This window comes from Chiloscyllium punctatum, chromosome 38 (assembly GCF_047496795.1).
Source record: "Chiloscyllium punctatum isolate Juve2018m chromosome 38, sChiPun1.3, whole genome shotgun sequence".
NCBI classification, from domain to species: domain Eukaryota; kingdom Metazoa; phylum Chordata; class Chondrichthyes; order Orectolobiformes; family Hemiscylliidae; genus Chiloscyllium; species Chiloscyllium punctatum.
The window spans coordinates 45,600,007-45,888,364 of NC_092776.1; the positions used below are offsets into that span (position 1 = coordinate 45,600,007).

Below are 288,358 nucleotides of genomic sequence, written 5' to 3' on the forward strand. Positions count from 1 at the left end.
AATTGAGAAACAAATTTGTAAGGAGATCTCAGTTTTCAATAAAAATAATAGGGTTGTAATGGTAAGGGATTTTAACTTTCCAAACATAGACTGGAACTGCCATTGTGTTAAGGGTTTAGATGGAGAGGTATTTCTTATGAGTGTACAAGAACATCAGTATGTGGATGTGCCTATGAGAGAAGATGCAAAACCTGATCTTCTCTTCAGAAATAAAGCAGGGCAAGTGACTGAGGTGTCAGTGGCGGAGTACTTTGGGGCCAACGACCATAATTCTACTAGTTTTAAAGTAGTAATGGAAAAGGATAGAAGGATTAAAAGTTGAAGTTCTAAATTGGAGGAAGGCCAATTTTGAAGGTATTAGGCATGAATTTTCAAAAGCTGATTGGGGGCAAATGTTTGCAGGCAAAGGGACGGCTGGAAAATGGGAAGGCTTCAAAAATGATATAACAAGAGTCAGAGACAGTATATTCCTGTTAGGGTGAAAGGAAAAGCTGGTAGGTGTAGGAAATGCTGGATGACTAGAGAAATTGAGGTTTTGGTCAAGAAAAAGAAGGAAGCATATGTCAGGTATAGACAGCAGAGATCATGTGAATCCTTAGAAGAGTATAAAGGCAGTAGGGGTATACTTCAGAGGAAAATCAGGAGGGCAAAAAGGGTTCATGAGATAACTTTGGCAAATAGGGTTAAGCAGAATCCAAAGGGTTTTTACAAATACATTCAAGACAAAAAGATAACTGAGGAGAGAAAGGACCCCTCAAAGATCAGCAAGACAGCTTATGTGTGGAACTGCAGGAGGTAGGGGAGATACTAAACGAGTTTTGCATCAGTTTTTACTGTGGAGAAAGACATGAAAGATATAGAATGTGGGGAAATAGATGGTAACATCTTGAAAAATGGCCATATTACAGAGGAGGTAGTGCTAGATATCTTAAAATGCATAAAGGTGGATAAATCCTCAGGACCTGATCAGGACCTAGAACTCTATGGGAAGCTGGGGAAGTGATTACTGAGCCCCTTGCTGAGATATTTGGATCGTCAGTGGTCACAGGTGAGGTGCCAGTAGACTGGAGGTTGGCTAACGTGGTGCCACTATTTAAGAAAGGTGGTAAGGAAAAACCAGGGAACTATGGACTGCTGAGCTTAACATTGATGGTGGGCAAGTTGTTGGTGGCAATCCTGTAGAACAGAATTTACATGTATTTGGAAAGGCAAGGACTGATGAGGGATAGTCAGCATGGCTTTGTGCATGGAAAATCATGTCTCACAAACGTGATTGAGGTTTTTGAAGAAATAGCAAAGAGGATTGATGAGGGCGGAGAAGTGAACATGATCTATATGGATCCTGTCGAACGCCTTCAGTAAGTGCTTGACAAGGTTCTTCATGGTAGACTGGTCAGCAATGTTACATCACATGGAATACAGGGAGAACTGGCTCAAAGATAGAAGAAAGAGGGTGGTGCTGGAGGTTTGCTTTTTGGACTGGAGGCCTGTGACCAGTGGTGTGCCGCAAGGATCCACTGATTTTTGTCATTTACATATAAATGATTTGGATGTGAACATAGAGGGTATAGTTAGTAAGTTTGCAGATAACATCAAAATTGGAGGTGTAGTGGACAGAGTACAACGAGATCTTGATCAGATGGGACGATGGACTGAGGAGTGGCAAATGGAGTTTAATTTAGATAAATGTGAGGTGCTGCACTTTGGAAAGGCAAATCAGGGTAGGACTTATACACTTAACGGTAAGGTCCTAGGGAGTGTTGCTGAACAAAGAGACCTTGGACCTACAGGACGAACAGCGGGCGGGCAAGGGAACGTGGAAACTGAACACTAAGCTGTTGACCCCGGGAAACATCAAAGAGCTCAAGAGGGATTACGCAGGTTGGAGAACCGTGAAGCCCCTCTTTGAGTCTCCAGCAGACTGGTGGGAAACGGTAAAAGGGAACATCAAGAGGTTCTTTATCCTCAAAGGTGTCCAGGAGGCGAGAGAGAGGTGGGGAAAACTGTCCCAGCTCCAGGAAAGTATGCAGAACCTGCTCCTGCTGCAGACGATGGGGGTCGATGTCACGGAGGACCTCAAGGAGGTGAAGGGCCAGCAAGCCTCGCTCTTTGCCTCGGAGGCCTCCAGGATAATCTTCCGGTCCAGGGTCCGCTCGGTGGAGCAGGACGAGACGTGCTCACGTCTCTTCTTCCAGAAGGTGCACAAAGAGAGCTCCGTGCTCAGCAGCCTGAAGGAAGAAGATGGCTCGGTAACGTCATCTCAGGCTGACGTCATGAGGATCAGCAAATCCTTCTACGCCAGCCTGTATGACTCGAAGCCAACCGACAGTGCGGCCTCCCAGTCGTTCCTGTCCTCTATCACGGAGGTCCTAGATGACGGAACACGAGAGAGGCTGGACCAGCTGCTATCTCTGGATGAGCTGACCAAGGCCCTCGAGTCCTTCAAAAAGAATAAAACTCCCAGAAGCGACAGCTTACCGGTCGAGATTTATTCCGCTCTTTGGGACTTGATCGGCCAGGACCTGCTGGAGGTGTATGTCAGTATGCTTCGGGCAGGTACCATGAGTGAATCCATGAGGAAAGGCATCATCACCCTCATCTACAAGCGGAAGGGGGAGAGGGAGGAAATTAGAAATTGGAGTCCGATCTCACTATTAAATACAGACTACAAAATCTTGTCAAAGGTCATCGCCAACCAGGTCAGGTCTGCTCTGGGGTCGGTGATCCACCCGGACCAAACCTGTGCTGTACCAGGCAGGAAGATCTCTGAGAGTCTTGCACTCCTCAGGGATACGATCGCCTACGTGCAGGACAGGGGGGTGGACACCTGCCTCATCAGCCTGGACCAGGAGAAAGCCTTTGACAGGATATCGCATACATATATGAGGGATGTCCTCTCCAAAATGAGCTTTGGGGAGAGAATCGGTAATTGGGTCAGACTGCTCTACACCAACATTGTCAGTGCAGCCTCAATCAATGGGTGGGAATCAGATAGCTTCCCTGTAAGATCTGGAGTCAGGCAGGGATACCCCCTCTCACCCGCCTTGTTTGTGTGTTGCATAGAGCCATTTGCCAAATCCATCAGGAAGGATGCAAGCCTGAGAGGGGTGACTATTCCTGGCAGCGGGGGCCTGCAGGTTAAGGCCTCCCTGTACATGGATGACGTCGCTGTTTTCTGCTCGGATCTGCTGTCCGTGCACAGACTCGTGTGCATCTGTGACCAGTTCGAACGGGCCTCGGGGGCCAAGGTAAACCGAGGCAAGAGCGAAGCCATGCTCTTCGGGAACTGGGCTGACCAATCCTCTATCCCCTTCACCGTCAGGACTGACCACCTGAAGGTGCTGGGTATTTGGTTCGGGGGGGCTGGGGCGTGCGCCAAGACCTGGGAGGAGCGGATCAGGAAGATGAGACAGAAACTAGGCAGATGGGTGCAACGGTCGCTCTCCATCGTGGGAAAAAACCTGGTCATCAGGTGTGAGGTACTCTCAGTATTGCTATATGTGGCACAGGTCTGGCCTATCCCCAGGACCTGTGCCGCTGCAGTCACCCGGGCCATCTTCCAATTCATTTGGAGATCAAAGATGGACCGGGTCCGAAGAGACTCAATGTACAAAGACCGGTGCAATGGGGGAAAAAACACGCCCAATGCCACCCTCACCCTGATGGCCACCTTTGTGTGTGGCTGCATCAAGCTGTGCGTGGATCCCCGGTACGCAAACACCAAGTATCACTACGTACTGAGGTTCTACCTGTCCCTGGTGTTGCGAAGGATGGGCCTGGCCTCGCTGCCGCGGAACGCTCCGAGTAGTTGGACCGTTCCGTATCACCTGTCCTTCGTGGAGAAATTTATGAGGAAAAACACCTTTGACCACAAGTCCATCAGGAAGTGGTCAGCACGTAGCGTCCTTGAGACCCTTCGGGGAAAGGAGAGGGTGGATCCTGTCGAGCGGTTCCCTGAGCAGACTGTCAAAGCCATTTGGCAGAATGCCTCATCGCCAGAACTTTCCAACAAGCACCAAGACGTGGCTTGGCTGGTGGTGAGAAGGGCTCTGCCTGTGAGATCCTTCATGCACGCCCGGACTCTCTGCCGCACCGCACGCTGCCCTCGAAGTGGCTGCGGTGGGGATGAGACTGTCACACACCTCCTTCTGGAATGTGCCTATGCAGAGCAAGTCTGGAGAGGAATGCAGTGGCGTTTGTCGAGGTTCGTCCCGAGCAGCGCTGTGACGCGGGACTCTACGGCCTGTTCCCCGGGACTCACACCGAGACGAACATTAACTGCGCCTGGAGGATCATCAACTCAGTGAAGGATGCTCTCAGGGCGGTCCGAAACCTATTGATCTTCCAGCTGAAGGAGTTGACCCCGACCAAGTGTTGCAGACTGGCACATTCCAAGGTCCAAGACTACGTGTTGAGGGATGCGCTGAAGCTTGGGGCAGCTGCCGCCAAGGCGCGGTGGGGAAAGACCACCGTGTAAGATCGGCCTGCCTAAAGAAGAACAGGGGGCCCATGCGGACGTTTTTTGGGCTCTGCTGATGCCTCAGCCAAATATATGTATAAGATTGAAAAATGCACAGACCTGTATATGACAATGATAAATTCGAATCTGTGTTTGTAAATGTGGACATATGTATGGCATGACCAAATGTACAGACCATCAAATCATTTTATGAATAAAGTATATTTTTGAAATAAAAAAACAAAGAGAACTTGGAGTGCAGGTTCATAGTTCCTTCAAAGTGGAGTCTTGGGCAGATAGGATAGTGAAGAAGGCATTTGGTACATTTTCCTTTATTAGTCAAAGCATTGAGCATAGGAGTTGAGGTCATGTTGTGGCTGTACAGGACATTGGTTAGGCCACTTTTGGAATATTGCGTGCTGTTCTGGTGTCCCTCCTATTGGAAGAATGTTGTGAAACTTGAAGGGGTTCAGAAAAGATTTACAAAGATGTTGCCAGGTTTGGAGGGTTTGAGTTACAGGGAGAGGATGCATAGGTTGGGCCTGTTTTCCCTTCAGCATCGGAGGTTGAGGGGTGACGTTATAGACGTTTATAAAATCATGAGGGCCATGGATAAGGTAAGCGGACAAGGTCTTTTCCCAGGTTGGGGGAGTCCAGAACTTGTGGGCATAGGTTAAGGGTGAGACGGAAAAGATTTAAAGGGACCTATGGGTAACGTTTTCATGCAAAGGCTGGTGCATGTACAGAATGAGCTGCCAGAGGACGTGGTGGATGGTTGGCACAATTACAACATTTAAAAGGCCTCTGGATGATTACATAAATAGGAAGGGTTTAGAGGGATATGGGCCAAATACTGGCAAATGGGACTCAATTAATTTAGGATATCTGGTCAGCATGGACACGTTGGACTGAAGAGTCTGTTTCTATGCTGTACATTGCTATAACTCTATACTGAGACAAACAGAGAATACATAAAGAATGGGAGCCAGTTCCTCCATCTTTGCGCTAGATTGTAATGGATTGGGAATCCTCTCCCAGTGATCGGTCATAACATCCCTCACTTGAATACTTCCATATTTCTGATTTTTATTCTATTGCAGTTTGTATCTTCCGGTTTTCTGGGCGCCTTTGTGATGCCATCCCACTGCCTGTAACTCTGTAAATTCTCCCCAGCAGATCCAGTTAATGTACTTTCGTGAGGCCATTATTTCCCAGTTCAGTTGATGTGCAGCCATCCATTTGAACAGAAGGTCTTGCTGTCCAATTGGTTCCAAAGGCTCAGGATTCTGAAGTTCTCCCTGCTGCACCATTTTTCCAGCTGTACATTAACTCATTTTAACTTCCTCTTCCAGTAATCCCCACTATGTAACACCGGGAGGAATCCAAAATTGGTATCTTTTGGATTGCAACAAGCTCCATAGCTCCTGGAATTTTGACTGTTTTACTCTGTCATTTCCCCCCATACAGATTGTGACTTCTAGCTGTTTTCCTTCCTCTCCCAAGGTGAGGTGATAACCTAATGATCGCTAGACTATTAATCTAGAGATCCAGGTAATGTTCCAGGGTGGAATTCCATGGTACAGGGTGAAGTTTGAACAAAGAATCTAATGATGACTATGAAACCATTGTTGATGGTCAGGAAAACCCGTCTGATTCATTAATGTCCTTTAGAAAAGGAAACTGTCTTCCTTACTTGGTCTAGTCTAAATGCAACTCCAAACTCACAGCAACGTTGTTGACTCTTAACTGCCTTCTGGGCAATGAGGGATGGGCAATAAATGCTGCCTAGCCAATGACACACACGTCCAATGAATTAATAATCTAAACAGAAACTCAACACCCTCTCACTGTGTCCTTTACCCTGGCACCTAAGTGGAAACAATGGTGTGAGACTAATGGCAACAGTGCAGGAATGGCTGCTTCACCCTCTGATTACTGAATCCCTTATGATTTGTAAGAACTTCCCAAAGAATTCATTTTGTCCTGCTCCAGACTGTACTTCTTCAAGGAGGCATCATCCTTTTTGGCATTAAATACTGGAAATCAAGTATTATGTGTCACGCTTGCTAGGCAATCACCTTTAATGGTTCAAAAGAAAAACCCAGTTCTCTAATGTCCTTTAGAGAAGGAAATCTGCCATCCTTACCTGGTCTAGCATACATGTGATTCCAAACCCACAGCAAAATGGTTGGCTTTGAAATGGCCTGAGCAAGCCAATCAACTCCAGTGGCAATGAGCAATGAACAACAAATCATAGCCAGTGATCCATTCGTCCAATGACTTTTTTTTAAAATGCCTTCCAATTGCAACTCATCTTATTGTAATCTTTAACTCTTATTTCTTTACTTATTTATTTAACTTTCCTATTCAATCAATATTTTTGTTTTATACAGATTAGAGATTTCTTATTCCCTACTTATATCATCTTAGCCTCTTCGATCAATTAATTGCTATAATTATTTATTTGTATATTTACTACTAATAAATAGACTTAATGCAATTTACAACTTGTAATTCATTAATTAACATGATTATTTAAGTCTTTTTTTAAAATAGAAACTTTTGGTTACTCTTGTGTCTGGGGTTTTTCAGAGTTTCTCCTCTGTTGTGACAAATTTTCTTGTTGATCACCGTGTTTAAATCTCCCATTACCTCCCCCGTCATGTTACATACTCTGTAAATACGTTTGGTAATTGGTTTTGGCTTTTCCGATATTTCACCGTTGATAAGGAAACATTTTAGGCATCTCGCATCACCTTTGGTAAGATATATTATAGTGACTGTAATTGTTAGCCTAATGACAAGTTATCTGACTCATGCACAGTAAATTTGTCAAAAATGGGCATTGTAACGATGCTGTGGTTTTAAGAGGTGCATTTTGCCTTCATTTCTTTTAGAGAGAGATTGGGAGGTAGGTGTCAAGCAGTCTATGAGAAGGTGAACAACTTGTGTTTTTTTCTTAAATTGGAACAATAGAAACATCCTGAATGGGTGTGGCCAAGCTCTCACAGATCCAGGATTTTTAATTCGATTTCAGCAGTTGTTGCTGGGGTCTCAGCAGGATTGGAAGGCAGTGAATCTCCTCCAGTTGCTACACTGTCTCTCTGATTTTTCTCACAGAATCGTCTTCTGATGTTCTTTCCTCCAGGACTGGCGAACTTCATGCAAGGTAATCTGTTTTCTGAATATACTTTTTGCCAAGGGTGTGTTTATGAGATATTACTATATTGGAACAGTTACTGTCGAGCAGTAAAATGATCTATTCTGTTAAATTTTCCAATAGAGTTAAGTTATTCCAAGTTCCTCTTCCTTTGTTGTATTTTAGCTATAGTGTTTGAATAAATTATGTTTTGCTTAATGCAGGTAGTTTGACCAATTGAATTGCATCCAGATTATAGCACCTCACATTTACCTTTAAAATAAGAAAAAGTTAGGGCCTATGCTAACTTCTTCATATATTTGAGGGAGTCTGCTGTGGTCCATAAAAGCACTTATAATAATTAAATGTGGTCTAGGATAATTGGTGGAATAATGGTAATTGTTGTGTTATTGTAAGAGTTTATGAAGGCAGTGTATCTTTAAGACAGTTAGGCAATATCTCCTGTTGTAACATTCCATATAAAAGTCTTTGCCTCACCTTCAGCAAACATATTGCAATGGGATCAGTGCAGTGTGCAATTAGTCAGCTATTTATGTGTAGTGTTAGAGTCATGTAATGTAACCATTTCTTCAGCAAGCATAAAACCCAGAGGATTAGTGAGTCTGAGATCTTATAATTGTATAAGTTGTTACTGTTATTCATTAACTTCAAGACATCTGCCTCAACACAAGCCAAATCTTCTTAGGGGAGCATTTATACTATGTCATACTGACAGTGGTGGTTGACCCCAAGAAACAACATCAGCAATGAAATTAGTAAGCCAAGAGGCCCAGACTAATACTCCACAGAGACATTTTAAGCTCAATTTTAAATAATCTAGACCATAAAGCTACTCTCATGAAGCTATCATTGATTATTGTAAATCCATCACGAATGTTCTTTCGTGAAGGAAATCTGCCATCCTCATTTAGTCTGGGCCTACACATGACTCCAGACCTATATTAATGTGTTGAATCTTCTGAAATGGCCTGCTAAAGCATTCAGGTTTAAGGACAATTAGGGATGAACAAAAAATTTTGGCCTTGCCAGTGATTCCCAAAAGCTATAAAAGAGTAAAAAAAAAGAAAATATAATCAGTATCTATTGAGTAGGAGTTAAGATTCATCACAGATGGTAAAGAAAATCTGATTGGAAATGCATTGTGGGGATTAATAACTTGCATTTGCAGTAATATAAGTTCCCCTTTCTGTATCCCTTGGTGGTTTAATGAGCGAATGCTGACTATTGGAAACAGCAAATCCTGAAAGATTTGTAATACAGTGATGACTAGGAGTTGAAATTATAGACTGACATCCTGTAGCTATCTTATAATGTTAATTTGATGTCTTGGAGATTTGTTGAGAACCATGGGGGCTCAGAGGAAATTTTCTTGAAGCTTTTCTTCTTAATCATTTTACCTGGACCTGACACATAAAACTTAGTGAATGATTTTCTTCTAACCCCAAGACAACTCAGAGAAATTGCAAGACATAAATCTAACATTTACTTGAATACCAGGATGGAACCATGCCAATTGTACAATGTGGAGTAGAAACCTGAGGGACTGATTATTCCCATCTCATTCCAAATTTTCTTAGAACTATATTTATGAGGAACAGTTGGTGATATTGCTTTCGCAAGAATCTAAATCATGGGAAAATAGGGCAGAATTATCAGTTCGTGTCTTCTCCTCCGATTTGTGGGAAATGGAAATGAACAATTATTAACGTTATATAGGTTATATTTGATGACGGGTTTTGATGGTCCAATACTCTGTGATAATTGAGTTTCATTGAATCAGATATGGATCTATGGAATTGTATTTAAATCGTGTTACAATACAAACTGCCATCCGGAAATAAATAATATATAATCAATACATACGAAAGACAAACAGATATGGAATCTTTTTGAAATGAGAAATTTAGTTTTCATTTGGGAAGAATCTGGATCAAATATAAATGTTTAAGGTAATGAATAAAGTTAATCTGCTTAAATTAACTGATTACATATTTGGAAAGATAACTTTCAAAAATCCTTCTTCATTGCTATTGACTTCAAACATTCTTCCTGTGACATTGGGAATAGATCATTTCATTGGATTCGGAAGCAAGACTTTTTTGTCTCAGAAATACTTCAATTGTTTTCTTTCTTGGAATAACACCTACTTTAGAATAATTGAATATCTTACAAACCATTGTGCCAATACATAGAGCCTAAGATTTTTACACCATGGAAAGAAGCCCTTCAGCCCATTGTATTCCTGCCAGTCATCAAGCATCCAGCTATTCTAATCTCATTTTCCCACACTGAGCCTATAGCTTGGCTATGTTATGACATTACAAGTGTTCATCTAAATAGTTCTTAAACACTGGAGAGTTTCTGTCTCTACAACCCTTTTAGGCATGGAGTTCAGATGCCCACCATCCTTTGAGTTAAAAATGTTTTCCTCAAATACGCTCTAAACCTATTGCTCCTTATCTTCAAACAGTCATAGCATCCCTACAGTGTGAAAACAGACCCTTCAGCCCAACAAGTCCACACCAACCCTCCGAAGAGTAACCCACACAGAGACCCCACCCCCAACCTATCCTATACTTACCTGTGACTAATGGACATAACCTACACATCCCTGAACACTATGGGTAATTTAGCATGGCCAATTCACCTAACCTGCGCATCTTTGAACTGTGGGAGGTAACCGGAGCACTCAGAGGAAACCCACACAGACACAGGGAGAATGTACAAATTCCACATAGACAGTTGGCCAAGGCTGGAATCAAACCCGGGTCCCTGGTGCTGTGAGGCAGCATTACTAACCACTGAGCCACCGTGCTGCCAGTCATTGGTCATTGACCCCTCTAAAAGCTTTTTCCCTACATACCTTGTCAATGCTCCTAGAAGTTCACACACCTCAATCAGATTCCACATCATGTCTTCTCTGTTTTAACAAAAACAACCTCAGCCTATCTAATCTCTTCTCATAGCTGAATTGTTCAAGTCCAGGCAACATTCTGGTGAATGTCTTCTGTACCTTCTCTAAAGCAATCACGTACTGCCTATAGTGTGGTGAAAGTACTTCAACTGTGGCCTAACTAACCTTGTTCCATCATAACCTCCTTGATCTTGTATGCCTTCACAAATAAAGGCAAGTACTCCATATGCCATCTTAACCACCCTACCTATCTGCTCTGTGCATCAAGGATCTCTGGACATACACATCAAGGTCCCGCTGGTCCTTTGAACCTCCATGGGTCTACCAAAGGGTGTACTCCTTTGTCTTGTTACCCTCCCAAAATGCATCACCTCACACTTTTCCACATTAAATTCCAGTTGTCTCTATTCTGCCCATCTATAACATTCTGTTGTCTAAGGCTTTCCTCCTCCCTACTTTCCCACAATATCAATTTTATGTCATCTGTAATCTTACTAATCATACCTCCTCACTCATGTCTCGATAATTACTTACACAGTAAACAGCTAAGAACCTAGCACCAGAGCCTGCAGTATGCCCCACTGGACACAGGTTTCAAGTCACACAAACACGCTTGGACCAATACTCTTTGCTGCCTGTTTTGTCAAATTGTCTGGATCCCATATGCTCTTACCTTCTTAACCAGTCAAAATGTGAGACCTTGTCAAAACCTGCCTCAGAATTCTGTGTTAGCTTTTAGATAACTTGCATGTGAATTATATTGCAATGGTGTTGTCACAAACAAAGTAAGGTTTAAGATTAAGCTTTAGAAAGCTATTAGAAGGACATAAATGAAAGTAATTAATTTAATGTTCTTTACAGAAGGAAATCTGCCATCCTTACTTGGTCTGGTCTACATGTAACTCCAGACATGCAGGTTAACCTTTAATTAGCCCATTTCCAAGGGCAAATAGGGATGGTTGCTAGTCTTGCCAATAACTTCCACATCCTGTGAAATAATAGAGAAAAAATGGAAAAAGCTAATTTTAAGGGCATCAAATTGAGACTAGGGAAAGTAATTGGAACAACTAATTGAAAAAGAAATGGAAAAGGATTGAAAACAGTTAAAGCACTGATCAGTAGAGCACAGGAGAACTGCATCCTAAAAAAACGCAAACTAGACAATAATGACAAACCATGAATGAATAAATAAGTGCTAAATTGAAACAAAATACGAAAAGGCAAAAAATTAGGAAAGAAGTCAGTAAAGAATTAGGTCAGCAATGAGAAACTACAACATACATTAGGAAATATAAAAGGACATAGTAAAGTATTCTACCGGAAGGTAAATAACAAAGTAAAAGTCAAGAAAGGAATGAGACCACTAAGGGATCACCACAATAAATCGACAGGTAATGATAATAAAATGGCAGTCATTAAATAATCCTTCACCACAGTATTTACCAGTGAAACGTAACATGGTGGACCGAATATTAGAATAGATTAGATTACTTACAGTGTGGAAACAGGCCCTTCGGCCCAACAAGTCCACACTGACCCGCAACCCACCCAGACCCATTCCCCTACATTTACCCCTTTACCTAACACTATGGGCAATTTAGCATGGCCAATTCACCTAACCTGCACATTGTTGGATTGTGGGAGGAAACCGGAGCACCTGGAGATAATTGATAAATGAATAAAACTTTGGGAGGATTGGGTTCATGAACATTGAAAGAAGTCAGGAAAGGAAGTGTCAGAAATGGGAATATTGCCGTATGATGAAAAAGGAGATAGAACAATAAGAACATAAGAAAATAAGAAAGAAGCAGGTAGACCATATAGATCATTACGCCTGCTACCCAATTCAATACATTTACATAATCTAGTGAGCTATGAATCAATTAACTTAATGTCAGTGATAGGACATATTGTGGAATCCTTTATCAAATATCTTTAGAAAAATGTAGAAAATCTACAAAATACTAATCCGTCTGGATTTCAAAAGGAAAGCTCATATTCTATCATTGCTATTGACTTATTTGAAGAAGTAACATAAAAGATAGATAAGATGAATGCATTAGGTGTATATATTTGGATTTTGAAAAGGCTTCTGAAATTGTGTCCACAACATAGTGGACTCATGACTAGAGTCACAAAGTGTGAATTCAAGAGTTAATATTTCTTAAGGCGAAAGGGGTCAAAGGTTATGGAGAGAAAGTATGAACAGGGCACAGAGTTGGATAATCAGTCATGATCATAATGAATGCTGGAGCAGGCTCAAAGGCTGAATGGTCTACTCCTGCTCTTATTTTCCATCTTTAAGTGCCAGTATGGATATCAAGCTGCAAACAAAAACAAAACCCAAGATATATCACATGGAGTGAATCAAATTGTTTGAGGATTGTCATCATTGATGCTGTGGACCTCAGGATGCAGGCAAGCTATATCATCCACTTGGCACATCAGACTGAAAATAGTTACAAGTGCTTTAAGTTTGTATTTTGCACTGACAGATTGAACTTGCTCATTGAATGCGTGAATGTAATTGGAGCCTCCTCCTCCTCCTGTTAGTTGTTTAATTTTCCATGGCTGTGTATCTCCTGTTAGAAGTGATCATCATGTGAAACCTCATGTGAAATCGATATTACCTACCACTTATCAGCCCAAGCCTGAATGTCCATTAAGGTTTGGACTTCTTTATTATTTTAGGAATTAAGAATGGAGCTGAACACTACAAATATAATTGATTAATTATAACTGTGAATATCCGCCTTTATGACAGTGTGAAGGTCATTGATAAAGAGCTGGAGGTAGTTGGGTCCATTACAAAATCATTGGTCAGCATTATGTTTTATTATGTAGCTGTTTTAGCTTCTACTGCAATGCAAACTACTTCTTGAAGAAAACATATACTTTTAAAAATACTGTATGATATTATCACACCTGTACAGAGATGTGTTGGGTTGCTTCTTCTATAGCAGCTGTGTTGAAACCGGTTGAATAGTTTGAGAACCGATGCAACATCTATTCAACTACTTGAAAAAGTGCAAATAATTGAGTTTGCTGTGGATTGTCTATCAAACTGGTCCATATTCTCAACAGTATTAAATCAACTTTGCAACCGCACACACCAGCCAAATGTAGACAAGAACAAGATTACATTACTCAGGCCCTAAAACCTGTTCTGCCATTCAGCTAAATCACACATGATCTACATCTCAAAACTATTGGGCTGCCTTTGATCCAAATCCCTTTTTACTTTTACCACATAAGAATAGCTCTAAGACTTTGCAGAATGAAACCTTGCTTAATCAGTAATAAGGACAGTTTGCATAAACACATCTGGTATTCCCTTGAGTTGCGAAGGTTGAAGAATGATTAAATACTGTAAAATGATAAAGATAAAAAGCTTGATTTTCCAATAACTTAAAAAAATTATTTCCTCCCATGGGGAAATCAAGAACAAAAAGCACAATTTTCAAACAAGAGCCAGATAATTTCTGTAATAACAAGAAAACCTGACCTGGTGGGTTTTTGTGAAGATGAAAGTGCTAACATATGAGAAGATGTTAAACTCAGAGTGCACAGCTAACTGTTGTGTCCTTTCTCTGAAATCAACTGCATTTAACTGAATTTTATCCACTTATAACTGAGAAGAAATTTTATGTTAATACTTAGAATGTTTTCAACAGTTTCAGAATGATGCTTTTGATATCATTGTATCTGTTTAGAATCATAGAAGCATAGAATCCCTACAGTGTGGAAGCAGGTCATTTGGCCCATCACGTCCACACTGACCCTCCAAAGAACAACCCACCCAGACCCATCTCCCTATCCCATCCCTGTAACCCTGCATTTCCCATGGCTAACCCACCTAGCCTGTACATCCCTGGACATTATGGGATTAGGAAAGGAAACTGCCAGGTCTGTTCCAGACAAACGGCAATATGCTTTAATTTTGAACTGTCCACTGGGCAGTTAGGGATGGGCAATAAATGCTGGCCTGGCCAGAGATGCACATGTGAATAAAAGAAACTGCCAGACATTAAATATTTTGGCATGAATACTGATAAAGACTCCTCATACCCAGGGTAGGTCCATTGATGGACCCATTTTTGTTCAATCATGAAATGTGCACATTGGTTTAAACATGAAGTTGCAAGATTTTTCAGAAGCATCTCAGCTATTGGTTTGTAGATCATATCATACTCCATGAAAGAAGATGTGATCAGGTGATCAAGAGGCTGTGCTGTTTAATTGACTGCAACTACATGGATACCATTTCCACGGGTATCGATATATCTCCCTGAGAATAACAGATGGCTGTGCATTCTCTGTACTCTATGAAACTGTATCCTTTGCAGTAAGATGGTACCATTCCAGAAGGAAACAGCGCAGTTAACCAGTTGGTTGATAAGGGATTGAACCAGTTACTAGGACTGGTTGGCGATGGCTGTTCAGATTGATACTGGTAAACCTCTCCACTGGTTGAGAGTAGTTGGGACATGTTGCATTCCAGTTTATTATTACTAGTTGGAAATGGTTATCGCTGGATGCCAGGCAGTTGACTATCGCTTACATTGAGCTCGATAGAAGTTAGTACTGGTCTCTGCAATGGTACCCTCATAGTTTCAATTTAATTGGTTCGCCCATTCAACTTTAAACGTTATTTACCTGGCATTTGTTGATTTATAACAATTATTGCTCTCACGACTGAACAATTGGAAGGGAAGGAGACCTCTAGCCAGTTTCAAAACTTTACTAGTAAAAGAACATCTCAAAACGTGACCACACATCATGATACAGATATAGCACAGAATAACATAACATTATTTAATATATCTTGTGGAAGCTGGCTTTTTATTTAGGTCTCTTGGAGTTTATCAGAGACATAATTGCTCACCTTTCACATAGCCTCCTCCCCACTTGGCCCCTGATTGTGGAGATGAGCTTTGAAACATAATTCATAAAATCATAGAATTCCTACAGGAAGCAGGCTTGTGGATGAAGAAAACAAAAGAATTAGCCACTATGAAATGGAAAAATAAACAATTCTCTTTGGAAGCCTTTTATGGCAGCAGGAAGTTTATTTTCTTCAGCTATCAGGCAAGTGCTTGGCCCTGATTCTCTCATTTGTCTGCAGACTCATGCCTACATTTGAGGTTTCCATTCTTTTGCATTTCAATTTGAGAAATTTCTTCTTAAATGCTGTCCATTTAGCTTCCAAAAAAGACTTGTTGAATTAAGTTTTTTTTGAGGCTGTTCAGGAGTTTTTCTTCCTTTCAGGTGAAATTAGCAAAAATCCCCAGCCCTTCACATTTGCTAACAATTGTTCAAATATATATCAGTAAAATGAGTATTCTTTGTTACCCTTTGAGGCGCATTTGGAATCAGTCTTTGTGTATTTGCAACAGCCTCTGCAACCCCACAGCAACAATATAATATGACTTTATAGTTGTACTTTAGTGAGTCCTGACCTCTGGAGGGCACACCTAAAGTGTAAGTGCATGTGGTCTATTTGATCCTTTAAAAGAAAGCTTGGAAATTCATGCATAGTAGTACCCAGATTTCTACATGTGCAGTCAGTGGGTGAGAATCCCTATTGAGAGGATGGAGTTGCATAGTAACTGTAAATATACAGAAGAATAGATTTGTAGAGTTTCATAGTGTTAGCCTGTATCTATAGGTGTTAACCAATTAGTTTATGAGCAAATCATAAACAATAGACCTAATATCTATGTCATAGAGTCATAGAGATGTACAGCATGGAAACAGACCCTTCGGTCCAACCAGTCCATGCCGACCAGATATCCCAACCCAATCTAGTCTCACCTACCAGCACCTTGTCCATATCCCTCCAAACCCTCCCTATTCATATACCCATCCAAATGCCTTTTAAATGTTACAATGTACCAGCCTCCACGTTCATGATGCTCTGTGACATATTTTGCATTTATTGTTGAATCTGCAAGACAGCGATAGTTATTTCTGACAAAATGTCCTCAGTCTGAAGTGTGAATTTGATGTCTTCATCCATGAATCTGACTGACCTGCTCAAAATTTCCAGTATTTCTTGTTTTTATTTGTAATTATACCGTCAGGCTGAGGATCAACTATATTAGATATTAAAATGAATTATAACTCAATGCTTTAGCTGGGTGTTAATATGCAATTTCTGAATGAAGAATAAATTTGTTACAAGCAGTGAGTCAAACACTTGACAATGGGGGAGTATGTGTTGTAGAAAAATGAAGCAATCACATGTGAGACTCAATGACATGGCAAATCAGAACAAAACAACCCAGACAAAATAAGTGTTGATTTCAAGGCTGTTATAAATTCCCAGCAGCTGGGAATTATTAATTATCAGCAAAACATTGAGAATTTCAAAATGATAATATCGACTGGATGTGATGGTGACAAGATTATTTAGTTCTTACTTTATACTAATGAACAGTTCTGAGGTTATCATGACATCTCAAATAGCCCTGTCAGCAGAGGGTGACTTATGGTATTAGAAATGAGTAAATTAAAGCCTGGAATAGTGGGCTAACTATTCTAAATTCAATTAAATTCAACGTGAAAAATGTGCACTAATAACCAATTAAGATATCTAAAAGAAAATGATTTTGTTTCAATTAGTTTTATAATAAGTAATTTAACTCAATATGAGCGTGTAAGTATATACAATGGGGAAGTTTAGCTGGTAGACTGAGTGGAATGCTAGTTAAAAATGCCAATTTGATGACACATCAGGAGGCCAGCACCAACCCACTGATCTCCAGCTTCAGTTTCAGCACAATTGGCTACCCAAGGGGAACACGCTCAGGAGAAACGTATGCCTGATTGCAATGTACAATTTGTTTTAACTTGACTTTTCACATTTACTTCTGAGTGTGTGGGTTTCCTGGGTTTCTGAGAACTTACAAGTGGAAGTAAGATGAGAGGCAGTGGGGATTGAGGTGACTGACCAAATAACACACACAAAATCATTCAAGTACTCAGTTCTTACTCCTGCTTGCTCACTGATGTGCCACAATTCAAAGGAATAAGACAAATAATGGGACAAACAAAGTATTTGGACCCAGATTTCCCGATTGCCAGACAGTTGTTATTCCAGTGTAAATGGGACCCTCTGAATCCTCATGGGAGCACACTGAAGGAATTGGCAGAGAAATTGAATTTTTCACTGGATAATTACTTGGCACCAGTGTGGAGACTTCAAAGAGTTCTAATTAAGTAAAGTAAAATAGTTACTCAGGAAACATCAGCCTATTAAGTACACAATCTAACTCCTGAGTAAATATTAAGCCAACCCCATACTGACCTCATACACCTCAGAACAGTGACACCCTGTAGATATTGACCTGGCACCTGCTGAGGAGCTGATACACTCCAGGACCTGAACCCATCTCTCCCCTCCAAACCCTTGAATGATGAAGTTAAATAATTTAAAATAAAAATGGGAGCCTTCTTTGAGCAAATGATGAGGAAAACACAAGACAGCAAAGTGTGAAGAAATGAGCAAAGGACCTGCTGTACATCAGATCACCATTAATACTAGCTAACTGTTAGAGCTGCCAGCAAGCAAATAATCAAGCTGGTGAGATGAGCTTTAAGTGCCTCCATCAGATCCCAGAACACCCTTCCATATATGTTGATGATGATGGTGATGTGCTGTGCCTTGCCTAACATAGCTCAGCAGTGACGACTGGAAATGCAGGAGAATGAATTTAGTGTAAAGAGGAAAAGGAGTAAGGGCACTGATAGTCATACACAAATCTGTCTGGGATACCTGGGATGACCTCGTTCTGGCATGGATGCATCAGACGGAAGTAATGAGTCTATTTAGTAGTCAAATTCAGGATGAATGCTGCTCGAACAAAACTCAAAAAGCTTGACGCCATCCAAAAAAAAGCATGATTTGGAGGTCCAGTGTTGGACTGTGTACAAAACTAAAAATCACACAACACCAGGTTATAGTCCAACAAGTTTATTTGGAAGCACTAGCTTTCGGACCACTGCTCCTTCACCAACCACCAATGAAGGAGCAGCGCTCCGAAAGCAAGTGCTTCCAAGTAAACCTGTTGGACTATAACCTGGTGTTGTGTGACTTTTAACAAAAAAAAGAGTAGCCAGTGTGATTAGCCTGCCATTTCCTGCCTTAATCATTCAGTTCTTCCACTACTGACACATTGAGGAAGCAATGTGCTCTGTATCAAGAAGGACTTCAGTAACTCCAAAAATGTCCATTTTACAGCACCTTCCAAACCTGCAACTTCTGTCACCAAAAAGGAAAAAGACAACACATGCATGGGAAAACTACCAACTGCAAGTCCCCCTCTGAGAAGAGTGAAGAACAATCATGCTGGACTCAAAATATAAACGTGGTTCTTTTTCCACAGATGTTGCCAGACTTTCTGAGTTCCTCTTTTTTAATCCAATATTTACACTGTTCAGTATTGATTTTTAATAAACTGGCTTTTTTTTAAGAGCAACTTTTCTTTGTGTTCTTTCAATGATATATACGGTGAGGTCTCCTGCTGAACAAGTGAATCAATTGCTCAAGTTTCCAAATTCGAGTTTGAGTTTCATCATACATTTTACTTTGGACAAATTGTGTATTTCCAGTATTGAGGGCAGCATACTGATACCAGTTACATAGCATGGGATCATTAGCAGTTGGCTGCAAACTAAAACGTAAGAAATAATAGAGCTCACCGATGACCTGAATGTGCAGATTCACAACACTTTTTTTAAAATAGCGATATAAACAATTCATGAATCTCACTGTGTATTTTTGCCAATGTAGTTCGATAAAATCACAAAGGCTGTTTTGCAATTTATTTCTGATTAAAAATACAATAGCAGCACTCACAAAACCTGCCTTGATGCCCGAATACCATGGGTAGAGAAAATAATGGGTTTAATATTCAGCAATTCAAATGTCGCAAATATGACAATTAATTGGATTTATTATTTTCTCCTGCTCAAATTGAAATAATTCACAGTATCCAGTATCCGGTATCACAGTGACCAGTATCCATACACCAAGTCTCCCTTTATTTACATGTGGAGGGTCCTAGACACTGATCCAGCTCCCTCAGAGCCAGCTCTCAGAGCAAACAGAACTCTGACACTCCTGTTTATTTTAAAAAATTCATTTATGGATGTGGGCATCACTGGCTAGGCCAGCATTTAATGACTATTTCCAACTGCCCAGATTGCTGTGGGTCTGGAGTCACATGTAGGTAAGAACAGCCAGTTTCTTCTCTAAAGGGCATTAGTGAACCAGACAGGTCTTTACTCACAAGATGCAATAGATTCATGGTCATCATTAAACTCTTAATTCAGGATTTTAATTGGGATGGCGGAGTTTGAACATGGATGCCAGGACATTTCCTGGGTCTCTAGATTAAGAGTCCAGCAATAATACCACTAGGCCATTGTCAACTGAAACTCTTACTTATATCTGTCAGCCAGAGCTCCCTGATTGGACCAGATTAACAGCCCCAACCAGGGAACTCATATTCTATGAGGTCCACCTGGCTGATCTTGTTACAATCACTACACAAATGTTCCAAAAATAATTGGCACGGTTTTCATACTGCATACTATCTTCAGAGTTTTTCATTTCAGACTTGCCTGATAAACATATGCCAGTGTTGGACTGGGATGGAAAAAGTTAAAAATCACACAACACCTGGTTATAGTCTGACAGGTTTATTTGGAAGTACTTTGATTTTTTACTATAAATTCCATGTCCTATGATCCTGCCCCTTTAGCTACCTGATGAAGGTGTAGTACTCCGAAAGCTTGTACTTCCAAATAAACCTAGTGGACTCTGACCTATGAACACTGACAGGCCTATGCTAATCCCACTTTTCATACACTAGCTGCTTTTAGACCTTAGCAGAATTTTAAATAAAATAAATTCTGGTATTTAAAAAAGTATATAATCCCAAATAATACAGGACTCCCAGGAATTTCATTTTAGCCTTTACAATCTGTCTTCAGGGGATTCATTCATCTGGTCCCATTTATTTAGCTTTAGAAAGAACATGCAATTAGTTCTACAACAAAAAAGTATATAATTAAATAAATGCCTTAAAATGCAGAGTCTCATTTTCATAATACAGGCAATTTAAATTGTTATGCAGGGCGTAGGACTGTCTGAATTCCCAATCTGCTAATCCATGAAGTTGTACACCAGCCACTAAAGATGAAAGTTTATCAAGTAAATTTATTTTGTTTATTTTGAAAATAATCCAATTTTATTAATGTCTCATAGTTCTATAGTTGTTTTCTCAGTTTTGCCAATGTTTCATAATACAAATGTAGTCTGAAAGGGCAAAGATTTAATAAGCATGGGTTTTCATTTAATGGATGTGGAGAAGGCATTTTCTTGACACATCTTTACAGGTTGAAACCTGTTCTCAAATTCATTTTTGAAATGGGTGAATCCAATGAGCTTTTTTCTTGCTGAACCAGCTGATAAATCTTTCAAGGACTCCTGCACCATTATCTATCACAATACAGTATACACGATGGAATTTCTACGATTCTACTTACTTTAAGATTTGTCTTACCAGCAACATTGGAAATAGGTTCCAAGTCATTTACTTCCATTGCAAGCCTGATGTTAAACAGGCCACATTAAAGCTACCCTGCATGAAAATGGCCAGCCTAATCAGAGCATTACTTATGCTATATCACAGCCATAAGACCTTAAGGCCTAAGAGCAGAAACAGGTGTCTCAGCCAGCCAAGTCTGTTATGTTACTCAATAAATAAATGAGCTGATAATTCTCAATTCCACTTTCCTGCATTTTCCCTATACCCCTTGCTTCCCTTACTGACTAAAATTCTCTCTCAGCTTTGAATATTCTTACTGACCCAGCCTCTACACTGATTTGTGGTAAAGCATTCCACAGATTCACTACCCTCTGAGAAAATAAATTCCTCCTCATCTCTATCTTAAATGGGCAACACCTTATTCTGAAAATCTGCCACATCTTTAAATAAAATAAAGCCTGTTCACCTCAGATGGAAGTGTTGCAATTTCAGCTATAATGTCTGTAGTAATGCCCCTTCCTGATTTACCCCTGAACAATACACCTCTAATGTTCGCACTATACTCTGGACATCTCCACCAGATAAACAGCTTTATGAGTGCACTGCCCTTTTGTACATGCAATGTCAGCATTCATTGCCTACAGGAACATCAGCAATACACCTTCATGTCCCAGAAGCCACTCCATCCTATGTCATCGTTTCATTGTGAGCCTAGAAACTTATCACAAATGTATTGCAAGTTACGAGGCCGTATGCAATCAATTTATGATCCAATAGGAAATGGATTGCAACTGTCCGACTTTCATCCCATCAGCCTGAGCAGGATTTATCAAGTCCCGAAGGTAAAAAGATAGTTAGTAATTCATTGCATGAGTGAACCCTTAGAGACTGTGAAAATTGAAAATGACATGTTCAGTTTTTCGATTATTGCTGATGTTCCTTAGTTTAAAGGCAAAAGGTTCAAACCACAAGATTGTGTTCTGTCAATATTTCTTTGAAATAAAATGCAAAAATAATTATTTTTAAATATCAGGTCAATTCCATTTCATTCCCATTCAGTTGTATTTCAACGAGACAGTCATGGTAATTATGAATTTGAAGGATTTTAAAAATGTATAAAAACATTTCATACATAGTCATTTAGTGGGACAGAACTTGAGTATTGCTGAAGTAGAAAATACATTTTGTTGAAGCTTTTCTTTTTGCATTCAACAGGACAATTCAAAACAATACCAATGTAACTGGGAACAGCATCTTTATACTGTATAAGTAGAGCATCTTGATTGTCCCCAATGTGAGTGTAGGAAGCACAGTGGGCAGGAAAGAGTTGAGATCTGGGAGGGTGAAGTGGCTAAGAGCTGGTGAGTGCTCATGATATGTATGAATGCTTGTGTTGCTGTCCATGATCCTGAGTGACAAGCATGTGCCATGTCAGTTGGCGTGAATACTGGTGGGGCGTGAATATAATGTAGCGGAGAGAAGGTGGTCGATCATTGACCTTCTTCTGGAACACTCCAATGGCCCAGGCCACTATTTAAATCCAGACTGGATAGCTCCAGTGGTCAGCAGGAAAAAGAAAATAGGGGTGATGGGGAAGAGAGGGACTGAAGAAAGAAAGAGAGAAACAGGAGAACTTGAAGAAAGAAATGCAGGGATATAGGGCAAGAGTTAGGAAGCAGAAATGGCTGAATTGCTCCTGCAGAGAGATTCACTCTTGAATTCGACAATTTTAGAAATCCAGTTGGGAGTGTTTATGGAACTCCACTTTGGAATGTGGAACCACAGAGAATAGCTGAGACAAATATCTTAAATAGAAAGATTAATAGAAAATAGGAGCATACATGTGTTGAGTACAAACAGCAGCACAGACTAGTTGGTCTATTTCTGTTACATATATCTGATGTACTCGATGATCCCCTGTTCATTCAGAAATACTTCATTAAAATAAATGTTCATCCATGTGTTAGAAAAAAGAGCAGCCAAAAGGTGTTAAACTACTTGGGTGATATCTATTGACTAATTCTGCTCTTGATAGCTCAATATTAAGGAGGTGAAAGTGGAGGGGCAGTTATGAATGCATCAACCATCTTCAAAGATATCTCTGTCGACACTTTGACATCACAGCCAGCGACAGACAGTTTCATTGGAGCAACAGCTACAAACAAGTGGCAATGGCCCTTTAGAGAGGAACCATGAATTCATGCACGTTGCAAATAACTGCTATGTACTCAGACCCAAAGATGTAAGCCAAGCATGACTGGACATTTAATGAAGGAAATCTCGCCATCGAACACATGGATTTGAGCACTGAAATTTGCCGCACTGTTGTTCGACATAGTGAACACTAAAGATCTTTCACCGTATTTTATAATGTCTCTGACAAACCATGTAAAAGCTACTATCTTTCCACATTATTTATGAAGCATGAAATCCCAAGTATTGCAATCTGATACAAGTTTTCTCTTGTTGGCTGTCTCAACTAAGCTGTAATTTCAATTTTCTATTCTTTTGTACTTTTGAAAGTTCACTGTGGATATTAAAAGTACTTTGGAAAACAAATGAACAATAAACTTAGAGTCATAGAGTCACAGAGATGTACAGCACAAGAACAGACCCTTCGGTCCAACTGCCGACCAAATGTCTTAACCTAATTTAGTCGCATTTGCCAGCATTTAGCCCTTATCCCTCTAAACCCTTCCTATCCATATACCCATCTAGATGCCTGTTAAATGTGGTAATTGTACCAGCCTCCACCATTTCCTCTGGCAGCTCATTCCATACACGTACCACCCTCTGCATGAAAAGGTTGCCCCTTAGATCCCTTTTATATCTTTCCCCCCTCACCCTAAACCAATGCCCTCTAGTTCTGGACTCCCCACCCCAGGGAAAAGACTTTGTCTGTTTATCCTAACCATGTCCCTCATGATTTTATAAACCTCTATAAGATCACCCCTCAGCCTCCCGACGCTCCAGGGAAAACGGCCCCAGCCTATTCATCCTCTCCTTATTGCTCAGATCCTCCAACCCTGGCAACATCCTTATAAATCTTTTCTGTACTCGTTCAAGTTTCACAACATCTAATAGGAAGGAGACCAGAAATGCACACAATATTCCAAAAGTGGCCTAACCAATGTCCTGTACAGCAGCAACATGACCTCCCAACTCCTGTACTCAATACTTTGACCAATGAAGGAAAGCATACCAAGTTCCTTCTTCACTATCCTATCTACTTGTGACTCTACTTTCAAGGAACTATGAACCTGCACTCCAAGGTCTCTTTGTTCAGCAACACTTCCCAGGACCTCACCATTAAGTGCATAAGTCCTGCCCTGATTTGGCCTTCCAAAATGCAGCAGCTCCCATTTATCTAAATTAGACTCCATCTGCTCACAGGTCAATCTGATCAAGATTCCATTGTAGTCTGAGGTAACCTTCTTTGCTGTCCACTACATCTCCAATTTTGGTGTCATCTGCAAACTTACTAACTATACCTCCTATACTCACATCCAAATCATTTATATAAGTGATGAAAAGTAGTGGACCCAGCACTGATCCTTGTGGCGCTCTACTGGTCACAGACCTCCAGTTTGAAAAGCAACCCTCAGCCATCAATCTCCGTCTTCTACCTACGAGCCAGTTCTGTGTCCAAATGGCTTCTCAACAAGTTCCTTCCAATACTGTTATTCTCATTGCCTTGTGTAATCACTGTTCAACCTTCTGCCTTGGAAGCGCAAGTCTAATCAATAATTGTTAATTAGAAGCAAATGTATGCCTTATATAAAACTAACTTCTGTTTTAAAGAATTGCTCTGTTTTATTATCCCCTGGGTTTCCTTTGAGACTTTTTAAAAAACTAATTTGTGCAATGTGAACATTGTTGGTATGGTCAGGATTTATTGCCAATCTCTAAATACCCTTGAGAAGGTGGTGATGAACTGACATTTTGAACCACTGCAATTTATATGATGTAGTTACATTCACCCTTCGATGAGAGAGGGAGTTCCTGGAGCATGGTCCATCAACAGTGAAGGATTGGCAAGTAGCATTCCACGTCAGCACAGTGTGTAGCTTGGAGGAGATTTGCAGCTGACGGTGTTCTAATGTATCTGCTCCCTTTGCTCTCCTAGATACTGTTGGTTTGGAAGGTTTAAAAACAGTTTTGGCAAATTGTTACATATGGTTGGAGTAAATATTTAAGATGGTAGATGGGGTGCCAGTCATGTCAGCCACTTTTTTCTGGATGTTCATCTGTGTTGGAGGGAAATAATCTATAAAGATGGTTGGGCCAAGGACGTATCCCTGACGGACCACTGCAGCAATATTCTGGAGCTGAAGCTACTAACCTCCAAAAACCGCAGACACCTTATTTTGCGTTAGATAATTCTCTAACCAATGGAGACTGACCATTGACTTCAATGAACTAGGGCTCCAGGATGCCACACTAAGACTAATACTGCCTTGACGTCAAGGATGGTCATTCCCACCTTAGCTTTGGGATTCAATGTTTGACCAAGGGCATACTGAAGGCTGGAGCTGGGTGACCTTGTGGAACGCACACTAGGCATCATGATCAAGGATTGCAGAGTCAGTACCGCTTGGTAAACGTCCATCACACTCCATCACCTTTGAATGCTACTGCCAGATTGTAACCAGCCAGCATGAAAGAACAATCCAATTCACTTTACCTTGGTTAACTATGTCCGTCTCTGTTGGGAAGAAAGGGCCTGACAGACAGAAGGACTTACTGCAGAAATGAATGATCTGATATGACCCTATCTCCCTCCATGTTAAATAATCTACCATCTCCTTAAGCTTTCTTTCCTTAAGTTCTCATATCAGCCACTTAAGAAATGTTCCTTAAATAAATGCATTAATCGAGTTAAAAATTGACATGGCAATATGAAGCAGGAGGTAGTGATAAATTGAAAGCTCTGGGGACAAGTAGACACCTCATCTAGATTTTGTGTAGTACGTACCAAGCCATTTAGACAATACAGCTTCTTGCCACAGAAATTTCTCTCATTATATAAAATTATGTGATGGCAAAAAGAAAGCAGGAATGTTCCAAAGAAACATATCAGTTAAGTTTGAAGCTTCACTGACAAGTAACGGCATCATTTTGAAGATGCCAGGTGAATGTGGTGGTCATCTCAATTTGAAAATGCAGAACAGAACAAAAAATGACCAGGCTATTCCTCACCATGTTAATCTTTAGAGTCTTCAACAGCCTGGGTTAGTTTCACCAAACTGCAGACCAACTCTAAACTGCATGGTTTCAGTTTTCTGAGAAGAAAACAAATATTAAAACTTGAAATTAAAAATAAAGCTGCCAAGAAATTGTAAAAAAGGAGACTATTAATGTTTAATTCCATCAACTGGTTTTATATCTGAGATTGTTATTTGAAATAAAATACCTATAAATATGCCAGGAAACTGTTAAAATGGCTGCAGAATTTTGAACTGCAAGCTGACTAAGCTCCACAGTCAGTAATAAAATAGATTCTTAAATAACTTTGTTAGGGAACTAATATTCATTATTTGCAATTTGAGTGCTGAAACTGCCAGTAAATAATAGAAAGCTCATCTGCAGCAACAGAGAGCTACAAATGAAACTTACCAAAACCCATTCTACCAAAGAGGATAATGAGGATCCCACTATCTGTTTTGCTGGCATCTTGATAGCTTTGGCAATGGGAGACCAAGAATCCGTTGCTAAAATAGATTGCCCCTGTCATGCACCAGCAGACATCTAGCAAATGAGCCCTTTGTGACAAGCTATTTTTATAAGCTTGTCTATTGATTGCAAAAGGGTGCAACATGAAGAAGAACGGCAGGATGGAATAACAACATCTCTGTCCCTTAACAGAATGTTTTAATCTCAGACCCTATCTCTGTTACCAGTTGGAATACATTAGACAAGTAGACAATTTAAAATTAAAAGGAATGTATGTGCCATAGCAGAAAGGACTGATTACAATTTAAAAGAGATTAGCTATAGAGGAACTACTGGCTTATATTGGCTGCTATCCCCTCCAAACTTTATAGGTACTAAAGAAACCTTGGAATGTATAATTCCTCTGGCTTATGGACTTTAATGTTTTTCCAATTCCATATGTGCCCATAGGATAACTGTGTGTGTTTGTGTGTGTATATAATACACACGTGTGTATCATGTGATTCAGGATAGGTTTTACTTTTTAAATCAGTTTTATACTGTACTTGAGCGAGTTTACAAACCCAAGAGATCAGTTTGTCTTATTTCTTCATACATCTTTATGTGTGGTCAAGTACATATAAATTGAGAAGCCTCACCCTTTTTTAAAAACTCAAACTCTGTTATAACCAATGTCAGGAGTTAAAAGAGAGGAATTGACTCACTTCTAAGACCAGAACTCGAGCTTTGGCAAGTTAGAATAACTTCCATTAGATAGAAGTAATTGAGTCAAATGAAATATTGACACTACAAGACAAAAAAGGGAAAAGTGAATGAAAGAAAAAAGCAACAGTACTAGCCTGGTGCAATTGTTACTTATGTAGACTCAGCAATTTTAGTTGTTCCATCACTAGGAGAAAATTGGAGCCATATGGAAGAAAACATATCAATTTAGTTGGTAAAATATGCGAATAAATATCCAAATCTGAAGCAGCAATATTGGATTAGCGTTAAGAGGAAAAATATCAAGGTCACACATTGGAACCATAATAAAAAATGTGCAAACAAATAAATTTTTCTTGACAGAAGTTACTTTATATGCTCTAACATTCAGTATTATAAACTGTTGTTTGTTTGTGACCTGCAAAGAAAATAGCTTTCTCTTTAAAAAGTTTCATGGATCCTTTACTCCCTTATGTAATAACTGCTTCAAAGACATTTAGTAGAGAGCAGCAGTTGTTTCAGGATAGATTTTTGGTTTGTAGTTGCAGAATGGAAGGGGAGAGTAAGGCCTCAGAAAAGCTCTCTGCTAATGGAATGCTGCAAATGCACTTTCGTATCTTTGTGATGGCGCCGCAGAGCGTCTGGTGCAGGAAGAACTAACATCATTTAAAAACCAAGCTACTTCACATTGATTGTCTAAAAAAACATCTAAAAAGGTGAGAACTGTAGCTATGGAAACCTTCCCTTGGCATCTATAGTCATTGTTGCAATGCAGGATTGCTTACATGCTTCACAGTCCCACTTCTGAGCTACTATTATATATGAGAGCATGATGGAGTCAACACTTACAGCTTAATCAGAGTGTCATCATTTCCAATGGGTGCTGATGAAACACCATTGACTTGAGAACATGCCTTTGATTGAAACCTATTTCCCTGAGCTCTCCTGGAAGGCCAATCAAATAGATGGAATGAACTATTGTATCAAATTGTTAATTGATCTGTTGATGATCCATAGAGTTGGTCATCATCTTGCTTCAAATCGTAAATTGTCAATTTTTCTAACATTAATGTAGTGCAAATAGAAAACTACAAAATAAAACCCAAAAGCTGAAAATAAAACTGGATCAAACAGCTCTGTACATTATGCAAGATGAAAGGCATCGCTTCCACTGACAATAAGTCTGCTGGCAGAAATCAGGACTGATTGATCATGGCATCCCCTATTCATTCTACAAAGTAAAATATCCTTTGGTTCAAAGAATGAAATCACAATGTGTAAATAATAGATTAAAATGATACTGAAACATCTGAACCATACAGATGTTTCGTACTGTTCCATTGATTCACAAATGCTGTTGCTATGCTCTCCAACTATCTGTCCAACAGAATCATAGGATGGCCCCACATTTCTTCCTGCTTGGTGTCAGCCAAATCAAACAACCTTTCTTTAGTTCCTGCTACATTTGGCTGGGTCATACCATGTTGCTCTGCTGGACCATTTGGCAAAACTATTGGTGTACCCCTCTAACGACAAAGATCGTTTTCTTCCATATGTCCAGCATTATCTAGAAACACCATTCGCTGTCCCAGCATGCAGCAACATGAACAGCCTCGTGCATGCCTTTATTAGCTAGAAGGTTGACTTCTCTAACATTCCCTTAGCCACCTGCCCTGCCACAATTCTTCTCATGTTGCACCTCATTCAGTAAATCGCACACTACTCCCTCATTCACACAAAGTCCCATCCAAATTGTATGAGTGAAGTGACTTCAAATTTCTTGTTATCATTTTCAGAATCATCCTATCACTTTGTCCCAAACACCATCAAAATCTATTCCATTTTTCCACTAAGATGGCACCGGGACAGTTTCTGTTCCCTTCATACCATGCCACCTTCTAACAGCAACTCTTCAACCACAATGTTCTGTCTTCTGGAATGTCTTGTCAACTTCTTTTCATCTAAGTATCTCTTTTGCTGCCTTCAAAGATCTCCTCAAATTTTCTTTGGCCATGTCATCAACTCAACCTCCAGCAAAATAGCCTGCTCTACCTTTTCTTTTGTTTATCTTTGGTATCAGTTTTGTCTTCCTTAATATAAAGTACTTGAATTGCCTTCTTTTGTGGGAGGAGCAGTGTAGAAATGTAAATTGTTGCGATGGGATTTTTCCCAGCCTGATTCAAACAAAGGTCTGGCAAGACCTATGCCAGAAAACATTGGCATTATGCTATTTTTATTAAATGACATTGGACAGTCGAATAGGTTAAGCAATGTGAAATTTTATATTTGAAATATCTGCACCATCTCGTCACCAAGTCGCACCTTATTTACATGTGTACAGTATACTGGCTGTGAACAGTCAGCTCAGAATCAGTCCATGATGTCAGGAGACTCTCTGAATCCCTTGTTTATTTTTGTCAGCTAGGGCTCCCTGGTTGGCCCAGGTGAACAACTCTAATCAAGGATGTCATAGTCAATAAGATCCACCAATCACTATTATATTGTATTGCACGGTTAATAATCTCATCTCAGGAAACAGAAATGAGACAAAATTCACTCAGCTGCAGCTATGATCCAAGGGTAAAACCATAGAAGTTGCACTCTGATCAAGAATCACAAGGACCATAAAGGACCATACAGTCCAGTGCTGAAACTACAATACTACAGCACCAATTATTTGATCTATGCTCACATGAGGTTGGATTTTCCCACTCTTGTCAAATTAGCAGGCTAAATACAGAACAGAGAGAAATGTTTTGGAATAGCAAGTTATATTGGCCACCTTGCATTTCACCCCCACTGAGTAGTGCAGGTGTAGTCACATCACAAAGGCTATCCAACTGATTTCAGTTGCCAATTTGCCTTTTAGTGAGTGAACTGGAACAAAGATAAAGATGCTGCAGGGATCTTTCCAATGACAGATTGACTAAATTCCAGGAGAGGAGACATTGGGATAGATAGGATGGAACAATACAAGAGCAGTACCAGAATCATATCAAAGCTACCTCTGCAACCAGAGTTTAAGCAAGTGACAGTCTGACTACCGGGAAGAAGACCTTTGCTCCTCATGTGTGCTTGCTGGACTTTGAAGAACACGTAAGAATTTCACAGGATCACAACCTTGTATTAGTTTGCTGCCAGGATGGCAATGCCCATAGCATGTGAGATAGTGAAGAGCATCACTGCTGAAGGTGTTGCTTGTAAGACTCAGTTGAAAGATTATGTAAGTTGCACAAAAATGTTTGACTTATTAATCATCATAGAACTGCTTAGATGTGATGCTAGTATCATATTCTACGTATTATATCATATTATACTGCACAACCAGCTAACTGGTGGAATTTAATGCCCTTCCCTGTGGCAAGTTTGGTGGTGGCACTGGAGAATGGTGGGCAGTGCCCACATTCTTGCCTCTAGTCTGATTGGTTCTGTGGTGGGAGGACCCATCAGCACTCTTCCCACATGTCATCAATTGAGGACCTAGGCTTGCCATTTTGTGCCCCATTTAAGGACCACATGTTTTTATAACTGATATGAAGCCAGATGTTAGTGAGGCTCCCTTTGGGATGGTGGGGGAGGTGTTCCTCATTCAAAGGCATTCAATGACTGACAGGGGCATTCTGTATCAGGACAGGGTCATCCTCTGAGAGCCAAACATCTTCCCTTCCTGCTGAGTCATCTCCTCTTACACCACTCCTTTCAACCCTTTCCCCTCTAAAGTCTAGTCAACTGTGGTCTGGAGTCCATTGACAATTGTGGGCTTTGGGTAGTTATCATGTCAGCAACATGTCTCTGTCTCTCTGTTGGCTGACAGTTCTCAGTGGGCAAGACCTTCACTGCATGGTTATTGATCCTGGGAGTGCCCCGCTGAGAATTATCAACAGTCCCACAATCACCTACTGAGAAGCCATTAAATACTCACTTGTTGTGTGTTTTCTGGTTCTATGTAAAGGTCTAATTGATAAATAGCAGTAACTTAATTTCGGCATTAATGCTTTGAGAATCTTAGGAATCCAGGATTGTACTAATAAATTAATTAAAATGAGCATAATTACAATAATGGTAGGATATTGGGTAGTGCTGTAGAACAGAAGGACCTAGGGTTTCAGATACAGATTCTTTAAAGTTTGCATCACATATAGACAGGGTGGTTGAAAAGGTATTTGGCACACTTGCCTTCATTGCTCAGTCCTTTGAGTATCATGTTGAGGTTGTACAGAATATTGGTGAGGCCCTTTCTAGAGTACTAAGTCCCGTTCTGGTTGCCCAGTTATAGTCAGAGAGTCGTAGGGATGTACAACACGGAAACCCTTTAGCCAACTCGTCCATGCCAAACAGATATCATAAATTAATCCAGTCCCATTTGGCAGCAATTGGCCCAGATCCCTTTAAACCCTTCTTATTCATATACCCTTGCAGTTGCCTTTTAAATGTTGTTATTGTACCAGCCTCCACCACTTCCTCTGGTGCCTCATTCCATACATGCACCACCCTCTGTGTGAAAATGTTGCCCCTCTCACCCTAAACCGATGCCCTCTAGTTCTGAACTCCCCCAATCCAGGGAAAAGATCTTGTCTATATAGCCTATCCACGCCCCTCATGATTCTATAACCTCCAAAAGGTCACCCCTAAGTCTCCAACACTCCATGGAAAACAGCCCCAGCTTATCCAGGCTCTCCCTATAGTTCAAACCATCCAACGCTGGCAGCATCCTTGTAAATCTTTTCCGAACCCCTTCAAGTTTAACAACACCCTTCTGATAGAAGGGAGACCAGAATTGCACACGATATTCCAAAAGTGGCCTTACCAATGTCCTGTACAGCCACAACATGACCTCTCAACTCCTATACTCAATGCTCTGACTAATAAGGGAAAGCATACCAAATGCCTTCTTCACTATCCTATCTATCTGAGAGCCACTTTCAAGGAGCTATGAACCTGCACTCTAAGGTCTCTTTGTTCAGCAACACTCCCTAGGACCTTACCATTAAGAGTATAAGTCCTGCCCTGATTTGCCTTTCAAAATGCAGCATTTCATGTTTATTTAAATTAAACTCCATCTGCCACTCTTCAGCCCACTGGCCCATCTGATCAAGATCCCATTGAACTCTGAGGTAGCCCTCTTCACTATCCATAAACCTCCAATTTTGATGTCATCTGCAAACTTACTAACTATACCTCATATGTTCACATTAAAAGTATTTACATAAATGGTGAAAAGCATTGGACCCAACATCAATCCTTGTGGCACTCCACTGGTCACAGGCCTCAAATCTGAAAAGCAACCCTCCACAACCACTCTCAGTCTTCTACCTTTGAGCCAATTCTGTATCCAAATGGCTAGTTCTCCCTGTATTCCGTGAGATCTCACCTTGCTAACCAGTCTACCATGAGGAACATTGTTGATCGCCTTATTGAAGTCCATATAGATCATGTCCACCACACTACCCTCATCAATCCTCTTCATTACTTCTTCAAAAATTCACTTAAGTTAGTAAGACATGATTTCCCATACACAAAGCCATGTTGACTATTCCTAATCAGTCTTTGCCTTTCCAAATAGATGTAAATCCTGTCCCTTAGGATTCCTTCCAACAACCTGCCCACCACCAATGTCAGGCTCAACAGTCGATAGTTCCCTTGCTTTTTTAGGAAGAATATTATTAAACTGGAGAGGATATAGAAGCGACTTACCAGGATGTTGCCAGGTATGGAAGTTTTAAGTTGTCAAGAAAGGCTGGATAGGCTGGGGTATTTTTCATTGGAATTGAGAGGTGACTTTATAGAACACAGAACAGTACAGCACAGTATAGGCCCTTTGGCCCACAATCTTGTGCTGTGCATTTATCTTAATCTAAGATCAACCTAACCTACACAACCCTTCAATTTCCTGCTATCCATGTGCTTGTCCAGCAGTCACTTAAATGTCCCTAATGCCTCTAACTCTACTACCACCTCTGAAAGTGGATTCCACACACCGACCACTCTTTGCGTACAGAACCAAACTCTGACATCTCTCCTATAACTTCCTCCAAACACCTTAAAATTATGACCAACATTGACAACCATTTCAGCCCTGGGGAACGGTCTCTAGCTATCTACCCTATCTATGCCTCCCATTACCTTATACACCTCTGTCAAGTTACCTCTATTCCTTCTTCTCTCCAATGTGAAAAGCCCAAGCTCACTCAATCTGTCTTCATAAGACAAGCCCTCCAATCCATGCAGCATCCTAGTAAATCTCCTCTGCACCCTCTCTAAAGCATCTCCATCCTTCCTGTAATGAGGCGAACTGGACACAATGTTGTCCAGTTATGGCATAACTAGGGTTTTATAGACTGCAGCAAAACTTTGCAGCTCTTAAATTCAATCTCCCTGTTAATGAAAGCCAAAACTCCATACCCTTTCTTAACAACCTGAACAACTTAGCTGGCAATTTTGAGGGATCTAGGTACATGGACCCCAAGATCCCACTGTCCCTCCACACTGCCAAGAATCCTGTCTTTAACCCTCTATTCAGCATTCAAATTCGACCTTCCAAAATGAATCACTTCACATAGAGGTTTATAAAATCATGAAGGGTAAAGATAGGTATAGATGGTAGATGTCTTTTCCTTAAGGTGGGGGATTTCAAGAGTAGGGGGCACATTTTTAAGGTGAGAAGAGTGACCTTTTAAAAAGACATAGGACACAATTTTTTTAAACAGAGGATAGTTCATGTGTGGAAATAACTTCCTAAGGAAGTGGTAGATGTGAGCACAATTTCAATGTTTAAAAGACAGTTGGATATGTACATGAATAGGAAGGATTTGGAGGGATGTGGGCCAGAAGCAGGCAATTGGGACTAGTTTAGTTTCAGATTATGTTTGGCATGGACTGGTTGGACTGAAAGGTCTGGTTTCCATGCTATTTGACTCTATGACTCTATGATGACTGTATGAAGGATATCATTGCTCTAATGGACCTTATACTAAACCATTTTACTCCTGCGCATGACACATCTGTGTAAAAGCAACTAAAGGGTGCTTTGATGGGAAATTGCAATTTTTGCCTTCACTGACCAAATATTTTTATACCGAAGATTTGGGAAAGGGCCAAATTGTGATAAGGTAAAGAAATCAAGTGTATGGTGAAAACAGGCGGTCTGCTTTGTGAGAACTATAAGATAAACAACTTAGGAGAATGCCACAGGTGCAGATAAAGGGCAGAGAAAACAACTGTTTCCTGATATTAGAGACTGAGGTGCCAAGGCCACTATGTTTCCCTGCCTTGGTTAGGCATTCCTGTTGGAATGTTTACAAGCTGTGGGCATCACAGTGAGAGGGGAGCCAAGGGGTTAGAGGCAAAGGCAGGGATTGGCTTTCAGAAGCCATTCCTTTGCCCATCAATTGTGCCTCTGGTTGTCCACAAACCAGCTACCATTATCACCTTCCAAGAAGGCAGGTAATTAAGAATGGAACAAATTTGAGGCCTTAATTGACCATTAATTAACCACTTACAATTGGCCATTAATTAACCACTTACAAGCCTTAATTAGTGGTGCTTTGACAAAGTCAAAAACCCAATTAGCCAAAATGTAATTGATTAGGTGGTGACAGTGATTCAAATATCTCACCAGGACCAATTTACCCAATTGTTTCCTCTTCATCTCACCCCAAGAGAGGGCAAAACTCACACAATGGAATAGTGTGCCTAACCTTTAGAAGGCAAACAACTTGCTTTCATTTCTGAGTGACAAACTGAGCAACTGTGTTTTGTTTTCAATTTGGCATCTGTTTTCTGCAAAGTATTAAGTGTCACAGAAACAACAGTGAACATGAAAATCACTCACCACTTGTGGACTCATATTTGGTATTGTGTAAATTACTGAGACCTCTCAAAAAGGGTTTGAATTTAGCATCTTATGCAGTATGCCATAGTATTAGTTTCAAACTGGATCTCAACAATTCTTAGAAGACTTTTGGTGTCATCTGTTTGGAAAAAAAAGGAAGCTGTGAATAAAATCTTATTTCATTGGTAAAACATTACTCAGTCAGGAGCTGGTTGATTCAGAATTACTCATAGTCAGTTTAGAAATAACTAAAAGAGCATAGTCATCAATTCCCTATGTACTTACTTAATGTGAATTTAATGTTATTTTGAACTTTGCATTCTTGCCAATAATTTGCAAGCACACTCAAACATAATTCCTTTGTATTGTTTCAATTTAGTAAACATAATATGTGCAACATTATAAACACAAAATATTCAACCAACTGAGAATACAGTATCTTTAACTACAGGCCCAAAATGTCTATTTAATGTTCAAAATGCATTGTTAAAATATTTTCCCACACACTTGAACTAACATCCAGTAAACAAGATTGTGATGAATTGTTATGTAGGCAGTCCGAGGGAGTGGTGATTCAAGGAAGGAGATCAACAGAGTGGGAGCGTTTGTTGAGGCGTCAAAGAGCTCTTGAGAGGAATTATCAAGGCCAGATTGACAAAAGGAAAGAGTTGTAATTTCTTCTGATGTCTAATAAGATTTAATGACCCACTTCGCATTTCCACCATGGAAGTCGGGGATGGAGGGTTGCTGAGAAATCTATGGAATCTGTCCTGAAGCTATTTGCTATTTTCATGTGTACTGTGGGGTGATCAGTGGGATTGGAGTCATACATGGCACAAAGAAAAATGGTTGTGGGTATTGAAGGTCAGTCATCTCAGCTCAAGGACACTACCATGAGTTTCTTAGCATTTTGTTTGAGGCTTAAAAAGCTGCTTCATCGATAATCTTCCCTCTAGCATCAGGTAAGAAGTGGGAGGTTTGCTGATGATTGCAGAATGTTTAGCACCATTTGCAATTCATCATATACTGAAACAGTCCATGTCCAAATGCAGCAGAACCTGGAAAATATCCAGGTTTGGGCTGACAAGTGGCAAGTAACATTTGGACCATACAAGTGCCAGGCAATAATCATCTCCAACAAGACAGAATCTAACCAGTGCCCTTCGATATTCAATAGCACTATTATCTCTGAGTCTCTTACTGTCAATTTCCTGGGGGGTTACCATTGGATTAGCCAGCTAATATAAACTGCAAGTACAAGAGCAGGTCAAAGGCTAGGAATCCTGCATAGGATTTACACACCACCCAGAACTTGTCCATTATTTGCATGGCAATAGTCAGGAATGTGATGGAATACTCCTAATTGCCCGAATGAGAGCAGATCCAACAACAGTCACTATCCAGAACAAAACTGTCAACTTGATTGGCATCACATCCAGAAACATACACTGCAGTGTGGACCATCTATAAGATGCACTACAGGAATTGTCCAAGGGTCATTAGGCAGCATCTTTCAAACTCATGATTGCTGCTATTCAGAAGGACAAAGGGTTGCAGATACATGAAAACACCACTACCTGCAATTTCTGCCACCCTACCAAACCTCATGTAACCTAACTTGGAAATATTGCGTATCACTATTCCTTCAGTGTCACTGGGTGATAATCCTGGAATTCCCTTCTGAACAACATTGTAGGTTTACCCTCAGTAAATGGACAGCAGAGGTTCAAGAAGGCAGCTCACCACCATCTTCTCAAGGGCAACTAGGGACAGGCAATAAATGCTGGCTCAGCCAGTGATGCCAACATAACATGAATGAATTTTTAAAAGCTTGCAGTTTATTACCCATGTATACCACATGTTGGTTTTACACGTTAGTATATAAACTGTACATGTATTATAGATTGCATTACTTTTCTAGCATCATATTGTATACTTTATCGTTCTTTATTGGAAAATATGCAATCTTATGGCTTCACTGCTTTAGCGTATCCCCTGGATTTCACATTGTGTCTGCTTTTATAAAGGATAACTTATAATAATATAACCAGGCAGATTGTGAAATAAATTTGGTGATCTGGGATCTTAACAAGTTGCACTATGAGAGTTGAAGTTTAAAATCTCTTCTTAAGGAACAATAATAATCAGTGTGTATTGTGAGAACTTCTTTATCTCATGATAACCCAAGCAAAACTCTCAAACTGAGACATAAATTGTCGGTTAAATATTGTGTATTTTATGCTCTGTGGGAATTAAATAAAAATTCTGAGCTAAGAGAATGTTTTTTGATAAGAATTTCTTTGTGTAATTGTGCTAAGACCAGAAGAGGATATTTAAGAAGTATTTTGATGATAGTTTTAGACACAATAACTATAGCCAGTTAAGCAGCCAAGCCTGAACCATGTCGAATAAATATCTGTTTAGTGCTGACTTGGAGACTCAACATTTGGTGAATCTTTGCAAGACATTATTATATTGTTGATAGCTGTAAAACCACCCTGTGAAGTGTAAAAGTGTTTTGGAGCCTCCATTATATTCATTAGTTGCTTTTTAGGGCAAGTGCTTAATTAGAGCACGTATCTATTAAATGCTGTACTGCTACCAATCAATGCCAAGGATTTTATGACACATATGTGCATTTTGCTTTGTTCTATATTAACCCAAAACACTGTCATGCTTTGCAGGTGCGGATAGCATTAGGAAAATGAAAATAGTAGGTGTTACAGGACAATTTAAAAAGTCAATGTGTAATATAGCTAATTAAATTGAAAGGACAGCAGGAATAAAAGAACAGATCTAGTCAGAAAACCTGTTTCTATGGGAATACAGATTAGGCAGTTTAATAGGAATGTGATAAGCTGTAAGAGAGGAGCCTGCCTTGATTTGGAACATGATTGGAGGGGCTGGACATTGTGACTCAGTGTATTAGATGCCCAAGGCCAATTAAAAAAAACCTCTATGTGTTGCTACAGTTGCACTAATTATAAATCCAAAACTAGGTGAACAGATGATATCAGCGTCCTGGACAAACCGAAGCAAAGTCAGGATCTTGTGAACATGATTTTACAAAACTGCAGAAAACTGAGTGCAAAGGTGAAAAAGATTTCAAAAGACAGGTGGAGGGCAAGCTAGGGATTTGAGTTAAGGGTTGGAGGTGCTTGTAAGAATGAATTTTTGCTCAGTCCATAACAGGGTAGTAGAACTTTCAAATATACCTTCTAAACTCCTGTAATATGTCAAATTTTATCTCTGGTAATAAAGTTTAATCTCTACCACCAAAAAGGTCACCACTGAATCATGTGAAAATAAGATCTAACAAATAAATAGGCTAGCAATTATCTAGGCTCAATTGGAGATTGTATTGACTTAATTAGAGTAATAATAGGAGTGGAATTTTGGGTAAGTTCAGTTTTGCATTGATTGGTAAATTATATTATTGCCAGTAATGTATGTAATTTGTTTTATTGATAGTCAAACCGATATTACACTTGAGCTGCAGGAAGCCCATGGTAAACATCAAAATTCCACTCCAAATCCTGGAATATCGAGAGCAATGCCACTAGAGAATTAATACTGAGAGGCTGGTCATTCATGTTTTCAAATCCATGCCTGTGCTTTGTCTATCTCTTACATTCAAGTTATTAATACACAAAATGATAAAGTTGTTTTATAAATATTCTAACTCTAGCAATCAGTACCACTGAATGTAAACAGATTTGAGCATTCTTTTTTGGTAGGAGAATCCTATATTAATTGACCAGTATTGACCAGGAAATAATCCCTGTATTGAAATTCAAACAATCATAATTATGCAGGTTGCTACTGCTGAGAGCCAGGAGGCTGATTGGTCTACTTCTGTGCTCTGACCTTTCTGTGATAATAAAAAAAGTTGCTTCATGGAAAGAGTGTTTTAATCATGCTTTGAAGAAAACAGATATCTACTTACAGATGTGAGGTGATAAGAGAACCTGTTTCTCTATTCAACTTGCATATTTAAAATAAATGTTCCTCTTCACAGCCTGAACGTATATGATGTCCATCACTAGGCTTGGAAACTGCAGCACTCCTGCCCAGCAATCTCTCTGCCAATCTCAGAACTGTTCCATGTGCCCTAGGTGAGACAGCCAGCCCATTCAGTACTGCTTACATGTTTGCTGTCTGCTTCATGGCAAACCCACCTCTGGCTGCTGTTCAAATACTTTGCAGACCCTGTAGAAGGTATCCGTGGACTCATAAGGATCCACAGACTGCTGTTTGAGAATTGCAGTCCATGTAACCAATCCTTGCAATCCTTCTGATTAAGCTGTGCCAATCCATCTTTCCTGAGTTGCAGTGAACAGAACTGTATACTCTGCTTTAGATGGATCTGACTATTCAAACAACTGACCCAGCATTAAACTGGTGAGAAATTTGACAGTGTAACTTACAACTCCAACCTTTACAAAAACATACAGCAGTCTTCCCATTTTGCTGAACTTAGGAAGTTAACTTTGTTTACCTATGGAACAGAATAAAGACGGTGAGGAAGATATCGAGAAGCAAGTATGCACCTTTTGAAAAAATACATTATGGACAGTGAATAATGTTGAGGTTTTCTTCAGAAAGATGTCCTCATTCACAGATGAGTACAGTAACATTGTTTGTCTCCTGTGATTTTTCTCCAATATTTGTTGAGGCCTGTTGGTCAATGGTCCTGACAATGAGATGGCACAAAGAGCCAATGCACCTTTCGCCAGCATACATCAAGTCCATCTCCAGCTATCACTCAAATGCAAGAGCATATTCCTGGTGAATGTTTTCCTACATTGCCTTTTGACTGTTCAGGATTGCTATTATAATAGTCAGGGTATGTTATATTTGTGAGTACAGAGCTTAAGTTCACAAAGCTGAATCCCTCAACTCATGGTTTACTGTTAAAGAATCAATTTCAGCATCATAGAATCCCTACAGACTGGAAGCAGGTCATTCAGCCCATTGAGTCCATATCAATCCTCTAAAGACCCACTCACACCCACCCACCTATTCTATAACCCTACATTTCCCATGGCTAATCCACTTAGCCTGCACATCCCTGGACATTATGGGAAATTTAGCATGGCCATTCCACCTAACCTGCACATCTTTGGATTGTGGAAAGAAACCGGAGCACCCGGAGGAAAACCGCAGCGACATGGGGAGAATGTGCAACCTCCGCATAGACAGTCACCCAAGGCTGGATTCAAACCCAGGTCCTGGGCCTGTGAGGCAAACATACTAACCACTGAGCCACCTGTGCTGCCCAACTTCCTGGATATGCCCAAACACCAGAAGATCCTGTCAGATTGTCACTGACATTTCCCAGATTTCTGTAGAAAAGTCTCCAGACAAGGTGACCATACATGGGCAATGGCTGTCATCACCAACTTTCATTACTTCACCTCTGGCTCCTTCCAGGGGAGTGTGAATGGTATTTGCAGAAAGACATGTTCCACTGCCCACTAATGCACCTCATGCGTGATTGATGTCTTGTTTGGTAGGGCTGGGACTTATTTATATTTTACAACTGAGCAGGCCAGTCAAAATGAGCTGCTGCTTGGTGTTGTGACTGTGGATAGCTTTCCATGGGTCCAGGGAGCCATCACTTGTATATATGGTGTCCCCAGATTTCCCAGGATTCTTCCATCAACAACAAGATCTTCCACCTAACTACTCACTTACCCATCTAACCACCTACCAACCCAGTCATCCATCATCCCTGCCACACTGCCACACACCCCACCACACCCCCCACCCCCACCCCCACACACAATCCCCCCAACACACAACCCCCCACATGTAATACCACCACCACCACCACCACCACCACCACCACCACCACGCACCTACCACCACCAGGCACCTACTACCACCACCATGCACCCACCATGCACGGACACACCCACCACACACAGACGCACACACACAAAACTTTCAAACTTTAAACACACATGGAATGTTTCTCATTAAAAGTGAGCATTCCTTCTGTGCAGCTCAATACTTATTAAATCTTGTTTTAATCATTATTCATAAGGGAAAAGGTTGGCAGTTGGCAAAAATGAGAAAGAAAAGCAAAAATAGAGCAAACAAATACATTTTAATAATGAGATGTGAGGAAGCCCCCAGTATAAATGTATACAATAAGTGATGTGCAGGAGTAGGCTTGAGAAAGCTGTGTGAGCAGGGGAGGGAGGGGGGAAGTCAAGTTAGATACACATCAAGCTATACTTGAATATGCCATTCACTCTTCTTAATTGGGTCATTAAAGCTCTTCCAACAGAGTCTCAAAGACTTGGCACCACATTCTGATGCTCATTTCCTTGGGAATTGCAAACTTTGACTTGTTCTCCAAGGCAGGATTCTTTCTCCTGTCAGCAGGCAATAGAATCTGCCTGTAGTCCTTTATAGCTGAGCATTATCACCAGGGAGACAGCAATGAAGCAAGGCACTGCCTTGCAACTGTGTAAGGCTGTGGCAGAAAGTATTTGCTGTTTAAACACCTGTATGATCCTTTGAATTTTATCCAATCAGAATAATAATTATACTGACGAGGATTGTTTTCATGTCTGCTTCAATTAATTATTTGAGAAGCTGGGAAATCTGAGGTAAATATAGTGGCTGAATTAAATGGGTCCCTGTGAGTAAAGTAGTTACCCTGCTGTGAGCATGTTGGACAGTTAAAATCCAGACCACATGCTTTAATAACTACATAGCTGGCAAAATGTTTTTCACTTCAGAAATAAAATTTGGCAAAATTTGGACAACTTACTAACAGTTTTGAATGTCATTGCGCAAGTCCCTCGGAATATGTATGGGCTAGTCCACATGATACAGGCCCCATTTCAGTCAAGCTTCTGGCAAATTTAAATTTTTTTCTAAATGGAGGGGAAATCGGAAACAAACATTGTTCTGTACCATTTTCATTCAGTGTTTAATTGTACGTTGCAGATTGGTTGTAATCTAGGCATCATTCACCTTCCCACATAATATTATATAATGAATAAATGTTTCAATTTGATTGTCCAACAGCATGATAACACCATTTTAAGACATTGTGGTGTACTTTTGCTGCAAATTATATTTTTTTTCAACTGAAGAACAAATCATGGATCTAAAGCCCGTGGTGCAGGGTATCAGCTAAATTGGAAACAATAAATGAGCAACAAACATTGGCAACATGTAATATAGCCACGTGATGGCGCTATTTTCCTCGCTGAGCAACAGTCTCATAGAGGAATTTACATAATGTTTTATATCAGAAAGAAGTATCCTAAATTTGTGTTGAATTTATGCTATTTTTACTCCCTCATTTGCATACATTAATCAGGCTTTGAAGTGTTTGCATATTAAAAGTAATTCCAATGTTAAGTGTGAAAATGGAAGTTAATTTGCCTGAATTTCATCGTAAAATGATCAAAAATGTAAATGTCATCTGCATTTAAGAATGACTGAAATTAAATTAAATGCTGATTTACAATTAAACATTGCATTGACTTAAAAATAATATTTGGAACATATTTATAGTATAATCTGAAGCCGCTTAGTTGGACAGTGTATCCAGTATTTATCTTGACAGGACTGACCACCCCTGAGACAGGTTGCTCAATTTGGGAAATTTGTTAACACAGCAAAATAACCTAATTTAAAAGACCCCATCATGCCCAATCTTTGCTCTCAGGAGGTATGGGTACAGGACAGAGTTGGGCTCTGGCTTTCAGGAGCAGAATGTAAGTAGCCAGATGATTGCTGATGTGACCTGGTCATAAGATTCGGTTCTCTGGGACTTTGTGACAATTGTTTTGGAAGCTTTCACCCTCTTTAGCCCTCATTCTCCCACCTACTGGCTCTTCTATGTCCTTCATACACCTTCTAAGTCAACCGATGCTTTCTGCCCCTATGCCACCTCATACCCGCACACTAGCGCCACAGGCACTCATAAGGGAAGGCTATGGCCCAGTACTGCTATCACTAGACAATTAATCCAGACACCCAGGTCATGTTCTGGGGACATGGGTTTGAAAAGCACCATGGCATTTTGAATTCAATAAAATTCTGGAATAAAGAATCTAATGATGACCACGAAATTGTGATTAATTGTTGGAAGATCCCATGTGATTCACTCATGTCCTTTCGGTAAGGAAACTGCCATCCTTCCTCGGTCTGGCCAACAATGACTCCAGACCCACAGCAATGTGGTTGACTTGTCACTGCCTTCTGGGCAATTAGGGTTGGGCAATAAATGCTGGCTCAGCTCCATCCTATGAATGAATATAAAACCTCACCCAGCACAGACCATGGAAAGTCTTCAAGAGCCATTCAGAAATGAAACCAATAATGAAACTTCTGAAAACGTAATACATGTTTTGTTTATGCCCTTAGCCTTTCCCCACTAAGATTTTGAAACTCAGTAAAACACTCCTAATCGTCTCAATTATAAACAGCCTTTGGAAAATGCTTACAAAGAACTCAGTTAAAACAGCAGGAACAATGTAACCTTTTTTTCTACTTTACCCAGATGATCTATTAATCGAAGAAATCCAGCAGAGGGTGCCTTTTAAACTGATAGTTTTAGCCAATTGCTCTTGTTAAAAGGCCAGGCAGCTTAATGACAAAAACGTCATTTCGTAACACCAATCGGACCTTAGCCAGCCTCCAAGAGTAGTTACATCTCTAGTCAAAACTCCCCCATTCCCAGTAATGAGTCTTCAAACAGACAAAGTGGACTTGTTTGAACTCAGTGTTAATTTCAAATAAAGGTAAAAACTCATTGTTTTTACCTTGTTGATTTTAACCCTACTGCGAATCCTCTTGCAAGGATGCCTGCCTTGAAGAAGTTTTCCTCCTCTCTCTACAAGAATCTCAGGGAGTCCCTCTCCCACTGCAACTCCCAGGTCACCCATTGTACTCTATGCTACTCTCTCCCCACCCCCACCCTCCTCTAGCTTATCTCTCCATGCTTCAGGCTCACTGCCTTTATTCCTGATGAAGGGCTTTTGCCCGAAACGTCGATTTCGCTGCTCGTTGGATGCTGCCTGAACTGCTGTGCTCTTCCAGCACCACTAATCCAGTAGTTAATTTCAAATAGCCTTGTTGAATTCAGCTTCCCCACGATTCATGTCCTTCTCCCTTTGCCTCCCCAGCAAAAATGAGACAAATCAGAAATTTAGGCAATCGTTATATATACAGGTTCTGTGTGCCATTTTTAAAGGTCCATTGGATCTTCTCAACTCTGTAAAAGTCCAGCCATTGACTCTAAGCACTCAATCTGATCATTCAGTCCGTCAAATCTATATCATATTGATAGACTCCATAGGTACCTCCTCTTACTCTATTCCATTACCTCTCTATTCCCTTCACCCTCATAAGTGTATCCAGCCTCCTGTAATACATTAATACTGCCCACTTCAATTCCTCCATGTGCCAGTGAGTTCCACATTCTCATCACATTCGTTGGAATTTCTCCAAAACATTATATTGGATTAATTGGTGGCTATCTCATATTCCTGGCAGTTGAATTCTGGGTCACTAACAAAGGGAAGCCCTTTTGAGGTATCCAGTCTATTGTGCACCTTCATTATTTTAAATATGATCAGTGACCATATGTTAGTCTTCCCTTTTCCAGAGGAAAGAATGGCAGCCTTTCAATTCTTCCTGATATCTGCATCCTTCCAATTTTGGTGACTTTTCTTTCTCTTTAAGCTTTCTCCATCACCCATGGAGTCTTGTCAATGCTGGTTAATCAACCATCTTCATCAGCTATTATGTCCTGGATGATGCTGAGTGCCCTTCCTGTCATTAACCATTCCCCTTTGTTTGGGGCTGGGAACAACATACACAATGGCCTGATTGTAGCAGTGCCTGGGTAAAAACAATGACTGCAGATGCTGGAAACCAGAGTCTAGATTAGAGTGGTGCTGGAAAAGCACAGCAGTTCAGGCAGCATCGGAGGAGCAGGAAAATCGACGTTTCAGGCAAAAGCCCTTCATCAGGAATGTTCTTTCATGGCCAACAAGTCGTGGAGTGAGACCTGAGCCTGTCTATTTTAAACACAGAAGTGCTAGTACCTGAGCTGCAAGGCCTTCCCCTCGCAGTTCTAACAGCAGTATTGAGAAGCTTTTCCGCTAGTAACCATTTGTACTGGTGTCACCTTGGAGACTTTTGATTCTCCTTATTCTTTGTACCAAACCCTAAATTACTGAGCTTGATCTACACTGGTGGACTCTTTATTATTCAAGCATGACCGCGTGATTATTGTCTTCTGTGGGTTTTATCAGAGTCCGATACAGGATCAGTGTGGATGCCCACAGATCAGGCAGTTCACATTGTTGTTGGGGGGGGGCTACATGGGGAACTTCTGCAGCTGCCACTTCTGGCTTTCCTCTCTGAGTTCAAAACTTACAAGGCAACTCTGATGTTGATTACCAGGTAGGCCCCAGCTAACGCCCCATCAGCAAAAAGGAGGCTGAACTCTGACAGTGAGTCTCCTGTTGATTTACAACTTCTCACTTCACCTCCTATCCACTCCTTTTCACAGTGAACCCTGGTAACCTCGATCTCTACCACTACGGATTCTGAAAAGATGAAACAAAAGCCATTAGGCCACGAAGAGTGTATTGTTACTTTCAGCGAAAAGGTCACAGTGGCAGTGTAATGTGAAGTGCTGCACATTTCTGCAAGCCTGAAGCAGTGTGTTAAGAATTGATACTTGTTTAAAGTAGATTTTCAAAATGTTACAGCTGGTCATCAGTTATAGAGCAGCAAACACTGAGCAGAATAAAATAGGACGAGGATAAAGAAAGCTGCCTCTTGAAGACTTTTCACTTTCAGAATTGTGGAATTTTCATGCTCACATTCTTGCCTGAGAAATTTGAGAGCTAAGGAAGGCGTTGGAATTTTCCGGAAAGATAGGGTGGAATGGAATGCCCCCATCCCTCACCTTACTAGGCAGATTCCAAGGAAGGAGGTGGGGGCAAGGTTTGATAATCAGGGTTTGAGAGGGAGCAAAGTGAAAAGCCTATGGCCTCCCTCCAACCAAGCCCAGAGAAGGAAAGCTTGCAGACAGCCCTACTGGAGATGGGCACTCTGAGCCGAATTGAGAGACCCTGCACTGCAAAGGGAATCCCCACAGGAAGACCCTGCCATGCCTTTAAACCCATGCTCCGCTCATGTTTGACACCTGTCCCACAGCATCCCACTTGCTTATGCTCACTTCTTTCTAGGAATCCATGGTGACTTTTCTGCAAGGGTGGAGTTACTGACAAAAACCTCCACTCACTCCGGGCAGCTCCCAGTCTTGGGATGTCTCCCTTACCCAGGCAAAGGTCTGAATAGGAGAGGAGACCTGACTCTGCTGGTCTGAATGTAACAGCTTTGAGCTTTGTGGAGAAAAGTAACACAGTGTTCCTACCAACTCTCCAACCAGTGATTGGGACACCCCCAAGCCCACCCCCGTCAACACATCTTACCTTAATTTGTCACTATATCATCTTACATCCTGCTGTCATCTTTAAATGGACAGCTGTACTTTAGAAAGGTTTTAAGGATTTAAAATAATCTGAGCCCAAAACCTCTGCTATAATTCAGCACCCGATGATCGGACACTTCATGTTGGAGCAGTATGGTGAGATCAGTGGAGCAGGAAAGTTCGAGGATTGTATCTTTTATTCAGAGTGCTCCCAGTTTTGTAGAAGTAAAACATATTCTTCCCAAATATTTCTACTATCCTTAAAAAAAAAGGTTTGATAGATGCGTTGAGTTGTGTCTATGGATTCTACAAACAGTCCCAGAAGTTTGGATAAACACTGCAGCTCTCTTGTCACGCCTGGTGTTCCCTGAATCATCCTGACTTCTGCTGTCCTCTGTCCGAGCAGCTTCAGCAGTGCACACAGCTACCAGGACATAACATCCACGAAAAAAGTCGAATTTCTGGTAAGACATATTTACATCTAGAAGCAGAGGGACATAGAACGTTCCCCACTTAACAGTCATTCAGCAATCAAGGCTTTTTGTTCAATAATTAACAACTAATACTCTGTGTCCCATCTGTTGTGTATGTATATAACTGTGTAGTTCCTGTGATGGGCAAGTGTCTATACAAAATTAGGGGTTTGTTTAAAACAAATAAAACAAAGCAGAGATTGCTGGGATAACTCAGCAGGTCTGGCAGCATCTGTGGAGAAGAAGCTGATTAACCTTCTGGGCCAGTCACCCTTCCTCATGGACCCCAAACATGAATTCTGATTTCTCTCTACAGATGCTGCCAGACCTGCTGAGTTTTCCCAGATGTTTCTGTTCCTGATTTCCACCACTTCGTTGTTCTTTGCGTGTTTTTGATATTGTTTAGGGGTTTGCACGGTAGCACGGTGCCTGAAGTGAATATTTCAAATCAGCCCTCACGTTTATTGTTCCCCTTTGAATATGTTTTCAGAGGAATGTACAATGGTCCCATTGTATCGCCTCGCTTATAAAATTACACACTCCCTGCAGAAATGAAAGGTGAGAGAAAAATGACAACATGGCAACATTTTAGGAGACAAAATGTTTTCCCAGACTTCGGGAAGGACCACCACAATGTGCACTCGAAAGGAGGGAGAGACGGATGGCACATACGTTCCTTTGTAGCTCTTTCCAAACCTTTGACTCTTCTGTGCTATACATTCGCGTTAGTATGTGGGTTAGTGCGTCTTTTATCACGAGCAGATATACGGGACAGGAGTGGCACCCCAGGATTTATATTCCGCAAATGAACACCAGTTCATGGGAGCTGGCTCTTTTATGCAGAAAATTTTCTCAGGCATCAGTTTGTTTCAGTCGGTCAGCAGAAAGATTGATTGGCCGGGATAATCTGATCAATGGGACCCAATTATGATCATCGGGGTATTCCATTATGAGCGGGTTTAAAGTGGCATTTTACCACAGACTGTCAACAAACAATTACCGACTTTCACACGCTGTACCAGAGACTGGGGTTTTGAAGATAAACGGGGAGATTTTGTTCTCTAGATAAAACAATAAATAGGATTTTGATGTTCAGCAATTTAGCGACAAGTGCTACTCGCTGGTGTATATTCTGCTGGGCTGCTTTCAAAGCGCGGCCAAATACAACACTGTTATAGTGATGTTTTGGAGAAAGACAGTAATTCTGCATGAAAATAGTGAGTGGAAAGAGACCATTTGGTTCTCGCGCTGCTGTTCACCGGGATCTGCTGATCTGTGTGAAAATGTGTTAACCTGCAAAGCTGCCTCATATCATTTGCGGCTTAACATTTCAGTCGCTAAGGGTAAATTTGTATTTAACTTCTATATTTGACAAACTAACATTTTTGGATATCTTCAGCAGCGAGGGCAGTTTGCAATTACGCCGTCTCTACCGAGTGAGTGAGAGAGAGAAAGCCACTTTGGACTGAATTCTTTAAAATGCTCACCCTGCGGTGGGGGGTAAATGACCAACCTCCCCGTGTTTAAACTAAACAAATCGTCTCACAAAACGTCCAGCATTTCTTTCCGTTGGACAAAGCGTTGACTCTTCCATGTGGAGGTGGTGTGGGGAAGTTGAGGTTGACGGGTTTGGCTGAGGGGGGGGGGGGGGGGGGGGAGGTGGGGCGAGCTGGTTTATTTTCACTGGAAAGTTGTCCTATCAGCAATGCATTGAAGGGCAGTTCTGATACCGCCTGCACTGAGTGAGAGTGTGACTCTAAGTCCCATTCACAGTCTCACCTCCTACCCAGCCGGGGGTAAGTAAATACACACCCGAAAGCCCTTGTTTGCAAGGGTCCCTTTTCAGATTGACGATTGTCTGCAGGATTTTGCTTCAACTCTTCTCGCTGGCTTGGTACTCTGCTGAGGAAATAAAGTGGTCACTCCATTTACTCCGTTTGTGTGCCTGAGCCTCACAGGAAAAAGTTAAGAGAGTTGGGTTTCTTTGGCAAATCCTCACGCGTTACTTTTGGGGATCACTGATGGAGTATATACACCTCCGACCCTGCCGGAATAGTTTCCCCGGAAGAATTGACTTGTTTTAATTGCAGGAGTTTTGATGGAATTCTTTCCGTTTGAACTTTCCTGAGAAGTAAGGCGCTGGGGTCAGAGACTCTAAGGTGATGGCTCCTAACACATTTACATGTGTCCGCTTTCAAACTGAAATGTGCTTCTGGGTTCCGTGCACATTGCCCTAGATTGAGAGGGCGACAGTTTGTGCAGAATGTGCCCTCTCCCTAAACTTAAAACAGTTCAAGAGGGGTTGGGGTGGGCAATGGAGTTATTTCAGATCTTCAGGTTTGTGCAGCTTAGCCAAGTGGAATATAACCAGTTATACCGGACCTAACTGGACAGGTGCAAAACCTTTACTCAATACCGTGTCAGCTCTGAAGAAGGATCACTGTCCTCGAATAGTGAACTCTGCTTTCTCTCTCTCTCTCTGAAGAGATACTGCCAGACCTGATGGGTTTCTCCAGCAATTTCTGTAACATACTGTTTAAAAATTGCCGTCCCCCCCTTTCTCATTCACCCCCCACCCCAGACAGTAAATCACTTCACTTCGAAATAATCCCCGACTCAATTTGGAGACAGGTTAGATGGAGTTGGATTGGAACTGACTGAAGTTCAACTGAATGAGTGTGCACTGGATTAACGATTTATCCTTTACCTTTCAGGTTGAAGTACCGTTTTATTTTGCTCGACTATTTTTCTGGGGGGGAAAAACCGTGAAATTCGCATTCGGGGCTAAGGAGATGAGATGCTTTTGGGAACTCGCTGTGTTGCTGTTGGTGCTGTACCTCATGTACCCTCCAGGGGAAGGAGCCAAAGGTGGAGAGGGGAAGGGGCAGGTCAGTCGCCCCAGGAGGAAGGGGAAAGGCAAGCCCGTGCCCAGCAAAGGAGCTCTGACCACCAGGCAGGGTCATGAGTGTTCCTGGGAGGTGCAGGGACAGGAGGAGTTGACCCTCCAGCTGAGCTGCACCCACCAAGGCAGGAGCTACTGGTGTCAGTACAGCGGGGTGCCCCACAGCTGCCTGACCTACAACAGCAGGGCGGCTCAGTACTGGAAGCAGGTCCTCAGCAAAGTCAAGAAGAAGAGACACGCCTGCCAGGGAGACTCCACCTTAAAGGCGAAGGTCTGCAAGCAGGGCCCGCCAGAATCGCAGCTGAAGCTGCAGGGCGAGGGCCCAGCGCCGAGCAGGAGGAAGGGAAGGCTCCACCTCAGCCAGAAGGAGCAGCCCAGTGCGGGCTCAGAGCGGGCTGTGCCCACACCGAGAGGCCGGGAAAAGACCGGCAACACACCCAAAGGCTCGGATCCTGCCAGGAGCCAGGAGCCGAGAGCACTGAGTGAGATGAACGACGACCATCCCGACTTACAAGGGGACCTGGCTCAGGTTTACTGCACCGAGAAGTGGCATTCTCTCTGCTCCTTCTTCGTCGGCCTGTGGAATGGCTAGTTGTGCACTTTCTCCACTTTCCACCGAAATAGTCTGAGGTACAGCCATGCGAACCCCTCCCCCCCCTTTCCCGCTTCTACGATCGAGAGCTCCATTCGTACTTAACTGAGCCTCTGCCGAATTAGAACTGACTTTTCACATACTAAACAGTCTCACATTTGTCAAGGGAAACGCTGTGAACGCTATCTCTGGTAATTTAACATTTCAATAACTTGTTTGTTGCTTTGTATTTTTTTAACCCGACCCTGTAAGACATAACATTAAAGTCAGTGAAACTTGTTTTGAGTTGTGCCGCTTGACTTATGATGCTCGGAGATTTGGAGCAGTTACTGTGTGAGAGAGAGTGTGTAATTCCCCCACTCCCGGGTTAATCAGTAACTGAGATGGGTTGGATTGGGGGAGGTAGGGGTTGGGGGGGGGGAGGGGGATAGTTTGGATGGGGGGTTCTCATTTGTTAAATCACATTCCGGCCCTGTCCATTAACACACTCAATGATTGTGCTCAGTGCCGTATTGGAAAGCGTCCACTGATAGTTGGTCCATGCCACAGCTGGGAGAAAGTGAGGACTGCAGATGCTGGAGATCAGAGCTGAAAAATGTGATGCTGGGAAAGTGCAGCAGGTCAGGCAGCATCCAAGGAGAAGGAGAATCGACGTTTCGGGCATAAGCCCTTCCTTCAGGAATGAGGAGGGTGTGCCAAGCAGGCTAAGATAAAAGGTAGGGAGGAGGGACTTGGGGGAGGGGTGTTGGGAGATAGGTGGAAGGAGGTTAAGGTGAGGGTGATAGGCTCGAGTGGGGTGGGGACAGAGAGATCGGGAAGAAGATTGCAGGTCAAGAAGGCAGTGTTGAGTCCCGAGGGTTGGGACTGAGATAAGGTGAGGGGAGGGGAAATGAGGAAGCTGGAGATATCTGCATTCATCCCTTGTGGCTGTAGGGTTCCTAGGCGGAAGATGAGGCGCTCTTCCTCCTGGCGTCGTGTTGCCATGGTCTGGTGATGGAGGAGGCCAAGGACCTGCATGCCCTTGGTGGAGTGGGAGGGGGAGTTAAAGTGTTCAGCCACGGGGTGGTTGGGGTGTTTAGTGCGGGTGTCCCAGAGGTGTTCTCTGAAACTTTCTGCAAGTAGGCGGCCTATCTCCCCATGTCACGGCTCACTGAGTCCACAGCTCAGATGACCAGTTGCTGTGGTGGAGAGCTGTCACTGTGGCACCATTAGCACTGGAGGATCAGCAACTGAGCAGAAACATGGCAAGGTGCCCCCTCACCCAGCCTGAGCACTCGCTGCCTAGATAGACAGAGGCTGCACCTTTAAGCAGGTCACCAGTGCAGTTGGGATCTGAGGTCAATTCATTCTGACAGGAAACCTGTCCTGGATCAAGTGTACCTCCCCACTTTGAAGTGATCAGAATGCAGTATTCCTTATTTCAGCTAAAGAAAAAACTTCTCAACATTCCTGTGGAACATTTGGAAATGCTACAAGGCGCTATTTGAGAGGGAGCGGGGAATCATTTCTTTGTTGCAAACATCAGCAAATCATCGACCTGAAACATGAACTCGGTTTGTCTGATTGCCCTAGGTCTAATATTTTCAATTTTTTTTTGTTTCAGATCTCTAGCATCGTTCTTATTCTTTTTAAAAAAATGTTTAGGTGTTCTGAGAGTGGCTAGGGAGGCCTACATTTATTGGCCATCCCTAATTTTGTATTCGAGATGTCCCTTGATAAAAGGAAGAGACAGGAAAAAGAAGATAAACCTCTTTACAGTCAGCAAGTGTTTTTGAGAGCTATCATTGATGTAAGGCAGGGGTAGGGAGACAGCCAATTTGTGCACAGAAGGCTCTCGCAAGCAGCAGTTAAATAAATAACCAAAAATCTGTTTAAATTGATGACTGCATGGTAAATATTAGCTCAGATACAGGAAGAGGGTCTTGCTCTTCTTCAGAGAGTGCAATGGGATCTTTTACATACACCCAAAAGGGTCTTGGTTAAACCAGGAGAATGTGTGAGAGACCAAAGCACGGTGTACAGGCACAGCCCTGTCTGTGGGCAGCAGCTTTATCAGCAAAGACGCAGTTGGTAATGTAATTCAGACCTCAGAGTTACTCATCCCTCTGTACACATCAACAAGCAAAGCAATGCATAAATAATCTGCAAATCATCTTCAAAAACACTTTGACAAACTCAATACTCAGCATCTACATCTTGAGGATATTTTGGCAGTGACACTAGGAATATGCATTATAAATAGCATGCCTGCCTTCATTGCTCAGTCCTTTGAGTATAGGAGTTGGGATGTTATGTTGAGGTTTTACAGAACATCGGTGAGGTCTCTTCTGGAATGCTGGTTCCAGTTCTGGTCTCCCTCTTAAAGGAAGGATATTATTAAGCTTGAGAGGGTTCAGAAGAAATTAACTTGGGTATTACCGGGTGTGGAAAGTTTGAGTTATAAAGAAAGGCTGGATAGGCTGGGACTTCTTTCACTGGAGCATAGGAGGACCTTATCAAGGTTTATAACATCATGAGGGATATAGATAGGATTATTGGTAGGTGTCTTTTCCCTGGGATGGGGTATTTCAAGATTACAGGGCATCATTTTAAGGTGCAAGGAAAGAGATTTAAAAGAGACATGAGAGGCAAATGTTTTACAGAGGATAGTTCACGTGTGGAGTGAATGGCCTGAAGAAGTGTTGAATGCGGGCACTGTTACAACATTGAAAAGACACTTAGATAAGTACATGAATATGAAAGGTTTGGAGGGATAAGGGCCAGGAGCAGGCAGGTGGCACTAGTTTAGTTTGGAATCATGGTCAGCATGGATTGGTTTTACTGAAGGTGTGTTTCCATGCTGAATGACTCTAGAAGGTAATAACAAGCAGCTTTATATCCCTTAGGTGGACTGCACTTCCTGACGGTCACCTTTTGTACCATGGGGCAATTCAGAGACTATGGTCAGACTTGGATGGAAATATAATAATGTCTGAACAATACATTGTTATCAAACACAAATCGGCCCACATCATTACCACACAAATTGCAAACCACAACTAGCTGTTGCTCCACCTTTAGCTTTGTCAAAGTGACACCTCACCCATAATCTTCGCATCCTTTCATGTCTAATAATTATCAGCACAAGTACCCTTTTTATTTGATAATTGTTCATGACTGCTAGTCTATAATGATCTTTAATATTAACAAAACATTCCAGAAGTGCTAACAGGCAGTTTGACACCTACCAAGGTTTCAGGTCAGGTGAGTACTGGTGTAGGTTTGAAGAAATATTTTTAAGGGCAAAAAGAAGAAGTAAAGCATAGAAGCTTACAGAAGTAATTCTGGAAGCTAGTGCCTGATAGCTAAAGCATGCTTGCCTTTGGTTGAATGATTATAATTAGGAATTCACAAAATATCAGAATTGTAATATAGCACATAAGTCTCATTTTGAAAACCTGGGTGAGAATTTGAAAATCAAAGAGATGCCAGAACATAGGTGGACAAGCTTAGTGCAAGTTAATATGCCATAGACTAATGCATAGAGTTTATGGAAGGTTGAAGGCTGGAGGATGGATAGGAGATTGGAACAGTCAAGTCTGAAGGGAACAAAGGCAGAGAGATGGATTTCTGCAGCAGATACACTGAGGCAGAGATGGAGATAGATAATGGCTGAATCTTCACTGGATCACAATTTCAATTAGACAATATCTAATATATTTATGTACCCAAAACAAAACAAGGATCTGTGGATGCTGGAGATCTGAGCCAAACAAAAATAGGAATTGCTGAAGAAACTTAGCAGGTCTGGCAGCATCTGTGAAGAGAGAAACAGAGTTAATGTCTCAAGTTCAGTATGTCTTTTCTTCTTATTTACTTGACCCCAATCTTCCATTGTCCACTGGAGGATCCTGCAAAACTCATCAAGCACAGGAATCATCACAAACATAAATGGAAGTACAAAATTTTAACTCAGGCCATGAAAACACTAATCAATTACTATAATCAACCTGCACAGACACATTGCAATACATATCCAAGATAGATGAGATTTGAACCCTTGACAATCTGGCCCAGAGATAGGAACACTACCTTTGTACCACAACACTCTGACTACATGCTAATACATATCTCACAAGAGAGAAGCATGAATTCATTATCAGCATTGCCACATAGTTGTTATGTGGTCTCAGAGGATCACAGAGGAGAATGGTGGACTAGATAGAGAGCAAATTAATGACAGCACCACAGCTGTACAACACAACAGTGAATCTGAGAAACATTATATGAAATTGGAACCAGACAAGGGAAAACATTTGGCTTTATAAAACTCCCACCTAAGAAAAACCAGTCTTATGCTGTACATACAAATGTGTCACAATTCTGCTTAATAGTGTAGTAGTTATTGTACACAGGACTGACACATAAGTTAAAGGGCCATTATGTGTGAGATTGCAGCTTTTCTGTTAAATGACATTCTACATGTGAATGACATTGAAGGACAAAAAACTGAAACCATTGCCCAATGATATTGAGACACAGATTAGAGCTGCACAAAAAGTTAAACAGACTCCTACTATAGAAAACAAAAACCTATAACAGTGCTGACCAAAACGTTCATAATAGACAGAAAATCTGAGAGGGTACAAAGTTAACTTTTAATATTGCTTTGTTTCCAGGCTTTATGACATTATGCGATTCATTCAGAAAAACTGAATTGCATTTATTGCCTTAGCCTGAAAGGTAGATTCAATATTTGTATTATGGTTATTTTTGGGAAGCAAAAATAAAGACAATGTAAATTTTCAATAACTCATTCACTGCTTTTGATAAAAATTTAAATAAAAATTAACTACCAAATTAAAGGAAGAATTTCCATTTACATGGTAACCATTATCAGGATGTTCTGAAACACTTTGCAACCTGTATTAATTAATTAGTTTTGAAATGCCAAGAGATTTTGCACATTAACTTGAACAAGCTGGCAAATTCTTGGTTTAAAATATCATCTAAAATACACGCCTAACAGCACATCTATCTCTCAATATTCCACTGAAGTGTCAGTTTAGATTATGCACTCAAGTCCTGCAATGGGACTTCTGACTTAACTGGGTAAAGCTGTAAATTGTTTTACATTTATTAATCTAAAGGCATTCATTGTACAGTGCATAAACACCTTTCATTTATGCCATGGTTTTAAGTAGAAAAAGGTCCCATAGTACTTCAGATTGGAGATTGTTGCCATGGACAGAACCTTGAAGGAATGTTTTCCATAAACACACAGATGTAAGGATCAGGGGTGGGTGTTGGCCCATCTGACCCTTCAATCCACCTCCACCATTCAATAAGATTGTGGCTGATCTGCTTACTCCACATTCCCACCCACCTCCGATAAGCTTTCAACCCCTTGTTTATCAAGAATCTATCTACCTCTGCCTTAAACCACCAACCAACAGAGCTCCAAAGACTCACATTCCTCTATGAGAAAAAAAAATCTGTATCTTAAATGGGTGACCTAATTCTTACACAGTGATTTTTTTAAATTTCAAAAATAAACTTTATTCATAAAATTATTTGGATCTCTATACATTTGGTCATGCCATTCTTGTGCACACATTACATTGCTTTACATACAGACATCAAAATTTATTTTTCCTATATACAAGTCTGTACATTTACTATCCAGCTCCTCTGCTGAAGCGTCAGAGGAGCCCAAATGACTGGGTGGGCCCCCTGTTCTTCTTAGGCAGGCAGACGTTACATGGTTTTTCCCCACCGTGCCTTGGCTGCAGCTGCCCCAAGCTTCAACGCGTCCCTCAACACGTAATCTTGGATCTTGGAATGTGCCAGTCTGCAACACTCAGTCGGGGTCAACTCCTTCAGCTGGAAGATCAACAGGTTTCGGACCGCCCAGAGAGCATCCTTCACCGAGTTGATGATCCTCCAGGCACAGTTGATGTTCATCTCGGTGTGCGTCCCGGGGAACAGACCGTAGAGCACGGAGTCCTGCGTCACAGCGCTGCTCGGGATGAACTTCGACAAACATCACTGCATTCCTCTCCGGACTTCTGTTGCATAGGCACATTCCAGAAGGAGGTGTGTGACAGTCTCATCCCCCCCGCAGCTGCTTCGAGGGCAGCGTGCGGTGTGGCTGAGAGTCCGGGCGTGCATAAAGGATCTCACAGGCAGAGCCCTTCTCACCACCAGCCAAGCCATGTCTTGGTGCTTGTTGGAAAGTTCTGGTGATGAGGTATTCTGCCAAATGGCTTTGACAGTCTGCTCAGGGAACCCGCCCTCTCCTTTTCCCGAAGGATCTCAAGGACACTACGTGCTGACCACTTCCTGATGGACTTGTGGTCAAACGTGTTTTTCTTCATAAACTTCTCCATGAAGGACAGGTGATACAGAACGGTCCAACTACTCGGAGCGTTCCGCGGCAGCGAGGCCAGGCCCATCCTTCGCAACACCGGGGACAGGTAGAACCTCAGTACGTAGTGACACTTGGTGTTTGCGTACCGGGGATTCACGCATAACTTGATGCAGTCACACACAAAGGTGGCCATCAAGTTGCCCAGATCTTTATACACCGAGTCCCTTCGGACCCGGTCCATCTTTGATCTCCATATAAAATGGAAGATGGCCCGGGTGACTGCAATGGCACAGGTTCTGGGAATAGGCCAGACCTGTGCCACATATAACAGCAATGACAGTGCCTCACGCCTGATGACCAGGTTTTTTTCCCACGCTGGAGAGTGACCGTAGCTTCCATCTGCCCAGTTTCTACCTCACTTTGCTGATATGCTCCCCCCAAGACTTGGCACATGCCCCAGCCACCGCCCCGCCCCCCCCACATACCAAATACCCAGCACCTTCAGGTGGTTGGTCCTGACGGTGAAGGGGATAGAGGATTGGTCGGCCCAGTTCCCAAAGAGCATGGCTTCACTCTTGCCTCGGTTTACCTTGGCCCCTGAGGCCCGTTCGAACTGGTCACAAATTCACATGAGTCTGTGCACGGACAGCGGATCTGAGCAGAAAACGGTGACATCATCCATGTACAAGGAGGCCTTAACTTGTAGGCCCCTGCTGCCAGTAATAGTCACCTCTCTTAGGCTCGCATCCTTCCTAATGGACTCAGCAAATGGCTCTATGCAGCACACAAACAAGGCAGGAGAGAGAGGGCAGCCCTGCCTAACTCCAGATCTGACTGGGAAGCTATCTGATTCCCACCCATTGATTGAGACTGCACTGACAATGTTGGTGTTGAGCAGTCTGATCCAATTGCAGATTCCCTCCCCAAAGCCCATTTTGGAGAGAACATCTCTCATATATGCGTGTGATATCCTGTCAAAGGCTTTCTCCTGGTCCAGGCTGATGAGACAGGTGTCCAACCCTCTGTCCTGCATGTAGGCGATCGTATCCCTGAGGAGTGCGAGACTCTTACTGATCTTCCTGCCCGGTATAGCACAGGTTTGGTCAAGGTGAATCACCGACCCCAGAGCCGACCTGACCTGGTTGGCAATAACCTTTGACAAAATTTTGTAATCCACATTCAATAGTGAGATTAGTCTCCAATTCCTGATTTCCTCCCTCTCCCCCTTCCACTTGTAGATGAGGGTGATGATGCCTTTCCTCATGGATTCACTCATGATAACTGCCAGAAGCATACTGACATACACCTCCAGCAGGTCCTGGCCAATCAAATCCCAAAGAGCAGAATAGAGCTCGACCGGTAAGCCATCACTTCCAAGAGTTTTATTCTTTTCGAAGGACTCAAGGGCCTTGGTCAGCTCATCCAGAGATAGTTACTGGTCCGGACTCTCCCATGTTCTGTTGTCTAAGACCTCCGTGATAGAGGACAGGAACGACTGGGAGGCCGCGCTGTCGGTTGGCTTCACATCATACAGACTGGCATAGAAGGATTTGCTGATCCTCATGACATCAGCCTGAGGTGACGTTATCGAGCCATCTTCTTCCTTCAGGCTGCTGAGCATGGAGCTCTCTTTGTGCACCTTCTGGAAGAAGAAACATGAGCACGTCTTGTCCTGCTCCACCGAGTGGACCCTGGACCAGAAGATTATCTTGGAGGCCTCCGAGGCAAAGAGTGAGGCTTGTTGGCCCTTCACCTCCTTGAGGTCCTCCGTGATATTGACCCCATCGTCTGCAGCAGGAGCAGGTTCTGCATACTTTCCTGGAGTTGGAACAGTTTTCCCCGCCTCTCTCTCGCCTCCTGAAAACCTTTGAGGATGAAGAACCTCTTGATGTTCCCTTTTACTGTTTCCCACCAGTCCACTGGGGACTCCAAGAGGGGCTTCACGGTTCTCCAACCTGCGTAGTCCCTTTTGAGCTCCTCAATGTTTCCCGGGGTCAACAGCTTTGTGTTCATCCTTACACAGTGATACCTTAATCTAGAATGTCCCATAAGACAGAACATCTTTTCCGCTTGCAGCCTTTCAAGGTACTGCTGGATCTTATAAATTCCAATCAACTCACTTATTACTCTTCTACACTCCAGCAGATACAAGTCCAGTCTGTTAACCCTGTCTCACAAGGCAACCTGCCTACTCCAGGTTTTATCATTCTCTGAACTGCTTCCAAGACATTTATGTCCTTTCCCAAATAAGAGACCAACACTGTATGCAGTACATGCAGATGTGGACTCACTAATGCCCAGTGAACCATAGACTCCAGAATTCTGTATTCAATTTCTCTCATTATAAATTACAACACTCTATTAACTTTCCCAATTGTTGTATCTGCATGCTAACCTTTTGCAACTAATGCACCAGGACACTCTGATCCCATTATATCTGAGCTCTGCAATCTCCTACTATTTAAATAATGTGCACTGATCAGTAAGGGACTGCAAAGAAGGAACAGTAAAGAGTAGAAATGCAGTTTTGAGAAATTCCATAATTAAGGTGTCAGAATGGTATTTCTGAAACCATCATCCTAAGATCAACATGGTGTGCTGCGTCCCTGGTACCAGGGTAAAGGATATCATGAAGAAGGTACAAAATATTTTGCTAGGGGAAAGAAGGGAGCAATAAGTTGTGACACATGTCAGTACCAATCAAATAGAGAGAGTAGAAATTGATCTCCTTCAGACTGAAGACATTGAGAACTTGAAATTCAAAAGTAGGAGCCTCTGAATCATTCCCAGTGCCATACATGAATGAATATAAATATAGGAAGATAGGGAGGATATATGCACAACTTGAAGCAGGATTCACGAGGGAGGGTTTGAAACTTTGGGAGTATTTGGATTGGGGAAGTTCTGGGGAAGAAAGCACCTACTAAAAGGGACAGGTTTTACCTCAACTGAATTAGGAGCAATGTCCTTGCAGTTATATTCATTTGTATGGTTGGAGAGGGTTTATACTAAATTGGTAGGAGAGATACTAATTTAGACAAAAGAAGTAGAAAAAAGAAAGTAAGTGCATTAGATGAGAATGTTGGATAGCACTAGAGAAGGAACTCATACCATTTTAGACAGGAACAGACTAAACAGCAGCATGGAGAATGGACACACAGGTTTAGAACGCATGCGTGTCAAAACAGAAAGTGTGATGAATAAAGTTAGTGAGCTCCAAAGACTGAAAACCATGTGGGAATATGAGGTAGTGATAACAATAGAAATCTGGCTTAAAAACAAAGGGAACTAGGTGCTTATTCTTTAAGGATGCAAAACATTTATAAGGATAGGAAGGGTTGAAGGAAGGCGGGTAAGGGAGGATGGTGGTACTGAAATGAGGATATATTGTAGCTTTGGAAGGAAGGAAAGGCAGAATCCACTGGATTAGAGTTGATATGGAAGGAAGGTATGACCATGCTACAGGGAAGGATTCTACAGACCTCCAAATAGTGAGTAAATGAGAGACGTGGAGCAGTCGATCAGAACAATAGGGAAATTATAGAGATGTGCATGAACTATTGGGTGGTGATATTGGGACACTTTAATTACACAAATATCAATTAGGATAATTAGAATAGAGAGTAAAAATTGGGTGGAACTTGTGAAAAGTGTTGAAGAGATCTTCCATGGAAAGTATGTTCTCTACCTAAATAGGAAGTAGGTGTTGCTGGAACTGATGCTGTGGAATGAAGTCAACCAAGTGTCTGTGAGGGAGCTCTAGAGTAAGTGAAATTATCATAATGTTAGGTTTATATTAGAGATGGAGAAGAACAAGAACTAATCTAAAATAGAACTTCTATATTAGAGGATGGATGACTTCAATGAGATGGAAGAGGATCCAGCCAGGGTGAAATGGAATCAACATTTCACATGAGATATGTATCAAAACAATGAATGAACTTTAAGGAGAGGATGTTATAGATACTGGCTAGGTACATTCCAACAAGACTGAAAGATAGGGGAACCAAAGCCAGAGTTTACATAGACTCAGAGTCACACAGCATGGAAACAGACCCTTTGGTCTAACCTCCTGTCCATTCTGATCATAATCCTGAACTAAACTAGTCCCATCTGCCTGCGCCTGGGCCATATCCCTCCAAACATTTCTTATAATGCAGTTATCCAAATATTTTTTAAATATTGTAAATGTACCTGCAACCACCATTTCCTCAGGAAGTCCATTCCACACACAAACCGCTCTTTGTGTAAAAAGATTGCCACTTATGTCTTTTTAAAATCTTCCTCCTCTCGCATTAAAAATATGCCCCCAGACTTGAAATCCCCCACCCTAGGGAAAGGATACCTGCCATTCACCTTATTTCTACCTCTCATGATTTTATAAACCTCTTTAAGGTCACCCCTCAACCTCCTATGCTCCAATGAAAAAAGCCCCAGCCTGTCCAGCCTCTCCCTATAATTCAAGCCCTCCATTCTTGCTAATATCCTAATAAATATTTTCTGAACACTTTCTAGCTAAGAAATATCCTTTTTATGACAGCGAGACCAGAACTGGACACAATACTCCAGAAGAGGCCTCACCAACGTCTTATATATCCTCAACATGACATCCCAACTCCAAACTCAAAGGTCTGAGCAATGAAGGCAAGTGTGTACTTGAAAATTATGTACATGAACCCCTAGGTCTCTTCGATCGACAGCACTTTCCAAGGCCATACTTTTAATTGAATAGGTCCTTGCCTTGTTTGCATTTATCTAAATTAAACTCCTTTTGCCACTCCTCAGCCCATTGACCCAAATGATCAAGATCTCTTTGCAATCTTAGATATCCTCCTTCACCATCCACTAAACTACCAATTTTGTTGTCAGTCACAAATTTATTAACCATGCCTTCTATTTTCTTTGTAAATGACAAAAGGAATAAAAAATATTATTAAAGCAGCCAAAACAGTGCTAGAAGGCTAAAACAGTCCATTCCTGACATTTAATATAGGAGTAATAGTCAAAACTAAGTCAGAGGCACAAGGCTTTATGTGGTACACTATAATGTTTTATTAAAGTAAAATAAAGTCGTAGATAACCAAAGCTTTATAATGGATATAGCATCCAGTGGCAACCTTTCTGAATTGCAACTGTTCAAACAACCTATGTAGTTCTACTTTACAGATCAAGTTATAGATAATCCAAAGAAAATAGCCTAAAAAATCCAGCTTGCCATTGGCAAGGAGGGTCTTCACAGGACTAACATATCTAGCCTTTCCATGGTTGATCAGAAAGACCAAGAAAAGAACTAGAAGATTCTCAAATATCAGCTCAAGCTAAAAATTGAATTGAGGATGAACAGAGTCCAGGTTATGTCATATGGACAACAACTCCAAGAGCCGAGCCAAATGATCAGTTTTTTTGGAAGATGCTGGTGCAAAAAGCAGGAGTGTGAATTTTCTGAACTGTCATAGAGGGTCATTGAGTTAGTGATAGCTTCTACATCAATTAAAAGCTTGCGGAAATAGTTTTGGGCAAGACATAAAGACCATACCATTGATGCATTACCTGAGGATGGATGCAAATACGATGCCACAAAGGCAGGTCAGCAACTACATACTTTAGGGGCAACCCACGCTATTGTTACAATCAGAAAAGTGCACCAAATTAACAAAATCTGTAACAGATGTGAATTGCCTTATCCATGTAAACGATGGCCAGTATTTATTGAGATCTGCATAGCATGTGGCACAAGCATGTGGACTTGTTGGGCTGAATGGCCTGTTTCACGCTGGAGGGATTCAATGGATTCTATGGAAGGGGAATTGGACAGCTCTGTACTAGATATCTGGCTCCAAAGGCCAGCCCAGATGCAAGAACAAGCCATGGGTGACCAACAACATCATACACTACACTATTGGCAATTAGGAAAGTGTTAAGAAGGCGCACAATTGCATGTTTCAGAGTCAACCAAACAGAAGGCAAATCTCAGCAGGTTAACAAGCTGTTATCAACATGGGCGTGCTGTTAATCTCACACACCTCCTAGAGGTATAAAGTGATCAGAACATTTACAACATGAATATTATATGTCCTGAAAGGACAAGACAACACAGACTAAAAGCTAAAATCGACATGGGATCTAGTGTCAAAATGTTACTGCAGTGCACTCTGAAAGAAATGTACATCAGTAGTTGTGCTTCCATGGAAGGGCTACCAATATGTGCAGAGCTCAGTATAATCACAATTCACAATATTGAAAAAATACCCACTGTGGTAGAACAGATCCTATGCAATGTAAATGAATTAGTTAATGATGTCAAATACTATACACAGATGGATTTGATGTGATTAAGAACTTTAGCATGTATTGTATCTTAAGGATACAATCTCATTTATTGATCTTCCATTCATAGAATCCCGAAAGTGTGGAAATGGGCTCTTTGGCCCAACAAGTCTACACAGACCCTCAGAAGAGTAACTCACCCAGATCTATTTTCCATTACTCTACATTAGCTCTTGACTAATGCACCTAACCTACACATCCCTGAACACTATGGGCAATTTAGCATGATCAATTCACCTAACCTGCATATCTTTGGATTGTGGGAGGAAACCAGAGAACCCAGAGGAAATCCACGTAGACACGGGGAGAATATGCAGACTCTACACAGTTTGGAATTAAACCCAGGTTCCTGGCACTGTGAGGCAATTGTGCTAACCACTGAGCCACCTTGCTGCCCACAGGAGGTGCTCTGTGTACACTCTGGAGTAGCTTTGAGCCGAGCAGAATGAGATGGAGCAAAATGGTATAATTCAGCAGACCAACCACCCAAGAATTGCTATTGTTTTTTGAAAATAAGTTGGGACCATAAGAGCATGCCTCAGTATTTCATTTAAAAGATGTCTACAGAAAACACCAACGCTAGAAGATTTCAACCCTAAATTTTCCAAAGCAATTTTTTTCCCAAGTTGTATAAGCAACATTGATACTAGTCTTTTCATTTACCAAAAGAGTCACAAGAACTTACGACATTTAGGAAGCCATTTTGATAGCACCTTTTCTGACAGTTACCATTTGAACTATCATTTAGCCTGAGATGAGGTTAGACTCAGATCAGCCCACAATCTTATTGAATGGCACAGCAAGCTTGGAGGGCTGAGTGGCCTCCTCTTGTTCCTTGTTCACATCCTCACAGTGTGGAAACAGGCCCTTTGGTCCCAACAAGTCCACAAGGGAATGAATGCATGGCAATTACATTTGCAGATGACACCAAGATAGGTACAAAAGTATATTCTGAAGACGACATAAGGATGTGCAAGGAAAAAAATGGGTATTGGGGTTTAATGTGAGTTGTTCACTCTTTGGGAAGAGTATAAAAGCGGAGTATTATTCAAATAGAGAATAACTGCAGAAGTCTGAGGAGCAAAAGGATTTAAATGTTGTCGTACTGACTCACAAAATAATCTCTATGCAGATACAGACTATAATCAAGAACATAAGATGCTATTCTTTATTGCAGGAAGAATCAAACATAAAAGTAAAGATGTATGATTCATTTATACAGAGCATTGGCGAGATCATACTTTGAATATTGTGTGCTATTTTGGTTTTGTTATTTAAGGGTAGATGTAGATGCAACAGAAGTGGTTTAGAACATAGAACATAGAACAATACAGCGCAGAACAGGCCCTTCGGCCCTCAATGTTGCGCCGACCTGTGAACTATTCTCAGCTCATCTCCTTACACTATCCCATTATCATCCATGTGCTTATCCAAGGATTGTTTAAATCTCCCTAATGTGGCTGAGTTAACTACATTGGTAGGTAGGGCATTCCACACCCTTACTACTCTCTGAATAAAGAACCTGCCTGTGACATCTGTAACTGGAATGAATGGCTTGCCTCTTGAGAATAGATTGAATGGACTGGGATTGGTTCTCCTGGAAGTTAGAACAGCGAAGAGTGGCTTGGTTAAACTGTATAAGAATGTTTCTTTCTGTGGGCAAGTCCAGAACTAGAGGAACTGTTTAAAATTAGAATCACCCTTTCAGGACAGAAATGGGAACTTTTTTTTCTCTCCGAGGACTGTACAACTTCGGAAGTCTCAACCTCAGAAGGCAATGAAGGCAGGATCATTGAATATTTTTAGGAAAGGATGGATAGATTCTTGTTAGGCAAAGGGTTATTAAGGGTTAGATGAGAATGTGGAATTAGAAACACTATCAGATCAGCCATGGACTTACTGAATAGCAGAGCAAGCTAAATGGTTTACTGCTGCTCTTATTTTGCATATTTGTACACTCATGAATGTGAACACCATACTTTACATAAGTTTAGTATTCCGAATCTTCAGAGAGTTCATACTTCTACTTAAGGTTTACTACAGAGCTTTTAAAGAACTGAAACACCCACACAAGTTTTTTTTGTGGGAACCCGAAACCTTGAACCACTGCATTTTCTTTGCTCTAGAACCCCTGAATATTGTTATCTCTGTTACTCCTCCCACTCCATCCCTATCCACACTCAAAGTGGCAAAAGCAGTGTATCATCCAGTCTATGTAGTTAAGGAAACCATATTGGCTGAGTGGACATAAATGAATACTTTATACAGTCTTCAAACCAACTTAATAAATATTCATTTCCAGGCAATTTGGCTAAAATGCAGTTGCAGCTCCAATGTCCCTTATATTTGGCAGCAGCTTTTAAAATTAATCTCCAAAGATTTTCACATTTATTTTGCAATCATGCCACTAAACTCATTTGGGGTTTCCTTCTGCCTATTTATAGTGAGTTGATTGACTAGGGTTTCAGCAGCTACTGAGGAACCTTACAATGCCTTCCATTTTTCTGCATTGTTTATTCAAATGGACATATCCCTTTATCTGAATTATCTGTCAGATCAACACAAACATTATCGCACTTCCATTCAGATCAGTTTCGAATTAATGTTTTGCAATTAATGCAGGAGCTTTAGGATTTCATTTAAGTTATTAATCAAATTTACAAACACTTTAAACAAAAGTGCAAACTTGAAAATGTGATGAAAATTTGTCTAAAGCGACACAGCAACTCATTTTGTTTAAGATCTTGCCAATTTTCTTCTTTCCCTCCTTTGTTTATGGAATGGTGCCATGGAGACTGACTGTTCTCTGGTCACACTTGGTCAATCGGCCATTATTTATGAAGACTAACAGCAATGTCAAATATTCACTCATATATTGCTGGCCCTGCTCCTTGCCAGTAGCTCTGATTCTTACCACCTATTGCCATTGATCTTTTCGTCTGAGTTACTTGGAAGGCAGCTGGAGAATTAATATAATACTGTCATCTTATTTTTCTCACAGGTTTTGAACTAAATGCTTAATTTTCACTTGAGACATGACAAACCAATTCCCAAGACCTTTAGTGTGAGAGTCCCATTCCTTTACAGTATAACAAAAGAACATGAAACAAATTATTTTATTTTCTGTGTAATCCCCTGAAATAACTCACTTCAGAGTTCTTTTTAGAGATCAATGATCAGTAGAGGAAATTTCTAGAAACTACCAATCAAACAGTTATTCTGATTCTTCCGGGAAACAAACTGCATTATTAATTTTAAAGATCCTTAAGATCAAACTTGAAACAATACCAAATGTCTAACTTCTATTTCTGAGAGAATGCTTAGCTGTTTTATTTCGTATCCTGCTAGTATGTTATTCTTTTTATTTTTCCAGAAATAAAATTCATTTAAATTTGAAAGGTTTTTCAGAAAAACCAGATTACTATCACAATCTTTTGGTAATTAAAACAAGTATTTTAATTAATCACAAATGTATTGAAGAAAGAATGAGAGAGACAGAGATAATGGGAGAAAGAGAGTAAGAGTGACAAAGGGAGAGAGAGAGAGAGAGAGAACCAGAAGACAGAGACATAGAGGGGGAGAAAGACAGAGAGGGACAGAAAGAGCCAAAATCTATAATCTCGTAGACAGCGAGGAAGTGATGTGGGCAGGAGCTGAAGGGGGTGTATCCTTGGCTCCTGCCCAATCCCATTTCACATGCTAATCAAACACTGGCTGCCAGGAAATCCAGCAGTTGAGGGACCCTGAGAGCACTTAGAGATGGTGACAGGGACGGATTCGAGATCAGGATAAGCTGCAGGCAGGAGGCTAGCAATGAGATTCTGCTCAAGGAGGATATCTCAAACAGAAGTAGTGCAGGGATAACTAATGATGGGCAGCTGTAGATAGACGGGCTCTGCCAGTCTTGTCAGCTGTGTTGCTCTTGATTCATTGTGAACCCACTGGAAATTGCAGCCAAAAGCTCACACACCTTCATAAGGGCTTACAGAGAGTCAAACACAACCTTCATCCCCCAGAAATGGTAAATGAGTGTTCACAGATGGCGCCCATCATTCAATGATAGCTTCCTAATGTGACAATTAGCCTGAATTAGAAGGTACATGGGCTTTGCTCTTTTTGAATGCTGCCACTGTGCATCAAAGGCCTGACTCAATCTCATCATAATATATTTTCCATTGGACTGGGAAGAACATCTACGCCAAAAATCTTAAAATGCTGCCCAAAGAAAGATAACCAACTAGTCAGATGAAACAGCCAGATACACATAATGTCAGACAGCAAGAGTTCGAGAGGTAGATGGAAGAATTTTATGTCTTCCCCAATGACGCATTTGGCAAAGGTTGGAAGGGGACCATTTAATAGCACAGAATGATGACAGGTGGACTCTGTCACTTACCCATCTGTAATCCGATTAAATCCGTGGTAGGCATGCTCAAAGGCCTTCTATTCCACTACCAATCAAGGCCTTTACACTGCAACTAAAGCTCAGATAAAGGCACCATAGTCCTAATTGATCATAGGGCTCGCCTTCATGAGAGAGAGATGACTCATAATGGTTTAACCTGAGGACCACTATGCCTCAGCCAGGGGGAAAGTTTGAGAAGGAGAGTCCTTAATGGTAACGTCAGGCAGCCTGGGATTTGAACCCACATTTTTGGCATCACTTTGCATCAAGAGTCAGCCATCCAGCTAACTGACTCCCTATGCAGCAATTATAGAGCCCAATTAAGGGCAGGTTCAGGACAGGGGGTATGTGCTACATCATTCAAACACACTCGGTGCCTGATAAAAGAGATGGAAGAGATGATGGGCAGCCTGCTGACAGACACCCTTTGCTCCACCATTACAAAACCCCTCCCAAATTTCTCACCCCTGGCCCAGGTCACCCTGTCATTCTTTATGGTGATTTGGTAGCAGCCATCTCCTCCCTAATGGTATTACTGAACAACAAGGCTGCTGGCCTCTGGTTATCTGACTGCTCTTGGTGGGTGTAATATCCTCCCCATGGAAGGCCAGCTGGTGATCTCTCAACTGCCTGATTGGCCTATAAGAGCACCAGGACTTTTCAGAGGAGTGCAGGCCTCTCACTAGCTCTTGAGCTGTTAGCAGGGCACCTTGCTGCCTCCATAAATTCCCCCCGAAGTCTGAGACAGAGAAAGACAGACAGAGACATGTAGACAAAAACCGTTGGATAGATTCAGACACAGACAAAGATACAGAGATTGAAAAGTTAATTTTAATCCCGATCACTCCATGAGAATGTGACATAAGAAAGTGATAATGAACAGACCACATCCACTTACTGTACTGAGTCTGAATTGTTGCCTCCTGGAAACATCTTTCCTGCATTGGTTTTGAAGTCTATTGAAGGCAACTATCAACTTGAAGGTCATGCTTAATGATGCTACTGGTGCCATGATGACAGTATTCACAGTGAAATGGAAAGGCCTGCCACACAGTGCCCTTGAAGCCAAGAAGTGTCCCCTTTGTCATATACCTTGCAAATATGCAGTCACATAGAAATCTTGTATATAATGTTAAACACAATTTGACTTGCTCATTGTTGATTGCATGTTGAAACTCAAATTTAACTTTGGAGGTTTTTTTGAGTGGACATGCTTTGTCTTATAATAGTTCAAACCTAGTTAATAATGTCCTCATTCTAAATAATTTAGCTTTTCAAAAAAGATCTCACAATAGTGTGGAGATAAAAATGTTCCTCAAACTATCCAGTTCACTCAGCCTAGTTTGTCATTTCTCCAATGCCCACATTACCTCCATTCTAATTGCCCAATGACTTTACTAACAGCTAACAGGTTATATTATCATTGCACACCCTGCCCACCGATCATTCATCTCCTTGATAGTCAACCATTAGACAACACTAGTATCCAATTTGTCATAAAGGTAGTGGAACTAATCAAATTACTCCAATTTGTGAAGTTTACTGAGTTATTTTGGAATTGTACATTACAAATGTATCAAAAGTGTAATTGTGAATAACACCTTTCATAACGTTGCCATTTACAGTTTGAATCCCTGGAAAATGTTTTTTACACAAACCTACATCTATGTCATTCCCTCGGCACAATTTGGAGGACCTATCTGAAGCTTAAGTTGCTCTTTGTAATACCCTTATTTCTTCATTATTAACTTCTCTTTATGTCAATGATTCCTTCACTTCATTTGCCTTAATAAATACTGAGGTTCTTTCTGATCCCAATGGCTACTCACACACTATTTCAAGATTGCTTTCTCTTTCTACTTCAGCAGTGGAGCAATAATAGAAACATGAGAGATATTTGACATTTCCTTGTATAATAATCTAAATTCAGATGTGAACAGCAGGATTGAATACTCAGTTAAAAATGAAGAACTGACATTAATATTGCATATTTCATGCCTCAAGACATTCCAATTTGCTTTACAACCAACATAAATGTAGTAAAGATTGTAATAGTAGACATGTGGTGTGGTACAATGAGATTCGGGTCAATAATGATGATATTGCAACTGATCACATGACTCTGATATCAGTAAGAGAGAAGACGCCATTCTAGAGTGAGTATGTGAAGAGGGAGTTCTTTGACTCTAAACCAGAGAGCTTTGTTTGAGAATCTACAATGTACAAATGTAAGCAAAAAATCAAATGTGGCACAGATGCAAATAAAGGAGTATTACAGGATATAAAGAGTTGAAAAATCTTACTTAGTGATAAGAAGCAAGCAGGGTCAGGGAGAGTCTGTAGGCAGACAGCCACAATAGAAATTAACCAGACCAGTATCATAATGAGCAATTGGCAATGTTGGCCCAATACAAATCATATGGTACAACAAACTCCCACAACAGTTAAAAACATAAGCAGATTGTCTATCTTTAATGCTGCCATCGGCCATATGCTGCAAGGACATTGGTAAAACTATTGTTCTTTTCTTCAAAGAGCACCAAAGATTTTTTCTTAATAGGGTAGATGAGATCTTGATTTAACATCACATATTTTTCTTTTGTCTATTTTCTGTTTGCTTAATTGAAAATTAACTAAGTAATGTTTACGTATCATGACAAGTTGTCAGTTCAATTGTTAAATTGCAAATAAGCTGTTTTGCACAATTTACCATTACTTCTCAAGAGTTTTAATATGTTTTACAAATCCAGGAGAAAGGATATTGAATTTAAAATGCAGCCTCTTCAGGGACACTAAAAGTAATGACAAATTTTAATGCAAAATGTGTTAACAGATGTTGCTGAGTGACCATATGTGTTTGAGTGGCTTGTAATTTGATCGTGACAAATTTTGAGATTGGTAGTCACGTGATATTGATTGGTCTGTAGAACACCCACCTTTGATCAATGTGCTGTTTTGTTCTTGATTACAATAATCACAAAGGGTATTATTCCTCTCTGAAGCTAGCAGTGACTACATTTCAGATTCAATTTATTCAGTCAAATACAAGTGAAGTGGAGGATGCAGTTAAGATTGTTTTGTCTGTTTTAACAGTGCAGAAAGCTTCTTGAGGGTGACAATCATTGTTAGGCTTCTGTCACATATGTGCTTCTGTATTCAAAAAGGAAACTGGAATTTTAAGTAATCAATTAGGCTGGTGTCACAAGCTGGAAATAGTTGGTCAGACGCTAAACAAACAAATTACATTGAGATTTTGTTATTTTCAACAAATGTATTTGGTCTCTATGTAGGAATTTTGGATCTGGATGAAACTTTTGATGTGGCAGTTTTGCATAATTGTGTTCTACAGTCGCACTTTTTAAAACTATTATTTTCTGTATGTCACAATATGATAGAAATAAGAATACTTCAAATATTGCCCAGAGTTTATTCACCATTATAATAAAAAAATTACGGTTACAATTTATTCATCTTGAAGCATAAAGATATTTTGTAACTTTTCTTGCACATCTGTTGAAATAATATTTTAAATCATACTAGATTATAACCAGTGGTTTACAATTGTTTAGTCTACCAATACAATGCAGTTTTAATTTCAGTGCCATAACCTCCTGATTTTGTTGATAATTGAAATTTTCTAACTGATTTTATTTTTAAAGGGTATAAAATTTTGAAGAGGAATATTTGTCAATTACAAGAAGTTAGCAAAATAAGTTGAATATACATTGTACAGAATAGAATCCTGCTCCTGTAGCATTACTCAAAAGAATAAAATATTTGATTTCTTGAATGCCAATGGCTGCTTGTTCATTTTAAATATTTTTGAGGTGTGAACAATGGACTAAAACTAAAATATTCTTAATGATTAAAATTACTGATTCAATTATTTCAGCAAATAAAACAGAGTGAATTTGATTGCTTTTAGAATCTGTGAATTTTAATGTTATTAAGAGGAGGTAATTTTGAGGGTACCATAGAACTGTGTACTCATGGAAGAGAGGATGAAATTTGGTACCACCCACAACAAAGTTACTGAATAGAGGATATCGCCTGATGGTTGTGGTGTGATTTTATTCATTGAGCTCCTCCCTTCTCTCTCCCTCCATGAATACTCCAGTCACATCAACACAAAGTTTGGCACACACTTACATTCTCTGTTAATTGGGAAAGTTCAATCCAAAGCATTATTCCTATTTCTGGTGCACAAAATTAATTAGATTGACTATTTTCAATGTCCCAAAGTTAGCAATCTGTAAGTTATTTCTAGATTAGATCTCCATTCTATAAATAAGCTAAATTCCTGTCAGATGTTAGGTTCACAATGTTACAAAGTAATGGCACTGTTTAGTTTACATGTATTAAGTTTAAAATGCCTTGGTGCACTATTTAAAATATAATGAACCACCTTTCTGTTCTTTGCAACATGCATATGAAACAAGTGGGGATTATAATCAAGAAATAGATGTGGATTAAACATGATCATGACCACAGGGGAAGATGTTCCGATATCAGTATTCAATAATTAAAAATGTTAATTAATTGGTTGTTTTAATGGTCTGAGTGAGATCAACTCTCCTTTTGCTAAAGTTATGAACTCCATTTTTCACCTGTGGTCCATTTTATTGCAATGCTTATTATACTTTACATTGTATCCAAGTCATTATTCAGTTTCATGCTGTGTTTGCATTTATGTTTTTAAAAAATCAAGTAATATTTTGATTGCTTTCTTGATTTACAGACTTGCTGTTTAAATACATTTGTGGGTTAGTTATTATTGCACTGATGGTTGGAGACTCAGCTCAACCAGTCATACTGGAATTTATGTTTCACTTAGCCCTGCTCCTGCCTTCATTATTTAACTGTATCAGTATGTCATTCATGGTTCAGCAGTAGTAATATTGCCTTTAAGTTAGTGGTTTGTGGGTTGAAGTCCTACTCCACAGACATGTTGTGTCTCAGCTGTGTCTCTAGTGCAGTAGTCAAAGGAATTCTATACTTTTGCAGGCCCTTTTTCTGGTATGGACTAAATAGCCTTCTCCATGATTCATAACCTTCTATTCCCTTCTTCCCCATATACTTATCCAGCTTTCTCTTGAATTCTAGATAATCTGGTTTGCCTTAATTTTACAACTGCATATGCTTACACAATGGACCAATGAATATAATAATTTATCATTAGAGATGTTTTTACATTAGGGCACAAAGATATATGGTTGAAATGTACATGAAAGGAATATAAAGACACCATTAGTAAAACAAAAGTATCTGTAGTCAAAACCTAAGCAGGTTATTTGGATAAAACTGAATTCATGTCAATCTTTCCAAAAGTTTCAAATTGCCTGTGGGTCAAAATCTATAGGAAACAGTGATCATGATGGGTTTTTGCTGTTCATTATTTATACATGAGAAAGCCAGAGATGATTTGACAGATGTAAAGGAATGTTGATCACAAATCTGAAAAAAAAGTGATTATAACTTTCAGGAGAGAAGAAAACTAACAAGTCCAAATAAATGAGTGGAATATTAATGATGAATGGGTTAATATTTTCTTGTGAATAATCACATGCAATTGAAATGGATGAGGTAATACTATAGCTTGAGGGTGAGTCATTGGGAACCAATAAAGCAGATGTATACTTGGTGAGGAAAAGTATGGTTTTTAAAGGTTTTATTATTTAAGGAAGCAGGACAGGAGATGTAACAATATTAGAGAAGTTACTTAAGATACAGTAATGAAGATAATTGCACTAATCAGTTATTTAGATCAAATAATGTAGTTAGGATAAATGCATTGGAATATTGAAACTTAGGAGGTTTTTGCACAATAAAAGGGAAGAGTCACATGTATTATGAGGGCAAGGCCTACAGGCTGCAGAATTTACTTGGAGTTAGAATAACATACAAGATATACAAAAGGAGCTAAGTCAAAAAGTGTGGTGTTGGAAAAGCACAGCTGGTCAGGCAGCATCCAAAGAGCAGAAGAATCGACCTTTCGAACATAAGCTGTTCATCAGGAATGTTGAAGTCAAGAGTTTATGCTCGAAACGTGAACTCTCCTCCTCCTCAGATGCTGCCTGACTGGCTGTGCTTTTTCAGCACCATGCGTTTTGATTCTGCTCCAGAATTTGCAGTCCTCACTTTCTCCACACAAAGGAGCTGGTCATGGCAATTGATGTGTAATTCAGAAATAGAAGAAATAGCGTTTGTATTTTCATAAATCAAATGAAAGATGCAAATAGGTGTGTGGAGCACACCTGTAAACACAAATCATAGAGTCAGGAAACAGATCTTTTGGTTTAGTTCATCTACCTGGGGATTAAGAAATTGTCGAACAAAACAAATCACAAATAAACTGGATTAAAAATAAAAGAAAAACAATAAACAATCAAAGATGAATATATAGTGGAAGCAGGTATCAACAACAAACAATGAGCAGAAAAGTTAAAATGAGAGATATGCATATACACCTGTAGTTGATTTATTGAATTGTTAGGCTGAAATCAATCTGAGGAGAAAGTGAGGACTGCAGATGCTGGAGATCAGAGCTGAAAATGTGTTGCTGGAAAAGCGCAGCAGGTCAGGCAGCATCCAAGGAACAGGAGAATCGACGTTTCGGGCATAAGTCCTTCTTCAGGATTCCTGAAACGTCAATTCTCCTGTTCCTTGGATGCTGCCTGACCTGCTGCGCATTTCCAGCAACACATTTTCAGCTGAAATCAATCTGATGCTATATAGTACAAAATGGATGATAGCGAATTTGACACATTCTACCCAATTTTATTCATTTGATTTGAGTCAATTAAGTGCTGAGGTCATGTTTTATAATGGTGTAGGAGATTCAGGGAGATACAATTCAAGCAAACCACAAGATGGTATCAGCTGAAGTACTATTCCACTGCCCTTGTTTAAGTTTCAGAGGCCACAAGAGGGCTTGGAGCACTTTAGAGATGGGGGTGGATGCATGATATCCTCCTCCCCAAATATGCCAGAAGTGCAAACCTGTTCCTGGAGTAACTGTAATGAAAATCTGTTTTCAAATTCAGAGAACTTCATCATGCATAAGTTGACAAACATTGCTAATATTTTTGTCTCTTCACATGGTGGCAGCACTATTCTGCATGGGGCATGGTCTGCGTGTCCATGCTGTGCCTGTGTGATCATCACTACAGATTATTATAGAGCAGCAGGAAACCTTCACTTTCAAGACGTATTAGAAATGTATGAAAATCGTATTTTTTCAAAATAATATTTTAATAATGTTGACCTACATGAGTAAATATAGAAACAAAACGTTTTTATAATTACTGAACAAACTTCTAGCTGTGACATTTTTTACTTTTGTTCAGCATTTTAAAGAAACATTTTAAAATTTTAATCACTTTATGGTATGCTAAATAGGCCACAAAGCACCATTGACATGAACATTGATGCAGACAAGATGTAAGGATTATGAGTTAATCTTTTGTTAATGTGTACTGACAATAAGTAATTGATTAGTATGCATATTTTTGTCTAGGCAGCAAGGATAGTCTTGAAGCTCTCTCTTGTTCAGGGCTAATAGCTGCTGGAGTTTCTAACACATATTCCCATATACAGCTTGCCTAACACCTTGGCATGAAATGGTCACTTATAATTCATCACCTCTCTGGCTTCCAGCCCAAAGATATAGCACCATTGTAGGGGGGGAAAAAAAACTTTTTACGCACTTCAACAGCTTGCCAGCTGTTCTGCCTGGGACCACATAGTGTGAACAAATTCTTTGCTGGGAATGCTTAACAATCTTTAACAGTCTTTCAGACAAATTGAACAGCACATTCACAGAGGGGCCATGATGTCATACCACCCATACATTGCTGAAAGGATGAACGTAAAATAGAGTAAAACTCTGTTACCCTTCACATTGTGTCATGAGGCCTGAACACGTGAGAATATTGTTAAATAGAAAACAGACTAGCAAATGCACATTTTGACTGATGATAATTCTCAGCAGTTCAAATGCAAGTAAAATTAGGGAAACAACAGTTTGAATGGATTATTTATGGTCTCTAAGTATGCTGGAGGTCTAAAAAATGACAAGTAAAGGTTACATTTTGACAGTCTATTAGTGGCACAGACCTTATTAGAAATTTCACAACTCTCATGAGCCTATTTACTGCATACACAATTATCCGACAGAGGGTAATGCATCAAGAATGAAATCCATATTGCACAAGCAGACAAGCCTCGTTTAAGTCGACAACTTCTACAGGTTGCATCATACACAGTTTCATGGCTTTGAGCAAAGCTTTTACTACATCTTGCACATTATCCATGTGACTGGCTTCAGCCTGGTCAACTTTGCAGTGCTTTTTCTTGAAAGGCTATTGTTCAGTTACAATAAAGCAATTTCTTTGCAAATATATGTGTATTTACACATGCATTGAACACTATGCACTTTTATTTCCATTGATATTTTTGTCTTTTTGCAGAAGCCTTCCACTAGTCTTGCCATCTTAGGGTGGTAGATTGGCTCTGTGGTTAGCACTGCTGCATCACAGTACCATGGACCAAGGTTGTGTGTGTGTGTGTGTGTGTGTGTGTGTGTGAAGTTTGCATATTCTTCCTGTGTCTGTGTGGGTTTCCTTCTTCAGTCCAATGATGTGCAGGTTAGATGAATTGGCCATGGGAAATGCAGTGTTACAGGGATAGGATGGGGTCAGGTCTGAGCAGGATGCTCTTCAGAGAGTCAGTGTGGATTTGATGGGCCAAATGGCCTGCTTCCACACTGAAGGGACTCTATGAATTTCTGCAACATTGCAAAAATTCTCTGCAAGAACAGTAAGCCTATGCACAAAAGTTGGTTAATCTACCTCGGAAATTATGATACCAACAAATAATTTTTGTTCTCAGATGCAACAAATGTCTATTATATCCATCCATGTAGTTGCATCTCTATTTTAGCAAACTTTTGGCCTTCAGTCTCAAAAAGGAACTGCCCACTGTTGGGTCTCTTACACTTCAACTTCCAAGGAATTCAGGAAGATATTAGTCCTGCTCATTCCATTTAATGTGCAAATGTTAGTTAGGAAATAATACTTGATCTCTTTCTACATACTTCATTACAATGCCAAGCTATGCATCCCCCACAATATAGATTTGAGAACATAAATCCAGCATAATTTTTAAAACCTCCAGTTAATCTCATTGGACTACATACTTAGGAATACAAGAACAACATATGATTAACTTACTTGTCATTCAGCTACATTTTGTGTCAACCACTTGAAACCACAACTGAGAATTCCATTATTCACCTACCAATCCATTAGAAGATGCTTGTAGGGGAGTGAGAGCTGGGAGGAGATACATTATCTGCTTATGTATGCAAAGACTTAAGTAACTTACACCCATGTTTCTCCATTAAGATCAAAGATTTAAAATGACTAAGCCTTTTCAATTAAATTGTATTCTGAAATTTGAGAGTGCATTAGGAACTGCAAACTGTGATTCTGCACATCATATATTCCTTTAGCACTAGTGGAGAGCCATTGAAGCATATTGTTACACTGGGATAGGTTATCTTGTGACATTTACAGTGGTGCCTCGGAATCAGACTTTAATTCATTCCAGGAGGCTGGTCAGATTGCAAAAAGTGCAGATTCCGAAACTATTTTCCCCATAAGAAATAATGGAAAGTGAATTAATCAGTTTCTGGACCCAAAAAAAAACATTTTCAAGACATTTTTAACTGCAAATACACATGGTTAAGGTAAAATGAGTAAATGACCTAAATATCAAGTAATAATAATAATAATAATAAAAACAAGGAATAAATGTACTAACATGAAAACAACTTCATTTACCTTAGTGAGAAGTGGTAATGGTGCATGTGGAAGCTGGAGAGGAGGAAGGAGGGAGAGGGTTTACTGCTTAATTAATTTAAAAACCAGCACGAATCAAGGTGAAAACACGAGGTAAACTAGCGATGGACACACGAGAGATGCTTTCACGACTACTTCCCGGGACGAACTGAACAATGTGCGACCTGAACGGTACGTGGTGTTCGGACTCTGAAAATGTGTTCAGATTTTAGGGCAAAACTTTCTTGAAATAATTGTTCGGATTCCAAATTGTTCAAACGATAGGGCATTCGGATGCCGGGGACAGCACTGTACTCTGTAACAGTGGCAGACCAGAGCTGAAATAGTAGTCCCGGAGTTCAGCAACACTGACACAGAATGACTGATGATTGACTTGATGGTTTTCTTGATTCCCATATCTCTATTACAAGAACGATGGATGTGGGTCATAGGTCACTGGAGGATTGATGCTCCTACTGAGAGGAGGGGAATGATATGGGCCTAATAATACTTTTGCATGGCATTATTGACTTAAAGAGGACATTAATATTTTTATAGGCCTGTTGGTCTATCTCTGTCCTTGGTCAAGCTGCTTTGTTAACCTTTGTTATTAGTTCCAGTAAATTGATGAATTTCTTCTTTGAATCTTAGATTTTAAGTTTCAATCCCTTTAATCATCATTCACACACATTAGGCCCTGCATTTGTAGGAATTTTACAGACTTTTCCACAAAGATGATTAATATTGAGTAGGTCTCAGTTCATTTTATAAATAACAATAAGATGCAAAGCGAAGATTAGAAAATAATTTCCTGCTGCATCTGAAAATCTACTCCTATAGTGGCACTAACACCCACACAATCAACAAGCACAATTTGAAGATACATGCACTTGACTCTGGATTGTGGTCAATCTGTGAGCGACCATCTGTTTGGGCAGGAAGCTTAATGGTTAGACTTAGACAATCAAGACGGCTTAGCCATATAATTCAATTGCAATCAAGAGCAAATTGAGATGTGCAATAAATGCTGGCCTATCCTATGAAGAAAGAAGTGTCTAGTGTGTTATGCCCAATATCGTTTGAATACCATGATTCATTTTTCAGTATATCGTTGCGCAAACAGAATAAAATCTTAGACAATTTACAAGTTATTTAATCTGTGCCAGTTCTCCAGTCCTCCTGTCTGTACAAATGTACCCCATTTCTTTTATCCTTTTAAAAATAACCTAGTTTGCCTTTTAGGCATGACCACGTGCTGCTTAAAATATGCTTTTACTTAAGTCACTTTTCTTGCCCATCAAGATAAATCAACTTCTGTTGGTTTTCAACCTATCTTTGAATGGGAAGGTTCCATCTATTCAAACTAGACCTTTCAATGACTTTGAATATTTCATCATATTGCCTCTTGACCCTTTTTTCTCAAAGGCCAAAGTCAGGAATTTTGTTCACAAGGGATACTGATTATCCTGCAATGAGGAAACTAAGTTTCCAGTTTAGAAGAAACCACTGTATCAATTCTGTGAAGCATCCAGGTTGTGAAAGTATTTGGTGTTCCACTTATCCACACTGGAGTAGTTTAGGACAGAGTTGAAAACACCTATGTCAACAGAATGCTAACCCTAATCGCAGAATCTCAGCTTCACAACCGTGCTGGAGGTGTGGTTAAAGATGAAAAAATCTGGAATCAAAGGTACACGTGCAGAATGCTGGAAGAACAGAGCAAGGCAGGCAGCATCAGGAGATGGAGACGTCGATGCTTCAGGTGTAACCCTTCTTCAGGGTTGGGGGTGTGTGTAAGGGGAACTGCAAATAAAGGAGGTGATGGAGGCAGCGTGGTGAAGTGGGGATATGTGAAGACAGGTAGAGGGTACGACTTGGTTGGACAAGGGGAGGAATGAATCTACTACGGGGCTGGGAGGAGTGAAGAGGAGGAAGGGCTGGGAAGGGAGGCTATTTGAAATTGGAGAACTCAATGTTGAGTCATCTGGGCTGTAGGCTGCCCAGACAGATGAGGTGTTGTTCCTCAAATTTGTGGTTTGGTTTGTTGTGGCAATGGAGGAGGTCAAGGACGGTCATGTCAGGAAGGGGAATTCAAATGGGCAGTGACTGGGATGTCCAGTTGGCCCTTGCAGGCGCAGCTGAGATGACTGGCAAACCGTTCCCTAAGTTTACACTTGGTCTCCCCGGCGTAGAAAAGAAGTGACCCTCAGATTAAACTCACTAGTTGTTTCCATTTCTCTGGGACCTTGGTAACTTTACATGACACAGGTAAACAGGACATTAAAAGGCAACATTTTGCATCACAAACAATGAGAATGACATTTGAACAGTCTCTAATAAGCATATGACTGTTCATTTTTAAATGTAAGGTTTTAAGGAAATAGAATAAGGAATAGATGACAAATTCATGAAGAAATGCTGTATTTGTGTATGCAAGGACCACGTCCTTTAATTTTTCATTATTTTGGATTATGGATCAAAATGGGAAGTGGATATCACTTCAAGAAAACCATGGAAGGAGATGTTGCCATTTTAAAACAAGTTACTAGAACTCAATGTGAGTTGCAATTACATTGTTGCTTGGCTCAAACAGTGGGGGAGGATTTGCTGGACTCATCACTGCAGGCACCTGCCTAGGGCAGCTGTCAAGGACATGCTGTTGAGTGATTTTTCCAAACAGAAGCAGTTGTGTGGTTCAGGAAAACTCAACATGACAACTCCTTGCTAGTCTGCTCACTTGCCTAGGAAACAGAGTGCAACAATACACCAGAATTCACTTATCGAGAAGAATTTTGAAATTAGCTACGCATTCTCATTCACCATTTGTCCATAAGCTATTGCCAATAACCAGCAATTGAACAATTAAGTGTGCCAAATGCTCCAGAACTGCAGTAAAGAATTAAAAGGATCAGAAAAGAAGATTGGAGATCATAAGGATGTGGAAAATGCAAAGCAACATCTCATTGAGGCCTCTGGAACTTTCTTGCCTCCACCCATAATTTTATTTTTGTTTCTCAATGTCTGTCTACATATGTGCAGGGTTTTAGGAAAGGGTAGAGTTTAAATTAGAGTGAAGATGATAAATTCGTTTTTTGTTTTTCTGTGGTTAGAAATGATTTAAGTGTAATAAATAGTAGCATCTCAAGTACAGAAACCTGATCAGTGTTTTCTGGTAGCTTGAGCTGATCAGAGGAAAATTGAGGATCCTGATTTTGTGATGAGCTCAAGTGTAGTGATGATAGAGCATCAGCACACTTTCTCAAGTGGGTCATGACATGGATCAAGCTGTAACACATTGACAGCTTTATGGAAATTATGCACCAAAGGATTGGGTAGAAATAGATCTTTAAAAAATTGTGGGAAATAATGCACAGAACTGTCCAAATGTTTCACACAGATCACATGACCAGCAGTAAGCATCTGGAAAGCAAAAATCTAGGTGTGGTAGCGTTTTTAGGTAAAAATAATTTTTAATGAATAAGTTTGATTGACTAAACTATGATTTTGTTAAACAATAGTACAAAGACTACTTCAACTGAGGTACAAATCCTAGGATATCAACAAACCTCAATCAAGACTTATTTTACTCAAGTGAAACAGTAAATCAATCCAACATAAAGATATACACACACATAGAATCAATCATGGCTCTTTATTTCACATATCCGTTGAATAAATAGTCAACTTCACAAATGTCCTGAATGGTGTGACAATTTGTTAAAATTGCTACTTCATAGCAGCCCTTGCCCAGTAGACGTTTGTTTTGGTTTCGTTTAAGAAAAACCTTGTTTGCCAGAACGCTGATACCTTCAAGCAAGTCGATGATGACTTAACTATAGGTGCCATTTCATTTTAAGAATAAAAGTGTAAATAAGTTACTGAGCTAGTACAAAATTCTTATTTACAACAGTTTTACAATAAAAACATGTCACAGTACACTTATGTGGAGCAGCAGTTATCCTTTTCTAGATTCCATAGAGACCGTACTTTACCATGATTTATATTGACAAAACAAAAATCAGTATTCTGGTGTATCAATACAATTATTTCAGCTACCTACATTAATTTACTAACAGAAAATACAGACTTTCTTTTGGAATGGATTCTGCTGCAACATGGGAAGGCAAATTTCAGAAGCTATTTAGTTTGGACACTATTTAAAGCAATGTGGAATACACAATTTAAAAATCAATGTAACATTTTCACTGATAAAACATGTGCATTGGATCCAATGTGCAGGATATCCTCCATAAGTACCAAATCTGATCATATGCACACTTCTGTATCAATCAGCTGAATTCTCTGGTTTCACAATTTGATACGTTATCAAATATTCTGGGTAAGCCTGGTAGAAGAAAAAATAAATCTGAAATTAATTTTAAAGCTTTAGCATAAACTATTAAAAGTGATCATGGTTAACATTTCGAATTTTAAATAGGTTTCACAGGATCAAACACATGCAGGAATAAAAAATACCTCAAGAAATCTAATAACCCTAATTACATGCAAACAAGAATAAAAAGCTGCCAGGAGCAGGAAAGCAAGTTTCTGGATTTATATTTAAAGCATAAGCCTACACCCTAAAGAAATGTAATATTTAAAATTTTAATATTATATTCATTTCATAAGATTATAGTTAGTATCATTCCAAGAAAACAATTCAATTTACGTTTGCTGAATTCTCGTAGACAAGCTGTTTCCCTTAGGTTAGAGACTTGGACTTATGGACAAATGCATATATTAGAGACATCATGTCAAAGTCTCAAATGAATCTGAAGCAAATTGGAGGCAAATTCGCTCGGAGGATTAGAGCTACATAGTTGCGATATCCTCCATTAATTTTTTTTCATTTTCTCTTAATTTATGCTTGCTTCATAATAAATGTTAAAAATCACACAATGCCAGGTTATAGTCTAACTGGGTTACTTGGAGGCATCGGCTTTTGAAGCACTGCTTCTTCATCAGATTTTTTAAAGATTAGAATCCCTACAGTGTGGAAACAGGCCCTTCGGCCCACCCTCCGAAGAGTAACTCACATTTCCTTCTGACTAATGTACCTAACACTATGGGCAGTTTAGCATGGCCAATTCACCTAACCTGCACATCTTTGGACTGTGGGAGGAAACCAAAGCACCTGAAGGAAACCCACGCAGACAAAGGGAGAATGTGCAAACTCCACACAGTTTCCTGAGGCCAGAATCAAGCCTGGGACCTGAGTGCTGTGAGGCAGCAGTGCTAAGCACTGAGCCACCGTGCCACCCCAACTGTTTCCTCATCTGTGAGGACCCTTTACCATAAATTCTCTGTCTTATGATTCTGCTTCACAACCATCTGATGAAGAAGCAGTGCTCAAAAGCTAGTGCCTCCAAATTACCCAGTTGGACTATAAGCTCGTGTTGTGATTTTTAAACTTTGTCCACCACAGTCCAACACCAGCTCCTCCAAATAATTCATAATACATTACTGCACATTCTTGAATCAAGCCTAGCTTCCCTTCTCTGCCCCATTCCCAAAAGTGGATATCTAATTAAACTAAATCTAACCGAAAATAATGTTATGATAGGGAAATACAGTTCACAAAAATACAAGTACGTCTTAAACGCACCTGTTCACCTCTATAAATGACATATTCAGCCAATGCTAATCCATTCACGCTAGGTCGGCCAGTAACAGAATGATGACCAGGAGGGGCATGAGCCATCTTCATTGCACTGAACTGCAAAAATGACTTGCCTAGTGTAACTCGGCAGAATACCATTTGTCTGGTAAATGTAAGGAGAACAAACCAAAATGAATTATAAACAGCCACTTCACATAAATAATGGAAATTATTTCCAAATATTGTATCACTTCATATTTATGAAATCAAGTTAAAACAGTAGATAATTGGAAAATGGTGGACCTTCATACTCATGACTTTTAAACAGGTATTCACCCAATAGGTGAATATTGCAGAAAATTGTACTTAGAGGGAAAAAAAAATACAAAGTATCACAGACTAAGCATTTTGCTAATTCCTAGCTGGGAAATGTGTGAAATGCTGTTTTGCCCTCTGAATTAAGAGAAGACTTGCCTTTACAAAGCATCTTTCACCAAGAAAATATCGAAAGCATTTTGCAACCAACTTTCAAAATATAGTCAAATTTGCAATGTAGGAAATGTGGCAGCAAACTTGTGCATATAAGGCTCACGCATTAGTTGTGATCATGATATACATATAATACATATATATATTAGGCAAGAACAATGGAAATAACTCCCCTGTTGTCAAAATGTTACTGTAGGATATTCTGCATGCTAAGAGAGCAGACAGACCTTTCACCCAAAAGTTTATAGATGAATGCAACCTCCAATCAAACAAGGTGGCACAGCATCGTTGGCGATACTGATTTGTCAACATTTAACTTTAGACTTAACAGGAGTCTTTAATTTTTAAAAAACTTTCATCATGTGATGAGGGCATTGCTGGCTAAATCAGCACTTACTGCTCTTCTTTAATTGCTCTCATAAGGATGGTAAGTCACCTCTGAATTACTGCAGTTCACTTTATTTGGTAGGGGTAGGAGAGGGAGAGAGGAGGAAGAGGAGGAGTGAAGTTAGCCACATCCATACAGTGGTAACAGTCAATACTAGTCACACATTAACTTTTGTTTCAATGTGATCTTTGGTTAATGGGGAGGAACATTTAAACCACTAATGAAATCAAGAGTAGCAAAATAAATATAGGATTAATAACCACATAATAAATTAGTTTTCCAAATCAAAATCCTGGTAGTACCTGATATTTGTATACTCAAGATTGCGTAACACAAACTAATTCATTAAGTGCCCAAGATCATTCTATCAAGTGGAAATGTGAAAACAGAGATAATGGACCTTACCTATGACAAATGTAACATGACCTATCTTTATGTATCGGACAGCCAGTACCACCACCTATTCCGTAGACATACTGGTTACTTTTAGACGAATTTTCAGCAAAGTATATGCCGGCTCCAAACATTCCACCAATGTAAGCATGCCTTTCATCAAAACCTTTGTGAATTATAGCATTTACAAAGGGGGAACCTATTGAGGACAAAAATTCCATTTACAATTCATATCAGAATCTGTTATAAACTCCATAGAGAAACAATTATACCAAGAATCTTCTGATCATTATCTTTCAAACGAATGTAATGAGAGACAATTCTAGAATCATACTTTTTTTTAAATAAGGAAGGAATTCATACAATATATTAGATGCCAACAGCTACAGAATTAGTGTTATATTGTAAGTAAATATGTATGGTTTCAGAAACATCAAAAATTAACTTCTGCCAAAAACATTTATTGCAAATTATACTATTGCACAGTCGAGTTTGGAGAAAACCATGAGTATACTAAACTATAGGAGTCAGGAATTCAACTATCAGTATACAAGATAAAAGCGTATTGGGTTGTACATGAAGTTTGCTGGTTTCATTTTGTAGGTTATTTTAAGTATATAGTATGTCAAGCAAAGAAAAATAAAGAAGCACTTTAAAATCAGCGAAGCAGCAACTGCTCATGTTTACTGAGCGAAAAAAAAGGAAAGAAAAGGCTTTTTAGCATGGTGCTGATGTCAAGATGATTAGGAAAAGCATTTTGAGAATGAACTTTCGCCAATCCCTATAACTGCCCAAAAGTACTTAGTATTAGGCAGGGTAGGAAATCCCAGAAGACATGCAGCACTGGGCATTCACAGTAGTCCTTCGATATGTTTGATGCAAGGCCCAAAGAGATCTTGGATCCTAGAGGGTTGTCAGTGAATCAAAAAAGTTGCCAGTCAAGGTAACTTTATCACCCCACAGCAAAACGCCCCACAAGCCAGACGTCAAAAAAACGAAAGAAAAAGTTATCATTCATTATTCTTCTCATTACCTTCCAGGCAGATGTCTCAAATGCTCAACAGAGAAGTTCTTGAGGGGTGTGGTCGCTATCGTATTGTGGAAATATAGCAGCTAATTTATATATATAGCAAAGCAACACACACTGCACTGAAACAAGGGAGCAAATTAATTTTTAAAAAAATATTACGCATTCAATAATGGAATGTGGCCAGGCTAATGAAAGGGAACACTTGCATTTCTTAGAACAAAGGGATATTTTAAATCCCCGAAATGCTAGATACTGATTCAGTTCAAAAGCAACAGCCAAAGATTGTAACTGACTAGGTTATCAATTCCTCACTAACTGAATGAAGTGTTAATCTATATTACATGGCCAAGTCATTGTGACTTGAACCCACAACCAGCTCTGACAATGACTGCAATCATGAAGGAAAACAGCAACACCATATTAATTTAAGCTATCAGCATCACAAATTAAACCTACTACTTATACATCAGTTCCAACCTAATTGCCATGGAGGGAGATTCAGCTGATGTGACTAATGACTCCACATCATTACTCCCAAAACTCCATATGAGAATCCCTTCAATTAGATTACCACTCTATTCACAGTACTGAGAAAGCTCTTACCTAAGTCACACATGGCATTCAATGTGACAGTGACAAAAGTAAACCACTCTTCATTAGCTTCTCAACCTGAGAGTTTTCCTGAAAAGTTTCAGCTTTTGCCTGTAACGTTGATCCTCCTGCTCCTGATGCTGCCTGACCTGATGTGCTCTTCCAGCACCACACTCTCAACTCTGATCTCCAGCATCTGCGGTCCTCACTTTCACCTACCTTCCCAAGCTGCCTGCAGCCTTTGACATAACTGACGACACCATCTCCTCCAACACTATGCTGCCATCCAAAAGATTGAGACCACACCAGCTTGGTGACATTCTTAACCAATTTCACCAGAAAGTTGATTGCTGCTTCCATTTCTGTGCTCCCCATTATTTCTGGAAAATACCAATGATGTATGTTTGAGCCCCTCCAAGTTCTGAATCCCACCATGGCAGATAGTGAGATTTGGGGATTCAATAAAATTTTGAATTAAAAGCTAACTAAATGACTACCGTGTAACTATTGTTGACTTTTAAAGAAAACCACCTGGTTCACTAAATCCCTTTAGGAAAGGAAATCTGTTGTCCTTACCTGGTTTGGTTTGCATATGACTCCAGAGCCACAACAATGTGGTTGACTCTTAAATGGCCTATCACAGCACTCAGTACGAGGGAAATTAGGGATAGACAACAAATAAAGTTATTAAAACCTACAGTGTGCGCGTTTTCAATAGCACCACGTCTCATTTCCTGATCATATTTGTGCTCACTGGCCAACTACAATGGCTCCCAGTCAAATAATGTTTTGATTTTAAGATTTTCACCCTTGCTTTCAACTCGCTGTACGGTATTCCTCCGTCCGTGAACCTCTCCAACCCCAGTACCCTCTGCAATATCTGTGGACCTCTAATTCTGATTTTTTTTCCCTCCCATAGGATTCAAGTGGAAACAGGCCATTTGGCCCAAGTCTACACTGGACTCTGAAGAACATCCCACCCAGAATCACCCCCCTACCCTATCCTTGTAACCCTGCATTTCCCATGGCTAATCCACCTAACTTGCACATCCCTGGACACTATAGGGAATTTGACATGGCCAATCAACATAACCTGCACAACTATGGACTGTGGGTGGAAACTGGAATACCAAAAGGAAACCCATGCAGACATGGGGAGAATATGCAAACTCCACACAGACACAGTCAGGCGAGACTGGAATCAAAGCCAGGTTCCTGGCAGCATGAGGCAGCGGTGCTAACTACTGAGCCACCATGCTGACTCTTGTGTTTTTGGAATTGCAAATGGTTCACTATAGGTGGCCTTGTATTCAGCTGTCTAGGTTCCTGGCTCTAGAATATGAATTTTGCTTGTTGTATTCTTTAGACCCAGTTTTGTTTTAAAATAAAGGTTAGCTTTAGAGGGATGGCAGTGAAGGCAGTGCAATGTTCCTCCTGCAACATGTATGAGGTGAGGGATGCCATGGACGTCCCTGCTGATTACACTTGCAGGAAGTGCACCCATCTCCAGCTCCTCCAAGACCGTGTTAGGGAACTGGAGCTGGAGTTGGATGAACTTCGGATCATTCGGGAAGCAGAGGGGGTCATAGATCGGAGCTATAGGGAAGTAGTAACTCCAAAGATGGCAGATAGATGGGTGACAGTGAGGGGGATTGGGAGGAAGCAGCCAGTGCAGGGACCCCCTACGGCCGTTCCCCTCAAGAACAAGTATACCGTTTTGGATACTTGTGGGGGGGACGACTTACCAGGGGTAAGTGACGGGGCTCAGGCCTCTGGCACGGAGCCTGTCCCCGCTACTCAGAAGGGAAGGGTGGAGAAGAGCAGAGCAATAATAATTGGGGACTCGATAGTTCGGGGCACAGATAGGCGGTTTTGTGGGAACGAGAGAGACTCACGTTTGGTATGTTGCCTCCCAGGTGCAAGGGTACGTGATGTCTCTGATCGTGTTTTCCGGGTCCTTAAGGGCGAGGGGGAGCAGCCTGAAGTCGTGGTCCATATTGGCACCAATGACATAGGTAGGAGGAGTGCTGAGGATGTTAGACAGGCTTTTAGGGAGCTAGGTTGGAAGCTCAGAGTTAGAATGAACAGAGTTGTTGTCTCTGGTTTGTTACCCGTGCCACGTCGAGGAATAGGGAGAGAGAACAGTTACAGGGATGGTGCAGGAGGGAGGGATTTCGGTACTTGGATAACTGGGGTTCTTTCTGGGGAAGGTGGGACCTCTATAAACAGGATGGTCTGCACCTGAACCTGAGGGGCACCAGTATCCTTGGGGGGAGGTTTGCTAGTGCTCTTGGGGGGGGTTTAAACTAACTCTGCAGGGTCATGGGAACCCAGACTGTAGCTTTAGGGTGCAGGACCTGGAGTGTAGGGAGGTTAGGAATATGGCATCAATCTTAAAGGAGGGTGCCTGTAAACAGAAGAGTGGCTTGAAGTGTGTATACTTTAATGCCAGAAGTATACGAAATAAGGTAGGTGAACTTGCAGCGTGGGTTGGTACCTGGGACTTCGATGTTGTGGCTATTACGGAGACATGGCTAGAACAGGGACAGGATTGGCTGTTGCAGGTTCCAGGGTTTAAATGTTTTAGTAGGGTCAGAGGTGGGGGTAAAAGAGGGGGGGGTGGGGTGGCTTTGCTTGTCAAAGATAGTATTACAGCGGTGGAAAGGAAGATGGACGAAGATTTGCCATCTGAGGTAGTTTGGGTTGAGGTTAGGTCACCCTGTTAGGAGTCTTTTACAGGCCTCCTAATAGTCCTAGAATCGTTGAAGAAAGGATTGCGAAGATGATTCAGGAGAAGAGTGACAGTAATAGGATGGTTGTTATGGGGGACTTTAACTTTCCTGATATTGATTGGGAAAGCTATAGCTCAAGTTCGTTAGATGGGTCAGTGTTTGTCCAATGTGTGCAGGAGAGTTTCCTGACACAATATGTAGATAAGCCAACAAGAGGTGAGGCCATACTGGATTTGGTTCTGGGTAACGAACCAGGCCAGGTATTAGAACTAGAGGTAGGTGAGCACTTTGGGGACAGTGACCACAATTCAGTGATTTTTACTCTAGTGATGGAGAGGGATAAGTGTGTACTACAGGGCAAGAGTTATAGCTGGGGGCAAGGAAATTATGATGCGGTGAGGCATGACTTAGGATGTGTGGATTGGAAAAGTAGATTCCAAGGCAAGAGCATAGTTGATATGTGGAACTTGTTCAAGGAGCAACTATTGAGTGTCCTTGATAAGTACGTACCTATCAGGCAGGGAGGAAAGGGTCTTGTGAGGGAGCCGTGGTTTAATAAGGAATTGGAATCCCTTGTTAAATGGAAGAGGGCGGCCTTTGTAAAGATGAGGCGTGAAGGTTCAATAGGGGCGATTGAGAGTTATAAGGTAGCCCGGAAGGACCTGAAGAGAGAGCTAAGAGCAGCAAGGAGGGGACATGAAAGGTCCTTAGTTGGTAGGATTAGGGAAAACCCTAAGGCTTTCTATAGGTATGTCAGGAATAAAAGAACGACTAGGGTAGGAATAGGTCCAATCAAGGATAGTAATGGGAAGTTGCGTGTGGAGGCTGAAGAGATTGGGGAGGCACTGAATGAATACTTTTCGTCAGTATTCACTCAGGAACAGGACATTGTTGTCGATATGAATACTGAGGCACGAATAAGTAGAATGGATGGCTTTGAGATATGTAGAGAAGAGGTGTTGGAAATTCTGGCAAGGGTGAAAATAGATAAGTCCCCTGGGCCTGATGGCATTTATCCTAGGATTCTCTGGGAAGCAAGGGAGGAGATTACAGAGCCATTGGCCTTGATTTTTGAGTCCTCTTTGTCTACAGGAGTAGTGCCAGAGGACTGGAGGCTAGCAAACGTGGTTCCCTTGTTCAAAAAGGGGAGTAAGGATAATCCTAGTAACTATAGGCCAGTGAGTCTCACTTCTGTTGTGGGCAAAGTCTTAGAGAGAATTGTAAGGGATAGGATTTATGCACATCTGGATAAGAATAATGTGATCAAGGATAGTCAGCATGGTTTTGTGAAGGGCAGGTCGTGCCTCACAAACCTTATTGAATTCTTTGAGAAGGTGACTAAGGAGGTAGATGAGGGGAAAGCGGTAGATGTGGTATATATGGATTTTAGTAAGGCGTTTGATAAGGTCCCCCATGGTAGGCTACTGCAGAAAATACAGAGATATGGCATTGAGGGTGAGTTGGAGGTTTAGATTAGGAATTGGCTGGCTGGAAGACGACAGAGGGTAGTAGTTGATGGCAAAGGTTCATCTTGGAGTGCCGTCACGAGCGGTGTTCCGCAAGGATCTGTTTTGGGACCATTGCTGTTTGTCATTTTTATAAATGACCTGGAGGAAGGGTTAGAAGGTTGGGTGAGCAAGTTTGCGGATGATACGAAAGTCGGAGGAGTTGTAGACAGTGAGGAGGGATGTGGCAGGTTACAGCGGGATATAGAGAAGCTGCAGAGCTGGTCAGAAAGGTGGCAAATGGAGTTCAATGTAGCTAAGTGTTAGGTGATTCACTTTGGTAAGAGTAACAAAAAGATGGGGTACTGGGCTAATGGTCGGATACTTGGTAGTGTGGAAGAGCAGAGGGATCTTGGTGTCCATGTACACAGATCTCTGAAAGTTGCCACCCAGGTAAATAGTGCAGCGAAGAAGGCATATAGCGTACTGGCTTTTATTGGTAGAGGAATTGAGTTCCGGAGTCCTGAGGTCATGCTGCAGTTGTATAAGACTCTGGTGCGGCCGCATCTGGAATATTGTGTGCAGTTTTGGTTGCCATACTATAGGAAGGATTTGGAGGCACTGGAACGGGTGCAGAGGAAGTTTACCAGGATGTTGCCTGGTATGGTAGGAAGATCCTATGAGGAAAGGCTGAGGCACTTGGAGTTGTTTTCATTGGAGAAAAGAAGGTTTAGGGGTGACTTGATAGAGGTGTACAAGATGATTAGGGGATTAGATAGGGTTGACAGTGAGAACCTTTTTCCACGTATGGAGTCAGCTATTACAAGGGGGCATAGCTTTAAATTAAGGGGGGGGTAGATATAGGACTGATGTTAGGGGTAGGTTCTTCACTCAGCGAGTCGTAAGTTCATGGAATGCCCTGCCAGTAGCAGTGGTGGACTCTCCCTCTTTATGGGTATTTAAGCGGGTATTGGATAGGTATATGGAGGATAGTGGGTTAGTGTAGGTTAGGTGGGCTTTGATCGGCGCAACATCGAGGGCCGAAGGGCCTGTACTGCGCTGTATTCTTCTATGTTCTATGTAATACCCTCCCCACAACTTCCTACTTTGTATTTCATCTACAGGTATTAAGAAACCTTGTATCTTTGACCTAGTCTTTTTGTCAAGTGCCCTGATGTAATGCTTGTGGCTCAAGGTCAAACCTTCACCCATAAAACATCGTGGGCATTTTATTGCGGTGATGATGTAATATAAACACATTTATTATTGCTGTCAGCTCTAAATCTACCAAATGACAGTTGATGCAGACTGCAATTCAGAGTCATTTCAATGAGGACAATGGATTAATTTGATATTAATCTCTTTGTAGAATCTGAAAGATTTGCACAAATGTAAAGATATTTTTCTAGGAAAATTCCATTCATCAACATATTTTGTGAGACCACATTTCAAATGGATTGTAAATGATTTATCATCAGTACTTACAAGTGTTGCAAGAAATCAGTGAACATAGAAAAAGTATTAAATCATGAAATGTTGTCAGGACCACGTGATCGAAATGCGCACAAAATCTGGAGTATTGTGTATAAAAAAAAATGCACTTTGCTCATCACAAATTGATTCAACATATGCATGTACTCAAAATGTGACTTTGGAATACTGAACTTGCTTAAGTACAAATAATTTTTGAAAATTGAAAAGAAAGCTACATTTTATTAAAAGAACTTGCGAAGAGGATATGCTGACTGATACAATTTAAAGCATTATGAACCAATAATACCAAAAATAGCAATTCAGGCAACTTATGGGCGAGAAAAGATTTACATCAATCTGAAAAGTTGTGTGTTTCCCTTTTCACAGATTCTGCCTGGCTAACTGAATATTTCCAGTACTTTGTTATGTTTCAGATTTCCAACACCTACCTTTTTTTGCTTTTTGGAATATCAAACATTTGTTTTAAGTTGTGCTGAATAACAATAGCATTACTTTAAAGTAAAACAATGATATGAGGATCAGAGGTTATATACAGCAATTAAAGCTAGAGAGATAGGGTCCCATACATTTCCATACGGATTTTGACTTTCTTGTGGAGAAATATAAAATACTTCGTTTGGAGAAACAGAAAATATTTTTAAAAGGGGACAAACTATAGAGAGAAAGGAGAACATAAAAATGTGACCTCAAGTTAAATGCACCGTATATACTTGTGCACAAGTCGATCTCATGTAAACGTTGACCCCTTATTCTTGGCCTAAAAATTTTGTATTTTCCGTATATCTCATGTAAAGGTCAACCCTATTATATCGCATTATAAACCTCACATTAACCCACTTAAATGAAATTGTATTCATTCATTCATACCAGTAACTCTACTCATCGCTCTGTTTACTATATTGCATCTCCATTCATTCATTCACAACTCTACTTAGTCCATTTGGTTTTACTACAGCACATTTTGATTGATTCATTCATTGATTGATTCAGACCGATACTAAGTCAAAGTCTATCGGTACTTACCGCACTTTGTTCACAATACAACCAAAAGTTAATATCGTTAAAAAATTAATTTTAAATGTGCCACTATATCTGAATAAAAGTGAGATATATTAACGACATATATCTTTAATTCTTTAAAAAAATTTGTTAACATTGCTGAGGTTCATAATATATAAGAGTAAATGGGAGGAAAATGGAAGAATTTGGCAGGAGTGTTCAAGATGCTTACACATTCAGAATTTAATAAATGTTTCATTTCAAGTGTGCCATTATACCAGTCCATGACGATGTTGAACAGTGTGATTTTGCAGGATTACAATGAATCTTTGACATGTTAAATTTTTGTACCATTATAAATGAAATTTCCTACAGGTAATCCATTTTGGTTTCTCTTGTTTTTATCCAGTAACTACCTTTACCATAATTCAGTGTGTTTTTTTAACCCGGGATTAGTCATGTGATCAAATAGACCTCTGCTAATAATACATATTTCGAACTGCAGCATGAATTTCAGCCCCTCAAAACTCGGATCCGTGTATTAGTCAACCCTATAAATTGAACCTTTGAAAAGTCTAAAAATTCAACTTTAGATGAGTATATAAAGTACTTCATGAGATTTTGGTATTCATTGCTTACCATGAAACAGCATTCTTTCATTTGAATGGTTGTGATTTTCTTCCGACACTTCTTTCCTTCTGTGTGTATATCTCTCCCAGAGTCTTTTGTTACATACCCTTTGAATCTGAAATCATATTCCGGTGTGTTACCAATTCCAATTTGACATTATGGCAAAAATTAAAATGAGAGGAAAAATACAATTACAAAACATAGTACCTTCAATAAGCTATATTTATTAAAGACTCCTCCAGCATGACCACCATCCCGGTGTTCTCTCACTGTACTCTGCATCTGTAAAACATTCATAACATTTAACCAAGAAAGGCACTGTGAATAAAGCACACTGCATATTTTTATTGGCATATAAAAATGCATGATCACCTCTTCCTCAACAGATTGGAATTCCTTATCTTCTGGTAGCAAATCAATCAGAATTGTACCACTGCTGGAAGTGTTTAAAGTTAGATATGGGTTGATGCCTGTTTTATAAAGAAAAGGAATTCATTACTTTTGATGTTTTTTGCATTTGAATTTTGACTTCAAACTTAATTCCTCCTAATATTGCAGCCTATTCCCTTTAATTCAATGCCACTTGGCACAATTTGTCTTAAATTAATTTTTCCAAAAAAAATTCTCACAATGATGCCTTTCATATATTTCAAGCGCAGACATTCTCATCTGACCTCTGGAATTCAGCCCTTTTGTCCAGGTTTGGACTATGGCTGTAATGAGGTCTGGAGTTGGATTGGCCCAAGTGGAACTTGAACTGAATATTGTTTGCAGGCTGTTGCCAACCAAGTATTGCTTGATAGAATGTCAAAGAAGGCTTCCATCACTTAAACACATTCAAAGTGGGCTCACGAAGCTTAATTCAAATTTAGTGGATAACTCGAATTAGTTTCTATAGAATTTGCTGATTAATGTTGGATCATAATAATATCTATTTTTTTCAACATTTTTAATAGAATACAAGTAGCATAAACAATAACATAACTAAAACAATCTAAAGAATATATATTAGAATATAGTGATCATGTTATGCAAGGAGAAGAGGTGGGAGCACAAGTTAAAAGTGTCTTGCATTCTCTACACACATTTTATTTTTGTAATACTTTTAAAATTAGATATGGATTAAATGCAAAATAGCAGCAAAATTCAAACAATGAACAGTAGGAAGGGTTAAAAGTAGTGCTCAGTTTGTTTGCACATAATCATTTGTTTTTGTAAATGCTTCAATCTACCATTGCCCAAGCAATTGCCAGTTTTGGGTATGTAAAAATTAATGACAAGTCTTTTGAAAGGTGACAGTCAATTTCATATTTTCCTGGAAAATTAAAAGCATGTACATTATTGAATTTACATATCAGGAACTTAAGTGAGTTATCTTAATAACTGAAGCAATACTATTTTTCTCATGAATATGGTAGAAATAAATACTTTACCTTGCTGCCCAGCTATTAAATGTTCAACTCTTTTAATGATTTTATGCCTGTGGCCATAAGCACTTATTCCAATTTCTTTGAGCTCTTTATGTCCCATTTCAACCAATACATCTAATGTGATCTACAACAAAATAAGAATCACAACCACACCTCGATGAGTGCTTTTACAAGCTGCAGCTATCAATTTAATAGCAATACCAGACTAAACTATTTAAAACAGCACAATCTGAAATCAACTGGTCCCAAAATACATCATCCAATTAGAAATCAAGAGGCAAATGGGACTAGATCAGTTTAGGATAACTGACAAGTTGGACCGAAGAGTCTGTTTCCATGCTTATAATTCTATGTCTCTTAGATGGAGGGCAGAAATTAAACATTCAATTGAGGTATTAGAACTGATGCAAGTTCCACTGCCAAGACTAACAACGTAAATGATATGAATTCTAATCTCCGATGGCTGGTAAAATTAAAGATAAAAATCTGCAGTTTTGTAGTGCAAGGTTTCAAGATTGTTGATTCTTGAACAGCCTGAGTGTACTGCACAATGAAAATTAAACCACCATACAGTTGGTGAAAGTTCAAAAATATTAGTCTGGTTTATGCAGGCAAGTTTTTTTTTTAAATGGGCCTGTGCCAAATCCGATTCAATTACCACGTTTTAAAATGGGAAAATACACTAACTCCAAATCTGGAGGGGAAAAAAAACCACACTTACAAGAGAAATGGATACAAAGTGATGAGAAAATAAATAATGGCACAGTTTACCTGTTCTCTTTCAAATATTTCACATAGATCTTCAAGGCTCAAATTCCTCAAAAACTGATTAATAGTCATATCTATTCCTGGAACTGAAACAGAGGAGAAAAAAACACCCAATCATAAATGTCAAAGTAAGCATTTTTTTTCAAATATTTACATCAGGTTCAAAGTTTGAGAGAAGATTTGTAGCTCGGGTGCTCGTTGTTGTGGTTCTGTTCGCCGAGCTGGGAATTTGTGTTGCAGATGTTTCGTCCCCTGTCTAGGTGGCATCCTCGGTGCTTGGGAGCCTCCTGTGAAGCGCTTCTGTGATGTTTCCTCTGGCATTTATAATGATTTGTATCTGCCGCTTCCGGTTGTCAGTTCCAGCTGTTTGCTGCAGTGGCCGGTATATTTGGCACTCATCCACAGATTCGATCAATAAGCACATCGACCTGGACCCAATATACAGGCCACTGCAGCGGACAAAGCACCGATGTCACCTAGACAGGGGACGAAACGTCTGCAACACAAATTCCCAGCTCGGCGAACAGAATCACAACATTTACATCAGGTCCTCAAATTTGTAAAACAACCAATGTTGCTAAAGATTTTTTTTTGGTTGCTGCATGGCCACAAAAGTTCCAGCCCTGCCTGTGCATAAATCACACCACACCTTTTGAATTGTGCAGCTGATCAAAATGATTTAAAGGGGCCAGGCATGGAAATAAAAGAAAAACACATTTTACAATGAGGAATAATGATCTGAAACTCATGTTCCCCACTTAACTGCATTAGAAAATATTCACCCATTTTCAGTGTTGGGAGAACTTTTCTAAACAATCTCCTAAAGTATTTTCTTGATAGGAAGTACCATTTATTATCACACACTATAGTTGACAGGAAAATAGGTCATGACAACAGGAAGCCTGGACATTAAGAGTTCCAAAGTACTAAAGACTTTTTTAAAATTAAATTCAAAAGGAAAAAAGGTTAGTATCAAGAAGTTCAACACAGATGTTAATATTTTTATACAAACAATATCTATTAGTAGTTCTTAAAATTCAAATGTGAAACAGCTCTACAAACATGATGCATTGTGCAAGATCATATTAATTACTTAAAATTAAATTTATTAGAATGAAATTTCTTTACCTTTTTTTTCTAAACTAGCAATTCCTTCTGCACCACACACATTGGTACTGGAAGTCTGTTCAGAGAAACTAGTTTTAAGGTTGTCAAGGCTATTTGCAGCAGACAGGTTTGCTGGAGTTGATGGAACAGAGGGCAGTGAAGAGGTTGCAGATCTATTTGGTTGGGATGCATTGATGACAACAGCTTGAGGCTTGTAGCAAGATGGCAGCGCAGAAGGAGGCATCGCAGCAATCAGCAAGGCTCGGACATCATCTGCCTGTGGGTGTTGGCAATTTACAAGAAACATCAGTTCAAACTATTCTTCAATTGAAATGACAAACTGCCCCAGCTTAAAGCTCAGACTTTGATAAAGAGGGCTATAATTGGTTACAGCAATAAATTCATATCTTCAAACAAGTGAAAGGGACAAAGTCATTTCAAGAAAACTCTTCTAGGAAATTAGTCTTACCCTGATGAATAATTGCAAATCAAGGTATAATTGTTAAAGAATATATTGAAAACACCTTTCTGCGGTATGATGTTAAAATAAAACTTAAAATGTTAGGTGGATATCATTAAATTACACAATGAAATAGTAATGGTCATTTCTTTTTAAGTCAAAAAAAATTCTTTTCCAGTGTGTTATTGCATCATTGTTCTAAGATTAGTAGGAAGATACAATTGTACTGATATCATGTGCACAAATTGTCTGAATTAAGACTTTCATGCAGATCCAGCTTGTCAAGAAAAAAAAAACTGTAATACTCTGCTTTATCCACAAAACAATGTAAATATCTAATTATTTCATTTTTATTCACTTTCATTTATAAATGACAATTTATAAAATGATCACATCACAAGAATTATGAAATATGTTAAAAAACCTTTACCTTAATTGAATACTTACAGTGACTAGGTCTAACGGAGTTTGCCCTTCCTGATTTTTCATTGTGGGGTCAGCTCCATGTGCTAGCAATAGCGCACACAGTTGCGTCCGTCCTTTCTGGGCTGCTTCATGAAGGGGAGTAAAAGCCCATTTGTCTGTTGCATTGACGCAAGCATTATATTTTATTAACATTGCTGCTACATCTACATGCTGGAAGAAAACAAAAAGCATGTTAGTTACAGCTTTGTTCAAAATTAAAGTAAAATAAAATAGTGCATGTACTTGATAGACATTCACATTACCTACAATAGACAACACCAAGTATGAAAGCTCTACATAAAGAAAGACTCCATCAAGAACAGCGCACAGAAAATTATTTCAGGGTATCAAATTCCAAACAACAGATATACATGATCACCACACTTGCCACTTTTAATGTCCATGATCTATAAAGTAGCTCCACTTAATACCTTACTTCAATTAATGGATATTTATAATACATTCAGAGTAACTAATTGAACAGTCCCAGAAGAACAACTCCTGAGTGCTGGAATAAAACAATGATTTTAGGTTGGCTCACCTAACTTTAATTATTTACTGGATTCCCATTTTTAAGCAATCATATTCATCTTTGTTGGATTAGATTTCTCTCCCAATAGAATTACACTCTTGTATTTTGGTATCTTACTGTCAACATTTTTGCCCAGGTCAACACCAAGCAAGGAAAAAAAAATTGATGAGAGAACCCCAAATTAGAGATTTAATAATGTTACTTTTTATTTCTTTCCAACCATTAATAATTAAAGAAGTTAATAATATGAGATGGATTTGTCATAGAGTGGCAAACACACTCAGATTGGCACTTTGGGTTTTAACATTAACAGTGAGCTTCACATTTTGGAAAGTGGATTCTGACGAGGGATCCTTCAGAAATGGGGAATGCAAACCTTACAGATCCCTTGTAATGCAGGATAGTTGTGGAAGGCAAACCATACCTCCTTTTCACAGCAGTTAGTCGTATTATTATTAGATTTAAATGTCCAACATCACAATAACAGCCAAAGTAGCTTTATATGAAGTACGTAAGTCAAGTGTGAAGGTAGGGTGCAATGGTGCAAGTTGAAAGGGAACCAGGGAATTGACGGAATGTTTCAGGACAGGGGGAACACTGGGGCCCAGGCCCGAAATCCTACGAAGGGAAGGGCAGGTATAACTGGCAATTTTTAGGGCTGTAGGAAGGGGATGGGGTGGGTTTAGGAATTAAGGCAAGGTCAAGGGGTGAGGCAGCGGGAAAGTCGGTTTAAAAAGTTACCAAGGAGTTATGCTAGGTTTTCAACTGTTGAACATTTCTGGATAACTAAGTGCAGCAGAACCAAACCATCTATCTGCAGAAATTACTAACTGGTCATTAGAAAATCTGGGCCAATACATCTGAGTATTAACTAAACACAATTATCTTTATAGCTCTAGATGCATAAATGCCAAGCATTAACACATCATCATTGATGGTCACAATTTTTCTGATGCACAATTGTCAAAATTTGCTGACAAAACCACACTGGGCTTGAACTTTTGTACAACACGTCCTCTTCTCAGACCATTGCACAAATCTCTTTTTCACTGGAAGAAATGTATGAGACTCCATGTTTGCACAATTGTAGAAACTCAGCTCTTCCAACTAAATAGTAAAGCAAGTTTGATCATGGCTCATTTGCTTCTCAAATCTACTTACCAACAATGGTAATTTAACTCTCAATATCCTTAGCGAAGAAAAGCAACCTTTTGAAACTTTTGACTGACCTACCTTCAAGAGCTTTTTGGAACTTGTTTCAGACTTCCATGACCTTTTTTGTGAAATAGTACTTCTCAAAATTACCCCTGTACCTCAAGATCATGTCCCCTTATCCTGGACTCTGTCAATCTGATCAAAATCCATTAATGATTTGAACCTTCAGTTATATTTATAATCGAGGAATTCAATTATGATACAGCTGAAACAACCTGTGTCATAATTTTGCCTTAAAGCCCTGGTACGATTCTGTTTAACTGGCAGTGCAACCTTTTCAAGGTCAATATATCTTCCCTGAAAATCATACCCAAATTAGGCATAAGCAGCTGTACAAATTAAACAATTCCCATTTATGTGTATTCCAGCCCCTCTGGGGTATTAATTATTTGCACCACCAACTAACTTAGTGATGTGTATATTTCATTTGTTCATTGACAGTTCCCAGCTTTGCCTGGCAAATTATTAGATCTATTTTTAAGTAAGAAGTGAGTGACTTTTTACATACTCAAATGTTCCAATCTAACATTTTTGCTTTCATCTACTAGGTTATACAACTTAATACCAAACTCAAGGTCCTCCATTCCTTCACGCTGGTCATTTATAAAATATGAATCCCTATATCGATCCCCTGAGGAAACCACTAGCTATATTTCACCAATCTGAGTAGGATTACACATTACTGCTTTTGTCTGCTGCCTCCTAATCAATTCCCTGTCCAAGCCAACAGGGTAACTCTAATTTCAAGTGTGCTTGATTTTGCTTTCTCTCTTATTTGGAACTTTGTTAAATGTTCTGCAAGCACAGATAAATAACATCTACAGACAATCCTTTATCTATCAACTTTGGGTCTCCTCCACAAAAAAATTCAACAGGTTTCACCGGACATAACTTAGCCATTACAACTATCAGTTCTCTCCGATCAGCTTGTATTTGCTTATATGTTCAGTTATGCCTCTAATAATAGTGTTTGTTAACTTCGCCACAAGTGATGATAGAATAATAGGCTGTACATTTTCTAGCTTCTCTTCTTTAACCTTCTTAGAAGAGAACAGTGACATTGACATTGACTAGGTGGTTCTCAGCTTGGCACACAATGAAATAGTAGTTAGTGGCAGGTCAGTATCTCCAAATTTTCACAGGGCTAGTAACGGGAATAGATACCAAATGGTGATAAACAGAGTGAGATCATACAAGGTGCACCACATTTGAAGTGACAAGAGGCAGAAGTTTTACTTTGCATGTTGGTGATACCAGGATTGGTGGGAAGCTAGCAGGTTGGGAACTATATGCAGTCTTGTCATGGCTCCTTCACTCAACTATGGCATTAGCTTCATACTTCTGGGTTTCTGCGATGACGACTTGTTTGTGCCAAAGGAAGGATTTCTAATTAAAGTATCCTTCACACCAATCAGAAAGACAGAACTGTGCCTTGTTTTATCAACTAAATTCAGCAATCAACAAAAGGATGCTCTCTAGGTCTCTGACTCATCCCCAGATCTCCTGCTGTGGCTTCTGAGGGGCTAAAATAATGTGAAACTCCTTTGGAAAGAAATGAGAGACTAGCTTCTCAAACTCAGCAAGTGTGGTTAGAAGTGGCTAGGGAAGTTGGCGGAAGTGTGGTCCCTTAAATCTGTGCCTCCAAAAGGTCTATGATCTCTCAAGGACATGAAAGGAAAGTGGCATAACACTTGTAGGCACTCAACTTCAACATCTATTTCCCCAGCATTAAGCTGTATAGAGTCACAGCTATGTAAAGCACAGAAACAACTCATTCATTCCAACTAAATATCCTAAATAAATCTAGTCCCATTTTCCAGCTTTTGGCCCATATCCCTCTAACCCTTCCTACTTGTGTACCCATCCGGATAAGTTTTAAATCTTGTACCAGCCTACACCATTTCCTCGGCAGCTCATTCCACGCACGCACCTCCCTCTACGTGAAGTTGTTGCCCTTCAGGTCCCTTTTATCTTTCCCCTCTCACCCTAAACCTTTGCCCTTTAGCTTTGGACTCCCCCACCCTAGGGAAAAGACCTTGTTTTTCACGCTATCCATACCCCTCATGATTTTCTAAACCACTAAAAGGTCACCCCTCAGCCTCCGACATTCAAGGAAAAATAGCCCCAGCTTCTTCAGCCTCTCCCTATAACTCAAACCTTCCAAACTTGGAAACATCCTTGTAAATCTTTCCTGAACTTTTCAAATTTCACAACATCCTTCCTTTGGAAGGGACACTTTAATTGTATGCAATATTCTAAAAGTGATCTAACCAATGTCCTGTACAGCCGCAACGTGACTCCCAATTGCTATACTCAATGCACTGATCTATAGAGGCAAACATACCAAATGCCTTCTTCACTATTCTATCTACCTGCGCCTCCAATTTCAAGGCATGAACACAGCTTTTCATCTCCAATCATTCCTATCTGAACAGCAAATACTTGTACACTACTTCACCTCATTAACATTTCCTATCCTATACTCATAATTACCATTCAAAATTGGAATCACATTCTCCTCTCATGTTTCCTTTCTAACACTCCATTGACTGCTATGTCTCCCTGTAGAAGGGACCATAATTCAGGGACAGGCAGACAATTGGGAGTGGCCCTTCATTGATAGCTAGTGACAATGTATGCCCTCTAGGTACTGCGATGGAGATCTTGCTGACAAGATGGCTGCTATGAAAATTTGAGTCTCATGTTGCTCAGTCATTCTGAGAAAGCTGATCCTTTGTATTGCCTCCTCAAGCTGGATCTGTGTTCCTATGCTGCAAAGACTGACAACAAGCAAGATCAGTTGAACATGAGTAAAGTCCAAAATAGGTGCAACGACTTCTTCGAAAGTGGCAAGTTACCGGAGATATAGTGAAATTTTGTTCCGAGCATAAATTTCTGTATGTCAATATTCACTAGTCTCTCACCTTTTAAAAGACGTTCTGCTTTTCTGTTCATTCTAACAAAGTGGATATTTTCATGTTTTCCTGTATTATACTATAATCTGCCACCTTCCTTCCAACTTGCTTAGCTTGTCTATGTCCCTTTGCAGATAGTGTTGTCCTCAAAGCTTACTTTCCCTAGTACTTTCACATCAGCAAATCTGGATACACTGCATCGCCTAAATTACAGAGTGTGTAAACAGTTCAACCCCATGCACTGACCATTACAACATTTAGTCACAACTTGTCAACATGAAAATGACGCAGTTACCCCAAATCATTTCTAATCTTAATCCTCACAAACATTAATATATTAGCCACAATCCCACAAGCTCCATATCTTCCTCAAGTGTTCTACCTTTAAAAATAGCTTAAGGAAAAAAAACATCAATTTCCTTTTAGCTACCCTGCTCATTACATTCTAAAAAATTGTTAATTAATTTTTCACCAGCAAGACTTCCTTTCACAAGACCTGCACTGACTCTATTGCTCATATACGTTTGTAAATGTCACATCGTGACATCCATATAACAAACCCTACTACTCATTTCACACTAACTGGTCGATATTTCCACATTTCATGCTCCCTTCTCCTTTAATATAAAGACTCCATGTGCTATTTTCCATTTTAGAATCCAGGATATTTTCAAAGATTGAAAGCAATGCACCCAATACTTCCTGGGTATTTTCAAAAAAATGTAAATAGGAAGGCTTCAATATAGCAGACAACCTTGCACTGCAAACCTTCACAAACCTTGCAATATGCATTTGAAGCTACAGCTAATACAGCACAACTGAACTGCTTGGCCACCCATGGAGTATTTAACCAAGTAGTATAACCAAAACCAAAGAAAAAAAATTCTACATAAAACATATGAATGTCACAAATGAATACTTATAAATTTTTGCACTGAAACACTGAAGCAGATTAGCAGGCTCAGTAACTTAATCAACTTAATTATTTTCAAAATTACCAGGAAAACTAGTGAATTTAGTACAGTACTGTGTTTCATCTTACCCCATATGAAGCAGCATTATGTAAAGGAATCAGTCCCCCTTTGTCTTGAGCATTCACATCAGCACCATGTTGTAGCAGATATTCTGCAACTTCAAGATTGTTGTACCCAGCTGTTAGACACACAAAAGTGGATGACAATTGAAAACTTAGATTCACTCTAAAGTAACAACACATGGAGAATAAAACACAGCAATTCAAATTCCATGAGTTAACTAGACAAGATGTAATCTACAGCTTTCCCATCATTTCTGCAGTTTTGGGCAAAACAATGCATTTTTCAGGTTTATCACAGTAGTTTAAAACTTGACAAATACAGAACTACTGTAACCAAGTTTAGATGGTTAATTTATATTTTTGATATTTATACCTCACCTACATCACTTTTACATCACTTATTTAGATATATAGGCAAGGAAACCAATAAGTTTAGTCACTTATTTGTTAATTGTGCTTTAAAAATTTGATTCTACTTAAAAGCCAAACTATGAAATGTCACTTCAATGTTATCTGCACTAAGAACAGTTAGCACAAGAAGCTAAAAAATCATACTTGCTCCTAATTAACTCCAGTCAGAAGGATAAAATCATGACATGACATTCATTCTGGATAGTTAGTATAATGGAAAATTGTTTTGAAAACAGTATTTATAATAGGCAAATATAAATGCAATAGATAATTTTCTTGCTCTTGTATTTAATGTCATCTCAATGAAATATTCAAACATCTTATTGAAATGAGATGCTACATTTGCTAAAATAGCATAGCTCATAATTCATCATTTCAATTAATGTAAAATTGCAGGCAAGACTCCACCTGCCCATATAAAGAAAACTGCTTCTCCAGCACAAATACTTCACCCCATTAAGCAGCACCCACTATTGCAGGAATAAATCTGCATGGTTCAGTTGGCAAGATGAGCAATATCTAGCTAGAACCTGAATTAATTGGAAAATAGTTACAGTGACTTCACTAAAAAAAAAATGAAAAATTTGATGAAAATGATGAGTAACCTATAGGTTTAACAAATACAACCAGAAACAGCTGGAAACCTAGCATCAAAGAATAGTTGCCCCACAAAAAGAGGCTATTTAGCTCACCACATTCAAGAGCAACTTGGCTAGTTCCATTACTTTGCACTTTCAACACAGGCGTCTATTCTCTCTTCAGACATTTACTCAAATTCCCTTATGAAATTTCTGACTGAATCTGCTAATATGCTAATATTATGTCGCTGTTGATTCTTTGATCAATAACATTAAATCATATTCTTGCTCTTAAATTTTTTTGCAAACGGGAACAATTTCTCAACGTATTTATTTATAGACCCTTCATAATTTTGAACACCTATGTATATTCTCAACTCAACCTTCTCTAACAACCTAAATTTCTCCAAACTATCAACATAATTGGAATTGCTTCACCTTAAAATCAACCTTACACTCTCTAAAGTTGCCACATCTATTTAGAAAGTTCTTCACCTAGAATTTCTTTTAAAAAAAAATCACTCTTGGGATGTGAGCATTGTTAGCTTGGCCAGCATTCATAGTCAACCCTCAGAAGGTGGTGGTGGACGTCTTAAACTGTTGCAGTACATATGCTGTAGAGAATCTGGTTAGAGTTAGAGAAAATGCAGAGGTCTGTATTAAAAATGCAAAGTAGTGATACTAGCTGAATTGCTCTTAAACATGAGCGAAATGGCCTTTGTGCTGCAACTATTCTTTGATTAGGGACAGAGGTCCAGGATTTTGATCCAGACACTGAAGAAATGGCAATATCTCTCCAAGACAGGGAACTTGCAGGTGGTGGTATTCTCATGTATCTGCAGCCCTTTTCCTTCTCGATGGTAATGATCATGGATTTGGAAGGTGTTGTTTAGGGACCTTAGTGAATTTCTGCAGTGCCTATTGTAGATAGTACACACTGCTGCTACTGAGCTTTAATAGTGGAGGTAGTCAGCTTGTGGTTTTGCTGTCAGCTGGACCAATCTTCTATTTAGGGCCAAATCAGTGTTACCATAGAAAGTTTCATCACAACGTCTTCCTGTATGCACATCAATATTTAAAAAGCACATGATCAAAGTATGCCTTTTAATTTCTCTTTTTATTTGCCCTGCAATCTTCAATGATTTTGCATATTTAATGCCAGGTCTCACTTTGTTCCTGGAATTATAATTCATGGCTTAAGTTGCCAATATTGTTTTTGCACCTTGATTTTTTTTAAAAAAGTTTCTTCCTCTACACATATATTAGACAAATTGGTGCATATCAAATATATTGATTAGTACAAAATGGTTCAACTCTAACCAGATTAGTTTCTTGGTCCCTCCTGGACATCCACTCTCTCCAGCAATACAAGATTGGCTTCACTAAATATTGTCTTTCTTTGATTACCTAGTTTTCCTGTACAACTGACATCTGGAACTATTTAGTAACCAGTCCTGCCTATTTTTGAACTAAGTCTCCATTATTGCTACATCATATTCAAGCGTTGCTCTTTATAGCATTAACTTACTAATCTTATTTGTATTTCTGCTTATATTCATGTATTGTAAACCTAATTTAGACCTTATTGTATTTCTTTTTGGTCTAACACCACCTAATAAGTTACTTTTTCTTACTCTAGGTATCTCTCTCTCTCTCTCTCTCCCTCCCCCAGGTCTTTGCTCACCTTGCCTCTCCTTTCTAAGGCTATACACCGTGGTTCCCATTCCTCTGTCAATTTAATTTAAACCATTCCCAAAGCATGAGAAAACTGTCTATCACGTTCATTGGCCCCACTCCTACGAGTGAAACCTGAAAAGTACCCCAACCCCAGAATTCATCCGATGTTGCAGAAACCTAATGCCCTCTCACCCATATATTCATCTGCTCAATTTTCTGATTTTTATAGCCACTAATGCATGGCACCAGCACTAATCTGGAAATTGCTCCTTTGCACTCTTGCTTGCAAATTTCTATCCTAAACCTCTAAAATTTGCTTGTAGTAGCTCATCTCTCTGCAGGTCAGTAGAAAGACTGCATAATATTAAATTAAATTTTGTATTTTACGTGAAGGACAATCATGGATTTTAGTTTTATTTATAAAGTTGTTCTTTTGAGCTTGTTAGCAAGATGTCTGGAAGTTTGTTTGCAAGTATGCATTTTTATTATGAACTTTTATGATCCTTAGAGCAAAGGACTGGGGATTAGTCCAATGCAGTGAAAAAAAAGGATAAACTGGTGTGACAGCATTTCAGGGACTCAAATATCTAGAAAGGAGTCAGTGGTGGTCTGCACCAAAGGATAGAGGCAAGATTGTTACACTCATTGATAAGAAATCCTGCAAAATGGCTGAAAATGAAGTTTAAGGAACTCAGATGTTTGTTTTGAAGTTAAAATAATAGCCAGTTTAGTTAGCAGTTTGTTGTAGGTGTTTCGTTACCATCTGAAGAAAAAGCATTTGATGAATGCTCCAAAGTTTGCCGGACAGAAACTGATTACAACTGTGCTCACCTGAGCAAGAAGCCATGGTGAGAAGATAGCGATAAATCTTCACCAGGATTTAATGTTTGTAAGGATATTAATAGGGTAAAATACATATAGCGAGTCGGAATCCTTTTCTGTTACTTGTCATGAATTTGTCTCAATCTTTCTGTCTAGTGTAATATTAGTTCATGCTCTTGTTTAATAAATGTTTTAGTCTTTGTGATGAAAGTACACAGGCAGACTCTTGACTGTGTGTACAAGAACTGATTTCCACAACTTAAAAAACAAAGTTGGAAAGCCAGGTTTCACATTGTAACCTGACTTGTCAAATATTCACATCAGACATGATGACACTTTACGATATTGATACTATCAAATTGAGTTAATGATTGTGAAGGTACTACTTTGATGTGAAAGTGCTAATTTTGCCCCAAGCATTCAATTGGCTGCACTTCTCCATATTACACATAAAGCAAAGTTCAGAATTGATGTAAAAAGACCTGCTAAATGCAAAGGTGTTGAATGTCTGCCCTGGGTGTCTCTACAATTAACATTGTCTGCTGTACACAATTTTTTCACCCTGGTCATGCAACCCTTCTTTGCAGCATCAAGTAAAGCAGCATCTCCACTCAGGAGGTCTTGAATGTCAGTGTCTCCATCCTTTATCAGATCAAGGGCAGTATTTCCATCTCGATTCTTCTTGGTTGGATCAGCACCATGCTAGCAATTTAAACAAAATTTGACACTGAATATCTGGGATAACACTGCTCAAAAGACAGATGAATTTATTAAAGTCATCCATAGAACTGGTTCTATATTTTCTCAATTTGGCCCCCATTTAAGTCTTATTTGCATAAGCACAAACTGCATCTGCAAAGACAGCAGTGACATCAAAACTACAATCAACAAACATACGCCAAAAGTCACTTCATAGTACAGAACCTGCATCATGGGAAAAAAAATGATGCGCAGTGAGAACTTCTTAGCTTGTGTTCATCAGCATAGATGCAAGAATGCTTATTGTTCAGAACCCTTTTCTCATTCAGAACAGATTGTTGCTTCCTTTGAAATTTGGCTGCTTGCATCTGTCTTGATAAGTACAGGATGAAAAACTTCAACAGCATGATCCATTTTTCAGCATAAAGTGAGAAGGCAAAGATTTAAAAGGGACCTAAGGTGCAATTATTTTCTTGCAGAGGTTGGTGTGTATGGAATGAGTTGCCAGAGGAAGTGGTGGAGGCTGGTACAATTACAACATTTAAAAGGCATCTAGATGGGTACATGAATAGGAAGAATTTAAGAGGGATATGGGCCAAGTGCTGACAAATGGGATTAGATTAGGTTAGGATATTTAGTTGGCATGGATGAGTTGGAGCAAAGGATCTGTTTCTGTGCTGTACACTTCTATGAATCTATAGCACAAATACAATGAAAAAACAGATGGTGCAATCAACCTAAAGGATGACAAACTCTTTGTCCCAAATAAAATCAAAAAGGAAACTGTGCCAACTAAATTAGAAAGTTACTAACATTTAATCAAACGTACAAGCAATAGGCACTGAAGTCCTCCAGCACAGCAGTGGAAATTGTGTGCACCCTCTCCAAAGACACTCAAATATCTACCCGAGAGAGAGATCTGGAGTAAACTCTAGAATCAGAGGAGGAATATGGCTGCCTGCATAATGCATTTGCTTTATTACAGGGAAAAATGGTTGCTTGCTTGCTGGTGTGTTTCCTTTGAAGAAAGTGGGGAAATAATAGGATGCATGGGAAGTTCTCCCTCTAGTGTTCTGGTGTCAATTCATGTAGCCATTTTCCCCCACTTGTCATTATGGCAATGATCACTTACTGAAGTATGCTCCCTCAGTAATATACTCTATTGTCAGCCTCAAATCGCTCATGCCCTGGAGCAGGATTCAAACCCACAACCTTCTCATTCACAGGGGAGATTTCTATCAGTTCAGTTGCGGATAACAGACAATCCTGCAAGCGATATTGAAGGAGAATGTTCTGTGTATTGATAAGTATAACTCTCTCCACCAACACTAGGTTATTTGGTCATTCATTGTGCAAGCTGCAAGGTCCAATTCACATTCATTCTGCATTTCCCTTTAAGTGACGGCAACTGAAAACAATTAATTGCTAGTGGAGCACTAGATGTCATCTGAAACAGTTATTTCTTTGATATTTATTCTTTGATTTTTGTTATTACAGCCTGTATGTCATTAGTCTTACACTTACCCATAAACTTACAGGCCTTGGACTGGGACACCAGTTTAGCAAAAGTTGTAAACAGCATGACTAACTCTTTTTACAGGGGACCAGGTACTGTATGAACAGGGCAAGCAATTGTACATCTCCTGAACTATAGATTCATTACTGAAATAGTGAGAGTGAGGAAATCCAAGTAAGAGTAGTTCATTTAATGCCAAATTATGAAGAACACAAAATAAAAGCAGAACAGATAGTCTAAACATTTTAAATTTGCCAGCATTAGTTAAAACCTTAAGGAATGATATTGCACATGTCAAGTTAATTTTCAACAAGAACTGGTGTATCTCAATAATTCAGACATACCACCATTGAAAATTCAAACAACAGTTAAATAGACAAGTTTTTCCAATAAATTTAGCAGGTGTGCAGTGGGTATCACAACTCCACACTTATGATTTGTAATAAATACTTCAATCCTTCATGGTAATAGGAGTAATATTCCAACTTATGAGTGAGCAGAGGAACTTGGGACAGCAACATCTTAGTTTTCAGGCTTATAATGCATCCAAAGTCAGTCGAAGTCACTTTCAGGTCTGCACCTTTAAAGTGAATAGTGAGCACTGATAATTTCACCAATTTCTACTGCAAGATCTAGGCTCACTTACCAGTAATAAAAGCTTACAAATATCATACTTTCCCTTTGCTGCAGCCTCATGCAAAGGAGTAAACCTCCACAAATCAGCGACGTTGACCACTGCACCATTTTTGACTAGGAGTTCTGCTACTTCATAATGTCCATAGGAACACGCATTGTGCAATGGAACCAATCCCCTAGGAGAAAGATTAAAAAGGGATGCCAAATGATGAGGTCTCATTAAGATTGAAAAAAATTATACTGCTCCTGGAACTATTACAACAATATCCTGATTGACTATAAACTTATGTAAATTGAAAAACTTCCTGTAAAAATTCTATAATCAGTACTCAGCTACAGTACTAGCTTTTAGTCATTCCTAGAACCAAAAAGTGGATATCCTAAAGAATCTCCCTTCAACGTATAACCTTATTTTCTATCAAAACTCTAACCAGAGTGGTGAATGCACATGAGAGTGTACAGGTGGCATGTGGGTGTCAGGCAGTCTGCAAACATCCCTGCGTATGGGGTGAAGATGGGAAGTAGTAGTGGAGAAAGATGTGAAGAAAAGAACTGCCACATAGCTGTTTCCTAATAAAATAATTGAAACTATTACATTCAGTATTTAATTTGTAATTAACAATGGCAAAACTCCTAAGCATTAAAATGGCACTCTCATCAAGATTTAATGCCACACTAGACATCAGTAACAGTTTCGAATTTTCAAAAAAGCGGAAAGAGTTAGGAAGTAAATAAACATTACCCTTTATCTTTGGCATGAACATCGGCACCATTTTGCAACAAATATTCCACAACGGATACTCTGTTGTAGCCAGCTGCAAAGTGGAGAGGAGTAGATTGGCGCCCTTCGACATCTCTGCAATTTACATTCTGAAGAGTGCAGAGTTTCTGAAAGAATACCATTAGACAACATTTTTAAATATACTCTCCAGCTATAGTTCTTTAAGGGCAGAACTAAAAGATTAAAAAAGATTAAAATCTCAACTTTTGAATATCAGTGCAGCTGATTTCAGAATGGGAATTTCAGAAATATGCAGGTGACACTACAACATAAATGAACAATTTACTTTCATAAGTGTGTCGCGGACATGACCTTCATACCTATTCAATATAGACTAATTTCAATCCACTCAACCGTTTTCAATCATTGAAATATATCATAAGGAGCTAAAAAACACTAAACGGTAAATTGCCTTATCTTTTTTGACCTAACTTTCTACCTTTAAAGTTCTAATGTTGTACACTAAGTCTAGAAAAAGCTCCATGTTCTCTCACCCACGTCAATACTAATTACATTATTTCACAAAATGACCAAAACTGCATGAACTACCGTCATACTTAAAGATTTAGTTTATTATTAGTTTTCCTCAGGTCATTATATCAGAACTAATATGGCTACATTTCTGTTGAAACCCCCAATGCAGCTAGTTTTTTTTTAAATTGCATTGAAGCCTGGGAGCTTCATCCAAGTGCAAATATCCAGGACAAACTTAAACTTTCTTCTTCAAGGCTCGCGTAAAGATCTATAGCTTGGGTGCCGATTGTCGTAATTGCGGGTATGTTCACTGGCAGACGTTTTGTCCTCTGTCCAGGTGACATCTTCATTGCTATGGAGCCTCCTGTGAACCACTGCTGTACTGTCTCTTCTGGGAATTTACTGGTTCCCTTCCTGCTGCTTCCGGTAGTTTGTTGTCGTGGCCGGTATATTGGGTCTAGATCCACGTGCTTGTTGATGGAGTCCTTGGATGAGTGCCATGCTTCTGGAAAAGCTCTGGCTGTCCAGCGTTTGGCTTATTCTGTGATCATTGTGTTGTCCCAGTCGAATCTGTGGTTCTTGTCATCTGTGTGTGGAGCTACCAGGGACTGCTGGTTACAGCACTTAGTGGCTAGTTGGTGTTCGTGGATGCGGATTGTTAGTTGTCTGCCTGTCTGTCCTATATAGCATTTCATGCAGTCTTTGCATGGAATCTTATAAATTACATTTGTCTTGCATGTGATGGGTATAGAGTTGTTTGTCCTGGTGAGTTGTTGTCAGAGCGCAGCTGCCGGCTGACAAACTGGCAGACAACTAGCCACTAAACGTTACGACCAGCTGTCCCTAGTAGCCATACACACAGATGACAAGGACCACAAATTCGACTGGACAACACAACAATCATAGGACAAGCCAAACAAAGGAGAGCCAAAGCATTTCCAGAAGCATGGCACTCACCCACAAACTCCATCAACAAGCACGTGGACCTAGACCCAATATACCGGCCACTACAACAAACTACTGGAAGCAGCAGGAAGGAAACCAGATAAATTCCAGAAGAGACAGTACAGTAGTGGTTCACAGGAGGCTCCAAAGCACTGAAAATGTCACCTAGACAGAGGACGAAATGTCTGCCAATCAACTTCCCAACTCAGTGAACATACGCGCAACTTAAATTTCTTCTTCCATCAATAGATTGCAGGATTAAAGTAAAGTAAAAAGAAAAAGTTTATCTTTATTTAGTTCTTTGCTCCTTTATTAATTTTATAGTTAACCAGATTGAAGTACACTGTTCACCTATTGAGCAAGTTGTAATAATACAAATTTTCAAATGTAAAAGTTAAAGATGCGTGAATCTCGACATTTTATTCTGAAAAACATTACCTTGACCATACTCAAGTCTCCAGCTTTGGCTGCTTCCAAAAACTGCCGATCAGTGTCAAAGTTTCCAAACATGACACCTTCTACAAAGTGGATTTGCAAGAAGAAAGGAAAACAGATTTTAAATAAGGCAACAGAAGCTTAAGTTCAATGCTAATGAAAAGATGCAATTAGAAAACTAATTTTCCTAAAAATAAAATTGCAAGTTCAGTAAAAAAAAACAAAACACTGCCTTCAAATTTTGCTTCACTCATGATAAAAATATATAACTAAATGCAGTCATTATTTAATTAAGATTTAATTAATGTTTATTTCATAATGTGCACTTGTAGAGGAATTATTGTATTTTGTACAAAGTAAAATATCTCTCAATACTTCTTAGTCATGATGGATAGAATAAAAACACAAAATAGCAGCGAAGGAAGAGTTAAGATGTGTGCAAAGACTTCATAATTGAAGGTTCTAGCACAGCAGAAGATCGGGAAAAGAAAGCAAGCATTGTTCAATAGCCCAATCTTGATGGCATACGTTAGTACAAAGGGGTTTGAGGGACCGTCGACTTCAAGACGGTTGAGAAATCTGTAAAAGGCAGAAGGATTTTGCAGGCAATGCAGTGGGCAAATGTGAGCACAGATCCAAGAGAACAAGGTACAGTTTGGGAGGATGGCAATATAAACTTATGCGATATTAAGTCCAGAGGAGACACAGGCACGGAGAAGAGTTTCAGCAAATTTGCAGTGCAAGAGAAACGGACTGATAATGAGAATAACACATAATAGTCACTGCTTGATGGTGGGACCTGAAACTCAGTTCTGGCTAAAGCCAACAAAATTTGACCTGGGTACTTTGGCATAGAAGTAAGGACTGAAATTTTGTATTTTTAGCCTAAGACGTGGGAGTGTGAGAGAAAGCAGAGGGGTGGGAAAGTGGGGAGGCAGAGCAAGCAAGAGAGTGAGAGCAATGGAGGAAACAAGAAAGAAAATGCTGGAACAAAATAGAACTGCCAATAATGAAAAACAAAGAACGATTAAGGAGACATAACTTGTCAAGGACTGAAACAGAGGGTATGGTATGTTATGTTTAATTAAGGAAACACCATTGTTGCAGGTATGACAGGAACAAAGTATTTGACAGAAAAGCCACAACGGCACTAAAATACTAGTATAAAGAACAGCATCCATTTTATTAACTAGCTCTCTTTACCTTGCAAAATCTGCTGCACACTTTCATTACCCATCTGTAATGCAGTTAAACCCTGCATAGAGAGTATTGATGAGTCAGATCCAGAATTCAGCAACAAACGACATGTGTGATGGTGACCATACTGTGCAGCCTTATGTAAAGGTGTCTGACCAAGTCTGTCCAAGGCATTCACCTATTAATCATAATACATTATATGTAATTCAAGAACTACGATACATCACTTCGGCAACACACAAGAGGAATAGTAACAGTACTATAAATATTTAACAGCACATTTCAGTGATGGACGAATGCACTACATGTACTCAATATATAGTTTTGTTCAGAATAAAATTGCGTACCTTTGTATCATTTTTTATAAGCACTTCAATAATATCATTGTGGGCTTTTTCTGATGCCACATGGAGCGGTGTCAAACAGCTAAGAGGAAGGTAATCAGAGAGGGAGAGAGAGACACGTTGAGGAAAATCTAAATAAATACAAACAACGCGAAAACATGTTTAAAAAGGGAAAATAAAACTTTGCAAATCATCTTACTCTTTTGTCTTTTCATCGACATTAGCCCCTTTTCTTAATAATAACTCAGCCACCTGTTTTCGTTTTGGGTATGGAGAAGCAGCAGCACAATGCTATAAAGATAAACAAGTTTAAATATTCTCTTCTATTCACAGGCTTTACATAAACGTACATAAGTCAATTAAAATATTCAAGAATAACAAAGTCGTAAATTGCAAATACATTCCAAGCACAAACAATATGAATACTGTAAACAGCTAAAAAATTCAATCTACACAATTTACACATATAAGAAATGAATTGCCGTTTGCAAACTGGATAGCAGAAATTTAGGAATACTCAACCAATCATTTGAGTTAAAATGATCAGCCATCTCGGAAATGTTTTATTTAACATTATCAAAAAAATTCTAATATCATGAAGGCTACATTTGGTGGGAAAGCTTTCATGTCATTAAAGCTGTATCAAAAATGCTATCTGCTTTATTCTACACAAAGCATATTTAAAAATAACTGGATGATAATGACTAAACTGAAATATACACAGTTGTATGAATAAAAATTTGGTGAAAGTTATAAAGCTGTCTGAAAATTGGTTGCCAATTTATTTAATAACTTGTGCATTAGCTTGGCAGTGTATTCAGGGGATTTAATGATCATCTTTGAGCACACACTCACATTTGGTAGCCTATAACATAAATGTTGCTGAAAAGGGAGACAGGTTGCAAAAGATTTCCATCGTCATCAGGATAGGCGCAAGAATGCCAAATTTCAAATGAACACAGTAATTTGTATTACAGAAGACAAGGGTATTGATTGGTGGACCAGTCTACCCTGAATGGCCAAGGCATTTCCATTGAGAAAGCCATGGGCAACAACAGGCTGCCCAAACTTTATTTCATAACCAACAGGCAAGGCTTGCACATAATTCTGGAGAGAATAGGTCCCAATGTATAAAAGCACATCATTTCAGCCACAAATTTTAAGCCTATATACTAATTCACATTAACAGTAAACCACTAAAGCAAAACTGTGACTCATTTTAAAAACAAAACAGCAGAAAAGATGCAAAGTAAGAACAGGTACAATTCTTACCAATGCAGTCTCACGAGTCCTAGGATGCTTGAAATTCACATTCTCTAAAGACAGATGTTTTTTCACACAGGTCACATCTGCTTCTTTTGCAGCTTGTAATAATGAATGTCCTTTGAACTCATCTAGAATGACAATTTAAACGAAGCACTAAAAACTCACTTTGTAGAAAATTTAAACATAAGATGAGCGCATTGCTTCAATTTTCCATGTTTCATATCAACTATCAAGGGGTATTTTTATTAAGCTTATAATGTTTCAATAAAATTCACCTATCAGAATCCATTACATGTGTAAACTTACAAACCTCTGCAAAACATCTGGTTTGCCCAGAAGTCAACACCTCTCAATTTTGAGCAATAACATGCAGTAGGCATTGCATGAATAGATTTTCAAAGATTTCTAAAGATATTACAAGCATGAAAAGCTTTAAGTTTCAAAATATTAATTTTTCCCTGGCATTGCTATCTTGTATTCCTATAACTTTTTTCATTGTATAAGTAACTGCCTTTTTGTTTACAAGGGAAGGGGGAACATGGTAGCTGAATTCCTTACAAATTAATGTAGAATGTTTAGTTCATGATTGGACAAGTTCAAGAGCTACTATGCTTGAACATTATGGAGTGGGGACAATTGTTCTGAACGCAGTTGCACTAGTATGATTAAAATGATCCAGCTTTATACATGTTAAGTAAGTGCATTAGCTATGATTTCACCAGTCTGCAGGTGTATTTAAGGTAATGACTGTGTAGAAATGCATCAGTTATTTTGAAAAAAAAACTTATTAACTTATACCTGTTTTCTTATACCAATTTAAATATTGTGAGACATAGGAAATTCATGTTTTCCTCATATGCTGTGGATCTACGTTTAATGGAGAGTTAATAATTTAGGGTATTGATGAATTAACTTGTCCAAGAGCCCAAATACCTCTGTCTTAACAGCAACCTCTGCTCACCCACACTGCAGGCCCTAGCTTTTGACCCCCTTGACCTCTGCTCCTCCAGCAAACACGGAGTTCCCCCAACAGCTCAATGCTTCTCCATACAGGCTGCTTTTATCCCATGCTTACAAGGTAGGAGATCCTACTTGCAACTGGAGGAACTGTTTCTCACCATTTACTTGCATTCTATTTACAGGAGTGCATTTTCTCAGGTGGTTTGAGGGCTTTGAGATTAATCTGCCTCCTGCCCCTGTGTATTTTTTTTTGAGTGATGGAGCAAAACCAACTCACTTGTTTCTAATCTAGACAAGAGGCAAGAGAGATTCAGTATAATATATTGGCATGGAGGGAGGATTGGTGAATAGACAGGAAGTGAGCAGAAACAAATGGTGCATTTTTAGGCTGGCAGACTATAGCTGAGGGTGTGCCAAAACGATCAGCGCTGGAGGCCCAGTTACCTAAGATCTATATTAATGACTAAGACAGAGAGACAGATTTGTCACAAATTGCTGAAGATACATAGCTAGGTGGAAATGTATGCTGATGGACAGAGGGGTTACAAGGAGATACAGGCAAGTTTGGTGGGGAAAAAATGATGGGTGATGGTAAGAAAAAAAGGAAGAATGAAGTTATTTACTTTGGCCTTAAGAATAGAAAAGTAATCTTTTAAAACAGAAGTGAAAATGTTGATTTTGAAAGAGTCGAGGATATGCATACAAGGAACACAATTACCATGCAGTCTCAGCAAGCAATGACAAAGGCAAATCATGTTGGCATTTATTGCAAGGGGATTAGATAACAGGAATAAAGGCACAATCCATTCCCTGTAATTTCTTCAGCCATTGCGCAGACGGCAAAGGTCAGATCTGGAGAAACCAGAAATCAATGCATCAACACACCCATCAGTATGCACGGACCGTCAAAGCAGCTGTGCAGCCATGCAGCTTAGAAGGCACACTGACATCATAATTGCATAGTGTGTTGTTGAGCGCACACCTGGAATACTTGGCACTGTTTTAATCTTCAGACCCAATGAGGGGCACACTTACACTAAAAGGAAGTACAACAAAAGGTTGACAAAGGTCACTAAATCGACTCCTGAGATGAAGGATTATCCAATAAATTGGACCCATGACTTCTGGAGTTTCGAAGAATGAGAGAGTATCTAACATATTGACAGGGTAGACACAGATCATTTTCCCTGTCTGGGGAATCTAGAACAGGGCAGCACAACTCCAGAGAAAGGATATTTAAGACTAAGACAAGAGTAAATTTCAACCATCAGTACTGTGAATCTTGGGGATCTGGTTTTAACCCAAAGGGCTATGAATGTTGAGTACGTTCAAAGCAAAAATGAGCAGACTTTCAGTATCACTGGAAATTGAGGATTATGAACAGCAGGTGGGAAAATAGAGTTTAGATCAGTGATCATATGAATGACAGTGCAGGATCAAGGGAAAATATGACCTACTCTTTTTCTCATTATTCTTTCCAAGTTGAATTGGGCAACAGTGAATAAAGAGTAGCTGCTATTCAATTGATCCACTGAAACATCTGTATAACACAAAAGCCGCAAATTATAAACACGGAGTTACACACAGTGAATCCCTGGTGTCCACAAGTTCACGATTCGTGAATTCACCTATCTGTACCAAAAGTAGCAACACAATTCAGCTGCAAAACTCACGTATGTGCAATTTTTAACAGGTTCCTCAGTCACAAATTTCATCGTTCATGAATTTCTCAGAAACAGAATTTTTGCGAATATGGAGGAATGAATGTATAGTTATTTCAGTAATGGTTGTATTGATCTAAATATTAGAATTTTTTGCATTGCACAAGACCGTGACGGCTAAATAAAAATCAGCAAGAAACACAAAATTTACAAAATATACAAACACAACTAGGAGGCACATACGAGTCAACTAAAATAAGAATGCTACTTTCTTGCTGACACCTTAGAGGACAATGTTCAACTAGCAAACCATAAAGGTGCATCACCAGCACCACAACTGATGGCATTTTTAACAATCAGCTCTTTGTTACATAATGCTACACATACAAAATTGCATTTTCATTGTGACATGGAAATGCTGGTGTCAGTATTACCCTAGCTAACAAGCACCAAAATTAAATTCACAAAGTTAACAAACAGTTTAAAAAACGACTTAACATGGTACTGTAGTTATACTATAGTCTGCTAACTAAAGGGGATACAAGACTTGCCACTTGTGGAGGAGTCAGGTTACTAATCATATTTGAAATCAACAGGATGTGAAAACACTTCACAATCATGCAAAAGTATCAGCATACACACATTCAAAAGCATTAAGCTACGTAAAAGGTTACTAAACAGGAAAAATAGGAGTAGGCCCTTCGAATATGCTCCAGCATTCGCAATGATTATGGCTTATCATTTAGCCCCAAGAGCTATATCTAATTCCTTTTTGAAAACATTCAATATTTTGGCCTCAAATGCTTTGTGACAGTGAGTCAGTGAGCTCAAATTCAGATCGCTAAGAAGTGCATTTGTTAATTCACGTTTGTGGGAAAATGCAAATAAAAGACCAAATCTAAATCTATTATTTGATAAGCTTTGGGGGGGGGGGGGGAATCGCAAGTTAAATAGATACCTAACCCAAACTCTTCACATCTTGGGACAAATCTGGACCAGTCACTTAGAAAAGGACTACACAATTAGACAACATTGAAGCACAATCAAAGAGAAAAGACTCTCTAGAGTACATGAGCCAAAATATACTCAACTATCATTAAACAATTAAGACAGAAAAATGAATGGATAGTTCTATCTTAATGTGCATAAACGGCTCAGGGGTTCCCCAAAACGCAACAGTAATAAGCAGTTAGAAGCATGCAATTGGCTGCAAATACCTTGGAACAACCCAGTACTTAAGGGGTACTAGATAAGGTGAAGTCCTTTTGCTCATTGATAAACAAAACACTTTTTTACAAATAAAAAACTCTGAGATGCCCATTACCATAGAATCTAAATAGAAAAAATAAGCTAGGTTCATTTATGCATTTCCTTTTCTATGTCAGCAGTGTTCAGCATCCTTTTCTCAAGAAGTTATAAATTTTTGAGAAAATGTACCCATTATAAACATCATTATGGACCAATACTCAACAGTCACAGAACATTTAATGCTTAATTTAAAGTAACAATGAAAAAGAGAAAGGTTTGTGAAAAACTTACATGCTAATTGTTCTTTTAGTTGTGGTGTAGGGGCCAAATCAATAGCATTTTTTGAATGGCAGTTCAGTAATGTCGGATCAGCACTATAACTCAGCAATAGGGAACATACTTGTACCCGGTTTTTGGAGGCTGCCTCATGCAAAGGAGTAAACTGCCAGAGGTCCATAGCATTCACATGCGCACCATGCTGTGAATAGAAATCAGTTTTCAAAAAATTAATTATAAAAATAAGTTTAAACTTCTTCAAAGTGCACTGTTCAAGTATTCAGGAACGCGCATTAACAATTCAGAAACACACGTTAAGAAATTTGCACCATTTAGAAGTGGAGACAAGTGAGAAAAACAATATTTTTTATTTCACTCAATTTCTAACGTTAAATAGGAAGTCAAATACATAGCATCAAGAAAAAAAGGGATGGTAAGATAGAGCAAAAAGCTTTATTTCAGATTCAGTATATGAATACAAATTCATTGGCTATCTTTACAGCACCATAGAGATCTAAGCTAGGTTTTACACTCTCAGGCACAAGATATTAACCCTGGGAAATGCTGTATTTTAACCACAATGCCAAGTACATATCTATCATACAGTTAGGTACAAGGTCGAGCCCCCTCCTCTCTGCCCCAACTCTATCGGTGGAACATTTTCAATTTTCCACAAGCCACCTTTTGTTGTTTTGATGTGAGATTGTCAATTTAGTGTCAAGTTAGTGAAATTTTGTACTATGGGCCTATAAACATTTAAATCCAGTTGATGGTCACGATCCTGTACAAGACAGAGATTTTGATCCCATTTGCCTATGTTGAATCTGATTGTTGGTTCAAGACAGAATGCTAGTGAGTTCCAGAGCATTATTTCTTCTTTAATATATTTAGCTCTATACAAATTATCCACACCGGTATAACTAACCTATAATGCACAAATTCAGAACAAGGTTTAAATACTAACCTTAACTAAGAGCTCTGTAACTTCATAATGACCATAGGAACAGGCATTGTGAAGAGGTACTAAGTCTCTGAAATACAAAACAGATTTATATAAAATATTCAGAATAGTTCCAATAAATTACTAACAAAGACTTTTGATACTTCTCTTGATCCCCTCTTTGCATTTTACACCAGGTAATCATAGTGCATGTAGTGCAAATTAATGCATTTAACTCTGTCAGCAATTTTTGGACTCCTTCAAAGGCTAAAGATAGCACTTTACTTTTGACATTTTTCCATCATCTATAATATGAGTAATCAGATATGGATTGTTGCAGTGTACTCTGGATTTTTTATTTCACAGCTGACAAATGAAAATTACACTTTCCACCATGTTCCCTATACAGATTTCCACCATTTCTAAATAGCTGTTGGAGTTTCCCAGCAGTCAAAGGCTGAGAAGAAAATGCAGGCTGTGCAAATAGACCAGAACAAATCCTTCAGAGAAGGGGAGGGGAAATCATTTCAAGGATTTCAAATTTGCATTCTACAGATAAACTGTTCAAAATTCTTTATTATTGTTGTGGTTCTGTGGTTATCCTTTTCTTCCTCTCTAGTGAATCGGATTCCTGCGAGTGTGGTGTTGATGATCCGGTGTGTGTTCTCTATTTCTGTTTTTAATGATTACAAAGGTATCATCCACATATCTGACCCAGAGTTTGGGTTGAATTTGCAGTAAGACTGTTTGTTCTAACCTTTCCATTACTGCTTCTGCTAGGAGTCCAGAGATCGGTGAGCCCATGGGTGTTCCGTTGATTTGTTCGTATATCTGGTTGTTGAATGTGAAGTGTGTTGTGAGGCACAGGTCCACTACTTTAAGTATGCCGTCTTTGTTGATAGGTTCAACGTTCTGTTGTCTGTTCTGTATGTCCAGCAGGTTGGCTATTGTTTCTCTGGCAAGGGTTTTGTCGATAGAGGTGAACAGTGCCGTTACATCGAATGAGACCATGGTTTCTTCCTTGTCTATGTGTATATTTCTGATGATGTCCAAGAATTCCTGTGTTGATTGTATAGATTGTCTGGATCCGCTGATCAGGTGTTTCAGTTTCTGCTGTAGTTCTTTGGCCAGTTTGTGTGGTGTCGTCCCTGGTAGTGATACTATGGGTCTGAGTGGGATGTCTGGTTTGTGCACTTTGGGTAGTCCATAGAATCTGGGGGTGTTGTTGCTTTCAGGTTTCATTCTTTGTAGGTTATCTGTCCGTTTTTTTTGTAGATTCCTCAGTGTGTTGTTTATCCTATTGGTGAGCTGTGGGGTGGGGTCAAACTCCCTCTTTTGGTAGGTGTTGGTATCTGCAAGTAGTTGTTGCGCTTTTTGGATGTACTCTGCTTTGTCCAGGATGACTGTCATTCTGCCTTTGTCTGCTGGTAGTATGATTATGTTCTTATCGTTTCTTAGTGATTTTAGTGCTTCCCTCTCCTTGGTGTTGAGGTTATGTGTTTGTCTTTTCCTTGTTATCAGAGGTACGATACTTTGTCTCACAGTTTGTTGTGTCTCTTCTGTCAGTCCATTGTTCCTGAGTGTGCATTCTAGTGCTGCTAGGAAGTCTGCTGTCTTGGCGTCCCTGTGGTTGTAGTTGAGTCCCTTGGCCAGTATTGTTCTTTCCGTGTCTGTGGGAGAGGTTTTTAACCCAGGTGTGTGTTGAGGTGTCCTCTTCGTTGTGTATTAGTTTGGCCATTTTTTTCTTTTAGTGCCATTTTTTTTGCAGTGTGTGGTCCTGTTCTGTCCTATGGTGACGGCCTGTTCTATGGTCTGGGTCCATTCCTGATTGGTGGTTTTTGAAATTAACGATTTTTGGCGCACAATTTCTTGTCTGTATTTGTGAAGTCTGTTGTGAGCGTCTGTATTCATTACCTGGATCATCCGGAGTCCGTTCTGTCTGGCTGTGTCCCTGGCTTGTGGATTGTTGACTGGTGGTCTGTATCTGCCACATGGTGGAAGGATTAGATTCTTTCGGCACTCATGCAGGAACCAGAGTTGTTCGTATGTGGCGCTTAGGCAATTTCAACCCAAACTCTGGGTCAGATATGTGGATGACACCTTTGTAATCATTAAAAACACAGAAATAGAGAACACACACCGGATCATCAATGCCACACTCACAGGAATCCGATCCACGAGAGAGGAAGAAAAGGATAACCAACTCCCATTCCTAGACGTAATGGTACAGAGAACAACGAACGGAAAATTCAGCACAAAAGGTATACAGGAAAGCCACACACACAGACCAAGTCCTGAACTATGAAAGCAACCACCCCAACACACATGAATGAAGTTGCATCAAGACACTATTCAAAAAGGGCCACAATACACTGAAGCACATGAGAACTGCAAAAAGAGGAAGAAGAACACCTATACAAGGTATTCGCCAAAAACGGATACCCCCGCAATTTCATCAACAGATGCCTAAGGGAAAGACAACGGAACGAGGACATGCCGCAATCCAAAAGGACTAGCCACACTACCATACATCAGGAGCATTTCAGAACTGACAGCCAGACTACTGCGACCACTAGGACTCATAACAGCACACAAACCAACAGCCACTCTCAGACAACAACTCACCTGAACGAAGGACCCGATACCCAGCATGAGCAAAACCAATGTAGTGTACAAACTCCCATGCAAGGACTGCACAAAACATTACATCGGACAAACAGGAAGACAGCTAACGATCCGCATCCATAAACACCAACTAGCCACGAAACGACATGACCAGCTATCCTTAGTAGCCACACACGCAGATGACAAGCAACATGAATTCGACTGGGACAACACTACTATTATAGGGCAAGCCAAACAGAGAACAGCCAGGGAATTCCTAGATGCATGGCACTCATCCACAGATTCTATCAACAAACACATCAACCTGGACCCAATATACCGGCAACTGCAGCGGACACCTGGAACTGACAACCGGAAGCGGCAGAGACAAGCCACTATAAATGCCGGAGGATACATCACAGAAGCGCTTCACAGGAGGCTCCCAAGCACTGAGGATGTCACCTAGACAGGGGACGAAATGTTTGCAACACAAATTCCCAGCTCAGCGAACAGAACCACAACAACGGGCACCCAAGCTATAAATCTTCTCCCAAACTTTGAACATTCTTTATTATTACTACTGTTATTATTGCTAATGTACTTATATTAGTTTATTAGCAAATATTGGGTAAGCAGGAAAAGCAATACAGTTTTGCAGCAATGGGTCAATTGCACATAATGGCTTGTGTTTTTCTGAATAAGAGTTTGAATCACTGATGTCATTCTAGTTCCAATAGTGATTTTTGACTTTCATTTTCTTTAACAAGCTATTTAAAAACACACACGCTCACCATTCAGCAATGTATTCCACTTGTGCAATTTCTGCACTTTGGATGTTTTCCACTTTACAGACTTTCAGATATAGGATCTGCAGAATCTCTTGTAATGTTACTCATGGTAAGACTCAGGATATGCTGTTTTAAGATTACCAAAGTTTACAACATAATCTATTATTGGATTAGTGGTGCTGGAAGAGCACAGCAGTTCAGGCAGCATCCAATGAGCAGCAAAATCAACGTTTCGGGCAAAAGCCCTTCATCAGGAATAAAGGCAGTGAGCCTGAAGCATGGAGAGATAAGCTAGAGGAGGGTGGGGGTGGGGAGAGAGTAGCATAGAGTACAATGGGTGAGTGGGGGAGGAGATGAAGGTGATAGGTCAAAGAGGAGAGGGTGGAGTGAATAGGTGGAAAAGAAGATAGGCAGGTCGGACAAGTCAAGGAGACAGTAACTGAGCTGGAAGTTTGAAACTAGGATGAGGTGGGGGAAGGGGAAATGAGGAAGCTGTTGAAGTCCACATTGATGCCCTGGGGTTGAAGTGTTCCGAGGCGGAAGATGAGGCGTTCTTCCTCCAGGCGTCGGGTGGTGAGGGAGCGGCGGTGAAGGAGGCCCAGGACCTCCATGTCCTCGGCAGAGTGGGAGGGGGAGTTGAAATGTTGGGCCACGGGGTGGTTTGGTTGATTGGTGCGGGTGTCTCGGAGATGTTCCCTAAAGCGCTCTGCTAGGTGGCGCCCAGTCTCCCCAATGTAGAGGAGACCACATCGGGAGCAACGGATACAATAAATGATACTGGTGGATGTGCAGGTGAAACTTTGATGGATGTGGAAGGCTCCTTTAGGGCCTTGGATAGAGGTGAGGGAGGAGGTGTGGGCACAGGTTTTACAGTTCCTGCGGTGGCAGGGGAAAGTGCCAGAATGGGAGGGTGGGTCGTAGGGGGGTGTGGACCTGACCAGGTAGTCACGGAGGGAACGGTCTTTGCGGAAGGTGGAAAGGGGTGGGGAGGGAAATATATCCCTGGTGGTGGGGTCTTTTTGGAGATGGCGGAAATGTCGGTGGATGATTTGGTTGATGTGAAGGTTTGTAGGGTGGAAGGTGAGCACCAGGGGTGTTCTGTCCTTGTTACGGTTGGAGGGGTGGGGTCTGAGGGCGGAGGTGCGGGATGTGGACGAGATGCGTTGGAGGGCATCTTTAACCATGTGGGAAGGGAAATTGCGGTCTCTAAAGAAGGAGGCCATCTGGTGTGTCCTATGGTGGAACTTGTCCTCCTGGGAGCAGATACGGCGGAGGCGGAGAAATTGGGAATACGGAATGGCATTTTTGTAAGAGATAGGGTGACCCACAGACCCCACTGTCACTATACCCACACCCTAGAACCCCGAGGGCAATATTACCCCTGCTCATGCCTCCACCCCCATTCCCCCCACCATCACACCCACTCCAGGTACTGGCTCCGACCCCACTCCCAGCTCCACACCCACACCAGATCCCAGCTCCCGGCCCTGCCGAGTTTTCACCATCCCTCCAGACCTCCCACTCACTGAGGACGAACGATCAGTCCTCAGCAAAGGACTCACCTTCATCCCCCTCCGTCCACGCATCAATGAATTTAATACACGACGTGACATTGAACAATTCTTCCGTCGCCTCCGCCTCCGAGCTTACTTTCACAATCAGGACTCCCGCCCACCTTCCGAGGACCCCTTCGCCCACCTCCAACACACTGCATCCACCTGGACACCCCGCGCTGGCCTATTACCTGCCCTCGACCTCTTCATTTCCAACTGCCGCCGGGACATTAACCACCTCAACCTGTCGTTCCCCCCTCCCCCACTCCAACCTCTCACCCTCACAACGTGCAGCTCTCCAATCCCAACCTCACCATCAAGCCAGCGGATAAAGGGGGCGCAGTGGTAGTCTGGCGCACTGACCTCTACACCGCTGAAGCCAAATGCCAACTTGAGGACACCTCTTCCTACTGCTCCCTCGACCATGACCCCACCCCCCATCACCAAACCATCATCTCCCAGACCATACAGAACCTCATCCCCTCAGGAGATCTCCCACCCACAGCTTCCAACCTCATAGTCCGGGAACCCCGCACTGCCCGGTTCTACCTCCTTCCCAAGATCCACAAGCCTGACCACCCTGGCCGACCCATTGTCTCAGCATGCTCCTGCCCCATTGAACTCATCTCTACCTACCTTGACACTGTCCTATCCCCCCTAGTCCAGGAACTCCCCACATATGTTCGAGACACCACCCACGCCCTCCACCTCCTCCAAGACTTCCGTTTCCCTGGCCCCCCAACGCCTTATCTTCACCATGGATATCCAATTCCTCTACACCTCCATCCGCCATGACCAGGGCCTCCAAGCCCTCTGTTTTTTTCCTCTCCAGACGTCCCCAACAGTACCCTTCCACTGACACACTCATTCGTTTGGCCGAACTGGTCCTCACCCTTAACAATTTCTCCTTTGAATCCTCCCACTTCCTCCAGACCAAAGGTGTAGCCATGGGCACACGTATGGGCCCCAGCTATGCCTATCTCTTTGTTGGCTATGTAGAACAGTTGATCTTCCGTAATTACACCGGCACCACTCCCCACCTCTTCCTCCGCTACATTGATGACTGCATTGGCGCCACCTCGTGCTCCCGTGAGGAGGTTGAGCAATTCATCAACTTCACCAACATATTCCACCCTGACCTTAAATTTACCTGGACTATCTCTGACACCTCGCTCCCCTTCCTGGACCTCTCCATCTCCATTAGTGACGACCGACTTGACACTGACATTTTTTACAAACCCACTGACTCCCATAGCTACCTGGATTACACCTCTTCCCACCCTATCTCTTGCAAAAATGCCATCCCGTATTCCCAATTTCTCCGCCTCCACTGTATCTGCTCCCAGGAGGACAAGTTCCACCATAGGACACACCAGATGGCCTCCTTCTTTAGAGACCGCAATTCCCCTTCCCACATGGTTAAAGATGCCCTCCAACGCATCTCGTCCACATCCCGCACCTCCGCCCTCAGACCCCACCCCTCCAACCGTAACAAGGACAGAACGCCCCTGGTGCTCACCTTCCACCCTACAAACCTTCACATCAACCAAATCATCCACCGACATTTCCGCCACCTCCAAAAAGACCCCACCACCAGGGATATATTTCCCTCCCCACCCCTTTCCGCCTTCCGCAAAGACCGTTCCCTCCGTGACTACCTGGTCAGGTCCACACCCCCCTACGACCCACCCTCCCATTCTGGCACTTTCCCCTGCCACCGCAGGAACTGTAAAACCTGTGCCCACACCTCCTCCCTCACCTCTATCCAAGGCCCTAAAGGAGCCTTCCACATCCATCAAAGTTTCACCTGCACATCCACCAATATCATTTAATGTATCCGTTGCTCCCGATGTGGTCTCCTCTACATTGGGGAGACTGGGCGCCTCCTAGCAGAGCACTTTAGGGAACATCTCCGAGACACCCGCACCAATCAACCAAACCTCCCCGTGGCCCAACATTTCAACTCCCCCTCCCACTCTGCCGAGGACATGGAGGTCCTGGGCCTCCTTCACCGCCGCTCCCTCACCACCCGACGCCTGGAGGAAGAACGCCTCATCTTCCGCCTCGGAACACTTCAACCCCAGGGCATCAATGTGGACTTCAACAGCTTCCTCATTTCCCCTTCCCCCACCTCATCCTAGTTTCAAACTTCCAGCTCAGTTACTGTCTCCTTGACTTGTCCGACCTGCCTATCTTCTTTTCCACCTATCCACTCCACCCTCTCCTCCTTGACCTATCACCTTCATCTCCTCCCCCACTCACCCATTGTACTCTATGCTACTCTCTCCCCACCCCCACCCTCCTCTAGCTTATCTCTCCATGCTTCAGGCTCACTGCCTTTATTCCTGATGAAGGGCTTTTGCCCGAAACGTTGATTTTGCTGCTCGTTGGATGCTGCCTGAACTGCTGTGCTCTTCCAGCATCACTAATCCAGTATTTGATTTTCAGCATCTGCAGTCATTGTTTTTACCAACATAATCTATTAGTCTGTTCCTAAACATGTGGTTGTATTCACCTTTACTAATCTGTTCTTGTAACATTTAATGATAAGTACACAATGAAAAGACTCAAAAAGGATGGAGACATGTGGCTAAGCATCTTCTATTTCTGTGCTCTGCAAAGTTTTGTTACATTAAAAAGCATAAAGATGTTTCCTCCCACATTCCAAACATTTGCAGGTCAGGTAAATTGGCTATGCTAAATTGTCCATAGTTGTTAGGTGCATTAGTTAGAGGGGAGGGGGGTGGTTTACTCTTCAGGGGGGTCAGTGTGGACTTGTTGGGCCGAAGGGCCTGTTTCCACACTGTAGGGAATCTAATCTAATCTAATATTCATTCATTTGCATTAAACAATATACAACATGTAAAGTATCTCAGATGGAAAGTGCACACAAAAAACAGGTTTTGACAACCAAACAATTGTTTCTTCTGTGGCATTGTTGTCAATGAATGTCATGATGTTCTACAGCAGGCACCAGCAATATTTTTTTTATAAGAAACCTTAACAGCCTTAAAGAAATTTACCTCACCTCCCCAAATGTGATGATTGATGAAAATAAAAAACAGACTAGCTGTCAAAGTTTTCACCTTGATTTATGGGTACTGACTCGTCTGTCCTAATGAGTGTAAGATGAAAAGCTTCAAGAACACATTTCTCCAGGAGTATTCAGATTCTATACTGTTAAGTGATTATAAAATACAAGAGTTTGAAGTTACAGAACAAAAAAAAATAAAAATGAGTTAAACGTTGATTTGCTATTCTGAATAAGCCAGTACAAATTCACTTATAGAAATGAAATTTTTTACAATAGATTTTATAACAATTAACTTCCATTTTCATTTAATTAAATTTTGTCTTTATTGACAATTTTAAAGGTCTGCTTAAAACAATTTCAATTTAAAACGTTCAGGACTATTTTCTCGCCCATGAACTCTCATGATCTAAAATAACAAAGTAACATTTAGTAATTGAACGTACAACGATAAAATCTGATCCTTGTCCTCAAGGACTTATATAAAATCAGTATGCAGACTATCAACTTAAATAAGTTTAATTCAAGCATTATTTAAGATTAATGTACTTTGAAACTGTAAATGTATCAAAACAATTAAACCATTGATTCCCAAGGGAAAACTGGCCCAGATATTCAAGTTTCTCAATCTTCACAGATCATCAGTGACATTAACTGACTACCTTCCACAGTCTTCACCTGGACAGTTAGTCAGAAATGTCCAACAGAAACAAAAAATTAGTCTTATGCCTGGGTAACAGAACTGACCCCATTAATCACACCAGCCATTCGTTTACCCTCCTAAACAATGCCACAAACTCCCCATGCTGACCTCCAAACTAACTTCTCTGACCATACCAATCATTCCCCACAATCTCTCAGAGCCTCCAAAGGTCTTGCTAGACCTTTAAATTTACCAAACAGAAGCCACTATTCTAAGTATGACATGTGCCCTACCTCCCCCCCCACCACTTCATTGCAACTGAACCCCCTAATGGGCATGGTGCTCTGCATCTCTCTGAGAAAGCTGGGTTCAGAAGATGCAGTGAGAAATGCATTTCTTTGGCCTCATCTTTACCATGGACATCCAGTCCCTTTACACATCCATCCGCCGTGATGAAGGCCTCCAAGTCCTCAGTTTCTTCCTCTCCTACCAACTCAAGCAGTACCCCTCCACTGATACACGTTTGATTGGCAGAACTGGTCCTCATCCTGAACAACTCCTTCGAATCATCTCAATTCCTTCAAACCAAAGGGGTAGCCATGGGCACACACACATGGGCCCCAGCTATGCCTGCCTCTTATGAACTGTTCCATGTATCCTCTTCCACAGTTGCACCAGCACCATCCCCCCAACTCTTCCTCTGCTACACTGATGATTAATGTGCCACCACATGCTCCCATGACGAGGTGGAACAGTTCATCAACTTCACTAACACCTTTCACCCTGACCTTAAGTTCACCTGAACCATCTCGGACACCTCCCTCCCCTTCCTGGACCTCTCAGTCTCTGACAACTGACTCAACACGGACATCTATTTCAAACGAACTGACTCCCACACCAACCTGAACTCTCCTCCTCCAATACCTCACTCCTGTTAAAAACATGATCCCTTACTCCGAATTCCTCTGCCTCCGCCATATCTGCTCCCAAGAGGAGCAATTGCACTCCAGGACATCCCAGATGGCCTCCTATGTCCAGGATTGCAATTTCCCCATCCAAATGATCAACAATGCCCTCCAGTGTATCGCCTTCACTTCCCGCAGCTCCGATCTTGAACCCCACCCCTCCAACCACAACATGGCTAGAAACCTCTTGGATCTGACCTTCCACCCCACCAATCTCCTGATACAACGCATTATCCTCTGCCATTTCCACTACCTACAAACAGACCCAATCACCAAAGACATTTTCCTCCCTACCTACATTTCGCAGAGACCATTCCCTCTGTGATTCCCTCATTAGGTTCACACCCCACCCACCAACCAGCCTCCACACCCAGCACCTTCCCTTGCCAACGCATGAGGTATAAAACCTGCCCCCACACCTCCCTCATTAGCTCAGTCCAAGGCCCCAAAGGATCTTTTCATATGTAGCAGAGATTCTCCTGCACGTCCATCCACCTCATCTGTGTCCGGTGCTCATGATATGGTCTCCTTTACATCAGGGAGATAGACCACCACCTCAGAACTTTTCAGGGAACATCTCTGCGACACATGCATCCAACAAACCCTCCACCGTGTGACTGACCACTTGAACTCCTCCTCCCACTCCCCCAAGGACATCCAAGTTGTGGGACTCCTCCATTGCCATTTCCAAGCCATCCAACAACTGGATGAATAATACTTCATCTTCCGCCTTGGGACCCTTCATCCACACTGCATCAACATCGACTTCACTGGTTTCTAAATCTCCCCCTCTCCCCACATCGTCCCAGATCCAAACCTCCAATGTGGCACCACCCTCTTTACCTGTCCCACCAATCCATCCCCCCCCTTCCCACCAACCTATCACCTTGCAGCTACCTCTTCCCCCAGCCTCACCCCCATCCGCCTAATCTCTCAATCCCCTTTTGCCCCCACATTCCTGAGTAAAGGCTAATGCCCAAAACATCGACTCTCCTGGTCCTCGGATGCTGCCTGACCTGCTGTGCTTTTCCAGTGCCACACTTTTCGACTCTGACTCTTCAGCATCTGCAGTCCTCACATTCTCTCACCCGCAAGTAAAACTACAAGAAGCTACATGCTGCAGGTTGCCAAACTCAACTCCACTTCGAAAAGAATGTGATGAAATTCACAATGTATCATTTGGTGACCTACTTACCCCAACACATTAAAGTCAAGGTTATTGTTGTTGCTTTAGATTTTAGGATTTCTTCTAATATTTCAGTAATGAAATTCTTTTTTTGTAGAAAAATTGGCACAAAGTTGTATTTTAATATTTATTTCCACCTTCAAGTTAATGATATAAAGGATGCTGACAGACAAAATATAGCAGATTTGAGACAGGTATGTGAAGTCTAATAGTCAAGGAGTAGATTTACTGCAAAGTTTAGACTAATGTTGACCGAACTATCACAGTTGATGTTCCTTCCCATCACATTCAAACCTCTGCACCAGAGGACAGGCATTAAAGCAAATACTCACCCTTTATCCTTTGCATGAACATCAGCACCATGCTGAAGCAGCAGCTGTACAATCTTAACACGATTATATCCTGCTGCTAGATGAAGTGGTGTAGACTGTACAGATATAAGGAAAATACTTCATTAGGAAAATTATAGTCTATTTAAAAAGAGAGATTTGAAAAGTTAAATGCTTCAGCTCTCTCTACACAATTGAAGTCTGATCCACTATTACATAGATTAAAATCCATATAAAACACTGAAGCCCACAATGCTGCTTGATTTTAGTCCATATAAAACACTGAAGCCCAACCCAATCAATACTTCATATCGCCCCTCCTCATCATATACTGTTCTCATTTTCTGTGGCTATCATGATGGGACTCAAAAGCATTACAAATTCATAAGGTATATGTACAAGTTTGTGTTAAGTTTCAATTTAAAAACTAAACTATTTTGGATATCAGTGTAATCCCACTAAGAGACTTAGGCAATTAAGTTTCTAAAAACATTGTTAATTTTTCGGGTGTCTGAAGAGTCACCCTGTATTTAGCAATTCATATTGTCACTTTTATATCATACTGCAGAAGTTCTTTAGAGTAATTATTCCAGACCTTAATACCAGATCTTTGAAGCAAGAACAAATTCTATTCTGCTTTCAATGGAGTAGTTACTCCATTCCTGGACAAAATACAAGTGAAAGCGTGTCTGATATTAGATCATTTTAAACTATTGCTATTCTCTATTGTACAAATATTATGATCATTGCCTATTTTGCCATTAATATCCCTCAGAATTTCTCTTACTGTTAAGATATTTTGTTTCACATACAATTTCCTGCTTTAACTAAGATGCAGTACATCTTGCTTTCCACCATTTCCATTTCTTGTACAATATAAAGGTTTCAAAACTTTTATTTATACATTTTACTTTTCAAAAATTGTTGCTATCCAATTCTATGGTGGTGTCCATTCTGGTCAATTTTCCACAAGGTAACAATTCCACAACCAAATTGCCCAAGTCCATTCAATAACTTGATATTTGTAACTATTTGGCTAACAGTATCAATGCAATTCTTACCTTTCTACCATCACTTGCATGGCAGTTTACATTCAATGGTGTAAGAAGGGACATCAACTTTTCTTCATTTCCATTCCTAGAAATAAAGCTTTTAAAATTATACATCCCTACATGCCACTTAAAGGAATGGATTTTTATAAAATCAAAATTATTTTGCATTAATGTTTTAAAACTTCAATTTTCAGAACTGCAGTTATTTTAATCAAATGACTGACAATATTTATAAGCCAGTAAATTAAATATTAACAAATAACTGTTGAATTACAGTGTTCTCTACAAGTGTTTAGTACAAAGTCCTTCATCATATTTACATAATAGAAACGCAATAAAAATGTTGCAGATCACCATTAATGTACTGTAGTAATCTGATGACACCATGTGGAGAAGTATAACACAGCAGCACTTTTACAATAAAATGTTCTCAGAATTGAGTTAATCTATTAATTAGTGTAAATTTAGGTTTGACAAAAGGTAATTGCTTTATTGCTTTAAATCAATTAAAGCATGCCCATAACATTTGAAGTTTAAAGTTTAGTGAGTGGTGATTGCATACGAAGACTAAAAGTATCATTGTCACTATTACAGCTGTCCTTTAATTTAAAAACTAATATCAATTTCATGCCTTAACATAACTAACAGCAGCTTGAAACAGAAATTAACAATTTTCCTGCCTACATAGGAGATAGGATAGAAAATACACACACGATCAGATGAAAAACTCCTGAAACTAAATGTATGCCAAATCCCGATTAGAGAATGTGTGTACCGATGCTATAGGCAAAATAAAAGACAGTGGTGGAACAGTACTGTCACTGAACTAAGAATTCAAAGTCCCAGGCTAGTGCTCTGTGAATGTGTATCCCACCATGGCAAATGCTGAAATTACTATTAGACTAGGCTGGCTTTAATTGATATCAAAACTATTTTGCCCATTGTGTCCATGCCAGTCTACAAATGAAAACCGACTATACCAATCCCATTTACATACCATAGCCACAAAAAAAATTACTGAAGTGTAAAGAGCAGTAGACTAATTCATTTATAAATGAAGTCAAGATGATTGGGCAGTACAATGGCTCGGTCATTAGCATTACTGCCTCACAGCACCAGGGACTCTGGTTTGGTTTGGTCCTTGTTGACTGCCTGTGTGAAGTTTGCACATTCTCCCCTTTTCTGCATGGATTTCCCCCCACAGTCCAAAGCTGTGCAGGTTAGCTGGATCGCCCATGCTAAATTTCCAGTAATGTCCAAGGATGTGCAGGCTAGGTAGATTGACCACGGCAGGGTTGCAAGGATAGGATAAGGGATTAGGTCTGGGTGGGATGCTCTACACAGGGTTGGTGTGAGGTGGTTGGTGCAGCCTGCTTCCACACTGTCAGGATTCTATGATTGTGATGGCAGGACTGATGCACTGATGTTACAACACATGGAATTTCCCAGACACTACCATGTCTAAACCAAACATCCATGAGTTTTTACAGCTTGAAGAACTTCAGAACTAAACTGAGGAGATGAAGCTGCAGTTGCTGCAACAAAACAAAGAGGAAAGGTTTGCTCCAGAAGGTGGTCACACCCTCAGACTGGGCAATTCAAATTTAGTCTGTAATTGGCGTGAAGCAGGTATGGGGACTCAGGTAGTGGCATTTAACAACCGTCGGACCTACTAACTGTTCAGTTGGCAATGGGGAGGCATCAAGTCACCGTGGCACTGTGATACAGGGGGTCATTCAAGTGGGGGAAGGAAATAGGAACATAGTGGTGGTACGGGATAGTATAACTAGGGAGGCTGATACTGTTCTCTGCAGCCTTGAGCGACAGTCCCGAAGGTTCTGTTCCTGGTTAGTGCCAACATTCAAGATGTTTTCTCAGAGATGGAAACGTAATAAAGTGGGAGGGGAAGGATCCAGTTGCCATTCTCCACGTGGCTACTAACAATATTGATCAGACTAGAAAAGGCGATTCTGCTGACAGAATTTGAACAGTAAGGAAAATGGCACAGTGATAGTGTTCCTATCTCTGATCTGGGAGGCCCGGGTTCAAATCCCACATGCTCCAGAAGTATGTAATTATATTTATGAACAGATTGGTTAGGAAAACAAAAATAGGTGAACAGTAAGTAGCTAAATTACAAAGCAGAACCTTCAACTTAACAATCTTGGATTACTTCTTGAGTTTTGGGAAAACTGACACAGGGAAATAAAGTCGAGGAGTTAAGTACATAGGTCAAAAATTGTGTGGGTGGAATGGATTGTAGTATCCTAGCAAACTGAATAATGAGGCTGCAGGGAGGGCTTTAAATTAATTGGGGGGGGGGGAGAGGGTGGTGTAGAATGCAGGCTTAGAAAGCAAAAGGATGTCACCCAATGTGTGTTCTCCAACGAGTGCACCTGTGTAGCTGCCCGCAGTGGTCACTGTCAGCAAACACTCCCTCAAATAAATTACAATTTCACTACCAAACTGGAGTACAGATCTCTCCTAAACACTATAAGGTTTTTAATTTACAAGCAATGCAATTTCAAGTAAGTTTTGCATACCCCTTCACAGATCTTGTCAACTATTTGCCTATGCCTTACAATCCTTATAATATGTACCTGAATTACAAGTGGGATCTTTCCATAATTCAAATATCAATTCTTTCTGTATTATTATTAGAATACACAATTTAGGGTAGTTAAGACATGGCGATTAAGTTCAAACAAACTATGGAGATTAATAAAATTGTATTTTACAGATTGTCAATTAGTGTTAAGTTACCCATCTTGATAGGAAAACAGCAATATTAAGCTAGTTTTCATAAAGTGTGCCCATACCTTGCAGTTTCCAGTAGTTCGTCTTTTTTGTATTCACCTGTAAAATGTAATTTAACTAGTTAAGCGTTTTAAAAATTAAAACTATAGCAAATAAACCTGATTTATTACAATTCAAATTTCACTTTCTTGGGTTCCAAATCAGAAACAAATGCTAATAAATTTACTTGAAAATACTATTTCTAGATATCCACACAGATCCATTCGATCGGTACTATTCCAAATAATTGTGTACATCAACTTTCCCTTTTGTTTCTTTTACAATTTTTAAAATTTCTTTCCTACTTCTGTACCATTCATTTCATGCAAGATGAACTACTTTATGCATTTTCCTGCTTTCAGTCTATACCAAAGCCAGTCATCAAGAGGCCACCAAGAAATATATAAACAACAGGTTAGCAGCAAATTTAGTTACTGGAAATTCCACATCTTTTCTTATTGCTTCCATTAACATTAACATGTTCAAACAAAATTAAAAATATTAAATTAAATAATTCAAAGCTCACCTGTCAATACAGCTTTGGCAGATGGGTCCGCCAAGTCTAATGCTGTTCTTCCATCGGTATTCCGAATATGAGGGTCAGCTCCATGTTGCAGCAACACTGTAACCCAAACATTGAAAATAAGATTGGCATATGAAGTTACTTGCATTAAACAGCAATAACAATATTAAATTAATACATGAAAACTCTATGAAAATGAGTCCAAATATTTACCTATTAAGCTTGAGAGTGATGCTTCTTTAGGGGTTTCCAATGTTAAACATTGCTATGTCTGTAACTACCATAAAGCATCTCGGGAACAAATCTGAAGAAATTGGTGTCTGTTGAAAGTTAAAAGAAAATACTAGCACAGAAAAGCAGCTCTACCTTATAAAGGTAAAATCTCAGGACCCATTGTCTTTTCTGCTCCCATTTAAATTTTAGAATATCAGATGTTCCTCTCAGAGATAGTTCCCCATTCTTACCTTCACTAGAATCATTTTAACTTGTACACTGTACCTGTTTTAATTAGCAATCCCTGTCTCACGTATACTTCCAAGAAGCTATGTTTATTTATTTGCAATGCCATGTCTTCTGCAATCAGAAAAAAAAGTCCAGGCATTGTCCTTTTATCAATTAAACAAAACTTTGGGGATAACTGCTCCTTGTGCAGTTATTATGGTGATGCTTTGACCAGAGATGATCTGTCCATTTAAAAAAAAAATTTAAATAAAAGCTTGGGAATAACTGTCAGCTGGTACATTTCACACGGAAATACTTTAGAATCCATTTAACCAATCGGCAATTTTTTTTCATGCAGTATAAACTGATGTTTCTTTTGAGATTTGGTAGTCTTGCATCTGTTCTGACATGTGCAAGATGAAAAGCTTTGCCCGTGTGTCACTTTTCTCAGCAGGATTAAAAAGATGAATGGGCAAGGGAAAGGAAAATGGCTTTCAGTAAGCAAGTGAGGGGTTAACTATTAAATGCCCTCTGGAATTAGGGACGTGCAAAAAATGCTGACCTTGTCAGCGATGCATACATCTCAAAACAATTTTTTATAAAGCACCACAGTTCGGCCAGATATGAATTATTGCGAGCAGTGACAAATCTCACAGCATAAGAAGTAGAAATTGTCCTAGAAAGAAAACAATGGTTTATCAGAATAACTGGACTCCAAAAGATTTAGACTAGTGCTGACTACAGACAAAGGCAATATGCTCCGGAATTTAAAAAGGTTAAGGGACGATTTACTCAAGCTGTAAAATTTTAAGAGAAAATTGAAAGAAAAACTGTACCCCATTTTCACTAATTGCGGGACTTTTGGGTAGGGCTAAGGGTACAGCTTAGAGAAAGAGCCGGATCATGCAGGAATGAAATTAGCAAATACCTCTTCACAAGAAGGAGAGAGAAATTTGGAACACACTTCTATGATTAGCCAATAAAGTTAGATCATACAGAAAGTTTAGAATGTATTTAGGTATTTTGCCATTTACATTCAAGATTTTGTTGTCCAAAATTATGAAGTTGTATGAGGCAAAGGCAGGCATTTGGAGATAAGTCACAAATCAGATACGATCTCATTGAAAGCTATCTTGCGGGCTAAATGGTCATCACTAATCCTCTTCGAACTTTAACAGAAGTTAAAGTACTATCATAATTGCTTATGTTGCTACCTGAAAATTCAAATATGAGTGAAGGCTATTAAGTGCCTTAATTTTCTTATTTGAAGTATGAACATGTCTGCTTCCCTTTTTACTGACACTGCTGCTGAGTACCAAAAGATTGGCATCAAACTGAAGTTGCTGTCAGAAAGAATAAAGCAACGTGCAATAATTTTTTTTGTGGGCAGCTTTGAGGACAGGACCAAGTGCTGACATACTAGCCCAAAAACAAATTCTTCCTAACCACAGGCCATATTTAAATGTCTTAAATACATCTTGCTGTTTATAATATTGAAGAGAAAACTGACCAAAGAAGAGCGAAAAAGAAATGGAAGAATATGCTGATATAGTTAGAGAATGAATGGGAGGAGGCTCACTTGAGCATATATACTGGTATGGACCAGTTGGGCTCATTGGATTATTTCTATTGGATTTTATGAAAAATCTCAAATTACTACAGCTTTGAAGATCTGCCAGTATTAGGTATAATGCAGATTTCTGTGCATGGCTTTGTACAAAGTCATTGAAATTTACAGGAGATGGACCTAATTTGCCTTTAGAACTCATGCAAATGTTTGTCTTTCTTGCCACTGACACACACTCTTTGTACAGTCTATATGAATGGCAGTCTGAGCTAGCAGAACCATATAGGAAGGAGAAATAGGTTGAAGTAAATAGCGTGGTACAGAAAGAGAAGTGAAATATACATTATAGAAATGGAGAATACCAAGGCCTGCAAATACCATTGGTTGTTATGAACGTTTAGACAAAATTTCCTCTGAAATTGGTATATCAGCTTAAAATAAAAATCACTAAACTTTAAGTCAAATTGTATTCCAAGCACCTGAACGTATTTTATGCTTGTTTTGAAACATGTTATTTTCAAAGCTGACCCAATCCACATAATGTACCATACCCCTGGGATGAGTGATCCTCCACTCATTTTCTATTAATTGTTTTATTAGACAGCCTTTCCTTTAGACAAAAACACCATTCAGAAAATTTTAAAAAGTTCTTGATTATGATTTGTCTGAGCTAGTTGAGAAACTGACACCATTCAATAACATAACATCTCTTACATTATGCACCTTGGTGTCAAATATATTAAAGGGATATTTGAATAGTAGAGAAAGTGCTCAGTCAAGCACGTAGTTTCAAGCAACAACTTAAGTAAAAATGTATAGATTTCTGGTGTTTAGGGAATGTGTTTATTTAAATTTTGGTATAATTGCGAATGATGGAAGGATGACACTGAGTGAGTCAAGAGGCCACAACTCCAGCAGCACAGATTTAAATATGAAAGCTATTTTTAAAGTAAATCATTTAAAACCAGGTTACATGCAGATGCTGGAATACTGATTAATTTATATCTCTGTAATATGTTTTTAATATTCTAATAGAACCTACTAACCACTAAAAATATACGGTTAAATTACATTGTAAAGAGCTGTTCAATTGCATTGGCTAATAGCATATTTTGCTTTCAGCAATATGTAAATGATTTCAAGTTGAAAGTCTAAAGACAATTTACCTCCATTACAGCAATTATACTCAAAAGTAGAAATTGGCACCCTTAAATGTTTAAAGAACAAGTAACTATCCCAAAATATGGAAAACATATAGAATATGAAATATACTTTTGTAAATCAAAAGATAAATTTCTAAATCCTCTCAGAAATCAAGTTTTGTGCCTTTGATATATCTAATCTGCCAGGGCGAAGGAAGACTGAATTCTTTTTATATTTTAAAAAGCAAGTTAAAAATAATTAGAGACATCGGTTTAAGTCTTCTGCAGCAATCAATACATTACATTTTTAAAGTACATCAGTGTTTCTTGACAGCATAGTATATTATTTAAATTAAGAAGTTTAATAGTGAATGGATTGATTTGATCTTGCATTGCCATGAGCAACCAACATAACCAGAATGCTGAAAATACTGCTTAATTTTCTCTTATGCATCTTAAATCTTTGAAATTATATACTGATTTATTGATAAGACATTTTAGTGATCTATCCTGATGAAATCTTAGAAGATTAATCTCAATTTTATTTATACCATTGTACCTAAAAAGTCAAGTCTTCAGAGTTCTCACTGTCGAGATTGATTGCATCATATATTTATGGATGGTCCTCCTATTTGGAGAACACTTGCATCTCTGAATTCCTGAAACATTTGCAACATGTCATGGTTCCAGCACTGGACGAGTCAGATACCGGAATGAAACCTACGTATTTTTTCATTTAACATGGTCATTCACTGAAACGAAGAACTCGCAGCCTTGTGTCCATAACAAGAAAGCACAACTTTAATGTACAATAATCCAGTATTGGAACAGGCCTTTTGGCCCACCATGCCTGAACTGATTCTTATTGCTCATTTAGACCTGCTCCTTATTGCCCATGTGCTGCTTCTATCCCTTTGTTCACCTCCTATTCATGCTTCTATCAAGAAATGCGTTAAATGTTGCTAGTGTGTCTGCGTCCAACACCTCCACTGGCAATGCGTTCCAGGCACCTATCACCCATTGACAATAAGTTTCACTGTACTTCCCCACTAAAAACTTTTCCCCTCACCTTGAACCTATGCCATTTTGTAGTTGACCTTTCCACTCTGGGAAAAAGCCTCTGACTATCCATCCTATCTCTGCCTCTCAATTTTGTAGACCTCCAGTCAGGTCGGCCCTCAGCTCCATCTTTCCAGTGAAAGATAAGTTTATCCAACCTCTCCTCATAACTAAAACCCTTCAAGACAAGCAACATCCTGCTAAACCTTCTCTGTCCCCTCTCTAAAGTATCCATTTCCTTCTGGTAGTGTGATGACCAAAACTGTGCACATTTCAAATGTGGCCCTAAAGCTCAGTACAGCTATAACATAGCTTGCTGACTTCTACGTCTGATGTCCCACCCAATGAAGGCAAGCATGTTGTATGCCTCTTTGGCCATTGTATCCATCAGTGTTGCCACTTTCAGGGACCTGTATGCCCAGATGCCTCTGCATAGCTATGCTCTGAAGGGTTCTGCCATGTATTGTATAATTATGCAAAAGACAAAAACACAAGCTATTCAAATCTAGAAGAGTTTGAAAAATCTTAAAACACACAAGAAACAATGGCTCATCTATTCCCCAATACCATCACTTTGTAGTTTTGCACTCAGACAAAGTATAGAATCATAAACCCAGCACATTAACAATTTACATGGCAGGTCCCTGCCCCCTGACACATATCAGATTAGGTCAATATTTTACAAAGATTTCTCTCTGACTTTGTTATTTTTTCAAATCTTTCATAATAGTAACCAACACCTTTATGCCACAATTTTGAAATCCAAACTTGAAAAAAGTTTGTATCAGACACTTTTCATCACACTTGATTTGAAACTTAAACAACGCACAAAGTTTCTTGTTGCTATAATTTAGTTTATTCGATTCAAAGTAAATTAAACATGTAAAATGGCTGAATGTATTGATCATTTAGAAATCAAGTTAATTATGCTTTTGTTTTTAAAGCAGATAAAAGATTAAAGCAGAACACCTTTAGACAAGAATTTACAGCACTGTTTTTCTGTGAAATCAGTTCTACAAGGGATGATAAAGGTTTTCTCGATTACGAAATTCCAATATTATATTTCACTATGGTTCTATTTGCACTGAGTCCACATTTAGTGATTGCAACAAAAAGGAGCAATAAATCATGAATCAAGGAGAAATATATTTTCTCAGTGGATAAAACAGAGAACTCAATGTTACATTGCTCACTTGAGTTGAATACTACAGATGCATTTAAGGGGCTTAATTAACTATAATTAAGCACCATAGCAATTAATATGGTCTAAAGTACTGAAGAGAAAAATCAAACTATTATGTGAAGGCAGGGGTAAGCATTTATGGAGGAACTGCAGTCACAAATCTCCATAGACAAGATACCAGACTATATAACACTCATATTGGACTTGTTTTGCCATTGTGTTTGCGTGGCCTGCAAACACATGCTCTACTGATGTTTGCTTTTGTCAACAGTCTGCTGTGATAATATGAAAGTCATGCACATGTGCAATAAATCAACAAATACCGATACTTTTACTCACCTATGCAGCCTGTAAGCTGTGGCACAGAGCATTACAAAAGAACAAATAACTAGTTAAACCCATTTTTTTGAAAGAAAAAAAATGAAAATTCCACAACAAAATGTCCAACTTTTACAGCAACCCATAATACTGTCACCTGGATAAACCCATTACTTAGAAAAATATAACTTTTGAAGGAAGATTACTATCATAAAAAATGCTAATTATATCACAGAACAGGTCATCTGACCAAGATGGCAGTGCTTATGCTCCTTTGGATGAATCTCCTATTCATTTCAAATGCGTCTCAATTCAAATGTTGATTGTCCATTCATTTAAAGATTGGAAGCCTGTCTATATCCAGGGATGTACTGCCTCACAAGTCAAACAATCAGTGAAATAAAAAGGAACTTTAAAGCACAGCAGCTAGATAAAAATCAGCATCTATCTTCCCTTCTGGAGTGCATCAGATATTGATTTTTTTGCAACCTAATATAATCTTCCTTGCATCATAACCTTATCTCCAAAGAAATAAATGAGAAATTGTTTTTAAGTTTGGTCATTGCTTTATATACTGCTTTTGCTTTGAATTAGAGCGTTCACAAGCAGATCTTGCACCACCAACAGCAATTGCCTAACAAACTGCTCAGCCTCATTAATCCATTACCTTAGCAGTGAGGCTCTAGTGAGCCAGTGGTTATTATTGCATGCAGAGTTAGAAGACTTCAAATCCCAAAAGATGTTTACCAGCTTATTATAAAACTGACAACCAAATATAAAAGTTCAACAGCATATGAGGTAGGGTTTTTGCAGGATCTGATATTAAGAATAGATGCAAACAGACTATTGTACAAACAAAAGTTCATGCTCAATATTAGTAAACACAGTTTTGTATGCTTGCTGTTTAGAAAATTAAATACTTCAAAATGCTTCATTGACACAAATTGATGTTGCTGCATGAAAATTGCATGTCAAGAACATCCTCTTATTGCTGATATAAAACAATCCAATTCCAATGACTTTCTCCTGTTGCTACAAAGTGTAATAGGTTTTATGAAGTGACTGTTAATTTATAAAAAAAGAAACAAAATTATTTTTTCAAGTTTAGGAACGCTTACCTATGCATACGTCAATTTTGCCTTTGATGGCAGCCTCATGGAGAGGTGTGTAGTTCCAATTATCCCGAGCATTAGAATCAGCACCATGACACAGCAACAGATTGACAACTTCTGCATGCCCAAATGAACAGGCATTATGCAGAGGAATAAGGCCTCCATCATCTCTTGCATGGACATTGGCACCACTCTGTAGCAAAAATTCAACTACATCCTTCCGTCCAAATCCTAGAGGGATTGATGTATAGTCATTTAAGTAATCACTAATCACAATATAAGGCATTCTGAAGTAATTAGATAACAGCTCCTTCTTTAGACTTTTGATTATTTTTCATTGAATGCTTCTTTGACAATTTCTCAAATAACCATATGCCAAAAGAAATTTTTCAGGGAGAAATTTCTATAAGTACATTTTGGCCAACTAATAATGAGGTTAAGGCATTTCAAAACAAGTGTGAACTGAAATGTAAAATATCACCACAATGGTGAATGCAAATTAATACTAAGTTAAGCAACAAATGAATTATGCTTTAAGATGATTTTATTTAAATTTAAATTGTTGAAATATTTAAACCAAAATATCCATGTAGGATGCAGGAAAACTTATGGCAACTGTCTCCAGAAACAGTGTATTTGAAATTGATATCTACAGTAATTTCTAATACAATTATTGCACTTCGATTCTTGTACAAAAGAATTGCCAAACTTCATTTATTCCCTCTTTATTAAGGTCAGAGTTACTTTTTGAAGGAAGCAACATTGGAAGACCTTTTCCAAAGCAGCAAATAAATTCTCTAGTGTAGCTTACCCTGTAATTTAAAAGTGGATTCACAGTTAACATCAGGTTAAAACAGAAGCTGTGATTAGAGGCCATGAGTATGACACAGAAGAGAGCCTTAACACCAGTGACTGGGACAAGAGAACATGTGAGAAGATAGCAGTGGCTCCACTGGAATGGGAAATGTCTAGCTATCAGGAAGCTAAGATATGGCTGACATTAGTGAAAAATAGCTATCAAAGATGCAACAGTCACAGAAAATGGAGCTTAAAGCAGTGAAAGCAGGAAAGAATGGTTAGTCAGATTGGCAGTAAAATGAAGTTGGATCTCAGATGATTGACAGGAAACGAGATTCAGAAGAACGCCATTTGAGCAGGCAGGATTAGCTATTCTAAACAAGAGGTAAAGTAAGTAGTTGGCACAACATACATCACTACTTATTTGACAAAGGCTGGAATAATGCTAACAGGCTGCAGTCCTCATAGGAAAATAGAGGAATGATAGTCAGTAGATGGTTTTAAGCAACATCCAGAATTACCTGCATCATTTGAATTTAGTTTCACTGGCATGTCTTGCTGTTCCTTATTGCTCCATAGTTTTTCCTCTCTCACTATGCAAGCTGTAAGTTGTAGGAAATGGTATGTGGAACATGCCAATTTCATGCCATCCCACTAGGACTTTTCCTTCACCCTTGCACCCACATTTAATATCTTTTTTCTATCTTCCCTCAGCTCCAATCACTATCCCAATCTCTTTACTATCTAACAAACCCAGTCATCCTCTCTTAACGTCACTCATTCCATCATTTATTCTAGCTTGCACAAGGGCTAGCAGGTTATAAGAGCATTACTGGCTGGGATAGCATTTATTGCCCATTTGTAATTCCTCAAGGTATTGGTTCTGAGCTACTTTGAATCACTGCAGTCCATGTGGTATGGTCTGGCACTTTATAACAAGGAGAATCTTATAATCTTAATTATTGTAAAATACAGGATGAGATCAAAGTTATTGCAGCAGAGACACTTCTCTCAAAAATTACATGGTACTAACATTACGTAGCATTACTGGTGGAACCGCTTTCATTTTGTTTGGTCTAATCACATGTAATACTGCATCGAATACCCAGTCCAGAGAATAAATATAATTATAAGTGGCAGTCAATTCTTCACCAAGCTGAAAAACACATTCCTCAGCTGCTATTGTGCCCAGGTTTGAGCCCAAAAGCCTGCCATGGTTTCATTTCTCTGCAATTCTGGTGCATAGATTTTAGATTTACCCTAGAGAATCAACAAAATTGTAAACTTTAAATTTTCCAAACACTTGCACTGTTGTTCCACAAATATTTGCTGCTTCAGTACCTGAAGCAATGTGCATCATATGCAACAAGACCTGGTCCAACATTCAGGCTTAGGCTGATAAGTGGCAAGTAACATTTACGGCATACAAGTAGTAAGAAATCTCCTCTTGATATTCCTAAACCAAAATTACCTCACTACCAATGTCCGAAGGATTACCACTGACCAGAAACTGAACTGAGCCAGCCATATAAATACTGCACCTACATCAGGTCAGAGGTTGTGAATTCTGCAGCAACTGGTGCACCACCTGATTCCTCAAAGCAGACCCACCAACGCAGAAGTTATGAATTTGATTGAATTGTCTCCACACTGGTCTGGATGAGTGCAGTTCCAACATTTAACAAGTTTGACATAATCCAGGACAAACCAGCCTATTTGACTGACATCACATCTACGTTAATGATTCAGTTCCTTAACAAGTGTACATTGGTAGTGTGCACCAACTACCAGGTACACTGTAGCAACTCACCAAAATCACCTTCCAAGCCCCCATAAAAGTAAAAGGCAGCAGATGTATGCGAACACCATCACCTGAAAATTGTCCTCCAAGTCATCCATCATAACTTGGAACTCTCTCACATTCCTGGGGTGGCACAGTGGCTCAGTGGTTAGCACTGCTACCTCACAGCACCAGGGTCCTGGGTTCAATTTCCACCTGTGTGGAGTTTGCACATTCTCCCTGTGTCTGTGTGGGTTTCCTCTGGGTGCTCCGGTTTCCTCCCACAATCCAAAATCCAAAAAGATGTGCAGGTCAGGTGAATTGGCCATGCTAAATTGCCCAGTGTTAGGTGTGTTAGTCAGGGGTATATATAGACTAGGGGAATGGGTTTGGGTGGGCTTCTCTTCGGAGGGGCGGTGTGGACTTGTTGGGCCGAAGAGCCTGTTTCCACACTGTAGAGAATCTGATCTAATCTAATCTCAAAACCCTGGAACTTCCTCTGTAACAGAACTGTAGGTATACCCACATAAAATTGACTGCAGTGTTTCAAGGTGGCAACTTACCAACAATCTCGTAAGGGCTCATTCCAACAACAAATTTAAAAGATGCTGCAAACTTGCAGTTAACGCCACTTATTTTTCCCTGGAACAGACATCCTCGACAGTTGTACCAGTGAATAAATCTTCATAAGATTTGAAATGTTGAAGCAAAAAAACTGTCACAACTTTGTCATTTGTTAAAATATACAATTAGATTGCTGCTAAAGCAATGTTTAATGTACTGAATTGCCAGTTTTATGTCAATTTTTGATTTGCTGTCTTGTTACCAAGTCGGGAAAAACATAGTAAAATTACCAGATTGCTGACCTAAGAAGAAACCACAAAATTTTCTCATGTCATTTAAGCAGACATGAACTGCGATTGATCAAAAACAGCACAAGTTGACCTGTGATTAAACATTTAAACCACACAAGAAAAAAAACTAAAGGAAATATCCAGTCTGTATAAATAGGGAATTTGTTTCTGAATTAGAACATCTGAAAAGCATTTTTTGATCTTGGACATAAAATTCTTAAGTAGCGAGTAAATACAGATAAATGGTCCACTTTTGGACCATAAGTGGTCGCCCGAGCATAATTGAACAAATTTGAGGTGGGAGATCAGAAATTGGTGGATAGACAAAGCACACAGTTAACCACTGAACCGGGATGAGGCTGGCCGATTAATCATTGAAATGAGCATGGAGGTGGATAAGGAAGTGGTGAGAATGACCATGCAGTTTAAAACCTGCTCCCCACTGTCAGTCATGCCAGAAACGTGCTTTGATGAACACAATAATGGAGAAATTCAGATCTATGGAGAGTGAAAGAGCTAACATTTCACGTCAAATGTGCCTCTTCTTCAGAATACAAAGAAGAGAGCTACTTATACTGAAACAACTGAGGGAGGGTCACCAGGCCCGAAACATTAACTGGTTTCTCTTTACAGATGTTGCCAGACCTCCTGAGCTTTTCCAGCAACATATATCTGCCAACCCTGATCCATACAAATACTCTATCACTGGTCCACAACTTATCAGCTTGGCCATCCTTTCAGTCCTCACTTTCTCTCATCTTTTCACAAACCCAACTTAAATCTGCCACCTTCCAGTAAAAGCACAGCCAACTAAGTTACTCACAACAAGTGAATACATCAAGGGAATGGTGAAGTTTAATCCTTACCACTACTACCTTCACTGTTGCCAGAAAAAAGGAGAGGTAGCCTGACAGGAAGATTGTCACCATCCAATCCTACGACTTTAATGTAGTACGTTTCTCATCCCTTGGCTCTGCCAAGCTAGGATATGCAAACAATTGTTACTTCACCTGTTACATTACCTCCATGTGTTATGTTGCACAAAATAATTCTCAGACTAGTCCAGGTATCTGAAATCACTAACATCTGATGAGCCTGTGAAACACCTCCCTCGTTTTCACACTTAACTGATTTTCTCTTCCGGTAATCTGTTACATTCCTTTTTCATCCTTTTATGGGCCTCAATCCCCATGTATAATGTGGAAAGACGCATATTGAGTCAGATTCTGCACTTTCACACATCGGACAGGCAGCCAGCCTGAACACCAAGGGAGTGTAGCCTTTTCTGGTTATGTTATTTTAAGTACTATGGGTATTATGCTACTGACTACCGGCAGATGCAAAATATTTATTCAGTTCTGAAATCGTGCCCCCTGCTTCAATTGGAAATCTACTTTTTGTCTGTAAAAAGTCCTATTCTTCCTTTTACCACCGTCAGAGTATTTAAGTTCCTAGGTGTATCCCTATTCTTAAATGCCAGTCTTTTATTTAAAAAAAATCCTTTCTTTGCTTCTCTTATTTGTTTTCCACACTCCCTTCTGAACATTCGGTATTCAGCTTGGTTCTCAATAATATTTTCTACCAGACACCTATTGGAAGCTCACTTTCTTCATCTTAATCTCCAACTTCTTTTTCAGTCAGGGAGCTCTGGTTGGTTTGCCTCACCTGTCGCCTTTGAGGGAAGATATCTAAACTGTATTCAAACCATCCCTTCTTCGAAGGTCTTATTGTTCAACTACTGCTTTTCCCACAAACCTTCAGTTCCAGTCTGACCCAACTTTATTCTTGTCCCCTTGAAGTTTGCTCTCCCCAAATGCAATTTTACACTGCATTGTTCTTTTTTTACGTCCATAATTATGTCCATAATCCTAAAGATTCTGGACATAATAATCCCTGTCTCCTAGATGTTCCCAATTAACACTTATTTGCCTAATCATCTTGTTCCCAAGTCTGGCAATGCCTCCTTTTCATTGGATCGGACAGAGTGTTGCAGAAAATTCTCCTGAACACAATTCTCTGCCCTAAACATCACCGTTATCCTCTTCTCTATTTGGGTAAAGTTCCCATGATAACTACCCGACAATCCTACACCTTTATGTAAGTTCTTTGCAGAGATGTTCCTTCCCACTAGTTGGTTCATATACTACACCTAGCTACATAACTGCAACCTTCTTGTTCCTTAGCTCTAGACAAAATCGATTCTATTCTTGAACCCAGAGATACCCTCTTTCTCCAGTATGCACCATTACCTCCACCCCTCCTCATTTATTTTTCTTGAACACCCTAAAACCAGGAATATTTAAGTCAGTCCGACCCTTCCTTCACAGGTCTCTCTTATTGCCATATCATAATGCTACATGACAATGTGTGTGTGGAACTCACTAATCTAATCCTTACATTCACATTCATGCAATGTAACCCTGATTTAGAGTGCTTTAATTTCTCCTTGCACCAATTTCACCTATTAACTTAACATGCTCAATTCTGATGCTGTTTCTCCAAGCATTTTGTGCACTCTGGTATTGCTCCCTAATATTCTCTCTTGGTTCCCACACACTAATAAAAGTTCTGAATATAGGTTTGCTCGCTGAGCTAGAAGGTTTGTTTACAGATGCTTTGTCACCATACTAGCTAACATCTTCAGTGAGCCTACGAATGAAGCAGTGTTGGTGTAGCCCGCTTTCTATATAGGTGTTTGAATTTCTTTGGGTTGGTGATGTCATGCCCTGTGGTGACATCATTTCCTATGGTGATGTAATCATTTCCTGTTCTCCCTCTCTCCTCTCTTCCCCCCCCCCCCCCAAAGGGATGGAAAATGGAATCCAAGTCAATGTATTTGTTGAAAGAGTTCTGCTTGGAATGCCACGCTTCTAGGAATTCTCGTGTCTCTCTGTTTGGTTTGTCCTAGGATAGATGTGTTGTCCCAGACAAAGTGGTGTCCTTCCCCATCCGTATGTAAGGATACTAGTGAGAGTGGGTCATGTAATTTTGTGGCTAGTTGATGTTCATATATCCTGGTGGCTAGTTTTCTGCCTGTTTGTCCAATGTAGCGTTTGTTACAGATCTTGCACGGTATTTTGTAAATGACATTAGTTTTGCTTGTTGACTGTATAGGGTCCTTCAAGTTCCTTAGCTGCTTGTTGTCCTAGCAACAAATATCTCGGAAATGACTGCCAGACTACTCAGACCCCTTGGCACCATGGTAGCCCACTAAAACAGCAGCTAAGGAACTTGAAAGACCCTATATAGACAACAAGCAACAAGTTTTGAGAAGATTTGTAGCTCAGGTTGAGCTTTTGGATGTAGGTTTGCTCGGTGAGCTTGAAGGTTCATTTCTAGACGTTTTGTCACCCTTCAGTGGGCCTCAGGCAAAGCACTGATGAAAATTCCTGCTTTCTATTTATTAATTAGAATATTAAATAGAAATCAGCAATTTTCAAGGGTGCTTCACCTGAGGCCCACTAAAGATGTTACCTAGTAGGGTGACAAAACGTCTGGAAGTGAACCTTAAAGCTCACCAAGCAAACCTACATCCAGATAACAAGCAAAACTTATGTAATTTACAAAATACCTTGCAAGAACTGAAACAACTACTACATTGGACAAACAGGCAGAAAACTAGCCACCAGGATACAAGAACATCAACTAGCCACAAAATGACATTCCTGATTAAGGGCTTTTGTCCAAAAAGTCGATTTTTCCTGCTCCTCAGATGCTGCCTGACCTGCTGTGCTTTTCCAGCACCACCCTAATCTTAACAAAAACGACATAGCCACTCTCACTCGTATCCTTACGTACAGATGAGGAAGGACATCACTTCGACTGGGACAACACATCCATCCGAGGACAAGGCAAACAGAGACATGCAAGAGAATTCCTAGATGCACGGCATTCCAACTGGAGCTCTATCAACAGAGTGATTGGGATCCCATTTACCACCACTACTCCCCCAGAGGAAAACAGGAAATGCCATCACCAAAGGAAATAATGTCACCACAAAAATGACATCACAAACCCAAGGAAACTCAAACACATAAATAGAAAGCAGATTACACCACCAGTGCTTCATTCAGAGGCTCACTGAAGATGTTACCTAGTATGGTGATGAAACATCTGAGCACGAACCTTCCAGCTCAGTGAGCAAATCTACATCCAGAACCTCAGCTACAAATTTTTTCCAAACTCACTAACTGATGGGAGTTAATTTAAAGCCTCCCCAAAAGCACTAGCAAAACACCCAGTCCTTGTACTGTCCAGGTGTCGTCTACTTCAGACACAGTCTGAGCCACTGGAAGCTCTCCAATCCATGCCATCTTTCTAGCCGTACAGCTAGCCTCTTATTTCTGTACTAAATGGCATGCAGGACATAAAACACAATATTATCTGCTTGCTTATGTTTTAACTGACTCCTGATTGCAGGCATACATCCCTTCCTGACTATACACCACTCTGTTCCTTTAACCAATGAATTCCTCCCATCAGGGCCAGTCATCTTTCCCTCTTGGACAGTTGGCCCTGGTGATGGCACTTGGTCTGACGCTTGCCGAACTCCTGAGGAACCATCGCCCTCACCTGTATCCGGAATGGTAAGCCGATTTTGGAGGGGGATCTTGGGACTACTGCATTATGTGTTTGATTGTCTTGGGACTGTCTGGTGGTCAATCAACCTCTAGCTGTCTGTATGACCCTAACCTGCAATGTAGCGGGCTTAATGGAGTGGTAGTGAAACAAAAAAAATCAAATCTTTGGAAGAGGTGTGAATAGTAGAACAGTTGCAGACCAACACTGACAATATTTCCCTTCCGAATATATCCTGAAACTTCTGCAGTTGCGGAGTGGGGCTGAATGGACAACACCTGATCGATTTGCGAAAAAAAAATTAAAAGAGCAAACAAAAGAAGATAGCAGCTTCATGTCGGAGAAAATGAAGAAGAGGGCCTCGAGCGAGGCCGCTATACCGTGTTAGGCGGGCGGGCGGGCGGAGGGAGGGAGGGAGGGAGGGGGTGCACAGCGCGGTTTTAACTTGCCTGCAGCGAAGTGTAAAGGGGTCGACCTGCGTCCCGCCGTGTCCCTGGCGTTCACATTGTCGGCCCTGAGCAGTCTCCTCACCCGGGCCACATCCCCGTTCCTGCAACCCTCGAACAGCTCCCGCGTCGGGTCACGATGAGCAGACATCGCGGTCGACAAATGCTCCCCCGAGCTGGAGGAGGAGGCGGCGGCCACTCCGGGGCAGCGACGGGACGCCATGGAAACGGGCGAGGAGGAGGTGGGGGGAAGAGGTGAGATGAGGTGCTTCTACCCCACCCCGGTCCGCCCACCCAGCGGCCTCCAAACCGCCAGCAGGAGCCGCTCGAGCGCCGCCCGATCCTTTGTCCCGCGCGCCGGCCCCCGCCCAACCGCCCGCGTCACGTGAGCACGGCCGGCCCAAAAGGCGCATGTGCGATAGTATCATGCTTTGGAGGGAGAGAGTAAACGTGGTGTTATCTTCTGGTAAGAGTTTCCTCTCTTTAGAAGTAGAAACTAAGCCTATTGTAACTCACTCCTATTGGTAGCCTTATTCAAAAATGATGTCTTGACCTATGATTTTAGGTTGTAGATAGAAAGGTGGAGGAAAGCAAAGTTAATTCTTCGTTCTGACTGATTAAAGATTGAAGAGTCACCTTATGTGTGTTCGTTTCGTTTGCATAAGTTGTACGATCCTTTGATCTTTTCCTCACTAATGATGTGTTTAAGATCTTCCTCTCTCACTAACACCTGATGAAGGAGCAGTGCTCCGAAAGTTAGTGTTTTCAAATAAACCCGTTGGATGATAACCTTCTACAAGCTTAGGATTCATCTTTTGATCCATCTTGACCAGATGGGCCAATGGGCTGAGAATTGGCAGATGGAGTTTAATTCAGATAAATGCAAGGTTTTGCATTTTGAGAAAGCAAATCTTAGCAGGACTTATACACTTAATGGTAAGGTCCTAGGGAGTGTTGCTGAGCAAAGAGACCTTGAAGTGAAGGTTCATAGCTCCTTGAAAGTGGAGTTGCAGGTAGATAGGATCGTGAAGACGGTGCTTTCCTTTATTGGTCAGAGTATTGCGTACAGGAGTTGGGAGGTCATGTTGCGGCTGTACAGGACATTGGTTAGGCCACTGTTGGAATATTATGTGCAATTCTGGTCTCCTTCCTATCAGAAAGATGTTGTGAAGTTCAAAAGGGTTCAGAAAAGATTTACAAGGATGTTGCCAGGGTTAGAGGATTTGAGCTATAGGGAGAGGTTGACTAGGCTAATGCTGTTTCCCTGGAGCGTCAGAGGCTGAGGGGTTACCTTACAGAGGTTTATAAAAGCATGAGGGGCATCGATAGGATAAATAGACAAAGTTTTTTCCCTGAGGTGAGGGAGTAGGTTTAGGGTGAGAGGGGAAAGACATAAAAGAGACCCAAGAGGCAACTTTTTCACTCAGAGGGTGGTACGTATAGGAATGAGCTGCCAGAGGAAATGGTGGAGGCTCGTATAATTGCAACATTTAAAAGGCATCTGGATGGGTATATGAATAGAAAGGGTTTGGAGGGATATGGGCCGGGTGCTGACAGGTGGGACTAGATTGGGTTTGGATATCTGGTTGGCATGGACGAGAAGGGTCTGTTTCCATGCTGTACATCTCTGATTCTTTATTTCCTGGTCATACTATGTACAATTATACCTGGTAAACAAAGACACACCAGGCAGGGTTCTAATCTTTTTTGTTAAGCAACTGTTCCCTGAACTCTAATGAGCTTATATGAGAAACTATGATCATATCAAGTGGCAAAGCAAGCTCAAGAGGCTGAATTGCCTACTCCTAGTTCTTATGTTTCTTCCACCATTAGTATCTACTTTCTGTTTTAACAAATTCCTCCCATACTGTGCTGTTTACGTTATTATAGGAAGTAGCTCCATGACATGCATTGTAACTGATGATTAGTGAGGGAGAATATTCAAGGTTATGGGAAATTAAGATGGAGGAGAATGGCACGTAGTCGTAACACTCATTCAGAGAGTTGGTGCAGACATGATGAGGCAAATAATTAGCTTTCTTCAGCACCACGATCGTTTGATTTATTGAAAGCCATGGTCTTGATGAAAAGTATTTGGCAACTGTCTTCCAAAGAAGAGTCAGATTGGACTCAAAACATTAGCCATGTTTCATATTCCACAGTTGCTGCTGGACCTATGGAGTTCTTCTAGTCCCATTTGCCAGCATTTGGCCCATATTCCTCTAAACACTTCTGCGGCACAGTGGGTCAGTGGTTAGCACTGTTGCCCCTCAGCACCAGGTTCCCAGAGCCGATTTCAGCCTCGGGTGACTGTGTGGAGTTTGCACATTCTCCCAGTGTCTGCATGGGTTTCCTCCGGATGCTCGGGTTTCCTCCCACAGTCCAAAGATGTGCAGGCCAGGTGAATTGGCTATGCTAAATTACCCATAGTATTAGGTGCATTAGTCAGAGGGAAATGGGTCTGGGTGGGTTACTCTTCGGAGGGTCGGTGTGGACTGGTTGGGCCAAAGGGGCTGTTTCCACACTGTAGGGAATCTAATCTAATCTATTCATATATCCATCCAGATGTTGTTTAAATGTTGTACCAGCCTCCACTACTTCCTCTGGCAGCTTGTTCCATACATGCACTACCCTCTGTGTGAAAAAGCTGCCCTTTAGGTCCCTTTTAAATATTTCCCCCTCACTTTAAACCTATGCCTCTCTCTTGTTTTGGAGTCACCCACCTCAGGGAAAAGACCTTGACTGTTCACCCTATCCTTGTCCCTCGTGTTTTATAAACTTATATAAAGTCACCCCTTAGCCTCCAATGCTCCAGAGTAAATAGCCCCAGTCTATTCAACCTTTCCCCATCGCACAAACCTTGAGAGTGTTTGGTAGGCTGTGATGATGCTGCTCCTTCAACAAGGTTATGTTGTCCTTGGTTTTTTTTCAGGAAGTCATAAAAACACAGGTTCCGAAAAGTCTGGGTTTGGATGGGTTTTAGGGCCAATTTTATTATAGCTAACAGATACTGCCTTGGGAAAAAGGCTTTTATGTTTAAAAAAACACACTTGTACAATGAAAGGGGGGATGTCAGTTCTCCCAGCTCAGCTTTTCTCTGATTTAATTTGGTTTTGGCAGTCTGGCTATTCACTGAAAGTAGTTGGGCAGTTTTTAGAGCTGGTCTTCCTCTCTCTCTGACATCTCTCCTGTAAGATCCAGTATTTGATTTTACATTTTGTACCAAGGGGAGTTTAAGGGGATTGTTCTCAGTATTGAGAACAGCATTATTAAATTGGAATAATCTGTTGGGTTTTTGGATAGCTTAAGTTATTCAGTATACTGTTCACTTTTTTTGTTTGTGTTTCATTTGGTAACCTTGTAAATATATTCTGGGTTTTGTTTAAAATAAAGTGGTTTGACCAGCTACATCTCTCCTGGAATGTTCACTGTACACCTGCTTAAAACAACCAGCAAAGTTAGAGTCCAAGCTACAATCTTGAAATGTTTTGGGGGGGTCTGGCCTGGTCCATAACAACGGATACCGTAGAGGGAACTTTACCCTAACCCTGTGCTTTCCTGTCCTGGGAGTGTTTGATGGAGGACAATGTAGAGGGAAGCTTTACTGTGTATCTAACCCCGTGCTGTCCCCAGTATATTGGAGACAGCGGGGAATAGAAGTCTGAGTTGTATAAAAGACTGTGATCCTGTTGAATGGGGAGGAGGCTCAAAGGGCCAAATGGTCAGCTGCTGTTCCTGTTTTGTGTTTGTGTAGGAAGACAAGTGGTGAGGGTGACACCAAGAGTCTGAAAAGGGATATGGACAGTTTAAGTGCGTGGGTAAAACCTTGACAGAATATAATGTGGGGAAATGTGAGGTTACACATTTTGCCAGGGAGAATAAAAGTATGTGAATATAATTTAAATGGAGAAAGACTGCAAAAAGCTAAAGAACAGAGGGATCTAGGACACCTCGTCCATGGACCACAAAGAGCTAGCAGTCAAGTTTAGCAAATAATAGGGAAGGCAAGTGGAATGTTGGCCTTTATTTCACAGTATGTCAGGAAGGACGGTTTTGCTAAAACTGTACAAGTCACTCGTGAGGCCACAGCTAAAATACTGGAAACAGTTTTGGGTCCCTGCATCTATGGAAAGATAGACTGACATTCGAGGCAGTCCAGAGAAGGTTTACTCTAATAATCCCAGGTAAGGAAGGCCTGTCTTATGAGGAGAGGTTGAGTTAATTGGGCCTACACTTATTGTGAGAAAGTCTATAGCCTTAAAACTTGCCTTTAAACATTTAGACTAAAATATAATGCTGAATTATATAACATATTTGCTGCACACTAGAAAATAGACAGGACTGGAAGGGAGGCTCAGAAAAAGGGTGGGAGCCCAAGGTATGCAAACGATTAGGGTGGCACGGTGGCTCAGTGGTTAGCACTGCGGCCTCACAGCACCAGGATCCCAGCCTTGGGTAACTGTATGGAGTTTGCACATTCTCCCTGTGTCTGTGTGGGTTTCCTCTGGGTGCTACGGTTTCCTCCCACAGTCCAAAGATGTGCAGGCCAGGTGAATTGGCTATGCTAAATTGCCCATAGTGTTAGGTGCATTAGTCAGAGGGAAATGAGGCTGGGTGGGTTACTCTTTGGAGGGTCGGTGTGGACTGGTTGGGCCAAAGGGGCTGTTTCCACACTGTAGGGGATCTAATCTAATCTGTACTCACCGAGTGATAACAGGATGCTGTCAGGCAATTAAGAACATTCGCCTTAACTTCAGTGAACCTGTGTAAACAGCACATCAAGTGATAATATTCCCGGCCATTCTTTGTGAAATTAATGTAAGTATTTTATTTTGCTGAAACAAAACTCAGTACTATCAAAAGCCTTGTAATTAACGGTCAGGTCCTGTCAATTATAATGGATTCTTATTACCCTTGCAAGCTGGGCAGACACAGAGAGAAAAACATATTTGCTGTTACAAGACCCTGACTTGAGTTCAAAAGGACACTATAGAGAGAAAGAGACCATTTTAGTGATGAGGCTGCTGAAGCCAGTAGAAAATTAACTCTTAGTGCTTACCTGCTATAGATTGAACTTAATTGCATTTTTGAGGCTTTATGATGATATTGAGCAGCCATTACTGGTTATTAAATACAAACTCTGTAAAAGGTAATATTGATGGAGCTTTAACTTACTTGCTGTTCTTGCAGACCACTCTGCAGACCTTACAGATTGCCCCACTGTCAATTCTAACTAATCAGATCTTATGTCTTTATTGAATTTGAATCACAACCCTGAAAAGAAAGCGTGTTTAATTCAAAGACTAATGATTCAGTTTAAATCCAACCTTTATGGTAATATCTCAGCCTCAGGTACAGAATGATTCAGTGCTTAAAAAGCAGGAATCTGTTCCTAGCTTAGAAATTATTCTGTGCCTAACATTGAAGAGATTCTGGCACACTGTGTCAGGAAGCCATTTTATGTTCAAAAAGTTTGCCCTTCTTGCTAAGAAGCTATTTTGTAAAACATTTATATCTTCCATGTGAGCTGTGCAAGGTTATCTTATGAACTCACCAATTAGCTCAGACTGGTACCTCTTTATGATAGGAGTTTATCTCACTAAAGGTGCCTAACTCGGCTGGTTGTTTTTTCCCACCTGATGAATGGGGGACCTCTGGAGTGATTAGTCAAGTGGACACAGACCTGTCAATAAATGTTTCTTCCTTACAAATGATTGTCTTTCCCTGTTATCTGTCTAATTAAGAACATGCAATGTTTTTGTAAACTTGTATAAAGAAAGCCACTTTATATCAGTACATCGGAATAGCCTGCTAGGGCTCTTGAAGAGCTGGTGCCCTACTCACCTGGGTTATTAGAACTTAGTTTAGCTTGCAGGTATCAGTGTTATGTTGTAACAGTGATGCTTTTGATAAGTAAAGGGATGACTAATATTAAACTAATCTGTCTGTAAGAGATTTTTTTTATTCCAGACTTCCAAAGAGTACGATCTCCAAGACGAACCAAGAGAGGCTTACAGGTCTGCGTCCACCAGAGATTCCCTGGGCAGTCTCAAATCTATACTTTAACAATTGGAGTTTAGAAGATTGAGAGCTGACCTCTCAAAACAGACAATATTCTTAGGTGTATTTGATAGGGAAGATGTGAAGAATTTTTTCCCCTTTGGGAGAGTCTAGCTCCAGAGGGTATCATACCAGAGTAAGGGGTTGCCCTTTTGAAGATAGAGATGAGGAGGAATTTCTTCTGTCTTCGAGGAGTGATTTGATGGAATTTCATATCACAGAGGGCTGTCAGGGCTGTGTAATTAAGTATATTCAAGGCTGAGATAGAGATTTTTAATTAGTAAGGGAGAATTGTTCTTTTAATTAAAACACAAAACTGTTATATCAGTCACTTGGATATACATTTCACTTACAAGTCATTTCATTCTGATAAAATTTCTCAATTAACATTTCGCACTTTTGCATAGCATTTTGCATGTTAGTCACAAATTATCCTAAATTATGCTAAATCTATCGACAAAATGTCAAGTGAACAAGTAATTTGATTTCTTGAAGAATTAAAGAATAAAATTATAGCAACCCCACTCCCTCTGAAATTACAGTGCAGGCTGTACTGTAACTATTATATGAGAGTTTGTGAACACTGTGCCTGACCTAGAAAGCAAAATCTGTAGTAAATATCACTGATTTGATGTACCCCAGCTGAAAATCATTTGAGTTCAAAATGTTTTAATATATAAGAGGCTAGGAATTTCTGGATAGATTTTGCCAGGAATACAGTCACAACTTTGATATTAGCACAAGCAAAGGAAGGCAAGCATCTGACTGTTACAAAAATAAAAATTGCTGGAGAAACTCAGCAGGCCTGGCAGCATCTGTAGAGAAAAAGCAGAGTTAACATTTTGGATCCAGTGACCATTCTTCAGGAAGATACTTCTCCAGCAGTTTTGATTTGTTTTTTGAGATTTCCAGCATCTACAGTTCTTTTGTTTTATTTGAGAGACTGACTGTTAGCAGGGTAAGGATTAGTGGTGCTGGAAGAGCACAGCAGTTCAGGCAGCATCCGAGGAGCAGTAAAATCAACGTTTCGGGCAAAAGCCCTTCATCAGGAATAAAGACAGAGAGCCTGAAGGGTGGAGAGATAAGCTAGAGGAGGGTGGGGGTGGGGAGAAAGTAGCATAGAGTACAATGGGTGTGTGGAGGAGGGGATGAAGGTGATAGGTCAGGGAGGAGAGTGGAGTGGATAGGTGGAAAAGAAGATAGGCAGGTAGGACAAGTCATGGGGACAGTGCTGAGCTGGAAGATTGGAACTAGGGTGAAGTGGGGGAAGGGGAAATGAGGAAACTATTGAAGTCCACATTGATGCCCTGGGTTAAGGTAAACCAAGGGGACGATAGAGGAGTAGATCCTAAAGACACTGCCCTTTCCAATAGGTACAAGTACTTGATATTTGTCAGGGTAAGCAAGATGATTGTGGGGGAAAGAAGTCACAATGCTGACCTCAACATCATGAAGCAGCAGGGTGCCCAAGATGGGGTTTGGTGGAGTCAAGGGAGGATGAGCAAAACAGAAAATAGTATTTCTAGAGGATTCCATCATTAGTGAGATGGTTGGCATTTTCAGTAGCTATGACTGAGAGCCTCAGCAGGGGATATGTCAATGTGGCTGGAAAGTAATTTGAAAAACCAGAGCAATATTCAATTTTTGTCAGGTCTAATGATAATGGAATAAATTGAGTAATTTATTCTGATAGAATATCAAAAGTTAGGAGATAAATTAGAAAGCGAAACTTCAACAGTGGTGGTCTCAGAATTAGTACACAAGCTATTTGCTAGCTGTCAAAGGGCATAAAAGATTTGACGAAAAGCAGTGTTACACTGAGCACAAAGCAAAATAATTGTAGTGATTGGCGGGCAATCATCACAGTCCCAATGACCGTTTCTAACAAGAGAAAGTTCAACCATAACTGTTGACTTTCAATGACATTGCCATTGCTAAATTGCACATGATCAACAATGTGGGGATTATCATTGACCAGGAACTGAACTTGATGGTCGTAGCAGTGTGTATCATTGACAAGATGCAATGTAACTGCAACAACTCATCAAGGCTGTTTTCATTACACCTCCCAAATGCATAACCATTCCCGTCTAGAAGGACGAGAGCAGCAGATACACAGAAACAACATTGCCCGCATGTTCCAGAGTAGTTAGAAATGGGCAAAAAGTGCTGGTTGAGCCAATGATACCCATATCTTGTGATTAAATGTAAAATAAACTAAAAACGTTGTGTGAGGTGGGGTTGAATTTCAGAGTTCTGGCAGCATTACAAAGATAGCGGTGATATATCACCTGAGATCAGTTCCAAAGAGAATTAGTGTGAGAAAGGGGCTTTGTTATAATAATGAGTGTGGGAAAGGCACAGTAAGAGCCAATAATAAAAATGATAATTTTAAGAAGGAATAATATCATAGTTCAAGAGACAAAAATGATATAGTGAAGGGAATACTGAAGTCACTAAAATTGTTACAGCAGAAGTATCATATAGGAAACCTGTTACAATGTGAGAAAGGCAGAATTGGAGTGAAATCACAAGTCAGGGTCCCTTGTCAAAACAATAGTTTTATATACTAATGCATGGAGTATGAGAAATAAATTGGTTGCATTAGAGATTTGAATATAGTTTAACAGATTGAAGACCCAATAGTTTAACATCTGCCTTGGGAGAATTTTTGGAATTTATAATTCAGGACAATGATACACAAAAATTTAAGCTGATTAGAGTGAGCCAACTCGAATTAAAGGTACATCATATGCAACAAAATCAGTTTAATGTTTTGAGAAAGTAACAAATAGTAAATGAAACAATATCTATGAAAGTAACTTGTAATAGGCTTCCTGAAGGCATTTAATAAGATTTGACACAAGTGTTTAAAGGGAAACAGGTTTTGCTCCAGCTATAAAAGGTCATAACTAGATCATAAGTGGAGTATGGCAAGCAATTCTGGACATCATACTTTAGATAGGATATATTGGGCCAGAAAACTGTGGAAAAAAAACTGCTGAAGCTGTAAATCAAAGGAAAACAGAAGTTGCTGGAAAAGTTCAGCAGGTCTAGCTGCATCTGTGAAGAGAATTCAGTGTTAATGTTTCAGGTTCGTGACTCTTCCTCAGAACTCTGACGAAGGGTCACCGAACCCAAAACATTAACTCTGATTTCTCTTCATGCGTGTTACTAGACCTGCTGAGCTTTTCTAGCAACTTCTGTCATATGAGATGAAAATTGGTGGTCAATGTTTAGTAGAAGGACAGGTGATCTTATTAAAATACATAATATCCTTGGTAGGTTGGATATTGGCTGGATGTTACCCCTTGTGGATGAGATTTATACCTAGGGGACACACTTTTAAAAATAAGAGGTAACCCTGTAAAGGCAAACATGAGAACAACCCTCCCCCAGTGTCCATGTCCCCATTCTCTTTCCATTCCTCCTCACATCTCATATACCCCCGCCATGCCCCAAATGTTCCCATACGTCCTCTCCACTAACTCTTCTAATATCCACTTTGTATGGAACTGATGAGTTGTTGGTAACTCTGGCAAATTCATGAAATCATCCTGAAACTAACACACAAAAAACTTCGTTTTTGCTAAGGATAATTTCAATAACTCAAGGTATTACAAGGTAATATCATGCAAGGCATCAAGTTTTCACTGCTCAAGGCAGCTGTAAAAACAAGTGTATGAACAAAATAGACTAAATAGGTAGTCTCATTATGAATGTTTGACTGAGTTCTGATAATAACTCATGCACCTAAATCATTATACAACTGCAGAGGGGAAGAAATTCGTTGCTTGATTAATATTTCTTTTACCTTCTAGGCTTGTTGTTACTTTGAAGAGTATTTTTACTGTGTGTATTTTTAAAAATCCATTATTATACATATGCAGAATTCAACGATATGGGTGAATAAAAACATCTGACTTTGAAGGTATATAGGGCTGTGATTGATTACAGTTTCATTAGAAGAGGTCAATATATTTCCTGAATGCTTTGTTTTTCTGTTTTTATAACTTGAATCTGTTGGTCCCACTAGTTCACAATTCCTCTGACAGGTTGTAACCCATGTCCATATATCAGAGGGGCTCAACTCCACTGAAATTGTGGTTGCAGAGTTAAACGGCACCCAATGAAGCCACCAAGGGGAAGTGTTGAAGGACAGAGGATGGCTACTGCATCCTTGTGCCACATTGGTGAAAACAGCTGGACATGGGAATAGGGTAGGAATCTCAGAATCATATCCTGTCCACCATATTTACATAGTTTTCAAATCACTCCAGCTTGGTAAAAATCCATGCTGATGCTGTGCAACCAAGTTCTGAATGTGACATGATTGTTCTTTATCTCAATACATGCATTCTGTTCACGTAATAATCACTTTCTGAACCTGCCCTGTCATCATGAAGCTTGTTTGCTGAAAACGTGAAATCTGAAAATGCCTGAAATTAGTATCCCATCATATGTGGAAGTAAGGGGTTTCAATAGTCATGGAGCCAATAGGTATTATCTTAGGAAGCAGAAAGAAAGAGAAAGAAAATAACTCTTAAACTAGAAATCTACAATCACTCTACTTCCATTATTTTATTGAAAATGTCTCTGACACAATTGACCAGCATCAGGAGGAAGGAATAAAAAAATTCTCAAAAATCGGGTTTGAAATAAAACCTTCCATAATTTTTATTATCCTTGCGAGAAGGCATTCTATTTCTGTTATATTAATGGCTTTCAATAGAAGAGACTGTTCTTCTGTAGAATATACCTTAATAATTGCCACCTTTTCAATAAATATAGTATAGACACAATGGTAGATTTAGGCCACTCCAATGTATACAATGATTTCAACTTTGCAGTGATAGATATCATATTCTAACTTTGTGCTTCTTGACTTTTACACCAAGGATACATGCACAGTGATTTTATGACAACTTATTTACAAATGTGATTGTTTGCTTGGTAATGATTGTTGATTGCTGATTTTTTTCAGTGGATAGAATTGTACTTTAGAGAAAAGGCTGGAATGTTTTGAGATGATAAGGATAATTTTAGTCCCATTTTACCTCAAACTGGGTTATGTCAGAAGGGCTGTTCTGATGAACAGTCACCAGACTTGAATCACTAACTTTGCTTTCTCCATACAGATGCTGCAAGCCCTGCTGAGTTGTGTCAGCAATTTCTGTTTTTGTTTCAGATAGTCATAGAGTCGTATAGCATGGAAGCAGACCTTTTGTCCATGCCGACAAGATAATTCAAACTGACCTAATCCCATTTACCAGCATTTGGCCCATATCCCTCTAAACCCTTTCTATTTTTATACTCCTCCAAATGCCTTATAAATGTTGTAATTTTATCCAACTTCCCCACTTCCTCTGGCAGCTTGTTTCATACAGGCACCAGTCTTTGTGTCAAAAAGTTACCCTTGAGGTCCTTTTTTAAATTTATCCCCCCTTGCCTTAAAACTATTGCCTTCTAGTTTTGGACTCCTGTACCCTTGGAAAAAGACCCTTGACTATTCATCCTATCTACCCTCCTCATGATTTTATAAACCTCTGTAAGATCATCCTTCTTCCTGCAACACTCCGGAGAAAAATTGCCCCAGTCTATTCAGCCTCTCCTTATAACTCAAACCGTCCAGTTCCAGCAACATCCTTGTAAATCTTTTCTGTACCCTGTCAAGTTTAACAACATCCTTCCTCTGGAAGGGTGACCAGAATTGTCTGCAGTATTCTAGAAGTGGCCTTACCAACATCCTGTACAGCTGCAACATGATGCCCTAACTCCAATATGTAGTGTTCTGACCAATGACTGCCTGCGTGTCAAGCACCTCCTTTACCACCCTGTCTACTGCGACTCAATTTTCACCGAACTATGCAACAGCATCCCTAGGTCTCTTTGTTCGGCAACACTCCTCAGGGCTCTACCATTAACTGTACAAGTCCTGCCCTGGCTTGCCCCATCAAAATTCAATACCTCACATTTACCTAAATTAAACTCCATCTGCCACTTGTCAGCCAATTGGCCCATCTGATCATGGTCCCATTGTACTCTGAGATAATCTTCTTCACTGTCCATCACACTACCTATCTTGGTGTCATCTGTAAACTTACTAACCCGTGGACCAATGATGAAAACCAGTGGACACAGCATCGATTCTTGTGGCACACCATTGGTCACAGGCTTCCAGTCCAAAAAGCATCCTTCTACGTTTTCTTAAAGAAAAGACAAAATAAAAAAAACCAAAAGACCTCTGATACAGCCCCCTATCACACACTGCTGAGATATGGACAGCACTGGGTAAAATATGGCAAAAAACGTAGCAACTCTTTTGAAACAAAAGGCAAGTTTTCTTGAATTTCTTGAATGAAAATGAAAACAAAGTCCTTGTTACTTGGGGAAAATAAAAATAAATTAAAAAAAAGACTCTCCCCTAATTCCATCCCCACTATCCACTCGTGGGGCAGGGACCACAAGGGGCCAAAATGTAAAATAAACTTTGCTTGACTTGACTCGATCAAAATAAAATCTCTCTCTGTCCCCATGGAATGCAACCAGAACAGAGACAACAAGGTTTCAAAATCCAGAGGAAAGTTCCTCTACTCATTTTAACTAAAAATAAAACTTGTCTCGCACCTATCCAATCAAGCACCCCACGACAAGGATGGTACGGATTTTAAATAAAATTCCCCTTAAAGCAACCCTCTACCATCACCCGCTGTCTCCTATCTTCAAGCCAATTTTGTATCCAATTGGCTAGTTCTGCCATATCCCATGTAATCTAACTATACTAACCAATCTACCATGTGGGACGTTGTCAAACGCTTTGCTGAAGTCCATATAGACAACGTCTACAGTTCTGCCTTCATCTATCTGCTTTCTCACCTCTTCAAGAAACTCAATCAAGTTAATGTGACATGATTTCCCAAGTGCAAAGCCATGTTGGCTACCCCTAATCAGTCCTTACCTTCTAATTGCCTGTAAATCCTGTCCCTTAATCCCTTCCAAAAGCCTACCCACCATTGACATAAGGCTCACCTGTCTATAGTTCCCTGGCTTTTCCTTACCACCTTCCTTAAATAATGGCACCACATTAGCCAACCTCCCATCTTTTGGTACTTCACCCATTACTGTCAATGATACAAACATCTCAATAAGGGGGCCCAGCAATCTCTTCCTTAGCTTCCCACAATCTCCAGCATCGAAAGTTCTTTGCTTTATTTCAATTGAGGAAGGAGATGGTTTGGTAAAGGTAAAAAAAACATTAAAAATCCAATCAACCTACCCTGACCATTCCTCGTTTTAATAAATCAATCAAGGATGGGAAGCCAATCCGTTCTTGTGAGTCAGTAGACTGAATCTCCGCACCCCACTCTCCATTTTGTGATGTCCAATTTCCTGCTCCACCCCACAATGTCCAATTTAACTACACCCCTCCCATTCAAGGTATTCAATCTCACCCTGACCTCAGATCCTGGCTATGAAACGCATCTATATACCAATTGTTTCCCCACTGAACTAACAGCTAACTTATGAATCTAGCTGGCTATAGGGGAGAAAACCGATTGAGGTATTTAAAAACACTATTATGGTAAATGTGACAGGGCCTATAGAAAGCTCTTTACATGTGGACTTCCGATCTGCAAATCCCTCCCTGCTTTCTTCTCAGCTCCATCAAATTCTATGTTCTTGATTAGTTCTTGATGAATATAACTTGAGGATTTTAGTCTGGTTATATTTTTAATAAACTTTTTCTTGCATCCTAGATTCAACATCCTAAATTCTGTCCATCCTAGATTCGACGTTTGGACAGTCAGTCTCTAATTTTTCAATAAGAACATCTCTCAGTCTTTTTGTTGACCAGTAGGGTGCAGTTACGTACTGTATCTAAGTTTCATTTGAATAAAAAGTAATATAATGTTAATGTCAGTTTACTTTCCTTTCATGTTGTATTGCATTATTACTTTTAACTCTTAATTCCATAAAGTAGTATTTAAGTGCAGGGCTTTCTTCAGCTCCTTTTATTTCACTTCTTTGTGTTTAGCTTTTTTTGGTGTTCTTGTCTGATTGTCGTAAAACTTAATTGATCAAGAAAACAATACAAACTCACAAGTGGCTACGTGTTATCCTCCAACCACTGAGGTGAAATGTACATGTTTTAAAGAAAGTTTTCATGTTCTGACAAAAGGTGATTGACCTGAAGCATTAACACTGTCTTTCTCTTCATATGTGCTATGTGACTTAATCATACTCATGGAGTCATACAGCACGGAAACAGATCTTTCTATCCAACCAATCCATGCCGAACATAATCCCAAAATAAACTAGTCCCACTTGCCTGCTCCTGGCCCATATCTCTCCAAACCTTTCCTATTCGTTTTCCCTCCAAATGTCTTTTAAACGTTGTAATTGTACCCATATCCACCACTTCCTCTCAAAAGCATCTTGATCAAATGGGTCATTGGGCTGAAAAATGGCAGATGCGCTTCAATCTGGAAAAATGTGAGGTATTGCACTTTGGTACAACAAACAAGGGTAGAGCTTGAATAACTAATTGTAGAGCCTTGGATAGTGTTGTAGAACAGAGGGACCTAGGAATGGGGTATATGATTCTTTAAAGTTTGTATCACATACGGACAGGATGGTTAAAAAGATGCTTGTCTTCATTGCTCAGTCATTTGAATATAGGAGTTGAGATGTTATATTGAGGTTGTAAAGGACATTGGTGAGTCCTCTTCTGGAATACTGTGTCCAGTTCTAGTTGCCCAGCTATAAGAAGGATATTATCAGGCTGGAGAGGGTTCAGAAGAGTTTTACCAGGATATTGCCAGGTATGGAAGACATGAGTTATAAAGAAAGGCTGGATTTCTTTTTAGTGGAACATTGAAGGTTGAGAGGCGACCTGATAGAAGTTTATAAAATAATGAGTCGTATAGATTCTTGCTGACTATTTCCAGCATTTTCTGGTTTGTATTTCAGATTTCCAGCATCTGCAGTATTTTAGTTTTGTATTGAGGTTCTGTCTCAGTTTGTTTTAAAATGACCTTGAACTTTAAATGGAGTTAGTCTGTCAGTCAGCCAATCTAGTGGACCATAATGATTAACAATCTTTTCTGGTACTCGTCACTGGAGACTCTGCAGTGTAACGTTCCTTCAGTACACTGCACACAGACAGCGGCTCTGATGGAGCTAAAAATAAATGCTTTACACAATAAAATAACAAGAAATGCATGATTTTGGAAAGCTTGTTTTGTAAATTCTTTCATAAATAGTACTACAAATATCATGTCGGTGAAATGCTGTATCTTTCTAGATCACCATGGATAAATTGCTGTAGTAGTTTTAAAATTTTTGTTCTTGCAATGCCAGCACAATCAAATATTCCTCATTCACTTTAAGGAGGTGGTGATAGGCCTTCCTTCTGATAGCCTGTAGCCCATGTGGTGAAGGTATTCTTTCAGTAGAAATCTCGAGGGCAGTTTGGCTTGGAGTGGAGCCATTATTCTCCTATAAACAACATAACAAGATGTAGTCAATTTTAAAAGATTTCTCTAGTGAATTACCTTTCTTATACCATTTTTTACCCCTTGATAATATATTTTATTGATCAAGTTTTGCGGCAATGTATGAGATAACAGTTCAAATTTGATGTTACATTTAAGTACAGTATCATTCAGTCTCTTTCAATGCAGTGTGTGATGCTGTAAAGTGCTTTGGAGCACTTGTAATTACAAGTTCTAGGAAAATTCCATAGACAATAACACAAATTAAGAAAAACTTGAAATTGTAAGACAAAAATGACTCTTTAAAGAGTGACATCCAGAAAAGAAATACACAAATGTTTTGGTCACTTGATTTGAGCTGGCAAGCTACAGAAATCTCTTCTGGAGTGCAAAGTGGAGAGCAACAGAGAAAAGCATTGGATATTGTGATTGGATGTTACATATTGGTTGTGGATGAACTATAATGGATGTGTGAATGTGGCACAAGACCAGACTCTCATTTCTAATTTGACACTGTTTCAGTAGTGTTACATTGACTAGGTGATGACTGTTTTCAATTAGATTAGATTCCCTACAGTGTGGAAACAGGCCCTTCGGCCCAACAAGTCCACACCGACTCTCCGAAGAATCACCCACCCAGACCCATTTCCTTCTGACTGATTCACCTAACACTATAGGCAATTTAGCATGGCCAATTCACCTGACCCTGCACATCTTTGGACTGTGGGAGGAAACCCACGTAGACACGGGGAGAATGTGCAAACTCCACATGACCCTGCTGCTGTGAGGCAGCAATGCTAACCACTGAGCCACCGTTTCTTGTGTTTTTCCTATGGGGCCAACAGTGATAGGTTATCTGCCAGCATCAGTTCTCTTCCTGACTTGTACTTCAGAGGGTAATCATAACTTTGAAGCTTCTTGTCTAAGTCTTGCTGTTGCCTTGCACAGATTTGTTTTGTGCATTGCTTTAGTGGACAATAATCACACTCCACTATTAACTGTTTCTCAGGGAGGTATGTATGGAATTTCTCACATCCATGCAGATCTGCTAAATGCTCTCCTTTTGACAGGCATTTCTGTTTTAGTGAGGCTAGAGCCTTTAATACAAATGCTATTGGCTTTCCTTCTTGTGCCAGAGTCACTCTTAGTCCTTTTGCAGATTTGTATGTTTCTTTCTGCCATTTGACAATTCTTCTTGCTTGTTATTGTTTGGAGTTGATGAAGCTCCTGTTATGTGACTTTGACTACCGGTATTCTGCACCTTCTTTAATCATCTCCCGCAAATTTGATGAGTGGACAACATGATACAAAGCTCATGAATTGGATAAAACTAAGGAATCTCCTATAATCTCTTACTACTTGGAGCTTCTATCCCAGAGTTAGCAAAGATTATTCAAAAGCTTGGCTTAATTTCATCAGATGTATGCACCATCCTGAAGAACTGGCATTCTGTAAATTTCAGAATACATTTGATTGCATTTACCTTGATCCCAGCTTTCTTGGTTGTCTCCATGGCTTCATGTGGCTGATTGTCTAAACCATATATCTGGATATATCCGTAATACTAACCACTTATTGGTATTCCCTGCATGTTTTATCTTCTTTCCGCTAGAACATAGAACATTACAGCACAGTACAGGCCCGTTGGCCCTCTGTTGTGCTGCCAATCTGAAGCCCATCTAACCTACACTATTCCATTCTCATCCATATGCCTGTCCAAAGACCATTTAAATGCTCATAAAGTTGGCGAGTCTATAACTGTTGCTGGCAGTGCGTTCCACGCCCCTACTACTCTCTGAATAAAGAAACTACCTCTGACATCTGTCCTATAGCTATCACCCCTCAATTTGAAGCTATGCCCCCTCATGCTATCCATCACCATCCTCGGAAAAAGGCTCTCACTGTCCAACCGATCTAACCCTCTGATTACCTTATGTCTCAATTAAATCACCTCTCTACCTTCTCTCGAACGAAAACAGCCTCAAGTCCATCAACCTTTCCTCGTAAGTCCTTCCCTCCATACCAGGCAATCTCCTAGTAAATCTCCTCTGAACCCCTTCCAACGCTTCCACATCCTTCCCATGATGCAGTGACCAGAACTACACGCAGTACTCCAAGTGTGGCTTCAACAGTGTTTTGTACAGCTGCAGTATAACCTCATTGTTTCGAAACTCAATCCCTCTACTAATAAAAGCTAACACACGTATGCCTTCTTAACAGCCCTATCAACCTGTGTGGCAACTTTGAGGGATCTATGTACATGGACACTGAGATCTCTCTGCTCATCTACACTACTAAGAATCTTACCATTTGCCTAGAAATCTGCATTCCTGTTATTCCTTCCAAAGTGAATCACCTCACACTTTTCCACATTAAACTCCATTTGCCACCTCTCAGCCCAGCTCTACAGCTTATCTATGTCCCTCTGTAACCTGCAACATCCTTAGGCACTATCCACAACTGTACCAATCTTAGTGTTATCCGCAAATTTACTAACCCATCCTTCTACACCCTGATCCAGGTTGTTTTTATAAAAATGACAAACAGCAGTAGCCCCAAAGCAGATCCTTGTGGTACTCCTCTGAACTCCAGGGTGAACATTTCCCATCATCCACCAACCTCTGTCTTTCAGCTAACCAATTTCTGATCCAAACTGCTAAATCACCCTCAATCCCATGCCTCTGTATTTTGTGCAGCTGCCTACCATGGGAAACCTTATCAAACGTCTTACTGACATCCATATACACCACATCAACGGTCACCTTCTCAAATAACTCAATAAGGTTTGTGAGGCACGATCTACCCTTCACAAAAGTGTTGGCTATCCCTAATCAACTTATTAGATTACTGACAGTGTGGAAACAGGCCGTTCGGCCCAACAAGTTCACACCGACCCACCGAAGCGTAACCAACCCATACCCCTACATTTACCCCTTACCTAACACTACGGGCAATTTAGCATGGCCAATTCACCTGACCTGCACATCTTTGGACTGTGGGAGGAAACCGGAGCACCCGGAGGAAACCCACGCAGACATGGGGAGAACATGCAAACTCCACACAGTCAGTCGCCTGACTCGGGAATTGAACCCAGGTCTCTGGCGCTGTGAGGCAGCATTGCTAACCACCATGCCGCCCAAATCACCTCCTATTGAGGTGATTATAAATCCTATCTCTTTTAACCTTTTCCAACATTTTACCCATGAATGAAGTAAGGCTCACTGGTCTATAGTTAGCATGGTTGTCTCTACTCCCCTTCTTGAATAAGGGAACAACATTTGGTATCCTCCAGTCTTCTGATACTATTCCTGGAAACAATGAGGACATAAAAATCAAAGCCAAAGGTTCAGCAATCTCCTCCCTGGCTTCCCAGGGAATCAGAGGATAAATCCCATCCAGTCCAGGGGATTTATCTATTTTCACACTTTACAGAATTTCTAACACCTTCTTGTGAACCTCAATCCCATCTAGTCCAGCAGCCTCTTTCTCAGTATTCTCCTCGACAACATTGTCTTTTTCCAGTGTGAATACTGATGAAAAATATTCATTTAGTGCTTTCACCTATCTTCTCTGACTCCATGCACAACTTTCCATTACTATCCTTGATTGGCCCTAATCTCATTCTAGTCATCCTTATATACATATAGACAGCGTTAGGGTTTTCTCTGATCCTATCCGCCAACAACTTCTCCTGTCCCCTCCTCGCTCGTCTTCGTGCTCTCTTTAGGTCTTTCCTGGCTACCTTGTAACCTTCAATCACCCTAACTGAGCCTTCACATCTCATTCTAACACAACCTGCCTTCTTCCTCTTGACAAGAGAGTCAACTTCCTTAGTAAACCACGGATCCTGTGCTCACCAACTTCTTCCCTGTCTGACAGGTACATACTTATCAAGGACACACAATAACTGTTCCTTGAATAAATTCCACATTTGTATTGTGTCCATTCCCTGCAGTTTCCTTCCCCATCCTATGCATCCTCAATCTTGTCTAATTGCATTGTAATTGCCTTTTCCCCAGCTGTAGCTCTTTCCCTCCAGTGTATGCCTATCCCTTTCCATCATTAAAGTAAACATAACTGAATTGTGGTCACTATCACCAAAGTGCTCACCTTCCTCCAAATCTAACACCTGGCCGGGTTCATTACTCAGTACCAAATCTAATGTGGCCTCGCCCCTTGTTGGCCTGTCAACATACTGTCAGAAAACCCTCCCGCACAAAGTACTTGAACTATAATATTCCCAGTCAATATTGGGGGAGTTAAAGTCACCCATAACAACTACCCTGTCACTCTTGCTCCTATTGAGAATCATCTTTGCAATCCTTTCCTTACATCTCTGAAACTATTTGGTAGCCTATAGAAAACTCCCAACAGGGAGACCTCCTTTTCTGTTTCTAATCTCAGCCCGTACTACCTCGGTTAGACAAGTCTTCAAACGTCCTTTCTGCAACCATAATGCTGCCCTTGACTAACAATGCCACACTCTTACCTCTTTTATGATCTTCTTTGTTCTTACTGAAACATCTAAATCCCAGAACTTGCAACAACCATTCCTATCCCTGCTCTACCCATGTCTCTGAAATGGCCACAACATCGAAATCCTAGGTGCTGACCCATACTGCAAATTCCGCCACCTTATTCCGGATGCTCCTGGCGTTGAAATAGACACACTTCAAACCAGTGTTTTGCTTACCGGTGCCCTCTTGCAACCCTGAAACCTTATTTTGGACCTCCCTACTTTCAACCTCCTCTATACTCTAACTACAATTTAGGTTCCCATCCCCCTGATGAATTACTTTAACCTCACGCAAAGAGCATTAGCAAATTCCACCCCACCTTCCCCATGATATTGATACCCCTCTGGTTCACGTGAAGACTATCCTGTTTGTAGAGGATGGTCTACCTACCTACCCCAGAACGAACCCCAATTATCCAGGAATCCAAAATCCTCCATCCTGCACTATCCCTGTAGCCACATGTTCAACTCCTCTCTCTCCCTTTTCTTCACCTCGGTAGCAAGTGGCACGGGTAGCAAACCAGAGTTAACTCTGTTTGTCCTCAGCTCTTTGTACCCTAGCTCCCTGAATTTCTGCCTTAAATCCCCAACTCTCTTCCTACCTATGTCGTTGGTGCCTATGTGGACCATGGGTAATTGCATAAATGGTGCCTGTATGAATATGGATAATTGCACAAATTTGTGCCATCCAAAAGATGTGTTGAATGCTGTCAACAGCCAAGATTCTGAGTCTAGCTTCATATTCCAGTAGCCATTTCTGGCACTGAGTTTGTTGAAAACCTATACCCCATGCCAGAGCTTTTGCGGTTCCTTCCCATGAGACAAATTCTTAGCCAGTCATTTGACTTCCCAATCATCACAGTGGAATTTACTCAGTCTGTAAACTCTGATCACCTTTTTCCTTCATTTCTTGGAGCTCTTTATGAAGCTTTCCTTTGGTTTTCTTGTAATTTACCCAGGAGATAAACCATTAGTTTCATTGCTAGGTCAATAGTGATGTGATATTCAAATTCATCAAGGCAACAAAATGTTTCATCTGAACATTGTGGCTAAGTAAAAATAAGTAAATCAAGACAGTCCAAGGGGACTGTAATGAGAGAGTCTGACCATTTTCTTTGCTAGCGAGCAGTTTCATCAGTGTACTTGAAGAGACAAAGCTACAGTCAAATTTGACTGCAAATCCTTCAAAGTATTTTCCTCATGCTGTTACTATCTGCTTCCAAGTATTCAAAGAATATTACTCCATTTGTACAGATACTATCTGGGTATGGCATATAATCAAGGGAAGCATCTGCACATTGCAACTCTTGACAGCATGTACGCAAGGAAAGAAGTATGCTATGATGGATTGTGAAAACTTTCACATCCAATGTGAAGCAGCTGGTCCTCATGCTCATGCAATCATTAACCGAGTGGAGCCATTTAACATATCAGACAAACTACTTATTCAATGGAGCATACTACCCAATAAGATGTAACATTCCAAGTTTTGTAAGACGTTGTGATGAAAGGATGACACGAAAGCATCAAAGATGTACCTATTGCTAGAAGTGTTTTGGGCATAGGGAGATAATTAACAGCCCAAGATGGTACAAAAGAAATAAAGTCTCTATCCCTCAGGAGTTAAGAAGAGAGATGCTAAAGTTCATAAGATATAGGAGCAGAATTAGGGCTTTCAGCCCATCAAGTTTGCTCTGCCATTCAATCGTGGCTAAGGTACTCTTCACCCCAATTTTCCTGCCTTCTCTCCATATCCCTTCAACCCATTACCAATTAAAAATCTGTCTAACTTCTCCTTAAATTTACTCACTGTCCCAGCATTCACCTCACTTAGGGGTAGTGAATTCCATAGATTCACAACCCTTTGGGAGAAATAGTTTTTCCTCAACTCTATTTTAGATTTGCTACCCCTTAGCTTAAGACTGTGACCTCTGATCCTAGAATACCCCACAAGAGGAGGCATCTGCTCCATGTGTATTTTATCCCCATCCTTTGTCATCTTGAATACCTCAATTTACTCTCCCCTCATTCTTCTAAATTCCAGAAAGTATAGGCCTAAACTGTTCAATCTCTCTTCATACAACAAATCCCTCATCTGAACCCCTCATTGACCCCCTAGGGTCAATCTAGTGATCCTCATCTGAACCACCTTCAGTGCCACTACATCTTTCCTCCAGGGACCAAAACTGCACAATACTCCAGGTGCAGTCTCACCAATACCTTGTATCATTGCAACAATACTTCCTTATCTTTTATATTCTATTCCTTTAGCGATAAAGGCCAAAATTCCATTCACTTTCTTTATTATCTGCTGCACCTGCATTGCTAGTATTCTGTGACTCATGAACGAGTACATCTAGATCCCTCTGCACTGGAGCACCCCGAAGTCTATCCCCATTAAGATAATAGGTCGCCTTCCTACTTTTTTGACCCAAATGCATGACCTTGCACTTATCCACGTTAAACTCCATCTGCCATATTTTGGCCCATTCTCCTAACCTATATAAATCCATGCAAGGAATGGAGTCAATATGGAAAAAGGCAAAAGATTGCACTATTGAACAAACATAAGCAGCAAAATCAAGGGTCCTACCATCCAGTGCAGCATATGTTCCAAGTACCAAGCTATGCAAGCTGTAGAGTCTTGGTAACATCTAATATCCTGGACGCAACATAAATGAAGTTGAAAATAGATCTTTTTGCACTCACAGCAACTGAGTGTCTTGTTATCGTAATTTACTTTACTGACTACTGGTGGACAAGCTGACTTTGACAACTAGTGCTGAGGTTGTTCAATGACTATGAACACTTCAGCTGTGATGACATTTCCAACATCGTGATACGGCCCTTGGTTCGTGAGCATAGTATTCACCCACTTTATCACAGATTGGTCAATTCAACACCATACAACTCAACACAATCCCTATAATGTTAAATAGTCTTTGGTCATGACGCTAGCATTTGGTTTACTTTTGGGAGGTGAACTTCACCCTCTGTTAGTTTTGTTTTGTTTTGACTGGCTGTCAATAAAAGCTCATGTTTAGAATTGGTTAATTGTTGACCTATGTGATGTTCCCTATTGGTCAATGACAAGATGTGGGACTGTAGTAGATGTGGACAAAATAATGCTGACTTCTGGTGTGTTTAAATTGAAATGTGTGGCATGGTGGTTACATAGTGACAAGGATGTGAGATTGGAATCGTATGTATGAAGTACTATCAAGCTCAATGCTGTCAACAGCTTGGCTTTGTGGCTACTTGCACATTATGTTGCCTGTAAGGGGCAACACTGGATTGGCAGCTCTTATCAGGGTGCTCAGCCTTTTAAAGTTGGCATAGGTGTCAGGGTTGCCAGTCTTTTGGCAGATACCTGCTGAGTGGTGACCTGTTCCAGGAACTATGTGCCTTGAGATGGGATTGGAATCAGAGCAACACCCACCATAGAAAGTGGGTAGATAGTTAATTAGGTCTTTTTTTTAGTAAGAAATGGCAAGAAATCTCACAAGGCCTAGTAGCTGGAATCCCTCCAAAAGACTTCATGCAACTCCTAATTATTTGCAAAAATTTAAGCTTCGACCCTTTGTATGCAATGTTTTTGCAGAGACTGAGAAGAATAATGAACTGCTACTGCACAAGAACAGTTGTGTGTGTATATTGAATAACTTGAGTTACTCAAAATATACTTGACAATACACACTCTTAGTATTTTTGCATATGTTTGCATTCAAAATGTATTTACATATGCTAATATTCCTCCTGTTCTGTAGTCATCTGACCTCTACAATGAAGTGCGCACACTGCAGGCAGCCATCTTATTGGCACATTATAAAATCTTCATTCTGACCAGACTGCTTCTGCTGGGACAGTAAGGAAGATTATACAGAGACAGAATGGTATGGTGGCGTTACATAGTGCCACATGAACCTAAGATAGAGTTTGAGGTCGTCTTCATGGATATGGAAATCTTCCTTACTGTCCTATTTTAACACCATCACCTTGATAACTTGGTATGATCTCTCTACCTTAATTAGTTTTGGATTACTTGTTACTTCGGTTAGTCCCTTAGCATGTGACTCTTATACTTATTATGTTATTCCAGCTGTTTGGTTTGTCTCCTGTACCACCTTATTTTTAATTTTTTTTGTAATCATCTCTCTGCCTGAACTAATTGCATTATAGATTATCCTTTCACTTACTATTCAGTTGTTGACACTCTACTCTGTTTCTGATGCTTTTGATCACCTGCAGAGACTTAAATTTTTGACAGTCCACTCGCATCATTTGTATGATCTTTTGATCTCACTGCCCATTAATCCCTCTGCCTGTAAATTCTGTGCCTTTACTCACTTCACCTGAAAAAGGAGCAACGCTCTGAAAGCCTATGATTTCAAATAAACCTGTTGGACTATGACCTGGTGTGTTGTGACTTCTGACCTTGATTTAGAGGAAATTACATTACCTCTGGTATCCATATATTTTCTCATGTGATATCAGTAGTTCTTTAGGTGTTTGCTTTTTGAGCTATCACAGCTGCATATCAGGTGCTGCAGAAGCCCACATAGTAATCTCAAAGGAATACACCACTTTTTCTTGGCAAACGTGCATCGGCAAGGTAAGACTGTGCTATGGTAAGTAAATTGGTCCTATAATCTATGCAGTTTAGAAGACCAAGAGGTGATTTAATTGAAACTTGCAAGATTCAAAGGGTTGAAGCAAAGAGATTGTTTGCTTGGTCTGGAATCTAATATGCTGTTCTGTTGAATAAACATAAGGCTGACATTGAGAGATCTTTGGTGTCTATATTAAGAACTATTGACAGTGGCCAGCAACTAAAGTTCATAATCAGCTTTAATTGTACTGAATGGCAGGACAGACATGATGGGTTAAAGGCTCTTCTCCTGCTCCAAATTCTTGTGTTCTAATGTATATTCCTGACCCTGCACTGAAACCCAAGAGAAAAATAATGAGTACTATAATTAGAAAGGAAAATAACGGGTTTAAGCTCTAAGTCTACTGGGCTTCATCAATTTTGGACAGTATATATTTAATCTCTAGTTATATGGCGAAATTTAAAAATCAAACTTTTATACGCAGCCTCCTGGTTAACCTGTAATGAAGGGTAAGTCTCATGTGGCCTTCATTATTTCACTGAACCTTGCTGATGATACAATGTTTTGAATGTCAAAGTTGTGTAAATATTACTGCAGGTTTAAGCAGTCACTGTGATTCTGCCTTTATTTATATGACCTCGTTTAGTTTGAAATTGATATTCATCAAAGGGAAATTGCATGGATAGCCACAGAAATAATAACAATTATTCCAATTTCAGTTGATTTTTGAATGCTGGGAGACTCACTTTTCTTGATGACACAGAATAGAATTTGCACTCAGGAGACTTGGAATGCTCCATGTTTTGTAGATGAAACTTGAATATAGTCATTCAGGTTTAACATGACAGATGGAAAAGATGCATTACCAACTGAGAAAACTTGTCAAATTTGACACATCCCTATAAAAACTGACATCTCAACTAACAGAAATAAAAACAGAAATTGCTGGAAAAGTTCAGGTCTAGCAACATCTGTGAAGAGAAGTCACAGAGTTAATGTTTCGGGTCAAATGACTCTTCGCTAATCATCCACCCCATTCTCAGTTCTTTTGGTTTTTATCTCAAATAACAGTCCTCGATATAGTTTTCGGCATAGTCATCTGCTCGGAGGTGGCTGAATAAGCTCAGGTTTGTTTCTGTTGTTCTTAATATTTAATTTAATTCATACCATACACATTGTCTAAAATATCACAACATTATTTGGGAGTGTAGAATATTCTTTGTCTCCACAATTAGATATCTGGTAAAAAAAAATATTCAGTGGAGAAAGAGAGGACTGCAGATGCTGGAGATCAGAGCTGAAAATGTGTTGCTGGAAAAGCACAGCAGGTCAGGCAGCATCCAAGGAACACGAGAATCGAGGTTTCAGGCATAAGCCCTTCTTCAGGAATGAGGAAAGTGTGTCCAGCAGGCTAAGATAAAAGGTAGGGAGGAGGGACTTGGGGGAGGGGCGTTGGAAATGCGATAGGTGGAAGGAGGTCAAGGTGAGGGTGATAGGCTGGAGTGGGGTGGGGGCGGAGAGGTCAGGAAGGAGATTGCAGGTTAGGAAGGCGGTGCTGAGTTTGAGGGATTTGACTGAGACAAGGTGGGGGGAGGGGAAATGAGGAAACTGGAGAAATCTGAGTTCATCCCTTGTGGTTGGAGGGTTCCTAGGTGGAAGATGAGGCGCTCTTCCTCCAACCGTCGTGTTGCGATGGTCTGGCGATGGAGGAGTCCAAGAACCTGCATGTCCTTGATGGAGTGGGAGGGAGAGTTGAAGTGTTGAGCCACGGGGTGGTTGGGTTGGTTGGTCTGGGTGTCCCAGAGGTGTTCTCTGAAACGTTCCGCAAGTAGGCAAATATTCAGTGCCAATTTACTACATGTCAAATTCAGACTGGCCCATGGATCAATCAATTCTTTCTTTGGTGCCAATATCAATGAAGTTACATTGAACTCAATATTGGGGCAGAGTAGAAATGAAAGAATAGGCAGAATGGATGAGTGGCTTGAGAGATGATGTAGGAGGGAGGGGTTCAGATTTTTGGGACATTGGGACCCGTTCTTGGGGAGGTGGAACAATTACAGATTGGAGAGTCTACACCTGGGCAGACTGGAACCAATGTCCTAGGGGGTGCTTTTGCTAACGTTGTTGGGGAGGGTTTAAATTAATGTGGCAGGGGCATTGGTTTCAAATGAGGAGATTAATAGACAGTAAGGAGGTACTAACTAAAGTCTGTAAGGAACTAGATAATGAAGTCAGTGTGACTAAGGATAAGAATAGACTGGAAGCAGATGATGTAGCAAAGGGACAGGTGGTCTGATGTGCATTTGTTTTAATGCGAGAAGTGTAATAGGTAAGGCAGATGAACTTGGGGCTTGGATTGGTACCTATGATGGTATTACTGTTACTGAGACTTGGTTGAGGGAAGGGCATGATTGGCAATTAAATATCCCAGGATATAGATGACAGAGATGGAGGTAAAGGGGGTGTAGTATTTGCATTACTGGTCAGAGAGGCTATCACAGCTGTGCTGAAGGAACTCACTATGGAGGACTTGAGCAGAGGCAATATGGGCAGAACTCTGAAATAGAAGGCTGCAGTAACAATATTAGGACGCTGCTACAGGCCTCCCTACAGCCAATGTTAGAGAGAGGTACAAATATGTAAACAGATTATGGAAAGTTGTAGGAACAACAGGGTGGTAGTGATAGGAGATTTTAATTCTCCCTACATTGATTGGGATTCACTCAGAGGTTGAGGTGGAGCAGAATTTGTAAGGAGCATCCAGGAGGGTTTTATAGACCAGTATGTAAATATTGCAACTCAGGAAGGGGCCATACTGCAGCTGGTGTTGGGGAATGAGCCCAGCCAGGTGGTTGAAGTTTTAGTTGGGAATTACTTTGGGAATAGTGATCACAATTCCACACATTTTAGAATACTCTCGACAAAGGTGAGAGTGGTCAGAAAGGAAAGGTGCTACATTGGAGCCAACTCTTGTAAAATTTGGCAGGAGCTAGGGAATGTGGATTGGGAGCAGATGTTTGAAGGTAAATCCACATATGATATGTGGGAGATTTTTAAAGAGATGTTGATTAGAGTGCAGGACAGACATGTCCCTGTGAAAATGAGGGATAAAAATGGCAAGATTAGGCAACCATGGATGACAGATGAAATTGAGAGACTAGCTAAAAGGAAACTGAAAGCATACATAAGGTCTAAGCAACTGAAAACAGACTAAGCTTTGAAGAATATTGGGAAAGTAGGACCAATCTTAAATGAGGAATTAGAGGGTTAAAAGGGATCATGATATGTCTTTGACAAACAGGGTTAAGGAAAATCCCAAAGTCTTTTATTCATATGTAAGGTGCAAGAGGATAACTAGAGAAAGGGTTGGCCCACTCAACGACAAAGGAGGAAAGTTATGCATGGAGTCAGAGAAAATGGGTGAGATTCTTAATGAGTACTTTGTATCGGTGTTCATCAAGGAGAGGGACATGATGGATGTTGTTATGACACTGGGTAAACTGTTTTGCTAATTTAAACCTGAAACACAGAGAAGCTCACCTTGCGCCATAATCTGTTAAATTTCAAGAGGCAAAGAACTATCCCAGAGGTCATTATTTAAAGTAAAAAGTAACAATTTTATTCTTTAAGTCCAAAAGAAAACATTAAACAACTATTTACAACTCCTTTCTCTTAAACCTATCTTTTACCTCCCCTCTACAATACTGGTCTGATTTTTAAAATAAATTCTAATTAAAATTTACAAAAAAAATCCAACTTTCAAAACCAGCCAGCTGTCAAATCTTGTCTTTGTATCTTCCTATGCAGATTTTCCTCTGTTGCCTTTTCTGCAGTATTCTGCTTCACAGGTCTTTCATATGAATAGGTACTCTTCAGAGAGCTATTCATCCAGCAGTCGATACTTGTTGGCGCTTGGCAGTTCTTCCCCTAACTGTTCAAAATGTTCAGTTTTATACCCCAAAACATCGGATCATTTCATTGGTTTTGATGTCATCAAAAATATTATATTTTAAATTCGATTGGATTTTGGTATCTTAGGGCATAATTTAAACTGGCTGAATTTTAATTTGTTTTTGTTCCATAGCACACAACTCCAGCTATTTGTTTCAACCCAGTGTTACATTTTTACCTTGTTCAGGACACTCTGTTTTCAGGAAGTCCTTTTCGACTCTCTCAAAGGTTCAGTGCACACCTATGCCTTCATAACAATGTTGAGGCTAGGGATAGATGTTTGATTACTCTAGTGAAGTCTGCATAAGGAGGGAAGAAGTGTTGGGTATTAAGGTGTACTAGTTCCCCGGTCTGGATGGGATCTATCCCAGGTTACTAAGGGAAACAAGAGGGACTAGCTGGGACCTTAACAGATGTCTTTGTAGCGTCTTTGTAGTATCTTTGAACATGGATGAGGTCCCAGAGAACTGGAGAATTGCTAATGTTGTCCCCTTGTTTAAGAAGGGTGTCAGGGATAATCCAGGTAATTATAGACTGTTGAGCCTGAAGTCAGTGGTAGGGAAGCTACTGGAGATAGGATCTATTTACATTTGGAAGAAAATGGGCTTATCAGTGATAGGCAACATGGTTTTGTGCAGGGAAGATCATGTCTTACCAACTTAATAGAATTCTTTGAGGAAGTGACAAAATTGGTTGATGAAAGAAAGGCTTGATATATCATATACATGGACTTTAGTAAGGCATTTTATAAAGTTGCCCATGGTAGGCTGATGGAGAAATTGAAGTTGCATGGGGTCCAGGGTACACTAGCTAGATAGATAGAAAACTAGCTGGGCAGCTGGAGACAGAGTAGTAGTGGAAGGGAGTTTCTCAAAATGGCAAACTGTGACTATTGGTGTTCCACAGGGATTTGTGTTGAGACCACTGCTGTTTGTAATGTACTTAAATGATCTGAAGGAAAGTATAGGTGGTCTGATTAGCAAGTTTGCAATTGACACTAAGACTGATGGAGTAGCAGTGAAGGGGACTGTCAGAGAATGTAACAGAATATGGATAGATTGGAGAGCTGGGCAGGGAAATGGCAGATGGATTTCAGTATGGGCAAATGCGTGGTGATGCTTTTTGGAAGATGCAATTCTAGAGCAAACTATACAGTAAATGGAAAAGCCCTGGGGAAAATTGTACAGAGATGTGGATGTTCAGGTCCATTGTGCCCTGAAGGTGGCAATGCAAGCCGAGAAAGTGGTCAAAAAGGCCTATGGCATGTTTTCCTTCATCGGACAGGGCATTGAGTACAAGCATTGGGGGGTCATGTTACAGTTGTTTAGGACTTTGGTTCGGCCACATTTGGAATACTGTGTACAGTTCTGGTTGCCACATTACCCAAAGGGTGTACAGGGTACAGGGAAAGTTCAACAGGATGTTGCCTGGTATGGAGGGCACGCTGTGAAGAGAGGTTGAGTAAATTAGGATTATTTTCATTAGAAAGATGGAAGTTGAGGGGGAGACCTGATTGAGGTCTACAAAATCATGAGAGGTGTAGACAGGGTGGATATTAAGAAGCTTTTTCCCAGAGTGGGGTTTCATTTACTAGGGGTCACGAGCTCAAGGTGAGAGAGGAAATGTTCAAGGGAGGTTTGCGTGGAAAGCTCTTTACTCGGACGATGGTCAGTGCCTGGTATGTGTTGCCAGTAGAGGTGGGCATGATAGCGTTATTTAAGGTGTATCTAGACAGTTACATGAATGGGCAGGGAACAGAGGGATATAGATCCTCAGAAAATAGGCGACAGGTTTAGATAGAGGATCTGGCTCGGTGTGGGTTTGGAGGGCTGAAGAACCTGTTCCTGTGCTGTAGTTGTTTTAACCAGTTTCCACCAGCAAGTTTTTGAAATGTGAAATATCTGACCCTCCTAGAAACAATGGCCAACAGGTATATGGTTATTGAACCAAGGTCTTTTTCTTTAACTCTTCTGAGATTCCTATTCAGAAAACATTTTTAAAATATAATACACAAGGTAAACTCTTGATATGCTGAAATTTTCCAAGACAATAATAGCCTCAACTCTAACTACATAATGTAGTCACTAACTGACTTCTGAATTTGGACACATCTGCCATTAAAGGGTGCTTTTTAAATATAAGTGTTTCAAGATTTATTTTCCGCAATGATAAGTCTCTACACCCACTTCAGATGTAAGCAAGCAATCCTCTGGGGATTCCCCTTGAAACACTTCCAGTCCCCTCTTGTTCAAGAAAGCAGAGAAACTTCCAAAACTACAGCCCATTCTACCAGAATAAGATTGCAAAGTGAAATAATTATAAATGGTTGGTGATGAAAATAGAGGTGTAAAATTGCAATATGAATCTAAAATTGAAGTGAATGCAATAAGAAGAAACCATTAGTGGAACAAAGTTCCAAAAAAAAAAGCAAGACTTGCTGTTCTAAGTAGACTGACAAAAGTTGCATCATGGCATTAGCTTGGCCTTTAGGCTGAAACAAATGACTGGTGATGTGGGCAGAATATTATTTGCTGAAGAGGCGTGGTTTCAAGTGCAGATAATGATTAAAGCCCTGAAAAGTGACACAAGTTGGAAAGCCAATAGTTCTGTCCATTTCTGGCATTAATCTGTGCATTTGCAGGCAAGTGAAAAATGCCCTGTGAGGTTTGTGGAATGTTGTGTAAATTATTAAGATATTTAAATCCCCCATTCAGTCAGGATTTAGTTCAGCCTTCTGGTACCCATTATATTGGTAACCTAAGCTCTGTGGAACACATCAGGTCAAGACAATGAGTGCCAGATTGTTCATTGAATTATAAAAGCTTAAAGGCCTTTAAGTAGTGAAATTGCATAGCTTCCAGACAGCTTATATAGAGTCATAGAGTCACAGAGATGTACAGCACAGAAACAGACCCTTTGGTCTAACTCGTCCACGCCAACCAGATATCCCAACCCAATCTAGTCCCACCTGCCAGCACCTTGCCCATTTCCCTCCAAACCCTTCCTATTCATCTACCCATCCAGATGCCTTTTAAATGTTGCAATTGTACCAGCCTCCACCACTTCCTCTGGCAGCTCATTCCATACATATACCACTCTCTGAGTGAAAATGTTGCATCTTAGGTCTCTTTTATATCTTTCCCCTCTCACCCTAAACCTTTAGTTCTGGACTCCCCCACCCCAAGGAAAAGACTTTGTCTATTTATCCTATCCATGCCCCTCATGGTTTTATAAACCTCTATAAGTTTAGCTCTCAGCCTCTGACGCTCCAGGGAAAACAGTTCTAGCCTATTCAACCTCTCCCTATAGCTCAAGTCCTCCAACCCTAGCAACATTCTTGTAAATCTTTTCTGAACCTTTTCAAGAGTCGCAATATCTTTCCGATAGGAAGGAGACCAGAATTATATATTCCAACAGTGGCCTAACCAACACCCTGTACAGCCGCACAGGACCTCCCAACTCCTGTACTCAATACTCTGACCAATAAAGTATGAAAGGTTTCTGCTTACAGTACTTCGTACAAGAGCCTACTTTCACTGCTTCATCATTTTTTTTAAAACCTTTTAGCAGTCATTTGACTTTTATTGAAGTTTACTTACCTTGGTTTGATCTTCCCTACTGTCAGCCTTCACTGTGGCATGGGAAAAGCTTATGTAAACATCATTCTTTTTATGAGGAACATGAGGATCAGCAATACCAGTACCAACAGCACCAGTAAATTAACCAGCACTAAAAGCACCAGAAGCCTAACCAATACCAACAGCAGCAAAAGTCTGATCAATACAAACAACACCAACACACACAGCACCCGAAGTCTCACCAGCACCTGCAGGAGCAACAGCAGCTTACTTTTCTGTGTCCCAAGACAATACCTTGTTCAAAGTTCCTTCACCTGGAGAAGCAATCTTTACAGCCATGACTTCAATCTTAGCTGGGTGATTCAAATTCAGGCAGTTAAGTAGAGTTGGATTTTGTTTTTAAAACGTAGACCTCCATCCTGTTCACTAATATCCTCTTGCAGAACAATCTGCCATCCTTACCAGGTATGCCCTCTATGTAGCTCTTGATTAACAGAAATATGTCAGGTCTCTGAAATGGCCTAGTATTTATTTAGAGAGAGATATGGGTGACAAGAAGTAGACAATTGGATTGGGCAATTGTGACCAGTCATGGATGCCAAGGTTCATCAGCTGATGTGCACTCTGATTAGATCCTGGTTAGGTGAATAACTTCAGGTCTTTGGATTGCTTTTGGGGCGGGGCGGGATGGGGGTGGTGGGTAGCGTTTTTGTCTGTGTGTGTGTGTGTGTGTGTGTGTGTGTGTGCGCACGCGTGGTAAACACAACTGAAGTCTGAAGAAAAGTGAGTTATTTTCTCCTGGAGGTGTGTCACAAAATATATGAATAAGTTGATCAAAATAACTATCCAAATGGGGGAGGGGTGGAGAGATGGTGGTCATAGAATCGTGGAAGTGTACAAAACAGAAAAAGGCTCTTCAGTTCATTGAGTCTCTGTAGGCATATTGTGTGTAATTCTGATCTCCTTCCTATTGGAAAAATGGTGTGAATCTTGGAAGGGTTCAGAAAAGAATTACAAGGATGTTGCCAGGGTTTAAGGATTTGAGCTATGGGAAGAGGTTGAATCAGCTAGGGCTGTTTTCCCTGGAGCGTTGGAGGCTGAGTGGTGACCTTTATAGAGGTTTATAAAATTGAGGGGTATGGATACAAAAGATAGACAAAGTCTTTTCCCTCGGGTGCGGGAGTCCAGAACTAGAGGGCATAGGTTAAGGCTGAGAGGGATATAGGCCAGCTGCTGGCAGGTTGGACTAGATTGGGTTGGGATATCTGGTTGGCATGGATAAGTATGACCGAAGGGTCTGTTTCCGTACTGTGCATCTCTATGACTCTAAGGTGGCTAACCAGCCTTTCAAGGGCAGTTCGTGATGGGCAATAACTGCTGGCTGTATAAGTGATAGGCCACATACTGTGAACCAATTGAAAAAAGTTGCATCTCTTGGAACTGTGTTTATTTATAGACAATGTATTTATAATTATTTATAGACAGTGAATTTGTAATGCTGGTCGAACCAACCCAGGGAAAAATATGGGGATTTGCATATTTCATACCCTTCACCATTAACAAACAGGGTGACCCCCGTATCTGTGGAATCATTTTCCACTGTTTCAGTTACCCATGGTTTACCACAGCCTGAACATATTAAAAGGATCCTTCCAGAACCAGGGACCAGGGGGCTGCCGGGAAGGTAAATTTCCCATTTAAATGAATGGGTTCTCTCCTGTCCATGGTTTCGGACTTCTGCAGTAGGTCTTGGAACGTATCCCCTGTGAGTACAGGGGGACAAGTGTATTTTTAAAAACTTAAAATGGTTTTGCAGCAATATATGCCTACTGTTCCCTCAACATGTCTCTGTTAGAATGAACAGGATGGTACATCCCTTGCATATATCTGCCATCTAGATGCTTGGTCACATATTCCCTGCCTAATGTGCACATGCACAATAGTGTATGAAAGTAGAAACTCTCCCCAGTACTTTGGATCACTTTCTAATGGTTTTCTGCTTTGTACCAATCACAAACTGCTACTGTGTCTTTAAGCCATATAAATATATTTTAACAATAAAATCACTATTTAATTTACTAATGAATATATTTTATTCACTGTGATGTTTTCATCTGTGTAATTCTAATCTCAATGTATTTTCATGTATTTCCTGAACTTATGAGGAAAATATAAGGCAATGTGTCGTAAGTGGAGAAAAGGAATTTGTTTAGATTATACTGACAAAGAGCCGGCAAAGCCACAATGAGCTGCATACCTCAGAACTCATAGCTGTAGATCTAGAAAAAATTCTCATATGGTGGCAAAATATGTGCATGTTGTTTGCATAACCGAAGTGCATTTCTCTGGTTCTTTCTCATCTGCAAGTAAATCAAAAAAAGACAAAACTCCTTTTCAAGATGACAGTACCCCCTTTAAAACTATGACAAGATCCATAGAGTGGAATGAAAGCCGTGCAGTACGTGAGGAGACCAATTATCTGGCTTCAGTTCAGGAGAGCTTTGCCAGTTCAAGGAAACAGCATTTAGTCACACAACAGTGAACCGGAATTACAGGCAATTACTTGAAATAACTGCCTATGACTGCTTTGTCTGCATATTCTCAGAACATATGTTATTAGAATGTTCTTTATATTTTCCATATTTGGAATACACAATGCAGATTAATATTTATTAATGATTATATAATCTAGCATACAAATATTTTCCTTTGTGATATTTTAAGAATTGTAGGTCAAAGTAGTACAACAGGTAAAATATCAACATGGTTCAAATTGGTATATTATTAACCAGCTAGTATTCAATGTCCAAGAAAATAGAAAATCCTACTCCAATTTTAATTTATGAATACAAGAAGCTGAAGTGTTAGTGTTGGACGTGACTTTGTTTAACTTTGTGTGACTATCTTGTACTGACATGTTATTTACATAATTTAAAAATATTTAATTGTCATTGCAGATTCAGATTTCAATTGACATCAGAAATGTTAATAATTGAACATGCAAACATAGGCATAGATCCACCAACGCAGCAGCACTGAAATATTTCTCATGTTGTAAACTGAGCAGTTTCTCCACTCATTTTGGGAATATGTATTATACTTGTTTTGGAATTTACTTTCTCCCTCATCTTTCACTGCCCTAGCAAGCAAGCAGACATCCAGACTACAATCATTTTGCACACAGCTGTTTGAATGAGTCCAAGAGCAGCATAGATTTGTCTTGTCTTCAGATAAGGCAACAGGGCGTTGTCACTTGGTACCTGGATGAAGGAGGAACTGCACTCAGGCCTGTGGGAGTCCAAGCTGGAGAGGGTGCAGTTGCCTCTGGCAAGAATGTCTATGGCTTTTAGACAAAAATGCTTCCAGGATCAGCCAACTGAAGCTTCAAGGCCAATAGGCTACATTGTATGGTAGACTCCCACCACCTCAGCTATGGACCCAGGAACTACACTGAGATATGATGATAAAGAATAACTTTTGAGGGCACATTAGTGTAAAAGGTGACAGTTGACTGAAAGTAGTTCTTATGTTTATAAATTCATGTTTACTCCGACTATCATCTGTCTGCGTGAGCATCTGTATAGCCAAAAATGCAAAACTTGGATGTCTTGAGGCCATCCATGCGTATCCTTAAATGATGTTGCAGGGACCAAGGTGTGTAGTGAGCAGCTGCTGCAGCATTAGCATGTGATAGGTGAATCACAGATGCTTGCGGCTTTAGCAACTGGATACCATATTTTCAGGTGCATCAAAATTACTATTAAATCACAGCCATTAATTAGGTTCAGCTGTCAGCCTGTATGAAATGGTCAGGAAGACTTGGGCGATGGAGTTGGACTGCACAGTGTGGCTAATGCCTAAGAGTCAAAAGAAATCCTGATCTCACGTGTGTTTCCATTGTGTTGCCCTTTGACGAACCTTGCATAGCTCTAACTTGTAGGCCCCTCAGTCATGGATTCTGGATTAGTGGTGCTGGAAGAGCACAGCAGTTCAGGCAGCATCCAAGGAGCTTCGAAATCGACGCTTCGGGCAAAAGCCCTTCATCAGGAACCCAACTATTTTGAATGTAATTGCATCCATTTTGTTTCCATTCTGCGGTTGTGATTTACAGACTGATGGAAGGCAATAGCACCTGTTCCTCCGGCCCTGTGTTTCTGGTCCACTTGGCTTTGTAGGTGAAACCCAAATGTCAACATTCCCTTCTTGGTAGCCTTCATCGTCAAATCCATGGACATTGTATCTCTGCAAGTCCTCAGCTGATGCTGATTCTGCCTCTGCCCACAGCCCTAGGCATATGAAGTGTTCACTGTGCTACTCTGCCAGCTCACAAAAAATTAACAAGGTGTCATCCCCACATAACTCTTTATCCACCTTTTGACCTATTGTCACCACCCTATATGTTGTATTTCAACCCCAACAGCCACCCCTCCAATAATATTGTAATCCCCTCTACATCCCAGTATTCTGCCTCTACTCTCCCCACCATTCTGTTCCTCAACCTCTCTCCTGCAACATCGGCTCCCTGAAAATTCTGTCCTTTCTTGACCTTTAGTGAATGGAACTGTAAGACTGACCATGGCTCATCCTCTTGAGCAACGTAACAGGACAGTCCTAAATGATGAGTGACAAGACCCCTGATTTATATCTTTACAACTCCCCCACCCATGTTTCAGCAACTCCCTGAGCTGACTGCATTGATCCCACAGGGCTTTAAGCAGTACATGCCTCCTGACAATGAGCACCTTGACTGGACACATGACCAGCCCAATTTCCTAGACTGGTATCAGGGCCTTTTTTTCTTATTGTGCTAGGATTCCCTACTGGCAGGTACCTTCCTTGATATCAGTAAAGATCACTCCCATAATACTTTGAGACGTGTCTGTTTGTTTGTTTGTAACACATGAAGTGCATTTGCAGTGTCCCTGGGTGACAATGGTGCAGTTGATATAACAATGTGCCATACAACTATATTTACATCCCTTGATTAATAATGATTAACAAGTGTGACAAGTTAACTGAATTTCTGTTAGTACTCAACAACAAAGAAAGACATCACTACCGTGAGTTTGTAAGCTCTGGCTGAGGGAACAACGTACGTAAAGGCAGGGATGATAAGAGCATTCAAATAGCGTTAAGAGAGAGTGCTAAGAAAACAAGTGAGTAGCCTGCCGATGCTATCTGAACCAATCCATAAGCTGGATGCCTGGCCGTGCAAAGTGGCCTCAGAGCAGCTTATCAGTGATAGTTACCAGTATGCTATAAAGTGCATTATGAAGTAATGCAGTATTGTGCAAGTGCGTCAGAAATGAGTATTGACAGCAGGGAGAGATTGGCATGTGTTAGATGCCAGGGGCCATGGATGTGTGGTGAGTGCCCTGCAGTCAGACAATAAAGGAGAGAAGTATCAACTAGACTAAATGTAAATCTGGGGTATTCTTGGCAGGCATCAGTGAGGGGAGTGAGGTTTTAGGGGCCTGGATTTAAAAGATTGAGAGGGTGGAAGGATTAAAGGAGTGTGAGATATGACCTTGATGAGGGTATCTCTGGGCAAAGGAGACTAACAATGGATGTCCATAATTACCCCTCTTTTTCTGACATCCAGCCATGCAGCTAAAGCTGTGTTGCCTACCTAATTGGCATGCGCATCTCATTGTCACAGGTAAAATAGCTGTTAGGGTGTGATGAGGCACTCAAATCGACATTTATTGACCACTTAGATGTATCTAATAGGCCTAAACAAGAACAGGCAGATGGGCAATTCCCTGAGTACCCACCACCACCCATCAAATTGGAGATAGATCAGGATGGGGTTGTAAGATTACAGGCAAGCTTTATGTTGTATTTTAAGAGATCCTGGCCTTCAAACTGACTGGCAGGGGCAAAAAACTTCTGCCCAATTCCTCCAGGTTTTGTAACATCTGCAAGTGTTAAAATTGTGCTCTGCACACTCAAATCTCGAATACTAATGTGCCTTTTACCAATCTTGACTGTATTGACTGTAACAGAAATACATTGGCATACCAATCCACTGCTCGGGATGAAAATGTGCAGCAGACAGTCATAGAGACGTATAGGACGGAATCAGACCCTTCGGTCCAACTCATCCATGTCAACCAGATATCCTAAATAAATCTAATCCCATTTGTCAGCATTTAGCCTATATCCCTCTAAACCCTTCCTAATGATATACCCATCCAGATACTGTTTAAATATTGTAAGCCTCAAGCGTCCACCACTTCCTCGGCAGCTCATTCCATACGTGCACCATACTCTGTGTGAAAAAGTTTCCCCTTATGTCCCTTTTAAATTTTTGCCCTCTCACCTTGAATCTGTATTCTCTAGATTTGGACTTCCCCACCCTGGGGACAAGTCCTTGTCTATTTATCCAATCCATGCCTCTCATAATTTTATAAACTTTTATAAGGTCACCGCTCAGCCTCTGACTCTCCAGGGAAAATAGCCCCAGCCTATTCAGCCTCTCCCTGTACCCCAAACCATCCAATTCCTGACAAAATCCTTGTCAATCTTTTCTGAACCCTTTCAAGTTTCACAACATCTTCCTCTAGGAGGGACACCAGAATTGCACAAAATATTCCAAAAGTGGCCTAACCAATGTCCTGTACAGCCACAACATGAGTTCACAACTTCTATGTTCAATGCACAGACTAAAAAAGGCAAGCATACCAAACACCACCTTCACTATCCAAGATCTCTTTGTTCAGCAACACCCCCCAGGACCTTACTGTTAAAGTGTACAAGTCCTGCCCTGATATGCCTTTCCAAAATGTAGCACTTCAGTTTTATCTAAATTAAACTCCATCTACTACTGCTCAATCCATTTACCCATCTGATCAAGATTCCGTTGTACTCTGAGGTAACCTCCCTTAGCTGTCTACTACACCTTTTAGTTTTGGTGTCATCTGCAAACTTACTAACTATACCTCCTATGCTCGCATCTAAATCGTTTATATAAATGACTAAAAGCAGTGGACCCAGCATCAATCCTTGAAGCACACTGCTGGTCACAGGCTTCCTGTCTGAAAAGCAACCCTCCACCACCACCACCCTCTGTCTTATACCTTTGAGCCAGTTCAGTATCCAGATAACTAGTTTTCCCTCTATTCCTGATGAAGGGTTTATGCTCGAAACATCGACTCTCTTCCTCGGATGCTGCCTGACTTGCTGTGCTTTTCCAGCATCACACTTCTTGACTTTCCCTTTATTCAACGTGACCTAACCTTGCTAACCAGTCTACCGCGAGGAACCTTGTCGAATGCCTTACTGAAGACTATGTAGATCAGATTTATCGCTCTGCCCGCATCAATCCTCTTTGTTACTTCTTCAAGTTAGTGAGACATGATCTCTCACACACAAAGCCATATTGACTATCCCTAATCAGTCCTTACCTTTCCAAATACATGTAAATCCTGTTCCTCAGGATTTCCTCCAACAACTTGCCCACCACCGATGTCAGACTCATTGGTCTATAGTTCTCTGGCTTTTCCTTACCACCTTTCTTACATAGTGGCACCACATTAGCCAAACTCCAGTCTTCTGGCACCTCGCCTGTGGTTATCAATTATACAAATAGCTCAGCAAGGGGCTCAGCAATCACCTCTCTAGCTTCCCACAGAGTTCAAGGATACATTTGTTCAGGTCCCGGGGATTTATCCACTTTTATGCATTTTAAGACACCCAGCACCACCTGAAATATGTACATTTTTCAAGATATCACTATTTCCTCACATTCTCTATCTTCCTTATCCTTCTCCACAGTAAATACTGATGCAAAATACTTGTTTAATATCTCCCCTGACCTGCAGTTCCACTTATTGGTGGCCTTGCTGATCTTTAAGGGCTGCTATTCTCTCTCTAGTTACCCCTTTGTCCTTAATTTATTTCTGGAATCCCTTTGGATTCTTTTTTACTCTATTTGCCAAAAATATGTCATGTACCATTTTTGCCCTCCTGATTTACCTATGTTCCTACTGCCTTTATCCTCTCCTAGGAAATCAATCAAATTCTGCTGTCAATTACTGACATATGCTTCCTTCTTATTCTTGACCAAAACCTTAATTTCTCTAGTTATCCAGCATTCCCTATACCTCTAAGCCTTGCCCTTCACCCTAACAGGAACATACTGTCTCTGGATTCTCATTTTCCAATCATCCTTTTAGCTACAAATATCCATCCCCAATCAACTTTTGAAAGTCCTTGCCTAATCCTGTCAAAGTTGGCTTTCCCCCAATTCAGAACTTTAACTTTTGAATCTGGTCATTCCTTTACCTTCACTATTTTTAGACTATTAGTCTTAAAATAGTGATTAGAATTATGGTCACTGGCCTCAAAGTGCTCCCCCATTGACACCTCAGTCACTTGCCCTGCCTTATTTCCCAAGAGTAGGTCAGGTTTTGACCTTTCTGTTGTAGGTACATCCACATACTGAATCAGAAAATGTTCTTGTACACACTTAACAAATTCCTCTTCATCCAAGCCTTTAACACAATGTCCCAATCTATGTTCGGAAAGTTACAATGTTCAATCATTACCACCCTATTATTCTTACAGATAACTGAGATCCCCTTACAAAATTATTTGTCAGTTCCATTCAAATGACGTCCCTGGATGTATTATCAGGAATAGCCTCCCTAAATAAAGCTGTAATGTTATCCTTAATCAAACACATCATTCCTCCTCCTCTCTGGCCCCATTTTCAATCCTTCCTATAGTATCTACACCCTGAAACATTAAACTGTCTGTCCTGTCCAACTCTGAGCCATGTCTCTGTAATTGCAATTGATCTAAGTCCCATGTTCCTAACCATTCCCTGAGTTAAATGTCCTCACCTGTTAGGCTTCTTGCATTAAAATAAATGCAGATTAATTTATCAGTTCTACCTTATTCTCTACTTTGTTCCTACCTGTCCTGTCTGTTTGACTTACTCCTTTTCCCACTGTAGCAGTCTCAGACTGATCTCTTTCCTCACAATATCCCTGGGTCCCTCCCATCCACCTTATTAATTTGAATCTTCCAGAGCATCTCTAGCAAATCTCCCTGCCAGCCTATTAGTCCCTTCCAATTCAGGTGCAATCCATCCTTCTTATACGGGTCACTTATACCCCAGAAGACATTCCAATATCCAAAAATGTAAATACTTCTCCCTTGCACCAGCTCCTCAGCCACACAGTCATCTGTTCTATACTCCTATTCCTACCCTTACTAGCTTGTGGCACTTGGAGTAATCCAGTTATTACTATCCTCGAGGATCTACATTTTAACTTCCTGCCTAACTTCCTGTATTCTCTCCTCAGGAACTCATTCTTTTCTCTTCCTACGTCATTAGTTCTGATGTGTACAATGACTTCCTGCTGGTCTTTCTCCCCTTTGTGAATATTCTGCACCATTTCTGAAATATCTTTGATCCTGGCTTCAGGGAGGCAATACACCATTCTGACGTTTCGCTGTCAGCCACAATCATCTGTCTGTGCCTCTGACAAGAGAGTCCCTTATCGCAATCGATCACTTGGAACCTGGCACACCCCTCGTTATATTAGAGCCAGTCATTGCTAGATTTCTCTGGGAGTCCAACACCCCTACATTTTCTAAAACAGCATACTTGTTTGAGATGGAGATAGCCACAGGAGACTCCTGACTACCCATCCCTACCTTTCCTGGAGGTTACCTGTATATCTGACTCTATCTTTGGTTTATTTCCCTTCCTGCAACTGCCATCCATCCCTTCCCATAACTCCTGTAAATTCCTCATTGCCCTTAACTGCCAGTCCAGCTGATCCACGCAATCTGATAGGATTCATAACCAAACACACTTCCTGCAGATATAATCAGTAACATGGAACCTCTCCCTGATCTCCCATATTCAACAGGAAGACCACATCACTCTACTAAAGGCCATCTTTGTACCTTAACAATCTACAGACCTAGAAAATAACAGTCTTACATCTCTAAAAACACTGCTCCAGGCTAGCTTAGTACCTATGTTTTTATATTTTCAAAGTTTAATCAAGAGACAGATCTCATAACAATATATAATCAAAAAACCCAACTCTACTCACTACTGTAGATTTACAAAAGTAAAACAGTAAGGTTACACTTTAAAAAGCCACTTAGCATCTCTCCTGCTGCGAGCTCCCACACGTAGGTGTCTTCAAAGTCAGTTATGAATTTCCCTGCTTGTTTGTTTTTCTTAGAATGAACGTGGAACCAGACAGCAAATGCAGCAGGTTACTGCTGTGTCAGACAGCACTATAGCTTCCTTTCTCCATTTGAATCACTGCCCATGTGGTCACTGTCTTGTATCTCTTCCTCCTTTTAAAGTAGCGTTGTTTTGATCTTTCTTTTCCCCAAAGTTTCAAAACAATGCAACAGCTTATAAAACAATAATTACTGCTCCTAGAATTCGAGGATATCCATTCCAACACTGAAAATACCTCAAAAAGGAGCAGCTCTTAGATCCCCAATTTTTTTTTCCCTGTCGTTCATCTTGGATTAACCAGAATCCATTTGGTAGATTGTTGATCACAGATGTATACTAGAAATGTAACAATGGGACAAGTTTAGATGTCTAAATAGGTATGGAAAAGGCTCAACTTTCCAAAATCAGATCAGTGCATGAGACTTTTTTTTTTCAGAAAGAGCAATATAATTCTGCTTATTTGTAGATTAAACTTAATTACCAATTGTGCACTGGTTTGGACTTCTGAACTGTCCAAACAAGAGCAAAATACTTGCAATACATCCTTTGAGTCCATGGGTAGATCTCCTTCTTATTTGGTCCCATCCCTCCCATTACTAACGTTTGACTACCTACAAGCCTACAGCGCACTTGTGGATTTGCTTTGTGTTAGTTGTCAGCTTCTTCTCATGCTCTGCCTTTGCTTATCTTATTTGTCATTTTTTTCATTTCTTTACTGGACCTTCAAAATTTGGCCTGCTTCTAAATTGCTGAAAATGTGTTGCTGGAAAAGCGCAGCAGGTCAGGCAGCATCCAAGGAACAGGAGAATCGACGTTTCGGGCATAAGCCCTTCTTCAGGAATCCCAAAATGTCGATTCTCCTGTTCCTTGGATGCTGCCTGACCTGCTGCGCTTTTCCAGCAACACATTTTCAGCTCTGATCTCCAGCTTCTGCAGTCCTCACTTTCTCCTGCTTCTAAATTGCACAACCTACTTTAAAAAAGGCAACAATCTTGGAATATGACCTTGGACTTTGTTCTGGTTGGATACAAACAATATTTAAAGAAATCTGGAATTAATTATTCTGACAGGATTCATATTTGCCTTGTAGCTCTAATTGATCTAACTTTTTAAATAAACTCTAGTGAAGATAAGACAAGGAGAGTTTGGTCTTATTTTTACACTTATTTGTTAAAAAAATACAGAAGGTCCTGTTCTTGATAGATATGACTGTGAACCATACAGAAAGCTGACCAGGTGGTTGATTGGCAAAAGGAGAAGGAGAACTTTACTTTGGTCTCAGGAAGCATATGCACTGTTCAATAATAGCAACTGCACTATGACAAAGTTCGCAATTTATAGAAAAATGAGTTTTTTTTAACAAGGCCAATTGAAGGACAATAAGAGTCTATATGGGACTGAAGTCATGTTACCCCCTGATCAACACATGTTCCCTTTGATTCAGGAATTTGATCCACTTTGGTCTTCACCATGGTCTAATAGCTTTCACATCATATTTCTTTCTTGAGCCAGTCCACAAATTATTTTTTAAAAACCAAAGAATTGCAGATGCTGGAAATCAGAGTTCTGAAGAAGGGTCACTAGACCCAAATGTTAACTCTGCTTTCTCTCCAGAGATGCTGCCAGACCTGCTGAGTTTCTCCAACAATTTCTGATTTTGATGGCACAAATTATTTAGGCCAGTGCACATTATAGAGCTGCGCATTTTAAAAGCCTAACTTCAGTCTCTATTTGCTGATAATTCCTTTTCTTTAAACTCCAAACTGATGACCATAGAAAATCACACTGTCCTCGAGAATTGGTTGGTATTTAGTCATTGATATATGGTAATCACTGTCAGAGGAACAAAATAGGAGATGTAGATTTACAGCTTCTTTATGCGCACATCGAACAAAATCTCTTTTAGACATAGCAAATGATTCAATTCAGTTAATGGATGTTTATAAATATCATCCAGGCCAGCAACATAGTGATCGTAGATACAGGTATTACTTTTCTACAGGGATAGTTAAAATCCGCACATATTAAAACACTATCTTATGCGAGCTTGTTGAAGGATTACTCTTGCATAATGACACTTATTAATTATTACTGAATCATTCACAGCTATTTATTTAATTTTAAATTTAAGGAAGTAAACTGTATTCACTGTGTGCATTATCTCATGACCTCTGATATTTACGGTTATCTACGTCATAGTGCTTGCCTTTTGGCTGCATGTCTGCTCCAACTGTGCATAACACAGACAAACACTACTCATTAGCAACTTGTTGAAAAACAAGACCCCTTCCTGTATTTTTCTTGTTGTTTAATTATATCATTATTCAAGTCTTCATACATTTTAAATGTCATAGTGTCCACATTTATCTTAAATTAAACAACTTACCTCTGCATACAAATGCTGTCTGTTGTAAATTAATTGCTAACATTATGTTTTTGTCAAACTGTTATGTCTGCTTCTTTGCTATGATAATTTGCAGCACTCTCATTTACAATGAAACCGCTGATGCAAAACCTGTCAGGATGTAATTGCACCGCCCCCCCCACCAACCACCTTCCCCACACACACACACACACACACACACACACAAACCACCACCACCTCACCCCACCCCCAAACCCCAATAAAAGCGATGGCACCTGAAATTTTCATTCCTAAATTTTTCAAATCTGCACTACTCAAATGTTGATGTTCCTTTCAGGGTCCCTGCAGCAGAGTTGGCACATCAATGACCCACCAACCAACTAAATACTGTTTTTCCTTCTACTAGAATTCTCACATTAACTCTGCAGTCAGTGTTATCCATTGCACATTACTGCTAACCACTGGCCATGATATTTTCTCCCCTTGTGTCACACAGGTGCCCACAGGATGGTCATGGCTCCTGTTGAGAAACTGATTTCTCCACCTGAAGGCAACTCCTTCTTTTGACACTGTAATTACAGGGAAAGATTTATAAGAGCTGAAGCCAGATAAATTTGTGCGAAAAGAAGTATGTTTTGGACCATGAAAGGAAGACAAGTATCCATTTCACCCAGAAAGAAATGACAAAGCTGTACGAACAAGAACAAGAAAACCCTGAAAAATGTGAGAAGCCCACATCTTGATCACTTTTTTTAAGAAAAACAGGAAACCCAAAGGTGGGAAAATCTTAATACACAGTCCAGAGATGACTGTTACAGAGAATTAGAATTTTGAAAGCAGTAAATCACTACAAAAAGCCACTAATACAATTTAAGCTTTATTGAATAAATTAAAATGGCATCACAACAATAGAGTTTAAAAGGACTGGCGAACAAAGAAAATACTGCATACAATGTAACAGGCTTTACAGCAATTTAAAACACTATTTTGAATGGGCAAATAAAAGCTTAAAGACATGCAGTAAATATGAGTAATAGACTCTATGAGTAAGAAACAAGTTGAACATGTATTGCAGGTGTCATTATTATTCTAAAATTGTATAATAGAGTTTATTATTGTTTGTTTAAAACTGAGGAATCTTGTGCTTTATTCTCTCAGTAATTTCCTGGGATCTCACACTTTGTTGCTTAAAAAATAAACGTTACTGCTACTTAACCGGACAGTAACATGAATTTGGTGGTCTGGCCTGGGATCACAATATTATGTTGCAATCAGTTTGTTTTAAATGATGGCATGTTGTTTACATTTACTCTATTATATGGACTAAAAACAAATGATGATGGAAAATTAAGTTGGTCAGGTGATTTATGTACAAACAGAAAGAATTAACCTTTTATCAGAACTCTAGTCAGAACAAAACATTAATCCTATTTCCTATGCCCAAGATGCTAGTTAACCTACTGAGTGTTTTCATCATTTTCTGATTTTCAGATAACCAGAATCTGTGGTAATTTGAATTAAAGAAGAATATACTTGCATTGGGGATGGCACAGCAAAAGTTCACTAAATTTATCTATGGGATAAGAGGTTTGTTGTATGTAATACATGTGGTATAGAAGCACTCAGAATGTCAGAAAGTCTGGAATTAACAGTCTAATAATGTTCATGAATCCATTGTCAATGGTTGGAAAAACCCATCTGGTTCACTCATACCCTTTCAGGAAGTAAACTGCCATCTTTACCTGGTCTGGCCGACATGTGACTGCAGATCCACAGCAATGTGATTGACTCAACTGATCTCTGGGCAATTAGGGATGGGCAATAAATGCTGCCTAGGCAGTGACACCCTCATCACATGAATGAATAAAGAAAAAAAAAGTGATTTCCAGGATTTCATCCACAATGCTGACAGAATGGCAATGTAATTCCAAATCAAGATGGTACATGACTTGGTTTTGAGCTTGCAGGTGGTGGTGTTCCAATTCATCTGCTGCCTTTGACCTTCTGCATGTTAGTAGGTTTGGAAGATGCTATTGAAGCATCCTCCACTGCCTATACCTGAAGATTTGAGCAGAATTAAGGTAACAATGTTATGCTTCTCTGCTTGGCCTGTAAAATGCAGTAAAAATGCTAATCCCAATTGAGAATTTTCTCAAACTAATACTTGGTTAAAAATTTAATAACGGATCACATGCACATGCTAACCTTGGAGCTAAAATATTGTCGTGCTGTTCAACCACTAACTACCCACTAACAAGTTCACCTTTATTTCTTGCAATTTCTTTTTTAAACATTGTACCATATGCGTAGCAAAATGTGACATCTACTCCATGACATTTTAATTGTTGTGGATGATGCAATTGTAAGACCATTGTGTATAACTATGTAATGAGTTTTGTAATAAATATTCCAGAATATTTCCATTTCAGAGGCTAATCCTGAATTATTTCATTTTAACCTGCTGTTAACTACTCTATAGTACATTTAGAATAATGAGCTCTTATTTTAACCAAAATTTATCCAGGACATAAATAAAATTCCACACCTTTTTTAATTGAAAAAATGTTTATTCTTTACAAAACCATAAAATAGTACAACAATCTCATAGCACAACAACAATAACTAACTACTACTCTACAAAATAAATCAGAAAAATAAAACTCTACCCATACTACAATTCAATAAATAATTAACCAAAATAATTTAAATTGAATTAGGTTAAATGAAATTACTCCACTCAGCGCAACCCCACTGAAGCTCCCCATCATCAGAAGCATCAGTTAGCTGGAAAGACAGCATGGACAAGTCCCGCAGTTAGGGTCAGAATCATACTGCCCCTCCCAAAAGCTTTTGATTTAGTAAATTTAATTGCCTTGCTTTGAGATTTGCTTGACTTGCTCCTAAATTTGAGTTTTATTAATTTCACTACAACAAGATACTAAATAAGTTCTGTATTATCTGATGTGAATGATTGAGCTTGTCAGGATTCGAGGTCAATATGGCTGGACATTGAGGCCTCCCAGGCAAAACATCCCCTTATTAATTTGCCGTTTATGGACAAAATGAGGACCGCCACAGAGCACTGTAGAAACCCGATCATCATTAACACAGTTATAGCATGGAAAATGATGCGAGAAAGCGAGGGCAACTTATATAAAACCTCCATTTTCACTCCCATAGTAGGAATGCCAGGATTTTGGCCAGGATCAATGGATTCTGGCTTTAGGTTATAGGAGTCCAGAGAAGTCTCCTATCTGGGAGACTTATTTGAGGGGAAGTCATGATTTCCTTCGATCGGTTGAGTCATAAATATAAATATCGTGCTCCCGTGAGGAGGTTGAGCAACTCATCAACTTCACCAACACATTCCACCCTGACCTTAAATTTACCTGGACTATCTCTGACACCTCGCTCCCCTTCCTGGACCTCTCCATCTCCATTAATGACGACTGACTTGACACTGACGTTTTTTACAAACCTACCGACTCCCACAGCTACCTGGATTACACCTCTTCCCACCCTATCTCTTGCAAAAATGCCATCCCGTATTCCCAATTTCTCCGCCTCCGCTGTATCTGCTCCCAGGAGGACCAGTTCCATCATAGAACACACCAGATGGCCTCCTTCCTTAGAGACCGCAATTTCCCTTCCCACGTGGTTAAAGATGTCCTCCAACGCATCTCGTCCACATCCCGCACCTCCGCCCTCAGACCCCATCCCTCCAACCGTAACAAGGACAGAACGCCCCTGGTGCTCACCTTCCACCCTACAAACCTTCGTATAAACCAAATCATCCGCCGACATTTCCGCCACCTCCAAAGAGACCCCACTACCAGGGATATATTTCCCTCCCCGCCCCTTTCCGCCTTCCGCAAAGACCGTTCCCTCCATGACTACCTGGTCAGGTCCACACCCCCCCTATGACCCACCCTCCCATTCTGGCACTTTCCCCTGCCACCGCAGGAACTGTAAAACCTGTGCCGACACCTCTTCCCTCACCTCTATCCAAGGCCCTAAAGGAGCCTTCCACATCCATCAAAGTTTTACCTGCACATCCACTAATATCATTTATTGTATCCGTTGCTCCCGATGTGGTCTCCTCTACATTGGGGAGACTGGGCGCCTCCTAGCAGAGAGCTTAAGGGAACATCTCCGAGACACCCGCACCAATCAACCAAACCACCCCGTGGCCCAACATTTCAACTCCCCCTCCCACTCTGCCGAGGACATGGAGGTCCTGGGCCTCCTTCACCGCTGCTCCCTCACCACAAGACGCCTGGAGGAAGAATGCCTCATCTTCCGCCTCAGAACACTTCAACCCCAGGGCATCAATGTGGACTTCAACAGCTTCCTCATTTCCCCTTCCCCCACCTCATCCTAGTTTCAAACTTCCAGTTCAGCACTGTCTCCTTGACTTGCCCGGACTTGTCCGACCTGCCTATCTCCTTTTCCACCTATCCATTCCACCTTCTCCTTCTTGACCTATCACCTTCATCTCCTCCCCCACTCACCTATTGTACTCTATGCTACTCTCTCCCCACCCCCACCCTCCTCTAGGTTATCTCTCCACACTTCAGGCTCACTGCCTTTATTCCTGATGAAGGGCTTTTGCCCGAAACGTCGATTTCACTGCTCATTGGATGCTGCCTAAACTGCTGTGCTCTTCCAGCACCACTAATCCAGTATTTGCTTTCCAGCATCTGCAGTTATTGTTTTTACCTCATAAATATGAACTGTCCAGCAGACACCTCTTTCGTTATTTTCAGATTAGAGACTTTATACAGAAAAAGTCTACAATATTGGTTAATGCTTAAGTCTGATGTGGAGAGGAGAGTCCTTTGGTCCACAGGTACTCTCTCAATTAGTACCCTCTACGAGTTACTGGGAGGTGGCTTAATCACTAGGGTAAACAACACCAACGAAAGGGGGCACCCTTGTTGACTGCCTCTACCAATACTAAAATTATCAGACCATATGCCATTCGTAAGGACCACTGCCATAGAATCAATATATAACCCTGCCACACATATGGTGAAGAACTGCACCCCCCCCCCCCCGCCCCCACCAAGACCAAATCATTCCAGAACATAAAAAAGGTACAGCCATTCCACCCAGTCAAACACTTTATCCGCATCTAGGGAGACTATCAAGCCCTAAATCGACCTCTGCTAGCATGCCCGGACCATGTTCAGCACTCTTCTAATGTTGTTAGAGGATCTACGACCCTTAATAAAACCTGTCTGATCCTCCTTTACAATAGAGGGCAATAACTTCTCCAACCTCAGCACTAGCATTTTAGACAATTTTAAAATCCAAGCTTAGCAGCGAGCTGGACCTGTACGAAGCGCAGTCTTCTGGTGCTTTCTCTCTCTTGAGAATAAGGGAGATATTAACTTCTATCAGAATGGGAGGCGGTCCTGACTGTACAAATAACTGTATATGTCCAACATTGGGAAGGCCAACATATTTATAAACTCCTTATAAAACTCACTTGGAAATCCATCTGGGTCAAGTGCTTTACCACTGTGGAGCTGCTTTGCTGCCTTCTGTATCTCTTGCGTTGTCAGAGGGACATTCAAAAGGGACGCCTGCACTGAAGTTACACCTGAAAGGTCCAAGTTCTTAAAGAAGATGTGATAGTTTGGGGAGTGCTCGTCTTCCTGGCCAGATATGCCAGGCATCTACCCAGCTTATCACCGTACTTGAATAGCCTTTGTTTTGTGAAGGACCCAGCAAGGCAGACCGGTTAGATTGCCACTGCAAGCGGGCATCAGAGCCGCCCTGCATTTGCCACGGGGGCTATGCCTACATCGGTAAAACTATAGGAATTCATTTTGTGTTTTAAACGGCAGCCGCAGCTTAAACCCACAGAACTCAGCAGCTGCCGGTCCACCCCCACGTGACTGGGAGATGGGAGCCAGAGGACAGATCAAATCCACACTAGGCCAGACACTAACCATGACTCATAGACCGAAACTCCGGAGCTAATTAATATGGAGACCCATCTCCTAATCAAATCAAGAGACTGACTGAAACACACCCATATTCATCAATACAGAACCATCCTGACACAAAGGACAGGCATCCACCAGACAGGAACGAACTGACTAATACACACCAGCACCCCAAGGGAACAAAGGGGGGTGCTGGCCTCCAGCCTTCACAGAAAGAGACAAGCAGATAGTGCCCAGACCCGTTTACATAATCCAATTAGCACCCTATTGTGTGTACACTGCAACTCTCCTGGGACGGCAGGAAACCCACCATTTGCACCTACTCCAGCGATGATGGGGAACTATCATCCCATTCATACTCAAAATCCTCACATCCTGACAAAGAAAGGTATATAATATGTAGCAGTGCACGGGAACAGCAGAACAGCCGAGATTCGGACCTCGGTTGGTCTCCGCCGGTGTTACTGTATCAATAAACATTACCGATTGTTGAACCGCACTCTGGGCTTGGACTGATATCATTTCATCCGTGCTAACACCACCACCTTGAATCCTCCCAAAATTTCACAACTTAACTTGAAACAAATACATCTGAATAAAGATTCCATTTTTGTTATTCACCAGAATCATGTTTGCAATATTTATTATTCTGTACAGAAATAAGTAATTTTCTATCCGGTTCCTAACTACTTCAGTCATTATATATTTGTATATTTGACAACTGTATTTTTTTAAAATTGTTACTGAGTTATTCTTTATTATAATCCTCATTGCAAATGTCAGTATTTAGTTTAAAATAAAAAGCCAGAAAGAGGGAAATAAAATCTTTGCTATTGACATTTTGCAACAAGGTTAAGTGTTATATTTGCTGACTTCTATGCATCTAATTGTAAATATTTAACAAAGCATTGGGTAGAAATTTAACTTGCTTCATGATCATTTGTACAGTTGCTTCATAGGCTAAATTCTCTGATCTGCAAACGGAAGTCCTTTACATCAATAACTTGAGGCTACAATTGGAACAGACAATAAAAATAAAATTCAAAGCACTAACAATGCTCACAATCAAAGCTATTTTCTCAATTTTTAGTGTAACGTTCAGAAATCACACAGCTTTCACCAAATATATAACAAATTAGTCCTGGATTAACAAATAACCACTTAACCGTGTTGATAATAGTGTGGAATAATCCAGCACTGTTTTAATCTTGCAAAGATTGGTTTATTGACAAAACTGTGCAGATTATTTATAGATAGCATGATTGAAAGATAAGAGTGTGGTGCTGGAAAAGCACAGCAGGCCAGGCAGCATCCGAGGAACAGGAGAATCGCTTGCTTTTCCAGCAGCACACTCTCGACTCTGATTATCCAGCATCTGCAGTCCTCACTTTCTGCTACATGATTGAAAGATAAGCCTCAGCTCCAAAAAAAAGTAGCTTATATTGAAGCAGAGAACAGACAAAGGGAGTGTCTCAAGAGCACAAACACAGGAGCAGATGTAGATCACATGATACCTTGAACCGTTCCACCATTTAATATGATCAAGGCTGATTTTGCCTTTCAACGTCACCTCCTTTCTTGCTCCCCATATTCTTAAGGTACCTGAGGAATCAAAAATATGTCTCTCCTAGCCTTTAATATATTCAACAATGAAATATCCGCAACTCTCCCAGAATTCTAAATCTTCACAATATTTTGAGTGAATTCAATTCTCTTCATCTCAGTCCTAAATGATCAGCCCCTTGTCCTTAGTGCATGCCTTGTAGTTTTAGATTCCCCAACCAGCACAAGCAATCTCTCAACTCTTGACTTCTCAGTCTCCTTCAGAATCATGTTTTGATCTCTTCTTGTTCTTTTACATTCCAAAACATATTGGCCCAATGTACTCAGCTTCTCATTCTATAGCAAACCCTTCATCCCACAGACCAATTTAGAGAATCCTTGTTGCTCTACTTCCAATTTTATCACTGATTAAATCTGGAGACCAAAACTGTACACAGTATTCCATATATGGTCTCATTGAAACCCTATATAATTGTGGCAAGGCTAATTTATTACTGTGTTGTAATCCTCTCCCAGTATAGGAAAACCTGCCATCTGCCTTCCTCATTGCTTGCTGTAACTACACGATATTTTGTGTTTCTTGTACAAGCACACCCAAGTTTCTTTGAGCATCAATTAGATTTCATCATTCTAGATTTTTTGGCACAATGGATATCTTCTCTCAGTTCTGGTGAAATTAGCAGAAGTGACCCAAAATCGTAAGTATGGCTTTTGCAGCAGTGAGGTCAGACCAAGTTTTGTGCTATGCATTTTATGGTGGCAGCTGGTGATTGAACTGAATATCTGTCTCCACTGGATTGGGATTTTGGCAATCATGTTATGTGGGAGCCTATAGTGTGCACAATAGCCCTGCTGAGAACAGGTCTGAACTTTGTTCACTTATTTGCATAATCAGGGTATCCCTTTGTGTACGATCCTGGGATAGACTTAGGGAGGGTAGCAGGTACCCTGGGTTGGAGGCATGGAGATCAGGTACCCTGGATGAAGCAATTAGATATTCTTCAGAATTGTTAACAGCAGTAAAATATGTACCTAAAGGTGTATAAACCACTTGGAACTGTAAAGCTATGAAATTAGTTTGAAACCTGTCAAGACCTGCCAAAAAATGTCGAACTTGTCATGTATTGCCCAGACATGTCAAACTTGTCAAGAGCTGCTAAGAAGTGTGATACTTGTCAAGAACTGACAAGTAGCATCAACTTATCAAGAAGTCTCAAATGTGTAAATGAGAATACTTTTTTCAATAGCTCTGCAGTAGAGAACTTTATATATCAGAACATTACTTGTTCTCCTGTGTGCTTGGGCGCATAAGGAGTCTTAGGGATGGGCAGAAGGGGATTATCGGGGGGGCGATTGGAGATTGATGAAAAGTAATAGTTGGCATGGATGGGGCTTGGAGTATATGAGTTTGAGGGAAAGTGTAAGACGGATGAGGGCTGAAGACATTCTTAATTTTTATTATTTAATTTAACTTTTCAACACAGCATTGAAGTCCCAAGGCAGGATTTTTACGCAGCCCATCTCAGCTCTTCTGAGCTCACCTGGCCCGACTTCCAATCCGATCTATCTCCTGAACTACAAACGGTGAGTGCAGGTGGTCATTTTTGAAGGTCAGGTTTGCTGAAGTGGGAATATAAATCAGGACTCGATGTTTGCAAGTTTCACACTTTTTAAAAAAATTCTGCTTTTTCATCCTTATAACCAAAACAAATGACCTTTCTTTCTCCACTTTATGTGAGGAAACCTCCCTTATATTAATCACTCAAAGGAGGGGAAAAATCTGTATCCAAATTTTTTGCTGATTGAAAAATAGTTGGGAGGACAAGGTATGATGACATGAGGAATCTGCAAGGGCTTATATACAGATTGAATGAGTGGGCTAAACTTGGCAAATGGAGTTTAATGTATCAAAGTGTAATGCCATGCAATTTGGTTGGAAGAATTATTTAAATGGAGAGAGATTCGTAAAAAGGTGCAGCACAGACAGATCTGGCAATTTTCATGCACGAAGTCTTACGGAGACATACAACTAAACCAAATCAACCTTTCTACCTATGTATTTGCAACATAGTGAAATTAAACCAAAGACCCCAAATAGTCACTCAATTGATTCTTGATGAAAGGCTTTTGCCCGAAACGTCGATTTTCCTACTCCTCGGATGCTGCCTGACCTGCTGTGCTTTTCCAGCACCACTCTAATCCAGATTTATCGATACCCAATTCCAGGTATTGCAAATAATTAATTTCCAGATACTGGTTTGGTAGCTTAAACAAAAGACTTAACTATTTATTAGATACTCAATAGCTTTAGCAGACAGAAAATTAAACAACACAGTAAGTTAATTAATGTCTGTGCTTTAAACATGGAACATTTGTTTTCAGCCTCATCCATACAAAAGACAGACACAATTATAAACAAGGATACATAAAAGAAAATAACAAAATTGGTCTGATTAGTTAAAAGGTTGCACAATGCATTGTTTCACAGGCGAAAATGTGGATTCCTTGACTGTTTTTACTGAAACATTGGTGAGGATCACCTTCGGAGCTCACCCAAGAAGAAGCAACAATACTTCCAACTTTTTCGGTTTCTGGAAGCTGGTGTATCAGATTAAGAAGTGAGCTTTCAAATCTTCATACTGTGTCAGCAGCAGCCCAGAACCATCTCTCAGAAAACATAATTTTAAAAAAAAATTAATTCTGATTTTGCCCTAATAGACTGGTCAGTTCTTCCTGAGCCTTCAATTATCATTTAACAACTTCCTTCTATTTGAACACGGGGTCTGTTCCCTACCTGCTGGAACCAATTCCCAGATACTGACTTTGTTAATAGCCAACTTCTGCTATCTGTTTAAACACAATGCTCTTTGGAAAGTTGTAATGTCTGTTAGAATCTTTTTAATCAGCGTTCACCCTGCACTTAACCTCTAGGCCTGACCTCTCAAACAAAGCTTGTTTAGTGTGTTCTTTTCCTTTTTTCACAAGTCCCAAAGTCCACCAGTCATTTTCAGCTTATAATTCAAAATTGATAAGAGAATAATATATAAAAAAATGGAAATTCAATGAAGTTCTAACAGAAGCACAAATAGTTATCATTCAAGTGCAGTAAGAAATTAAGAACGCAAATGGAATTTTGGTCTTTGGTGCTAAGGGTCGGAGTTGCAAATAGGGAATTCTGGTTACAACTGTACAGGATATTGGTGCATCTGCACATGGAGTTCTGTAAACAGTTTTGGTCATGTTAACATTAGTAACAGTTCAAAAGTTTTCTCTAGGCTGATTCTTGGGATGAAGAGTTTGTTCATTAAGAACAGATAAACAGATTAAGCCTTTATTTGTTACAGTTTAGACAAATAATGTGTGATTTTATTGAGACATATAAGATTCTGAGGGGACTTGACAAGGTAGATGTTGAGAAAATGCTTATACTAGTGGAGAAAATTCTGAACATAGTAACAGAACAAGGGGATGTACATTTAAAACTGAGATGTGAAGGAATTTCTTCTTTCAGAGAGCTGTGAAGGTCTGGAATTCTCTATCTCAAAGAGTTGTGGAGGCTAGATCACTTCAAGTATTTACAGAAGAGGTAGATTTCTGAAAAATCAGGGATTTGAGTGCTTTAAGGAACTAGCATGAGAGAGGAGTTGAGGCCTGGAACAGATAAGCTGAGATATTTTGGAATAGTTGTCATGTTTGAGGGGCTGAATGGCTTAATTTTGTTTGTTGTGCTTTATTTCACGGCAATTTTGAAAAAAAGTGACAGCAAGAATTAATGCTTTTTGACCTGTGTGGTAAATATGGGGTTTAGTGGATAGTTGCCATCAGTGTTCACAAAGATAAATATTGCTCAGAGTTTGATTAATTTGACAATGTTCTGGGTATTTTTATGCCCCAATCTGCCTTGATTTCGGTGAAGCCGAAAATATTTCTTTGTTTCAGGACAGAAAATGAGTGCTTGCACTTTGGAGCAAAGAAGAGAGATAGACATTTAAAAAGGGTGCTTTTCAAAAGTTTGTGCAGGTGCAGAGAAATCTAGGTGCATATAAGTCATTAAAGATAGCAGGTCAGGTAGAGGGAGCAAATGGTATTCCAGGTTTCATAAATAGGAGCATAGATTACAAGAGCCAGGGAGGTTATGTTTACCTTACATAAGACACTGGTTAGACCTCATCTGGAATATTGTATACAGTTCTGGGCACCACAAAAAGAAAGGTTTTGGATATATTAGAGAGAGTGCAGAAAAGGTTTATGAGAATAAGAACTAGGAGAAGGAGTAGGCCATTTGGCCCTTCGAGCCTGCTCCGCCGTTCAATAAGATCGTGGCTGATCTTTTTGTGGCCTCAACTCCACTTACCCATCCTTTCACTGTAACCCTTAATTGCTTCATTGTTCAAAAAAAAGTCTATCTTAGCTTTAAAAACATTTACTGAAGTAATGTCAACTACTTCGCTGGGCAAGGAATTCCATGGATTCACAATCCTCTGGGTGAAGAAGCTCCTTCTCAGTTCAGTCCTAAACCTGTTCCCTCTAATTTTAAGGCTACGCCCTCTTATCCTAGTTTCACCTGCCAGTGGAAACATTTTCTCCAAATGGAAACATCTTCTCCACATCTATCTTGTCTATTCCCTTCATAATTTTATATGTTTCCCCCATCATTCTTATAAATTCCCATACATATAATCCCAGTCTACTCAGACCCTTCTCATAAGCCAACCCCTTCAACTCTGGAATCAACCTAATGAACCTCCTCTGCACCCCATCTAGTGCCAGTACATCCTTTCTCAAGTAAGGCGATCAAAACTGCACGCAGTACTCCAGGTGTGGCCTCATTCCAGGATGAAACACTCCAGTTATGAGGAAAGAATAGAGAAGTTGTGGCTGTCTTCCTTGGTGATGGTATGGCTGAAGGGTGATTGGATTGATGTTTTTAAAATCATTTGGGTCCTGGACAAAGTAGATAAGGAGAAACTATTCCTACTTGTAAGTGGATCAAGAACCAGAGATATTATTTAAAAGTATTTTGTGAAAAGAAGCAAATTTGAGATGAGGAAAACCTTCTTGCACAGCATATAGGGTGTGAGATACACAGCCTAAAGGTGTGGTGGAGGTACATTTAATTGAGACATTGGAGAGGAGTTGACAATTATTTAAATATAATTAATGTGCAGAGTTAAAGGGAAAAGGCAAGATAGTGGGCACTATAATAAAATGCTCAGAGAGGTGATATAGACATGATGAGACAAATGACCTCTGCATTGTAACAATTCTGTGATTCAGTTCCACATTCTAAAGCATAGACGAGTAAAGATTGAGAAGGAGGACATGACTGAAATTGAGTCTAGGGCTGTGAAAAACTTTCGTAGAATTTTAGTAGCAAAGGGGTTGAGGCAGGAATAAACAGTTAATGTTATGGATAAGTTAATAAGTAGTCTTGGTTATGAATGGGATTAAACTCTACAGACAGAAGTTATAATGGCTGATTCAGTTTAGCCACAGGATAATGGAGGAGAATAAATTTAATGTTAAGGTAGTGGAATTTGTGCTGGTGCTTGAAAATAATGACTTCAGCTCTTCTATGTGGTCAATTTGAAGGAAGCTATTACTCTTAGATCAGAAAGAAATAGAAGCAGCATTAGATATTTATCAGCATATGTATGGAAGTTAATGTTTGAACAGTTGAATTCAAGATGGAAAAAGGATCTTTGCATCTTTGCCATAAGGTTCCATTGCCTTGTTGTCCAATCTACACTTCTGCAATATGATTTTTAGCCATTTTTACTTTTTTAGCCAATCCCAACTTACAGTCCAGCTACAGCTTGATATTAAAATGACTAGTTTGTGTTCATGTTCTTCTGTGGTACAACTCTTTCTGTCTCTGTATCAATGTGGTGGCCTAAAACCTGTGTGTGATCTGTGAGGAAACTTCAAGATTGCTGAGCACCCTCAAAGCAGTTTAGTGGGAGCTTTGATCTCAACCTAGCTCCTCCCCATTCAAACCACTAGTTAAAGCCTATCTTTTTGATCAAGCTTTTGTTCAGAGGCCTAATATCTCCTATGTGGCTTAGTATCATAGTTTGTCTGATAACACTCTGTGAAGTGCTTTGGTGTAGTCTACTATATTAAAAATGCTGTATAAGTACAAGTTGTTATTGTTTTCCTCAGCCTTATATGAATTTATTAAGTTTGCTAGACTCATGGAGTGGACGTTGACAACTAATTATGTCTTGTCATCTGAGTTCTGACAATAAATATTAAATTAAATGGAAAATAGGAAATTGTCAATGTGGAATGTTGTTGCAATTTGGATGAATCATTAGAACATTGGCTACTAATTCAACATTTGTTTAAGTATTTTCTCTATACAGAACTCCCAATATCAGACTGTCTTATTGCAGCACGGCATTTCCTTATGTAAGGATTTAAAATTGAATACAGGTATATATATGACAGTAGCAAATTAGCTCAGGTTTCTGTGTTTAAATTATTCACCGTACCTGATAAAAGTAAAGCAGTTAATGCGTAACTCCAGACACTGGAGTGTTCTACATTTGTATTCTCTCTGTGTCAAAGGTAATGCATACTGTTATGGTGCTCTTCATATATTATTGAAATTTGTTAATTCCTGGCAATATTCATCTTGACAACATTGATGGAAGAAACCCACAGCTTTTATTTCAGCAGTGCAAATGGAAAATGCATCATTCTATTGAAAATAAATTCTGGTGATATGCACACACATTGCCATTTGTTTTTGTTTTAATAGGACTGATGACACTATCCACTAATTAGTGAAACGTTTAACTGCTGTTTGCACAATGTAAGGGGAAAAATATATAGCAGTAAAAAAAACATGAGCAAAAAAACATGAGTATATAATCCTTTTATACACATTGCTACTAAGTATATAGTGGATCTCAAGCCATTTTGGTTGTTACTTGCATCACACTGTACTGAAAGGTGAACATTGTTATGGTCTGAACCTTACATTTTTTGACAATGCCAATTGTGTAGAGTTTTTAGGAGGGATTTTCACTGTATTCTTGCACATCAGTAACTTAAAATATGTTTTTTTTCACAAATGTAATTTCTTTGTCATTACAGAAAGACATGAGTAATGACATAGCAAAGAGCCTGTACCATACAATAGTGAAAGCTCATAGAGCCTCTACAGTGTGGAAAAAGGCCATTTGGCCCATCGAGTCCACACCAACCCTCTGAAAAGCATCCCACCCAGACCCAACTCTATATATCCCTGACCCTACATTTTCCCATGGCTAATCAACCTAGCTTGCATATTCCTGGACACAATGGGCAATTTAGCATGATTAATCCACCTTTGATCTGTGGGAGGAAACTGGAGCATCCGGAGGAAGCCCATGCAGACATGGGGAGATTGTGCAAACTCTACGCAGACACTCACCTAAGGCTGGAATCAAACCCGGGTCCTTGGTGCTGTGAGGCAGTAGTGCTAACCACTGAGCCACTGTGCTGCCCTAGTAATCACTATATCTTCTTTTTCTGGTAATTCTTGAAAGTGACAAGAACAACTCACGGCACAAACCTGCATTGGAGTCTTTTTGTGCGGAAATATTGTTGCACTACAACTATATCACAATGTATGCACGTAGTATCCCATCATCAAACCTTGTGAATTACCAGAAGAACTGAAAAGACTAGCAAAATCCCTGATCAATTTGAGGTTAAATATGCAACAAATTCCTCTTCCTCTACTTGCCTCTTTTTCTCCCTCTGGCCACCACCCCTCCCTTCGGAAGATCAAGGCCAATCAAAATAGTGTAGCTATCAGACTTTACCTTTTATAAAAGATTCTCTTCCTCAGATATAAATTGGTCCAGCTCTTGGTTGAAAAAAATGTTTTGACTATTTAATTATTCAACACAGAGTACATTTTAGAAATAATTACAACTTGGCATGTGAAATTGGGAAGTTATAGGAATCTGGTGAATGCAGTGCAAAAGCAGAACATAATTTGTTTAATCAGCATGATTTTGCAGTTACTAATCTGGGAATTGCTGACTGCACTAGTCTTAAATCTGTGTTTTGAAGGGTCACAGAGAAGTAACTTTGTAAGCACTCATTTATTTACGCAATGCCAAATTCCCATTGACCCAGCAATGAAACCAGTGATTCATCCCTCATATAAAATACCATCAAAACTAAAAAGAAAGTTTGAAAGAGAGTCCCAAGATATTGATGAAAAGAACATAATTATCAGAGTCTTAGAGCCTTGGAGTAAATTGCATCATGGTGAGAGAGAAGCCAAATGGATGACTAAGAATTTGCCTCGATCCCAGAGATCTTTACGAAGTCATAAAGAGGGACTCAACCCTACTCCAACACTGGAAGTAATCATGCTAGTACTGGCAGGGGCATAAGGTTTTGGCAAGCTTGATGCCAGAAATGGTGGTTTAATCTTAATGATAATAATCCTAGAGCATGACACACAATGGGAACCAATTTATTTATACACAATTATAAGAATGCAGTCTCATAATTGCAGACTAACCTCAAAGTTCCCTTTTATCTGGAAAGTCAAAGACTCAACAGTTACATCATCTCAGCAGTACAAGTTCTGTTTGCTTAGCAAGAGATTCCGAATAGTTTAATATGTGGTAATGGCATCTGATTCACACCTTGAGATTCTGAGGAATTTGCTGAACAATATGGCTTTTACATCACCTGATGACTTTTGGCAATTCAAGTTTACAGAAAGACATGTCCAGTCAGTCAAAATGAACCCTGCAAAACGTTAAGAAACAAAGGAAGACCCAAACCATGCCAATTGTTTCTCTAATTCACACATCTTGGGTTGACATTAAAGCACTTGTGGAGTTGTTTAACGAAGAAAATATATGAATACCCTGCCAGGCAAAATGCATCCTCCAAGTGACCAAGAGGAGGAGACAACTCATTGAAGCATAGGAAAGAGGAAGTCAGCACTTCAATAAATAGGTTTGCTTATATCTGAGCTGTCAAAAATCTACAAGATGGAGGAACATCTCAGCAAGCAGTGCATGCTGTTAAAGATTCCTAGAAGGGCTCAGTTTATTTCCAAAAGAAGAAGGTCCATTCTAGTTCATCTCATCCTCATATCCTCCTGATCCTTTCTCTTATCTAGCTTTCCCTGAAAGACATCCATGCAATACTCCACGAGTAGATACATTTGGTACTGTTGTTGTTAATAATTTGTTTAAGTGGAAAGTACAAAATGGAGCTAATAACCATAATATTTGTGCTGGAATTTTTTTTTGTCAGATGCCTTCTTGGTTTGTGCTTCATGTGATCTTCTGGAAGGTGGATTTAAATGCAAGAAGTTTGTGCAAATTAGAGCAACTTTAAAACAACAAGTCAATGAAAGAAAAGGCAGTTACCATCTCTGAAAGTGTGATTTCCTGAATACAATTCCAGGAGTGTGTAATATTGGTAGCGTTTATCCGGTATAAATGAGATGTAAAAGGCAGGCAAAATCTCGTATTTCAGAAAGTCAGTGGTATTGTTAGATTTTTCATTACAACTTGTTTGTTTTTGGTTGAGAGTATATCTGTATGAGATTCTGATGGCACTTGATTTGGTAGACACTAGTAGGACGTTTCCTCTGGCAGAAGAGTCTGGAACAGGTGTCACAATCTCAGAATAAAGTGTTAACTATGAGGTCAGATGATATTTCTTTACTTAGAGGATAGTGGATCATTGAAAATCTCTGCTCCCAGAAAACTGTTGATGCTCAGTCGCTAAGTACATTCAATCAGATACCATGGAAAACCAGAGACATGGGACAGTGTAGGAAGGTGAAGCTGAGGCAGAAAACCAACTGTCATGTTATTGAATGATGTAACAAGCTCAAGGGGCTATATCTTGCTTCTATTCTTTACGTTGTTATCTGTTACTTAGGTACTGTTGAGGTACGGGAAGGAAGCCAAAGGCTGTATACCTCCACAACAGGTAACCTATCTTTCCCATCTTTACTCATGCACCTTTGTGACTGATCCATGCTTACTTAGCCTGCAGAACCTAAGCACAGCGATATACACAGGCTGTGCTTCACCATGAGGATAGTACTGACATAGCTTTTTCCTGACACTTGTTCCAATGAAATAGTCATGAATTAATTTTCATTACACCATTAGCATAATAAAACATTCTGAAGGTGCTTCATAGGAGCATTACAAACAAAATATTACACTGAGCCACTTAAATCAATATTAAACTGTATGACCAAAAGCTTGATCAAAAAAATTAGATTATAAGGTGTGTCTTAAATGTGAAATGATGTGAAGGTGTGGTGGTGCACTCGGGTGGACAGAGTTTAAAAATCTCACAACACTAGGTTATAGTTCAACAGGTTTATTTGAAAATATAACCTTTTAGAGTGCTGCTCCTTCATCAGCTAGCTAGTGGGGCAGGATACATAGGACACAAAATTTAAAGTAAAAGATCAAAGTGTCATATTACTGATGCGATGTATTAGACAAATCTAGATGCAGTTAAGTCTTTAATCACTTAGAATGGGGATTCAGGTCTTGATTGATTAAAACATAAATCCCAGAATTTCTTTTAAGTCACTGTCCTGAGATAACTTAAAGTTTTATAAGTATATAAAAAAAGGTGACAGCTCAGACAGTACATTAAAGGTATAAGATTAGAGTGGGTGTGACAGAGTATATGCCTGTGAGAGGGTGTGCATGTGAGTGTGTGTGAGTGAGAGAGAGAGAGAGAGAGAGAGCAGGTGTATAGAGAGGGTCAGTGTGAGTGTGTGTGTGTATATATGTGTGCTTGTGTGATAGTGTACAGTGTGGTGGGGTCACCTGTAGTGTGACATGAACCAAAGATCTCAGTTGAGGCCATCCTCATGGGTACTGATCTTGGCTATCAGCCTCTGCCTGGTGACTCTGTGTTGCGTGTCCTGAAGTCCGCCGTGGTGGACGTACATCTGAAGATCTGAGGCCGAGTGTCCTTCACCACTGAAGTTTACCCCCACTGGGAGTGAACATTCTTCTCTGGTGATTGTTGTGTGGTGTCTATTCATCTGTTGTTGTACAGATAGTTTTAAAGAAATAATTTCAGAGCTCGGAATCTAGGCAACTGAAGGTGCATCTATGTTTTGACAACAGTTGAACAGTGCAGAAGTGAGAATATTTTGGAATGTGCCTTATACCACAAATTATGCTATTCCACAGTTTCCTGAAGTTTCTCTCTTTTTTTTCCTTTCTTAAGGATTCTGCATAAAAATACCATTTGATCTAGGAGTTAAGCGTCTCATTGTCAATTTTTTGTTTTGTAATGCTTCTGTGAAGCAACTTGGGACTTTATGCTATTTGAAAGTGCTACATACGTGCAAGCTATTGTTGTCATTACCTGAGGAGTACCTCCATTAAAATCATTGGTGATCTTGATTTTCAAGCATTTAGCCCACTTTCACAGACCACTAAACAATGGTGCTGTTGGCATGGCAACGAGGTGACTTTTGAGCTTTTTTTAAAATGTATTAATCCACCTAACATATACCACAAAAAGTCAGATATATGGAGGTATATTAAAAATTACATAGGTACACAAACACGATAGGTCAGGCATACGTATACAATCCGAGTTATAATTTGGAGGTGCTGGTGTAGACTGGGGTGTACAAAGTTAAAAATCACACAACACTAGGTTATAGTCCAACAGGTTTAATTGGAAGCACACTAACTTTCGGAGCGACGCTCCTTCATCAGGTGATCCACAATCACCTGATGAAGGAGCGGCACTCTGAAAGCTAGTGTGCTTCCAATTAAATCTGTTGGTCTATAACCTGGTGTTGTGTAATTTTTAAATCTGAGTTATAGATTTTTTTAACCTGTTCAGCGATGTTATCACACATCTCTGGAATAGGTCGGACTTGAAACTGGGCTGTCTGTTAGAGCAAATACTACTGGACCCCAAGAGCCCCCCAGTTTGAGTTATCTTTGAGTTGTCTATTGACTGAATATATACAGAGTATGATGGAAACCAGGTGTACCTCAGCATCACGTTATGATCTCATCTAGCTGACTTAAAGGTATTGTATCTTTCAGAGATCTGTGCAATGGAACAATAAGTTTAAATGCATTTTGTTTTCTTTTAAATGATGTGTTAATGTGCTTGCTAATTAGAACTTGTTACTTTTTAATTTGTTTTTAAGGAATTTACTGATAGAAAGGATAGGATTGTTTTGAAAAAGCAGCAGATACTTCTTCAAAAAAACACAATTGGGCTGGAGATTGCAGCAAAACATATTAAAAGAATATAAATCCTTATACTCAGGATGTTAAAAGACTCTTTTAAAAAACGTATGTCACTGGCCCTAGAACTTCCCTTACATTTAGATTAAAATACACTATCAGTAAGACATCCATTTTGTAGATCAGTTATTTTAATAACATTTGGTTTGCTTCTGCTTAGCATCAGAAAAATTCTGGAATTAAAGGCTTACATGCTTCAGTCCACTTTTGTTTTTTATTCCTCATTGGGAGTGCAAAGATGCTGGGGCAGATTCCCATTGCTTGAGCAAATAATCTGATGTGTCCACCATGCCCCCATCTTCAAAGTGAAATATGTTCCATTGAGTATATTATTTGGATCAGTGCAAAAATGTCGTGGCATTGCTCACAATTAACTCTCCAAGCTCAGTATGGCACATTATAATAAAAAACGCAGGAAACTAAGAAGTAAATTGTTGAGAAACAAGATTGACAAGAAGCCAAGAATCTATTGCCGATCCTGCCATTGCTAGAAACGCTGAAACAGCGTCTTGACCTGTGCCACCTTCTGGAATCTGAGCTGCAGACATTGCCAATAACAAAAGGTTACCAATGCAAGTGCCTACGAAACTGACTAATACACTGAAAGTTCTGATGAGACATTACAAACTTGTTACTTTTGTAGATATATCAGAACGTGTTAATTAGAAATGTTATGACATGCATCTGTAGCATGAATGAATGATTTCATAGCCTTGCATATTTTACAGTAAAAGTACAATAAAATACAGTGAAAGCCCTTGTGGAAAACTTTAATTTGTCACCACAATTTGGCGCCATTTCAAATAATTTAAGAATAAGGAAAAGAAAGATATAGCTTAAAGAAAGACCATCAGTCCTAAGCCAACTTATCACCATCAACGACACCATCGCCATCCTTCCTCCATCGCCTCGCCACCATCTAGAACAAAGAACATTACAGCACAAGAACAGCCCCTTCGGCCCTCCAAGCCTGCGCCAACTAATGTCTACATCTGCCCCAACCAACATTGAAGTCACTGATCCTCAGGCACCATCTTTTACCGCTGTACCAGTACTCCATGGCCACTGTGCCACTACTTGCAACAGACTTGCAAATGTCAGAATCATGTTTCTTTCCACTGACCCACCTCATTGATGTCTCTGTGATGCCCATCCATCACCACTTTGCCGCCAGCGCTGGACACAACCAGTGACAAAGTCACCAATCCTTAAGCACCATCTTTCGCCATTGACCCTATCTCACAGACATTGCCTCCGCCGACGCAGCAGCCACCAATTCTGATGCTAGATCCTGTACGCACCACAGAAAAGTAAACTGGGCTCACTCTCCTCTGCACTGGGCTCATTTGAGGTTCATACAGGGCTTGCTCTTATCTCCACTGAGCCCACTAAATGACCGCATTGGGCTTGGTCTCCTCTGAGCTAGACCCAGTCAAGGTCCACACTGGGCTTACTTGAGGTCCTCGTTGCACCTGCTCGAGTGCCATGGTGGGCTTACTGAAGGTCTGCAGTGGGCTCTCGCTGCCAGCGATGCCGTTCCGGGCTCAGGACCAAGAGGTGTATAAAATTATAGACAGAAAATAAAGGAGAAAAGAAAAGCAGTCAGAATACATAAGCTCTAGCTCAGAAACCTTACTCTGCTGCCTTTTTATTCCCACAGCATTTAAGAAGAACAGATGGGACCTGAACCCTGGCCTCCTTTCTGAGAGGTAGGGACACTACATCTACACCAGAGTATATTCGTACTGCCATGCTTAACTCATCACTGATGTCACTATATGTAAATGAGGTCAGTAGGGCAGTAGCCATTTTATACAACATATGCACCAGAAATGGATTGAGTGGATTTTGATAGCTGAAAGAAAGATTGTAGATGTTGCAAGTGACAGAGAATTATTAAAACTTTACTCTGCAATTTTGTAGAGGTCATTGATAATTGGGTGATTCATTTTGGCTTTGAATTTTCCAATACCTGTTTCTCGAGTGATTTTATCAGAAGTTGACAACCATTGTAGTATCAATGACAGAATTTTTTTTAAAAGACACAGAGTTGAAAAAAGAACTTGAATACAAGCAACTGTCATCAGTGATGGGGTAAGAACTGTATTCATGTTAACCTTCACAAAGAAATAAAAATTGGATTGTGAAATTATGGAGGTCTTTGATATGAATCAGGAGGTTTCAATCCTCTTTGCATAATGAGTTGTGGATTTAGGTCTTTATTGGGGTTGAGTAAGGCAGCCTCACTCCCAGAGGTATTTGAAGGTGTGAGTGTGAGTTAGACATTCCAGGTAATTAATTGTAATGCTGCAGTAAATTACCCTTGGATACCTTTAATAGGGTGTAATGGTCAGTGACAGCCATTTTCTTTAAACATTCCCTTGAAAATTAATTAATTTGGCTACTTTCAAGTTGGGTAACTTTGGCATTTCAATGTACCTAGCTAACCTTTTTAATTGTTTACCTCAAACCAAACTCCAAAGCTATAAGTTAATTGTTGAGTTTTGAAGAAGTATAATGCATATTTTATTTCATTGTGATAATATCATGTGGAGTGAATTGAATTGGCTGAAGACTAGTGATGATAGGGGCCTCAGGTGGAGAGAGAGATGGATTATTCTCTGACCACTTCTGAATGAAGATTATTTCAAATATTTCAGCCTTGTCCTTAACGTTGTTTTGATTTGGTTTAATACTCCTGGCCTGTACTGGTGTATAGTGAAAATGTTGTCTTAGATGCTTAACAGGCAGATAGTATTATATGAGTACAACAGCATACCATAGCGCAGGATACAATGTGGCAGCTGCTGTTGTACACAGTGATAGTGTTGTGCTGTGCTGCCCCATCATTGAGGGTGGGGATGTGTGTGGAGGCTTCTGCAGTTAGATGTTAAATTTTCACCATTCACAATTGAATGTGGCAGAACTGCAAAGCTCAGATCAAATCTAAAGGTTGTGGTATTGCTTAGCTCTCTCTATCACATATGGATAAAGAAGTATGAAGTTGCAGACTATGCAGATTATTGCAGAGGGCGGCATGGTGGCACAGTGGTTAGCACTGCTGCCTCGCACCACCAGAGACCCGGGTTCAATTCCCACCTCAGGCAACTGACTGTGCAAAGTTTGCACATTCTCCCCGTGTCTGCACAGGTTTCCTCTGGGTGCTCCAGTTTCCTCCCACAGTCCAAAAATGTGCAGGTTAGGTGAATTGGCCATGTTAAATTGCCTGTAGTGTTAGGTGCAGGAGCAAATGTAGGGGAATGGGTCTGGGTGGGTGTGCTTTGGAGGGTCGGTGTGAATTTGTTGGGCCGAAGGGCCTGTTTCCACACTGGAAGTAATCTAATTATATTTGCTTCTGATAATGCTGCTAACTTTCAGCACTCAGGAACTCAATTTTGAGTTGCTAGATCTGTTTAATATTAATTAAGCAAAGTAAAATTGCCACACAACATAGACTCAATCCTCATTGTGACATTAGAAATTCCTCCACAAGGACTTCCAGTGCTTACTCCTGCTGATACTGTTGTGGACAATGCATCTGTGATGTGGTTTGGTAAGAGTGAGGAAATAAGCTTTTCCTGTTGGTTTCCTCGTAACCTGCTGCAGACTTAGTGCAGCAGCCATGTCCGCTATCCCAGAGTACATTTGTCTCCTTACCACCTTCAGTGTTTCTTCAAATTGGTGTTCAATATCTTAGAGCATTGATTCATCAGTTGAAGTGGTGGTGGTAAAATAAGTGATATTTAGCAAGTGATGTTCTTGCCCATGTTTGACCTGATGCCATGAGGCTTCATGGATTATGGAAACAATGTTGAAGACTTCCAGAGAAACACTCTCACAATTGCAGACCATCGTGGTGCCACCTCTGGTGAATCTGTCCTGCCAGTGAGATAGGAGGAATCGAGGAATAGTGCTGGAGGTATTTGGGATACAGCCATACGCTCTGACTCAGAAAGTAAGACAATTGCTGAATAGTCTCTGGGACACCTAATGTTTGCACAAGTCCCAGATGTTAGTAATGATTCATTGATGTTACAGAGCAATTAGGGCTGGCTGTGTCATTGTCTTTTCCAGTGCCTTGGTCATTCTCAGCTGGTCTGTTTAGTTTTATTTTGGATTTTGTAGCAGCTTCATATGTTTGAATAGATTTCTCAGCCATTTCAGAGGGTATTTAAGAATCGACCACATTTGTGTCTAAAGTCACATGTAGGCCACAGAATGGTAAGGATAGCAGACTTCACTAAGATCGCTCAGCTGACCTGCTCCCTGCCTGCAGAGCCTGTATACTAGTCTTCAATACTATTATATAGTTCTTCTGGAAGCTATGCCACAATCACCTGATGGTGAGAGTTTCTGTTTCCTGCTAGCGCATGCCACATGGTTGCTATTGACCTATGTAGGTGCCACCCACTCTTTAAATATTAACATAATTGTTTTTGTCCACTAGCTGCTGGCATGCAAATAGAAATGGTGAATATCTCATCTGTTGGGACTTGTGTGCCTCACTGCTTAAGTTGCTGTCAGTGTGTGCATTGCACATGTAAGGATAGGCAAGATTGGAACCAACAAGAACAATCACATCATTTTTTTTTTGATCCATGTACGATAGTTTCTTTAGGGGCTGTGTGTATGGCGTAAAGTGCAAATGATCGTGTATTTTTCTTTTGCTTTAAGGAAAGGGGAATGTTTGGAATCCATTTATACAATTGCTGGCTCTACTCATGTGCCGCCATTATATAAAAACAAAGGCTTTAGGGCAGAAATGTCATCTATTGCCCTCTCGAAATCAATGCCAACGAATACAATGATTATAGCTTGTACTGTTAATGCACCTACTTCTTTATTTATCACTGTCAGTTTAACAGCGTATCATGTTACAAACAAAGCTGCCTCAGAATCTGAGACTTAAGTATTACTTGTATTGGTGAGAACTAACCCACCAGGCTCCATTCACTCAGCTGCGTCTGTCCAGCTCTTAGCTCAATGTCTGCTTCTGAGGTGGCTGTTCCTAATTTATGCACTGATGTCTTCAAAACACTTACTTTTATATATTTTCTCTTGAACGTTCAATTCCGCTCAGGACCCTTGTGATTCTAAGGGTCCATCCAAGGGTAGTACAGACAAGATACGTCTGTTTCATTGTCCTCCCTCTCATCTTTGATTTAGTAGTCTTGATAACCACAAAGGTCAAGCAATGTTTTAGTAGCCCTTATCACCAAATTCCTGCTTAACAAGCGTTGCCTCATTCTGCTTTGCACAGTAGGCTATTGTTCCTGTGAAGTTGGCCACTTTGTCCCATCATTCTTATAGAGACTTGGCTGTTAATTTCTACACTGTGCCAGAATGATTAAGGTGCAACCATGCAGCTACAGTAGACATTTTGCACACCACATAGAACATTGATTTTTTTTTGTGTCCACTGTTCCTGCCAGCTCTACTGAAAGCATCCAGTGTTTTCTGACATTATTTCAAATGTTCAGCAACAACAGAATTTTGCTGTTGCACACTTGAGTTGTACGTTCCAAGTTACCTCAAAGCAGCATGTATTTATGGTAAAGAAAAGAATGTCATTGCTTTTCCTTGAGAAATCAACCATAGATTGAAGATGTATAACAATTCATTCCAACTTTGCAACAGGACTTTATCAATAAGCATTTGCTCATCAGAGTACAATGTCATATAGTTAATGAACACCAAGAGGCTCCTCTCATGAATTTTCAACTAGCCAATCTCTAATAAGCAAGGTGATGTAGGAGAGAACCTGGTTCACCTGTCAAGATTATCCTGGTCAGTATTCCTTTATTTCTGATTCTTGAGTATCCCAGGCCATAGAGGCATACTGCACAGAATCAGTCTGTTCGGTCCAACCCATCAACACTAAGCAGGCATCCCACTCTGGTCTACTCCCATTTGCCAGCATTTGGCCCATATCTCTCTCAATCCTTCCTATTCCTATACCCATTCAGATGCCTTTTAAATGTTGCAATTGTACCTATCTCCACCACTTCTGGCAGCTCATTCCATATGCCTCTGCGTGAAAATGTTACCTTTCAGATCCTTTTAAATCTTTCTCCTCTCCTCTTAAAACTATGCCCTCTAGTTTTAGACTCCCCTGCCTTGGGGAAAAAAGATCTTGGCTATCCACCCTATCCATGTTCCTCGTGATTTTATATACCTCTATAAGGTCATCCCTCAGCCTCCAATGCTCCAGAGAAAAAAGCCCCAACCTATTCACCTCATAACAGAAAGTCAACAAAGGGAAGACACATCTCTGTGAAGTGAAAATTATCATCTTTAGCCTGAGTTCATGATTCATCTGTGAGAACCTGAACCACAAAGGATAAAGGAAATTGTTTCCTGCTGATTTAAAAAAAAATCTATGAAAATGTTGCAAGTTTTTTTTTAATACTAGTGAGAATGGAAGGGACAGGGAAGTTGGGGTAAGAAGGCAGTTTATAATGGAGATCAGGAGTTAGAGATTGGCAAAAAAATCATAAATACTGATACTACTGTTTTATAAATTATGGATAAAATGTACTAATTAGCTTTTTCAACACTGGGAATTTAGCTCTGGATATGAGTGTGCCCACATAATTTTCCAACCATTAATTTTAAAATTGTATCAAGTTCTCCTTTATGCTAATGTAAAGGCAACAATTATGAATTATTGTTAATCTTCAGCATACATTTCACACTCCTACATGACAGCTTAATATTGATATACATTCTGACTATTCAGAATTCTAGCTTGCTGGAATTACAGTTTGTAACAAGAAAGAGTTCAAGCTGGAAAAAGTTAAGAATCACACAATACCAGGTTATAATCCAACAGATTTAATTGGAAGCACTAGCTTTCAGAGTGCTGCTCCTTCATCAGGTGATGAAGCTAGTGCTTCCAATTAAACCTGTTGGACTATACCCTGGTGTTGTGTGATTTTTAACTTTGTACACCCCAGTCCAACACCGGCATCTCCAAATCAAGCTGGAAAAAGATGACTTGGGGATAACAATACGGAAAGTAGAGTAGATGTTGATTTATTATATGATTCTTTTATAGGACACCATAGCAACAGTGCTGCTGTTTAATCTCCAAACTAGAGCTCTGGTGAAATGTCTCCAACTCTGTTATCTGCACCAGAAAGAGCAGAGCATATATGTGTATCCAAGAACCATGTCCTATACAGCCCTGAAGTGCCTATTATCAGGACTGTCATTTATCTGCATTACTTCATGTTTGCACATTTTCCCCTGCATTAAAACAGAGTAAATAAGATGAAGATTAATGTACAAGCAGCATGTGTCAATTGGTGTAGAAAAGCAAAGGGACATGGAGGTATCAGATGGTTAAACTGTGTCTTTGGATTACTCATGAAAGTGCTGTGAAGGTGGATAATCAATCATAGTGAAATAATCACAGTGTTCTCCTCAATCAATGTATTGTGAAGATTTAGTCATACAGTTATTATGTTTAGTGATGAAGAATTGCAGGTGACTAGGTTGCCCAAGAATGAAAAACTGACTAAGCAGAATAAGGTAATCATTGAACCTGGTCTGTGGACTTCCGGGCTAGGAGAATCAGCACTCCGTCATAATGTGGTCAGTTTTTTTTTCTGGCACAAGTCATGTTAAGTTTCCTGTTGTGACAATCCAACACTGTCACTTCACTCTGTTCCAATTTATTATGGTTGAAATTGTAATATCTTTAACATTATGTCATTGACTCATTGTCCCTTCTTTGGCTGCCTCTACTTTGTTCTATTCTGATAGATATCCTTGTAAAGTCACATCCTAAATATCCAATAAAGCTGGCAATTAATCCATTGGGCTGCATACATTTTCTCCTTACTTGCTTTCAGCTGCTGCTGTAATCTTCACCCAGACTTCTGAGATAGTTGGCTGATAACCCTTTCAACCCTCATTGTAGTTTTCACGATGCATTTATCAGATGGGGTTTGTGTATCTCAATTATCTGGCAAACAGTTTTCTGGCAAAAAATAGGCTTCATCCAGAGGCTCACTGATGATGTTACCTAGTATGGCGATGAAACATCTGAAAACGATCCTTCTAGCTCAGCAAGCAAACCTACATCTAGTATCTGACAAACCAGTTTTTATTGCGAAATATTCCAGCTTTATACAGTATGTGGGAACCACTTATGTAATTCTGGTAGAGAGGGCTTTCTGGTTCATATTTCTTATTTGAGAATTGTCTCAGTTATGCATGCACCATTTAAAAGGCAATAATGAATCACTTGTAATTAAATTCCCATTTCCTTCCTGGGTTCAGGCAGTTTAGAGCAATAAGGCCAAAATAAACAGTCTTGCTGTTTAATGAGTCGAGTTTAGTTTTGATTCTTATAGCACTGAGGGTTTCTTTATCATGAGCTGCCGACAGATGTAGAAATGTTTAATCGGTTTTCTATCTTACACCTAGGGACGTGTCAAAGTTTTATTTTCAAAACATTGCTGAAGATATTCTCTACAAATGTTCCCATGGATGTGCCTGGAACACAAATCGGGCAAGTGTACACTCTTTCCCCCATACCTGCATCTCGACCTATGATCTACTAACACTTAAATTAACAGAGAGAAAATCGTGGGCGCTGACATGAATTCTAAGCTGTTGAAGCGGAAAGTATCCTATTATAACCCTGTCAGTACGTCAGCTTCCATGTAAAAACAAAACCGCTTTAATGGCTACCTTCTCCAAGTAAAGGTTGTCATTCAGTAAACAGGTCATTGTTACTTGGTCATAAATGAGAAATCTTTAACTTTTCCAGTATAGTGCCCAAGATATTACTGACTTATTTTAAGGCAGCAATTAATACATTTTAAGTTTCTGTCTCCTGGAAAGCCAATTTCCATCAGGCAGATTGAAAGAAACAGAATGTTTACCCAATAAAAATCGAAAGAACTGCGGATACTGTAAATCAGAAACTAAGACAGAAGTTGCTGGAAGGATATCAGGTCGGCATGGACGGGTTGGACCGAAGGGTCTGTTTCCATGCTGTACATCTCTATGACCCTATATATAAAGAGAAATCCGAGTTTAATGTTTCGGGTGGAGTGACCCTTCCTGAGTTTGTTAAATGAATTCTCTGTAGCGATGCTGTCAGACGTTTCCAGCAACTTCTGGGTTTTTTTTTTTGTTTGATTTACAGCATTGACAGTTCTTTCGGTTTTTATGTAGAATTTTACTCAGTCCCTGCCTCTGACCCAGGAGGCTCAGCTGCACCAAGTGGTGTGTGTGTGTGAAATCCCAGAACACGATGGGTTAAGTCTGTGTGTACAATGGGGCCAGTGCGAACCCACTGCACGCCTCTCCCTCCAACTTGTCCCCAAATCACCCTGCGCTGCCCCCTGGCGGCACACCCTCACGTCACAGTCGCCGGGCTGTGATTGGTGGAGGCCGGCGATTGAGTGTCGGTGTACTGTCGCGTGAGCTCAGGGGGCGGGGCCACTTATAAGTGTGGTGGGGAGCGCTGTGCGTGTCCTGTGAGCGACGGCTGAGAGGCACGTGTAGGGGGTGACACTGTACTTGAAGCTCGCTGTAACTCCGCTATGATCTCTGTATTGGTGAAAAGCCTTTAAGTCAGACCGATGAACTGCACCAGGTAATTGCTGCCGCCTTCCCTCCCCGGGGAAGGGAGGGTTCACTTCCCGAAGAGAGACTCACTGGTCCATGTAGCAATTCCTGCGTCCCTCTAAATGTATCCAGTGTTAACACTGCCAGCCTTGTCCTAAACCTGCAAGTTCTGTCTGCTCGTCTCCTCTTTGCTTTTCCCTTATTCGGCCGGGAAACTTGCTTGAGACCATTTGCGTCAAACCCTCCCACCGATTTGATCGCTTTTCTCCAAAACTTTTTGGATCTGCGTTTTTTTTTTGTCTCTTCCCCACGCGCAACACTTTTATTAAAATAGTGACCCTTCACCGTGATAATGCGGCATCTCGTTTCCCATGACACCGGCAGCGGCAAATCTGCCGACCAGGTTTCTTTAATGAAAAGTCAATCTGATTTGTCTTTAAAAGTTTTTAAACGCTTTGCAGCCCTCGCTGTTCTTTGAAAACGCGAGCAAAATATTGCGAACGATGAATAAAGCAGCCGTACCAAACACTGATTTTGTTTTTTTTCTCTCTATTTAATTTTACTGGGGTGATGCGTTGCGTCCTTCGTAAAATACGTTGTCAAATGATTTAACTGTTAACTTTTCCGGAATGAGTTCCAGATGTTGAGGGGCTTTGTTGCATTGTTGCCATTAGACAAACAGAATATGACCATGTTGAACCTCATGTTTCAGGGTCTACCATATCTTGGATACCAGATCGTTACCACCTGTCTCGATAATGCCAGTTGATATAGCCATGAGACTCTGTTTGGCTCATTCTCCACCTATGAGGAATTTCCTTGGCCCCTATGATCCTTACAGAGGGCTGAACATCACCAGTAGGCTGAAGCCCCTGCGGCCCTGCATCAGTCTGAAAGGTGGAACTGAAACGTGTAATGATGGCTGGGCTCAATCCAAAGGCAAAAGAAAGAAAGTGGCTTTTGCAGATGATAAAGGTTTTTCTCTCACTGCAGTTCACTTTTTCTCTGAACGTGAAGACTCGCTTGCTGAACTACAGTTTGACCTGACAGATCTCGACAACACAACATGTGGACTGAAAGCAAATGAAAGAATGCCCCTGGTACTGGATTTCTCACCACCATCTGAAGACTATGTGGAATTTAGAAATCGCCTGAAGAAGAATTTCGTCTGCCTTGAAAATTGCACTCTGCAGGAGAAATTCATCACGGGTACTGTCGCAGTGAGGAATCTAAGTTACCATAAAGTAGTTCAAATCCGGATAACATTCGACACTTGGAAGAGTTATAAGGATGTGGACTGTACATTTCTAAACAATATTTATGGCTGTTCTGAAACAGACACATTTTCTTTCGCTATTGACTTGCCATCATCCATACCACCACAGGAAAGAATCGAGTTCTGCATCTCCTTTAAGTGTGGACACCAAATCTATTGGGATAACAATGAGGGGAAGAATTACGGCATTGTTCACATCGATTGGAAACGTGACAGGAATGAGACTCCGATTACCTTCAGGGATGAGGTGACCAAGACCCCTGTGAAGATGCAGACGATTGAATGTGACCAGTTTGGAAGTCCACGATCATCGAGTGAGCTGTTTCCTGAATGGCAAAGCTGGGGAAAGATCGAGACGGCTCTGCCGTATTGGTGACAGATGTTAGTGTTGCTGTATTGTTTGGTGGAGAGTTGCCTCAATTTCCATATTAAAACTTATGAAAACCATGCTGCTTATCTGTAAAGCCCCTACTAAATTAATAATCAACTTGGTAACTTTTTCAAAAAGCTTCCCTTTGCAACCTTTTAATTTTGTTTGGCTCCTATATACACTATAGGGCCATCTTGAAATAGATTAGTGACTGTTTGTATCATGCACTTCAGTGCAGCGTAAGTTACTAATGTGGATAATTAGTATGCAAATATGAGAATTCACATTGGATCCTTGAGGCTCTGTGGTAAAGTTACATTCTGGAGTTGTAGTGTTTTGTGCCATGCTTGCTATATTTTAAAACAACAAGAGCTGTTAGAGTGCAAAGAATTGAATAGAATAAGCTAGAGCACTTAATGCACTGACTAAGATGTACTATAAACATTTTTATCTGACTAACAGTCTGTTAGATAACTTGCAAGCACTAACTCAGTGATTATGTATATTGTGATTAGCCATGGGTACGTGACAGGCTGAACTAGAAGGTAGCCAAAAATACATTGCATGTTGTAAAGCAACTGAGTGCCTTTTGGTTGAATGAATGACATTATTGGATGCTAACTATGCAGGTTTCCAAATCAAATTTGATGCAGCTGTGAGAAGCTAACATTTGTTCAAATTGTTGTTGTGGTAGACTATCAAACACATCTTTTTCGGGTTCTACTGATCAGGTCCTCAGAATACAGCTAATGCATGAGCATTATATTTTGGGAATATTCACTTCTTTCTGGAAATGTTTTATCAATTAAGCCAAAAGGTTTTCCACACTTATGAACATTCAGTTCTATGTGCTTTTAGCTAACCTCAGTCTGTTATTTTGTATCCAAATTAAAGGGGTGGGAAAACCTGACAATCAGAAGGCCTGTTTGTATGTAGCAATATGTTTAGACAACCAACATTATCATTTTTTGCACGGCTCTTTTTCAAATGTGACTGGCGCACTGTATTTTTCCTAACTATATGTACATATAGCTAGCTATGAGGTGCTCATAATTGATCCTTCATATTGAAGGTTAGAAAATTAACTTGTATTTGGGTACACATGGGTTCATAATTAGAAAGTAATACATTTCTGGAGACTGCAATGATTTGGTTTGAAGGGATCTGATGGATCCCTTTGCTCTCGTGTAGGTAGGATTCTGTAATCTTTTCTTCAGTCTTTGATACTAACATTGCCATAATGTAGGAAGCATTTTATGCAGCTGTAAGCATTGGCTTCAAACTTTATAAGTTTTCAAGCCATTAGTACTGACAGCTGTTCAATAATGCAGCTGAAGATTACAACACATTCAGATGAGAAAGACAGTTCATCAAAGACACATTGGCCTTTCCATCTAGAAAAGCTTGCTATGCCTTCTGCTTCCCTATGCAAAACAGTGTCCACTGTATCACAATGGCAATGGTCTTTTGCTTCTGCTATGTTGTTTGGAAGTCTTAAAAAAATCTTGTATTATTGATTTAATACCAATCCTAAATTTTCATTTGTCAATTGAGTATATGCCCTGTATGTGTTTCACAATTAACCCTGAAATTTAAAATATCCTATTTAAAAGGTTAGTTTCCCTTTCAAGTTTCACAAATCTTTCATGAACAAGACCTCTAACACTAGAATCAGTTTCATGGTTGTTTCCTGTACTGTTTTTCAGTATGAAGGTTCTCAGCTGCCAGAATACTCCCCTAGTCTGAAGTTCCCATTCAGTTTAGGCACAGTGTCTACCCTACACCAAACCTGTTGACTCTGAAAATGGCCATATGTAGTTGATATTGGTATTTATACTAGCCTGGCCCGTTTATTTTCTTAAATTCTTATTTCACCAAATGTGTGAAACATGTCAGGAGATATAGCACTTGATTCCTTTAAGGCAGTGCATCCATGCCAAATTCTCAACCTACCATGGTAGCGTATGTCCTGGGACTATTAGGCTGGCAATAAGCACAACACTACTGTGCCTTATGTATAGAGAGAAATGAAAAGCTATGCTCTTTGGCATTCTGCTTGCAATTGATGATGAAGTTACTGATGAAAGTGGAAGATGCAAATAAATACAAGGCATGCTGAAAAGGAGGAAAATATTTATAGTCATGTTGTCTTTAGTTAATTGACTTTTAAACTAGTCTATGAAGTAACTTATCAGTGCACTGGGATGAAGCCATAAATGCTTGTCATGCTAGCAGGATGCATACTTTGAGTAATTAGAACATATTTAACCCCACATTAAACTGTTTTCTTTGTTTATATTAGCTTTTATGATATCTTTAATGTTTTTGACTTCAGTAATCAACTTTTTCTTTGTTTGTATTGTATGTGCTTTTTTTTCTTTTGAGCAGCAAATTTCCTGGAACAGATTGAGTGTCTGTATCCTTGTTCCGGTTACCCACCTTGACAAGCCTGACCGTCCCCCTTTTTAAACTTGATTTGCAAACCCAACACTGTCTTTGAAAGTGACTTCCTAATTGACATCTGACATTTGTTACCTTCTGCTGTGCCTATCTTGTTGATGGCACCAACACTGTATTTGGTCACGTTGATAACCTCAAAATTTGACTTTCCCTCTGAAAGTATTTCACTGGTATACAGTAATTTCCCTTTCTAAACTTATTAGCATTCACATATCTCCATTGTAAGTATATTCTTTGGAGACTGTCATCTGGGGTGGTGATTAATAAAACAAAATGATATTTTTTACCTGATATGGTTACTACAACGAGCATAGCCTTTATGGTCTGCTTCACCTTTTTATTTTGCCCTTTGATTTCTTTGCAGGTTTTGTCTATTATACTTGTCAGCTGATATAATGTGATTGTGGTGTAATTTGAAATCTTAGTGTGAACACTTCTGACTGCGTGCCGTAGATTTAAAGGACAGTTATTGAAGGGAAATGTGAAAGGGTTGTTAACACAGTCTCTGTGATCAACAAAATATTTTTGTACTTGAGATTTGATGTTGTAGGATTCTTGAAGGGAGGAAAAGTCTAAGGAGAGTGTCATTTTATTCAAAGTACTTTTCCATTCAATAAAGAAAATTGAGTTATAACTTTCAACATAAATGATCACACATTTTCTTTCTGTATGCTTTATGATTGGCTGCTTCAACTGTATTAGAATTGGCAAAAGGGGATAATTCAAACTTGGCTTTCATGGTATTTACAAAAGCCAATTGGCTGAGTTCTCCTGAGATTTATATTTTTCTGTAGGAGGAATGCTTTGAGTAATTACCCACTTTAGACTTGCCCTTTTTGTTTGTTTTTTAGGAAATTGTATGGAGAAAAATAAAGCTTTATATTGTAAACCTTACTGAATCGTTTTTATGAACTAAAATAGAAATACAAGTTGACACACAATGAAAATCAATTGCAAGACCCAGTGAAGAAAAGAGCACTCTCAGCAGCTTATAAAGGTTTACATAAAAGATTCATTCCTGTGGAACCGGGATTGATATTGAAATCTAACTGTTGGATTAGTTTTTTTAAATTATCTAAAACGTGACTCATTTTTAAGCAACTTGTTTATTCTTGAGTCATTTAAAAATGGTCAAATTTATACAAACTATGGTGGAATTTTTGCCCATCAAATGTTTTTTTGAATACTTATGCTGTCCTCTATAATTTTAAATGTTTCTACCATTTGCATACACAACTAACAGATTCCACAAACTCTTTTATCTACTCAGTAAGCTACAGTACCGCCTTTTCCTTATGCTTACTGGAATGTTTCCATGCAATGCTAAAAGCTGTCTTTCACTACTTGGGTTTAATACTGGATGAAATTACACTAGCAAGGTATAAAAATGCATGAGATCTGTTACCAAGATCCTACACTTTCTATGAACCATTTCTTTTTACTTTACTAATCTGGATGCAAACATCCTTGCTAATCATTCATTTGAAATGAAGTGAAGAAAATCACTGGCCAGAACTGGAGTTTTGGAAATGCAACTCAAGAATATTAACCGTGCAGAAGACTGAGTCAGTGCTAGACCATGAAGGCAGAAAATTCTGGAGGAACCGAAGTCTGGTGGCATCTGTAAAGAGAGAAATAGTTGATGTTTTGAATTCAGTGTGACTCCCTTTCAGAACTCTATTAATGAACTCGTGTCAATTCTGACAGCCTTTGCCAAGACCTGTTGAGTTTCTTCAATGTTTCGTTTGCTTCAGATTTCCAACATCTGCAGTAGTTTGTTTTTAATAGACAGTTTAAGGTCTTGTTTTGAGTAGAATTCTGCTGTTATTGAGACCTGTGGTATGCTACAGATATATATGTGAGTTCAATGTCCTTTTCAGGGCCTTCAGTAAAATAACCAGATTTGCAGCAAAATCCACGTGTTCTCTGTGCTGTACACCTTCCAGTTGGTATGCACTATATAGTTGCATTTTTTTTTAGTTTGTTCAATTTTATTTTAATGTTAACTGTACTCATTTCAATTGCTTGCATACTCCTGTATTCCAATAACAATTGACCATTTTATCATTCCATAAATAATTTGTCAAGGTGGTGCAACGTGATTTGCACAGTAAGCCAATAGCAAGTAGTTAAACCTTGAATTCTAGTATATAGTAAATTTTGGCTTTTGCTTTCGTTATTGTATATTTGTACATTCTGTTTGTACTTCAGAAGTGAATGTTGGGTTTGCACTTGAGCAATGCAGGACCTTGTTTCAGTTAACTGTATGTGCCCTTTTATATTAGTAATCATGTTGCAAAGCTATTCAAAGTGTTCATTCATAGTGGTTTACATCTATGCTTAACGGTAACTCCTTCCCAACAACTTATTTAGTCACAGCACTGAGTGTGCCTATATATTTCCAGTAGGGGAAAAGATAATGAGGCTTATCTACTAAACAACATGTCAGCAATCACAGCAGGGTGGATAAACAGTTTAGCAAGGTGACAAATCCAATGATCTATCCACTGAGCTGACCATCTGACAGGAGGGACAGAAGTGCAAGGTGAATAACTGGGAAGACTATTTACTTTCTGATTGAGCTGTGGATATTGCTCATGCTTTTTTGTGTGGTTCGTTTGCTGAGCAGCTAAAGAGAAGTTCTGCATGCTTAAAGGGATTCATGTAAATTTTACATTATTAGTTAATAATGGTCTTAGTTAATAATGGTCAGCTGTAAGTAAACAGACCAGAGCATCTGGAATAAGGTGGGTGACCTAACAGCATGGGTTGCTGCTTGGGACTTTGATGTTGTGTCTATTTCAGAGATACAGAGCAGGGACAGGAATGGTGGTTGCAGATTCTGGGTTTAGATTGTTCAGTAAGAACAGGGAAAGTGGTAAAAGAGGGAGAGGTGTGGCATTGTAAGTCAAGGACAGTATTATTCTGGCATTTGAGGACTCATCTACTGAGGTAGTATGGGCTGAAGTTAGAAACAGGGAAGGAGAGGTCACCCTATTGGGAGTTTTCTATAGGCCTCCGAATAGTTCCAGAGATGTAGAGGAAAGGATAGCAAAGATGATTCTGGATTGGAGTGAGAGTAACAGGGTACTTGTTATGGGGAACTTTAACTTTCCAAATACTGACTGGAAACGCTATAGTTTGGACAAAACTGACACATCTGAAATAGTCAATGTGTGTAGTTAGGCCAACAAGAGGGGAGGCCACATTTGGATTTGGTACTGGGTAATGAACTTGGCCAGATATTTAGATTTGGAGGTAGGTGAGCACTTTGGCGATAGTGACCACAATTTTATGTTTACTTTAGCGATGAAAAGGGATAAGTATATACTGCAGGGCAGGAGTTAAAACTGGGGGAAAGACAATTATGATGCATTTAGGCAAGATTTAGCCTGCATAGGATGGGGAAGGAAAATGTAGGAGATGGGCAGAATTGAAATGTGGAGCTTGTTCAAAGAACAGCTATTGCGTATCCCTGATGAGTATGTGCCTGTCAGGCAGGGAGGAAGTGGTTGAGCAAGGGAACTGTGTTTTACTGATGAAGTTGAATCTCTTGTAAAGAGGAAGAAGGAGGGTTATATGAAGATGAGACGTGAAGGCTCTGTTAGGGTGCTTGAGAGATAAAAGCCAGGAAGGACCTAAAGAGAGAGCTAGGAAGGTACATGACAAGCCTTTGGCAGGAAGGATCAAAGAAAACCCTAAAGCTTTCTATAGGTGTGTTAGGAGTAAAAGAATGACTGACTAGGGTAAGATGAGGCAGTGAAGGACAGTAGTGGGAAGTTGTGCATGGAGTCCAAGGAGGTAAGAGAGGTGCTAAATGAATATTTTTTTGTCTTTTTCTTGTGTGAATACTGACAATGTTATAGGGGGATACTGAGATACAGGCCATTAGACTAGACGGGATTGAGCCTCATAAGGAGGAGGTGTTAACAATTCTAGAAAGTGTGAAAATAGATAGGTTCCCTGGGCTGAGTGGGATTTATCCTAGGATTCTCTGGGAAGCTAGGGAGAAGATTGCAGAGCCTTTAGCTTTGATCTTTATGTCGTCATAAGAATAGTATCAGAATGGAGGATAGCTAATGTTGTCCCCTTATTTGAGAAGGGGAATAGAGGCAACCCTGGTAATTATAGACCAGTGAGCCAGTTATGTTGCGGGTAAAGTTTTGGAAAGGATTATAAAGAGATAGGATTTATAATCATCTAGAAAGGAATGAGTTGTTTGAAGGGTAGGTCGTGCCTCCCAAATCTTACAGTTCTTTGAGAAGGTGACCAAACAGGTGGATGAGGGAACAGCGGTTGATGTGGTGTATGTGGATTTTAGTAAAGTGTTTGATAAGGTTCCCCACAGTAGGCTATTGTAGAAAGTACGGAGGCATGGGATTGAGGGTGATTTAGTAGTTTGGATCAGAAATTGGCTAGCTGAAAGAAGACAGTGGGTGGTGGTTGATGGGAAATGTTTATCCTGGAGTTCAATTACTAGTGGTGTAACCTCAAGGATATGTTTTGGGACCACTGCTGTTTGTCATTTTTATTAATGATCTGGATGAGGGCATAGAAGGATAGGTTAGTAAATTTGCAGATGGCGCTAAAGTCAGTGTAGAAGGTTGTTGCAGGTTACAGAGGGACATAGATAAGCTGCAGAGCTGGGCTGAGAGATGGCAAATGCAGAAAAGTGTGAGGTGATTCACTTTGAAAGGAGTAACAGGAATGCAGAGTACTGGGCTAATGGTAATGTGGAGGAGCACAGAGATGTCTGTGTCCATGAACATGGGTCCCTCAAAGTTGCCAGCCAGGTTGATAGGGCTGTTAAGAAGGCACACAGTGTGTTAGCTTTTATTGGCAAAGCGATTTTGAGGTTTGAAGCCAAGAGGTCATATTGCAGCTGTGCAAAATTTTGGTGTAGCACACTTGGTGTTTTGCATACAGTTCTGGTTACCGCATTACAGAAAGGATGTGGAAGTTTTGGAAAGGGTGCAGAAGAGATTTACCAGGATATTGCCTGGTGGACAGCGAAGAAAGTTACCTCTGATTACAACGGGATCTTGATCTGATGGGCCAATGGGCTGAGGAGTTGCAGATGGAGTTAAATTTAGATAAATGCGAGGTGCTGCATTTTGTGTGAAAGCAAATCTTAGCAAGACTTATACACTTTATGGTAAAATCCTAGGGCGTGTTGCTGAACAAGGAGACTTGAGTGCAGGTACACCGCTCCTTGAAAGTAGAGTCACATGTAGATAGGATAGTGAAGAAGGTGTTTAGTATGTTTTCCTTTATTGGTCAGGGTATTGAGTCAGGAGTTGGGAGGTCATGTTGCGGCTGTACAGGACATTGGTTAGGCAGCTTTTGGAATTTTGCATGCAATTCTGGTTTTCCTATTGGAAGGATGTTGTGAAACTTGAAAGGGTTCAGAAAAGATTTACAAGGATGTTGCCAGGTTTACAGGATTTGAGCTATAGGGAGAGGTTGAATAGGCTGGGGCTATTTTCCCTGGAGTGTCGGAGACTGAGGGGTGACCTTAGGTTTATAAAGTCACGAGGGGCATGGATAGGATAAATAGACAATGTCTTTTCCCTGGGGTGGGGGAGTCCAGAACTACAGGACATATGTTTAGGGTGAGGGGGGAAAGATATAAAAGACCTGAGGGGCAACCTTTTCATGCAGAGGGTGGTACATGTATGGAATGAGCTGCCAGAGGAAGTAGTGGAGGCTGGTACAATTGCAACATTTAAGAGGCATTTGGATGGGTATATGAATAGGAAGGATTTGGAGGGATATGGGCCGGGTGCGGCAGGTGGGACTAGATGGGGTCAGGATATCTTGCCAACATGGGCGAGTTGGACCAAAGGGTCTGTTTCTGTGCTGTATATCTGTGACTTAACCTTCTTCTCTCAAAAGAAAATAGCCTTAAGAGGTGACTTAATAGAGGCATACAAGATGATCAGCGGACTAGATAGGGAGGACAGTGAGAGCCTTATTCCTGGCTGGCACAAGGGGACATAGCTTTAAATTGAGGGGTGATAGATATAGGACAGATGTCAGAGGTAGTTTCTTTACTCTGCCTGCAACAGTTGTGGACTCACCAACATTAAGCACATTTAAATGGTCATTGGATAAACATATGGATGATAATGGAATAGTGTAGATTAGATGGGCTTTAGACTAATTTCACAGGTTGGTGCAGCAGCTAGAGCTGAAGGCCCTGGACTGCATTGTAATGTTCTATATTCTGTACTGGGAATAAGACAGTGTTAAAGGATGCAGAGCACACAATCTTCCTTACATAAAGACTAAGCCTTGGCAGGAAGTCATCCAAGATTGCAAGTATTTTAGAGCAGCAAAAACAGGAAATGTGGGATAAAGCAAAACCATGGAGAGACTCAGCAAGTCTGATAGCATCCAGAGTCATACGTAGTCATGCAGCACGGAAACAGATGCTTTGGTCCAACCAGTCCAGGCCGACCATAATCTCAAACTAAACTAGTCCCATCTGTCTGAATTTAGCCCATATTCTGCCTAACATTTCTTGTGTATTTATCTAAATATCTTTATTAATGTAACTGTACCCACATCTGTTCCTACTTCTGGAATTTCATTCCACACACAAACCACTCTGTCTTTAAAAAAAGTTAATTTAAAAAAAATCTTTCTCCTCTCACCTTAAAAATATGCCCCTTAGTATTGAAATCCCTCCACCCTAGGGAAAAGGCACCTGCTGTTCACGTTAACTAGACCCTCATGACTTTATAAATTTCAATAAGGTCATCTCTCAGCCTCCCATGCTCCATTGGAAAAAGTCCCAGCCTGTCTTAATAAGTCAAACCCTCCATTCCTAGAAACATCTTCAGAACCCTCTATAGCTTAATGATATCTTGCCTATATCAAGGCGTCCAGAACTGTACACTGTATTCCAGAGGATGGCTCACTAATGTCCTGTACGACCTCAACATCCCAACTCCTATGCTCGAAGGTCTGAGTAATGAAGGTAAGCATGGTAATTGCCGCCTTAACCACTCTATCTGTGTGTGATACAAACTTCAAAGAATGATGTACCTGAATCTCAAGCCTCTCTGTTTGACAACACTACCCAAGGCCCTACTTATAAAATTAGAAGGCTTGCCTTTCTTTATTTTACCAAAATGCAATACCTCACATTTATCCAAATTAAATTCCATCTACCACTCTTCAACCTATTGGTCCAATTAATCAAAATCCGTTTGTAATCTTAAACATCCTTCTTCAGTGTCCATTAACCCACCAATCTGTGGAGTGAGAAAAGCAAGTATTAATATTTCAAGTCTGAAGTGATTGGATGAATCATCTGGAGTTTTTTTGATAGCTAGATGGAAAACTGGATAGTTAACACTCTCCCTCCATGTTTCTAAGGAGATATCCATTGATTTGTTTGAAGGTGCAAAGATCTTTGGGAGACTGACCTGATACATTATGAAATCATTATGGCAGCTTCTATGATAGCTTTTGCATAGAACTGTACAGCACAGTACAGACCCTTCGACCCTCTATGTTGTGCCAGTCTTTTATTCTACTCTAAGATCAGACTAACCTGTATACCCTTCATTGTCTTATCCTCCACGTGCATTTCCAAGCTTCGCTTAAGTATTACTAATGTATCTGACTCTACTACCACTGCTGGCAGTGCATTCCACACACCCACCACTCTGTGTAAAGAACCTATCTCTGACATCTCTCCTAAACCTTTTCTAATTACCTTAAAATTATGCCCCCCTGGTGATAGACATTTCTGCCATGGGAAAAAGTCTCTGGCTATACACTATCTAAGCCTCACATCATCTTGTACACCTCTATCATGTCACCTCTTGTCCTCCTTTGCTCCAATGAGAAAAGCCCCAGCTACCTCAACCTTTCTTCATGCAACATCAGTGGCGGGCAAGTTGTTGGAGGGAATCCTGAGGGACAGGATATACATGTATTTGGAAAGGCAAGGACTGATTAGGGATAGTCAACATGGCTTTAGATTAGATTAGATTACTTAGTGTGGAAATAGGCCCTTTGGCCCAACAAGTCCACACTGACCTGCCGAAACGTAACCCACCCAGACCCATTCCCCTCCATTTACCCCTTCACCTAACACTACGGGTAAGTTAGCATGGCCAATTCACCTAACCTGCACATTTTTGGACTGTGGGAGGAAACCGGAGCACCTGGAGAAAACCCACGCAGACACTGGGAGAATGTGCAAACTCCACACAGAGTCTCTGGCGCTGTGAGGCAGCAGTGCTAACCACTGCGCCACCATGCTACCCCCAAAATGCATGGGAAATCATGTCTCTCAAACTTGATTGAGTTTTTTGAAGAAGTAACAAATAGGATGGATGAAGGCAGAGCAGTAGATGTGATCTATGTGGACCTCAGTGAGGTGTTTGACAAGGTTCCCCATGGGAGACTGGTGAGCAAGGTTAGATCTGATGGAATACAGGGAGAACTAGCCATTTGGATACAGAACTGGCTCAAAGGTAGAAGACAGAGAGTGGTGGTGGAGGATTGTTTCTCAGACTGGAGGCTTGTGACCAGTGGAGTGCCACAAGGATCGGTGCTGGGCCCTCTACTTTTCATTATTTATGTAAATGATTTGGGTTTGAGCGGAAAAGGTATAGTTAGTAAGTTTGCAAATGACATCAAAATTGAAGGTGTAGTGGACAGCGAAGAATGTTACATCAGATTACAATGGGATCTTGATCAGATGGGCCAATGGGCTGAGAAGTGGCAGATGGAGTTTACTTTAGATAAATGTGAAGTGCTGCATTTTGGGAAAGCAAATCTTAATGGTAAGGTCCTAGGGAGTATTGCTGAACAAAGACACCTTGGAGTACAGGTTCGTAACTCCTTGAAAGTGGAGTCACAAGTAGATAGGATAGTGAAGAAGATGTTTGGTATGCTTTCCTTTATTGGTCAAGAGTATTGAGTACAGGAAGTTGGGAGGTCATGTTGCGGCTATACAGGACATTGGTTAGACCACTGCTGGAATATTGCGTGCAATTCTGATCTCCTTCCTATTGGAAGGATGTTGTGAAACTTGAAAGGGTTCAGAAAAGATTTACAAGGATGTTGCTAGGGTTGGAGGATTTGAGCGATAGGGAGAGGTTGAATAAGCTAGGGTTGTTTTCACTGGAGGCTGAGGAGTGACATAGAGGTTTATAAAATCATGAGGGGCATGGATAGGATAAATAGACAAAGTCTTTTCCCTGGGGTGGGGGAGTCCAGAACTAGTGGGCATAGGTTTTGGGTGAGAGGGGAAAGATATAAAAGAGACCTAAGGGGCAACTTTTTCATTCAGAGGGTGGTACGTGTATGGAATGAACTGCCAGAGGAAGTGGTGGAGGCTAGTATAATTGCAACATTTAAAAGGCAACTGGATGGGTATATGAATAGGAAGGGTTTGGAGGGATATGGGCCAGGTGCTAGCAGGTGGGACTAGATTGGGTTGGGATATCTGGTCAGCATGGATGAGTTGCATTGAAGGATCTGTTTCCATGCAGTACATCTCTATGACTCTATGACACTATGACATGCACTTCAGTCCAGGCAGTGTCCTGGTAAATCTCCTCTGCACCCTCTCTAAAGCTTCTACAGCCTTCCTATAATGAGGCGACCAGAACTGAACACGATATTCCAAGTGTGGTCTAACCATGGCTCTAAGGAGCTGCAGCATAACCTCACTCTCTTAAGCTCAATCCCTGCTAATGAAAGCCAAAACCGCTAATGAAAGCCAAAACACTTCGCCTTCTTGACAACCCTATCAACCTGGGTGACAACTTTGAGAAATCTATGGACAGGGACCCCAGTTCCTCCACACTGCCAAGAATCCTGTGTTTAACCCTGTATTCTGCATTCAAATTTGACCTTCCAAAATGAATGACTTCACATTTTTCCAGGTTGAACTCTACCTGCCACTTATCAGCCCAGTTCTGCATCCTGTCAATGTCTTTTTGCAACCTACAACAGCCCTCCACACTAGCCACAACTCCACCAACTTTCGCGTTATCAGCAAACTTACTAACCTACCCTTCTCACACAGCAGAGGTTCCAAAACCGATCCCTGTGGAACACCACTGATCACCAAGTTCCAGGCTGAATACTTTCCATCAACCACCACCCTCTGACTTACATAGGCCAGCCAATTCTACATTCAGACAGAGAGATTTCCCGTATCCCATACCTCCTTACTTTCTGAATGAGCTTACCTTGGGAAACCTTGCTAAAATCCATGTACACCGCATCCATTATTCTAGCTTCAGCAACGTGTTTTGTCACATCCTCAAAGAATTCAGTAAGGTTTGTGAGGCATGACCTGCCCCTCATAAAGCCATACTGACTATCTCTAATCAAACCATGGTTTTCCAAGTAATCGTAAATCCCGTCTCTCAGAATCCTCTCCAATACTTTGCCCAGCACAAACGTAAGACTGATTGGTCACAGATGTACATGAAATCCTTCTGGTGGTCATATACCAACTGAACATTGACAATTATTTCAGGTTGATCTGAGCATGTGTTGATTGCCAAGTGAGTGCAATGTGCAACTTTCTGCACTTTCAGAATCCAGCCATTGCAGCCAATCCAAGAGCTGTCTCCTCTGGCTTGGTTAATCAGTGGAAAAACTGCTGTAAGTCACCTGGGAGATGTACTTAAGTGCTGTCGACTCTGAATTCCTGTAGCTGTCACTGGCAGACACATGCAAGAAGTTGGAAGTGAAGAAATTGAGGGTAGTTATTACCTTGGTGGCCAATGGGAATGTCTGCAGCCCTGGTCCACTTGTAAGGAGGTCTTGTGCCAACTGATCTCCGATGTCCGTAATGACCTGTCATGAAAGCCTCAGCTTCTGAAGACATTTATGTTCAGTCATATGAAGAAAACTGGTCATCTGCCTGTATAACATTACTGAGTATATGTTTTTTTATGATTCATAGGTTGTGGGTCACTGGCTAGAACAGTAACTAATTGCCCAGGGAACAGTCAATTGTCATTTCAGAGAGTCTCGAGTCACATGTGTAGACTGGAACAGGTAAGGATGGCAGAAGTGCTTCACTAAAGGACATGAGTGAACTTGATGCGGTTTTGTCTCCTTCAATTTGGAACTCTGTTCTTTTCCCTGTTCCCTCTGAAGTGACAAACAACAAAGGAAGAACAAGCTGTTCCTGTTAATACCGCTTGCTACTCCAACCCAACTCTCAGGAAAAGCTGCATAAGGTACTCTCATACTGTACTGAAGATTAGCAGCTGGAACTGCAAAACAAAATGAGATAAACCCAAAGTAACAGAAGTAAACTCCCAAACAGTGAAAGCACATTCTCAGAATAGGTCCTGTGAGTAAAGGGTTTTCACAGATGAGGAAACAGTTGAGGTGGCATGGTGGCTCAGTGGTTAGCACTGCTGCCTCATAGCACCAGGGACCCAGGTTTGATTCCAGCCTTGGATGCCTGCTTGTGTAGAGTTTGCACATTCTCCCCATGTCTGCATGAGATTCCTCCCACAGTCCAAAGATGTGCAGGTCGGGTGAATCGGCCATGCTAAATTGCCCATTGTGTTAGGTGCATTAGTCAGAGGTGAAAATGTGTTGTTGGAAAAGCGCAGCAGGTCAGGAATTCCTGAAGAAGGGCTGATGCCCGAAACGTCGATTCTCCTGTTCCTTGGATGCTGCCTGACCTGCTGCGCTTTTCCAGCAACACATTTTCACCTCTGATCTCCAGCATCTGCAGTCCTCACTTTTTCCCCACATTAGTCAGAGGGACATGTGTCTGGGTGGGTTACTCTTTGGGTCAGTGTAGACTTGTTGGGCCGAAGGGCCTGTTCTACACTGTAGGGAATCTAATCAGTTGTCCTATTTTGGTTTTCAAAGGCTTTATAGGCTGCCAGTTATTGACCCTGGCAAGATTCAAATAGCTTGAGAAACTAGTGCATGTTATAAGTTTAATTACAGGGTTCAAGGTGCTTATGAGTTTCCTTATACATTTTAAATTCATAGATACACAATCCCATAGAAGTTTCCTAAATACACACTGGTTAAAATGAAGTGAATGGAACCATATTAGGTTTCTGATGCACTGGCGTTCCTAGTCTTTAAACCCTTGTGAATACTGGTGTTTCCTCCTCAACACTTGCATCAGATTATAATCTGCCCAATACATCTATCTTTGTTTCTGTAGCATATGTATCAATTGAAAAGGATGAGGCTTGTTTTGAGAAATTAAAAAAAAATTAAAGTTTCTAAACTTCCAAATTGGTATACAATGGCTTTTAATTAAATCTAATTCCATCATTTAACTATTTTTGCATTGTCGGCTGAGGTCTAATAGCCCAATGGTATATTAAATTGACTCAAAGTTCACTACTCAACAAACAGAGATTAAAGACTAAATTTATGCCCGCCCAATGGCTAGCCCACTTAGCCTGCAGATCTTTAGATTGTGGGAGGAAATCCACACAGATGGGGTTAGAACAAGCAAATTCCACATAGACAGACACCCAACACTAGAGCTGAACCTGGGTCCCTGGCAGTGAGGCAGCAACGCTGATCACCATGCAGCCCTATCATTGTTTGACATCCCTTTTAAAAATATATACATTGTTTCATGAGGTATAACTGAGTTTTATTGGGGAATTAATTAACTTAAGTTAAACAACAGATTTGGCCCTAGAAAATTAATTTTGTTTGCCAAGTGCTGTTAGATTATTAATTAGCTTTAAGAAATTTTTAAATTAAGTTTCTGTAAAAACCTTTTTAGGCATATTTTACTTTCTGTTGCTGAAAAATTGCAGATCAAGATATTTCATCATGAATTCATCAGTGCAATATGCAAGAATACTAATTCAAGAGAAAAACTCTAACTGTGTGAGAGTGTTTGTTGGTCGACAAGTGGTCTCTGGTAGAGATGTTTCCTTGAACAATGTACTTGTTATTGATTATGCGTGACCATTGCCAGGCTTTATTTGGTATTTTAAACTGGGCAGGTTGACTTGGATTGCTTAGGACATTGCCCAGAGAAATGAACCAGCAAATGGCTGTCACTTGTTTGGTTAAGTCGAAGCAGGCAGTGTGTGTGTGAGGTGAGGATCCTGTAAAAGCCATTAGCATCATTGAGAGGAGTGGATGAGGTTAAGACTTTCACAGAGACGTAGATAGATGATAACGGATCTGAATGGTACTTGAGACATAAGCCAGAAAAAGGTTTTTATAGTCTATACTTCAGTAGGATCAAAAGCCCATTTTCTGTTAGTTGAAGTATGGGCAGTGATTTACATGTCCTTCTCTGTGTGGGATATCCTAAACACTCCTGGCAGTCTGAATGACCAAGTACTGGAAATGCATCTCGAGTGCTGGGTTTCTGAAATTGAGCAGCAGCTAACGGCTTTATGAGGATCTCAGCATTCACAAGGCTCAGAGATTCATGGACAACAGGTATCAGGATGCGATCACTCTGCCTGTGTGTCCTTTAAATTGCAGAGTGAAAATGTGTGTCTATCAGATAGAAAGGGAGTCGGCAGGCAATGAGGCTACCCATCAATTGCATCTCAGTTGCGATCCATTTCTTGGCCTTGGAAAGCAGTGAGAGTGATGGATTCTCGGGTGAAGCCAGCCAGGGAATAGTCAGCTGCTTTTACAGCCATAGGTGTGAATCTAGTGTGGTATCTTGTCTCCTGGGCGCCAAGATCATGGAATGACTGCAGGGGATTCTTAAGTGGGGAGGTCAAATGGCCAGAGGTCTTGGTCCATTTTAAGACCAAACTTTAGCAAACTGAAAAGTAGGACTTCAAAAGTAATAAATTATTGTAGTATTGAGTTTGGATTAGAGCATATGAATGCCTGGCTGGAGAGATGGTACAGGGAGTAGAGCTTTAAGTTCCTTTCAATTTTATATATTAACCTGTTATATAAGATCTTATTGAAAATCTTCTGAAGGCACAAGTATGATATTGCTATGACAGACCTTAGTTATAGATGGATAGGCTTGGCAGCCCAACATAAGACATTCAGACAAGGAGGAGAAAGGAAAAGCAATATTGATTAGTAATAATTATAGCAGTGAGCAGGGATGATATCTTCAAAGTATTGTCAAATGAGGCCATATGAGTACAGTATAAATGTGAAAAACACCAAAGGGCAATCACACTGGGTGTGTACAATGGGTCCCCAACTGTCAGGGAAAGAGGGGATCAAATATGTAATCAAATTTCAAAGAGATTTCAAAGCATTAATCGGGGATTTTGTCTCCCAAATAGTAATTGGAACCATTTTAATGTGCGAGGGAGGGAGGAACAAAACTTTTAAACTGGATCTGGGGACATGTGTTTAGCCAGTACGTAGCCCAACAGAGGAGTGGGTAGTTCTGGATCTAATATTCAGAAATGAGTAAGTGGAAGGCATATTAGCAAGGGAGCATTTTGGAGATAGTGACTATAACTTAGTTATGGAAAAGAATAAAGATGGGTCGAGAATAAAAGTTCTAAACTGGGCAAAGGTTTATTTTACTAAATTTTTATCCAAGTGGACTGCATTCTGCCAATTTCAACTTGAACAAATGGGTGACTGTCATTCACTTGTTCATTTTGTAGGGCAATATCCTGAGCAACCAGAATCAATCTGCTTGGTTTAAAAAGTAAACAAAGATTTGCAGTTAACTGTCAATCATCATGATGTGTGTATTCTCCAAGGTAATTCTCAGCAAACAGAGTCCACTTGACAACTACTGAGCTCTCTGCTTTCATAAAGTTTTTCCCCTTGAATTGGTATTCTTGCAAATTGTTCTGATGAGTTCAAGACACATTCTGCCAAAGGTTTTTATTTATTTTTCTGCAATACTCAAGTTCTATATTAACGTGGTTATGCTACTTTGGATTTTAACCAACATGGATGTTCTAATTTTAATCTGGTCCATGCAGAAATCTTTTGGAAATGCTTTTATTTTAGTCCTTGTATTTTCACTTTCCATTTAGCAATTTGGGACAATCTTTTAACATGATTCAATGCCATCCCTCCACTCCAGTTCCATGCTGTGAATAATGAATAATTTGTGCAGTGGACTGCCATGATAGAGTTGAAATTCTAGAACAAAGCTAACTAATCTCCCAGTGAGATTTACTTTTGTGCTCAGTGGTAAACGCTCTAGTTTCATCATGTACTTCAAACTGTAGGCCATTATACAGTTGTTTGTTTTGTGTAATGCTTAGAATTCAGACATTTTTACTTGGTTCTAATACCACAAGTTTAAAAGTGTGTTTAAGGCCAGCCTAACTACAATGAGTTTACATCCTTGGAAATGTTTTTTTTAAATTAAATTGAGATCAAGGCTAATTGAAAAAAAACAAACAATGTTAACATAACTTGTCATCTTGCTTTAATAAAGGCAGAATCTGAATCTAATTCAAAACGAGTAAAATGAACTCTGCTGTATAGCTAGTAAGTGATTAATGTTCGCTCTGTTCTGTTAACAATGTAATTCTCAGATAACAGAAGCATGTCTGGAATCTGTGGCTCGTGATTCACCCACAAAACTCTTCAGTAGAAATATAATTGTATAAATATATTACTAGTGGTACTGATTTGGATTTACATTTAGCAACATGCATCTTGAGCAGCATTTTATGAAGTTCAGTAAGATTTGCTTTAGAATACACCAAACCAATCAATCATTCCTTAACATGTCCATTTCAAAACTTCAGTCCTGTCCTTCAAATGTGTCATATTTTGAAACAATGACTCCATCGTGTTAGAAACCTTGCGCACACTTTCCTCTCCCCTGCCTTGTCTCAGAATGATCTAAATTTGACGCGTTTTGGTATTTTAAAATTAACCTGAAATATCCCAGTTCAAGACATTTGTTAAGAATTTAATTTGTCATTTATTCTCGATTAATTAGTGATTGTGTGGTGTCGATAGCCATCAAGGTAGTGTCTTCTGAATTTGCTAAAAAGTAAGTTGAATCAAGAACACTTGCTTGGAAGCTGGATTATGTCGAGTCATCAATCTTGGCTTACTCCTGTGTTTGTACTCCAATCAGTACAAAAGTATGTTTATGTAGGTACACGTTTTAGTCTGGATATTGAAGGAGCAGATGCCTTAAGGTACAATGTGCGTACTTATGCATAAAAAAACTCCTTTTATTCTAGGGGGAAGAAAACAGTTCTGTAATTGGTAGAAACATGAATTGTAGTTGGTTATTTACGAATCATATGTTAAGATCATTTTCAGTCTTGAAGATGCTGGAAATACTAGGAAGTCAGGCAACACCAATACAGAGGGTCAGAGAACTATGTCAATCTGCTGCATCATTTGCTGAGTATTTCTAGAATGTTGTTGCAATTTCAAATTCCCAGCAGTATAACAGTTTACTCCAATCTTCTCTTAATGAAGATGTGCAAAACGTTGGTCCCTGATGCAACAAGATGGGTACAAATTAGAATACTGTTACGACTACTAGATTATGCAATCCTTTTTTAATGACAAATGATTCAGATAATTGTGTGTGATTGGGCAGGCTACTGAAAGCCAGAAAAAAAAATCATTTTACACCCCTTGCAATGGCAGAGATAACTGAAGTCTTTAATTGGATGAAGTACCTAGCTGCTGCTGGATACTTGTAAGAACGTTGTATTTTACAATGTTTTGTTGCTGTTTCTAAATATTTCCAATGTTGTTTATTGCTCCATTGGAAGTAATTATAGAAATATGTAAAACTTTTACCCATGACCCATTTAGGTAACACTGGCCTAAAGGCAAATAATGTAGTTGAAGTGGATTAAGCATTTATCTGCTGGAAAAATGTCTTCTACTTAGAAAAGAGATCAAGTCTTCTCTATGTGTTAATTTATGTGTGTGTTTTGAGCATGGTTACTGACACCAGTGAGAATGTAATTGTTTCAGGAGAGAAAGCAAGGAAATATTAGGAGAAAAGGAAGAGCCAATCAGTATTCATACAAAATCATGGATTCCGAAAGAAACATATTTACAAAGTTACATTATAATTTTAAAAATTCTTAACATGTTTTAAGGCATTCACTATGTTGTTACCTTGAATCTTGTAGGGCTTATGTCAATGTAAACTTGCCATAGTCTGACCAGACCATAATTAGAGAGGGACAAGTGGTGGGTGGTTTAACCTGAAGGCCAGCATTCTTCAGATGAAGGGAGAGATTGACAGAGAGTCCTTCATGGTAACCTCAGCCAGTGCCAACTATTGGCATCACTCTGCATCTCAAACCAGTTGGATTTCGAAGCTACTTGGATGCTGCCTGAACTGCTGTGCTCTTCCAGCACCACTAATCCAGAATCTGGTTTCCAGCATCTGCAGTCATTGTTTTTACCTAGCCAACTAAGCTAGCCAACCTTCCTTTTTGTACGGTTAGCTGTCAGTCATTCAGGGAATTATATCATGAAAATGAAAGTGACTACTTACAATAATACAGCAAGTTATAAACTTTCAAATTGCCAGTCAGATCACACAGGCAGATGATGATCTGATTTCTTTATCTACACAACTACAGACAGCTCATAATAATGAATGGCAGGACTACCTTTAGTTTCTTCTTTGCAAAAATATTTATTGAAACCCAATAGTTTAATTGAAGACAATTTGGTCCATGCTTGGTCAACAAGTGCATTGCCTGGTGTTATGTTGAATCATTAAATACAAGCAAAGTTTGCGTTGGTCTGGCCTGTGTTGTATTAGGCATCCTGAGTTTGGGATGTGAACTGCAAAATGCAAAAACGAAGGCTTCTGTGCTACTGTTTTATAACAGGAGGAAAAAACAAATGTCACTTTTTTTCACCGAGTTAGGAGAGATGCATGCACATATTTTGGGAGAGAGGGGTAGAGGATGTATGGTCAAATGGCATACCATTACAGACCATTGCAAGTTCACTCATGAGTATAGTATCTTGGGTCTGCTTTTGCAGGGTTGCTGGCACCTATGCAAACAACATAGGTAGAACAAGAATTAGAAAGGAAGAAATGTTGTTTCCCACACTCTGAAACAAAAGGACTAGACTAATTTGATGAAATGGTATTTCAGACTTTCATTATGTTGTGTTTTGGTTATTAATTATTGGAGTTTCCAATTAAAATTCTTTTTATTTACTTCACCGTAAAAATAATTTTGCACCAATTATCATGTGTACAATCATTGTCAGCATTCTAATTACAGAGCTATTAAAAGTGAACAATTATTCTCCCAAATAGTAAATAATCTAAGTATGGAATATGCACACAGTATCATTCAATACAAAAGACACTGAAGAGTGTGGTATTTTCTTGCCATGTCAAAGTTTGAGCTGCTTTTTGGGATTCACCAGATGTTGCAATCAATCTCCACTACATAGTTGTCTACAGCTTATTGGGATCAGATTTAAACCATGTTGAAATAGAAATGTATTTTAGAAACATTCAGTGAATTCAAGGTTTCATTGCAGGGAAATTGTTGTTACCTTTTTTTAAACATTGAGCATGTTCTGGTGATAAAATAGCAAAATAAGACACTCCCGCTCCCCTAGCAATGCATTGTTGTATGTGCTTTGGTGGTGGGGGTGATGAGAGAAAACAAAAATTTAAATTTTGGTATTTTAGTCCTTGCATAATCTTGGTCTAGAATCCTGTGATCCTTGAAACCTTTTATTTCATTTAATCTCTGCAATCAAACATGAATTTATAAACCCCAGAAAAATCTGCATATTGTGCAGTGCAATTCTGTTCAGAAGAATAATGCCAAAGTCCTTTTTCCAGTCATATTAACAAGTTTATTAGTAGAGCTGATGACTATTGCACCCACTCTAAGTAAACACAGATATTTGCTGTTTCCTCAAATGCACAGAACAGGTATAAGGAGATTGACTTGGATCTGTGCAACTAGATCTGCACCATGTTAGTTCTAAACATGGTATGAACTTTCTAGATGATCTAAAGTGGTTGAACTGAAGAGATTCCTTCAGGCTGAATCTGACCTACACTTTCATGATGGACTGGAAGACCAGAAGGCTAGCAAAGGCGACATGGTGGCTCAGTGGTTAGCACTGCTATCTCATAGCACCTGGATCCCAGGTTTGATTCCAGCTTGCAAATTTCCCCGTGTCTGCGTAGATTTCTTCTGGGTGCTCCAGTTTCCTCTCTCAGTCCAAAGATATGCAGGTTAGCAGAATTGGCCATGCTAAATTGCCCATAGTGTTAGGTGCATTAGTCAGAGGGAAACGGGTCTGGGTGGTTTACTCTTTAGATGGTCGGTGTGGACTTGAAGGGCCTACTTCCACACTGTAGGTAATCTAATCTACAAAACAGTGTTGGGTGGTATGCACAGTGTCTTCCATATACTCTATGATTATGCAGCTGAAAAGAAAAATGGCCAATTATCCATTTCTGTAGCCAGTTAGGCAAGACATGACCTTTTGTTAGCAATTTACCAATGGGAGGGCTGACTACCTTGAGAGGATCCTATATCATAATCCCTAACAGCCTCCGGCTGGCCCTCCTATTCTTTGGACAATTCTTGGCCCATGGGGAGGAGACCCCTCTCTAGCAATGACTGTCCATTGTCCATTGTAATGATGGAAGAGTCTCTCACTGGCACCAGGTGCTCTGTGTCTTTTGAGAATGCATGTCCATCAATGTGCCCTCCTCCTCCAGCTGCAACCCCAGCAATACTGACTGCAACAATGACACTGCTGAGCTAGCAGCTCTCTGATCTATGTGGCAACTGAGGGGAACAGGCTGTTATTATGCAAAGAATGTCAGCTCCAGCAGCTGTCAAATAATTGGCAAAATGCAGGCCAGGTTCCAACATCCTCTGAATCAGGGATCTCTCTCACTTGCAGTCACTAAGGTGGGATTTCTACTGTCTCCACAGAATTCCTCCCATAGCTTCTTATAGTCATATATAGTCTTTTTGTTATATAGTCAAACCTATAGCAGCTAAATAGGCTGTCCTGACCCATTGGTAAGTTGGCTGTAATTAAAATGTTTGTAAGCTGTGGACAGAACAGGAAGAGATTTGAAAAAGAAAAAATAGCTTTCAATGTAAACTTAGTGGCTCATGGCAATTAGTAAGTTACTGTTAAAATGCATGATGGGATGGAATGAGCTTTTAAACATCACAAGTACATTTCCTTGAAAAAGTAAGCCATGCAATGAATTAGTTAAAACCAGAGGTTTCACTCATTCCTTCAGCACAAGTTACGTCTTGCACACTTAATTATCATTAATTGTAAAGAATTCACTGTATTGCCTGCAATCAACCATGGACCTGGTTGTAGAATCATAGGCCCAACTGACAACTTCGAATGGCAGAGACAACTCCTGATAAATTAGAGTCATAGATCCTTTGATCCAACCAGTCCATGCTGACTATAATACCAAACTAAACCAGTCCCACCTGCCTGCACTTGGCCCATATTACTCCAAACGTCCTCCACTTTCTCTGAAAATACATTCGACACACAAACCACTCATTTTTTAAAAAAAAGTTGCCCCCATGTCTTTTTAAAATCTTTCTCCTTTCACTTAAAAATATGCCGCCTAGTCTTGAATTCCCCCACCCAAGGGTGAAGAGACCTGCCATTCACCTGCATAACTAGACCCCTCATGATTTTATAAACCTCTGTAAGGTCACCCCTCAGACTCCTATGCTCCAGTGAAAAGGTCCCGCCTATCTAGCCTTTCCTTATAACTCAAACCCTTCATTCCTGAGCAACATCTTGATAACTCTTTCCTGAGCACTCTCCAGCTTATTAATATCCTTCCTGTAACAGGAGGACTAGAACTGGATACAGTACTCCAGAAGAGGCCTCACCATCATCCTGTACAACCTCAACATAACATCCCAACTCGTATACTCAAAGAACCGAGCAATGAAGACAAGACATGCCTTCTTACCCACCCTGTTTACAGGTGATGCAAACATCAAAGAATTATGTACCTGAATTCCTATGTTTCTCTGTTTCAGAACACTATCCAAGGCTCTACTTTTGATTGTATAAGACCTGCCCTTGTTTGATTTACAAAATGTACTACCTCGCGTTTATCCACATTAATGTTATAGTTGTAGATCTGTGCCATCTGCTGCCAACTTGCATCATAAGCTTGGCATTGCTGGTAATGGTCAAATTCCTCACCCCTCTCCAAATTTTGACCAGCCTTATTGAATGCTTTATGGGCATCTATCAAAGAAAGTTAATACACAGATCGCTATTCACTTCAACCTCTTTGGAGAGTAGCAACAGCATCTTAAAATAACTGTCCAATGTACTGCTGCATTTCCCAAATTGGAAGCATTATGTAATCATGCATCATTTCAGGGAGTTATGTTACAATGATGTTAGCCCATGAATTCTTTTTTAAGACACATACCTCAAAGATGTCAGTTGTATGTTACAGCTTAAAGGTATATTCAATTGCTCTATTAGTATGATGATTAAGAAACAAAATAGTTGTAAGGTCATTTCAGTGCCTTGGCAATAAATTGTACTGTAAGGACTGCTAGAAATGCAGAACCAATTTATCAAGTGATTATGCACACTGGGAACCGATGTGCACATACTCCATGTCTTGTCAAACAGACTGACTGGTCTGCAGTTCCCACCGCTAGCTGTGTGTCAATTTTACCAGTATGGTCTAGCATTAGCGTTATTGTTGCAGACTCTGTTTTGGGCTGTGGAGGCAAGGGAAATTGATAACTATACCTGCAGCTGGTAGATAACTGATTACACCTCTTAATGGGCTTACTAATTTTTAAAATTCTATACACCTGCCTCCATACCCCACAAAAGGATGAATCCCAGCTGATGAATGAAGGAGGTCTCTTGATGGAATAAGGGAGGAAGTTAATGTGTTAAAATGCAGGATGAGGATTGGTTTTGAAATGTCACAAATAAATTGCTTAGCGGAAGTGGTACAAGAGAGTGAGGCAGGCCAATAATATTAGCTTACGCCCATTTAGTTACTACTTTGATATCTATGCATATAGTGGATACATTGGGAGGAAACAGCAGCTGAATTAAAAATTCAGAAAGGTAAGGAATTTGACCACTGGTGACGTTGAGCTTTTCATCCAAAGCAGTAAGTATGAGGTGACGGAAGGGGGACACAACTTTCCACCTACTTTTAAGCCACACTGTGTAGCTGTAATTGCAAAGTGACCACATCTGCAACACAGAATTGACTTTTGCAGGTTTCTTCCCTCCAGTTTGGCAGTCCAGTAGCTGTGGCTGCTCTTATTTTTGGTTATTTTCTAATCAACAAGTTCAGAGATGTCATTGCACACCTCGATGCTGGTGTGACTTAAACCAGGTCTCCCTGTTTAGGGGTAGGGACACTACCACTGCGTCACAACAGCCCACCATTTTTATTTACAAAGTTTTTAATTTAGATGCGGCACCATCTGTTTCACTTACCTATGTCATATCGCCAACCTTTAGGGCTGCAATATCAGTGCTGAATGGCCTCCTATTGTCTCTCCATCCTTGGATGTCTGCCCTTTACCCTTAGTTGAATGGGAGTGGTCATTTATTTAACCACCTTCTAAAATACTATCCTCTACATCTTAAGATTGGCATATGTGTGTTCCTGACCTAATACTGGCAGGATTGGGATCCATTATTGAAAAACAGTCTTTAGAATGCAATAATAACAGCTAATTATTTCAGTTTGCCCTTTATTTTCACAGAATTCTCAATAATTAGTGCACAAGCTCTATTAATAAAGCTCTATTTGTAATGGAAGGAGAGGAAGAACATAAAGATAAATCACTATAACAGTTGGTATTGGGGATGGCAACTAAATATTTGCCAATAACTTGCTGGTAGCTTGGATATTATACTTTTGAGTATAGCTGATCATCTCCTACATAAAGGTAAAGTTGTCATAGTCCTGGAAGACCATAGGGCTGCTCTCTCCTTAGAAGAGGGGCAATTGGTGGAGATTTTAATCAATGAGTCACCACACCTCAGGTGAGGTGTTAGGTTAAGAAGGCGGGGCCTTCATGTAACATCAGCCAGTGTGAGAATTTAATCCACACTGTCGGCATTACTTTGCATCGCAAATCAACTGTCCAGCCAACTGAGTTTTAAACTCCTGATCTTAAATGTTCAATTATATTGGTAACATAATGGTCTAACTAAACACAGATAAAAATTAGTGGTGAGGTGTATGTATAAACTGTTTATCATACCTTTTTAAAATTTATTAAAGAGTAATATGTTCTAGTAACAAATACTTACAATATAAAGTTGATCTATTGTATGCTTTTAAAAATAATTTTATGGAAAAGCAAATCTAGTCAGTTGGAGCCCACATATGTTACCCTCTAATCAGCCTGTTTGCTGAGGCACTGTGTTGTAGAGTGGAATTACTGTTTTATTGTTTCTGATGTCAGTACAAAGTTAAACATAAATAATTCAGTCCTTATTTGATATACACAGGTTTGACATTACATTTGTGGAAAAATAATATATACAAACATTTTTATTTTTAAATTAACAGTAATTGAGAAACTTTGCCAATTGTTTTAGCAACTGTACGCTACCATCCCACATTGCAATTTCAAGGCTGTAAATCTTACAATAACAATTATTCTTTATCACTGAACCAAGGGCAGAACAATTATATCACTATCTGTGATTATTTGTGCAAGAGTGGAACCAATGGGCACACGTTCAATGCTTTTGTCAAATACTGGGAGCTGAATTTTCAAATGTCCAAGGAGACAGAGCAGCCTTCAGTTTCCCACGCTAGTTGGTGTGCTGATTTACCGGGGTCGGCAAATTATACTAATTGTGAAAGAAAGAAAAAAAGTACTAGAAAAGCTCAGCAGGTCTGGCAGCATCTGTGCGGAGAAATCAGAGTTAACGTTTCTGGTCCGGTGACCCTTCCTCAGAACTGACGGTAGCTAGGAAAATATTAGTTTTTATGCAGAAGATAGGGTGGGGTGGAGGAGGGGCTAAGGAGTAAATAATAGGTAGATGTAGAACCCAAAGAGAGAGAAGAACAGTTGGACTGACAAAGGTGTGTGTAACGGTGAGGCTTGGAGGGTGAATAGCTATTAATGGGGTCTGTTAGTGGCTAACAATGGGTTGTGTGTAATAGCAGACTCTGTAATAACAAAGCCTGGAGTGTGGGGTGGGGGTAAGGACATTGGAGAAGCTCAAGTCCTAAAGTTGTTGAACTTGATAATGAGTCCAGAAGGCTGTTAAGTTCCCAAGCGGAATATGGCTCATTTAAATGTATCCCTAAATAATGTTAAGGAAGATGTTGGCCTCTAGCACCAGAGCTAAATTGTAGGTGTTGAAGGGACAATTCATCAGGAAACTCATGTGCCAGAGATGGCTTGATCCCCTGTGCATTTTCAGGTCTGAGTATCCAGTAATGAGGCTCTGAATGATTTTGACTGTGTACTGGAAATTGGCCACTAATGTCTTAGTGGCTAATTGCCGTAGTGCCACCCAGCCTGCTGCTCCACCATCTAACACATCCAAGGTCTTGTCACCCCAGTACTTGAGCCCTCTTCACCACTAGTCATTTTTGGAGGAACCCCTTCCTGAGCAGCAGTTCTATTACAACAGCCATCACACCCCAAATGATGAAGAGTTCCAGTGAGAGTGGATCATGTCCTAAATCTTGGTTGGGTCCAGATATAAGACAGACAATTCCTGGAAGAAAATCTGAGGGTTTGTCCATTCCGTAAGTGGGAACTACACGTCATAAATTAAGGCTGCACAACGGAAGGAAAATACCAGCCAGCAGGGTGCACCATCCTGGAGGAGGTTCAGTGTAAAGGTATCACTACAGGCTCCAAAAGTGGAAAGGTGCAGAGTATGGAGCCATATCAGCTGACTGCCCTCCCATAGCAGCAGACTCCATACCAGCAACTCAGCATTGCTTTCTATCCCAGAAAAAAATGAGCTTTCTTTGTACATTTGTGACAGACTCCAGGGGGAAGGACTCAGGTAACTGACCAGTACCACAACATGGCAGCAATCTGCTGGTTAATGACCAAGACTCGACCCCTGTGTGAGAGCATTCAGTGCAGGACTGCCCAGTGCCCTAAGTGAGTGATATCTTGGTATCCAGCTTTTGCTAATTCACCAAGTTTTTCAGCAGCAACAATGGACTCCCAGATAGAGGAAATGAAAGGCACTCTACACAAAGCACCTAGACCCCTGCTGGACGAGCTTATCTGCCATGGGCCAACGACAAGTCCTGAGCATTTGCTCCAGTTGCTCCTTGCATAGGAAGCGGCTGAGTTAGACCTCTTGGTACTCATGTATCCTCAGCAGCTCAGCCTGGTCTATGACTGTGAGCATGTCATTATCAAAAGCTGAAAGGACTAATCCCCCACCTGGCCCACAGAGAGTCAAACCTGACCATCATTCCTGCAAAAAGCACAGGAATGGTTCCATGCAGATTGAATATAACAGGCCACTTTCGATAGCCTGACACAATCCTCTCCCAAAATGAAAGCCATTTCTGGACACTACAGCAGTGTACAGAAGTTGGATCTAGGTGACTGTGTGCTAAACCTGAATTCTCAGAAAATCATAGAGGGCTACAGCACAGATAAAGGCTATTTGGCCCATCCAGTCTATACTAGTCAAAAAGAAGCATCTAACTAGCCCTGAGTAAACGCTCACTCAAGATTCACTCTGTCAAATGCCTTCCCTTGAGAAAGAGGCTCAACATACCAGACCTCTGGAAAAGATGGATTATTTCCTGGACCAGGTGAATGTTAAGGACTCGTCTAGGAGAGCCATGTGATCCAGCTCAATGTCAGGTGTGACAACAGCCCTAGCAAAGATTTTATAATCCACACTGAGGAGGGAGAGGAAGATCCAGTCTTTTTAACAAATGACAATCACTCCATCCCCATAAGCAGAGCAATTATAGCTTTACGCCAAGACCAGGTATCTCCCAGTTGTGATATATACATTCTTCCTGGCCTACACAGTCATTCCCCAGGGTGTGCCAGAACACTGAGGAATTCCATGGTCAGCTTGTCTAAATCTGAGGTTTTGACCCTCAAGAGCTAGTTGAGGGGGGGTGCCATTCTGTTTCTTGAAGCTCTGTGGAGCATCGAGCCTTTTGATATCCTCTGGGCTGACCTGTAGCAGATCGTCCCACAGAACTTTGTGAGTATCCTCACTTGATAGATCCAGAGGGAAAAAGAGAGATTAAAACACCTTTACTTGACCTCTAATGAATTCCAGCTCCAAGACCAGAGATCCACTGTTGGCAAGCAGCACAAGAGATGGCTGATGGATCCAGTGCCTTTTCTCCAGTAAGTAGAAGCACAGCTGCAATCTAGTCCATTGAGGAACCAGATCCATGATCTCACACCTGCACCCTGAGATCCGACAAGATTGCAGGTCTCAAAGATCCTCTCTCCTCTTTTTGTACACCTTCCACAGGGCCGGTCCTCATCCAACTGACTGAGCTGTGACCCCAGATAGACCATCTCCTGCTCCAACTTCTTGATCTTGGATTTCTGTTTCTTTGTCAACCTCATTGTGTACGCTGACTGAAGACCAAGATGTGAGGCTCATCTACATCCCGCAAAGCGGTAGATGCCTCCTTCCTTTCCAGCCACCCCAGAACTGACAGAATGAATCCCAAAACTGCTCACCCTCCACAAGTTTGTTAAAGCGCCAGGAGTGGGAAAAGTTCTGCCGCGCCACTCTGTGATCAGTGAATTGTACCTGCTGCATGGAGGCAATTGCAACACAAGAAATATATGCATTTGAAATGTACAGGCAGATAATCCTGGACACTGACTCCAGGTCCTTCAAAACTGAATACAATGGGATCAGGATGGAGATTCTGCCAGATGCCTACCAATCAAAGGGCCAAATCAAGTCCCTCAAATTTCCCTTTGATTGTTGAACTAATATCAGGATGTTTTAGAAGTCCATCTCCTCTAGGATACAATTAAAATCTCACTGAGGAACATGTCTTTGCCCTCATCAAGGAGTCAAGAAGAGTAGGCATTTCTGCATAGAAGCACATTTTGCTCCGGTCCTATTTGGGGTATGTAGACATTGACAAAGTGAAGCATCACACCTCCATATTGGACTGTATGTTGCACCAAGTGACCCAGCACATGTTCATTGACTCTTTAGATCTTGGCTGTAAATATGGAGCTAAGAAGTTAGTTGACCTGAAGGAATTTGAGGCCAGGTGACTCGAAGAGAATCACCCACTAGTATTGCTTTAGTTACCAATTCATTTATAAATCGTGGCCACCTGGATACTGATCTCATATTAAAATTACATCAAGTAACCTTAAGATTCGTGGACTGAGTTTAGCAAGAAGCCTGTTTTCATAAATAGGTAAAGTCTATTGCTTCTGTCGCATCATAATTCCAAGATGAGGTTCAAATATTGTTGTACCAGTCCTTTGGAACTGATGAATGTACCATACATTGTTTGCATATTTATATGTGCTACTCTTTTTGTATTATTGCTGAAGCATTAGTTAACTCCAATTATATTCTATACAATAGGTCCTTCATAACAATGTAGATTGCAATGTTGCAAATTCTTACTCTTTGCTTGAATAATTTTGATGAGCAAACTATTGAACTCTTCTTGAAAGTAATTTAGGGCTCTCATATTTGGTCTTGGGCTGTTTTATTTCTTTGTTATAGATATTTGCTGAGAAGTAGAGTTAACTCCCTCTGATATTGTTATGGCTCGAAGTTCTCCTAGCTGCTATCGTTCACTTTTTTAGAAATTGTACACTTTTAATAAGTGGCTACTTTGGAAGATCCTATAGCAAAAGAAAAAGTATTTTTGTGTCAGTTTTGTACTCCTCCAAACCCTGGCTGTTATTGCGATAGAGTGGGACTTGCTTATTTTAATTGGCCTTCTCATTGCAATCATCTCCCATCTCTACATCGTCCATTATACTCATCATCAGGAAAAGATCATTTTAGCGCCCATCTCTCACACCTAAGGATGGATCGGTTTTTAGTTGGAGTTCAGGGTTTATCCCTGTGAAGAGCTCAATATGAAGCCTAGCCAATTCAAACTTCTGGACTCTACTTGAACTGTTTCCTGACTACATTTTGTGAGTGATATTAAAGCTGTTAAGCAGGCACAGAAATTGGGTTTGGGTTCTCAGACCAGAGCTTGGAGGTCCGAAGTTTGAGCATTTTTGCTCCCACGATTTACACCACAGATCTTAAGCAGCAATTTAAAATCTAAATTCAGCCCTTCTCACTCCAGGGTTCGCAGCCTTCCAATACCTATTCTTGAGTTAAGATAGTAGGCTCAGGAACATGGCTTCACATCTTCCTGTTATCTTAACTTTGTGATTGCATTGTGTTCACAGGGCAGGTGGGATATAATCAATCATCCTGATCAAAAATAGGTTAAAGGAAATTCTCTACTTTGAAATTTCTGATGAATTCCAAGAGTGGTCTTGGAAAATATGTACTTGGCCTGTGATTTTGTATCCATTTATTTTAGCAAATGCTAGGTTGACTGTTAGGAAGAGGGTTGTGGTTTCCTTGCATATGCACAGTGGACTCAAACTAAAATTTCTTTGCATTGGCAGTTAAGCGGAATATGTTCTCTGTTGTGAATGTGAGCACTGGATTAAAATTGTCCTGGCCAGTGAATAAGATTCCCAGAGGTGAAGTATGAAACAGAGTACTCTTCCTGCTATATTTTAACTTGTAATCAAAATTTAGTAATCGCTATGTTTCAAATGGCTTTTATTTTAATTCATTTAATTGCTTTTGTTTCATATTTTTAATGTCTGCTCCTGTTTTGTTATAAATTATTCTCCGTTGCATGATGTGCCTGTGATGAGGATTGCATGAGCACATGTTGTTGAATACCATGGAGACAAGTAGTGAACATGCAGCCATAACTGACGTGACAGCATTTGTTTTTTGTCTCGATCACATGAGCATATTTTATTAGTATATTAATAGAGAAATTTGCCAGTCATGTGACACCACAGAGAATGTAGCACCGTTTTACTGTATCTGGGTAAACAGATTGCCACTGTTGTGAGTAATGAAAATGTCAAATTCAAACCACTGCCTGCTTTTAGAAATAACCCCTTCTGAACCAGCTGGTAACCTTTCCAACTATCTGTGATGTGAGCTTTGCTAAGACTAGATCTTGTTAATAATGGTTTCTTCAAGGGCAACTACTGGCAGCATTTTTTATGCCAGTCTCACCTAATTATTTCCTTACTTTGTAGTTTAGAGCTTAACCTGAACTTGAAGCAACTCTCCATTTTTATTCAACTGAAGAAAAAGGTTATCTGTCAGATATTTGTATGGCTTCCCATTTACTACCATAGTGCCAGAATCTCCTGCTAGATGTGACATTGAATATGCAGGATGTAGAGTTCTGCTTTAGTCACAATTGGAAATTTAGGGCCAAAGTGTTTTAAAATAGTCTGTGTAGTGGGTCAATATGCAATCATGGGAATATGTATCCCTTATACCTTCTGTGGGAGACAGTGGCATAGTAGCCATGTCATTGGGATAATAATTCAGGGACTAGGCAAATCCTTAATGGTTCAAATCCCATTATAGCAGCTGGTGGAATTTAAACTCAATTAATAGATCTGGAATTAAATGTTTGTCTAATGGTGACCATGAAACTAAACAATTATTGATAGTTGAAAAAACCCACATCCTTCACTAATGTCCTTTAGAGAAGGAAATCTGGCATCCTGGTCTGACTGGGGGGACATAGAAACTTTAAATGTCCTCTGAAATGGCCTGACTAGCCATTCCATTATCTCAACGGAATGAAACTAGATGGACCTGTTGGCATTGACCCAAACATTAGTTCAACAGCAAACTCATGGTGGATTTATAACTGAAAAAGAGAGTTATATTGTTTTCTAATTTACAATTTCTTTGCTTCTGGTATTTGTTACAAACAGCTCTCAAGTAAAATAAGAGATCATTTACATGAGCTGGTTTAAAACAAAAGCCAGCAGTTAATGGAGATCACACTTTGCTTTAACCAATTGTGTAAGATCATTCCATCAAAACATTCTGTAGATTATGACCTGGTATATTGCATGACTTTTTCTCATGCCAAACTGCATGCTGAGAACTGTAATTGGCATACAAGTCTACATCTAGAACCGCCACTTGGAGATAATGAATACATGCCCAGGGTTGTAAGAGAATTAGAAGATGGCCTCAGTTTTCTATCTCTCAAATACATGCTTCGGGTTAATCATAAATCAGTCCTTGGCATCAAGCAAGCAGTATGATCCATATTGTCACCATGGTGCAAAAACTTAAAACATGCCCACACAGAGCAGATCACGTATGGCGATCAATAAACAGAAATGGCCCTCTTGCAAAAAAAAAAGGTCAGAACCTAGTTTCAAGTTAACAATCATAGCATTTACTAACTCATCAAATACTAGCCTGCACCTCATGAAAAGCTGGTATGGGAATGGAAGAAGAAGGAATCCATTGAAAAGAAGGTGCCCAAAACTAAATCTGCCTTGAGAATGGACCAGTCACTGGTCTGATCTTGAGAAGCATTTATCAGAATGGGTCCTTGAAAATTATCAGAAAGGTTACATTGTTACTAGACATGCAATGCTAATATACAGAAGAAAATGGGTCACATCCAATTCTGAGTCCAACAAAGATTTCAGAGTTATAGCTTTTGGGTTTAGTTGGTTTATGGAACAGAAAATGTCTGAATATTGTGGAGAAGATTATTATTACTCAGAGACTGCCAAAAGAACTGTTTCAAAATTACTAGTTTACAGACATCCATTATCAGACAGTAGCTAAAACACAGGCACCCATTATGTCACAGCAGCAGTTTGAATGAATTTTGATGCATCCAGCAACTCATCTGTGAAGAGGAGTGCAGTTTGTTTTAGTGATAATCACAGGACATAAAAATGTGAGATTTATGCTGGTATCTATCTGCATGGCTGACAGAACAAAAAGAGTGATTATGGTAAGTTTCAAAAGCAAAACCATGCTGAAAATCAAGTTCCCAGGAGGAGATTTTGTGCATGTCCATGATATCAATTGAATGGATAAGGATGCAGAGAAGCTGTGAATTTATAAAATGTGGAACTATACACAAATTGTTCCGTCTGTTACTATGGAACAGGTTCAGATCTCATAACTTGTATGATCAAGAACCTGAGAAGCAATAACATCAAAATTGCAGCTAAATCTAGGATCTAGCGTGTATAGTTTAACCTTTTAACTACTCAAGGATCATAATCACACTGAATAGAACTGGTGGATGGTTGATAGAGGCAAGACCTCCATAAAAAATGAAAATTTATGTACACAGAATCATTTCAAGTGTTATGTGGCTTCATCATCAGATTATAGAATGTTATTAATGCAGAAACCATCATTAAAAGGTGTGCAATATCCTATTTGATGACTATGAAATCAAAATCACCATTTCTCATCCAGAATGGGATCTTTAGGATAATGTCATCCTTAGAGACTCATTTCTTATGAAGAGCGTATGCTCAAAATGTTGATTCTCCTGCTTCTCAGATGCTGCTTGACCTGCTGTGCTTTCCCAGCACCACACTCTTGACCTGATCTCCAGCATCTGCACTCCTCACTTTCTTCTTAGGATAATTTCATGGCTAAAATAACTTGGAATATATCCACCTAACTCTGTGTTGAATCTAAAGACTATGCATTTGATGGTTTTTAAACTACCGTGTTTCAATCTGTCTCTTGTAGAATAATTTTCATTAACTGAAACATTACATTGTTTTAATTTGAATATCCTGTTGTTTTCACATTTCAGAACAATTACCATTTGATAATTTTATATTATGATGTATAAATCAGTCCCCATTTTTGCAAAAACATTGACGTTTCAAATGTTATCTCACATGGAGATCCACAATAATATCAAAAATTATGGCCCCTTTAACATTAAAATAGCAGCTGTCTGAAAACCGAGTACATGTTGCCAAATGTTGTATTGCCTTCAAAGCAGAAGTGTAACTACAGTCCCATAAATAGAAGAGTAGTGAGGATATGGGAGTGAAGTCACCTGTTCTGCAGCCAGAATAAATATCTTTTCCACTGCCTCCAAGCTGAGAAAATGCATATCTAGAAAAAAAATGGTAGATTAGCTTTCTTCACAAATGGGGCGCGTCTTTTTCATTTATTCAACCATGTATTCTTATTTCTACACCCTACATTTCTTTACCCCTAGCTTTGCAAGAATCAGCTTGATCTGAGACAGTTTCACACAATTAAGGCTCAGAATTGATTAATTTTATTTGAGTTCGGGCTGAACTAATCACAGGTGGTTAATGCCAAGTCTCCGATAAAGGTACACCCCTGTTACAGTATGTGATATTTAGCAAAAAAGAAACACATCTCAGGAGGAGTCAGCCAATAGTTAATTTATAATTTCTCTTGTTGATGCCTGTTTAAAGCACTTTGAGCAATTGGGAAAGGTTTGACAGGCATAAAGAAATGTTAAAAATTTTAATGTTCACATAACTCTGCAGGTAGAATCTTGTCCATATTTGGTTATGTTTTCTGTTGCTGTTAATGCATAATGTGTCCTGCAATATAAATGGAATACATACTATGGCATTGGTAGTCCAAGGTATTTTTGCCCTGAAATCACTCTATTGTATCAAGGCTATTTATCATAATTGGATTCATGTCAGTTCAGATGATCTTGACATCACATGTAAAGTGATGACACCAATCCATCCACTTGAAGCAAGCTCAGCTTACTAAAGCAAACACCTGCAGGGTGTTTCTATGTTATAGCTAACAGAAATGGTGTCAATTTCACTGCCTACACCCAAGAGGAATGATGAGGTATCAGACCAGAAATGGTTGCACTACAATTATTGCCTTGATTCTTCTCTCTTGAGGGCCACTACCATTTTCATTTGCACCTTGATAAGTGTAGCCCAAAAGGCCCAGGCACCCAGGCCTCATTGTGAATTTGAAGCACCAATGGACGTTGTGTCCGCTCTGACTAGCACTTTGCTTCTGAGCACTTATTCATTGCTCATCAATCATATGTTAATGAGGCTTTAACCTTATGTTGAGGACATTGGGTGAATTACTCAATTGTACTGTCTGCAGAAGTGTGTTTTCCTGGGTAAATGATCTGTCACTGCTTTCTGCAATCCTACATGCAAACCTTGCAGGAAACTGACATTGTACAACCATGAAAATGAGGGTGTATGAACCAATTGTTAGGTTAAAGTCAGTTAAAACAAAATAAACATGGGGACCCGATCCTGTACAATGAGTATTTTGTCTGAATTGCACTTTTCAAGTTTTGTGTCAGAAATGCAAGGCTCTTGTATTGAATTCTCAATGCTGGTAGTGTATCAGTGTGAAAATATATCTATTAGCATGCAAGTGATGGACAAAGTTTCAAAATTTAAAAGAACTCCGCTTTATACATGCTTTTCATAATTAGGTGTGCTAATTAGGAAATGTCCTTCAAGGGATTTTGTCAGTTGGTTTTATAATAGTAACAACAACCAATTATATTTTCAAAGTGCCTTTTTAATGTACTGGACTGTTCCAAGGCACTTCACAACAGAATAATAAAATAAATATAGACAACGTATTATATGAGATTAGATCACCAAATACTTGGTCAAAGAGGCAAATTTCACGAAGTCTCTTTAAGGGAGGAAACTGAGCTTGAGGACTTGTAGGGGGAGGAGGTGCACATGTTGTCATGGCTGGATGGTGTCAGCAGGGAATTGCAGAGCTTGGGTACAAAGGAGTTTGCAACACGACCACTGATGTTGGAGCAATTAAAACTGAAGATGTCCAAGGGGTCAGAAGTAGAGAAGTACATGTATCTTGGAGAGTTATGTGACTGCAGAAGATTACAGATATAGGGAAAGGGGAGGCCAACAAAGAATTTGAAAGGAAGGATAAGAATTTTAAATAGAAATGCTGGCTGACCATGACTTAATGTAGGCCAGCAGACATGGGGTCATAGAGGAACTTTAAATTAATACATGGATGACAGAGTTTACACGGGGTAAATTCAGGGGACCAGCCAGGACTGTATTTGAATGGTTGTGTCTAGAGTTAACAAAGGCATAATCTGAGTTTCAGGAGCCCATGAGGATGAAATGGAGAAGTGGAATGAGGTTACAGAATGAGGAATGAGAAATGGAATAAACATTCTTTGAGATAGCACCAGTATGATGTCAAAAACTCATTTTGGGATCAAATATCATATCAATGTGTAAACAGGCTTATTTCCAAACTGTTGCCAGGGAAGGGATAGATTCAGTAACTAGAGAATAAAATTTGGAGTGTGGAATAGAAAACAAGAGCATAATCTTGTTGGGCAGTAACTGACATGGGCTATGGCAAGATTTGTGGCAGAATTGGATGAGAAATGAAGTAAGACCTGCCTCAATACCAGGAGCGTCTCACTACATCTCTTATGGCTTTGCAGAGTAGCAAGGTGAATTTCTCTCCAGGCAAAAGCAAGTTGCCAATCATGAGAATTGTAGCTTATTAAACACCTTTTAATACCTTTTTTTATATCTTACCAAATGCACCAAACAAGCTAGACGTCAAGAACTTTTGACAAGGAAGTTCTAACAGGTACTTGGTGATTTCAGCTCACTGTTGGCTGTAACCAGCTTCCATATTGTTCAGTACAAAACAATATCTCGGGGCATGAGCCACGGGGAGCAGCACTCTCATCCCTGGACAAAGGCAGCAACATTTGTCAATGTCTCCTGTTTATTAAAACACGTCTCTAATACACTTGCAGAAAATCAGGAAGGACAGATCTGCATCTCAGAGGCACCAGCAACTAGCATTGAAAGGACACTGACAGGATACTTTGTGCACGTGGGCAGGTACCCAGCTCACAGACTGGAGCAGGTTACATCTCAGGGTCTAGGGACACCGTGTAAAACCTGGCTACAGTCAGTCATTGGCTTGGGATGTTCACGGTCAGGGTCTCTCTGACTGTGTCTAACTACAGTCTGGCAGTGGCAGTGCTCAGTCCTGTAGGACCAGCACCAATACTCAGGGGAATCATGTACTCCAAAGGAAAGGTGAAGCACACTGAAGTCACTTTTACTTGTAATGGGACAAGGAAAGGAAACAGACAATTTTACAAGTTAAGTTGATAACAGCCACACTTTTGACATCACATAAATTGCCACTATTGATACCAGCAGCAACATATTGTACATGAAATAAGAATAGCCAAATACATCTCCAATTCCCATTTAACTTTGTTTATACTGCGGCACATTACTAGTGTATCTAGAACAAAATCTTTTAAAAAGTCACAGTGACACAGCCAAATGTGGGCAGGAGCAATTTGGTCATAAATTGGGCTTCATACAATTGCCTGCAATCAATTCTGATGTAAAGAAAAAGGAATGACAGGGAACTGAATCAAAGACGCAGCCCAACTCTTTACATCATAACCAGTAAAAGTAGTTTAAAGACAGACAATCAGCTATTCAGATGCTTCCAATAAACTAAAATAACATTATTCAGAGTTTTAAAAAAAACAATTCTTAACCTTTAAGGACTGTAGTTATTTAATGTTGGTGTAAAAGTATACACAAATTCAGACAACTAACGCCGCAGCTCTTGCAAGGGAAATGATAAAGTGATTGCCTCCATGTGTTTTGTGTTTTCTTTCTACTGCCAAAAAAAAGTCACAATTTCCTGTTGGTTTCTCCTGACCCTGCAAGTGAAAGTACTTCTCACCATGTATGATCAAAAATGTGCATGACTCCTTGTTCAGTAACTCTCATTTGAAGGGACAGACTTATGAAGAGTAATTTAAGTACGGATTTGCTCTGTAGTTGTTTCATGCAATGTGCTGTGTTAGCAGAAAAATGCAAAGTTAATGGCTATTAGTTTATGGTAAACTTATTCTATTTTCATGACATCAAATTAGAATGGGAAAGGAATATATGCAATTGAGAGAAGCTGCAGGAAGGAAGTGGAATGTTTTGGAATGACAGTGACTGTACATCAAACCGAGATGGCTAAGGAAATTATTTTGAATCTTTATTACAGCTGGAGGTTGTTTTTGATGCATTTGCCTCTTTACTCACCTTCATTCCTTGTTATTCTGTGAACCCAGCTTGGCTGTGTGCCTCAATGTAAATTTATTGCAGGGGAGTTGATGGCCAGAGCATATCCCTCAGTACTTGAGGAAATGTGGGACATGCCCTTTTTGGAACAAGCATTAAAATGCATGTCAGTAATATTAATGTGAAATAAGCCCTTCCGTCTTATTTATTGTCAAACAATTACAGAGAATTGGAAAATAAACATTTTTTTATGAAACTAATGACATATTTGGTTGTGAAGCTAAGCTGCTTTTGATTAAAGACTATTCATTCAGCAGCAATGTTTAGTATGAGTCCTTATGAGGTTGCCTACTGGGGAGGCAAGAGCTTCCCAACATGACCATTATGCAGTCCCCTGACTGAGGAAGTGGGGTGGGGGGAGTGCAGATACAATGCTACCCTTGCTTCAACCAGGGTTGTAGAATATAGGGCAGTTGAAGATGTAGTTCTGCTGCTTTGAACTGTGTGGAAGGCCATGAAGTATACAGGGTATGCTGCATCATCCTGGCACACTGATCTCTGCAATTGGAGCAGGCAATGAGCTGATGTGTTGGATGCTAAGGAAGAGGATGAGTAGGAACAGTTTTCCGAGTCAGAGAATGAGATCATTGAGGAGGATGAAGCTGTCATTGTGCATGGCAGAACTGAATTGCATAAGGCACCACAAACCAGTCATGACTCCCAGTTCGTGAGAGCCACATGCAGCAGACCAACGCATAATGTAAAATAGTCATTGGCACCAGGCCAATTTTATTTGCATTGTGAGGAAAAACCATGTTCAAACAGTCTACAGGTACCTTGGATGAGTATGCCACCACCGTCACAGACTTTATCAGCAAGTGTGTGGAGGACTGCATACTGAAGAAGTCAACCAGGGTGTTCCCCAACAGGAAATCCTGGATGAATCCAGATATACGGATCCTGCTAAAAACCAGGCATGAGGCCTTCAGATCAGGAGACCCACTCAACTATAAGGAATCCAAGTATGACCTTCGCAGAGCCATTGAGACAGCCAAGGACCAATACCGCTCTAAACTAGAGACCCAGACAGACACCCAGCGACTATGGCAAGGACTGAATGACATCACCGGTTCTAAAAAGAGACAGTGCAAGATAGCCGACAATGACACATCCCTCCCAGATTGTCTCAACGGCTTCTATGCTCACTTTGAGCAGAAGTTTGACGGAGAGGTAATACCTATTCCGACAAGTCCTGATGAACCTATCCCAACAGTCACTGCATCAGAGGTCAGATCAGTTTTCCTTCATGTGAATCCAAGGAAAATGATGGGACCAGATGGAGTCCCAGACCGTGCACTCAGAGCACGTGCAGATCAACTGGCAGAGTAATTCTTGGACATCTTCAACCTCTCCCTGCAGCAGGCCACTGTCCCTGCCTGTTTCAAGAGGGCCAATATCACTCCTATGCCGAAGAAGGCTCATGCAGCATGTCTCAATGACTACCGCCCAGTGGCCCTAACCTCAGTGGCCATGAAGTGCTTTGAAAGGCTGGTCATGGCATTAATCAACTCCAGCTTCTCCACCAGTCTTGACACAATCCAATTTGCCTACCGGAGTAACAGATCCGTGTCAGATGCCATATCACTTGCCCTTCACTCTGTCGTAGAACCTCTTGACACCAAGAACAGCTGCATAAGAATTCTACTCATTGACTATAGTTCAGCCTTCAACACTATTGAGACTGATTACTAAACTTCGTGATCTCAGACTAAGCCCTGCTATCTGCAACTGGATCCTCAGTTTCCTGAACCATAGGCCACAATCAGCAAAGATTAGGGACAATATTTCATCCTCCCTAACACTCATTACTGGAGCCCCGCAGGGGTGCATACTCACCCCCCCTACTGTACTCACTGTATACCCATGACTGCGTCACCAAATACCAGACTAATACCATTTACAAGTTTGCTGATAACACCACCATAGTCAGTTGATTCTCAGATGGTGTCAAAACAGACTACAGCCGGGAGGTGGAAGACCTAGAAAAATGGTGCACTCAGAACAACCTAGCTCTCAATGCCGGCAAAGCCAAGGAACTAATTATTGACTTTCAGCAGGATGTTACTCAGGCCCCCCCTTACACATCAACAGCACAGAGGTGGAATGAGTGGAGAGTGTCAAGCTTCTGGGAGCAGTTATCCACAACAAACTTTCTTGGACTCTTCTTATGGACATAGTGGTTACAAAGGCCCAACAACATCTCCTCTTCCTCAGGCAGCTGAGGAAATTTGACATGACGGTGAATATCCTTGCCAACTTTTATAGGTGCGCCATCGAGAGTATTCTGTCTGGATGTATCACTACCTGGTATGGCAACTGATTCAAGATCGGAGACGGTTACGGAGAGTGGGGAACTCAGCCCGGACAATCACAAAGGCCAACCTCTCATCTATAGGATCCATCTTCCAGGCCCGCTGTCAAGGAAAGGCCGCCAGTATTCTCAAAGATCCATCCCACCCTGGTAATGTTTTTCTACAACCTCTACCATCGGGGAGAAGGTACAGAAGTCTGACGCATTAACTGGTTTTGAAACAGTTTCTACCCTACTGTTGTTAGAATACTGAATGGACTCTCAAACTCTTAACATTCGCCTGTACCTGTGTTTTTGTTTTTGCCGCTGTTTCCCTATTATTTACTATCTACGCTACTTAACCTGTGATCTGCCTATACTGCTCACAAGACAAAGCTTTTCACTGTGCCTCGATACACGAGACAATAATTTCAATTCAATCAATTCAACTGCACTCTCTATTAGTTTAAAAACCGAACAAACTGTGGATGCTGTAAATCAGGAATAGAAAGAGAAGTTGCTGGCAAAGCTGGGCAGGTCTGGCAGCACCTGTGCAGAGAAATCAGAGTTAACGTTTCAGGTCTGGTGTCTAATCCTCACTTCTAAGGAAGGTTTGTCGCACCCGAAACGTTAACTCTGATTTTTCTTCACAGATGTTGCCAGACCCTCTAGTTTATTTTTGTAAATTAGCTCGTTCTAACCAGTTGTCGCACATAGTTCAATGGCTTCTCAGCACTGTTGACCGGGTATGTTTTCCTCCCTCCCGCGTTTTGCTGCACACAAAACGTTAACTCTGATTTTTCTTCACAGATGTTGCCAAACATTCTGGTTTGAATTTGTTCCATCTTGATGTGTGCAAATCTTTGGAAATGTCCAAATGCTGCCTGTCTGTGATGGTTCCCCACTAGACAATAATAAGATGCTGATCAGCCGTGGATATTGGGAACATTGAGGCAGTAACCGGACATTTCATTAGAACATTAGAGATCGGAGCCAGAGTAAGCTCTGTTAGCATGAAACAATAACAGAAAGTGCTGAAAAAGCTCAGGGATGTCTAATTGTAACTATGGGGAGTGAAACAGCTAAGGATTTGAATTGATTGATTCTTCTCCAAATAAGATAAAGGGTTATCTTTGACTTTAATTTCACTTACCTTGTGGAATATTCCTTGACTGTCCTAAAATCCAAAAATGTACCTTTTTATATTTCAGACTATGATGTGGAGGTGGTGTGAATTTGCATTTGCAGAATTGTATTTGCAGATCCATTTTATTTTTGTTCAAAAAGTGCACAACCTGCAGCCAGTCCATCCATATCACATTTTATAAATATCTACTTTGGAAATAGAACCAGTCTGACTCAGGATTGGGATACAGGCAGACTCTAATCTCACACCTTTAATACATTGTCTGAGCTGAGATGTCACCTTTTTTTTATAAAACCTGAAGCTATCTTGCGAATGTGACTTTAAAGTTCTGAGATTTACATATTAATGAACCAAAACCTACAACCCTGTCTAAAAGATGAAAGACTTTACAGAAATCTAGATTTGTTAAATAAATTGTTTCAATTGCAATGACACTGTGATCTTTGCTCTCAATTCTGTGTTGTGTGATCCTGCACAACTAATTATCTGATGAAGGAGCAGCGCTATGAAAGCTAGTACCTCTGAATAAATCTGTTGGACTATAACTTGTTGTTGTGTGATTTTTAACTTTATTTCAGATTAGTTTGAGCTATTACTGCTGCAATAATGCCAGGCAAAGCAAGTGATGATTGATACTGTTAGTGTACAGAAACAATTTACGTATATTTGAGTACTTTATAATGCAATAATATGTCCCAAGGTACTTCAGAGGAGTGTTACCAAACCTGAGCCATGTTAGTAAATAATGGCTGAAATCTTCTGAGAAGTAGCAACGATGAGGGTTTTCTGTACATGATACTGCAGTTCATCTCCTCTGGGATTTTCCAATCCTGGCTGTCAAAGAAATGCTTGGTGCATCATTCCAGGGAACTTGGGGGAACAGGGGAAGACAGGATATGCCCTTTTTCTGACAATACTGTCATAAGCTTCTGATATGTTTGAAGATCCTGGTTTTTGAATGTCAATTAGTGAATGGGCTACAGAATGGGTAGGTGTATGAAGTTATTAAGTGGTTACCTAATGAGTCAGAATCCCACTCTCGGACTTGATGACATAGGAAGGTACATTCATAACAAAGCCAAAAAACTTGAACACCAACTTGTAAATTATTCCAACATACACCAGAGGCATGTAGTAAGAAAGGGAGCGATGCCTGGTTAGCTGTGTAAAGGAAAGAAGGTTGGAGCTGTTAGCATTACAATTCATAGCTTCAACCTGCAAGAAATTTTAAGCTAACAACTCCTTAATAAAAACCCAAAGAGAAAATGCTAATCAGATACACAGTTTGTATCCATGTGTGTATGGAATCACCATGAAGGAGTGTGTTGCAGTTCACTCAGGCAGCTTGTGATAAAGTAATACCCATGATTCTATCAGGGTGTTCGAGCGACAGAGTAAAACTGGCCTCATTGAGAAAGAAAAAGTGCAGGCAGTATAGCATGGACTATTTGTGATACACAAGATCCACAAGATTTTCTGCCCATGTATTTAGCAATTTTGTGGAATAGATGTTATTTAAAGGCAGCCGAATGCCCTTTTTTAAAGGGGAACTATACTACTTCTGACCACGTGTAATCAGTGGGTGGAATATTGCATCCAGGGGCCTATCTGAAGGAGCTGTGAAGGTGCCTTCAGAGCACGACCAGCTGAACATCTGAAGGAGGTCCCTTTCTCTTCCATTGGGAGAACAGGTGCTTAGCTCATTCATCAGCAACAATACAGTGAGTTAGCACAGCAAATAATTGATGCCAACATTGTTTCCAGGGCCTGTTTGAATTAAAAAGAAATGTACTGTTAGTGCTTTGTTGCATAAACTCTCTTATTCTTGATGTCATTCTACTTTAGCTCCAGCATGACCAATTTGTCGCTTTCCTCTTTCCATGTATGTTGGTGCATCCTTTGTTTTTACGACTGACCCCTCTGTCTGTGCCTTTCTTCTTACACCAAAGAGCCACTCCACCGCCAACCACTTCCCTCATTTAATTGTACCTGTGCCTTTTCCTTTGGCATTACTAAAACCCTTCAACAGGCCTCACACCAACTCACTTTTACTCTTGTAGGAGAAACTTGCACATAGAGGGATGCTCTGAGCACAAGAAGACATTCTGCTTTCACAAACTTTGACTCCGGTTAAAGTGGTGGCTGGTTCAGGTGAGACATGCAGCATTAAAGATGACTAGACATAACTTGACATTTGGGCATTGATCTTTTTCTCTTGTTTTATCTGTTTAAATGTCTTGTTTGCATGTTTTACATGACAACTTAATTGTGTACTCCACTGCCACTAGCCTGTGAACAGTTTTTCTTTGCAAGGACACGCTTACTCCTGTTCCTGTCCCCTTTTGAAGATTCATCAGATATCTTGATCATTGGAGCACTGACTGAAGGAGTTAATCCTGAAGATACACAGCCATTTGCCATCACCTTTCCATGGACTAGCACAAAGCTCAGGGCCCTGTGTAGCATAAACTGGTAGTAAGACAAAAAGAGTTACTTGAATTTTTATATCTCAGTACACCAAATATATATTTTTAAAAGTGTTTTAAAAATATTTAATCTATTAAATTATTGTTGCAACTTCTTGTCCTGAAACACTAGTTAACAGTCCATAGTCTTCAGGTTTTAATGCCTACATCAAGGTACAAAGCATACATTGCACAGTATGCAAAAACATGATCTTGAACTTTAAGCTTGAGGCAATCTTGTGCAATTTTCAATTGATGCATTGTAATGCTGAAAATAATACCCATATTAATATTTCCCTAATGAAACTGACTAAATGCCAAGAATCTACTCTTTAACGATATTAAGCTCCTAAAATAAATACTCTGAAGAACAAACTAACAGGTCTGCAACACTCGGTGAATATAGGTCACAGCCTGATGTGCAGAGCAAAATAGAAAAGTCATTATCACCTACTGTTGCTATATAGCATAAAGATCGAGGGGCATGGTGAGCTTCCAGGTGACAAAGCTCAATTATATACTCTGGGTGGTGTAGGTACCGCATCTGTTGAGTGAAAGTGAGATGTAAAATATAATTTCCTGAATATCTGCTCTTGCCTTTCCTCCTCCCTGTTCCATACACTTCCAGCTCCAACTGACCACCCACAACTTTAATCAAATTCTGAGGTAATTTTTAAAGACTCTGCAATGCAGAATGCTGCTTTACAGAGAACATGAATCAGAGAACATTGGGGTGAGCATTCCCAATGCAGGGGGCTCTTCATTTTTCATTTAAAAATAAATGACTCAGTGTCAATGACTTTTTCTTTATCATTATGCCTTCCTTGCTCTCCTCCTAATCCCAGGCCCTGGTCTGTCACTGCAGCTTTTCAGTGTGTGCCACATAATGTGGTGCTCTGTCCATGCATTACAGGTAGGATGTAGCAAAGTTTAACATGTGACTTCTTAATTGCACAGAATAAAAGTTGTGCTGTTTGGCTGACTAACTCCTTTCTTTTGCTACTGTGCACACCCACACCAGTTACTGTGTATTTCTTGGAAAAGTATCTCTGTGGAATTCAAAGCTGGTCTCACCCGATATTTTTAGAACTGAAAATAAACAGGCCTACAGTTATGTAACAAACGATTGCTCAGGCAGTCAAGTTTCATAATTCTTACACCATATCAACACAGGGTTGAAGTTTTTTGCAGCTTCTTTTAATGCTCTTGATACAATAGTTGAACTCCTGAGATATGTCACTGAGGAGAAAATGAGGACTGCAGATGCTGGAGACCAGAGTTGAAAAATGTGATGCTGGAAAAACACAGCAGGCCAGGCAGCATCTGAGGAGCAGGAGAATCGGCGTTTCGGGCATAAGAAAGGCTTATGTCCTAAATGTTGATTCTCCTGCTCCTTGGATGCTGCCTGGCCTGCTGTGTTTTTCCAGCATCACAGTTTTCAACATATGTCACTGAGGAGTCAGTTATTTTGATGTGATGTGTGCTCAATCCATGTTTTACCACATGCATTATGTTCTTAATTTTGAGTTCCTTTCAGGAGGAAAGATAATTGTGATAATTATAAAAGTCAATTGTTAATCTTGAATTTAGACACAAAGGTTAACAATAATATGTGGAAAATTGCCCAGGTATGTCCTGTCTGTAAAAAGAAGAATAAATCCAACCTAGCCAATTTCCACCCCATCGGTCTAATCTCGATCATCAAATGGAAGGTATCATCAACAGTGCTATCAAGCAGCACCTGCTCAGCAATAACCTGCTCAGTGACACCCCTGGGTCTGGCCAGGGTCACTCAGCTACTGACCTCATTACAACCTTGGTTCAAACATGGACAAAAGAGGAAAACCCTAAGGCATTCCACACTTAAATGAGGAACAAGAGGATAGCCAGAATGAGGATAGGGCCGATCAGGGATAGTGGAGAGAACTTGTGCCTGGACTGGGAGGAGGTAGGAGAAGTCCTTAATGAATATTTTGCTTCAGTATTCACTACTGAGAGGGACCTTGTCATTTGTGAGGACTGTTTGAAACAGACTGATATGCTCAAACAAATTGATGTTAAGAAAGAGGATATGCTGAAAAGTTTAAAAAATGTAAAGATAGGTAAGTCCCCAGGGCCAGATAGGATATATCCAAGGTTACTACAGGAAATGAGGGAAGAGATTGCTGCTCCTTCGGTGATGAACTTTCATCCTCACAGTCCACTGGAATAGTGCCAGATGATTGGAGGTTGGCAAATGTACACCCTTGTACAAGAAAGGGAATAGGGATAATCCTGGGAATTACACATCAGTCAGTCTTACATCTGTCGTAGGCAAATTATTGGAGAGGAATTTGACAGACAGGATTTATTATTACTTGATAAATCATAGTTTGATCAGAGATAGTCAGCATGGCTTTGTGAAGGATAGATCATGCCTCAAGAGCCTTATTGAATTGTTTGAGGATATAACAAACCACATTCGAAGGAAGAGCAGTAGTTGTAATGGACATGGATTTCAGCAATGTGTTTGATAGGGTTCCCTATGGTAGGCTCAGTCAGAAAGCAAGGAGACTTGGGATACAGGGAAATTTGGCTGTCTGGATACTGCATTGGCTGGCCCATAGAAGACAGAGGGTGGTGGTAGATGGAAAATATCTAGCCTGGAACTCGGTGACCAATGGTGTTCCACAGGGATCTGTTCTGGGACCTTTGCTCTTTGTGATTTTTATAAATGACTTAGATGAGGAAGTGGAAGGGTGGGTTAGTAATTTTATCAATGACATGAAGGTTGGTGGAGTTGTGGATAGTGTGGAGGGCTGTTGTAGGGTGCAACGGGATGTTGACAAGGTGCAGAACTGGGCTGATAAGTGGCAGATAGAGTTCAACCCGGAAAAGTGTGAAGTCATTCACTTTGGAAGATCAAATTTGAATGCAGAATACAGGGTTAAAGGTAGGAGTCTTGGCAGTGTGAAGGAACAGGGAGATCTTGGGGTCCACATCCATAGGTCCCTCAAAGTTGCCAGCCAATTTGAAAGGGTTGTTAAGAAGTTGTATGGGATGTTGACTTTCATTAGCAGGGGGATTGAGTTTAAGAATTGTGAGGTTATGCTGCAGCTCTTCAGAGCCCTGGTTAGACCACACTTGGAATATTGTGTTCAGTTCTGGTTGCCTCATGAAAGGAAGTATGTGGAAACTTTAGAGAGGGTGCAGAGGAGATTTACCAGGATGCTGCCTGGATTGGAGGGCATATCTTATGAACAAAAGTTGAGGGAGCTGAGGCTTTTCTCATTGGGGTGAAGAAGGACGAGAGGTAACTAGGTAGAGGTGAACAAGATGATGAGGCATAGATAGAGTGGATAGCCAGTGACATTTTCCCAGGGCAGAAATGGCTATCACAAGGGGGTATAATTTTAAGGTGATTGGAAGAAGATATAGGGGAGTTGTCAGAGTTTGGTTTTTTTACTCAGAGAGTGGTGGGTGCATGGAATGCACTGCCAGCAGCAGTTGTAGTAGAGTCAAATACATTAGGGACATTTAAGTGACTCTTGGATAGGCACATGGAAGGGTCTGTACTGTGCTGAACTGTTCTATGTTCTATATTCTAAAAGAGCTGAATTCTAGAGGTGAGATGAGAGTGATAGCCCTTGACATCAAGGCTGTATTCGACTGAGTGTGGCGTCAAGGAGCCCTGGCAAAACTGGAATCCATGAGTGTCAGGGCAACCTGGCACATGGAAAAATGGTCATAGTTGTTGGAGGTCAGTCATCTCAGTTCCATGACATATCTGCAAGAGTTCCTCAGGGTAGTGTCTCAGACCCAACTATCCCTCCATCATAAGGTGAGAAGTGGGTATGTACAATCACTTGTGAACAATGTTCAGCACCATTCATGACTCTTCAGATACTGAAGCAGTCCATGTTCGAATGCAACAAGATCTGGACAATATCCAAGTATGGACTGACATGTGACAAGCAACATTTGCACCACACAACTGCCAGGCTATGGCCATCACCAAGAAGAGGAAATCCAACCACCACCCCTTGGCACTCAAAGGTGCTACCATCACTGAATCCCCCACTATCAACATCCTGGGGTGTTGGCATTGACCAGAAACTCAACTGGACTCACCACAGGCTATCAAGAGCAGTTCAGAGGATTAGAATACTACAGTGAGTAACTCCCCAAAGCCTGACCACAAGGCACAAGTCAGGAGTGTGATGGAATACTCCCCATTTGTCTGGATGAGTGCAGCCCCAACAACAGTATAGAGGCTTGACACCACCCAGGATATAGCAATCCACTTAATTGGCATTAAATCCACAGGCATCCACTTCCTCCATCACTGATGCTCAGTAGCAGCAGTATGTATTATCTACAAGATGCATTGCAGAAATTCACCAATGATCCTCAGACTGCTCCTTCCAAACCCACAATCACTTCCATCTAGAAGAACGTGGGTAGAAGATACATGGGAACACCATCACCTGAAAGTTCCCCTCTAAGCCATTCACCATCCTGACTTGGACATATATTGCTGTTCCTTCACTGTCATTGGGTGAAAATCCGACAATTCTCTCCTTTAACAGCATTAGGGGTTGACCCACAGCATGTGGACTGCAATGGTTCAAGAAGACAGCTCACCAGTACTATCTCAAGGGCATCTGGAAAGGGCAATAACTGCTAGTCAGCTAGTGATGCCAACATTCCATGAATAAAGAAAAAGTACAGCATTTTTATTTAATGAAAATGGGAGTTTACATTTTTACATTAGTTGAAAACACTTAGGAGCTATAATATTATGTTTTATATTTAGAGAGAGAGAGCAAAAATGTCACATTATTAATGATTACATTAAAGTCTCCGCACTGAACTACAGTGTATCTGTTCATTAGCCATCTGGATTGTTGCAAATTGATTTGACGAAGCTTTAGCATTTAAACATCAAAATTTAATTAGTTCATTAGCTTGAATGTCTGAGGCTCACACAATCCGTACATACTACTTGGCAGATGTGGGAGTTTAAAGAGAGTTTAAGGGTTACTGCGGATTATATCTGCCATAAATGCTGTTGGATGCAAATCTTATCAGATCGAGTCGATCGGTTGGAGAGACAAATAGAAGCGATGAGGAATTTGCAACAGCTACAGTATGTGATGGCAGTTATAGAAAGGGGGGCAAGTCTCACATACAGTCTCAGATGGGTTAACACCAGGAAGGGTAAGAGAGATAGGCAGCTAGAGCAGGAGTCTTTTGTGGATATACCCATTTCAAACAGGTATGATGTTTTGGAAAATGTAGGGGGTGATGGATTCTCAGGGGAACGTAGCACAAACAGCCAAGTTTCTGGTATTGAGGCTGGCTCTAATGCAACGGGGGGTACATCAGCTTCCAAGAGATCAATTGTGTTAGGGGATTCTGTAGTCCGAGATACAGACAGACGTTTCTGTGGCCAGCAGAGAAAAAGCAGAATGGTGTGGAGAGGGTGCAGAATGTTCTCACGGGGGAGAGGGGCCAGCAGAAGGTCATTGCCCACATTGGAACCAATGACATTAGAAGGGAAAAGGACTCTGAAGGGAAATTACAGAGAGTTAGGTAGAATTTTAAAAAAGAGGTCCTCAAGGGTAGTAATATCTGGATTACTCCCAGTGCTACGAGCTAGTGAGGGCAGGAATAGGAGAATAGAGCAGATGAATGCATGGCTGAGGAGCTGGTGTATGGGAGAAGAATTCACATTTTTGGATCATTGGAATCTCTTTTGGGGTAGAAGTGACCTGTTATAGAAGGACGGATTGCACCTAAATTGGAAGGGGACTAATATACTGGCAGGGAGATTTGCTAGAACTGCTTGGGAGGATTTAAACTAGTAAGGTGGGGGGGGGGGGGGGGGGTGTGGGGGGGGTGTGGGGGGGTGGGACCCAGGGAGATAGTGAGGAAAGAGATCGATCTGAGATGGGTACAGCTGAGAACAGAAGTGAGTCAAACAGTCAGGGCAGGTAGGGACAAGGTAGGACTAATAAATTAAACTGCATTTATTTCAATGCAAGGGGCCTAACAGGGAAGGCAGATGAACTCAGGGCATGGTTAGAAACATGAGACTGGGATATCATAGCAATTATAGAAACATGGCTCAGGGATGGGCAGGACTTGCAGCTGAATGTTCCAGGATACAAATGCTGCAGGAAGGATAGAAAGGGAAGCAAAAGAGGAGGGGGAGTGGCATTTTTGATAAGGGATAGCATTACAGCTGTGTGAAGGGAGGATATTCCCGGAAATACATCCAGGGAAGTTATTTGGGTGAAACTGAGAAATAAGAAAGGGATGATCACCTTATTGGGATTGCATTATGGACCCGAAAATGTGTTGCTGGAAAAGAGCAGCAGGTCAGGCAGCATCCAAGGAGCAGGGGAATCGACGTTTCGGGCATGAGCCCTTCTTCAGGAATGAGGAAAGTGTGTCCAGCAGGCTAAGATAAAAGGTAGGGAGGAGGGGCTTGGGGGAGGGGTGTTGGAAATGCGATAGATAGAAGGAGGTCAAGGTGAGGGTGATAGGCCGGAGTGGGGTGGGGGTGGAGAGGTCAGGAAGAAGATTGCAGGTTAGGAAGGTGGTGCTGAGTTCGAGGGATTTGACTGAGACAAGGTGGGTGGAGGGGAAATGAGGAAACTGGAGAAATCTGAGTTCATCCCTTGTGGTTGGAGGGTTCCTAGGCGGAAGATGAGGCGCTCTTCCTCCAACTGTCGTGCTGCTATGGTCTGGCGATGGAGGAGTCCAAGGCCCTGCATGTCCTTGATGGAGTGGGAGGGGGAGTTGAAGTAAAAACAATGACTGCAGATGCTGGAAACCAGAGTGCTGGATATCTTGAAATGGTTAAAGGTGGATAAATCCCCAGGACCTGATCAGGTGTACCTGAGAACTCTTTGGGAAGCTAGAGAAGTGATTGCTGGGCCTCTTGCTGAGATATTTGTATCATCGATAGTCACAGGTGAGGTGCTGGAAGACTGGAGGTTGGCAAACATAGTGCCACTGTTTAAGAAGGGTGGTTAGGACAAGCCAGGGAACTATAGACCAGTGAGCCTGACCTCGGTGGTGGGCAAGTAGTTGGAGGGAATCCTGAGGGACAGGATGTACATGTATTTGGAAAGGCAAGGACTGATTAGGGATAGTCACCATGGCTTTGTGCATGGGAAATCATGTCTCACAAACTTGATTGAGTATTTTGAAGAAGTAACAAAGAAGATTGATGAGGGTAGAGCAGTAGATGTGATCTATATGGACTTCAGTAAGGCGTTCGACAAGGTTCCCCATGGGAGACTGGTGAGCAAGGTTAGATCTCATGGAATACAGGGAGAATTATCCATTTGGATACAGAACTGGCTCAAAGGTAGAAGACAGAGGGTGGTGGTGGAAGGTTGTTTATCAGACTGGAGGCCTGTGACCCAGTGGAATGTCACAAGGATCGGTGCTGGGTCCTCTACTTTTTGTCATTTACATAAATGATTTGGATGCGAGCATAAGAGGTACAGTTAGTAAGTTTGCAGATGACACCAAAATTGGAGGTGTAGTGGACAGCGAAGAGGGTTACCTCAGATTACAACAGGATCTTGACCAGATGGGCCAATGGGCTGAGAAGTGGCAGATGGAGTTTAATTCAGATAAATGTGAGGTGCTGCATTTTGGGAAAGCAAATATTAGCAGGATTTATACACTTAATGGTAAGGTCCGAGGGAGTGTTGCTGAACAAAGAGACCTTGGAGTGCAGGCTCATAGCTCCTTGAAAGTGGAGTCGCAGGTAGATAGGATAGTGAAGAAGGCATTTGTTATGCTTTCCTTTATTGGTCAGAGTATTGAGTACAGGAGTTGGGAGGTCATGTTGCGGCTGTACAGGACATTGGTTAGGCCACTTTTGGAATATTGCGTGCAAAACTGGTCTCCTTCCTATTGGAAAGATGTTGTGAAACTTGAAAGGGTTCAGAAGACATTTACAAGGATGTTGCCAGGGTTGGAGGATCTGAGCTACAGGGAGAGGCTGAACAGGCTGGGGCTGTTTTCCCTGGAGCGTCGGAGGCTGAGGGGTGACCTTCTAGAGGTTTACAAAATTATGAGGGGCATGGATAGGAATAATAGGCAAAATCTTTTCCCTGGGGTTGGGGAGTCCAGAACTAGAGGGCATAGGTTTAGGGTGAGAGGAGAAAGATATAAAAGAGACCTAAGGGGCAACTTTTTCACGCAGAGGGTGGTACGTGTATGGAATGAGCTGCCAGAGGATGTGGTGGAGGCTGGTATAATTGCAACATTTAAGAGGCATTTAGATGGGTATATGAATAGGAAGGGTTTGGAGGGATATGGGCCGGGTGCTGGCAGGAGGGACTAGATTGGGTTGGGATATCTGGTCTGCGTGGACAGGTTAGACTGAAGGGTCTATTTCCATGCTGTACATCTGTATGACTCTATGTATTCAACGTTCCCTCTTCCCTTGCTCTCTTGCTATGCTGTCATTCAACTTTTTCCCCCAACTCTCCTGTAATTTCCCTCACTCCCAGTTAATGTGACAAGGATAGGGTAAATAGACAAGATCTTTTCCCTGCTGTGGTGGAATCCAGAACTAGAGGGCATAGGTTTAGGGTGAGAGGGGGAAGATATGAAAGGGACCTAAGGGACAACTTTTTCACTCAGAGGGTGGTGTGTGTATGGAATGAGCTGCCAGAGGAAGTAGTGGAGGCTGGTACAATTACAACATTTAAAAGGCATCTGGATGGGTATATAAATAGGAAGGGTTTAGAGGGTTATGGGCAAAGCTGGCAAATGGGACTAGATTGGGTTAGGATATCTGATTGGCATGGATGAGTTGGACTGAAGGGTCTGTTTCCATTCTGTACATCTCTATGACTCTCAAGAAAGATGCCAAGAGACCATATAACACCTCATCCTCAACTAGTTTCTCTCCTTCTTGCCCTTTCTATTGTACCTACATTTCTTTCACAGAGGATCTGTGTGCTTTCAAAATTCAACCTAAAAATATCAAATTGCAAAGAGGAAAGAAAGTAAATGCTGAAGATGATTTTTGGCCTGAATGGGGGCCAAGTGCAAAGGTAGTCAGTCATGAAATTTAATGCAGTCAGTCATGTGTTGGTTTGCTGGCAACATTCCACTAGTAGGAGTATGCCACTTAACCTCTTGACCCTGTTGGGTCAGTCAATAAGATAAAGGTTGATGTAATGATGGACTCGGTATGACTTTCCTGCCTGCGCCATGCCCCCCCCCCACAACCTTTTTACTTCCTGGTACATATAGAGTAATTTATTTTTCAAGACCATAACTTGTGACAGTGAACCTGAATTTAAAGTTGTACCGAAACCTACTTGAGCATTTCTATTTTCTTGAGAGTCTCCTGATTAATAATTACCTTCTTGTGATTCAATGCAATGTTGACTGAGAACACTTAGATCTATAATTGATTGTGGGCAGTGTTTTAACAAATGTTGGCCTAGATTAAAGTAAGTAAGGCCAACTCAATTTAGGAAACTTCTGATTGGAAACAAAGATGTAGAATGTTCACTGGGCTTTGCTTGGTTACTTGAAGTACGCAGTGCTCTTGCCAAAATTATCTGTGGGATCAGTGGTGCAGGGGTATACCCTCTAATCTACCATTGTCAAAGAACTGTAATAAATATGTCAAATTTTGCTTTCACAAAATATTGATCATTGCCTTATGATTTTTTAAAATAATGGAGTCCAGCATTTTTCCAGTTTCAGATGTTAGACTACGGCTTCCTGCTTTCTGTCTTCCTTTCTTGACATTATACTTGCTTGAGGACACAGAGTAATTTATGAATAAGCTGTAAATCCACCCAAATTAAACTATAAGAACATCCTATTCACACATCCTACTCAAGGGTCACCCATCCTAAAATGTTTTTACATCAAAATTGCTGTATTTAGAAGGAAGTTGGAACAATTACTATGGCTAATTGCTTGAAGTTAGTCTAAGTTTCTAACGTAATAACAATTTGGTGATGTCGTACAATTAGTGCAACTGGAGGATGTGCATATTCTATCTCGATTTTAATTTGTCACAAAGATTGTGCAAACATCATTGAATGTTAACAAATTGCTGCTTCAATAAGCAATAGAGATTCATTGAAAATGACTTGAGTTGTGCAGTTGTTTAGGAATGAGGTGACCTTGAGCTTGCTGATGAGTACACGGTAACAGACATTGCTTGCCAATGGGCAAAGGGCATCTCTATTTAAAATACATTTGACAGATGCACAATGATTGAGTGCCTCCATAACCTTTGCTAATAGTGTTCCAACTATCCTAAATGCACACCATTTGTATATGTTAATATATTGTGTTTGGAAAGAAAATCACCTACAATGAATGTGAAATTTTGATCAATTCTAATTGTGTTATTTTAATCAGTACCTGTGATGTAACCAGCTATAATTTTGCTAACTGCCATGATCATTAGTCAATCTGAATTTCATAAGTAATTTGGGGAAGATCCATAGCAATCATTAGGTCCAAGGTTTTCATATTCAATCAACACTCTTCCCCTGAAATTGTTTGTTCTTTGCAAAGAGAGGTGTAGGCGTACTTTCAGTTGAGTTATTTGACATAATGATTTGCTTTGTGTAAGTTCCATTGTCAAAACCACTGCAGTCAGGTAGTATTTGGGCCTGACCATTATAATTGAGGTAATTTCTCATGACATTTCAAGGATTGACCTTATCTGTGTATTTAATATTTTGTCAACTAAAGGTAAAGTATGGATAGGCCTACCAGACTGTAGGGCTGCTGTTTCATCAGAGAGAAATGACTGGTGATGGTTTAACCTGAAGCTCACCACGTATAGGAGTTGAATCCACGATGGTATCACTTTGCATTGCAAAGCAGCCATCAAACCAAATGAGCTAACTGAGTCTCAAACTAATATGCACTGATTTGTGTTCTTAAAAAAAATTGTTTTCATTTCATTTCCTTTCAACCATGATCAAAGTTCACAGAATAATGGGATATTCATCAAAATGTGGTGAGTTTGTCTTGGGGTGTAAAGTTTAGGCAGAAATTTACAGGTGGGGCATGGAAGGAAGCAAAATTAGTGTTAAAGGGTAATATTCCAGATCTGGTATCTACAAGGGCACAGTATAATCAACTGTCAAGTCAGTTTATTACATTCTGCAGAAGAGGAGTAGATGTGTTCTGTAAAATATGTTATTATTTTGAATAGAATAGAAACTTATTGTTACATATATTCCTTCAAGAAAAGTACAGTGAGGGTGGTACGTGTATGGAATGAGCTGCCGGGATGTGGTGGAGGCTGGTACAATTGCAACATTTAAGAGGCATTTGGATGGGTATATGAATAGAAAGGGTTTGGAGGGATACGGGCCGGGTGCTGGCAGGTGGGACTAGATTGGGTTGGGATATCTGGTTAGCATGGATGGGCTGGACCGAAGAGTCTGTTTCTGTGCTTGTACATCTCTATGACTCTATAAGTTACCCCAACATGATGCCGACATCAATGATGTCTTTACCATTGCTTGTTGATTTCAATGTTTAAGCACGCACCAGTCTGACAGCTAGTCTTCTGACTTAATAACTTGTCCTTAGAGTTTCTGTTTGAATACTTAGCTTGCTCCATCACCAGGTATTGGGATGGTAAAACTGTACATCTGTTCTGACAGGCTTCTGTGTTGACTTGAGAAGATGTGTTGGAATGGCTGAGCTTTTCCTCCAGGTTTCCATGATCAATTTTGAAAGGGTAGAAATGTGGGGAAGGTTGGGATTGCATAATATTCATCAGCTCATTTACAGAACGATTGACATAAGAAATATGTCCATCGTCATGGGTATGCATTTTTCTGCATCTGTCACATTCTTGGTACAGGAAGAAAGTGAGGACTGCAGATGCTGGAGATCAGATGCGAAGAGCATGATGCTGGAAAAGCACAGCCAGTCAGGCAGCATCCGAGGAGCAGGAGAATTGATGTTTCGGGCATAAGCCCTTCATCAGGAACGAGGCCCAGGTATGCCAAGTGACTTAAAAGAAATGTAAAGACAGTTGGATAGCCCAGCAGGGGATCTGCCTGGGACTGGGACTGAAGTCTCTGATTCACTGGTTTAGAATGGCTTCAATGCTAAAGGGAGTACATGGCATTTCTAGCTTTCTTTTGTGGAAAGCATGGGATACAGTGAACAGAAGTAGCAAAGGACTTGTAGTTAAATTCATTTTTCATGGGTTATCATAAGATGTCAAAGTGCTTTACCACCAAGGAAGTGCTTGTGATGTGTAGTTACTGTTGTAATGTAGGAAATGCAGCAGCTAATTCAATTCAACAAATTCCCACAAATGGCTAAACCTGTTTTCTGATTGGTATTGCTCAGCACATCAGAGATAACTCCTTGTTCCTTTATTGAAACAGTGGGATGGGATTCTTTTCCATCCACATAAATGGGACACATGGTACAGTGATGAATATCAGCTTGATGCTTGTATTCAAGCCCAATCATGGTACCTGAGCCCAGAAATTGTACTCAAAGGTCAGAGTGGTAATTACTGAGTAGTTACACCCAGAACCTTAATTGGAGTTCAACCAGTTTATATTTGCTCTTTTAAAGGATAATATTCAAATTCCACAATTGAAAACTTAGCACTGACTATCAATTCTAATAAAAACCCATAGCATTTGAGAAATCTCAGCATACTTCAGATTTGCAGTTCTCTTGTTCCTTCAATAAGTTATTTTAAACTGTGCTAAAATCCCAGTTTGTTAATAGTAATGTCTTACTGATCGAGTCCTAAATGGTAAACCCTGCATGACTGTAATGATTTGTGGTGATTAAAACACCCTCAAACATTTTCACTTTGTAACTTCACTCCAGGACTGTGGAACTACAATTCACTGTAATCAACGCCCTTTGGAGAGAGAATGAAAGGAAAGGATTTCTGTACCTAGTACAGTTCAGAAAGAGATGCTGATCTCAGAAAGAAGTACTTGGAACAGCCAAAAACTCATTGCAAGTTTAGAAATGTTACCAGTTAGTAAGTATTAATGTAGCTAAACACAAAATTTTCTGATTGCTGTCGAACAATATCTATCGCATTGCATATTTCACTCCATATTCTGTGATTGCCTTCTGGTTAATACCAAATTGGTGAAATACGTACATTTTGCTCACTAGCTATTGCCTAACAACAAAACAGATATTAAACCTATAAATATTTTGGGTGACTTCTGAAAATAAGGCGTGACTTTTGATCTAGGGTAATAGAGGATTAGGTATGATAGTTAAAAATACAATTAATGGGCAAACGCAGCAAGGTAATAAGTTCGAAACGTAAGCTGTTGGACTATTAATTAAGTAGTTCATTGCTTGAAGTGCTATCAGACATTTCTTCTGATAATTTAGTATGAATGATATTGATAAACTTTAACTCCAGATTTGTTTCCCAAGCTAGTGGTTAGAAAATAAAATTTTCTGCTTTGCTTCCTTAATCTTAGTAGCAAATACAAAAATTTGGTTATTTTTGCAATAGGAAGTGATTAGATTGAAGAATAACCTTGTTTATCCATCTCACTACTGAAAGGGAACCAATTTAATTCTTGGATTCTCATCAGGTTAAACCCTCCATTTCTCTTTTTGCCACTCAATCATTCCTTGTTGATGTAATGTGTCTTCCTTTTCCTTCTAGTTGGTTATATTTGTGTGTGAGCCTCAACATGTTAATATTGGCAGGTCGGTATAAGTATTGCACTTTTTACACAATTTGAGATTTGCCACACATTTGACCACAGTATGTTTGGCTTCAGATCTTCCAATGCCTTATTTTTTGATGATGTGGAGGTGCTGGTATTGGACTGGGGTGGACAAAGTTAAAAATTACCCAACACCAGGTTATAGTCCAACAGGTTTATCTGGAAGTTTTTGGAGCACCGCTCCTTGACCAGGTACCTAGTGGAGCAGGATCATGGGATACAGAATTTATAGTGAAAGATCAAAGTGTTATACAGACAATGCGATGTATTGAACAAACTTCGATTGCTTTTGCTATTAAGACTTAACAGCAATCCAGGTTTGTTCAATACATCACATCAATTGTATGGCACTTTGATCTTTTAGTATAAATTTTGTGTGCTACGATTCTGCTCCACTAGCCACATGACGAAGGAGCAGCGCTTTGAAAACTTGTACTCCCAAATAAATCTGTTGGACTATGACCTGGTGTTGTGTGATTTTTAACTTTATTCCTTGATCACACCATCTGCACATAAACTTTCAGATGAGAATAAAACTAAATGGAATTTCAAAAATCACCATAGGCATTGAATTTTTAGAAAGAAAGAGGTTTTATGATGCTGGCTCATTCAGAAAGTGTAAAGATATGCGATACTTCACTTTGGTTCACTAATGTCCTTCAGGGAAGGAAACTGCCATCCTTGCCTGGTCTGCCCTACATGTGACTCCAGACCTAAAGCAATGTGATTAACTTTTAACTGCCCTCTGGGCAATTAGGGATGGGTAATAAATGCTGCATGGCCAGTAATGCCCTCTCCCTATGAATGAATAAAAAAAAACACTTGGTAGTCTTTAAAACAACACAAGGTTTTGTTGCGTTCTTAATTTTAACAACTTGATTAAATTAGTGCAGCAGTGTGCAATGTCATACATTTAAGGTCTAGTTTAAAGTCAACACTCTCCATTATACTGACTTTCAGTGGCTTTCCCTGATTTCAAGTGACAGGAAAGAATTTACTTGCACATAATAATGTAGGGCAGCTCCTAGTATTAGATATTATCTCTGTGTTGAAGGCCTTCATAAAGTGCATACCAGTGATAACCACACCCTAGTCATTTGAAACTGCACACATGCATAATCTTGCTTCCATTATAGAACCTAGTTGAACTCATTCACCCTTGTGGCTCAGTCAGTAACATTCTTAGCCTGACTCAACAAGTTGTGGATTTGAGATCCATTAAAAAAACTTGAGAATACAAACTTTGGCAGACACTTCAATGCATGTAGATATGAAAGATCCCATGGAGCTATTTTGCTTCTGATACGTATCCTTCGATATCACTAAAACAGCTGATCTATTCATATCACACTGTTATTTGTGGGAGATTACTGTGTAGAGATTTCCTCCAGTGTTTTCTACATCACAACAGTGACAGTATCTCTTTGGCTGTAAAGTATTTTGGAAAAGCCTGAGGTTAGGAAAGGCAATATGACAATGAAAGTCTTTTTCCCAAGACAGTCCTTTCATAGAAGTTAGTTTCAGGTAGATTTCCCCCAAGTTACAGATTTCAAAATCTTGACAATGACATTTACATTTCAGGATGAATAGTTTAGTTACAACAAAGATCTAGTGAATTGTGGGTCTGATGATAATTAGACTATTATGCAGAATACCATTATTTGCGTGGGATGGAGCTTTTAGATACAACTGGTTCTAAATAACTAAATTGGTGGAGTAGACTCAATGGACTAAATAGCTTAATTCTTCCTGTACCATATGGTCTAATACCTGTTCCAGCAGATATAACTACATTGACTTTTTGCAGAAATGTGGAACAGCAAAGATTGTGAAATAGCCCTTTGGCCTATTGCTGATCTTCTTACTAGATATTCATCTGATAGGACAGGATGGCTTACAATGAACTCTTACCAAGTTACACAGCTTACCAGACAATCGAAGACAGAGCAGTTTAGCGCTTATGAATAGGTTAACAAGACTGAGATTTTTCCAGCTTTAGCTCATTGGCACCGTAAGGAAATTTTTGTCCAAGTACGAGGCTGGGTAAGTACTAAAATACAGGCCAAATGTTGTGCAACACCTTCTGTCAGAGAGTGCATCCAATTAATTAAAACATACTCATGTTCAAATATCAAGTGGACTGTGCCTTGCGTAATTCTGTTAACGCCTGTTATAGTTCGAAGGTTAATCTGCCAAAGTAGCAGGCTTTACATGAGCCAGTATTTGTAGTTTGCAGATAATCTGTTGAGGATCCTGCTAAGCAATTCTCTCATGTTCTCTGGGCATGGGATCATCTTAATCAACTTCAGTATTTCTGTAAAAAGTCCATTTGTCAAGGGATGTCTTTCAGATACTGTTTCCTCCTAATTTCTATGCTATAAAGGAGGATGGATCACCTCAGCTTCCATTCTTTCAACACTGATTTTTAGGATTTACTACTTTAAAAGGAACATCTCTAAAACATTACCAAAATCAGATCTTGCTGGAAAATCTCAGCAGGTTTGACAGCATCTGTAGAGAGAAAGCAGAATTAACATTTCAGGTCCAGTGACCCTCATTCAGAACTGTTTCTGATTTCCAACATCTGCAGTTTTTTGGATTTTTTGTTTAATGTCTAAAACAATGATATGTCGTAACACCATATATATGTCCGCTTTTCTGGAGTGATGTTTCAAGGTCGGGCTTTAAGGTTTGTAATTTATAAGTCTACTTTGTTGTACAAAGTTACATTGTGTAAATATAAAGGAGAATGAAGGAAAATCAGTCTTTGGTTTTGTGTTTCAAATATTAGTCCACCAGTAGATCATTAGCAGGGGCAATAGTTGAAATGCCCTCATACCAAGGCACTTGCTTCTGGGAAAAACAAGGCAACAAGGAAGAAACACTTGTTTTCTTTGGCAAAGGAACGGCAGCTTTCTGCCAGATCAGAAAGACCGCTCAGACAGGATTTTCTAGTAAAGTAGAAGCTTGGTGTGGTTGTCTTTCTTCCAGCCCAACTAACTGAGGAAAGAGGCCAGACTAGGTACACTGGAACTGAAATGTTAACTCTGATTTCTCTACAGGGATGCTGCCAGACCTGCTGAGCTTTTCTAGCAATTTTTGTTTTTGATAGTAAATTTGTGCTTTTCAAAAAGTGTTTTGCTGTGAAAAGTACAACTGATAAAACCTATTTTCAAGTGGTAACATTGAGGTGCTCAAAGGTTGGAATCTGAGAGTAGCAGCTTTTTTATTCATTCATTCATGGGATGTGGATGTTGATGGTTCGGCCAGCATTTATTGCCCATCCCTTGTTGTCTTTGAAAAGATGGTGGTGAGCTGCC

At 40.2% G+C, this 288,358-nt stretch overlaps 3 protein-coding genes and 1 long non-coding RNA gene across 9 annotated transcripts; 3 read left to right on the forward strand and 1 right to left on the reverse strand.

The window, feature by feature from the left end:
• Positions 1-48,321: 48,321 nt before the first annotated feature.
• LOC140463583 (fibroblast growth factor-binding protein 2-like) lies at positions 48,322-51,020 on the forward strand. 6 transcript variants are annotated; one of them, XM_072557774.1, is made up of 2 exons: positions 48,322-48,464; positions 49,962-51,020. In XM_072557774.1, exons 1-2 carry the CDS (start codon positions 48,456-48,458, stop codon positions 50,739-50,741), a joined length of 789 nt encoding a protein of 262 aa, XP_072413875.1. In that variant the 5' UTR covers positions 48,322-48,455; the 3' UTR covers positions 50,742-51,020. The 6 variants fall into 6 exon arrangements, with proteins under 6 accessions (XP_072413875.1, XP_072413877.1, XP_072413876.1 ...); XM_072557776.1 differs by lacking the exon at positions 48,322-48,464 and adding an exon at positions 48,471-48,590; XM_072557775.1 differs by lacking the exon at positions 48,322-48,464 and adding an exon at positions 48,903-49,043.
• Positions 51,021-81,294: 30,274 nt separating this feature from the next.
• LOC140463584 (poly [ADP-ribose] polymerase tankyrase-2) lies at positions 81,295-151,216 on the reverse strand. The gene is made up of 27 exons (XM_072557779.1): positions 150,997-151,216; positions 142,544-142,768; positions 135,719-135,814; positions 135,216-135,252; positions 132,406-132,493; positions 131,348-131,442; positions 120,270-120,336; positions 119,321-119,507; positions 115,167-115,288; positions 114,094-114,185; positions 113,898-113,976; positions 113,557-113,728; positions 112,357-112,436; positions 110,461-110,606; positions 109,729-109,894; positions 107,350-107,569; positions 103,386-103,495; positions 97,664-97,852; positions 96,778-97,033; positions 95,653-95,735; positions 94,885-95,005; positions 93,824-93,921; positions 93,659-93,733; positions 93,461-93,566; positions 84,543-84,729; positions 83,267-83,423; positions 81,295-82,006 (listed from the first exon to the last, which is right to left on the reverse strand). Exons 1-27 carry the CDS (start codon positions 151,214-151,216, stop codon positions 81,947-81,949), a joined length of 3,534 nt encoding a protein of 1,177 aa, XP_072413880.1. The 3' UTR covers positions 81,295-81,946.
• A 13-nt stretch (positions 151,217-151,229) lies between these two features.
• LOC140463585 (uncharacterized) lies at positions 151,230-198,190 on the forward strand. The gene is made up of 3 exons (XR_011954700.1): positions 151,230-151,459; positions 196,280-196,506; positions 197,275-198,190. It is a non-coding gene; the product is annotated as an uncharacterized lncRNA (long non-coding RNA).
• A 26,867-nt stretch (positions 198,191-225,057) lies between these two features.
• Positions 225,058-230,166, forward strand: ppp1r3cb (protein phosphatase 1, regulatory subunit 3Cb). Its single transcript, XM_072557781.1, has 2 exons — positions 225,058-225,194; positions 225,879-230,166. Exons 1-2 carry the CDS (start codon positions 225,181-225,183, stop codon positions 226,816-226,818), a joined length of 954 nt encoding a protein of 317 aa, XP_072413882.1. The 5' UTR covers positions 225,058-225,180; the 3' UTR covers positions 226,819-230,166.
• Positions 230,167-288,358: the final 58,192 nt, after the last annotated feature.

Coding starts and splice junctions, on each gene's coding strand:
- LOC140463584 (XM_072557779.1), bottom strand. CDS start 151,216: ATGGCGTCCCGTCGCTGCCCCGGAGTGGCCGCCGCCTCCTCCTCCAGC. Junction 135,815..142,543: donor CAAAATTGACGTATGCATAG/GTAAGCGTTCCT, acceptor TTTGGGTTACAG/TGTTGCTGCAACATGGAGCT. Junction 109,895..110,460: donor GTTCATGCCAAAGATAAAGG/GTAATGTTTATT, acceptor TCTTTCTCCTAG/GGGATTGGTTCCATTGCACA.
- LOC140463583 (XM_072557773.1), top strand. CDS start 49,750: ATGGGTTTCTCCAGCAATTTCTGTAACATACTGTTTAAAAATTGCCGT. Junction 49,879..49,961: donor CCGACTCAATTTGGAGACAG/GTTAGATGGAGT, acceptor TTTACCTTTCAG/GTTGAAGTACCGTTTTATTT.